The sequence below is a fragment of the Chanodichthys erythropterus genome, chromosome 10 (assembly GCF_024489055.1).
Source record: "Chanodichthys erythropterus isolate Z2021 chromosome 10, ASM2448905v1, whole genome shotgun sequence".
NCBI classification, from domain to species: domain Eukaryota; kingdom Metazoa; phylum Chordata; class Actinopteri; order Cypriniformes; family Xenocyprididae; genus Chanodichthys; species Chanodichthys erythropterus.
In genome coordinates this window covers 23865734-24111457 of record NC_090230.1, presented here as the reverse complement: position 1 = coordinate 24111457, position 245724 = coordinate 23865734, and the positions used below count along the sequence as shown (strand labels likewise).

The window sequence follows — 245724 nt, the reverse complement described above, 5'->3', positions numbered from 1 at the left end:
ATACAAATCATAAAATATTTACAAAAAAATAATTTTTTTTGTGAATAAATATATTTTGTGTAAACAGGGACACACATATAATCCTGAAAATAGTATATGTTTGAAAAAAATATATATATAAATTATTTGGTGATATTTTACATGTAAATGTTATGTTGGTTAATGTGGACATGTGAAATTGGCTATGTAATAATGAAAAATGATTAAAAATAGTATGCTAATCTTCAAAAAAAGCATTTTATGATATATCATGTTAAAAAGAACACTTGAATTAATAACTTTAAGCTTTGGAAACAGACTTTGGGACATTTTTTGTGCCTTGTGCATCTGATCAAATGTTGCAGACCCAAATGGCACCCGTTTCGTAGAATGACTCTACTCACCCTCATGTCGTTCCAAATTACTTTGGAGCCATTTCACTGAATGGGTGACATTTCTGTCCCCAGGACTTTGTATGTACTGTATAAATATGCATGGAAATTAATTACTCACCCTCATGTTGTCCCACACCCGTAAGACCTTCGTTCATCTTCAGAACACAAATTAAGATATTTTGATTAAATCCGATGGCTCAGTGAGGCCTAAGCTACTGAATCTCTCAAGATCCATAAAGATACTAAAAACATTTGCTTTGTCAACTCAGAAAAGTTCTCTGAAAACACCAGCAAAAGCTGATAAAGAAGCAGCTTAAAGCTGCAGTCTGCGATTTTTGGCCCTCTAGCGGTTAATAAACAGAACTGCACGAGTCTTGCGGAAGAACATTGTAGCCGGAGCTACTTTTCTCCATGTATGTCTATGGTGAGTCACGCAGTTACTGTGATACTCTGCGGCGGGTCCTACCAGTCCAGTCTGAAATAGTCCGAATTGTGTACCATAATGATTCAGGGTAAAGGCCCTTTCACACAGTACACGGTATGCTCTGCGCTATGAAACCCATTCATTTCAATGGCTTGCGCCTCACGAGGACGGTTTGTTGATGCGTTAACCAAAGCGCAGGTTGAGTAAAAAAACGCCGCCACAGTCAAAGTTCAAAATAGTTTTTTTTTTTTTTTTTTTTTGCGGTTGTTTGCGGAATTATCTTTTTTTTTTTTATTAGAACTTCAAACAGAACAAAGTCAATGTACAGTCAAAAATACAATACATATACATATAGAGAAAAGGGGGGAGGTTATAAAATTATATAAATATATTAAAGGACTCACAGACAGAAACAGTTTTAATAGCTTTTTTATTATGTGAATGAAGAATAGTCTTGATATATAGGCAGGGTTGGGAAGGTTACTTTTAGAATATTTCACTACAGATTACAAAATATACACAGCAAAAACTGCAGTGTTAAATTAACTTTCCTGGGAGCACATGTGAGACCATACTCAAGAGTGTTAAAGTGTTAAAATAAGAGTGTTAAATGAACACTGAAAAGTGTTAAAGTTAATGAGTTAATTAAGTGATTAATTGAGTGATGATTGAGCATTATTGAAAACACCTGATGATAACAAGCAGAATCACCAAAGGAGAAAATCACAATTTTTAAGTTACCATCATCGAGGTCAGGGTTTGTTTTAGTTGAGCTCTTGACCCTTGACTTTTTAATATTAGATTTTGTTTGGGCTGTTTTTACTGAGTTATAACATCCAGACAAACAAATGGAAAAAATGATCAGGTGGTGTTGAGTATGTTTTCATATAATCATTATTTGGTCTGAATCACTGAACTCATTTAGAGCCCAATCTCTGAGTTAATTTACATTATTGATTACAGCAGCACTGTGATCCGACAGCACAAGATCAGCTTTTGCAATACAGAATTTTTTTAAAAAATGTTGTCTTTATCACAAAAAAAAATTCTTTTAGGCACACACAGACATCAAGAATCAGCGTATGAATCTCAACAACGGTGACAAGCAATATATTCTGATCAACAGATCAACTCTGAACATTAGAAAACAAGCTACTAAAAAGTCACAGAAAAACAGCAAAATTTTAATACTGAGAATAAAGAAAATTACTAAGACAATTGATCTCATAATTTATTCATGCAGCAATGCATGATGGGAGGCATGGATGAATTTTGATTGGTGGCTCCCAGAATGCACTGCAACATGCTTTATGAAGGCCACCACTGTTGAGATTCACAGGATGATTCTTGATGTTTGTGTGTTTAAATGAGCTCTGCTTTTTTTTTTTTTTTTTTTAAACAGAACTCTAAAAAAAAAATTGTATTGTAAAAGCTGATCTTGTGCTGTAGAATCACAGTGCTGCTGTAATCAACAATGTAAATCTAACTCAGAGATTGGGCTCTAGATGAGTTCAGTGATTCAGATCAAATAATGATTATGTAAAAACATAACCAACACCACCTGATCATCTTTTAACTTTGCTTGTCTGGTTGGTTTTAATGCAGTTATAACAGCCCAAGCAAAATCTAATATTAAAAAGTCAAGGATCAAGAGCTCAACTAAAACAAACCCTGACCTCGATGATGGTAACTTAAAAATTGTGATTTTCTCCTTTGGTGATTCTGCTTGTTATCATCAGGTGTCTTCAATAATGCTCAATCATCACTCAATTAATCACTTATTTATCTCATTAATGCTTCAGTGGATGGAATAAAAATATGGAAGGACTTTTAATCTTTGACCCCTGGATTACCCAACTCTGACACTAAACACAATTCAGTAATAAAAACACCAGCAACAATATGCCACAGAAAGTCTGAAGAGTCTTTTTATTATTGACATTACATAGTTTTTCTCATGCAGAAGAATATGATATACAGTGTGACAGAGTCATTTCTGTTCTGGAAGTATTTGTCCCGTTCAAATTTAGAACTGACTTCCAAACGTTGAGTAATATTATAGACATGACAATTATTCAGGGTAGCTTAAAAGATCATTTCATCCTCTGAGGCCCGAACAATGACTGTGACAGTAACCACATTTATTAATCTTTATCTGACACACTGTATATTTAATAATAATGATATTCTTATAGTTGATTAGTGTTACAATACAAAAATTGTTGTTTCACCACAGCATCATTACAAACATTTAAATGAAGAAAATACACCTAGAAACCACAATATCCATGATTTTAACAGTAAAAGACTGTAATAATCCTACATTGAAAAACAGTTAATTGGTTTACAGAAAGTTTTCGTAGATATACGGTGAATAACTAATAGATCTAATGGTAGTTTTTGGAAGTGAAAAATAACAAGTCATTATATACTTTACTGTAAAAAAAACAAAAAACAAACAAAAAAAAAAACAAAAGAAAAAAGGAAAAGTGTTTGTGTGAATGACACTGTGTCTCCTTCTTTACATTAGTATTGTTCTTCTCAGCTTGTGGAAAAGCTGCTTGTGATGAGCTTTAATTCATCATGTGACTCTCAACATCACTGTGTTTGCTGGTTGTCAGTGTATTAGAAAGTTACAAAACAGATATTAGTACTTCAATAGGTTGGTTAACATTATATCAGTTAAACGTAAAAATATGTTTTTTTTACCATACATTTAATGGATTTTTTTGTGTGTAAAATAAACAATTATGAACCATAATTATTACAATATAAACCTTCACATTATATGGTTTTGAACTGTAGAATAGACCGTAAACTAAGTGCCGTCCGTAAAATCTAAAACGTTCTGGAAACCACAGCTGCCGTTTTTTTACTGTGCGCACAATCATCAGAGTAAACAGCAATAGCGAACATCGTAAACGGAAAGAAAAATAAGGAGAAATAATTCAAATGAATTATATTACCAAAGAAAATTAAACAACACAGAAATCCTTCATTCAAAAGTGAAAAGTGCGATAACGCATTAACATTAGTTAACTACATTAGTTAACATGAACTATGTTAATTTCAACATTTACTGATACATTATTAAAATCAAGAGTTGTATTTGTTAACATCATAATGCACTGAGAACATGAACAATCTATGAACAGCTTTATTTTTTATTAACTAAGATTAACAAATACAGTAACAAAATGTATTGCTCAATGTTAGTTCATGTTAGTTAATATATTTATGTTACATTATGAGCAATACATTTGTTACTGAACTTCGTTAACATTAGTTAATGAAAATACAGTTGTTCATTGTTTGTTCATGTTAGATCCAGGGCATTAACTAATGTTAACAAGATTTTAATAATGTATTAGCAAATGTTGAAATTATCATTAAGAAAGATAAATGAATTATCTATATAAAAGTGCAGTTCATTATTAGTTCATGTTAAAGGGATAGTTCACCCAAAAATGAAAACGTGATGTTTATCTGCTTACCCCCAGCGCATCCAAGATGTAGGCGACTTTGTTTCTTCAGTAGAACACAAATGATGATTTTTAACTCCAACCGTTGCGGTCTGTCAGTCTTATAATTCATGTCAATGGGAACACAATCTATAAGAGTCAAAAAAACACGACAGACAAATCCAAATTAAACCTTGCGGCTCGTGACGATACATTGATGTCCTAAGAGAAACTGAGAAACCAAACAGTACTTCTAAAACACCACTATGTCCAACTGCACTCCACATCCGGCTAGTGATGTCTGATTGCACTCTGACAACGGAGTGATCTGTCGCACTCATTGAAGCAAAGCGTAAGACATCACTTCCGTCATCAGAACACATTTTTAACCTCACTAACCGGATGCTGAACGCAGATGGACATAGTGGTGTTCCAGAGCTAAAAAATGATATAAATACTGTTCGGTTTGTCACACAAACCGATCGGTTCGTGTCTTAGGACATCAATGTGTCGTTAATTTAGATTTGTCTGTGCATGTTTTTTTGACTCTTATAGATTGTGTTCCCATTGACATGCATTATTAGACTGACTGACAGACCGCAACAGTTGGAGTTAAAAATCATCATTTGTATTCAACTGAAGAAACAAAGTCACCTACATCTTGGATGCGCTGGGGGTAAGCAGATAAACATCACATTTTCATTAGTTAACTAATGTTAACTAATGAACCTTAAGGCCTGTACACACCGGGACGAATATCTCACGCGTTTATCGTTAGCATTTTTCTGGACGTTTTTTGTGTTCATACCCAAACGATTTTCACTCGCGATGTGAAGAGTGAACGTGCTAATTCGCTGTAGTGCAAATAAACATATGTATGATATTAATAAAGTTAAATAAGATAAAAATGCAGATATAAAATGGCATATGAGAGATAGTAGTCAGAAACGGTAGTGCAAATAAGTCACAATGACAGTAGTGCAAGTGAATGGTAGTGCAAATAAACATATTCATGAAATAGACATTCTTAACTATATTTTTTGAATGTAAAAGAAAAAAACAAACGGTAAAAATACAGAAATAATACACATCTATTGGTGTGGCCAAGAACTGGCAGAGCACCATCCGTGTGTCTCAATCAGCCTAGTTCCTAGTAAAATTCATTTACGCGGTCTACTGATACACGACCTGGGAAGCTAGGGAGCTGTTTGAGACGCAGGGATAGTTTTTAGGGGTCTTCCTCATCTACTTACTTCCTCTTCGTCGTCTTGGTATCAATGTGTGCTCGGTCGGTTGACCGTTTTGTGCTTGAGCGCCACCAAGTCGTGTTTTACTGTAACTTCAGCATCTCCAGGCACGTGAACAAAAGCGCCACTCTCATTGGTCTGTCAGTTTTAAACACGTCGCATCAAACCAAAAAAACAAACCCGAGGCGTTTAAAAAAATGACGCTTTTACGCCTGTTGTTTTTCGCATTGGTGTGCACACTCACATTGGCACCCTTTGTTTAGTCATGAGGCGTTAAACGTCGGCGATAATCGCGTGCGATATTCGTCCCGGTGTACAGGCCTTTACCAGAAAACCTTATATTAGTGTTACTAAAAGTGCTTTACAATTATTTGAGTGCTTATTTTAGCAAGAACTTATTTTTCAAAAACAGAAGATTTCACATTAAGTAGGCTATTTTTAGAAACCTAAAAAAGATTAAAAATGGTAAACGTGCTTCAGTGGCAGTAGTTTTGTAGGGATCCTCTCAGATCACACGATCTCTTTCTTCTGTAAGAAGAGAGAGAGAAATGAACAGTGCTGTTTAGAGTTACAGAAACCCAAAGACAAACCAGACACAATCAGCACATCTGTCATCTATCAGTGATTCTGGTCAATTTATTTGCCATTAGGATTGGGAGTTTGTCAGTGCAGGTGAAATCAAACACAGATCTGATGTAAAGTCAGAGTTCAGTATCTTACCTCATCTCTGTCCACCTCTTTGTAAGGTGTGTTTTTCTCCCTGCCTGCTTTAAAAACATACACACAATTAAACACTCAGTATGGGATAATGTATATATACACACACACACACACACACACACACACATGCATGTATGTGTAATATACCAAACAAAACATAAATTATTCAGTTTATGCTTTAACTGAACTCTCCTGCTATCTTTAAAGTGAATAGCGCAGACTCACCAGTCTGGGTCACATGACCATAAATGATAAAATTACTTCCTTGACCATTGCATGTTGTTCACTTTCATTTGGAACACCATTAGGAATTCACAGAACATTGCTATGACGATCATTATCAGGATAGATCTGACCTTGGAATGCCACGACTGACCAATCAGAATCAAGTATTCTGGAGAGCCAAGTAATAATTTTGCATAAAACATGATGTTTTCCTCTCACTATAGTATCTGTAGGTGATACTTGCCATTTTTAGAGGTCCCACGGCGATATAAAATCACAGCAGCAACTGCAGACACCAGCAGCAGAACAACAGCAACTATTCCTGCTAAAACAGCCGAAGACAGACTTGAATCTGTAGAGATAAAGAGAGACTGTCATTAGTTTGTGTGAGTCTGACAGTGTTTATACCACATTATGACCTATAATGCCCCCTTTTACAAAATGTAATACATGTGTCTGTGAAGTTTCAGCTCAAAATACCTCACAGATCATTTATTATAGCTTGTAAATTCCCATTTTTGCTGTTTTCATGCTTGTGTTTTTAAATGCAAATGAGCTGCTACTCCCCGCCCCCTTTCCAGGAAATGACTTTCTTCAACAGCTCCTGCATGCGTCAGATACTTTACCAAATACTAACAAATCTGCTTGGTTTTGATGATCATCTATATTTTGCTCACAGACACTGCAGCTCTTCTTCATCATGAAAGTTTATTACATGCATTTTAAAGCTATATCAGTTTAAACTTCAAATATACGGTTTTCTGAGCGCACACACCTGAAGCACACACACAGAAAGCTGGCTGACGTCTCGTGAGTATTAAATTAACTTCTATTTCATGTATTATTGTGTTTAAGCTCTCAAATACACACGAGGTTATGTCAAAAACACACAAAGTTCAGAAACACACAGTCAGTTATGTCTGTGAACAGAAACAGCAGGGACAGAAATCGCATGTGTATATTAGATCGGTGGCACATTCCCTTCAAAAACAAAACGAATTCACTGCATCTTCAGCGGCTCAGATGTCAGGAGTAAATGAAGTCTGTTATGTTCACTCTTACCAAACATTTTTGTTGCTACAGCATAGCAATGGTGGACAGTGTACAACTCACTCAGGGCGGAAACTAATACAGCATGTGTCCATCATAGTCGTGGGCGGAGCCAGAGCAATGTGACATTATATTGCTCAGAAAATGAAAACGGTTTGACTGTTGACGTTTGATGGGGATTAAAAAAGGAATAGGTGGATTTTTATCATTATAGGGTGGTTGTGTATACACATACTGACAAAACACATTTATGAATTATGCATAATAGGTCCCCTTTAATTGAAAATATTCTCTCTATAGACCTTATGTAGCCCCGCCCCTTTTCAGCGCTGCGCTTGTTGTCTTTTGACTTCCGGTTTGTATTTCCACAGCGATCTTACGTATTTATGAATGAACTGCTCATTTTAAAATCTTACCGGTCTACTGACATTTGTTAAGATCATCTGCTTTAAACATAACAATGCTCATGATAACTTTCATTAACTCTACAACAGGTAAATCCACTTCACCAGCTAATTATTCTTCAACAGCGATGCCATAGAAATACAGTACAGTCCAAAAGTTTGGAACCACTAAGATTTTTAATGTTTTTAAAAGAAGTTTCGTCTGCTCACCAAGGCTACATTTATTTAATTAAAAATACAGTAAAAAACAGTAATATGTAATAATATGTAATAATTGTGTAATAATATTTCACAATATTACTGTTTTTTACTGTATTTTTAATTAAATAAATGTAGCCTTGGTGAGCAGACGAAACTTCTTTTAAAAACATTAAAAATCTTAGTGGTTCCAAACTTTTGGACTGTACTGTATATAGGGCTACCGCAAAAACGGAAGTTCAAAGACAATTTTCTAAAGATGGTGGCGCGCTTGTTTCTCTGGTAAATTATGTCTATAGACACTGATGTGAAAGGTTTATTCCTCTATTGCAATGGGAAATAATCCATTAACAGTTGAAATTAGGCATACTACCAAATTAACTTTCTATGTTTACAACTAAATTGTCTGTGCTTCAAATCTACGCATGGAAGATCTAGTAACCTACGAGGCTGGCCTCCAGAAATGTCGAGAGAGGCTTTTTGCCGTCTGTCACACTTGGGTAAAGTTGGTTTTATATTCGCACATTCGGACATCCGTATTCAATAGCCTTGTTAATCACACTACATTGGACATTCAGTGGACATTCACAAGTAAATATGCCATTAAAACAATACTTGCCTATTTTGATCGACTGTGAAAAATGTTGTAAGTTGACAATCGTTGGTTGTCAATATCATGTCGCTGCTTAAAATTCGCAAACATTAATTTATTGCACATTTATTGGAAAGTGAATTTATCAGAAGTCTGAATGTGCGAATATAAAACCAACTTTACCCAAGTGTCTGTCACCTCAGGATACTCAAGTTGCCCCTCAACAGATCTCATCATGAACTGTAAATGTGTTTGTAAAGCCACCATGTTTCTGTTTGTCTTTCCACTATCGTGTATTCATAGTTTGTTGAATGATATTTGGAGGGATGATGTTATGGGCTTCCCAAGGCTACAGCATTAATAATTATTTCTGACATCTTGAATTATAAGTATAAGATTGAAGAGTTCAGATGCAAAAGCCTCTCAGTGCCATCTGAAATATTCTCCTAAAATGAGCATTTTTATCAAGCTTGTATGTTTATGTTCAGTTATTTCACTTTAATGGCAATGAAAAGGTCCTATTAATTGCCACTAAAGTGAAATTACTGAACCTAAAAATACAAGCTTGATAAAAATGCTCATTTTAGAAGAAAATTTCAGACGGCACTTAGAGGCTTTTGCATCTGAAGTCTTCATGTTTAGGATAAAGTTTGATAAACAAGATCCTGACATGAAATGAAATGCATGTGTTTGAACGAACAACAGCAATATCATTTTAAGTGAACTATAAAGTCAAGCTCCACTAAGAACAGTTCAGGTATCAGTAAACTGTAATACATTTTTGCAATCTATTAATAGATTAAAAAAAGGAAGTGATAAAACATACTCAAGTCAAACTCCTGCTTCTCCATACGAGGAACATCACTGGTTTCGTCTTGATCAGACAGAGAGGCTGGGAAACACAAACCAACAGAAATAAAGACTTAAGAAAGAATGCAAGAATTGATGAAATCTTTTAATTAAAGATTACAAAGACACATGAATGTAGGATTGTATTTAGGGTTTCTGTAATGTTGTCACGGCTACACAATCTGCACCTTCTGACACGAACACTTACGCCACGCCCACTCGTTCACAATCACCTGAATACTGAACACCTGTGCATCATCACCAGAGCCACATATAAGCACGCCAGTCCCATTCACTCATTGTCTGGTCTTGCACCGATCCCTACACGTCACTCGACCTCGTCTTACCTGAACATTGTACCTACTGTTGTCTTCATCGTCTTCATCTCCAGTCCTGAGTCCTCCGTCATCATCTGTGTCACCATCGTCATCTGCCAAGGAAAGTTTACATTGTTATACCATTCACCAGTTCTACGTGTCAAGATTCTTTACCTGTGTCTTCACCTGTGTCTGAAACCTCTGTTAATAAACACTGTTGCACTTACTTCATCTGTGTCCTCGTCTGTGTCTGACAGAAGACCAGACCTGATGCAGAGCTCTTCAGGCACAGGCGGGGACCGCACCACGGATCCCTTCCTGGAACTGGTCAACGCTGTACGGTCCTCACTCCTTCAAAATACCACAACCACCACACCGTCATCATCAACACCTACTCCACCGCTCACTTCTTCAGCTGCCCCTGCGAGTCCCATGGCCAAACCAGCGACATACAGCGGCGCGGCGGAGGATTGCAGCGGGTTCCTACTACAATGCTCTCTTTTCCTGGAAGCCAATGCTCATCTGTTCACCACCGAAAGAAGCCGGGTGGCGTTCATCATTAATCTATTATCAGGTAAAGCCCTGCAATGGGCCCAATCATTATGGGAATCTAATTCTGCGATCCTTGGTTCTGTATCCTCATTCTGTTCCCAGTTAAAGGAAGTCTTCGGCCAGCAGACAGCTGATTTATCCATTCACGATCAGCTATTCAACATTCGCCAAGAAAGGAACGAAACTGTAAGTTCATATGCTGTGCGCTTCCGCACCCTCGCCTATATAAGCGGCTGGAATGAAACCGCTCTCATCACCGCTTTTCGTCATGGATTACGTGAAGAAGTTAAACAATGGATCGTGGTATATGAAGATTCCCTGGGGTTAGAGAATCTTATCCAAAAATCCATCCGGGTTTCCCAACGACTCGCTGCTTGCAGTCACACCGCTCCCGCTGTAAATCCTCCGCCCGTCTCACCATCTGTCGCGCCTCCAGCACCTGAACCCATGCAAGTTGATACATACCATCTCACCACCTCAGAATGACAACGCCGCATCAACTTAACGTTGTGTTTGTATTGTGGGGGAGATGGACATCAACTACCCACCTGTCCAGTTCGACCTCCTCGTCCAGCGGTGAGTACCATTCAATTACCTCCTCAAACAGCACGCTTAACTAAAACCTGGGTGAACCTAAGACATGGTCAATCTTCTGTTTCAGTACAAGCCCTCCTCGACTCCGGGTCGGCGGGGAACTTCATCAGCCAACAAACCCTCAATCTCCTGAATGCCAAACGTCAACGCAGCCCCGTCGACCTGGAAATAACGACCATACAGGGAAAGCCGCTGGGCCGAGGTCATGTCCGTTACTTCTCCCCCACACTCATCCTTCGCGTCGGTCACTTGCATGTGGAGGACATCACATTTATGGTGCTGGAGGAGTCAACCGCTGACATTATCCTGGGACGCCCATGGTTAAACCAACACCAACCTCACATCCATTGGCCAACTGGTGAAATCCTCAAGTGGGGTAAGAACTGCCATGAACACTGCATCACCTTACCTGTAAAAGTTCTTCAATCATCTTCTTCATCCAGAGAACCACCACTACTGATCCAATCTACCTCAGTTGAAAGTCCAGAAACCCAAGTCCAAGTAACCATTCCTTCAGCTTATCGGGCGTTCCAGGATGTCTTCAGTAAGCGGTTGGCAACTCAACTTCCACCTCATCGGCCATGGGACTGCGCCATCGACCTCCTGCCTGGGGCCACGTTACCAAAGGGAAGAGTATACCCCTTGTCCATCCCGGAGCAGAAGGCCATGGAGGAGTACGTCCAAGAGGCCCTTCAGCAGGAATTCATACGACCATCGACTTCCCCTGCCGCGTCGAGTTTCTTCTTCGTGGCCAAAAAGGACGGAGGCTTGCGGCCGTGTATTGACTATCGCCATCTCAATTCACAGACAGTTAAGTTCAGCTATCCCCTTCCTCTGGTCCCAGCTGCCCTGGAACAATTACGTGGAGCCACCATTTTCTCAAAACTGGACTTGAGGAGTGCATACAACCTGATTCGCATACGGAAGGGGGACGAGTGGAAGACAGCGTTCATCACCCCGTCCGGGCACTACGAATATCAGGTGATGCCGTATGGGTTGTCCAATAGTCCGTCTGTGTTCCAGAATTATATGAATGAAGTTTTCCGAGATTACCTGAACAAGTTCGTCATTGTATACATCGACGACATCCTCATCTACTCTCATCGTACTGAAGACCATGTGAACCATGTCAAACTCGTCCTCCAGAAGTTCCGTGAACACCAACTCTATCTTAAACTGGAAAAATGCGAATTCCACACCTCCTCAGTCCAGTTCCTAGGTTATGTCATCGATTCCAATGGTGTGAAGATGGACCAGGGGAAGGTGGAAGCCATCACTCACTGGAAACAACCCAACACCATTAAGGAGCTTCAGAGATTCCTGGGCTTTGCTAACTTCTACCGCCGTTTCATCAACAACTACAGCATGCTCAGTTCACCACTCACCTCTCTTCTCCGTAACCGGCCCAAGTCTCTGTCCTGGAACCCCACGGCCACGAACGCCTTCCATCAGTTGAAACACGCCTTCAAGTCCGCTCCGATCCTGGTCCATCCCGATCCAAACCGTCAGTTCATTGTCGAGGTAGATGCCTCTTCCACCGGGGTCGGAGCGGTACTGTCCCAGCGGCAGGGGGATCCTCCACGACTCCATCCATGCGCCTTCTATTCCAAGAAGCTATCCCCGGCGGAGCAGAATTACGACATTGGCAATCGTGAGCTCCTGGCGATCAAGCTCGCATTGGAGGAGTGGCGACATTGGCTGGAGGGAGCAAAGGAACCGTTTGAAGTTATCACTGACCACCGCAACCTTGAATATTTACGAGACGCAAAAAGACTCAACCATCGCCAAGCCCGATGGGCCTTATTCTTCACCAGATTCAACTTCAAAGTCACCTACCGTCCAGGAAATCAGAACAACCGTGCCGATGCTCTATCTCGTCTTCATCAAGCAGATCCCGATCCAGAACCTCCAGAGCCTATCCTCCCTCCAGCCATGATCGTAAGCCCAATCCAGTGGACCATCAACCAACAGATCCAACAAGAGAACCTCCTCCAACCTGCTCCGCCGGGAGGTCCAGAGGGTAGGATATACGTACCACCTCAGCACCGTATCACCCTCTTGGACTTAGCTCACTCATCTCCGGGCTCTGGACACCCAGGCAGGAGAAGGACCCTCTCGCTCCTTCAACAACGTTACTGGTGGCCATCCATGCTTCAGGACATCTCCCGGTACATCAAGGGTTGCTCAGTCTGTGCCATCGCGGATACCCCTAGGAGATTACCTGAGGGAAAGCTTGTGCCTCTGCCCATCCCAGAACGACCCTGGACCCACATTGGAATAGACTTTATGACAGACCTTCCTTCCTCGCAAGGATTCACCTGTATACTCGTTGTGGTGGATAGATTCTCGAAATCCTGTAAGCTCATTCCTCTCAAAGGACTACCAACGGCCTTCGAAACGGCAGAGGCACTCTTTCACAACGTCTTCCGCCACTTCGGTTTACCTGAAGACATCGTTTCTGACCGCGGACCACAGTTCATCTCCCGAGTCTGGACCGCATTCTTCCGCCTCCTAGGGGTATCCGTCAGCCTCTCGTCAGGATACCACCCTCAGACCAACGGCCAGACTGAGCGGAAAATCCAAGAAATCGGGAGGTTCCTGAGGGTCTACTGTCACCGTAACCAGGACTGTTGGAGCCAGTATCTGCCCTGGGCCGAATACGCCCAGAATTCCCTCCAGCAGTCCACCACAGGGCTCACCCCGTTCCAGTGTGTGTTAGGATACCAACCTCCCTTGTTTCCATGGTCGGGTGAGCCCTCGGAGATCCCAGCGGTAGATCACTGGTTCCGACAGAGCGAGAGGGTCTGGGACTCAGCTCACGTGCACCTCCAGCAGGCAGTCCGGAGGCACAAAGAGCAAGCTGACGCCCGCCGACGACCCACTCCTCAATATCAACCAGGACAACAAGTTTGGCTCTCCACTCGGGACATCCGCCTCCGGCTGCCTTGCCGTAAGCTGAGTCCCCGGTACATCGGACCATTCACCATCGAGAGGCAGCTGAATGAAGTGACCTACCGTCTCCAACTCCCAGCACAGTACCGCATCTCACCATCCTTCCATGTTTCTCTTCTCAAACCCTTCACTGACCCTTTGTCTCCTCCTTCCACAGAGCCTGGTGATGATGCCGTACCTCCTCCTCCTGCCATCGATGAAGACACCAACATCTACCGGGTGAGAGCTATCCTTGACTCGCGGCGACGTGGGTCCCAACTGGAGTACCTAGTGGACTGGGAGAACTACGGCCCAGAGGAGCGATGCTGGGTTAACCGCCAGGATATCCTTGACCCCAGTCTACTTACCGAATTCCACCATGAACATCCCGACCGTCCCGCTCCTCGAGGCCGTGGTAGACCCCGTCGCCGCCGTCGTTCCCAGCCGTCAGGAGCCGCCCGTGGAGGAGGGGGTACTGTCACGGCTACACAATCTGCACCTTCTGACACGAACACTTACGCCACGCCCACTCGTTCACAATCACCTGAATGAACACCTGTGCATCATCACCAGAGCCACATATAAGCACGCCAGTCCCATTCACTCATTGTCTGGTCTTGCACCAATCCCTACACGTCACTCGACCTCGTCTTACCTGAACATTGTACCTACTGTTGTCTTCATCGTCTTCATCTCCAGTCCTGAGTCCTCCGTCATCATCTGTGTCACCATCGTCATCTGCCAAGGAAAGTTTACATTGTTATACCATTCACCAGTTCTACGTGTCAAGATTCTTTACCTGTGTCTTCACCTGTGTCTGAAACCTCTGTTAATAAACACTGTTGCACTTACTTCATCTGTGTCCTCGTCTGTGTCTGACAAATGTCATATATTTAATTATTCACACAATATTTCTGCTGTAAATGAATGAGCAGAGTCATCAGAAATGCAGTTTTTATGTTGATGAACATGAAGTTAAATGCAGGTTTAATATTATCTATTTTTCTATTCTAATAGAAAAATCATTGATTAATTTTTAATATTTTAATTCCTGGAAGAAAAAAAAAACTTCATGGTGATTTACTCACCAGTGATGATCACACTGAATGTTTTGATGCTGTCATCACGAGTGCTGCTGATCTTTCTTGTGATTTTTGTGCTGTCACATTTGCGGTTTCGGTTTAAGCTTTGCCTTTTGCCTGAACTTTCGCTTCTGATTATTTCTGCTTCATAGTGTCCAGCATGTTCAGATCTGATGTCTGTGATGATCAGAGATCCAGTCTCATAGTCCACCTGCAGTCTGTCTCTGAATCTCCCGCCTTCACCATCATATAAACAGCTCGTATTGGCATGTCCGTTGATCAGAGCTATGCGAGTGTCTTCATAATACCACAGTATCTTGTCATGTAGTTGTTTAGTAACACCAGTGTTTAGAGTGACTGAATCTCCCTCCTTCACTGACACTTTCACCACATCATCACCAAACACACCTGAAGACACAAATAAACAGTTACTTTGTGTGTGTACAGCTTTCACATACATAATGACATCCTGAAATCAGCTACATTGTGGTGACCAGCTAACCATTCCAAAACAGATATAAATACAATAAATATAATAAATAATGTAAATAAATATAATAATTAATTTCTAAATGCAAAAGGTTAAGATTGGAGGTAGGGTTAGGGCTATGGGATAGAAAATATCAATAACTTTTAATAAAAACAACATAATTGAAAGTCTCCATGAAGACACAAAATCAAGCCTGTTTGTGTAGGGGTAGGTTCTGAGCTGCTGTCCTGCAGAGATTAGCTCAGACATACTTGAAAAAGCTAATCAATAACCTTAGGATTACTAAGGATCGAATTTGGTAGAGAAGTTACAGAACAGTGGAGATTAGAAATGACAGTCATTCTCTCAAAAATACGTTTTAACCAATGATGAGTAAAAATTAAAAGAGATATGTGTAGGTGTAATAAGAATAAAATGATCATGTATTATAGCTGTGGTCACATGATATCTTATCAGTCAGCTGCCTTTCATCCTTCACTTCAAATTGTCCCTGCGCATGCGCATATCAATATTACATCTTGTTTCCTTTTAAATATTTGCATTGTTTAAAGGGTAGCTAGATAAAGGGTACGTATACGTATGGATGTTAATAAAGCCTCAATCCACACGAATATGGTACTGGTAGCACAATCTGATAGGTAGCAACCGCCATTTCAAGAACAGAAAAAAATAAATCAATAATTAAATGATGTCTAAAAATACACAGCACGGAACATCGTGACACTTTATAGGCTATTCCTATATAGGCCTATACTAAATTATTTAAACCTTCGACCAATACAAGATACGATATTAGAAGATATCTTGCGAAAATGAACCATGGTTTCACTATAAAAACCATGGTTAAACAATGGTTACTACACACACACACACACACAAACCATGGTTCATTTTCGTAAGGGATGACGTAAACTGAAACTACAAAATGCTTATCAAAACGTCTTACCATCAAGGAGCAAAAACAGCAAAAAATAGCGTCCCATCATTTCATCTGCTGTGTTTATAAGAGTTTATTCGGATAGCTAGTGTTGTTCGTTGATCTGGAGTCTGTAATTGAATCTCTTCCCACCTCACAAAAAAAAAAACCGCAGTTATTAAATTAATTCACGTCACCAAAGTACACCGAATATACATCTAGGATTTTAAAGAACACGTCATATTTATCCAGATTAAATGTTAATAATCGTTATGTCTTAGCATAAATAAGTAATAATAATAATAAAAACGTAGCCTACAGCCCTACATAATGGTTGCTATTCAAAATGAAATCGAAAGCATTGCTTGATGTAAAAAACCCTGTAGGAAAAGGGCACGGAAGTCAATCAAAGGTAGATTCCCAGGTAACAAAATTTTGTTATGATAATGTTCTCAAAATATTCAGTGTTGGTTCTGGGAACGTAAAAAATACACATTTTTACAAGGTATGATGTTCCTCAAACATTCTTTCATCTTAGGAACGTTGATTTGTAACATTCCAAGAACAAAAAAAAAATTCCAGTTTCCTTAATGTTAGTAGAATGTTATTTAAAGGTTAGTATGATGTTCCTGAAACATTCTTTCAATCATTCAAACACCTGCTGTGAACAAACACTGAAAGAAAGAGAAATAAGAACACAACTGTGTCAAGTCAGCAGCTCGTTTAGACATTCATAGTGAAACCTGCTGTACTAACACAAATATAGCACTAAAGATTTTGATTCACTCCACACAAAGCAACTTTTCAATTGAAATGAGCTGAATACATCACTGATTTTGGGGAAACAATCAAATAAGTCAGACAGGCAGGATTTTTACTCTTTATGCTTTATTCATGAACTCTTATAGACTTTTAAACCTTAAACACAATGCAATGTATAATTCAAAATACAGGTAAAATACCTGTAAAATAAAAAAATAGTTAATATTTGTCCTGTTTTTATAGACTTTGAGTGAAAATATTTATATATATATATATATATATATAAAATTTGTGATCAACTGCTGAATATTGTTTTCCACTTAAGAACAGTAAGTATTAAAAGCTGGAGATTGTATAGTGAATGTTGTGAAGTATGTGGTCAAAGCTTTAGTGCTCTTTCAGTGAAGAGCGGTCAGGTTGTGTTGGGGGAGGATTCACACACACACACACACACACACACACACACACACACACACACACACACACTAAACTTTATCTCACTTCTGCTATGTTGAAGCAGTCTGTTTCCAGACATTTCCAGCATTCTCATCTTATAGTGCTGAAAGAAAATGGTTCATGTTGTCGTTTTGTTCTGCTTGTGTTTGAGCAAACTGTCTGGTGAGTAATAAATGTGTTTGATATGTTTGATTTACTGATTAAGTTCATGCTTTAGTTTTTATACTGTTTAAAAACATGGAGATACATTTGGTGTTATTTTCAGATATTTTGAAAGAAGAATATTACTTAAAAATTCTGGTCTGGATTCAGGACTATCAATCATCACAGAATAACTTTAGGACAGATTCAGATTTTCTCAACTTTTCCCATTATGCTCATTTATTTGTTCTTTCATTTTTTTTTTTCCCTGTCTGTGCTGCTGTCTTGTGTGTTCTTCATTTTACTATTACATAGTACTGATCCTAGCAAAGTAAACCAACGTAAAGTTATTTTGGACCCTTAATCTGTGATAAACTCTGTTCTTCAGGAGTGTTTGCTGATGATGAACTGAAGTCAGTGTCAGTGATGGAGGGAGATTCAGTCACTCTGAACTCTGATCTCACTGAAATAGATGATGATGATCTGATTCTGTGGAGGTTTGGAACTAATAACACTTTAATAGCTGAAATCAATGTACCAGATGACAGCATGACTGTATATGATGATGTTCCTGATGGGAGATTCAGAGACAGACTGAAACTGGACAATCAAACTGGATCTCTGACCATCACAAACATCACAACTGAACATACTGGATGTTATGAACTAGAGATCAACGGTGTGAGAAAGAGTTTCAATCTCACTGTCTATGGTGAGGTATTTTTATTTATTTATATATCTTAGAATAAGAGTATATATTATCAGTATCCTTTTCAGTATATTGAATACTTTCCTTTCGACAATATTATTTTTTTTTTCTAATCTTTCTCAGCTCGTCTGCCTGTTCCTGTCATCAGCAGTAACTCTTCACAATGTTCTTCATCATCATCAAATTGTTCATTGGTGTGTTCAGCTGTGAATGTGAGTCATGTGACTCTCTCCTGGTACAAAGGAAACAGTTTATTGTCCAGCATCAGTGTGTCTGATCTCAGCATCAGTCTCTCTCTACCTCTGGAGGTGGAATATCAGGATAAAAACACCTACAGCTGTGTGCTGAACAATCCCATCAGCAACCAGACTCAACATCTGGACATCACTCACCTCTGTCACACATGTGCAGGTACGGCAGTGCTGATATATGTGATTATTTACTGAGCTGATCTCTGTCTTAGATCAGACTGATGCATTCACTTCTGTCTTTATCATTACAGAACTAGACACACACTCTCCTTCTCATCCTACAGTCTCAGTCTTTCTGTTAGCGTTGATCTCTGCTGCTGCTGCTGCTGGATCTCTGTTGATTGTTGCTGCAGTCGGGATATTTTGTATGTGCAGGAAATATTTATCAACTGATCAAGAAGGCAAGTGCTTACAGTTATCTATAAAATTACACTGACCAGAGCTCTTCAGTCCTCGCGCTCAGAAAAATTAATCTGCATTTCTCAAACTGCATCAAAGATAGAAATGCAAATCTGTATTAATTTAATTATACAATAACTCAATAACACAATCGTTAATGTGTAAAGATGCATAAATATTACTTTGAAGTTCATCTTGGTTTGATTTATAAATTATCTGCTGAGAATGTCTTTATAAATTACATGTTGTTTGTGTGTGAGAAACAGTTATACAATATATCAAAATGAATTTAAAACGTGTAATGGAGCATTAGACATATTCGTATTACACTATTAACTTATCATTTAACGTGTGCATTAAAGGGGCTGTATGTAGATTTCAGTAACCCTTGATATTAGCAACACCGGTGGCCGTTAAGTGAACTACAGTAACTTTACTCACACTCAAGCACAATAACATATAGATTTAGAGACTAGAGACTAATAGAGACTTAAGATTATTCAAATGATTTTTGTTGTTTGCTAAAAAGTGAAAAGAAGTTGTAAATATCTTTACATCGATATACAGTTAACGGACAACCCAACGCTGATCCATGCTGCTGAGAGCAATGTTTAGATAAATATGTGCTGCACACTTTCCTCTCAATAACAAAATAAATACACAACAAAAATAACAGTGGTGAGAAAACAGCAGTTCAGAAAGCATCTGATCATAGCGATGTGTTTGCACCAGCTCTGCAATTTCACCAGTAATGTTTACATAGCACATGTTTACATAGCTGAGACATATCACGAGCTCAGGGACGGTTGTTCTTGAGTGCTGCTGCAGAGTTTTGCTCCGACACAACTCACCTTCCTTCACTAGTAATCCTGAACACATCAGCTAAACTGTGCAGGACAGCTGCACTCCAGGACCAGTGTTACACAGATTTTCATGATATGTCCCCCTTTAGGTTTTGTCACAAGCTGTTCAAACATTGGCAAAAAAATTGTGATTAATACATGGGAATTCTTACATATAGCCCTTTTAATGCTTTAACTTTGACAGCCCTAATAATAATACATGTTGTGAAACCACATCTGGTTAAGATTGAATTGTTGAAACAGGTCAGACTCCTGATAAAGAGATCACGTATGCTGAGCCAACGTTCAACAAAAGAAATGCTCATAAAATGGTAAGATCATATATTCCTAAGTTATGTTGTACATCTCTGTATCAGTTTAGCAGAAAGTCAAATGTATGTATGCTTGTACAGTATCATGATACAAAGAAAAACACAATCGCACCATATCAGATATATAAAAGCCATAAGACCATCATTCAATGCAAGAAACACTGACTCGTGTCCCACAATACTCAAGACACTCATTAGGAGCATAATAACAGATCAACAGGTCCATTTATAGGTTATTAATAACCTATAAATAAGGAGTGTTGCAGGTATCTTTGTAGGCCAACCCAGAAGTTAGCACCGCACGGGTTTCCTTGTATATGCAGTGAATGGTTCTGTCCAGGACACCCCCATACAGTTTGTGTAGTTGGTATGACCCACTGGTGTATGGCATGTTGCCAACTTGGCGAGTCAGCATTATAACTCCTGTGTGTACGTGTCTTAATGTTAACTAAAGTTTAACACAGACTACAACAATAGAAGGCCTACATATTTTCCCATTGACTTTTGGAAAATCACTAAAAAATAAGCTCTGTGTTTAACAAAGGGTTATGACACTCACACGTTTTGTCCATCAAGATAATTTTCATAGATGAACATAACTTATGAAGTTTGAAGCCTAACTGCACTCACCAGAAGTAAAATGCTAAAGGTAGGCTATAAACAAACTTCATCACGGTCGCCCGACTTCATTGTCACCATCACTAAGCCTCATTCAGTTTTTATCTAAAAACATTTTCCCAGCACGTTTGAGTTAGAATACTTTATAAGAGCACAATTATGAGCATAATGAAGCTGTAAAAGCAGCTTACATTTTCGGCGTGATGACGTTTAATGTCCCTGACTGCCTCTGTAGTCCCATTTAGCCACTTGTTAGCAACCGCCTTTTTCAAGACACATAACAGCTTAAAAAATCACAAGTGGGGTAATACTGATGTCGTAGGATAAAACGTGAAACTGTCTTGAGCTTGTGTTCACCACAGACCTTATTTCAGCCATTTACCCAAAATCCCATTCAAAAAACCCATCGACTTCAGGGTGATGGAACTGAAAGTGCCCACTTCCGCATTTTGGCCTACAAAATGATGTCATACCTGCACCACACTATTCATTTTCCATAGTATGCATGATGCTATTTCCTGTCTGCTGATGGTAATTTTTGTACTGAAAAACTTGATGAATTCACTCTGAAAATGTGTTAAAATTGTACCTTTAGAGGTGTAACAGCTTGTGATTGGGGCAGTAAAGGCTTATTAAAAGGGACATTTGTTCCTCATTTACCACTTAAGTTTCATGGTATGTACATTTTAGGAGTAGATAAGGTACAAAGCTGTCCTTTTAAGGCTTTACTGTCCCAGAAAGTGATAAAATATTTCTCTAAATTTACCTCTAAATGTTTTTTTGTTTGTTTGTTTGTTTGTTTTTTTCTAAAAATTTGAACATACTGTCCTGGGCTGCATTTCCCAAAATAATTATTAGCCTAAGTAGATTGTAGAGACCATTTACAGTTCTGAACCCGATCATTGTTAGAAGAAAACAAAAAACAGAAATCTTAAATATATAATCAGTCATATATCTTTAAACATGTGTATTTTATTACTATTATTATTATATTATATTTTTTTCAGAATGTTGAAGAGGAAGATCAAGTAGAGTATGCACCAGTTGCCATGAGAAGATAAAATATTTTTCACCAGAATAAACACTGGACCTGGAAAATCCTGAGACAACTTTTACAACTCCTGCTGAGAAGTTCATTAAAACTTTAGATGAGTTTTGGGAATGTTGACAGTCATGTAGCAGCTAAAGCCCCGTTCAGCGACACACAGAGACTAAAGCCACCTCTCTCCGACAAACAACAGATCCGTATGAGGAATTTACAAATCCGTTTTGAGCTTCAGGTGCCTTGAAATATTTCACTATTTAACTTCTGCATCTAGACCTTAATGTACAGCCATAGTGCAAGGGGATATTTACCAGTTTTTTCCACTAAAATGTTATTCTTTAAACACGATTTCTGTAAACTTGATGGTTATGAATAATTATGTCCAAAATTGTTAAATAATTTACATTCATTAGAGCCTTTTCATGTTTGAGAGATGCTTTTCTTCAAATTTAAACTTATTTTTATTTATTTTTTGAGAATGCGGTGTCATGCGTGAGATGCTGCAAAAGATGCGAGACAGGAGCACAACGGTCAAGCACATCGGTTCACAGTGCATTTAAACAACGGAAAAGTAGTGAATGGGAATGGAAACACATTCTGTGTGAACGGCCCCATAGAGTGTCAATAGATGTGTTTGACTTAATGCTAAGTAATTTCACATGAAGTGTGCCATTTGGGACAGCTGTTTCACGATTGGCCAGATTCACTGAAGACAATGATCACTTGTGTAATGCCTTGAACATGGGCTGGCATATGCAAATATTGGGGGCGTACATATTAATGATCCCGACTGTTACGTAACAGTCGGTGTTATGTTGAGATTCGCCTGTTCTTCGGAGGTCTTTTAAACAAATGAGATTTATATAAGAAGGAGGAAACAATGGAGTTTGAGACTCACTGTATGTCATTTCCATGTACTGAACTCTTGTTATTCAACTATGCCGACGTAAATTCAAAGGGCGCCTTTAAAATCAGGAGATTCAAATTTCAGGCTTTTAATGCTTTTTAATGCCCTGCGGGAACCCGAGAGAGTGTGCTGGATTGTAGGGTAATAGAAGATCTGTTAAGTACACAGAAGCTGAACCATTTACATCCTTATAGGTCAGTATTAGTGAAGAGTCTGCGTCTGACAGCATTGAAATGACTTTTCTTAAAAGCTTGATTCTCTTACAATACAATATTTACAATCTTACCATATTTACATTACACAAATAACTTTTGAACACTAAAATTTTACCTTTATGATTAATCATCACCTCCGGAAAATATCACAAAAGATTTGTTCTATAGTTTCAGGCATGAAAAGCAATGTTTAATTTTTCAGTTTTTGAAAACATTGTAAAACCTCTCAACAACATCAAACAACATCAATTCTTCCAGGTAACAGGCCTAGAACATTATAAATACATAAAAAAACGAGCCATTCAAGCCATGCATGTATTCCCTAAAAACTGAACTCATAATCTTGTCATTTCTAGCACCAAACTCCCCTGTTTAAACTGCAGGAACAACAGCAGAGTATTTCTACTTTCAGCACCGACTCATTCTCATACCTGTTCACTGTTTGACTGACCATCAGCTGGTTTCAAATGCTCACATGAGGATTTTGTCATTATTTACTCATCCTTATGTTGTTCCAAACCTGTATGACTGTACTGGAACACAAAAGTAGATCTTTTGAAGTCAATGGGGTCCAAAAGTTTCAAGCGCCAAAAGGGCATCAAGGAATCATAAAAGTAATCCATACAACTCCAGTGGTTTAATCCATGTCTTCTGAAGTGATATGATCAATCTGTGTGATGAAGAGGCCAAAATTCAAGTCATTATTCACTCTCAAATCAAATCATTGATCAACACACTGTCTGTATCAGCTTGTGTTATTTTCTGATCCCGTTTCATTCATCTCCTCATTGGTCTTCATCAGTGATATCCTGTTATTCAGCCCTTATTCACCTGTAAGAAAACAGATTCACAGAGTGTGAAAGAAATTAACAAAGTTACACAAATCCAGATATACAAAAAAAAAAAAAAAAAAAATCTCAGAAAACAAGAGAAGCACATGAGACACAATCAGCAACAGACTGGGTATAAAATCTGTTTTTAATGTTTCGTGTCCTACATCCTACAGTTATGTCAGTGAAATAAATAACTTGTTAAAAAAAGTATTTAATCTGATTTTTTTTAATGCATTTAAATAGTTCTTAAACACTTTAATTACATTACAAAGATTTTTTTTTTTTTTACAAAGAATTATCAAAAAGACAGCATTTATCTCTAAATAATGCTGCAGTTCCCTTTATATTTTTATTGTTTATTTGTGAAATTGGTTTGTGTTTAAATTAGAATAAGTATTTTTAGTGTACATTTATATCACAACTCGTCTGAAAATATATTTACAAAAATATTTACCCTTTTAGTAAAAATTCTCATTCTTCTCTTGTTATTTCAGCTGTATTTAATACTTGCCGTTTCACTTTAAGTCCAGCAGAACAACAGCAACACAGCAACTGCAACAGCTCCTAAAGACAGACCTGAACCTGGAACAGCTAAAGGCAGACAGACATAGAGATAAATCAATCATCAATTTGACCTATTGATACCTTTTTTTGCTTCAGTTATCAGTTTTAAGATAAATGAAACCATCTGGTCAGTCTTTAATGATAAGGGCCAAACATCATCATTACACAGATGTGTGTTCAGCAGTCAAAAACTTCCCTACTATATAATGGGTGAAATACAGTATGCCACATACAAGTAGTATGTCCGAAATACATAGTATTCGAAAAACAGTAGGTGAAAATCCCCAGATGACCCGCTACTTCTGGTGAAATTCTGAAGTGTGCATATATGGACTCTTTACTATCCTATGAGACCACGGGAGAGGATTGGTGAATGATGGTGAAGCGATGCAGACGATGCTGATAGGTCACATGATAATGACATCATGGAGGATATACAACACACATTCAAACTATATAGAATATTATTTTTTCAGCAGTCGGCAAGAAAATTAAAATTCAAATGTACTTACACAATATGTGATTTAAAGAAGAAGTAACTTATTTAAAGTCCCACTGAAGAGCTTTGAAACATGCAGCGTTATTCAATAGCTGCGTCTCATTTGGAAGGCTGCGTCCTCTGGAGGATGCATTAGAAGGCTGCATACGTCATCAAGGATGTCTCATTTAAGAAAAATAACCGTTAGATTGTAAGTAAGAAAGAAATTACAGATTTTTTTACACCTCACAAGGAATAACAGTCGATTTTATTATGGTTACTTTTCTTAAATTATTGAGTTGCTTTCTTTTCAACAGCTGCAGGCGTTTTCGGGTTTTGTTGTTGTTAACAGTTTACAGTAGTTATTTGAGCAGACAGTATATTCAGTTTAACAGCTTTAACTGCAAGCCAAAGAACTATGAATAAAAAAAAACTTATATTTTGTTCTTTCTCTTCTAGTGTATATTTAATTCAACTGCTCAGGTAACATTTTTTTTTTTTTTTTCTGGTGTTTTTTTAAATTGGTCTGGACATTCTACAGCTGTTCATCAAACTTCTCAACATACTGCTTTTAAAAAATTGTAAAACAGCTAACGCTATCTTTGCCTAAATTGTGATTGGGTGGTTCATTCGCCTCAATGGAAAGCATATTCACACTGACTGAATCATTCCCAATCCCATATATTGCACTAAGTGCCATTCACCATGTAGAAAATAGTAAATGTGTGAATAAGTGATTGATTTCAGCTGCAGCTTCAGCATTTAATGTATGGGGATGGGGGTTCTAGAGAGCATTTGATTGGATAGAAAATCTGATGAGAAGGAGTGCAGAGTGATATCATCTACATCACTGATCCATATTGGCAGAAGTGAGAGACTATATAAGTTTTAAACACTTATATCTCCCAAACAAGAATTTTCTCATTGATTTGGAACTTACTAGCATATGGATTCTTATTTTAAATTCCATGACATTCTATTTTTGTTTATTTGGGCAAGTATGTATTCTTGTCTGCAGGAGAATTGGTTAAAAAAAAAAATATATATATATATATATATATATATATATATATATATATATATATATATATATATATATTTTGAATATTTTCTCTTTTCACTCTAACATCTTTACTGTGGTGTCTTAGACCACATCTCATCTTAAAGGGCTTTCTCATACACGTACACCAGATATTGCAGGAATGTTGTATGAACAACTTTATTCTATTCAGCACACAGAGATTTTACACAATATATCACAATCCACTTGTGCAATTCTCTCAACACTAAATTAACACATACTGTGTCCTTAGTTTACATCAGTACTGAATCTGATCATCCACAAAAATCACAACTCTGTGGAGACTAAAGTCCCTGATATACTCACGACAAAGCTCTTTTTTTATCTTTGTTTAGGAGTAAAAAGAAGTTTGATATATATGAGCAGCGATATACTGTAAACGAACATCTGACTCCACCCACACTACATGTTCTGAGCACTTTCCTCTCAATAACAAAATAAACGCAATAAAACTAAGAAAACAGAAAGCATTTTAATAAAGCATAAGAAAAGCATCTGATCAAATGCGATGTTGATATGTCTGCAATTCGGCACTCCAGTAAAGTCACGTCACATTAATTTATATAGCACTTTATACAATAGCTTTCTTAACAAATCAAGCAGCTGTAATTAAACATAAAATATCAATGTCAGTGTCTCATCAGAAGTACAACTTGACCAATTTTCTACTATAATACTGGCTATGTTCATGTTTTCACTCGCAGATGTCTGACCTCTATGGACTGAACAGAAGAAATGAACCAGAGAAGATTTTCATGTGAAAGAAGGCAGAGCCTCAGTGCAAACACACCTATTATGTAATCGCCACGGACAGACCAATGGTAGAACAAAGGTGTTTACCAGCCGGAGCCAAGTTTTGTGGGAGTTTGCTTTGGCAAGCTGTTTCTAACTTCCAAAATAAACTCCAATCGGACATTGTTTTGGCCTGATTTTGTTCGAAATACATCACATCAGTTCATTCTTCAATTTCGCATAAAGTATATCAGGATCTTAATCAGGACATTTGTGTAGAAAATGACTCCTGGCCCAAATCTGTAAAATGTTTGTGTGTGTGTTTGTGTGTTGAAAGGTTGGTCAGGTGTGATGATGTTCATATAGATATAAACATTATACATTCTGATTGTAGTAATAACAGAATGTTGTATAATTCAGTGATCTATAGCCTCATAAAAACCTAAAGCATTTATGCATGAATATATGTATATGCCGTATGTGTGTGTATCCATGTATATAAACATCTAAAGCGTATATACATGATTGCGATGATCACAATTATATTTTAACATTAAGTCCGCAATGAAAACCTTTATTGGCTTATTTTAAAAGTTTCGAACAGTACTGAATAACTAAATGACACTCACCACTCACAGTAACACTGAATCTCTTGATGCTGTTGCTGCTAATGCTGAGGAAATGCTGGATGCTGCTGCTGTTGGTGATCTCTAGTTTATATTGTCCAGTGTCTGTGGTTTTAACGTTTCTGATGTTGAGAGATCCAGTTTGATGATCAAGCTGCAGTCTGTCTCTGAATCTCCGAGATGTCCAGATTTCTGGACCCCAACTGATATAAGCGATGCGATTGTCATTAAAATACCACATAATTAAATCACCTTGGTCTATTATTACGCCAGTATCTAACATGATATATTGTCCCTCCTTCACCGACTTCATCTTTACTTCATTTGTATCTGCAGCAGTCACACCTGAAATACAAACAAAGAGTTACATGTAGGGTCTTTCCGTGAAAAAAAAAAAATCAACATACACAGCGCTGGGAGATCCAGTAAATAAAGCATTTGAATTAGCCACAGAATTAATAACATCACTTCTGTCTTGTGTGTCAAGTTAATCCCTTAACTGTCACGGTCCCGCTGGCCAGACGCCTCCCAAACAGCACACCCATGTAGGTCCCACATGGTTTAGCCCACTACTCACTGTGAACACTACAGGCTGTAAAATGTAACACTGAATTGGTATTAAGGGGTTAAAATTTTCCCATGTTTGTTCTGAGTGAACGGTTGGGATCATTTTGTTTTCTGTGTTTTGTTTTCATTTGTTCCCATCACTCATTTGTTGTCATAGTTAATGTTTACATTGTACATTATTTTAGATTAGTTATCGTCTGTCTGTGTATTTACTGCACTCAGTCTGTTCAGTTATTTGTCTGGTGCTGTGTTCTCACACCATGTTGCGAGTTTCCTGCTGTGGATTATCTTTATTTTTGTTTAGTTTAATAAAGTAAAATTTTAAAAAATCATTAAAAAATATATAATTCTAAGAAAATCCATGTTGCCTCTCCTCATCTTCATGCCTGACCTGACATGACACGTCCAGTGAATGAAATGTCACAAAAGAAAGCGGTACTATAAAAGGTTAAAGAAATGTTTAAATTGCATAAAAACTGAAAACATATTGTAGATCTAAGAGTTTTTTTTTTTTTTCTGTAAGTAATGGTATAAAACAAAGTTATCTACAAGTGCAACACATCTGTATGAACTTCTGGAACAGTTAGGAAGAACTTCCTTAAAAATATTTGATTACCACTGTAGAGTGTGTTCAGCTCTTATATCTGACTACTTTGATGAAAGTAGTTTAGGTAGTTTAAAATTTAAATCTCATGATCTCTTTTTTATTTTCAATTTGTACTTTGCTTTAACTAGTACAATACATTGAGACATTAAACTGCATACATTCAACTGATGATCTCTAAGATTAAGTTGTTTTTATCCCAGAAAGATTTAGAAAAAGTTATTCATGCATTTATCATCTAAAGCCGGGCACACATTTAATGACTATCTAAAACATTCTAAGACTGAGCTCAACACACAGCGATTGTTTCCTGCAACTGAAGCAGATTTAAATACTTACACATGGAATTTGAACATCAATTGTAATCACTGACTGAACGCAACTGGCTCTGACAAGATGCGTTTAAGCGCCATCAGTCATAAGTATCAATTTACATTCATAATCGGCCTTACAATCGTTAAAGGGATACTCCACTGTTTTTTCATATGAAACTATGTTATTCCCTTAACTAAGACGAGTTGATACATACCTCTCTCGTCTCAGTGCGTGCACTAAATCACTCTGTCTTGCGGCGAAACTTTGTTAGCACTTAGCCCAGTTCATTCAATAGGGGCCAAGCAGAGAAGCTACCAAACACCTCCACGTTTTCCCTATTTAAATACAGTTACTTTGACTTGGCGCAGTAATATCTTCACTCGTGAAAAGTCCTCTCACGAGTGAAGGAGGAGAGGGAGCGGGGGCCGGTGAGAGGACTTTTCATGAGTGAAGATATTACTGCGCCAAGTCAAAGTGCTCCCGAGCACTTGCTATGGTATTCCGCCATACAATATAGTTATCCATTTTACACGCTTAGAAAATTGCAACGTTTTGTTTTGTGTCACCGTCCTAGGTCGAGCGGTGTTAAAGACAATGAGATAATTGAGTGATAAATTAAGTGATGATTGATAAACATCAATTGTGATGATTGTGATAAAGAACCCCTCCTAGATGATTCTCATGATTCTCATTTGCTCTGACATGCACTGTGAGCTGTAAGGTCTTATATAGACAGGTGTGTGGCTTTCCTAATCAAGTCCAATCAGTATAATCAAACACAGCTGGACTCAAATGAAGGTGTAGAACCATCTCAAGGATGATCAGAAGAAATGGACAGCACCTGAGCTAAATATATGAGTGTCACAGCAAAGGGTCTGAATACTTAGGACCATGTGATATTTCAGTTTTTCTTTTTTAATAAATCTGCAAAAATGTCAACAATTCTGTGTTTTTCTGTCAATATGGGGTGCTGTGTGTACATTAATGAGGAAAAAAATGAACTTAATTGATTTTATCAAATGGCTGCAATATAACAAAGAGTGAAAAATTTAAGGGGGTCTGAATACTTTCCGTACCTACTGTATATTATTGATTACAGCAGAACTGTAATTCTACAACAGAAGATCAGCTTTACCAATCCAATTTTTTTTAAAGTTCTGATTTAAAAAAGAAATAATTTTATTTAAACACAGAGATCAAGAATCAGCCTGTGAATCTCAACAGTGGTGGCCATCATAAAGCATGTTGCAGTGCATTCTGGGAGCCACCAATCAAAATTCATCCATGCCTCCCATCATGCATTGCTGCATGAATAAATTATGATTTTCTTTATTCTCACTATTTAAATTTTGCTGTTTTTCTGTGACTTTTTAGTAGCTTGTTTTCTAATGTTCAGAGTTGATCTGTTGATCAGAATATGTTGCTTGTCACTGTCGTTGAGATTCATAGGCTGATATTTGATGTCCGTGTGTGCCTAAACAAATTTTTTTGTGTGTGTGTGTGTGTGTGTGATAAGAACAACTTTCAAAAAAAAAAAAAAAATTGTATTGATAAAGCTGATCTTGTGCTGTAGAATCACAGTGCTGCTGTAATCAATAATGTAAATCTAACTCAGAGATTGAGCTCTAAATGAGTTCAGTGAGTCAGATCAAATAATGATTACATGAAAACATAACTACCATCTGATCATCTTTGTTCTTTACTTATCTGACTGTTATAACCCTGTTACAATAACCCAAACCTGATATTTAAAAGTCAAGGGTCAAGAGCTCAACTAAAGCAAACCCTGACCTCAATGATGGTATCTTAAAAATTGTGATTTTCTCCTTTGGTGATTCTGCTTTTTATCATCAGGTGTCTTCAATAATGCTCAATCATCACTCAATTAATCACTTAATTATCTCATTAACTTTAACACTGCTTCAGTGGGTGGAATAAAATTTAGTTAAATAACAAGAGTTCAGTACATGGAAATGACATACAGTGAGTCTCAAACTCCATTGTTTTCTCCTTCCTATGTAAATCTAATTTGTTTAAAAAACCTCAGAAGAACAGGCGAAAATAACACCGACTGTGACGCAACAGTCGGGATCATTAATATGTACGCCCCCAATATTTGCATATGCCAGCTCATGTTCAAGGCATTAGACAAGAGCAGAACGTCTGGATCTGTGCACAGCTGAATCATCAGACTAGGTAAGCAAGCAAGAACAATAGCGAAAAATGGCAGATGGAGCAATAATAACTGACATGATCCATGATAACATGATATTTTTAGTGATATTTGTAAATTGTCTTTCTAAATGTTTCATTAGCATGTTAATGTACTATTAAAAGTGGTTAAAGTTACCATCGTTTCTTACTGTATTCACAGAGATATCATTATTTTCATTTTTAAACACTTGCAGTCTGTATAATGCATAAACACAACTTCATTCTTTATAAATCTCTCCAACAGTGTAGCATTAGCCGTTAGCCACGGAGCACAGCCTCAAACTCATTCAGAATCAAATGTAAACATCCAAATAAATACTATACTTAAGCGATTAGACATGCTGCATGATGAACACTTTGTAAAAATCCATTTTGAGGGTTATATTAGCTGTGTGAACTTTGTTTATGCTGTTTAAGGCAAGCGTGAGCTCTTGGGGTGTGGAGCACAAGATTTAAAGGGGCCGCAGCCTAAATCGGTGCATATTTAATGATGCCCCAAAATAGGCAGTTATTTTGAGCTGAAACTTCACAGACACATTCAGGGGACACCTTAGACTTACATTACATCTTTTGAAAACACGTTCTACGGCACCTTTAATAATTGAATAAATGACTCACCATGGACAGAAATAACGAAGATCTTTTCACTGATGATGCTGCTGCTGATGACCTCTAGATGATAAAGTCCATCATGTTCAGTTCTGATGTTTGTGATGGTCAGAGATCCAGTTTGATGATTCAGCTTCAGTCTGTCTCTGAATCTCTCATTAACTTCATTACACTGCACATCTGTACAACTATAACTGACATTTCCAGTGATTTCAGCAATGCGAATGCTATTAAAATACCATTTAATATCTTGTTTTGTTTTAACACCAGTGTTTAGAGTGACTGAATCTCCCTCCATCACTGACACTGACACTTCATCTCTATCAACACCAAACAAACCTGAAGAAGAAATGAACAGTGAATAGTTCTGTGAACACACACAATCTACAATCTACACATACAAAAAAAAAAAGTGCTGAGGAGGTTCCAGGAACAAAACAAATGTTCGTTGTCAACACCTGAATTAGGGACGACTATAAAATAAAATTGTATTTATCATCTATATTTAAAAGAGCGAATCGAAATAATAGGCCCTTCCTATTTCTATAACAACGTGTCATCCTAATTTCCCGGCTACTTGAAACCGTTACTACTAATTAATACATGCATTTCCTTCGCTAGAAAAATGATAGATGGTAAAATAAACACATGCGCCATTTGTTTTAGACCGGAAAAGGGGATTGTAACAAATAAATGTCTTACCATGCACGAGCGAAACATACACTGTGAGAAAAACAAAGGGGCGATTCATTTACACTGCTGTTCTTCTGAAAAATTAGTGCAGATCTGGTTAACATAGCCTAATAGCGATTCTGTTCTGTCACATATACATCATCGCATTTGACTTGCGGAAGTTAAAAGTAGCCTAGAACTAAAAAAAGCATGTACTGTAACAGCATTATACCGCTAGAGGTGAGTATTCCCACACAATAAACGATTCATGTAATGTAGTATTTGCTTAGGCAGTTATCACTATTACTGTTGCTTGTATTACGTTTTTAATGTCCACCACATTATGCATTGATAAACAACAAAGCAGTTTTATCATCGTACACAAAAAAAGAAAGAAAAAAGAAAAAAACAGGCCTCTGGTACCCTGGCTCGACCTTGAAAGCTCATCGTGGTCCCATCTGTCACATGTGTTCTCGATTAGAAGTGGACTCCACTTCTACAGCTCCATCGCTATCCCCCTGGTGTCATCAATCAGGACTCCTCCGTGGCTCCTCCCTCCATTGACTCCAGTTGGCTCCAAATAAAATGTAGCTATGACAGTATCAAACGTGAAATTTAAATGCAAAAACAACAACAACAACAGCAAAAATGTCTCTTCTTTTTTTCTTTTTTTTACATTTATTAATAAAATGACAATACAGTATGTGCGTTTATTAGTGTCACTTCCCCATATCATGCATGCAGGCCAATTTCAACCAAACTGTCTCTAACTTTGATGCAACCAAACACATTTCATTTTAAACACTGTTAAATAACAACAACAACAACAACAAAACACAGATATATATATATAGCATAATATTTAAATGAATTAATAACAAAACAGTCTTCTCTTTCAATTATTTCACTTGTATTTTAAAAATTTAACAAAAGTGTTACAGGAGTGGAATGACATTATTTTGGGTGAACTATGCATGAACTTTTATGCATTCATCTTTGCAAATATTTAATTTTTTCTGTCTCATTTAATGCAATTTTTTTTTTTTTTTCTGTTTACAGTCTTGCACCCAGGGTTCGGCAAAAATACATCAAAATGTATTCTATAATAAAATACCAAATACCTTAATTTTAAATGTATCAAAATAAACAACAAAATACAGCTGCCACACCATGTATCAAAATAAATTTTAAAAATACTACAAAATACTTTTACAAGGGAGCATGAAATTTCTTTGAAACCTTCCATCAATTGGCCTATTTGATCTATACCTTCACCATTACACTGACTCAGTGTAATGGTGAAGGTATAGATCAACATCAAAGACGCCTTAGTACAATGTGTGTCACGCTCGTCTCTCATCAACAATCATTCCAGCGGCCTCGTTTCTGTTCCCACAGCACTCGGCCCTGCTCTGCGTCATACTACAGTAACTTTAATAATCTTATCCAAGTTTATTTAAAAGTATTATTAAAATCCTTTAACAGATCACATATCCCTGTGATCTCCAAAATGAAGGTTAGTTTAAAAGTAACCAATAGTTTAATGTTTGCGAATGACTCATAATTGTATCCTAATGTGGTTACTTGGTGTTTGCTAACGAAGGGCCTGTTTTGCATCAGCAACACTGACACTGACTGAATGACAAACAGGTCTTTCATAAGAAGACAACTGATGGCTCCTGTATTCATAACAACTAGTTTCTAACTAATTAACTCCACCAATTGTAATTTTTATAAAAAGCCCTGTAAGTAGTACACTGGAGGCATCTTACCCCAAGAGTATAAAATTAACCTTTAATTACAGACAAAAAATTGACATTTTGTGAATTTATAGCATTTACCCACAGAGTGTAAATAATGTGCACATCATAACAAAAAGTTAGTTCTAAACATTTGTTTATTAGTTCTTTATAGTTCTAAAGAGTGCAACAGTGAAAGAACAATTTTCCAGGGGCTTTTGGAAATACTTTTCCCATTTATTTTGATCATAGAGATTTCACAAAAATAATTCTAATCCATTAATTAAATTTCAAACATACCTTACACAGCATTAGTTTGTTTTATTTAGAATTGTTTAAAATCTGTTTCTCTGTAGAAAAAAATGAATGGAATTGTATCTTCCAGAAAACTGCTGCATTCTGTAACAGTCAAGTACAGTTCTAGATCATTATACATTACATATATATATATATATATATATATATATATATAAGATATATATAAGATACAGTGATACAGTGACAGTCTTGAGGTATAAAACCAGTACAGTTTTGAAGGCACATTTTAGTCAACTGAACACCCAGCAGTTGGACAAGCAGACTAGTAAAAAAAAGTAAAAAAAATAAAGAAAATCCAGTAATTCTTAAAATTGCAGATGATATCAGATTTTTTTTTTCCACCTTTAATTGAATATTAAAAATGATTGCAAAAAACACCTAAAAGTATCTGGTTGCATAAGTGTGCACATCCTTTTATAATGTGGGATGTTGAGGAATTAACCAACCTCATTTAAACTTTACTGACCAGTAATTCAAATTCTCCGGTTATTATTTAAGTGATGCTGATTATCGATGATATAAAATCATCCGTGCCATGGCAAAAAAAAAACAACAACAACAAAAAAAAAATCTAAATTTTGACTTAAATTTTGATTTTGTGGTCTGATGAAACCAAATTACCAACCACACAGATAGTTCCCAGACCATTTGGTACAAAATCTGGCCTCCATTAAAAATTTGAGGATGAAAAAGAATGTCATTAAAAGTCAATAAAAGAATGGTTTCAGAAGTGGAAGAAGAACAATTTGGAAAGGCCCATTCTGAGACTAGACCTAAATCCAATTTGAGGAATGTCTTGAAGAGGGCTATAGACAGGTGATCCCCGCAATATGATCAATCTGGAGCTCTTTTACAAGGAAGAGTGGTAAACATTAACAAATCAAGATGTGCTAAGTTGATAAAAGTATTCAAAAAGACTGGCTGCTGAATTAAAAGCAAAAGGTGTTTCAAACCAAGTATTAAGATGTGCACACTTCTGACACCAGGTTATTTTGTCTTTTATTTTTACATGTTTTTATTAGGTTTCTCTTAGTTTGTTACATAATTTTTTAAAAAGTGCTTTATCATAAGGTATTTTTGGAAAACAATGGATCATTTGGAATCATCATTTGTAGGAATCTTGTTGTAAAGACGTCTGCAATAGTAAGTCACACCAGCAGCTGCAGCTACAGACACCAGCAGCAGAACAGCAGCAGCACATATTCCTGCTACAACAGCTGACAGACCTGAATCTGGAACAAAAGAGAGACAGTCATTAGTGTGAATGAAAAATGGAAAACGGTTTCATGTGTTTGACACGTTTTTATGTGTTTCATAGTGATGTCAGAAGTACCGTTGCAGCTAACACATTTGTGTTCTAAGAACGTTTTACAAACATTTTGGTGATTGAAACATTAAAATGACCTTCTATATTAATAAAACAAGGCGGCAGCATGCCAGTCGAGAAAACTATCTACTCCCCCACACTCTTCTTTGTTTTATACAAACAACAAGCAAGTTATAATTCCTCAATGCTTGTCTGAATTGTTGTCAAGGGTGTTTCAGATCAACAAGTAACCACTAGGGTGTCGAATTACGGGACATTTGCTTCAACTGTTTCAGAGTTCGACAAAGCCTCACAGTTTAGTAGGCTTAAAGGATTAGTTCACTTTCAAATGAAAATAAGCCCAAGCTTTACTCTCCCTCAAGACATCCAGGTGTAAATGACTTTCTTCTTTCTGATGAACACAACTGAAGAAATATTCATAAATATCCTGATGCATCCGAGTTTTATAATGGCAGTGAATGGGGTCACTAGTATGAGCTGAAGAAATTGCCTCCATCCACATCCATCGATCATAAATTTGTGCTCCACACAGGGTTAATAAAAGGCCTTTCTGAAGTGAAACGATGCGTTTGTGTAAAAAATGTTATGAAGTAAAATATCTAGCTTCCGCCAGACCGCCAACGTTTTCAACTTACGTGTAAAACTCCTGCGGTTCACAATGCTTATTCTATGCCTATGCCTTTCCTATTCAACTTACGGAAAAAGTGTAACTGACGTGATGCCAGTTTACACTTTCTTTGTATGTTGAATACAGAAGGCAGTCTGTTGGAAGCTCAATATTTGACTTTGTAAGTTGTTTAAATATTAATATTTTTCTTACACAAACACAATGCTTCGCTTCAGAAGGCCTTTATTAAACCCTGGAGCCGTGTGGAGTACAATTTTGGGATGAAAGCACTTTCTTCAGCTCATACTCATTGACCCCGTTCACTTCCATTATAATTCTAATATTTATTAATATTTCTCTGATTGTCTTCGTCAGAAACAAGAAAGTCATATACACCTAGGATGGCTTGAGGATGAGTAAACCATGTTTTTTAGATAATATTTGTGCATTGGTAAAGAAAGAGATTGATCAAAAGACATTAACTGCATTAAAGTGGGTTAAATAACTGTTTGTTTTTTTTATAAGACTGACATAAATTATGACATTGAAGGATTAATAAATAAAATAATCTCAGCCCTTGTAAAAAAAAAAAAAAAAAAAAAAACACTTGTAAGATCTGTGAGATCTTCCAAAAAAAGCCAATCTCTTGGGTAAAAGTAGACACACACTTTGACATCAACACTCATCATACAAACCTCAACAAATTGAAACATAAATAGTAAAATAATTCAGCTTCATAATTTATTCATGCTGCAATGCATGCTGGGAAACATCATGCACTGCAGCATGAGGCATGTCATCATTGTTGAGTTTCATATGCTGATTGTTGAAGTGTCTAAATGACACCTTAGATAATAACCTCATGCTCACAATATGGTTTCATTTTTTTTTTTTTTTTTTCTTTTACAATATCTGATTGTCAATAGTATCACATGGTCAGTAGCACAATATTTAAACTATTAATAACAAAACACACCTCTGATCAGTTATTAGACTTTAGATGTGATCAGTGAATCAGATCACTTCACGATGACATTAACTAACAGCCATCTTCATGTGATGTTATTCTGTCATGACTTCTTCTGACACAGTAAAAAGGCTTGTTCGACTTGGCATTGCTGCACAGACCGATCGGTGTATGACATCAAAGTGCAGTGAGAGTGATTAGAGAATAGCTCTCTTGATGTCATAGACCAGTCAGTCTGTGCAGTACTGCTTCAAGTCGAACAAACCTAAAGTATTTTCTGAACACAAAGTTAAAGCAGCCAGAGAAAAACTAAAGTGCTTACCTTTTCAGAACATTATTGAGGGCCAGACAGCATTGAACGAACATTCTATTAATGTTATGAAAGAATGTTTGTTCATAATTTTGAGAGAACCTTGCCATAATATTAGCCAAAGTTATGAGAATGCTCCCTGTCAACTGGGGTTTCTTCAGTACAAAGTCATCAAGATTTTTTTATTTTTTTTTTAAATGTAACAACATCATGTCTCTTTATTTTCCACAGTGAGGATGTTTTCACTGCCAAATGGACAAATGCCTGAATGACTAAATAACACTTACCAATGACAGTAACATCAAAGCTCTTTACACTGCTGATGCTGCGGCGGCGGCGGCGACGAAGGCTGCTGCTGCTTCTGATCAGTAGTTTATAGAGTCCAGAGTCTGTGGTTCTGGTGTTTGTGATGGTCAGAGATCCAGTCTGATTGTCCAGCTTCAGTCTGTCTCTGAATCTCTCTGGACATTGAAAATCTGGGCAGGTCTTATTGGGATCTCCGGTGATTTCAGCAATAAAGGTGTCATTAAAATACCACGTCATTACATTATTTGTGTTTTTTATTACACCAGGATCTAAAGTGACAGGTTCTCCCTCCTTCACAGATTTTGTCTTCATTTTGTCTTGTTCAGCAGGAGGAAGACCTGAAACAAACCAACAGCTTATTGAAATATCTTTTTAGGAAAGGAAACACCACAACAACAATTGTACGTTATTTCTTGACCTTCAGTAGGCTATGTAAAGCAACATTTATTTGTTGGGGTCCAAGCATTGAAGATGCCACAGTAATAAACTAAGGTATTTTTTTCCTGCCACTCTAGAATGGTATTCAGGTGATAAAAAATGCATTTATTAGCATTGCAATCATTCAGACACTACACATGACCAGAGAAATTTCAGCAAAAGACTATTCCACCAAATTTTATGAAATGACTCAAACCTGTCACTAGCAATTTGTCCAATTTACACAAAATTTGGCATATATCACCTAGGTTCTTGTGCTTGTTTTGGGGTGGCTTTAGCATATGTTTTGATTCAGTTTCATGTAGTTGTGTTTGCATGGTTTTTTATTTGATTGATTTTGTTGGGCACCTGCTGATTGTTTCTTTGATTAGTTTGTTTGGATATTTCAGCCTTGTGTTTCATTCAGTTCGTTGTCTGTTCTCACATGGATACTGGTTGTTCTGTTCATGTTTTACCAGTTCTCCTGAGTCCTCCTGAGTTTTTCTTTTTGAGTTTAATAAAATCAACCGCCTGCAATTAGATTTGGTGCTTTTAATTACCTGCTTCAACTGTGAATGTGTGACGGAAGAACAGACTGACTAAATGGATATAGTGGCAGTAAAGATCCTCTCCATCAAGGAGCACACACAGTTTTTTGGAGATTCAACATCTCTTCCACTAAGATGTCAGCCTCTGCATGTTTTTCCAGGCAGGTTTGAATCTGCAGTTGCCAAAGCAAGCCTGCCCAGAGATGGCCCTCATCTTCTCCTTGTATCCTGGATCCACCTGGGGCTTCTAGTTCACCAGGTCCACCCTGGAGTGTCGACTATTTAGCTCCAAGCCTGTCGACCAGTCAGCCCTTACTTTGGTTACTCACTCCTTTGGCTCCACCTGAGTCCGCTGTCCCTAAAGCTCCACTGGGCTTTCTCGTCTCTCCGGCTCTGCCTTGGTCAGCCATTGCTTGGCCGTCACCATGAACTTCCGGGGTTTTATCTGCAACTCGTCCCTTCACTCCTCTGGCTCTGTCAGGCTCCGCCTTCCCTCCAGCTTCACTTTGGTCCTCAGTCACACCAGCTTTGCCTCAGTCCTCCGGGAGACTGGCTTCACCTCGGCTGCTTGTCTCCAGGACCTTCAGTTTCACCTGGTCTGCCTGGGTTTCCAACGACACCAGCACTGCCTCAATCAGTCAATCCCCCTGGCTTTGCCTGGTCCAATATGGCTCACCCCTACGTCGACTCTGCTGTGGGCCTGCATCCTGGTTCTCCTGCAGGAGTTTACTCCCTGGCTCCATCTCTGCTTCAACCATGAATGTGACACTATAGGGACTGTTTAGGTGTTCAGAACTTATATTTTTTGTGTGGCCCACGATGACTAATTATTGACATAATTTATCAATTTCCAAAAGTAAGTGGTGGTATAATCTAAGAAACTTAAAAACAAGTGTACATTGGATTCCTGGTGAACTAAGAACCCAGGAACCCAATACATCTAAAATATTAGATGCATTTAAAAAAATAAGAGAAGGTGATCAGAGATGGTATGATGAGAAACTGACATCTCCAGAACAAAACTGGAGACCTTTTTGCCTTTATTTATATAATACAGTAAGGTAAACAGACAGGAAGCAGTAGAGAGAGGAGGTGGTGGTGCTCACAAGGCTATTGCCTAAACTAACTGTTAAAACTATCAGTCTGACAATGGAAAGACAATTCAGATTTACTTTATACTGTTTTGATGCAGCTATACAGCTAAAGAGAAAAAGTAGCTCTAATTGTCACTGTATATATATATTAAACGCATATAATCTGCATTTAAACATTTGTTACATTACTCACCGGTGACAGAAACTCTGAAGATCTTTTCACTGATGCTGTTGCTGCTGAAGATCTTTAGTTGATATTCTCCAGAGTCTGTGGTTCTGATGTTTGTGATGGTCAGAGATCCAGTCTGATTGTCCAGCTTCAGTCTGTCTCTGAATCTCTCAGTTCCTTCATTACACTTAACATCTGTACAGGCTTTGCTCAGATCTCCATTGATTTGAGCAATGCGAGTGTCATTAAAATACCATCTAATTCTGTCTTGTTGGGTTTTTTTAACACCAGTGTTTAGAGTGATTGAATCTCCTTCCATCACAAACACTCCATCTGCATCAAGACCAGACACTCCTGAAGAAGAAATTAGTGGATAATCTTACTTTTGTGATAATAGAAAAATATAAAATTGCAAAAAAAAAAGTGATGTAAATTAGCCTACATAAAACAGAAAACATTTAATAAAGATTGTGGATAAAATCAGTGCCTGGATTAAAAGTGTAATACAATGACACATGCAAACACATCACTGATTTACATATTCATTCATCAGACATACATACACAAGTCTCACTGATCATTTTAAACAAATTGATGAACATCATACAACCAATATTCCAATTCATTTTTACCTCCCTTCCCTATACATTTGGGCATTAATATATCTGGAAAATTCAACACTAGATTGCACAAAAACTCACCGCAGCACTTTCCTTCTGCATTTCACTTGCAACGCAACATTGATTCTGTGCTAATTTGATCTAATATTTAATGCATTTTAAATGTTTTAGTTTTATGTAGCAAATTAGAAACAATAAAAAAACTACCCCTTGCCCAGGGGCGGATCTGCACAATTATTTATAAGGGGTGGCAACATAAAATCAAATGGCCTTGTGGATTTATAGCCTGACATACACATAGTGTCTATGCACATGTGAAACAGTAGCATTATCTCATAGTAATCATATATATTTTAAAGTAATGAAAATTAATTACAAAATGTCAATATTCAGGGCACCAAGACCTGCCAAGAAACCATCAATAGATTGTTATGATTTTTAACTTGTAAGATCAGGTCTGTCATCACAAACCGGAAAAAAAAAAAAAAAAAAAATCTGTTTGTGGGCATTACGGAAGGTCACCCAGAACACCCTAGCAACCATACAGCAAGCCTAGCAAACACACAGAATACCCTATAACTGCATCGTGTCATATGGGTAGTCTATCTCTGTCTGAAATACCACCTGTTCATCACAGGAGGGAGCTGTTGCCTGAGTATCGACTGCTAACACGATTCATTGGGTACAGTTTTGTTCGCTGAACCTTGAAATTGGATTTCTCTGTGTATCTGCCTTGCATTCTCTTGAAGTTTTCCCATTTGCCTTATGTTTTGTATTTGTTTGTACTGTCTACTGTTACTACCTACAATCCTAGACATCCTGTCTGTATGGGATTTGCTCCTACCCTCACCAACCCATACATTTATAAGTGTAGGGCTGCAACAACTAGTCGATAAAATCGATTATTATCGATAATGAAAATAATCGGCAATGAATTTTGAATATGTGTTCACAAAGCATCAACCAGGCACGTCGCTTTACAGTAAATAGCTATGTATACAACGGGAAATAGTGGAATGAGATGCCGCACTCTTAAAAAAGTTTTTGTTGTTTACAGAATTATTATTATTATTATTATTATTTTTTTTTTTTACAGTGTGGGAAAGGCATGCTATGATCCAAATTGTCTGAAATGAGAATGCTATTCACAATATTTGTTTTCATAGGTTTATTATATTACACATTATTAGGAGGACAGCACTGGGCAGGATGTTAAATAACATTGTTTAAAATAATAGATTAAAATAGATTTTTAATTTAAAAAATTAATGTTTTTTTTTTTTTTTAAATCAGATTAATTGTTTAATCCCTAAATAAGATTTTTAAACAAAACAAATGTGGATTTATTTCCCAAAATGTGTTCTCCATCTATGTGCAATTTTTTTTTTTTTTTTTTTTTTTACAAACATGTTCCTTAATGTGTACCTTTAGCTCTTTTGTGCCCTACTACATCAGAAAATGTATTTGCTGCAATTTTTAACCACATTAAGACGATTTCTTTTACCACAATAGACTAATATGTTGTGTTTTAATAAAAAATATATATTTTTAATATTATCTTTACAATTTGAATGTCCCATGTAAATAAGATTTTTATGCATTTGGCAGATGATAATATTGTAGCGCACAGATTCTTTATAATTGTTTTGAAACTGCTGTTTTATTTTGCATCTACAGTAATAGGGTTATTGCAGGGAGTTCAAAAGCCCAGAAGCCAGAGGAGTGAGTCATGCTGATGCGGAAACATGGCCTTGTCTGTCGTTCTTTAGACTTTACAATATAATATCAACATCAACAAACATATCAGCAAGATTTGAATGAGATGTTTATACCAAGTCGCTTGATCGAAGCGTACAGGACCCCCTTTTAAATATTTTTGCCATAATCTATAGGCCTAGCCTTTTGTTATTCACGATCTTAAAGTGCTCGTTTTTGTCCCAACATACGCAGAAATGTGTCAAAAATACCTGTCCACATATCACAAACTCATTTCACTTAAATTTATCCTCGTCTTAAAATAAGAATGAAATGAAGAAATAATTGATCTCTGTCGAATGTCAATTGATTAGAGCGGAAATCACAAAAATGAAACTGCGTTACATTCGTCGTTCGAAAGAGTGATTGTAACTAATAATAGGCTAAATATTTTACCATACACAAGCACAACACACCTAATTGAAGCGAAATAAAAATAACATAATAAAATACATTTCCGTCGAATGTAAAGCACTTAGGATGAAACTGTCACGTTATTCGTTCGTTTTATCGACCGCAAAAGAGATTGTAACAAATAAAGGACTTACCTTGGTCAAGAAAAAACAAAGGCACTGACATCAAAATAAAGAAAAGCCTCATTTTCACCACTTTCTATCCGAAAATTAAGTGCAGATTGTGTGAAATAAAAATGTCTGGTTCTTCCGCATTACCTTCACATGTAAAGCTAAAAATGAAAGTAAAACTTGTGATGGAATAGTGATTTTGGTACACAGCAAAACTGCAGTGTTAAATTAACTCTCCTGGGAGTACATGTGAGACCATACTCAAGAGTGTTAAAGTGTTAAAATAAGAGTGTTAAATGAACACTGAAGCGGTGTTAAAGTTAATGAGTTAATTAAGTGATTAATTGAGTGATGATTGAGCATTATTGAAGACACCTGATGATAACAAGCAGAATCACCAAAGGAGAAAATCACAATTTTTAAGTCACCATCATAGATATCAGGGTTTGTTTTAGTTGAGCTCTTGTCCCTTAACTTTTTAATATTATTTGTTTGGGCTGCTGTAACTGAGTTATAACAGCCAGACAAGCAAAGAGAAAAGATGATCAGGTGTTGTCTAACATATCATAATATTAGGGCCATAACCACCATAGACATTGAGAGGGACAAGTCCCCCCCAATATTTGATATTATTAACGCTGCTCTCCTGTACACTGTAAAAAAAATCCCGTTGTTTCTACGGAAAAATACCGGCAGCTGTGGTTACCAGAACAATACTGTAAAAATGACATCAAACCGTAAACATACTTACGGAGTTACATGTGAATTTTACATTTTAAATATGTATATTTAACATTGGATTTCAGTACACTGTAAAAAAAATCCCAGTAAAATTTACGGTAAAATAACATATTTCATTAACTGATATAATGTTAATTTACCAACCTAATGAAGTACTAATATCTGTTTTGTATCTTTATAATACACTGACAATCACCAATCACAGTGGTGATAAGAGTCACATGATGAATCAAAGTTCATCACAAGCAGCTTTTCCACAAGCTGAGAAGGACAACACTAACATATAGAAGGTGCACACAGTGTCATTCACACACACACTAAACACCATCATGGTAACATGCATGAAATTTTAAAAATGCAATAAACATTAATTTAACAACATTAGATGTAACATAAAACCCTAATGTACATAACTGATTAGAAAAAAATTAGAAAAACCAAGAAGAAACAGAGTTATTTCAACAAAAATATATCAAATGTGAAGTGTCACGCAGGGAATTGTGGGAATGTCAATTTATGGTTTTTCACTGTAAATTTTACAATGAATTGTTATTTTTCACTTTCAAAAACTGTGAATTTAACTGTATTTTACCGTAAAATTACATTAAATATACCATTAGATCTATTACAGTTATTCACCGTATATAGTACGGAAACTTTCTGTAAACCAATTAACAGTTTTTCACAGCAGCATTTTTACAGTCTTTTACTGTTAAAATCACGGTAATTTTTTACAGTGTACTCCATTATGGACCACTCTGTTTGTTGTTAGGATGACAAAAAGTTTTAAAAGGTAAGTTTTTAGGCTGGTCTGCCTCAGCGGTCTAACAGCACTCATCACTTTCAGAATGAGTGAGCTGTTCCAATGCAATGCTGTTGTTTTAGCAGTAAAAACATTTAATATTTGGTGACTGTTTTGGTTGAAATATATTGATTGACAGTAATATCCAGTGATACAAACTACCCAACACTTTTATGACATTTCAGTGTGTTGAACACCTGCTGTTAACAAGCAGAACCACTGAGGGAAAGAGAAACACAAGAACAACAACTGACTCGAGAAGTGATAAGGAAATAACGCATGGTCATGTCATGCCTGACACTGGAGTTGAAGACCCGAATTGTTATTAAAAATGTTAGCCTGCAAGATGTTTGCGATCCAAATTGTCTGTGTGCTAATTTGAAGCAAAAAGAAGAAAAAGAAAAAAAGATTATGGAGGAAAAAATTATTGAACTTCCCCCCGAACTTCCTGCTTCCTGCTTTGAGCTTCCTTCCTGTATCTTGGTCTCTCACTGGCTGTAGGTCATTGCCGATGTCATTTTCAGTCAGAACATATTTCACAGAGCAGGATTTTAAATCACAGACTGGTCCAGATATTTAACATGCCAAATATCTCACGGGTGTCGGCGACACATCATCGATTCTCTAAGATCTCATCTTTGATAATTCACACTGCATGATTGTCACCATCGTGAACGAGCACCGATTTGCGAGCCGCAAAATAAGTACCAATACATACATATCACTGCAGTTTCAATGTGAAATGTCCACTGAGTGGTGCTAAAAGCGTGTTTTTTTTTTTATTTTTTTGCCGAAACAGATAAACGTGAATATGGTACATTTTTATGACGTTGGTTTTTATACCACCACAGTTTTGATTTGACATTTGCACTCCATTGCGTTTTAAAATAACATACCACCAACACTACACCTAAACCTACCCGATAGTGTTAACAAAAGCAAATGTGACATTAAAAGCATCTGTAATCGTGCCGTTTTAGCTTGTTTAGATCTCTCTTCTTTGAGCTCTTTTACCGTGATTCGCCTTTCACAGGATTCGTACCCAGGGCTTCCTCGTCTTAGGTACACTGTAAAAAATGACCGTGATTTTAACAGTAAAAGACTGTAAAAATGCTGCGGTGAAAAACCGTCAATTGGTTTACAGAAAGTTTCTGTACTATATACGGTGAATAACTGTAATAGATCTAACGGTACATTTAATGAAATTTTACGGTAAAATACCGTTAAATTCACAGTTTTTGGAAGTGAAAAATAACAATTCATTGTAAAATTTACAGTGAAAAACCGTAAATTGACATTCCCACAATTCCCTGCGTGACACTTCACATTTGATATATTTTCATTGAAATAACTCTGTTTCTTCTTAGTTTTTCTCATTTTACGGTAAAGTTCTGGCAACCACAGCTGCCGTTTTTTTACCGTAAATTTTACAGGGATTTTTTTTACAGTGTACAACTCTGTATCAGCGAAACATATTGAGCTGGTTAAGCATGCAAAGTCTAAAATATATTCGTTTACAAATCCTGCACTCTGGTAAAAAAAAAGAAGAAAAAAAGTCATAACATAATATTTGTTATAACAGAGACACCGGAGGCAGGAATAAAAGCAGTTATGATGTTTATTGAGCAAACAGCAGAGCAAAACGGGTAGTGAATGGTGTGGTGGAAGATCTTTGAGGTGGAATGAGAGATAATACTGTCCTTGTTTTTGTTGCAGATGAAGAGAGAGGGAGACGCTGGAGAAGGCAGATGGGAACACTCACACACACTGGCAGGTAGGAACACGAGGAGAACTGGAGACAATGGAGACGAAGGAGATGATGAAGCTTGGTAAGTATCGCTTAGGGAGTCCTTGAGGTAAGTATACAACTGGTGTAACACAAACGAGACCGGACAGTGAGTGTGTGTGAGTGTGGGGTTTAAGTGCTGGTGCTGATGACTGAGGTGATGAGCTTCAGGTGGCGGTGATTAGTACGCTGGTGATTGGGTGCGTGGGTACTGGAGTGAGGTGGAACCTGACGTGTCTGTGACAGTACCCCCCCCCCACGGCCCGCTCCTGAGGGCCGAGGACCCCGACGTCGTGGTGGTCGTCCTCGAGGTCGTGGGGCAGGCCTGTCTGGGTGGTTGGTGTGGAAAGTCTGTAACAGAGCAGGATCAAGGATATCATTCTTGGGGACCCATGAGCGTTCTTCGGGGCCGTAGCCTTCCCAGTCCACCAGGTATTCCAAGAGACCACCACGGCGCCGGGAGTCCAGGATCTCTCGTACCACGTAAGCAGTTCCATCGTCCAGGATGAGTGGAAGGGGGGGCTCGATGGCTGCCATGTCAGGTTCTGTGGAGGGAAGAACAGAAGGGTGGTGAGGTTTTAATAGTGACATGTGGAAGGTGGGATGAATTCTTTTGTACTGTGCAGGAAGTTGTAACCGGTAGGTGACGGGGTTGATCTGTCGCAGGATGGTGAATGGGCCAATGAAGCGGGGACTCAGCTTCTTGCAGGGCAGGCGCATCCTGATGTCCCTGGTGGACAGCCAGACCTTCTGCCCCGGTTGGTAGGTTGGAGCGTGGGAGCGCCGAAGGTCGGCTGTCATCTTGCGCCTGCGCAGGGCTCTCTGCAGCTGGTGGTGAGCTGAGTCCCATACCCTCTCGCTCTCCCGAAACCAGTAGTCGACGGCTTGAACGTTGGAGGGTTCCCCGTTCCAGGGGAACAGTGGGGGTTGGAAACCGAGTACGCATTGGAAAGGTGTTAATCCAGTAGTGGCTTGACGGGTTGGGCCGAGTACGCCAAGAACTCCCTCCAGGTACTGGTTCCAGGAGTTCTGGTGGCCGTGACAGAAGGTACGCAGGAAGCGGCCGATCTCCTGGATCTTCCGTTCCGTCTGCCCGTTCGACTGAGGATGGTATCCAGACGATAGGCTGACGGTCACACCCAGGAGCGAGAAGAAAGCCTTCCAGACTCGGGAGATAAATTGAGGTCCTCTATCAGAGACAATGTCCTCGGGGATTCCATAATGACGGAAGACATGGTTGAACATTAATTCGGCTGTGGTCATGGCTGTAGGTAGACCCTCCAGGGGAATGAGTCGGCAGGCTTTGGAGAAACGGTCTACGACGACTAGAATGCATGTGTTACCATCAGACTCTGGGAGGTCGGTGACGAAGTTGACCCCCAGGTGTGACCAGGGCCTCTCAGGAACGGGCAGAGGATGGAGCTTGCCGGTGGGAAGATGGCGTGGGCTCTTGGAGATGGCGCACTCCCTGCAGCCCTGCACGTACCTTCTGACGTCGTTGGCCATGTTTGGCCACCAGAAGCGCTGTTTGAGCAGCGAGAGGGTCTCATTGACCCCCGGGTGACCAGTGCCAAGTGAAGAGTGAACGGAGTGCAGGAGTGGAGTGCGTCGTGTCCGGGTGATGTAACACAAGCCCTGGGGGCAACCCGGCGGAGTTCGTGAGGAGGCATTGGAGGAGGGGAGTGTCTCTTCTGACCACTCGATGGGGCTCATAAAGATGGATTCGGGCAGGATGGTGTCGGGGTTTTCATTCTTTTCCTCGGGTGCATGGAGACGTGAGAGAGCATCAGCTTTGAGATTTTTGGAGCCTGGACGGTAAGAAATGGTAAAGTTGAATCTTGAAAAGAACATCGCCCATCTGGCTTGGCGAGGGTTGAGTCGTTTGGCAGCCTTTAGGTACTCTAGGTTTTTGTGGTCAGTGAGTACCTGGAACGGATGGTTGGCTCCCTCCAACCAATGCCTCCACTCCTCAAGGGCGAGCTTGACAGCCAGGAGTTCCCGGTCCCCGATGTCGTAATTAACCTCCGCCGGGTTGAGCTTGCGGGAGAAGAAGGCACATGGATGGAGCCTACTTGGATTCCCCTGCTGCTGTGATAGGACCGCTCCCACTCCGGTGGTGGATGCGTCCACCTCAACGACGAATGGCAGGTCTGGATTGGGGTGGACGAGGAGGGGAGCGGTGGTGAAGGCTTTCTTGAGGTGTTCAAAAGCTTCGTTGGCAGGTTGGGACCAGGACAGAGACTTGGGCTGATGACGGAGTAGGTTGGTGAGTGGACTGACGATGGTGCTATAGTTCTTGTTGAAACGACGGTAAAAGTTGGAGAAACCAAGGAAGCGTTGGAGTTCTTTTATGGTACTTGGGGTTGGCCAGTTCTGGATGACGGAACCTTCCCCTCGTCCATCCGGATGCCACTGTGATCTATCACGTACCCCAGGAAGTGGACAGAGGGCTGATGGAATGAGCACTTCTCTGTTTTCAGGAATAGATGGAACTGCCGTAAGCGTTGGAGGACCTCCGCAACGTGGTGGCGATGTTCGGCCAAGCTCCGGGAGTAAATAAGGATGTCATCAATATACACTAGGACGGACTTGTGGAGGAACTCCCGGAGCACCTCATGGATGAAATCCTGGAATACGGAGGGGGCGTTGACCAGGCCATACGGCATAACGAGGTACTCGTAGTGGCCGGTTGGCGTGACGAAGGCGGTCTTCCACTCGTCCCCCTCGCGTATCCGGATGAGGTTATACGCGCTGCGGAGGTCCAGCTTCGTGAACACAGTGGCACCACGGAGGTGTTCCAGGGCCGCTGGGACGAGGGGAAGTGGGTACCTGAATTTGACTGTTATCTTGTTCAAGGAGCGATAATCGATGCAGGGCCGCAAGCCTCCGTCCTTCTTGGCCACGAAGAAGAAGCTTGAAGCAGCAGGGGAAGTAGACGGGCGGATGTATCCTTGGTTAAGGGCCTCTTTGATATATTCCTCCATGGCCTTCTCCTCCGGTACTGACAGGGGGTATATGCGTCCCCTAGGCACTGGTTCACCCGGTAACAGATCGATGGCGCAGTCCCATGGCCGATGTGGAGGAAGCTTGGAGGCGCGTTGCGGGCAGAAGACGTCACTGAAGTAGGCATAATCGGGTGGAATGTCGACAGAGCGTTGTTCCACAGGACTTTCGATGGAGGTAGCGTTCATGGAGATGTCTTTGGAGAGAGGAGATCTTGGAACAGGAAGGTCTGGGAAGCAGCTGTAGAAGCAGTGGTCGCCCCACTTCAGGACTTCGCCCGTGCGCCAGGAGATGGTGGGGTTGTGTTGTTCCAACCATGGGCGCCCTAGAACCACGTCAGCGGTGGATTCCTCCAGAACCAGCAGATGGATGTTCTCTATGTGGAAGATACCCACTTGCAGCTGAAGAGGTCCAGTCACCCGTCGGATCATTCTTCGGCTCAGGGGTTTGCCCGTGATGGAGTGGACCTTGTAAATAGTCGGAGAAGGCGAGGTCTTGAGCCCGAGGTGTCGACAGAGGGCGCCGGAGATTAAGTTTCCTGCTGACCCTGAATCGAGGAGCGCCACCACTGGAACGGAAGCATTAGCAGCAGTAAGGTTTACTACAGTAGTGAGTGGTTTCATTTTTTGGATTGAGGGAATGATAGCACTCACCACGGGTCGAGGAGGACGAATTGGGCATGTGGAGGGTACATGCCCAGGGGATCCACAATATAGACATAGATTCAGGGTCAGCCGTCTCTGTCTTTCTGTAGAAGATAAACGGGAGTTATCCACTTGCATGGGTTCACTTGCTGGTTCTGGGGAGCTGACGGGTTCGGACCGACGGAGGAGAGTGGTGGTTAGTGGCTAGCCCTGGTGCTCTAAGAGACACGACTGCATACGAGAACCCACGCGGATGGCGAGTTGAATGAAGCGTTCGAGTCCTAGGGAGTCCTCGTATGCAGCGAGATGCAACCGCACGTTGGGCTCCAGTCCTTGTCGAAAGGTGGTGATGAGGGCTTGTTCGTTCCAACCACTGGTTGCGGCTAGCGTTCGAAACTGCAAGGCATAATCATTAACAGTTTTGTTTCCTTGTTTAAGGTTGTACAATTTCTCACCAGTAGACGAGTCGGTCAGGGGTTTTCCGAAGACTTCTCTGAAGTGAGAGACGAATGCAGGGTATGATTTAACGACAGAGCTTCTTTGAGTCCAGAGAGAATCCGCCCATAGAAGGGCCTTACCTTGCAGTTGTGATATTATAAACGCTATTTTAGCCGTGTCGGTGGGGTAGAGGTGCGGTTGCATCTCCAGGACCAACTCACACTGCAGAAGGAATCCGCTGCATTCCTCCGCCGATCCAGAGTAGGGCGCCGGTTTGGCCATGGGACTGGCGGTGAACACAGGAGAAGCAGCCGTGGCGGTGGCGGTGGATGCGGAAGCGGCAGCGGCAGCGGCGGTGGGTGCTGGTGACGGTGGTTGGGAGGTGAGTGCTCGACGTAATACGTCCACGAGCTCTTGAAATGGGTCCTGGTGGCTCATGCTGATGCTTAGCTGTTATGGTCCGGTCTTCTGTTATAACAGAGACACCGGAGGCAGGAATAAAAGCAGTTATGATGTTTATTGAGCAAACAGCAGAGCAAAACGGGTAGTGAATGGTGTGGTGGAAGATCTTTGAGGTGGAATGAGAGATAATACTGTCCTTGTTTTTGTTGCAGATGAAGAGAGAGGGAGACGCTGGAGAAGGCAGATGGGAACACTCACACACACTGGCAGGTAGGAACACGAGGAGAACTGGAGACAATGGAGACGAAGGAGATGATGAAGCTTGGTAAGTATCGCTTAGGGAGTCCTTGAGGTAAGTATACAACTGGTGTAACACAAACGAGACCGGACAGTGAGTGTGTGTGAGTGTGGGGTTTAAGTGCTGGTGCTGATGACTGAGGTGATGAGCTTCAGGTGGCGGTGATTAGTACGCTGGTGATTGGGTGCGTGGGTACTGGAGTGAGGTGGAACCTGACGTGTCTGTGACAATATTGTGCAAGGAGACGTGAAAAAAAGTCTTTATTAATCCATAATCTGACCCCGTAATCCATATGAAAACGATTAAAAGCTCTTGCCTTTTTACTGCCTCTAGTGTTCATGTCTGTTGGAAACTGCAGTGATATGTATGCATTGATACGTATTTTGGTGACTCGCTAAAATGTTCCCACAGGTATGTCTTTTCTATGATATTTATGTATTTCTTTTATATAACATTTTTATATTTATTAAATAATTAGCTTTTAATTGCAGAAGATGGAAAATTACAGTATTTTACTGTAACATTTACAAATAACAGGATATATACAGTATATTGGATTACAATAATAAATTGTAATTTGGTCCTGTGAAATTACAGGAAATTCCTGGCAACTGAGTTGCAGTAAATAATAATAAATTACAGCATTTTACTGTAATAACAATACTATAACCACAGTAGCACTGCTGTATAAATACAGTGCTTTATTGTATTAATAATAAAAAATAAAAACGTTGAAAACAACTCTTATCAGTTTAAACACACAGACATCAAGAATCATTCTGTGAATCTCAACAGTGGTGACCATCATGAAGCATGTTGCAGTGCATTCTGGGTGCCACCAATCAAAATTCATCCAAGGCTCCCATCATGCATTGCTGCATGAATAAATTATGATCTGAATTGTCTTAGTATTTTTATTTATTATTATTATTATTATTATTATTATTTTAAAATCAGAACAACTTTTAAGAAATCCTGAAAAGCAGTATATTCTGCTGTAGAATAAACATCTCCTGATCAGGGTTGGGCAAAGATGCATCAAAATATATTTTAAAATAAAATACCAAATACCTTCACTTTAAGAGACAGCAGCCACTCTGTGAATCAAAATAAACTACTGTATTTTTGTATTTTAAAAATACAAAAAAATACTTTTACAAGGGAGCATGGGATGTATTCGTAAACCTTCCATCAACTGGCCTATTTGATCTATTAACATCTTTTTTTCGCTTTCCTTCATTGATTCTGATTATTAACATCAGGTGTCACCACTAACGATCAATCATCACTCAATCATCACTTAATTATCTCATTAACTTTAACACTGCTTCAGTGTTATTTTTAACACCCTGTAATGTGGACACATTTGTACATTTTGTAGGGATTTTGCTGTGCAGAGTCACCCAATTCAAAATCCCAATTCAAAATCCATACGGAGCTGTCTGTTCTGTTCTCTAATCAGTTATAAACTGACTCTAATTTCAATAATTTCTGTGTAGATAGGATGTCAGACTTCGCGGTTAATAGCAGGACAGGAAGAAGCTCCTCACCTACAAACTACATGCACAAGCTGTTTGTTCTCTTAAAACATCAAATTGCATTTCTGAAGAAATCAAACCACAGCAGGTTTCAGTTTGACTGATAAAGCTGCTTGTGTCAGATGTAAAACTGATAATGTGAGATGATGGACGCTTTCAACATTTTGTTTTGACAAACACAACAATTGATTGAACAATCTAATTATTATAACTATTGTAAAACCAGTCAGTTCTGATGTCATCAAATTCAGGGAGATTCACTCAATATTATTCTACTTGCATGTTTAACACAGCCAGGCAATTTCAAAAACTATCAATATTAAATGATAAAGAATTAGGAATGTATGTTTTCTTTCATGAAGTTAAAGTCTTAAAACAGTTAGTCTTAATAAGTGCCAGAAGAACGTGTATATATTTTATAACCATATAGATTATACTTTATATATCATATAACTACAGTATACACAGCGTGTTCAGTGTGTGTGTGTGTGTGCGTGAACTATAAGAGGGTCGAACTCTGTCGGGGGAGGATTCAGATTCACACGTCGGAGTGTTTTTGGTACTAGTTCAGACACAGACAAAGAAAATGTTTCAATTGTTTGTTTTGTTCTGTTTGTGCTGCTGCCGTCTGATTGGTAAGATATAAAAGCATTTTAAGGCTTCATTTTTTCAGTTTAAGAGCAATAAGCGACTGCTACTGTTCAAATTAGACTATTTTTGTGATACATTATTGTGAGATCTTGGATTCAGGTTTATGTTTGTGATCTCTGTTTGGGTAAAGGAGTTTTTAAGTTGTGCCTATAAGTCATGGAAATGTATCAAAATTTTAATACTACCCAGCCAGCAGAGCCATGTGGGGCCCAAATGGGTTTGACCTGGGCTATCTAACTGGGACCCAGCCAGTTTTGCACCCAGTTTCCATGTAGGCCCCACATGGATTTGCCCAGATGAAATGAACACTGCTTAGTGTGCACACTACAGGCTGTTTAATGTAACACTTAATCAGTGTCGGAGGTAATGAGATAATTAAGTGATTAATTATTAATTAGTGCTCTGCTGGCTGGGTATTAACATTTTATTTTAAACATCACAGAAAAGTAATGGAGATTTCTAATATATATATATATATGGAAATCCTCTTCAGCCATAAAGATTAAATTATTGGTTCACACATATCTGTTTGTTCATATATCATCTTTAATTTTCTTATGTCTCTGCTGTTCTACAATTTAAATCTCCAGGTGTGTTTGGTGATTCAGTGTCAGTGATGGAGGGAGATTCTGTTACTCTAAACTCTGATCTTACTGAAATACATGAAGATGAAGATATACTGTGGAAATATGGAGCTGAAAACTCTCTGATAGCTCAAACCAATAGAGAGGCTGGAATCTTCTCCACATATAACGGTACTGATGGGAGATTCAGAGACAGACTGAAACTGGACAATCAAACTGGATCTCTGATCATCACAAACATCACAACTGAACATGCTGGAGTTTATCGACTAGAGTTAAATGGAGCGAAACTGACAACAAAAACATTCAGTGTTTCTGTCTATGGTGAGTAGAGATCATTTGTCCAAATGTTCACATATTCCTATATTATTTTTTACATACTTTAAAGTTTACTCATTTTATAGTTCAAGGTGACAGACTGTATAAACACTGACTCAACACATTGAAATGAAAACAAGATTGTTGATTAGAATTATCCATATTTCTGTTTATTCTCTCATGTTTTCCAGCTCGTCTGCCCACTCCTAATATTACTAGAGATAGTTCATCATCATCATCATCATCATCATCATCATCAAATTGTTCATTGGTGTGTTCAGCTGTGAATGTGAGTCATGTGACTCTCTCCTGGTACAAAGGAAACAGTTTATTGTCCAGCATCAGTGTGTCTGATCTCAGCATCAGTCTCTCTCTACCTCTGGAGGTGGAATATCAGGATAAAAACACCTACAGCTGTGTGCTGAACAATCCCATCAGCAACCAGACTCAACATCTGGACATCACTCACCTCTGTCACACATGTGCAGGTACGGCAGAGCTGATATATGTGATTATTTACTGAGCTGATCTCTGTCTTCTGTTGTAGATCAGACTGATGCATTCACTTCTTTCTTTATCATTACAGAACTGGACACACACTCTCCTTCTCATCCTCCAGTCTCTCTGATAGTGTTGATCTCTGCTGGATCTCTGTTAATTGTTGCAGTCATAGGGATCTTCTGCATCTGCAAGAAATGTAGAAAAATTGACAAAGTAGGCAAGTATATCCTATGATTTTAAACAAGGATTACAAAAAATAATATTATAATCAAGCTCTAATTACAATTGTATTAGTTATTCTCTCTCTCTCTCTCTCTCTTTTTTTTTTTTTTTTTTTTTGCCCTCTAGTTCCTTTTTGTGGAACAAACCAAATTAATATAGTCTTACATGTCCATGTCTGTATAATATCACTGAATGTCTCAATCACACATTTTTCATTCTACATGAAAACATAAGTGAATTTCAATAATTCAATAATTAAATAATAAATCAACTTGACTGGCTTAATAACACATATCTTGTAAAGTAACAGATCTAACAAAGAAAGTTTTGTTGTTCTAATGAATCTATTATTACTGTTGTGCAGAAGAGATCACTTACGCTGAGCCAACATTCTACAAAAGAAAAGCACATCAATTGGTAAGATCATTTCCTAATCTATGGAGCCCCAGACATGACATGCAGGAAAATAGTAGGCTAAACCGTGTACACGATTTACTATTTCGTTCAGTCGATTTATAAATTATGCGATTGTGCAAATTGTGCATGTCGTGCTGGGCTCTGTACTAATCTATTTTGTCTTTATATCATTTCAGTGATGGGTCAGATTTAGATGTGTGCACTTGTCAACAGGGCTTGACATTAACATTTTTGCTGAGCAGTCACTGGCTATTGGTTTTCCAAAGTTACCAGCCACTGTGCATTTATTTAGCAGGTATATTAGGGTGCTGCCACTTTAAGACCTGACGCATGGATCCATTATACTGTTACACATGTGTTTTTGTTTTCAACTGTTTACATTCATACTCAAGTAAATTCTTGCCAAGACCACCATTTTGACATTATTTTGTGACATTATTTAAGCACAATAAGCAGAGAAAAAGAACTCTATTTAGTACCGAGAGGTGGCTTTATGTGACACACTTTGGGTGTGAACTGCATGAATGAGTAAAATTATGTGTAATAAATGCAATTCCACGCCAAAATTCAAGCCCTGTAATACCAACAATATTCATCCATAGCAGATGTAATGAGGGAGTGAGTGTTTGTGTGTCAACTCACTGTCAGAGAGATGAGAGAGAGAAAGAGCCGCAGTTATCGTGCATCTATTCTGCGGGAGTATTTGAAGCATCAGATATTTCAGTATCGATATGTATCGAAAGATTGATATTTTTGACAACACTACATTGCACATAGTTTGTTATTTCAGATGCCTTTTTTTAAAAGACTACAACTGTATACAGTATATTATATATTCAACCCATCAAAGTGGCTAGTAGGAGTGACTGCGTTACATGCCACCCGCATTCAGTGGGTGCTAAAGTCAAGCCTTGCTTATCAGTATCAAAAACACAACAGCACCATATCAGATAAATCACAAGATCATTGTTCAAAGTGAGAAACACTGATTTATACCCTTTGTACCATGGAAAATAAAAAAAGCAACAGATCAACAGGTCCGTTTTAAGGACATTGCTTTCTATTTCCATAGAGCTCAACATGAGGCGCTGATGCTAAATTTCCTGTGTCAGCTGATGACATCACTGTCTAAACGTTTTACTGAACTTCAGAATCTCACATACACACAACTAACCATAATCATGCAAAGTTAGGAGAGAAAAATAAATCTAGCCTTTAAAAACTTCCCAATTTTTACTTGTTTACTTGTTCTAATGTTTACTTTTTGTTAATGTTCAGTGTTACAATGAACCAAAACCACTACAGATGCAGTAGATATGTGATGGCAATAACTCATGCTGTTATATTACCAGTTGTCAGGGTTGTAGTTTTAGCGTGTTTTGGTTTCCCTGTTCCCATTTTGCCTCTGTTCCTGCTCAGTGGTTTCCATAGTTTCTAGTTAATCCCACACCTGTTTCTGTTCTAGTTCATTAATTCTCCCTGCTATTCTGACTTTTTTCTCATAATTGGGAGTTTATTTCTTGAAATTCAGACATTTCTTCTCAGAATTGCGAGATATAAACTCGCATTTTGAGGACAAATAAAGTCACAATTGTAAGATAAAATGTCACCGTTACCTTTTTTGTTTTGTTATTCCACAGTGGGGGGAAAAAGAGAGAAAAAAAGATGTAAACTCAGAACTTATGAGATACAAACAGCCAAATCTGAGAAGAAAAGTGAGAATTGTAACATACTGTACAAAACAAGTCAGAATTGAAAGATAAAAAGTTGCAAGTACCTTATTTAAAAAATTCTATGGCAGAAACAGGCTTTCATATTTTCCATATAAATCATTTTTCAGGAAGATTTTCTTTTAATTGATTTATTTATAAAATGTTTTATTACTATATTTTGTGTTGTTTTTTATATACAGAAAATAAAAGCGGAAGATCATGTGGAAGAGGATGATGTGGTGTATGTACCTGTCGCCCTGAGTAGATGATCAAACCTTTTTCTGAACACCAGATCCAGCTTGTTCTACAAACCTTTGGTCATTGGTTGCTGTATCAACAGAATTAAGCACAAATTCTGAAAGAAAAAAATCCAGAAAATCCCAGCAGACACACAGAAGGATCGTTCTGGGGGGTTTGAAGTGTGACATTGAGAGATGGACTAATTAAATTCTCTCCTAAAGACTTTGCTTTGTAATTTATTGACGTCTAACAAATGATCTAAATCTTGTGGCCCATTGGAGCATTTTAATGTTTGAATTGTAAATCCTCAAAGTTATTTTGTTTTCTATAAGAAAAAGTCTAAACAAAATGACAAGCAACAAACATCTTGCTTTATCATAATCAACAAATTATAATAAGCAGACTATTAGTACAGACACGGGCTTGATCTTTTTGATGGACAAACATCTTTTGCATGAGCTTATGTCTGGAGGTTTGTGGTCAGTTCATGCTGATATATCTTGATGTGTCAGTAGCATGTGGTTCAAGGGTGTTTTTCCATTCCTGCCCACACAGTGTTAACAGTGTAAGCATATGCAACAAGGCCTAAAACACATGGTGTGATCCTGCACATAAGCTGTGCGGTTATTTTTACCAGCTCTAAAGAGTTATTTCTAAGAAGAGCTATTTTAAATATCACACCTTTGTTTTTATAAAGAGCACAGACTTTTTTGTCAGTGTCTGAGTCATTTTAAGAATAAATGCAATGTGTTTTCTGGTGTGATATTGATGGTTTAATGCAGATGATAACTAACAACAAGTAGCAACACTGATATCATACTGTCAAAGTAGTTTTAAACAACTTGAATGCAATTTTTCTTGTTTGCTGCATGTTGTTACAGTGTTTTTGTCTTTGTAGGTGTGTCACCTGAGCTGTAATGTCTTGTGACTGATGACTCAATATTAAAATTCCCTCAGCAGACGGTGGAAAATCACACAATGCACAACTGGAACAATAGCAGCTCTTCTGTCAGATAAGATGTTGTTATGAATAGATCTCACAGTAGAGAAATGAATTCAAATAGCAAATATGTGGTTGTGTTACAGTGTTTTTAGCAGGTTACTGTACCTTGCGATGTGGTTAGGGTGCTCTGGGTGGTTGTTTACAGGTCAAAAGAGTGATCTGAGGAATGTAGTACAAGGCAGAAACTGTGCAGGACTGTTTACTGACTCATGGGTATTTTTGTGTTCAGTTCAACCCCAAATGTAATATATTCCATTTCATAAAAAAGATCAAAGCTGAGATTTCAAAAAATAATTTTGAAAAATTAGTGTAGTCTTAAATGTATGTAAAATTATAATGCCATTTATTTTTTCTAGCTGTGATTTCATAATTAGTCCTATAGAGGCCCTGCTAAAAAATCCAGCTAAAACTATAAGCCTAAACTGGTCAGGCTGGTTTTAGCCAGAGGTGGAAAGTTCAGGGGTCAGAAAGTAAAAGTCCTGCCATATTTTTATTTCACCCACTGAAGCAGTGTTAAAGTTAATAGAGAGAGTTAAGAGATAATTAAGAGTCTCATTAACTCTGACACATGCTTCAATGGTACTTTAACTCAGTAGTTCACAAACACGTGAACACTAAGCAGTGTTATATAACCTGGGCATTTTTCTGCATACTATTAGATATATCGTACCTAATTCATTTACATATGACTTACGAATATGAATCACATTAAGTTTATTAGTTTATGTAAAAACTATATTATCCAAATGGATGGAAAATTTGAATGTAATTCAATTACATAAAACTTAAATTTAGACTGAATTTTTTTTTTTTTTTTTTTTGACTATAGCTCTTAATTTTCATGACTGCAGTAGTATTAGGAAATATTATAGACCTATAATTCATTGTATAATAGACCTAAAATTGTTTAAAACATTTTTAAAGATGAGCAAATAGCCTAATCTTTTATTATCCTCACAGCACGTCAGTTATGCTGTGATGCATTAATTTTTGCCGAGCAAATTTATTATAATATTAATTTAATAATAAAAGTAGCCTAATATAACAGTAATAATAATAGACTAGAAGAATGTAACAGGCCTACATTAATTGGAAATACCAAATCCTCTTAATATTGCCAATATTTGATGCTCTTGACAATATCTCTGCTATCATCGATACATGATCATCGTCTGTTGACCGTTATTGTGCATGCCCTGTGTGCCCGTCCGCTACGCCACTGTATTTCATACCATTTCGTAGTTTTTACTTAGTTTGCATGCTTTTTTCTTTGTGACACTTTGTGACAGTATGTGCGTGTACTGTACTCACACCGCTGAATTTTTGTAAATTTTGTTATACAAGCTGTACACTCACTACTTTACAGTGTAGCAAAGTGTCATTTCTTCAGTGTTGTCACATGAAAAGATGTAATAAAATATTTACAAAAATGTGAGGGGTGTACTCACTTCTGTGAGATACTGTATATGTGACACATTAAGTTCTCATTAAAACTATCATAATGTTCACACCTGTTGATTCTTCAACTGATCTTCCATATGTGTCTGGATTTCATGTCATAAACCAGAACAGATAGTAGCCACACCCACCAGAGCAGAGAAGACCAATCGGATCACAGCTTCAGTAAAAACCACAACAATGCACATGGACTTCTGAAAAAAAAAAAAAACAGAAAAAAAGTGATAAAATATATTTATATTAAGCTATAGTTATTTTCAACTAATCGACATTAGTATCTTTCAGGAACTCCAAACTGCACAAATACAGTTACTGTCAATGTATATGATAAAAACTATCCAAAAAAAAAAAATGTGGGGGATTTACAGTATTTGTGAGCTACACGGTGGAAATCACCAGCAGCTCTAATTTTATGTAAAAATTAAATGCTATTATTGGCTCTGCTGTACCTGCACATGTGTGACAGAGTTGAGTGATGTCCAGATGTTGAGTCTGAAAAGATTAGAATAAATCATACTGTGTAGAGAAGAGTTTTTATTATGTTTATTGTGATTTAATTTTTTTTTTTTTTTTTTTTTTTTTTTTTGGCACTGATATGCCAATATGAAAATAATTAAACAAAAAATAAACATTTAAAATGTTAAAACAAGTCTTTAAAAATGTGGACTTCTGTTTTTTTAATTTCATGTTTGAAAAATCTAATCAACTTCAGGGCTATAAACTATAAAACAGTGGCAAAAAATGACTGGCAAAACAAAAAGACAAAAGCCATGTTTTAAATTGTTTTATAGAAATAGATTTTTAATGAAAGTTTCTTGTTCTGTTGCTGTCGCTCGTCATTTCACTTTTGTCTTCCTTTTTTCTTTACAGTGTGAGCAATAGTGCAAACTGTCCTTTGCGCCATCTGGTGGTGATTTCGAGAATTATTATCGATGTTATTTTTAGCATTTTACATACTTTTGTTTATAATCTAAGAAAACAGATATAAAATACTAATATTAAATTCACAATTGACAGATTGAAACTCTTGCTCATATTTCTGATCATCTGTAGTTCATAACATCCACTGTGTTCAGTTGTGATGTTTGTGATGGCTTTCCTGTAGTTCAGTGGTTAGAGCATTGCACTAACAATGCCAAGGTCATGGGTTCGATCCCAGGGATTGCACATACTCAGATACAAATGTATAGTATAATGCAATGTAAGTCGCTTTGGATAAAAGCGTCTGCCAAATGCATAATAATGGTCAGAGATTCAGTTTGATTGTCCAGTTTCAGTCTGTCTCTGAATCTCCCATCAGGACCATCATCATATACAGTGATTCTGTCCTCCAGTACACTGATTTTAACTATTAAAGTGTTATTAGTTCCAAACCTCCACAGAATCAGATCTTCACCCATTATTTCAGTAAGATCAGAGTCTAGAGTGACTGAATCTCCCTCCATCACTGACACTGAATCACCAAACACACCTGGAGAACAGAGAGTTTGTAGCTAAATTTATGTTGATATCAATAAATGGTAACTCTTTCAAAGTGAAAGGAACAACAAAAAAACAATAGCATTCATTAAGACTCACTGTGAAGTCAATAATAGGTGGTTATTAAAATGATCACAAGTTTGCATCTTTTGTTATTTCTTATGCTGTCTTTCTTTTTGTAGCAGTGCCTCTGTATGTGTGTGTGTGTGTGTGTGTGTGTGTGTGTGTGTGTGTGTGTGTGTGTGTGTGTGTGTGTGTGTGTGTGTGTGTGTGTGTACACACCAGAAGTGTCATGGAAAAAAATACATCTTCATTCATAATGCTTATATGTAAAATATGAGTCCATGTGTGATGTGTGATGCAGAATCCTGTACCTGTGACTAAAGGACTGTTTCTCAAACTTCAGTGTCTGTGAAGCAGTTTTTTGTGAAAAGGAAGTAAGATCATACAGAGGATCTTTTCATCGACTGAGAAACCAAAGACTGTTAGTGAGTTTTTGAAATGAGCGCATGCGTAAGAACAACCCCTCTCCTTCACAGCTCATTTCAAGGTAACGCCTCCCAAAACTCCTGCACGAGTGTTGGAACACGAGTGTTTATCACCGGCATTCGCTGTGTCGTGTTAGTGGATTCATTATGTCGGACTCACCGCAGATAACTCAGTTGTTACTCCTGTCTCGTGACAAAAACATTATTTGAAAAATATCTGCTTTTATGCGTTATGCACATGCGGCGCCTGTGGAGTGTGGAAAGTTACTGGAGCGCATGTCTCTCACAAGGAACGTCAAGCCAGAGAGCCAATCATTTATGTGATTAACACGTAAACGATTGGCTGGTGTTTTTAAGGCCCTACCTCGTGCACAGATGATGTATATTAATATTATTACTTTCAGTGCACCTAATAAATAGTCTTTTATCAGTTAGTAAAGACAGTTTCAAGTAATATTGCAAAAATGTATAAAAAAAAAAAAACATCCTCTGTAACAGAAGAGGAAATAAAGACACTCTTTACCCAATAACACACACAGAGTTTCCACTCATCAGGTCAAACAACATTTCAGTGTAAATAAATGAGACCACAGAAGTTTCACTTTGACAGCTGCTGGTGCAAAGCTGTCACTGGGGCAGTACCCATATAAAAGTGAAAAGGGACATCTTTGTACCTTATTTACTCCTAAATAGCACATACCTTTTAGTTTTTGTAAGGGTACTGCCCCAGTGACAACTTTGTACCCTTTTTTCTGAGAGTGAATCACATTCATTCTCTGAGTTAGAAAAAAACACACATGGTGGTTTTCTATGAGTCTGTTTTAATATAATGTGTGTATTTTTTTTTTTAATATAATGTTTGGATGATTTTTTTACCATGTTATTAGTTCTAGTTTGACAGATTCCTGTTTGCACATCAGTTGTGAACACGCTTTGAAGCTTTCTATAGCAAATGCATTAGGGAATGCGTGCACTGAAAACATGCAGTCTGAATGCAATTTGTTTGGGTCCGTATGCACAGATGTAAATGCATCATCACCCACATTCACAGGAGGTTACTCCATGAACTGCATCCTAATTCATTACAGTAGTGTAAGTTTGTGCAGGGCTCATGTTATGGAGTCCCAAACGTAGGATCGGGAGGAGCCTAAACATTCATTCCTGTCGATCATCATTTTGAGTGCATATAAGCAGCAGTTACTGAGCCATCAAGAGATATCCAGCTGCAGAACCGCAGCTCCAGCAGTTTCAGAACAGCACCTGCAGAGAGTGGCAGAGCTTATACAGTGTTGCACTATCTATACATGTAACTTTTGTCTTCACATTAAAAAAAAAAATCATGTTAACAGATAATTTGTTGTCTACTTTCACTGTATAGAATATTGTTTCCTGTGGTCAGTTCAATTAGTTTTCTGATCAGTAAAATGGGCTTTGCAATGAACTTACTATGCTTTGTATGTGTTATTTATGAATATAAATTATGAGCATCATACGTTTTTTTGTTTTTGTCAAAGTAGAAGTATTATTAATATTTTTATTATTAATCATGTCATTTTTAGGGACGATAGTAGGGTCATTACTAGAGGGTTGGCATTGGATATGATCCATGTTGATGTTTTATTAAAAATGTTTCATTTGAAGTCACCATTATGGTGATCGGTGCTTTAGTTTGTGCTTCTCGTGTTAATTTTCTCTGTCTGCTGTGGGTGTTTATAAAGCACTATGGCAGCTAAGAGAACATTTGATCAAGTCATCATCATGATCGGCCTGATTCACTGATCTTAAATAGTGTAATTTGTGATTATGGCTGATCATTTTTTATGAGGAATCTTAAAAACATTCACAAAACATATAAACTTGATGACACTTAAATGTTTTTTCTACAATATAAACTGCACACACCAGATGTTCATATTGTTATTTATTAGAAATCAGGGGCCGTATTCACAAAACATCTTAAGGCTAAAAGTAGCTCCTAACTTGCCGATTTAGGAGAAACTCTTAAAAATAATGGGCGTGTCAGTCCTAATTTTAGGACTCCTAAATTTTTGCTCTAAGAGTATTTCACAAAGCATTTTAGCGCTAAAACTAGCTCCTAAATCTGTGAAACATTAGGAGTAGTCAAGAGGACTCCTAAGTCACTAAGAGCAAATCACAAACAGTCCTAATCCACCTAAAGACACTGAACACCACTGAGGCAATAGTGACAGAGCCTTAGGTGCTGAACCTTTTCTTCATAAATGCAAAACATTTTGATTTATAGATTTGAATCTATGATGAGACGCCAAAAAAAAAACTTTAACAAATAAATAAAGATTGTCTGATTACCTGTGCCAGTGGTTTTCATTAGTTCACACTTACAAATGATCGAATAGAGTAAAAAAAAAAAAAAAAACACACACACACACACACACACATATATATATATATATATATATATATTAACTGTATATACTAGTTTAATTAGTGAAACTTAGCCTATATTTTAAAACCTTTATGGCAACAATATGGCAACATTTTATTTTGAATAGGGCAACATTTGTATTTTAAAACCTTTATTTTAATATGGAAACATGACACCTCATTCTACAATATTTCTGTGATTAAATCGCTGACTCCTCCCCCATCAGCCAATCACTGTGTGTTTACTCCATAGCAACGAGGTCAACCCCGCCCTTACTCTTAGCTTAAGACATCAGTCTATTCCTTAGTAAAAGTTTGTCTCAGCAGGTTTGTGAATAGCTTTTAAGAGAAAACTCTTAGCTAAGAACTTTTACTGCTATTTAGGAGAACTCTTAGTGGTAAGATAAAATGTTTTGTGAATACGGCCCCTGGAGCCATATTCACAAAACATTTTAAGGCTAAAAGTAGCTCCTAAATTGCCGATTTAGGAGAAACTGGACAATTAACTGTATATACTAGTTTAATTAGTGACACTTAGCCTACATTTTATGGCAAAAATATCTCAACATTTTATTTTGACTGTGGGAACATTTTTATTAAAAAAATATTTATTTGAATAGGGCAGTATTTTTTTTTTAAAACCTTTATTTTAATATGGAAACATGACACCTCATTCTACAATATTTCTATGATTAAATCACTGACTCCTCCCCATCAGCCAATCACTGTGTGTTTACTCCATAGCAACGAGGTCAACCCCGCCCTTACTCTTAGCTTAAGACATCAGTCTATTCCTTAGTAAAAGTTTGTCTCAGCAGGTTTGTGAATAGCTTTTAAGAGAAAACTCTTAGCTAAGAACTTTTACTGCTATTTAGGAGAACTCTTAGTGGTAAGATAAAATGTTTTGTGAATACGGCCCCTGGAGCCATATTCACAAAACATTTTAAGGCTAAAAGTAGCTCCTAAATTGCCGATTTAGGAGAAACTGGACAATTAACTGTATATACTAGTTTAATTAGTGACACTTAGCCTACATTTTATGGCAAAAATATCTCAACATTTTATTTTGACTGTGGGAACATTTTTATTAAAAAAATATTTATTTGAATAGGGCAGTATTTTTTTTTTAAAACCTTTATTTTAATATGGAAACATGACACCTCATTCTACAATATTTCTATGATTAAATCACTGACTCCTCCCCATCAGCCAATCACTGTGTGTTTACTCCATAGCAACGAGGTCAACCCCGCCCTTACTCTTAGATTAAGACTTCAGTCTGTTCCTTAGTAAAAGTTTGTCTCAGCAGCTTTGTGAATAGCTTTTAAGAGAAAACTCTTAGCTAAGAACTTTTACTGCTATTTTGGAGAACTCTTAGTGGTAAGATAAAATGTTTTGTGAATACAGCCCCTGGACAGTAACCTTATTATCTTGTTTTGATCGTAGAACTGCACCAGGTAGTTGCTTCCAACTAACTTTATAAAAACGTAACTATTTTATGAATCAGCACTTTTGCATGATGTATGATGTCCAGAGGTGGACATTCCAGGGGTCAGAAAGTAAAAGTCCTGCCATATTTTTATTCCACCCACTGAAGCATTAATGAGATAATTAAGTGATAAATTGAGTGATGATTGAGCATTATTGAAGACACCTGATGATAACAAGCAGAATCACCAAAGGAGAAAATCACAATTTTTAAGTTACCATCATCGAGGTCAGGGTTTGTTTTAGTTGAGCTCTTGACCCTTGACTTTTTAATATTAGATTTTGATTGGGCAGTTTTAACTGCATTAAAACTAACCAGACAAGCAAAATTAAAAGATGATCAGGTGTTGGTTATGTTTTTACATAATCATTATTTGATCTGAATTACTGAACTCATTTAGAGCTCAATCTCTGAGTTAGATTTACATTATTGATTACAGCAGCACTGTGATTCTGCATAAGATCTGCTTTTACAATATAGAATTTTTTTTTTTTTTTTTTTTTTTTAAAGTTGTCCTTATCACAAAAAAAAAAAGAAAAATACATTTAGGCACACACAGACATCAAGAATCAGCCTGTGAATCTCAACAACGGTGACAAGCAACATATTCTGATCAACAGATCAACTCTGAACATTAGAAAACAAGCTACTAAAAAGTCACAGAAAAACAGCAAAATTTTAATAGTGAGAATAAATGAAATTACTAAGACAATTTAGCTCATAATTTATTCATACAGCAATGCATGATGGGAGCGATGGATGAATTTTGATTGGTGGCTCCCAGAATGCACTGCAACATGCTTTATGATGGCCACCACTGTTGAGATTCACAGGATGATTCTTGATGTTTGTGTGTTTAAATAAAACTCTTAAAAAAAATTTAAAAAAAATAAAAATATAAATCTGTATTGTAAAAGCTGATCTTGTGTAGTGATGGGAAGTTCGGATCATTTTACTGACTCTGACTTTTGAGTATGATATTGATAACTGATAAATGGCGCCATCTGGTGGATTTTTGAAGGACAGCAGCATCACAACACTGAGCAGAGCCTGACCTCTGAGGACATTATAGTTGCCCTAGAATACCAATACATGAAGTTTTGTCCTGCTTTAATTTTTTGAATGTTTTTAAGTCATTATGCAGAAATTATTCAGAAAGGATCATGTAGACTCACACAGACATCAAAGTTTTTGCTTTAACTATCAACCAAAAACGTATGTATTTTAATATAATATTAGCAAAATGCACAAGAGTTACAGAAGGCATCAGTGTTTTTTCATGCCGAATGAAACATGGTCAGTGTGTGATTCACTGAATGACACTTGAGCAGCTCAGTTCAGAGTCAAAGTGAGTCTGATCTATTTACTTCTGAACAGAGATGCGGTGTGATCTGATGCCTGGACTAATAGTTTCATCAACAGTAATGTGTGGAAAAAAATATAAAAACAACAAAAAATACACATACATTTTCTGAAGAAAATATGAATGGTGTGTGCAACTACCCTACACTGCCTCAGGTAAAAAAAGCTCACCCCAATGTCTCTTCCATCCAAATGGAAGTCTATAGAAATTGTTGCTAAGGTGCTCTAAATGGTTGCTAGGGTGTGGTTTGACAGCTTCACAATAATCCTGAGAGACTGATTGGTTGGCTGAGTAAAATGAGGCCATCCTCATGTCTCTACAATAGCAGTTTACCATAGCAGGAAAAAGACGTGTGCACACTTCCTGTTTCATGGGCAGCTCCTTCACCATACTGTGTCTACGGGCAATTTTGGGCAGCTCTTAAACCCAGAGGTACAATTATACCCCATTGTGAGGTATGTAGAGCTTGCCAGCCTCTTTAAATGTGATATCCCACATTTCTACGAAATCCTGGCTCTGAGCTATGACCGTCAAAGTTCATCCCCATGTTAAGTCAATGCAATTTTTTGCTTTATTTTTTGCCAGCTGGGAAAACATTGTATTCCTGCATGATTTGATGCAGCTCATTCATGGGTCTACAACACAAACACTATTTATGCAAGAGAACAATATGATGCTTTGCTTCACAAACACCACTAACTAGAGTCAGTTTTATAATCAACAACGATACAGAACTTAAATAGTACAACATGTAAAATAAACAACACTGTCTGACACTAAGAACAGTATAAGACTTGAAATGAGAATGAAGAACATTTATAACTAACACATGCAAGAGTAGCTTGTAGCTTGTGGTGGTCAGATCCGGTGGTGAAGGATTCACAAGCAACACTACATTAATATCACAGTTCACACTGTCAGTGCTCAATCTGTCTCTCACAGTGAGTGTTCATATTTCAAACACTGTTATCTGAAGATGGTTCATCTGTTTATTTGGTGCTACATGTGGCATATGGCTGGTAAGTTTATTTCTTTTAAGACATTAAATCTTGCTTTAGTTTTAAAGCAATTGGCTACTTTTTAATCAGCCAAAGGATTTGCGTTCTCTGTTATTCCTAAATTGAAGATGCAAATTAAGCTGAAAATAAAATGAAATAAATTAAATGTTAAATGTGACAAGATGATTGACAGGCCAGTTTACGGTGACAGGATGTGTGTGACTATGTGACGGAGCATCCGTTAAAAGTTTAATGATGTGATCATTTGTCCCAAAGCTTGACTACTCTTCTGATACACACTAAAGTATGTAGTTTTTCTTCACAAAGAGTACATACTTTTAGGTTGTAGTATAAGTATAGGTGAACTGGGACGCAGCACATCTGTTGTATCCTTCATTGCCTGTGAAACAAAGGATGATTTTGGAGGAGGAGGACAGTCTTCATCATGCCACAGTGACACAATCGGCCTCGAGTCTGAATTAGGACGCAGCTATATAGTGCACCTTTAATGAAGCTGACTACACAGGGCACACTCAGTGATGCCAACTAAACAGTTTTGTTGCTAGACGAGCAACTATTCAGGCTACTCCAGCAATTTATTTAATAAAATTTATTTAGCGAGTTTTAGCAACATTTGAAAAGTTGCTAACTCAAATGATAAAATTCACACAATTTCCCTATAAATGACACAAAAAAGACTCTCTGTCACACACTCACAACTCTGTCACTATTTTTTATAGTATGAATGTACAGTACTCTGGGCATACTTAATCCCGCATGTTGTCATTGTCATGTGACTTACAGTGTCAGTTTAGCAACTTTTAGCAACAAATCGACCTGCTTCAATGTTCTTCAATTTATGTCTAAAGATTACAAAGTACAGTTGATGTCAGGATTTATAAACAAAAGAAATTTTGTAAAAAATTTAGAAACCTTAATTTGTAAAAAAGTGTTTCTGTTTGTTCTCCAGGTGTGTTTGGTGATTCAGTGTCAGTGATGGAGGGAGATTCTGTCACTTTATACACTGATCGTACTGAAATATATGAAAATGACTACATACTGTGGAAACATGGAGCTGAGAAGTCTCCGATAGCTCAAATCAATAGAGCTGCTGGAATCTTCTCCACATCTGATGTTCTTGATGGGAGATTCAGAGACAGACTGAAGCTGGACGATCAAACTGGATCTCTGACCATCACAAACACCAGAACTGAACATGCTGGAGATTATAAACTAGAGATAAGGGGAGTGAAACTGACAACAAAAACATTCAGTGTTTCTGTCTATGGTGAGTAGAGATCATTTGTCTCCTTCAAATATTCTTATTTTATTTTTCATATAAAATGTTATAATTTGAGGTCACTGTGATCACACTTAAACACATCGAATGTAACATTGTTAATTAGATTTATCCAGATTTGTTTATTCCCTGATGTTTTTCAGCTCGTCTGTCTGTTCCTGTCATCATCAGTAACTCTTCACAATGTTCATCATCATCATCATGTTCATTGGTGTGTTCAGCTGTGAATGTGGGTCATGTGACTCTCTCCTGGTACAAAGGAAACAGTTTATTGTCCAGCATCAGTGTGTCTGATCTGAGCATCAGTCTCTCTCTACCTCTGGAGGTGGAATATCAGGATAAAAACACCTACAGCTGTGTGCTGAACAATCCCATCAGCAACCAGACTCAACATCTGGACATCACACACCTCTGTCACACATGTGCAGGTATGACAGCAACGATAATATTCACTGAATTTCTTCTTTGGAGCACAACATTTTGAGTTTGTGACAGCAAAAATCATCTTGTTAAAAATCTCAATTCTATTTTATCATTGTTTATTTTTTCAGAAGTCCACGCCCATTATTGTGATTCTGCTGAAGCTGTGCTCCGATTGGTCGTCACTGCTCTGATGGGCGCGGCTGCTGCGGCTGCTGCTGTTCTTCTGGTCAATGACGTCAGATCTACGAGAGGTTAACAGGAGAAAACAGAACAGATGTCATAAATATTGTGGCATATACTATAGATTTAATCAGTAAAGAAAAAAATATGTGTGGTCTAATTGTTTAGTGATGCGAAACAGTGTGCCAATGCTCCTCTGAACTAGAATCTGGTGTATTGGGGCCATCTGGTGGCCAAAACGTTGAACATTCTTAGTATTTAATTTTATTCTTTAATTGCATCCATTTTACATTTCTTTGTTAATCAATCAATGCTGTAACCGCATTCATTGATCTGCTTCAGTGAGATGAAATGAGTCTGTTAAATCTGTTAAACGGCCTATTTAGGTGTTTTTTATCCTAATAATAATCACAAATATGCTGTATATATTTAGCAAGAAGGCCCAATTGTATTTGTGCTTTAAGTACATAAACATTAACCCATGCACTTTAACAAAATGTTTTGTTGTTGTTTTGGTCTTTTCAACAACCTTCACCCGTTCTGTTAGAAAATTCTTTTACAAGCACTTAATACACAACCACAGCTGCTGATGTTCCTCATGTGTTGCTCTGGATAAAAGATCTGCTAAAGGATTAAATGTAGGTTTAGAAGATGTGAATAAATATCAGTTCAGTTCTAAATGCTGTTTGTACTTGTAGCAAATATCTGTTCAATAAGCTTATATACAGTAGAGGGAACAATAGGGAACAACCCCTTCTGTGTAATTAAAGTTGTGTTCATTAGGTCTCAGCCAGATTATGGATAACTGATAACAAAAACTATTAAGAAACATGATTATTTAAACAAAATACTTTCAAATGTGGAGTGTCACACAGGGAATTGTGGGAACATCAGTTTACAGATTTTGACTGTAAATTATACATTGATTTTGTCTTTTTTTACTTATAATAATTGTAAAATTTACAGCATTTTACTGTGAAAATTGCATAAATGTCTGGTTAGAGCTTTTACAGTTTTTCCCTGTATATAATACAGGAACTTACTGTTAACCTATTTACATTTTTTTCCCGTAGTGTTTTTACAATATTTAGGGCCCAAGCGAAAATTCGCGCAGGGCCCTCTTGTTCTTCTAAGGATTATTATTATTATTTTTTTTTTTTTTTTTTTTTTTTTTTTTTCCGTCTTCCGGGGCTTTTTGGGGGCCTTAACATGCTCAAAAACTCTTGAAAATTGGCACACACATTGGAATCCGCGGCCATTAGGACGCCGGAGAGGCTGGTACCCGGGCGTGGCAGGGGGGCTCGACAGCGCCCCCTTGAAAAAAGTCTGAAAATTTGGTCCATATATTAAACATGCTTGCACGTATTAGTATGAAACTCGGTACACATATAGACCTCATCGGGCCGAACAACTTTCGCGCTCTAAGTTAATCGCCACGCCAACAGGAAGTCAGCTATTAAGGGTTGTTTGAAAAACGCATGCTCTGGAATTTGATATACTCCTCCTAGACGATTAATCCGATCGCCTCGGTCAGCATGAAGTCAAGACACTGATGATTAAAAATTGCCAGGGGATTTTTGATATCTCGAACGGTTTGGCCGTGGCGAGGCAACGAATTTATGGCGAGAAAAGGGAAACAGGAAATGTGTTATAACTTCTGCATACATTGATTGATGTTTATGAAACTTCAGGAGTGTGTTGGTTGTAGTAGTCTGATCACATGGATGTAACTATTGTGAGTCAAAGTTATAGCGCCACCAAATGGCAGCAAGAAGTGTATCACTTTTAAAATGCTTTGAGATCACCCTCTTATTTTTACCTGATTTGCTTCAAACTTCATCAGTGTAATGTCAATACACAGCAGATGTAGACCTATGACAGGATTTTTGATATTTGAAATATTGTTGCCATGGCAACAGGTCAAACTGTAATAATATTCTTGAGTGTTTTTGAGGCTCTTAACATGCTTCAAATTGCATGAAACTCGACACACACATCAATATTGTCAACCAGTAGACATGGACAAAGCCATAGAAATGGGCGTGGTGGAGGGGCTCAGTAGCGCCACCTTTTGACAAAAGTGGGGGTTAGTTTTTCCTACAGTCACCAAACTCGGTACACATATTATTCTCATCAAGCCGGACAATTTTCTAATTTACATTCATTAGCTCCGACCAACAGGAAGTCAGCTATTTTGGTTTGAATGTTAATTTTTTGAAAAAACAGGCTATAAATTTTATACTACTACTCCTACAGGGTTTATCCAATTTACACCAAGCTTTTTTTAACTTGTTGCTAACACATTGAAGTTGTTTAATTGCAAACGGATTTTGGATATCTCAAACGGTTTGGCCGTGGCGAGGCAACGAATTTATGGCAAGAAAAGGGAAACAAAGTGTTATAACTTCTGCATACATTAATTGATTTTGATGAAACTTTGGCTTAGTCTTCGTTGTACAAGGCTGATCACATGGATTTGACTATTGTGATTCAAAGTCATAGCGCCACCAACTGGAAGCAGAAAATGTGTCACTTTCAGCATACATTGAGATCACCCTCTTATTTTTACCTGATTTGCTTCAAAATTCATCAGAATAATGTTAAAACTTGGCACATGTAATCCTTTGAAAATGGGCAGGGAGGAGGGGCTCTATAACGGCACCTTGTAGTGCAGTAAATGTGGAGTGAATTTGACATAGTCCTTTGATGTTTAACCGTTTTAAGTGCCTATTGCCCGCTGTGCACAGTTGCCCTGAAGCCACCGGGGTGGCGGTGCCACCGGGCTTGGGCCCGCCATCGCTGCTCGCAGCTATATTTTACTGTTAAAATCACATTCATTTTTTACAGTGTACCTTTTTTTCTACTGTGTAGATTGTTTTTCCTTTCAGAAGTCCACATCCACTGTTGTCATTCTGAAGCTGTGATCCGATTGGTCCTCTCTGCTCTGGTGGGTGTGGCTACTGTGGCTGTTCTGGTTTATGACATTAGATCCACAAGAGGAGGAGATGAGAAACATCTTAAAGGTGCCCTAGAACTTTTAAAAGATGTAATATAAGTCTTAGGTGTCCCCTGAATGTGTCTGTGAAGTTTCAGCTCAAAATACCCCATAGATTTTTTTAAATTAATTTTTTTAACTGCCTATTTTGGGGCATAATTAGAAATGAGCTGATTCAGGGTGTGTGGCCCTTTAACTCTGGTGCTCCACGCCCCAAGAGCTCACGCTTGCCTTAAACAACATAAAAAATGTTCAAACAGCTAATATAACCCTCAAAATGGATCTTTACAAAGTGTTCGTCATGCAGCATGTCTAGTCGCGCAAGTACAGTGTTTATTTTGATGTTTACATTGATTCTGAATGAGTTTGAGGCTGTGCTCCGTGGCTAACGGCTAATGCTACACTGTTGGATTGATTTATAAAGAATGAAGTTGTGTTTATGAATTATACAGACTGCAAGTGTTTAAAAATGAAAATAGCGACGGCTCTTGTCTCCGTGAATACAGTAAGAAACGATGGTAACTTTAACCACATTTAACAGTACATTAGCAACATGCTAACGAAACATTTAGAAAGAAAATTTACAAATATCACTAAAAATATCATGATATCATGGATCATGTCAGTTATTATTGCTCCATCTGCCATTTTTCGCTGTTGTTCTTGCTTGCTTACCTAGTCTGATGATTCAGCTGTGCACAGATCCAGACGTTAATACTGCCTGCCCTTGTCTAATGCCTTGAACATGAGCTGGCATATGCAAATATTGGGGGCGTACATATTAATGATCCCGACTGTTACGTAACAGTCGGTGTTATGTTGAGATTCACCTGTTCTTCGGAGGTCTTTTAAACAAATGAGATTTATATAAGAAGGAGGAAACAATGGAGTTTGAGACTCACTGTATGTAATTTCCATGTACTGAACTCTTGTTATTCAACTATGCTGAGGTAAATTAAATTTTTGAATCTAGGGCACCTTTAAAATCATAAATATTGTGATATATCTCAGCATTATGATCTATAAAGAGTTAAATATATGAAAAGATTTTCAAATACGGATATCAAAGAAATAAGAGGTTAAATGTTTGGATGTAAATGGATTTGTCAAGTTTATAAAAAATGCAAATGTTTTTGATTTTATGTGGAAAATTAAACCACACTGTGGAAAGAAATGACTATAAATATTATATTTATAGTAATAAATAATAATAAATATAATATTTTACCAATTAGTTTTCAGATTAGCACAATTACATTACAAATTATTTAATTGTAATTAAACAGAATGCTGTCTTTTTAATTAGGTTTAATATTTTTTCTAACATAAATTAATCTTTATTCATAAACTTTCAAATTCATATATATTTTAGAAAGGATTTATAAGGCTGGCGATGACTTCAGCACTTATATAGCGCATCACTGTGGAAAAACTATGAACAACAACTGTAAAGATATTCTTTCTGTGATTAAATATATGTGGACATTTACCACAGATAAAGCAGATGAACTCAAATAAAGACCCATTAAAAAAAAAAAAAAAAAAAAAAAGGAGAAAGAAACAGAAAATTGATGTAATACTAAAATATAAGTAATTACCTGTAAATTTGAAACAACAGGTATTTCATTGTATAATGAAAAAAAGGGAAATTCTGTTCAAAACAAAAAAAACCTGTAAAGTTACACTTGGCCCTGTAGCCAAGTTTATTTATAAAACACATATTCACAATAATAATTCAAAGTGCTTTCAAAGATGGTTTAAAAAATAACCACCACAATAAAATCAAAAAGATTAAAAATCTATTTACTAAGTTTAAAAATAAATCAAGAAGAATACATAGTATATAGTACATAGATAAAGTGCAGTACAGTGGCAGAGTGTGTTTAGAGTCTGGATTTGAATCTGTTGGATCACATCTGATCTCTTCTGGAAGCTGCTGCAGCTGCGGCTGGAGTAACAGCTAAAAACAGACTCTCTTGCTTTGAGTAAACCCTTGTGATCCCATTGGTCTGAGTGATCTGTTTATATTCAGGTGTTCTGAGGTCCAATATGCCATTGAGTGATTTATAAACTAGTAAAACTACATTAAAATTGGCTGCTGTTTTACTCTTTCTCCTGGCAGCAGTGTTGTGTAAGAGCTGCAGCTGTCTCAGGGTCTTTTTGGGAAGGCCAGTGTTGATCTGTATTGACTATATGCGAGGGCTACGCACCAAAAAGTAACTGATTATATGTAATCTAGATTTTGTACACCTTAAAAATTTTGTTTTAGAAAAAGACAAATAATAGTAATAGTAATCCTGGCATCTGTGGTTGCCAGGATAATTCTGTAAACAAATACAGTAAAAATGTAATCATATTTGCAGAACAATCTCTCACTTTTACAGTATAAATCTGTAAGAAAATTGCAATTTAATCTGGTAAATCCAACAGCGCACACTGCTGCTAAAATCTATTTTGTATCTTTAACATATTCTGACAAACACCATAATAAGGCTGGTTTTAAAAGAGAAAGCCTCATGAAGAATCATGAAGGAGGTCATCACATGTAGTGTTTCCACAAGCTGAATTATACTATAGAAGGTGAAGAGTCATTCACACAAACACAACACTTGAATAATGCAATAAACTTTCATTAAACAACAGAAAATGGACATTAAACTAGTAAGACCTTGATTAGCTGGTTCAGGTGTGTTTCATTGGGTTTGAAGCTGAACTCTGCAGGACAGTGGCCTTCAGGAGCAGGATTGGACACCCCTGATCTAATGTATTCAAAAAGTAGTTAGATGATATTACCTAAATGTGTAATGCAATAGACTACATTACTAACTACTGAAACTACACAGATAGCAAGCAATGATCGAAATAATGTTAAATCAATGTTAATGTGTAAACGTTAACCTCGTTGATACTATATCACTTTTGCACCCACAATTAATGTTGAAAAAATGTTGAAATTTCAACAACAAAAATCAACGCTAATGTCATTGAATCAATGTTACAATGTGATGTTGGTTCAACATCATGCTTGAACTCTCAGAAAATGAAACACAACTACAACTGACTTAAAGCCACACAGCCTGAAATCAACTGAAGATAAAAGAAGACAATAAATCTCAAGATCTCAGCAGAAGCTCATTTTGAGAATTAACAGAGGTTTAGATGTTGATGTTTTATTGGAAATGTTTGGTCACCATTTTGGTGATCAGTGTTTCTTTAGTTGGGCAGTTTGACTCTCGGCTTTCTGTGTGAGTTTGTGCTCTTTGTAACAGTGTTTATCAAAACACATCATTTGCTGCAAAGAAAACCAGAAACAAAATGACTGAGTGATATAGTTTTAATCATCATAAAGCAAAATCATTTACTAACTGTTCTCCTGAGCAAGAGTGTTGATTTGTTTTTAATAGGTTACATTCACCAACAATACTTTCTTGCTACAGATCAGACACTCTGAATCTTCACTTTTAAAGTGCAAAAATAATTTTAAATTTTAAAATAAAAATCTTTTGACACACAGACAAATAACCAATTTTGGTCGGGAACAAGGTTAGTAAACTACTCTGCTTAGTGAGGCAGAAAACTATACCATCAACATTGTTTCTGTTTTTCTTCTCAACAAATGGTGTGTTTTGGTAAAAACTGTTACAAAGAGCACAAACTCACACAGAAAGCTGAGAGTCAAACTGCTCAACTAAAGAAACACTGATCACCAAAATGGTGACCAAACATTTTCAATTAAACATCAACATCTAAACCTCTGTTAATTCTCAAAAAGAACTTCTTGAGAGATTTATTGTCTTCTTTTATCTTCAGTTGATTTCAGGCTGTGTGAGAATATTTTTTGTTGAAATTTCAAATTTATTTCAACATTAATTGCAGGTGCAAAAGTGATATTGATTCAATTAGGTTAACTTTGACACATTAACATTGATTTAACATTATTAAGGACTGACTCCAAAATCTTGATTTTTAGTTGTTTGACCCCTAGAGTGAAGGTATGCGTTCACTTTGAGAACTTCATCTTCGTTTCCAAATACAGTGACTTCAGTTTTGTCTTGTTTAACTGAATGAAGTTTTGGGTCATCTAACTGTTATCTTCATCAATGCACTGGTTCAGGGAGTCAATGGGTCTGTAGTTGAGATGTCGCTGTAGCTGAGTATCATCTACATATGCTCTTTTTTTTTGTCATGCAACTTCTAGGCTGTTTGTCTTGTTGTGTAAAATGTTTCTCACGCTCATAAAACAGACTTCAACTGTGATTATGTTTTTTCTGCTAGTGCGTGGAGGTGGTGTGCTCATCCGGCCTACCTGAATCCACCGGCCTGCCCACCTGAAGGTGTTTGTTGCATGGTTGCTGCGGACAGAGTATCTGCATCTTTGACAGGAGGATTTCATCATCGAGTGTTCCCATTTGCCGTTTGGGGTCTTGGCGTTCGCATTCGATTGAAGGAACTACTCTGGTTACTTAATTTTTACTCTGTTTTTACTTCATTTTTACTCTAGTGCTCATTATGTTCAGATAGTTGGTCAGATATTTATATATATATTACACTCCAAACTATGCATTTCATTCAGATTTTGTGATCGTCGGTGGTGTTTGATGTGTATACTGTATTGTTTCTTATATTTGTCCTGTTTTTGATGTACTCATGTGTATTGCTTATAAAGTGATTTGAGCTTGGGAAAACGCAATATAAATAAAATGTATCATCATTATTGTCCATATTTGACTAAAACATGAGTTAAAACAGTGGGAGCATAAACGGGTTGATCAGGAGCAGCGCAAGCACTGAGCCTTGAGGACGTACTCCATATGTCATGGATGTCCACTTAGGCTTATGGTCACCTATGGTCACAACTATGACCTGGACCATTTTTTATCATTTGTATATTGGGATCCTCAAATCCCTCACATCACATCCGTCTTTCTCCTTCTGTAAGAAAACAATGAATCACAAGGTAAAGAGAGAGAAATCACATCTGTCATCAAGTTAATAAAATTCTGTTTAAAAGTGTTGTTTCTCATTTAGGTGACTTTGCTATAAATTCTATTCAGTCAGAAGGCAAATAAATGTACTGTACAGTTAATATACAAATACAATCTCAGTTTTTCTGTCTTCTCGTGTAATCCCAGACTAACTGGATGATGCTGAGATCAGATCTGCGTGTGCACCATACTATCTGCTTTACAGCTAAACATATAAATGACTCTTAAAAATGTCTCTTTTTGTGAAGGTTGTAACATGACCAAGACATTTGCATCATACTGTATTTTTCGAATGAAAAATTAGACAAAGACACAATATTAGTGCTGTATCGTACCTTATTCAGACTTTCAACAGATGCTCAAGTTTGCTTTTCTCCGCTTCTGCTGTAAAGAAAAAAAATCACAAACACACTTAAACACTAATTTTGCATAATAAATGTGTTGGTTTCCTCTTACTACAGTATCTGTAGGTGATACTTACCATGTTTAGACCTCCTGCGGAGACAGTAAATCACACCAGCGGTTACAGATACACACACCAACACAACAACAGCAACAGCTATTCCGACCATAAGACCTGAAGGCAGACCTGGACAGATGAAGACAGACAGACAGTAGTGTGAGTGAATCTGATTGTAATCCAGTCATGTGAAAAAGAAAGAACACCCTCTTTGAATTCTATGGTTTTACATATCAGCACATAATAAAAAAATCATCTGGTGTTTAGCAGGTCTTAAAATCGATGGACAGATGACATGACATTAGAAAAGGACGGGACAAGTATGGCATGTTTGGAAGGGTTGCCGGGAGAAAGCCTTTTCTCTCTTAAAAGAACATGTTTACAAAGCTGCATCTGAATAAACCACAGGACGTCTGAAACAATGTCCTTTAGACAGACGAGACCAAAGTGGAGATGTTTGGCCATAATGCACTGAAAACCAAAAACAGCACATTTTTACGTGACTGTAAATAAAAAAGGAAGGGAGGAGAAAACATACTTCTGTCACACTCTTGATCCTTCCCCATCTTGTACCATTCTTCATCAGTTTTGTCAGGAACAGAAGCTGGAAAATACAAGAGAATAACAGTAAAGAAATAAAGTTTGCTATGGGCAGTCAGAAAAAGAGCCTTTTAAGACCAATTATAGTATTTTTAATATCATCTTAATGTTGAATTATTCACAAGAAATATATACTGAAAAGGACTGAACAGTGTCAGTCTAATCTTGGCAACCCAGAAATAATTTGTTCTAAAGCAGGTTTTATACAAGGAAGGAATATAAACTGGTCTGTAGACATTCAAAAAATCTCTGACTTCAAAAATACTTCAGGGTAAACAACACTGACTCACCGCTGACGGAGAGACTGAATGTTTTAATTGTGTCGCCAATGTTGCTCATTTTTCTGGTGATCTTTGTGCTGTCACACTTGCTGTTTCGGTTCAAGCTGTGGCTGGTTCCTGAGCTCTTGCTTTGGATGAAATTTGCTTCAAAACGTCCAGCGTGTTCAGGTCTGGTGTTTGTGATGGTCAGAGATCCGGTCTCGTAGTCCACATTCAGTCTGCCGCTGAATCTCCCGCCTTCACCATCATATAAACAGCTCTTACTGGCCTCTCCATTGATCAGAGCAATGAGTGTGTCATTAAAATACCACAGCATCTTGTCACGTTGTTGTTTGGTGACACCAGTGTTCAGAGTGACTGAATCTCCCTCCGTCACCGATACCAAGCTTATTCCAGATGTGTCACCGACCACACCTGGAGACAAAGATGAACAATAATCACTTGTGTGAGTGTGTGCATTTGACAAGAAATTCAACAACACAGCAGTGTGTTAGAAAGCCAGAGAAAGCCAATAACAAAATATCTTCATTCCTAAAGATCTCTGTGGTGGAGAAATATTTGTTTTACAGCCTCATTTTCCATGTAAATATAATACTTCAGAGACTCAGAGTATATACTGAACTATTACGATATTATTACTGAAGGTGAGGTAAACGGAGTCAATGCATAACAGGACCATTTTGACCAGTCGTGATTATAGGTGAATGTTGGACTTGTTCTCCCTGCTGAAGAACATCTTAAGCCAGCCTAAGCTTGTTTGCTGGTTTTATAGTGTGTATATAGTTTACAGAAGTTCTTATGGAGAATCAACAGAGGTTTAGATGTTGATGTCTTTTTGAAAATGTTTAGTTTGAGGTCATGGAGATCAGTTGCTTCTTTATCAGCAATTGCAGGTGTTTTCAGAAAACATTTCTGCATTTATAAAACATATCAAACATGTCTGATTTAATAACAGACAAATGTCTCCATCAAAACCACTTAAACAATAGTTTTTTCTGTAGTTGTTTGAAAGAATGTTTCGGGAACATCATACAGTACCAATCTTTAAAGCGGAACTGATTTGCGAAGCTCCCCCTACAGGTTCCTTCAGTGAATCACACTGTCGTAAATTTTCCAAGCGCAGCTCTGGACTACAACGCTCACCAGCGCAGTAGTTTTGCAAATACAGTACAAGAAATCTCGATGGAGGTGGGTAATTTTCAAAATTGTCTTATAAAGTGAGATCGCTATGTGTATACTGAATTACCGCAAAGCATTTTGTCACTCTCGCGTGAACGTGAACATGAGGCGAGATTGTGTCGGGTCGGCACAGCTCAACTTGCAAGTGCTGTTTTATGGTGTAGACGTGATCAGAGGGGGTTAGTGCTCGCCTCAAACACACCACTACAAGTCAATTAACCATCGTAAGGACTTAGAAAACTATTTATGAAGGTAAAAAAAGTTACTTAGTTCTGCTTTAAATAACAATCTACAGTCACTAATGTTCTTCTGGACATTTTTCTGTTCTTGGAATGTTGAATTTTAAATCAAAATTAAGTTGAAAGAACGTTTAAGGAACATTATACCTTATAAAAAACGTTCCTTTAACGTCAAAATCAATGGAAATTTTTTATGTTCCCAGAACCAACACTGAATATTTGGAGAATGTTCTTAAAACAAAATTCTGTTAGCTGGCTGTAGACCAACTACACTAAATCACGTGAAGAACATTTATTTGTGGTGTTATGTAAACAGGTTCTTATGTAGGATTATAAGTATGCCGAGCATTTGAAAGATGCTAATGGATCGGTTCTCAGAAAATCACGTGATCAACATCAACCATTTTCGTTTTCTGCGTATGGAAACTTGTTTCGTAACTCTGATATATCACCGATGACACATCTGAACAGAGGTCAGAGGAGGAATATACAGGAACAGGTCACCCTTTAGAAAAATGTGCGTCTATAAATATCACAGTTTAATCTGTTCAATCACTTGCGAATGGAAGCTTAATTTCTGCCAATGAATATTGAAAATAATAAATGTAATCTCAAAATTGTCTTTTCTTGCGTGATATAACTCGCAGCTGAGTTATAAAGTAAGAGTTCATCGAGTAACTTCATGCTGTGAATGTGTGTGATGATGCATTTAGGCTACACCTGTGCATTCAGCAAAGACCAAAGCAGCTTAGGCACAGCACATCTACATTTTCAATTCATGCATTTTCTACACGAATGCATTTACAATAATCATCAATGCATATGTTGAAACTACAAAGTCAAATGACTTACCATCAACGAGAAAGACAAACAGAGTGAGCACAATATATCTTCCCATTTTTTGTTTTTTATTTTTTATTTTTGTAAATCGTTGTTGAGCTGATCAATCAATTGACTCAAGTCTTGAATATTGTTGCCTTTGTATTCAGAAAGCAAAAGTTTCTGAAGCTATTTTAGAAATAAGCTACAGAGTAGCCTGTTTACATGATGGTGACGGTTGCGTTGTTACAGACAGCATGAAAACGATAGCAACGAGGTTTGCTTTTATTTCTGTACTCACATAGGCGGGGCAGATCATATCGGATCATGTCACAATCAGGCTAAGGAACATATCTACAATACACTTTTGGCCAGTCATGATTTTAAGAGAATATGTTGGACTATTTGTCGAATTCGTTACCCCTGCTGAAAAACATCTTAAACAATGATGATTTAGCTCATCAGTGTACATGGTAGAGGAAATGAAACTTTGTGAAGCTCTGGAGGTTGTATTGGAAACAGCGCCATCTGCTGACTGTAACAGCCATAAATCATAAATAAGTTCCTTGTTCAGGCTTGTATCGTTTCTGTGGAAATTACGTAATGGATGCCAGCCAAGTTTCGTTTTCTGACCAATAGCTTGCCACTTTTAAGTTTTCAAACAGTATGTTGTTTAATTAATCTACATATACATAATATACATAAACATAAAATCCATAATATATATATACATAAACTATAAAGTAGAAAAAAATATTGATCACTTAAACAACAAACTGCTTTGAAAACTTTCAAAGTAGTCTACACTCCACACAATTCAACCAACCAAATTTAAATCCCTGAAAAAACAGATCTGCTCAAACTCCTTCAAACCCAGCAAACAAACTTTGGTGGTTTAAGATATTTTTCATGCATTCCAGGATTTATGGCTGTTCCCAGTTCATCCTCAGAGCAAGGTTTCATTTCCACCATGATGTAGAGGAGCGCCGGGCACAACCTACCGCTTTTTGACTTTCTCAGTTTGTGTAAATGTAGCCTACTTTAGGTTCAGATAATTTCTTTTGTTCCACATTAATTTCACACATGTCTGGTACAAAAATATGGCTTTGTTTCATTAATACAGTGTGTATTTTTTTCTTTATTTTCCCCGAAAGCAGGGTAGTGAAATGAGAACACGAGACAAATGGACGAGCAGAGGTGTATAGTCCAGGGGTCAGAAAGTCCTGCCATATTTTTCATTCCACCCACTGATGCAGTGTTAAAGTTAATGAGATAAATAAGTGATTAATTGAGTGATGATTGAGCATTAATCACCAAAGTAGAAAATCACAATTTTTAAGTTACCATCATTGAGATGAGTGTTTGTTCTAGTTGGGTTCTTGACACTTGACCTTACAGTATTAGACCTTGTTTGAGCTGTTAACTGAGTAGTAACAGACAGACAAGCAAAGAAAAAAGATGATCAGGTGTTGGTTATCAGGTGTGAATATTACTCAGACATCAAGAATCATCCTGTGAATCTCAACAGTGGTGGCCATCATAAAGCATGTTGCAGTGCATTCTGGGAGCCACCAATCAAAATTCATCCACAGCTCCCATCATGCATTGCTGCATGAATAAATTATGAGCTGAATTGTTTTAGTAATTTCCTTTATTCTCACTATTTTATTTTTTTTCTGTGACTTTTTAGTAGCTTCTTTTCTCTTTAGTTGATCTGTTGATCAGAATATGTTGCTTGTCACCGTCGTTGAGATTCACACGCTGATACTTGATGTCCGTATGTGCAGTTGAATAACAAAAGTTGAATAAGGTCCCCTGCAAACAAGCCTGGCCCTTTAGGAAGCCTCCAGAAAGCTTTAGTGTTGTTTTATTGAAAATCATAAAGTTTGAAATCATCAATAAAAAAGTGGGCCAGTAATGGGCTATTGCAGGCTTGTTTGCAGGGTTGCTTGCTTTGGTGATTCCCATTTTCTTTTACATCATATGGACAGCCATGCACGTGTGCAGCATTTACCTGGGGAAGTAACACACCAGGATCACTGCAGGATGCTCTTGGCAATGTTCTGCTGGGAAACATTGGGTCCGGTCATTCATGTGGACATAAATTCAACATGTGCCACCTACCTAAACATTGCAAACCAGGTACACTCCTTCATGACAATGGACAGTGGCCTCTTTCAGCAGGATAATGCACCCTGACACACTGCACACATTGTCCAGGAATGGTTTGAGGAACATGATGAAGAGTTCAAAGTGTTGCTCTGGCCTCCAAATTCCCCAGATCTCAATCCAACTGAGCATCTGTAGGAGGTGCTGGACCAACAAATTTGATCCACGGCAGCTCCACCTCACAACCTACAGGACTTGAAGGATCTGCTAATGTCTAGGTGCCAGAAACCAGAGCACACCTTCAGAAGTCCTGTTGAGTTCATGCCTCAGCGGGTCAGCGTTGTTTTGCCAGCACACGAATGACATACAGCATATTAGGCAGATGGTTATAATGTTTTGACTCATCAGTGTAATCTCTCTAAGCACAGCTATCTTTAATTCATAATTTTTAAAGACGTAAATAATATGGTATTGTTATCTGAAACAATGACTTTAAAGATATATTGACCTGGACCTTGTTGAAATTAAGGACATGTGGCCATGCAGCAAAGTACACAAGAAAGAGAGAGAAAGGTGTAGCGCCCTCTACTGTCCTAACCCGGGGTTACAAAAGGAATAATTTTTTTGCATTATATACATTAAATGTGTTAAACTGGCAGAACTAGTCAAACGAGTGTAAGACAGAACAAAGTAAGTACTCACTGATTCTTTGTCACAGGAAGCTCGCCAAAATAAAAACATGAGCATTGTGTGAACTTAACCCTGACAGTAACAGTCGGATCTGGGATACAATTCCTGGAGTAACTTTATCCTGTGAATGTGTGTGATAATGCATTTGTGTCTATGCATTCGGCAGAGACATTTATCCAAAGAAACTTACATTGTGTGCCAGTACACTTTTTCAGTTCATGCATTTTCTGTATGAATGCATCATCTATATATCTTCAGTGAGAAACCCTTGATTTGCAAAGAGGCCTGAATGCTTTAAACTGAAAATAGAAAATTTATTTCAAGGTAAACAACATTTTCAGCCCCCCACTCTATGGTTGCGTTCAAAAATAGACAAGATTTTATTTTTAACCACAGACCCGTATAGAAAACCACAGCGCATGCTTTCTCTAGCACAGAGAACGGACACAATTCACCGAAAGCGACATCAGCAACTGTCAAAGTGAAACTTTTGTGGTCTCATTTATTTACAAAGAAATAGCAGTTTGGCATAATGGATGGAAAAACCTGTGCATTATTGGACGCAAGTTGATGCATGTGTCAGTAAGAGTCTTCATTTCCTCTCCTGTCAATAAGAACCTCACGGTCACACTTCCTTTTTCACGATAAACATGCTTTACAGACACTGATGTTTCAGTTTACACATTATTCTAAAGCATCATTCATCAATTAAATATTTCACACAATATAAATTAAGTTATAATTTCATTCCCTTACATTGATTCTTCCTATACACAAACACAGAGAAAGAGAGAGAGAGAGAAATATTGCCACAAAAAAATAACAAATACTAAAATAATAAACTTCCAATATCATTTAACAGCTTCCTGTGCTAGAATGTTTTCTGCCAGCATACAGTGAGTCTTAATAAATGCTTCTGTACTGTGATTTTACAGTGAAACTCCAGTGTGTGTTCAGTGAAGGGTGGTCGAGTCTTGCTGGGGGAGGATCCACACACACACACACACACACACACACACACACACACACACACACACACACACACACACACACACACACACACACACACACACAATATATTAATATCAGTTCTGTCAAATCTGAACACACAGCTTTCAGAGATTTTCATTATGATGTTACAGTGCTCAGAGAAAATGGTTCATGTTGGCATTTTGTGCTTGTGTTTCACACAACTTCATGGTAAGTTACAAATATAGTGTGTTTATGTAGCAATGTTTATACTGAGTTAGTCTATGCTTTGGTTTTCATACAGAGTAATATGTTGGATTTATGATGTTTTGGATTCAGGTCTGTCATTACAGATCACATAAGAGACAGATTCAGTCAGCTGTTAATAAGCTCATCAAATCCATAAAAAAGTTGACCTGTGAGAATATCACATTAAAATATGTGAAGATAATATAGTTTTATAGTCTCAAGGTACAAAATTATTCAAAATGATTTTGTTTTATACATGTGTGTTTAGCTAAATCAATGATCAAAAAATTTAGAACCATCAGAATCTGTTATTGCAAACTGCAAAAAACCAGTGTTATTAAAAATCATTGACCTTTTTATCTGTGACTCTGTTTTCCAGGTGTGTTTGCTGATACAGATAAAGTGAAGTCAGTGTCAGTGATGGAGGGAGATTCAGTCACTCTAAACTTTGGTTTTACTGAAATGATGGATGAAGATTTGATTCTGTGGAGGTTTGGAACTAATAACACTTTAATAGCTGAAATCAGTGTACTGGAGGACAGAATCACTGTATATGATGATGTTCTTGATGGGAGATTCAGAGACAGACTGAAACTGGATCATCAAACTGGATCTCTGACCATCACAAACATCACAACTGAACATGATGGAGAATATGAACTACAGACCAGCAGTGTGAGAAAGAGTTTATTTCTCACTGTTAATGGTGAGTTAAGTATCAGTTTTCAATTTTATTCGTTACAGTTAAAAGTTTATTTGTTACATGAACATGCTGGAGTTTACCAACTAGAGATTAGCAGAAATATAAGCAACAGTTTCAATCTAACTGTCTATTGTGAGTTTATTAATCCTTTATTTAAAGTAGACATATAATAAATGTATGATTTTTCAATTTTAAAATGGTAAAATCTGATACATTTTTGACGGTCCCTTTTCAACCTTCTGAGCGCTTTATGGATTAATTATTTTGAGAGAGGCATCTCTGTGTAATGTTTTTATCAGCAGATAGCATGATTTACTATTTCCTAATCTTTTCCAGCTCGTCTGCCTGTTCCTGTCATCAGCAGACAATGTTCTTCATCATCTTCATCATCATCATGTTCATTGGTGTGTTCAGCTGTGAATGTGGGTCATGTGACTCTCTCCTGGTACAAAGGAAACAGTTTATTGTCCAGCATCAGTGTGTCTGATCTCAGCATCAGTCTCTCTCTACCTCTGGAGGTGGAATATCAGGATAAAAACACCTACAGCTGTGTGCTGAACAATCCCATCAGCAACCAGACTCAACATCTGGACATCACTCACCTCTGTCACACATGTGCAGGTATGACAGAGCTGGTGCGTTTATTACTGAGTTGATTAAAGACTAGGGCTGGTTTTAAGGATTGGTCATAAAACAAATGTTCAGCATTTTATTGCTTAAAAATTACATTGATTCCTAATTGTTAAACTATGTTCCTTTTGTTTTTACTCAACATAAACATCTCTGTTATATGGATTATTTATTTACATATGATGTTGTTGTTGTTGTTATGTCCCTTAAGCTCAGATCCGAGTCTTGGTGACTTGATAGACATAAGAATTAAAAAGAAATTGGTTTTGCACTACTCTGATAACTGTGTGACCAAATACGACAAACGCAGTTTCACCATTTGTGCTTCGAGTTGCATTTGATTCCCTCCATGATTGACTTATTGGTCCGTCTCGCCATTCATGGCACACACAGGATTCTCAATGTCATCATTTATCGTGATCTTGGTCTTCCTCATGTTCATATCTTGTCCGATAATTCTACTTTCTTCTCTTGAGTTTCCTCAGCATGTTTCATGTCATCATTTTTTTCAGTGTTGTGTTGTCGGCATACTTCTGACTGTTTATCATATTTATATACAGAACATCACCATCCTTTGCTGCCTTTCAGGCTGAGATTAAAACATTTGATTTTTACTTTAACCCACAGCAGAATGGGATAAACTAGAAACTTTGAAATGACTTTGTTGTAAAGCAGCAAAATACTTCTAACTGTGATGTTCGCTTATCACTAGATCACACTTATTTCTGTCTCTCTCTATAGTTACAGACTCAGTGTCTCTGATAGTGTTGATCTCTGCTGGATCTCTGTTGATTGTTGCTGCAGTCGGGATCTGCTGCATCTGCAGGAAATGTAGAAAAACTGCTCAAGGCAAGTGTTGAATTATAAATGGCTACTGAATTTATAAAAGTAATCAGTGTTTTAAGAAATGATAATATACATATATATAATAGAGTGTCCCAACTTCCTACAATGTTGAATTTTAAATCAAAATTAAGTTGAAAGAACGTGTGAGGAACATCATACCATATAAAAAACTTATTAATACTTTGTTCACACAAAATTAGAATATTTTTGAACTTGTTACACTTGATGTTCTTGGTCAAAAATGACCAGCCTCCAAAAATATGCTAATTTTCTCTTTATGCTATATCAGTGTTTCTCAACCAGTGGTCCTTGACGTAATGCCAGGGGTCCTTATAAAATATCTGAATATGAATATTATTTTGACATTTGACATGTTCCCATAAAAGAAGAAGATAATATATGTATAATATAACTGACGATATAGCTGAATATTGGACAAGTCAACTAACATAGTAGTAAATTATACTTGATTGTATTTGGTCATCACAAAGACATTAATGATACCAACAAGCCAAAATTATCTGGGGTCCTTGAGGACAGTTCAATGACGGGGGTCCATTACTCAATAAAGGTTGAGATTCATGTGCTATATTGTTACCAAAGACAGGATTCAAGATAGTTGCTGGTAATACAGCATAATGAGAGATTTACAAGCAATTTTTAAAAGGCCGGTCATTTTTGACTGGGAACACCATTTTAGGTAAATGATTTTCTGCACAGCACAAGATCAAATCACCTTTATTTTTAAAGCGCCCTATACAATACAGATTGGTTCAAGGGTTGATGGAAAGAACATTAATAATATGTGTAGATGTCGGGTTTGGTGGTTATAGTGACACTGGGCAGTGCTCTTTAATTGTTGAACATATTCTTCATTAAAACACAGAAATGCAAATCTAAATTAATGTTAAAATTAATCAGCTTCCTCTGCACTTTATGAATGTAATATTGCATGTGTAAAGATTCAGCGCTCCATTAATGTTCAGATTAACATCTCTATGACGCTGTTCCACTGGTGGATGGCATTTCACATGAGCTTCAATTAAAATTTAATGTCATCATTAAAAAAAAAATGTTAATTAGTTTAATTAAACATTCTTATGGTTTTGAATTATCTGTAAAGAATGTCTTTCTGAATGCTTGTACAAATCTGACCCTGCTAGTGACTGGTAAGTCAAAGACAAAGCGACTCAATTTGTTGATGTACGGCAGCAATGAGTGCATTAACACTTTAACTTTGACAGCCCTAACATATATGATGTAAATAAAAAACAGATCTAGTTAACAACATTGCATTTTGCTGTTTCAATACCATCTATTTATTATATTACATCTTATTATCTTTGAAACAGCTAAGACTCGTGAAGAAGAAATCACTTATGTCGAGCCGACATTCTACAAAAGAAAAGCACAGAAAACGGTAAGATCATTTATTAAAAATTCATGTTGTGTGTGTGTCTGTGTCATTTCAGCAGGATTGTGCTTGAGTGTGACAGATCATTATACAGACAGAAACACAAAAAGCACCACATTAAATATGTACAACACTCATTCACCATAACTACAGTCAGCATTAGTTAATATTTCCCGCGTTCAAAATGAGCCACTGATGAAGTATTTCCAAAACATCATTTCAGATCTAGTAACTGTCATGGTCAGCGTCATGTTCTGTTTGTGTTGATTTTCATTCATCACATGTGCTCTTTTGTTCTGTGTTCCCGCCACTCATCAGTCACCATGGACACTGCACTGATCACAGCTTTTTGTCGTTTGAGTTAATCGTCTGTGTATTTAAGTTCTTGTTTTCCTTTAGTTCATTGTCGGGTCTCGTATGTTCCGTTCCTGCCTGGATTCTGTATTCTCCTGTTGGATTGTCTAGTAAAGACTTATTTGTGTATTATCTTCTTCGTCATGTGTTATATATACAACCAGCACGTTACAGTAACAAAGGCTTGAGCCTCGATAGCAGAATACTGTTGATAGTTATTAATGCAGAGAGAGAGATGTGAATTAGCCCATCTGAGTCTGTGTCTCTCACGGCAGCAGCTCCTATAGCTACTAATAGTGAAAGTATAAGTGCATCTACCCCATAACCCACAGTTATTACCTCGCTGGTGAGAAATGTCATGTAGCTTTTAAGCTGCTAAACTATTGTACTGATTAATTTGTCAGAGCAGCGACGTTTCTGTCCGAGTGTGTGTGTCTGTACTGTATGTCTGTGCATTTGATAGAGAGAGAGTGGGAGAAAGAGCATGCACTTTCAGGACACAATAAAACGTGACAATAATTTGTCATTTTCATCCTATTGTTCACTATATTTATTTGTTTGGTCGGTGTCGTTGTGTTTTTTGTCTCTTTTGTGGTTGTAGGCTGTGAGGACCTTTTGAAATAACTGAAATCATTTGATATGGAGCTGTAATGCAGCCAAACCTGCTAGAACTACTTCAGCTGTGTGTTTCCCTGAAAACTTAGTATATGCACAACTTAGTATGAAAAAGCATAAGGAAACAAACAGAAGGAAACAATGCAAGTCTCTCACCCACAGGCCTATGGAAGTTTTGTGATACACTTGATGCTGGTTTTACATCTGCATATTGTACCATGTCATCAAGGACATGCATTTATTATTATATATTGTGTTTCTGACAGGATTATAAAGAGGAGGATCATGTGGAGTACGCTCCAATCGCCAAGAGAAGATGATCAAACTTCAAGTACCACCAGCGGTGTGATCGCTTTCACAGAAACCTCTGTAGTTTCCTCTGAACTCTTTAGTTTTGAGTTCTGGGATTGTTAAAATGTGATATTCAGTGATGAACTAATGAAACTCTCTCTTAAAGAATATACAAGGACTTTAAAAAACAAAAATGATCTTGTAGATCTAAAACTTTTTCATGTTTGACAAAGCCTCGTTTTCTCCCTTTTTAACAAATCCCCTATACGGAAACAAACAGGAAAGATTTTACCTCCTCATTTAAAATATATACGTATATCTGCCTGCTAAATAAATGCTATGGTCAGCTTCCTTTGGAGAGCCCTGACAGTTTGAGCTGGTTTGATTTACGTCTGCACAGAAAAGTGGTTTATTTGTTGGTGGACAAACAGGTTCAGCATGATCATCTGCTGGATGTTTGTGGTTGATGTTAGACAGGCACACTGCTGACGAGTCTTTACTGTGTGGTTGAAGGGCTTTTTTCCGTTCCTGCTCATATGAAGACCCACAGTCTGACTTTAGCTTTAACAAAACAGACTTGAAATACATAACAGATAAATGACTGTCTCATATAATTTCATAAAGTCAATTCAAGTCAAGTCAAATTTATTTTTTATTGCTTTTCACAATACACATTATTTCAGTGCAGCTTTACAGAAAATTATGATGTCAATGTTTATAATATCTTCATGTGTCACATTTATCAGATTAGAGCTGGGCGATAATATTACATTTTGTGATGACAATCAATCAAGCAGTTGAGATTTGCTGTTTTTGCTCTATGTGAGTGTACTGTAGTTTTGCAAATAAAGTTGGACATAGATATATATTCAACTTTATATAAGATGGTCAATAGCATAATTACATTTTGCGACAAAATAAAAGAACCAAGCAGTTAAGATTCAATATACAAAAGTTATCAAGCTATTTGATGTCACACTCTTTAATGATCATATCCTGCTTGTCTGACAGTGTTGAACAGTCATTTTAAGAATGCATATGTATGATTTATTGTTTTAATATTTATGGTATGCAAATGACCGATGGTTGTTAATTTCTTTAGTTTCAGTTTGGGGGGCAACACTGCTAACACTGCTAATGTTTCTACATTACAATTAAGTGTAAGAAATATGTGCAGATTCATAAAAATAGAGTGTGCAAAGTAAATTAAAATTCAATTAAAAAAATTACATTTTCAACAACAAACAATACTTTTTCTCATTTGCAGCTGGTTAACTGTTAACCTTCACCAACACCACTGGTGCACACCGCCATCTAGTGGTGGAACAATCATTACATTTGGCTTTTAAAGTTGAGGCCAGTCAGCCACTGGTGATCTCTAGTTATAAAGGCCTGTCTGTGATTTTAACTTTCCTGATTCAGAGATCTCCAGTCTGATTGTCAGCTGCAGTGTCTCTCTATTAGAGAGAATTTAAAAAAGAAATGTGGGAGGATTTCGATATAAGAGGGGCTTGAGTTTGTTGCCCAGACCTATCGTGAGAGGCGTCTAGTTTCTCCTAAGCTTATGTTACTCCGACACAACAAACTCAAGCTCCTCTTCTCTTACATCGTAATTCTCATTTTAGTCTTCCAGTGTTTTGTTTTGCTCTATCTTCTGTTCTTCTGTGTTTGTCAATATGTCATGCTTCGGGTCAAAGGTTACTCTTCCGCTGGAACTAGACTACAGCTGTCAGTGATTATAGTTTATAAAGTTATAAATATGGATATTTTTCTTATAAAAAGAAAATCGCTTTGCTTCAGAAGACCTTTATTAACCCCTTTGGATCCGTATGGATTAATTTTAGGATGGATGGATGAGCTTTTAAAAAAGATTAAGTCTGTACTCTCTTCAGCACAGTGATAATCTTTCTGCTGAATTTTTTTTTTTTTGCATAAGCAGGTGTGTTTTTGTTAAGCTTGAAAATATGAAATAAATATATTTCATTATGTATTTCTCTATGTATGTGTTTATGCTGCATGAGTAAATATATCTACAATATATTACACATGCAGCATCTGACCACATGTAGCCTACATCTGTATATTAAGTATATTACTGAACATAAAATTACATATATTAGTAAATATGTTGTCACATATTTTTTCAATATATGAAAAACAGAAATTCCTATGTATTATTCAATATACTGTGATATATTAACACTACATGTTATTCTGTATATTTTCATATATACCATTAAATCATTTGATATATTGATCATTCATAAATAGGGAAATATATATTCTCTTTACGTAAGGTGTATAACATAAGATTTTTTTTTATTTCATAATTGTTAATCGTTGTTTCCTCACTCTGTTTTAATGCGACACTTGAGCACAGAGCCAGGCCTCCCTAAGCGAACTAAGCTGCTTAGGGCCCAGCCGCCACCAGGGGGCCCACAGCGCTTGTTCCATCAGTTGCAGTTCTGGCGCCTCAGTCCCAATACTGCATACAACTTGACTGCATTTGCATCATGTTAATGCAATGGTAGAGTTACACTCACGGGACTCATTCATTATTTGTATGTGCTTCAAAACCTTGCCGGTTAAACATTTCATTAATTTCATTCTGACATGCGATTTTTCTGAGCATGTACACACACTAAAAGCCTGTCAAACAGCGCCCGAATAGTGGACTTTATCTTTCGCGTTTGATTGCTCTAATACTGTCAAATACACACAAGGTTTACATAAACCCAGTTAGTTGGTTATGTCTAAAGTGAAAGTAATCAGTTGAGAGAAAATTGTATGTGTGTCTGTATTTTAGATGTGCAGGTCTTACAGTAACAGAAGCCTAATAAACATGCTGCCCTTGTCCTTAAAGGGACAGTTCACCCAAAAATGAAAATTCTCTCATCATTTACTCACTCTCATTTTGTTTCCAAACCTGTATTACTTTCTTTCTTCTGCCAAAAACAAAATAAGATATTTGAAGAATGTGAGTAACCAAAGAGTTGGTGACCAGCAACCCACATTCTTCAAAATATCTTATTTTGTGTTCAGCAGAAGAAAGAAATTCATTCAGGTTTAAAAAAAAAAAAACTTGAGAGTGAGTAAATGATGAGAGAATTTTCATTTTTGGGTGAACTATTCCTTTAATGTTAATAAATGTATTATTGTTATCTTCCTACAGATCCATCTGAACTGCTAATTTTATGTTATTAAGTATTTAATTTAATATTGTCCATTTTGTACATTTACATTAATTTTTTATATAAGATACTGTTTATCTTAAAGGGTTAGTTCACCCAAAAATGAAAATTCTGTCATTAATTACTCACCCTCATGTCGTTCCACACCCATAAGACCTTCATTAATCTTCAGAACACAAATTAAGATATTTTAGTTGAAATCCGATGGCTCAGTGAGGCCTCCATAGCCAGAAATGACATTTCCTCTCTCAAGATCCATACACAGATTCACTGTGCTCTGAAGCTTCATGAAGCAGTGTTTTGAAATCAGCCATCACTAAATAAGTTGTAATTTTGTTTTTTTGGTGGCCCAAAAATATTCTCGTTGCTTTATAATATTAATATTGAACCACTGTACTCACATGAACTGATTTAAATATGTTTTTAGTACCTTTATGGATCTTGAGAGAGGAAATGTCATTGCTCCCTATGCAGGCCTCACGGAGCCACCGGATTTCAACTAAAATATCTTAATTTGTGTTCTGAAGATTAATGAAGGTCTTACGGGTGTGGAACGACATGAGGGTGAGTAATAAATGACAGAATTTTCATTTTTGGGTGAACTAACCCTTTAAGTTATTTTAACCGAGGGCCCCATAAAAACTTGGGCCGGCCCTGCTTGAGCGATCAATAATCTGATCATGCTTCAACTTCTTGGTCCTCCCCAGCCAGCAGAGCCATGTGGGGCCCAAATGGGTTTGACCTGGGCTATCTAACTGGGACCCAGCCAGTTTTGCACCCAGTTTCCATGTAGGCCCCACATGGATTTGCCCAGATGAAATGAACACTGCTTAGTGTGCACACTACAGGCTGTTTAATGTAACACTTAATCAGTGTTGGAGGTAATGACATAATTAAGTGATTGAATAATGATTTTGTATTAGTGAAGAACACCTGCTGTTAACAAGCAGAATCACTGAAGGAAAGAGAAACACAAGAACTACTTCCAGCCACAGCCTTGGATGAAATCAACTGAAGATAAAATACATTACATCTCTCAAGATCTGATTAAACAACTCCACAAACAACATTAGCTTCACTTATTACTAACCAGACTGACTTTATTTCTGTCAGACATCTACAGAAGTTCGTATTAAGAATTAAGAAGAGGCTTAGATGTTGATTACTTATTTGAAAGTAATAGTTTGATTTGATGTTACCATTGTGGCGATCAGTGTGTGCTTTAGTCAGGCTCTTGACTTTTTAACATTAGTTTTTCTCTTGACTGCTGTGTCTGTTTGTTATGGCGAGAACAGCAAGAGAAAATATAATCAGATGCTGTAAGCTGATTGATGATAAGAATATAATCACCATATATTGGCTTAACTCATTGATATTACGTGGGAGGTTTATATGGGTAGTATGTTATTAATTCTGTTTTATTGTTATGATTCTACAGCAAGAGAATAATAGAATTTAATCAGAACATCAAACGATTTATAACACACCATTTACATATTTTGGGCTCCTGTGAGTTTTACTCGCACACAGACATCAAGAATCAGCATATGAATCTCAACAATGGTGACATGCTTCAATGGTGCAATGCATTCTGAGTGCATCATACGAAACTTATCCATGGCTCCCAGAATGCATTGCACCATTGCACCATTCTTATCTTATTCACTAATACAAAATCATTATTCAATCACTTAATTATCTCATTACCTCCAACACTGATTAAGTGTTACATTAAACAGCCTGTAGTGTGCACACTAAGCAGTGTTCATTTCATCTGGGCAAATCCATGTGGGACCTACATGGAAACTGGGTGCAAAACTGGCTGGGTCCCAGTTAGATAGCCCAGGTCAAACCCATTTGGGCCCCACATGGCTCTGCTGGCTGGGAAATCATTTAATATATTGATCATTCTTATATATGGAAATATATTTTCTTTTCCTAAGGTATAGAACATACTGTAGGATGTTTCTTAATTCCTAAATTGTTCATCCTATAGTTTCCTTGCTCTGTTTTGAAGCAACACTTGAGCGATATTCTGATCATGATTCAATATTCTGATCATGCTTTCTTCAACTCCTTCGTCCTTCTCTACTTGAACAAGGAAAGGAAGTAACCCAGCTAACAGGGAACGTTTCCATAACTTTCACCAAGATTATATAAAAGTTTTGTAAATTTTAGAAAAAAACATTCCTAAAATAATGTTTCAGGAACATTCTTATAATGTTTTCATAGTTAAAATACATTCTCATAACGTTGAGAGAAAACATTCTCATAACAACGTTCTTGAAACGTCTTTATCACGTTATTTGTACTTGACTGATGTTCTCGTAATGTTGAGCAAAAACGTTCTCATAACGTTCTTGTAACGTCTTTATCACGTTATTTGTACTTGACTGATGTTCTCGTAATGTTGAGCGAAAACGTTCTCATAACAACGTTCTTGAAACGTCTTTATCACGTTATTTGTACTTGACTGATGTTCTCGAAATGTTGAGCGAAAACGTTCTCATAACAACGTTCTTGTAACGTCTTTATCACGTTATTTGTACTTGACTGATGTTCTCGTAATGTTGAGCGAAAACGTTCTCATAACAACGTTCTTGAAACGTCTTTATCACGTTATTTGTACTTGACTGATGTTCTCGAAATGTTGAGCGAAAACGTTCTCATAATGTTCTTGTAACGTCTTTATCACGTTATTTGTACTTGACTGATGTTCTCGTAATGTTGAGCAAAAACGTTCTCATAACAACGTTCTTGAAACATCTTTATCACGTTATTTGTACTTGACTGATGTTCTCGAAATGTTGAGCGAAAACGTTCTCATAACAACGTTCTTGTAACGTCTTTATCACGTTATTTGTACTTGACTGATGTTCTCGTAATGTTGAGCGAAAACGTTCTCATAATGTTCTTGTAACGTCTTTATCACGTTATTTGTACTTGACTGATGTTCTCGTAATGTTGAGCGAAAACGTTCTCATAACAACGTTCTTGTAACGTCTTTATCACGTTATTTGTACTTGACTGATGTTCTCGAAATGTTGAGCGAAAACGTTCTCATAACAACGTTCTTGTAACGTCTTTATCACGTTATTTGTACTTGACTGATGTTCTCGTAATGTTGAGCAAAAACGTTCTCATAACAACGTTCTTGAAACATCTTTATCACGTTATTTGTACTTGACTGATGTTCTCGAAATGTTGAGCGAAAACATTCTCATAACAACGTTCTTGTAACGTCTTTATCACGTTATTTGTACTTGACTGATGTTCTCGTAATGTTGAGCGAAAACGTTCTCATAATGTTCTTGTAACGTCTTTATCACGTTATTTGTACTTGACCGATGTTCTCGTAATGTTGAGCAAAAAAGTTCTCATAACAACGTTCTTGAAACGTCTTTATCGCGTTATTCACAGCAAAATCCCCAGTGTTAAATTAACACCCAAAGTGAACATATGAGTCCATCTTGCCGGGTGTTAAAAAGTAACACTGAAGCGGTGTTAAAGTTAATGAGATAATTGATTGATGATTGAGTGATGATTGACAATTAGTGGAGACACCTGATGATAATAAGCAGAATCACTGAAGAAACAACAAGAGAAAAAGAGAGAGACACAACAACTACAACTGACTTCCAGCCATTAAACTTAATTAATTAATTCCTTACATTTATATAGCACTTTTCTGGGCACTCAAAGCGCTTTACATATTGAAGGGGGAATCTCATCAACCACCACCAATGTGCAGCATCCACCTGGATGATGCGACGGCAGCCATATTGCGCCAGAACGCCCACCACACACCAGCTTACTGGTGGAGAGGAGACAGTGATGAAGCCAATCAGTATATGGGGATGATTAGGAGGCCATGATGGACAGAGGCCAAGGGGCAAATTTGGCCAGGATGCCGGGGTTACACCCCTACTCTTTTTCGAAGGACATCCTGGGATTTTTAATGACCACAGAGAGTCAGGACCTCGGTTTAACGTCTCATCCGAAGGACGGTGCTCTTTGACAGTATAGTGTCCCCATCACTATACTGGGGCGTTAGGACCCACACAGACCACAGGGTGAGCACCCCCTGCTGGCCTCACTAACACCTCTTCCAGCAGCAACCTGGTTTTCTCAGGAGGTCTCCCATCCAGGTACTAACCAGGCTCAGCCCTGCTTAGCTTCAGTAGGCAACCAGTCTTGGGCTATAGGGTGATATGGCTGCTGGTGAGTAACATTATGTTAATAATAAGTGTAACATTATTACACTTATTATTAACCAGTTTGATTTGATTTCTGTCATACATCAACAAAATAATAATAAATAATAATAATAATACATTTTATTTATAATGTGCTTTTCTGGAACCCAAAGCACTACAAACAAATAAAATACAAAACTACAATAAATGTAATACAAAGTAGAAACTAAAAACCTAAAATAATCATTACAGTAAAACACAATAGAATATTACTGACAGTCCACAAAAGTTCTTATTGAGAATTAACAGATGTTTAGATGTTAATGTTTGAATGAAAGTTTAGTTTGAAGTCACCATGATGGTGAAAAGCATTTCCTTTAGTTGGGCTCTTGACTCTATTAACATTAATTTATTTAATTTACATTATCCAACTTTGTGTTTGTAAAGCACATTTGTTATGGCCAGAGAAACTATGATCTGAGCTGTGTTTCCCAAAAGTGCTGTGAGCCAAAGTTGATCAATTTAGGTTTACAATGCTTTGGGAAGCACAGTCATAATGTTTGTGTTTTATCATTGTGAAATGGCCAGATTCATTGGTGACATCCAGTGTTAAAGGTGCTAAAGAGGATGTTTTGTTTCATACATTTTTGCAATATTACTTGAAACTGTCTTTACTAACTGATAAAAGACTATTTATTAGGTGCACTGAAAGTAATAATATCAATATACATCATCTGTGCATGAGGTAGGGCCTTAAAAACATCAGCCAATCTCGTAAACGATTGGCCCTCTGGCTTGTCAATCACTGCCATGACGTTCCTTGTGAGAGACGAGCGCGGCTGCGCTGTCCAGTAACTTTCCACACTCCACAGGCGCTGCATGCAGAGTTTTTGTCAGGAGACAGGAGTAACAACTGCAGATTATGAGTTACCTGCGGTGAGTCCGACATAATGAATCCACTAACACAACACAGCGAATGCTGGTGATAAACACTCGTGTTCCAATACAAGTGTTTACGAGTTTTGGGAGGCGTTCCTTTGAAATGAGCTGTGAAGGAGGGGGGTTGTTCTTACGCATGCGCTCATTTCAAAAACTCAGTAACAGTCTTTGGATTCTCAGTCGACGAAAAAATCCTCTCTATTACCTTTAACTGGTGATATAGATGTTATATTATTTCTTTCTAGTAAATCTCTGTTACCGTTTGAGATCCAGCAGAGCTTTTATAATCTGAAGGTTTTTTTTTTTTTAAACACACACAGACATCAAGAATCAGCATATGACCCTCAACAATGGTGACAATCAAACAAAGTGCTTCATGTTGCAGTGCATGATGGGAGCCACCAATCAAAACTCATCCATGGCTCCCATCATGCATTGCTGCATGAATAAATTATGCAGCTGAATTGTCCTGTAATTTTCGTAGATTGATCATGTTTGCTTTATTTTTCTGTTGTTTTGTGACAGTAGCTTGTTTTGTGATGTTCAGAGTTGATCTGTTTGTCAGTATTTTGTATTTATTTATCATCACCGTTCTTGAGAATCAGATGCTGATTCTTGATGTCTGTGTGTTTAAACACTGAAGCTCCAGTTCATAATGTATTATTCTTAAAAAAAAAAAGTTCATACTATTGTTGGATCTCAAGCTGTAAAATCACAGGATTACAATCATTAATACTAAAGCTACACATCAAGCACACAATCAGAGATTTAGACTCTAAACAAAATCAGGCCATCGCATGATGATTCACCATCAAATTATTTTCAAAAATTTTCTCTGATGATTACAAATGTGCTTTACAAACACAAAGTTAAAGCAATCAGAAAAAGTTAATAACAAAAGGTAAAGAGTCAACAGCCCAACTAAAGCAAACGCTGACCTCTTTCATGGTGACTTGAAATGAAACATTCCATAAAACATTAATTAACACCTTTTTTCTCTCTTTCCTTCAGTGATTCTGCTTATTAACATCAGGTGTCTCCACTAATTGTCAATCATCACTCAATCATCAATCAATTATCTCATTAACTTTAACACTGCTTCAGTGTTACTTTTTAACACATTTAGGGGGACATTCCATGGAATGTCCCCCTAAAGTCATAAGGAACCTTGAACTGCAGCACTTTCATTACCAAAAGAGGATGTTTATGTCACAAATGTTCTGTAAAATGTCAGAATTTTTGTCACTTTTAGAGAACTTTTAGGCAAAGTTGAACAAGGTCACGAGAACATCGCCTTCTACGTGTGTGTTTTATAGAAAATAATAAAGTTTGAAGTCACCATTATAGAGGTGAGCGTTTGCTTTAGATGGGCTCTTGATTCTTGACAAATAATGTTCTTTGGCTGCTTTAACTGTGTTATTAAGACATGTTAGTTATAGCAATAAATGCAAGAGAAATACTGTTCAGATGAATTGGGTTGGTAAGTGCTGGTGATTCACTGATCATCACCAATGTCTCAAACTGTGAATATGTCAAATGTTAGCTTTATTAAAGCTTTTTTTATATTTAATTCTTTATACAGACAAGGGCTTTGAGCAGAGTTTTTTTTATTTTTTTTTATAACTTTAACACAGACATCATGAATCAGCGAATGATCCTCAACGATGGTGACACTAAACAAAAATCTTTTTTTGTGACTTTAGTAGCTTGTTTTGTGATGTTCAGAGTTAATCTGTATAATCTCCATAACGGTGACATTTATAAATTTGATAAAACATCAACACTTCATTAAGAAGATTTGTATGAAAGAAACAAAGTCAGAGTGGTTTGTAATGTGAAGATGCTGATATCTAGAGAGATCTGTTAGTGTTTAATGTTGTTTCTGTTATCTGAGTTTTGTGGGTCACCATTGTGCTGGAGAGTAGATCCTGTGCTTCAGTCAGTGATGATCCAGAAACACTGATGATCTGCTGCATGTTGCTTTATTTAAAGACAGTAACTGTGTAGTTACTGATGCAGTGATACAGCAGTTACATTAGCTCATGCATGTTCTTTTCTTTTGTTGTCTTTTATAAGACATTTCAAAAAAATTAAAAGAACTCCACATCGTGACCGTCTCTGAAGGTTCTGGGAAGATTACTAGACAACGTCCTTAACACCAGTGGGGACGTTTTGAGAATGTTCTGGGAACGTAAAATTTCTAGCGGGGCAGGGTGTTTTAAACGTTCAGAAAATAACGTTTTTATAACATTTCCAAAATTATAGAATGGAATGTTCCTCTAACGTTCACATAAACCAAGAAAAAACGTTCTTGATACATTAAAAAAACTGGACGTATTGAACGTTTAAAAAAACATTCCGAAATAACGTTTTCATAACTTAAAGAGAATGTTAACAAAACGTTCTGACAACTCCTTTTTGTTAGCTGGGAAGGTTGTGTGTTGATTACCCTTCACCACTGGTGTCTACGTCACACATGCACGTCCTCACTTACTTGTTTCAAAGTGGTGACATAGCTAGTAATACCTCTTCTTTTTCAGTATTCAACAACAGTTTTATCCCGTAAAAAGTGTTGCAAGCAGCACATATTCTCTAGTGATTAAATTGATTTGATTAAACAATTGTTGATCAAATAATGTGATTTATGAGCAGCAGGTTTCAAATTCAGAGCATTGGAATGAATCTTAACTGATGCAAAAACATATAACAGAACAAAGCACACGAGAACCACAGATCATATATGAATGTGATTCACTTGAATGCATGTGAGACTCGAGCAGCTCAGATTGTGAGTCAAAGTGAAACCTCTGACATCTATACTGAGATGCGGTTTGATCTGTTGTGTGAAAAAAAATCGTCTTCTGCATTTTAGTGCGTTTGTGTGAATGTGATCGGCTGATGCACGATAAGAAAACAGTCTCAAACCATTAGTGACCATTCTGACCATCAAGACTATTTCACAATTTTAATGGAAAAATACTAATAAAAAAGATGTCAGTTTTATAATCAAAGGTCAGTTTTATAACTGAAAGAGATATGCAACGTCCAGTCTGCTATAAGAAACAGTAGGGATAGAGGAATATTTATAGCCAGAGTACGCAAGAGTATCTGCACATGTGCAGTGAGTGGGTTGTGGTCAAATGCTATTGGTGGAAGAATCACACGCAACATTATCTCACAGTTTAACACAGTTCTGTTAGTTCATGATCTGTCAGTGAAGTGTTCACATATTTCAAGTGCTGTTATCTGAAAATGGTTCACATGTTTGTTTTGTTCTGCTTGTGGCGTCTGGTTGGTGAGTTATAATCATATTCTTTTTAACACATCACTTCTTGCTTTACAGAGCCATAAAGTCATTTTTAAATCAGCCAGATGATTTCCTAGATTGAAGATGCTATTTTCACATGGGCAAATACAAAGTAAAATCAGCAGTGTTTAGGACTGTTCCTTTGGGCATTTTACTCCTAGCATTTATCTCTGAGAAACAATAGTGCATTTTTCAATGGCTTTATCAAGCCTCTGAGAATTACTCACAAGAACACTGCTAAGAATTGACTTAAGAGTTAAAAAATTCTTGGCTCAAAGCTGAACTAAATCTTAAGTGTCAGCAAAGAATATACACTAACAAGAAGTGAAACTCAAAAGAACGTCCATTGGCGCCCAGCAGCAGCAGCCCTGCATTTCCGCCATTTTGTGGTGAAAGTGAGTCGGCAGTCCGCTAGTTTCTATGGCAATATCAGCTGCTTTGTTAAAAAAAACGTACATGAAATCCAACCTGAATGATGACAACACAGAATAAAACACTATCATAGTGATCATAAAATCCTTTTAACAGTTTATTTTACACACTTTGTGCTTAATAATAAAAATGATATATCACTTCGGGTGGAAAAGGTCATCCTCTTTTAAACTATTCCTCAACATGCATGCAGTGTAAATAAAGCAGTTACATCAATGAGATGATTGTAGCCTGCGGCCACACCCCGTTAATCAGTGCTGACAAAGATGATGCCTGCTCTGTCCAAATTATACCGTTTGATTAACTGCTCTTTGTCAAACATTTCAAAAACCTTCTTGCTCCCCTGAAAGATTTGTACACATCTCTGTCTCCTCAGTGACATCACAAGCCCCTTCTGGCAACTCCAAACCACTTGAGAGACCTCTCGAGCTGTCTTAATAACTGGGAGAGTAAATCTTAGCTTTAAGAAATTTGATAACTTGCTTTTATACTTAAGTTTGAAAGTAGGAGTACATTTCATGAATTCTCAGCACTTAAGACTAAAATGGCACTTTGAGAAGATTGATAAATACGGGCCCTGATTTGCACTATTTGGCTTCCTATGACCCTTCATACTTCACAGCAGAAGCAGTGAAGGAGCCAATCAGATTTAAAATGAGACAATCACCCCTGAGGCTCCTCCCACAGATCCACCTGTATTGTGCTAACAGTGCCAGATAATTAAAAATAACACATCAAAAAAAAAAAATCACAACTGATTGTGTCTGTGCTGCTGCTCTTCATTACAGTTACAAAACGGGTCTATTTAAGTTATTTGGGACACTTAATCTGTGACTATCTGTTCTTCAGGAGTGTTTGCTGATAGAGATGCAGTGAAGTCAGTGTCAGTGATGGAGGGAGATTCAGTCACTCTAAACTCTGATCTTACTGAAATAGATGATGATGATCTGATTCTGTGGAGGTTTGAAACTAATAACACTTTAATAGCTGAAATCAATGTACTGGAGGACAGATTCACTGTATATGATGATGTTCTTGATGGGAGATTCAGAGACAGACTGAAACTGGATCATCAAACTGGATCTCTGACCATCACAAACATCACAACTGAACATGCTGGAGATTATCAACTACAGACCAGCAGTGTGAGAAAGAGTTTCAATCTCACTGTCTATGGTGAGTTTAATATCTTTTTTATTATTACAGTTTTAAAGTTTATCTTAAATTTTTGATTTTGAATTTTTGAGATTATAAAATCTGAGATACACATTTATGACTTTTATTTTTCAACCTACTGAATGTTTTTCTTCTTATTACAGCCATGTTGTAATCTCAAACAGTGCAATTTTAAAAAAATCTGACATCGCAGTAAACAATCAATGAATGACTTCACAGACTCTTCTTAACCCCTTAACTGTCACAGTCCCGCTGGCCGGACGCCTCCCAACCAGCACACCCATGTTTAGCACATGGTTTAGTCCAGATGAAATGAACACTACTCAGTGTGAACACTACAGGCTATTAAATGTAACACAGAAACATGCCGGAGTTAATGAGATAATTAGGTGATAATGAGCAGAATCACAGAAGGACAGAGAAACAACAAGAACTACGACTTCAGCCACAGCCTTCGATGAAATCAGCTGAAGATAAAAGACATTAAATCTCTGAAGATCTGATTCAACAACTCCACAAACAGCATTACCAGCTTCACTTATTACTAACCAGACTGACTTTATTTCTGACATACATCTACAAAAGTTGTTACTGAGAATTACCAGAGGTTTAGATGTTGATTTGTTGAAAATAATAGTTTTGTTTGATGTCACCGTGATCGAGGTCAGTCGTTGCTTTAGTTAGGCAGTTTTACTCTTGACTTTATTAGTGTTAGTTTTTCTCTGGTTGTTGTAGCTGTTTTTTTTATGGCAATAATGATGAGAAAATGTGATCAGCTGCTTTATGATAAGAATATAATTGTCATGTAGTGGCTTAAACAAGTTTGTGTTGACTCTTTTAGAAATACAATGATAAAACAGTTTTAATCAGAAAAGCTGAATGAGTTTTAAAACACATGGTGACATGCTTCATGCCACAAAAAAAAAAAAAAAAAAGTATGTCACCATTGTTGAGATTCATAGGCTGATTCTTGATGTTTGTGAGTAAACCTCACTGTAGTTTAATGTGCTTGGTGTACAATCTGTTTTAAAACTCATCCAGATTTTCTGATTAAAACTGTGCTGAAACACAATAAAACAAAATTTGTAAGACATTGCTCATATTAAACTCAGTCATAAGATCAGTGAATCAAGCCACTACATAATGATGATGTTCTTATCATGAAGCATCTGATTGTGTTTTCTCTTGTTTTTCTTGTTATAACTACCTCAGCTACAGCAGTCAGAGAAACTCTAACATTACAAAGACAAGTCAAACTACCCAACTAAAGTAAACACTGATCACCATGATGGTGACATAAAAAACCCAAACAAATTTCCATAAAAAATCAACAACAACAAAAAAACTCTCTTAATTCTCAATAAGAGCTTCTGTATATGGAGTTGTTTAATCCTCTGCTGAGATCTAGATAGATTTAATGTCTTCTTTTATCTAAGGCTGCGGCTGAAGTCAGTTGTAGTTCTAGTGTTTCGATTTTTTCTGCTATCTTCAATAATTCTCAATCATCACTTAATTAATGACTTAATTATCTCATTAAATCCAACACTGATTCAGTGTTACATTAGTGTGTAGTGTGCACTCTGAACAATGTTCATTTCATCTGGGCTAAACCATGTGGGCCCTAGATGGGTGTGCTGGCTGGGAGACGTCCCACCAACGGGATCGTGACAGTTAAGAGGTTAAAGGGTTAGTTCACCCAAAAATGAAAATTGTGTCATTTATTACTCACCCTCATGTCGTTCCACACCCGTAAGACCTTCGTTAATCATCGGAACACAAATGAAGATATTTTTGTTGAAATCCGATGGCTCAGTGAGGCCTTCAGGGAGCAATAACATTTTCTCTCTCAAGATCCATTAATGTACTAAAAACATATTTAAATCAGTTCATGTGAGTACAGTGGTTCAATATTATAAAGTGACAATAATACTTTTGGTGTGCCAAAAAAAAAAACAAAATATAATGACTTCTTAATATTTACTGATGGCTGATGTTAAAACACTGCTTCATGAAGCTTCTGAGCTTTACGAATCGATTCAGCGGTTTGGAGCACAAAAGTGATGGTGGTTTGATACGTGATCAGAACCACTGATTCAACACAAAAGATTCATAAAACTCTGAAGCAGTATTTTGAAATCGGCCATCACTAGATAATTAAAAAGTCATCATTTAGATTTTTTTAACACAAAAATATTCTATTAAAATATTTGTGTAGAATCACTGAACACACATGAACTGATTTAAATGTTTTTAGTACCTTTATGGATCTTGAGAAGTTCAGCGGCATTGCTGTCTATAAAAAGCTTCACTGAGCCATCGGATTTCATCAAAAATATCTTAATTTGTGTTCCGAAGATGAATGAAGGTCTTATGTGTGTGGAACGGAATGTGGGTGAGTAATAAATTACATTATTTTCATTTTTGGGTGAACTAATCCTTTAACACATGGTTTATTCTAATGTTTTTCAGCTCGTCTGCCTGTTCCTGTCATCAGCAGTAACTCTTCACAATGTTCTTCATCATCATCATCAAATTGTTCATTGGTGTGTTCAGCTGTGAATGTGAGTCATGTGATGCTCTCCTGGTACAAAGGAAACAGTTTATTGTCCAGCATCAGTGTGTCTGATCTCAGCATCAGTCTCTCTCTACCTCTGGAGGTGGAATATCAGGATAAAAACACCTACAGCTGTGTGCTGAACAATCCCATCAGCAACCAGACGAGACATCTGGACATCACTCACCTCTGTCACACATGTGCAGGTACGGCAGAGCTGATGCATTTATACGATAATATTCACTGAATTACTTTGATTTTTTTTTTAATTGAGTTTGTGGCAGCTAAAGTCATCTTGTTGAAAATCTCAATTTTATTTTATCATTGTTTGTTTTTTCAGAAGCACACACCCATTGTTGTGATTCTGTTGAAGCTGTGCTCCGATTGGTCGTCACTGCTCTGATGGGCGTGGCTGCTGCGGCTGCTGCTGTTCTTCTGGTCAATGACGTCAGAGCTACAAGAGGTTAATTGAAGAAAACAGAACAGATATTATAAATATTGTGACATATATTGGAGTTTTAATTAGAAAAGATGAAAAAATATGCTTGTCTAATTGTTCATTGATGGCGAAACAAGGCTTTGCTTTCCTCTGAACTGGATCTTAAAATCTTTATTTAATTTTATTCTAATACCATCCATTTTACATTTCTCTGTTAATTATACTGTTTTCAGTGAGTCTTAATTTATGTGATGTTGGTATTTTTATTTTGTTTTATAATTATATGCAGCAACCCCACAAATACAAATTTAAACATATTTGTCACACCAATAAATCATTGTGGAATTGAACTGAAAACTGAATATTACTATCAAACTGATATAGGGGGAGATCGGGGATGGTTGTAACACTGATTAGTTGTAAAACTTCCAATTTCTCCAATCAGGAACAAGTTACAAATCACCTGATTCATTTCACTAATGCTCAGTTTAGTTCTTATTCCACATGCGGGAAAGTAGAGCCGACACAACTGATTCTAGAGCAGAAAATCTAATTTTGATGTAAGAAATAACTTTTTTTTTTACTTTATTTTTGTTATGGCAATTCCTGCTTTGTAGTTACACTCATCAAAGTTAAGTTATGTTTATTATATGTCTGTGTAGATATTTTACATGCAAGATGTAACGTGAGCTAGTTCATGGCTACGAGACTCTGAGTTAGTAGCAGAGGTGGACATTCCAGGGGTCAGAAAGTAAAAGTCCTGCCATATTTTTATCTCATCCACTGAAGCATTAATGAGATAATTAAGTGATTAATTGAGTGATGATTGAGCATTATAAGACACCTGATGATAAAAAGCAGAATCACCAAAGGAGAAAATCACAATTTTTAAGTTACCATCATCGAGGTCAGGGTTTGTTTTAGTTGAGCTCTTGACCCTTGACTTTTTAGTATTAGATTTTGTTTGGGCAGTTTTAACTGCATTAAAACCAACCAGAAAAGCAAAGTTAAAAGATGATCAGGTGTTGTTTATGTTTTTACATAATCAATCTCTGAGTTAGATTTACATTATTGATTACAGCAGCACTGTGATTCTACAGCACAAGATCAGCTTTTACAATACATTTTTTTTTTTTTTTTTTTTAGAGTTCAGGGGCCGTATTCACAAAACATTTTATCTTACCACTAAGAGTTCTCCTAAATAGCAGTAAAAGTTCTTAGCTAAGAGTTTTCTCTTAAAACCTATTCACAAAGCTGCTGAGACCAACTTTTACTAAGGAATAGACTGAAGTCTTAAGCTAAGAGTAAGGGCGGGGCTGACCTTGTTGCTATGGACTATACACACAGTGATTGGCTGATGGGGAGGAGTCAGCGATTTAATCACAGAAATATTGTAGAATGAGGTGTTATGTTTCCATATTAAAATAAAGGTTTAAAAATACAAATGTTGCCCTATTCAAAATAAAATGTTGCCATATTGTTGCCATAAAGTTTTTAAAATATAGGCTAAGTGTCACTAATTAAACTAGTATATATATATAATGAATGTAATGAAAGTGCTGCAGTTCAAGGTTCCTTATATGACTTTAGGGGGACGTTCCATTTTGGTTATTTTATGGTCAAAAAAAGAACGTTACAAAGAGAATATTTGGGACATTAACAGAACGTTCCCACACGGTCCTCTGTTGATCATTTAATAACGTTCCCGATATGAGTTTAGGGGAACGTTCCATTTTGGTTATTTTATGGTCATGCATGAATGTTACAAAGAGGACATTTGGGAAGTTATCAGAACGTCCTATAGTGATAGTCCCCTAAACATTCCCAGAACATCCTGAATGTTCCCTAAAGGTCCACCAAATAACGTTCCCCAAACCTTAAAAGAACTCCACATCGTGACCGTCTCTGAACGTTCTGGGAACGTTACTAGGTGACAGGTTACCCCGCTAGAAATTTTACGTTCCCAGAACATTCTCAGAACGTCCCCACTGGTGTTGAGTAACGTTCCCATTATGTTCAGAGACGGTCACGATGTGGAGTTCTTTAAAGGTTTGGGGGACGTTATTTGGCGGACCTTCAGGGAACATTCAAGACGTTCTCTGAACGTTTAGGGAACCATACTTTATTTAGAAATGTTCTCAGAATGTCCCTGCTGCCCTTTTCAAAAACATGAATTGAAAATTAGAGCTAAATTGACTAATAAAAGTTTTTGTTTCTTTGTTTCTTTCATACACATCTTCTTAATGAAGTGTAGATGTTTTATCAAAATTTATAAATGTCACCGTTATGGAGGTAAGCGCTTGTTTTAGTTGGGCTCCTGACCCTTGACAAATTGACTTTAGTTTTTCTCCAATTTTTGTAACTGTGTTTTTCTAAAGCATTTGGTACAATACAAAATTGTGAGAAAATTAAAGTCTGATCAAATTGGTTTGGATGCTTGATTATTGATGATGATATAAAGTCATACAGTGGTCTTATTCACAAATCTTTGAATGTTGTGTTATCATTCATCTAGACATAATGCAGGAGAACCTGTCCTACTTTGAAATTATGAAAGTTTTTATCCTTATGCAGAAATTATTCAGACAGTATCATGTAGATTCACACAGACATCAAGATTCTGCATATGATCCTCAACAATGGTGACAAAATTTTCAGATAAACACTGAACATCACAAAACAAGCTACAAAAAAGATATTTTAGTGTCACCATCGCTGAGGATCATACGCTGATTCATGATGTCTGTGTGAGTCTAAAAGACACTGCTCAAAACTCTGCATAATGTATAAAAAAACTAATAAAAAAGGGGGTTAAAACACCTTTAATTAATGCAAAAATGCAATTTAATACACACAGTTCAGATTTTGGCGACGATCAATGAATCAGGACACTCCATGATGATTGCGTCACCAGCACAAAACAACCAAATTCATCTGATCAGACTTTCTCCTGCTTTCTTTTGCTATAACTAATGTGTTTTTAGAACACAGTTAAAGCAACCAAAGAAAATCAAATGTTAAAGATGTCAAGAATCAAGAGCCCATCTAAAGCAAACGCTCTTCTCTATAACGGTGACACAAGAACGTAACAATGAGGATATTTAGGACAACTGAACGTTGCTACATGGTTTTTTTGTTGGTCATTTAATAACGCTCCCGATATGAGTTTAGGGGAACGTTTTATTTTGGTTATTTTATGGTCGCACGAGAACGTTACAAAGAGGACATTTGGGAAGTTAACAGAACGTCCTATAGTGATAGTCCCCTAAACACGTCCTGAATGTTCCCTAAAGGTCCACCAAATAACGTTCCCCAAACCTTAAAAGAACTCCACATCGTTCTTGAATGACCATAAAATAACCAAAATAGAACGTCCCCCTGAAGTCATATCGGGAACGTAATTAAATGACCAACAGAGGACCATGTTGGAACATTCTGTTAATGTCCCAAATCTCCTATTTGTACACTGTAAAATGTAATTTTTTTGTAATTAGTGTAGTTTACTTAGAAAGCTTAATTAAACTGTTGGGTTTAGCTACCACACAGTACAGAGTACTTAGAAATCTTGAGGATTGGTAATTCAATTTTACAAATTGAGTACTTAGTTCAGTCATGTTAAAAATCTTGTTCACATTATGTAGAAACTGTCTTAAATTTCTCAAGCATTTTTTACTCAAAGTTGCAACAATGGACCATACATTTATTTGTATTTATTAAACTGGAGATACTGTTGAAAATAATAAAGTTTGATGTCACCATCATGGTGGAAAGTGTTTGCTTTAGTTGGGCTCTTGACCTTGACTTTTAACATTAGTGTTTCTCTGGCTGTGGTAACTCAGTGTTTGTAAGACACAGCTGTTATGGTGAAAAAAGCCAAGAGAAATACTGGGATTGATCTGTTGGATCTGTACCACTGATTCTTGATGTCTCCGTGTGTCTATATAGTCCAAAATGTTTTTTGACTAACATATTAAAAATATGATTTCAACAGTGCTCCGTCTCTTGCTATAAGTTTTATTTTTTATAAAAAAAAAAATACTTATTTGTTTTTAATGACAAACCACACTTTTGATTAAGTATAAACCTCAGGATTAATTCTGTGGGTATTCAATGATCATCAGGAAAGATGCAATAGATCAATCCCAGTATTTCTTTTGGCTTTTTTCACCAAAACAGCTGTGTCTTACAAACACTGAGTTACGACAGCCAGAGAAACACTAATGTTAAAAGTCAAGGTCAAGAGCCCAACTAAAGCAAACACTTTCCACCATGATGGTGACATCAAACTTTATTATTTTCAACAGTATCTCCAGTTTAATAAATACAAATAAATGTATGGTCCATTGTTGCAACTTTGAGTAAAAAATGCTTGAGAAATTTAAGGCAGTTTCTACATAATGTGAACAAGATTTTTAACATGACTGAACTAAGTACTCAATTTGTAAAATTGAATTACCAATCCTCAAGATTTCTAAGTACTCTGTATTGTGTGGTAGCTAAACCCAACAGTTTAATTAAGCTTTCTAAGTAAACTCAACTAATTACATTTTACAGTGAATACTCAAGATTTCTAAGTACTCTGTCTGTACTGTGTGGAAGCTAGTTTTATCAATTCAAAATGATGAGTTAACTTACTTGCTAAATTTAAGGCAATCGGTTTCCTTAAGTTTTTTATGTAAACCCAACAGTTTAATTAAGCTTTCTAAGTAAACTCAACTAATTACATTTTACAGTGTAACGTTCTTTTTTGACCATAGAATAACCAAAAGAGAACGTCCCCCTAAAGTCATATAAGGAACCTTGAACTGCAGTACTTTCATTACCAAAAGAAGACGTTTAAGGAACGTCCAGAATGTTCTGTAAAGGTTCAGAATTTTCATCACCTTTTGAGAACTTTTAGGGAACGTTGCGCAAGGTCCTGAGAATGTTGCCTTCTATGTGGGAGGTTGTCCTGCTAAAAATTTTACGTTCCCAGAACATTCTCAGAACGTCCACTGGTATTAAGAACATTGTCTAGTATGTTCAGTTCAGTAATGTTCAGTTTAATGTCCTAAATATCCTCATTGTAACGTTCTTATGTGACCATAAAATAAACCAAATCGGAACGTCCCCCTAAAATCATATAATGAACCTTGAACTGCAGCTCTTTCATAACCAAAAGAGGACGTTTTATGTCCCAAATGTTCTGTAAAATTTGGTTTGTAATAAGTGAAGATGCAGAGATCTAGAGAGATCTGGGGCCGTATTCACAAAACATCTTAATTGCCGATTTAGGAGAAACTCTTAAAAATAATGGCCGTGTCAGTCCTAATTTTAGGAGTCCTAAATTTTTGCTCTAAGAGTATTTCACAAAGCATTTTAGCGCTAAAACTAGCTCCTAAATCTGTGAAACGTTAGGAGTAGTCAAGAGGACTCCTAAGTCACTAAGACCAACTCACAAACAGTCCTAATCCACACAAAGACAATGTACACCATTGAGGGAATAGCGACAGAGCCTTAGGTGCTGAACCTTTTCTTCATAAATGCAATAAAAAAAAAAATTAATTTATAGATTTGAATCAATGATGAGATGCCAAAAATTAATCTTTAACAAATAAATAAATAAATAAATATTATCTGATTACCTGTGGCAGTGGTTTACATGGGTTCACACTTAGAAATAATTGAATAGAGTAAAAAAAAAAAAAAAAAAAATATATATATATATATATAATCTCATCTGTGTATTTATTCCTCTTCTCATGCTGATTAGAAAGACCGTTTGAATGTGTTTCTCCCAAACTTTGTTTATAAAACATAATTTGTCGGTTGAATTCTGCATTCTCTTGAGATGCAGACATCCAAGAGGTGGACAATTAACTGTATAGTTTAATTAGTGACACTTAGCCTACATTTTAAAACCTTTATGGCAAAAATATGTCAGCATTTTATTTTGACTGTGGGAACATTTTTATTAAAAAAAACATTTATTTGAATAGGGCAACATTTGTATTTTAAAACCTTTATTTTAATATGGAAACATGACACCTCATTCTACAATATTTCTGTGATTAAATCGCCGACTCCTCCCCCATCAGCCAATCACTGTGTGTATAGTCCATAGCAATGAGGTCAACCCCGCCCTTACTCTTAGCTTAAGACTTCAGTCTATTCCTTAGTAAAAGTTGGTCTCAGCAGCTTTGTGAATAGGTTTTAAGAGAAAACTCTTAGCTAAGAACTTTTACTGCTATTTAGGAGAACTCTTAGTGGTAAGATAAAATGTTTTGTGAATGCAGCCCCTGTTATTGTTTAATGTTGTTTGTGTTATCTGAGTTTTGTGTGTCACCATTGTGCTGAAGGGTAGCTCCTGTGCTTCAGTCAGTGATGATCCAGAAACACTGATGTTCTGCTGCATGTTGCTTTATTTAAAGACAGTAACTGTGTAGTTACTGATGCAGTGATACAGCAGTTATATTAGCTCATGTGTGTGTTTTTGTCAGCTAATGACTTAATGCAAGAGATTTGCAATTTAAAGAAAAGGTTTCAAAATATTAATTATGAAAATACCTGTATAGAGCTTTAAGTGAAAATAGTTTTTGTTTGAACAGCCACTTTTATTACTCAAGTTTTTGACAAGGGCAGCGGGGACGTTCTGAGAACATTTCCAAATAAAGTATGGTTCCCTAAACATTCAGAGAATGTCTTGAATGTTCCCTGAAGGTCCACCAAATAATGTCCCCCAAACCTTAAAAGAACTCCACATCGTGACCGTCTGTGAACATAATGGGAACGTTACTCAACACCAGTGGGGACGTTCTGAGAATGTTCTGGGAACGTAAAATTTCTAGCGGGGTAGTGATTTAGGAGTCCTCTTGACTACTCCTAACGTTTCACAGATTTAGGAGCTAGTTTTAGCGCTAAAATGCTTTGTGAAATACTCTTAGAGCAAAAATTTAGGAGTCCTAAAATTAGGACTGACACGCCCATTATTTTTAAGAGTTTCTCCTAAATTGGCAAGTTAGGAGCTACTTTTAGCCTTAAGATGTTTTGTGAATACGGCCCCTGATTTTTTTTTAAAAAAGCGTTCATTTAAACACACAAACATCAAGAATCATCCTGTGAATCTCAACAGTGGTGGCCATCATAAAGCATGTTGCAGTGCATTCTGGGAGCCACCAATCAAAATTCATCCATGGCTCCCATCATGCATTGCTGTATGAATAAATTATGAGCTAAATTGTCTTAGTAATTTCATTTATTCTCACTATTAAAATTTTGCTGTTTTTCTTTGACTTTTTAGTAGCTTGTTTTCTAATGTTCAGAGTTGATCTGTTGATCAGAATATGTTGCTTGTCACCGTTGTTGAGATTCACAGGCTGATACTTGATGTCTGTGTGTGCCTAAAAGAATTTTTTTTTTTTTTTTTGTGCTAAGGACAACTTTAAAAAAAAAAAAAAAAATTCTGTATTGTATAAGCCGATCTTCTGCAGAATCACAGTGCTGCTGTAATCAATAATGTAAATCTAACTCAGAGATTGAGCTCTAAATGAGTTCAGTGATTCAGATCAAATAATGATTTTGAGAAAACATAACCAACAACACCTGATCATCTTTTAACTTTGCTTGTCTGGTTAGTTTTAATGCAGTTAAAACTGCCCAAACAAAATCTAATACTAAAAAGGCAAGGGTCAAGAGCTCAACTAAAACAAACCCTGACCTCGATGATGGTAACTTAAAAATTGTGATTTTCTCCTTTGGTGATTCTGCTTGTTATCATCAGGTGTCTTCAATAATGCTCAATCATCACTCAATTTATCACTTATTTATCTCATTAATGCTTCAGTGGATGAGATAAAAAATATGGCAGGACTTTTACTTTCTGACCCCTGGAATGTCCACCTCTGGTTAGTAGTAATATCAATGAATCATATTACAGGCTTTTTTTTTTTAAACTTTTTTAACTTCCGTACGCACACTGTGCAAACAAGCCAACATTTTACCAATGAGCAAATTCTCAGGAACCCTGCACTGTCCCTTTACAGGCCCACTATAGGGCTGCCAACACAGGACTTCTGAGAATCTGCTCAATGGCCTCTCAGCACTATCACTGCACAGACAGCCCTCACTTAACCTCCAAGAAACCTCAGTGCTGTTTTATTAAAAATCATCTGATCAATTTTTCTTCTCACAACTTTTGTTCTAACAAACGTACTTCAGAAACACACAGTTACAACAGCCAAAGAAACCAAAGTTAAGAAGTCAAGGGTCAAGAGCACAACTAAAGCAAGTGCTTACCTCCATAACGGTGGCTTAAAACTTTATTATTTTTAATAAAAGGAGGCTAAGTGAGGGCTGCCTGTGCAGGGTCAGTGTTAAGGGGCCAATGTTTTGCCAATGAGCAAATTTTCAGGGACCCTGTGCTGGCAGCCCTAAGTGGACCCGTAAAGGGCCAGTGCAGGCTTGTTTGCAGGGAATGGTTTCCTTAGTTAGATTCAGGAATGTGCTGCACTGTGTGGCATCCCACGGAACCTTTTGTAACCATTCGGGACATTCCTAAAACGTCCTCTTTTGGTAATGAAAGTGCTGCAGTTCAAGGTTCCTTTTATGACTTTAGAGGGACATTCCACTTTGATGTTGTTTTATGGTCACATAAGAACGTTACAAAGAGGACATTTGGGATATTAACAGAACGTTCTCACATGGTCCTCTGTTGGTCATAACATTCCTGATATGAGTTTGGGGTGACTTTCTATTTTGGTTATTTTATGGTTGCGCAAGAATGCTACAAAGAGAACATTTGAGAAGTTAATAGAATGTCCTATACTGCAAAACAAATTCCCGTAAAATTTACGGTAAAAAACAGAAACTGTGGTAGCAATGTAAAAAAGAAAATCTGTTCAATTGTAGGAACCGTGGACAGAGGTGGGTAATCCAGGGGTCAAAGAGTAAAAGTCCTGCCATATTTTTATTCCACCCACTGAAGCATTAATGAGATAAATAAGTGATTAATTGAGTGATGATTGAGCATTATTGAAGACACCTGATGATAACAAGCAGAATCACCAAAGGAGAAAATCACAATTTTTAAGTTACCATCATCGAGGTCAGGGTTTGTTTTAGTTGAGCTCTTGACCCTTGACTTTTTAATATTAGATTTTGTTTGGGCAGTTTTAACTGCATTGAAACCCACAAAAAAAGCAAAGTCAAAAGGTGATCAGGTTGGTTATGTTTTCACATAATTATTTGATCTGAATCACTGAACTCATTTAGAGCCCAATCTCTGAGTTAGATTTACATTATTGATCAAGAATCAGCCTGTGAATCTCAACGACGGTGACAAGCAACATATTCTGATCAACAGATCAACTCTGAACATTAGAAAACAAGCTACTAAAAAGTCACATAAAAAGAGCAACATTTTAATAGTGAGAATAAAGAAAATTACTAAGACAATTCAGCTCATAATTTATTCATGCAGCAATGCATGATGGGAGGCATGGATGAGTTTTGATTGGTGGCTCCCAGAATGCATTGCAACATGCTTTATGATGGCCACCACTGTTGAGATTCACAGGATGATTCTTGATGTCTGTGTGTTTAAATGAAAGCAATTTTTCTTTGATCAGAACACCTTTTGCAAAATCTCTTAGATTATATTGATAAAGTTGATCTTCTGGTTATTAAATGATCATAAGTTTGCATCTTTTCTTTTGCTATTTCTTATGCTGTCGTTCTTTTTGTAGCAGTGCTTCTGTGGGTGGGTGTGGGTGTGTATACACACCAGAAGTGTCATGGAAAATATATATATCTTCATTCATAATGCACATATATAAAATATGAGTCCATGAGTGATGTGTGATGCAGAATCCTGTACCTGTGACTAAAGGACTGTTTCTCAAACTTCAGTGTCTGTGAAGCAGTTTTTTGTGAAAAGGAAGTCAGATCATGAGGTTCATATTAACAGGAAAGAAAATAAAGACACTCTTGACACACATCAGCATGCCTCCAGTAACACACACAGGGTTTCCACTCATCAGGTCAAACAACATTTCTGTGTAAATAAATGAGACCACAGAAGTTTCACTTTGACACACAAACTGAGCTGCTGCTGTCACATTCACTGAACACTCTGAAAAAAGGTGCAAAGCTGTCACTGGGGCAGTATGAAAGTGAAAAGGGACATCTTTGTACCTTATTTACTCCTAAATAGCACATACTACCTTTTAGTTTTTGTAACACCATTAGACCTTGCTGTAGAAAAACAGCCAAATTCTGATGTAACAAAACATTTTCCATTAAAACAGTTATATACTGTAGAAAACAATGCATTCTGGGTAATGTTTGTCATCTTCGAGAAAATAGCCTACAGGAATAAACTGAGTTAACATCGCTCAAAGTCGACACTCAGAGGCTGTGTTCAAATCACACCCTATACCCTCATTCACTATTCCCTACATTAGTTCACTAATATAGTACACTTGACAGAGTGAATGAAAAGAAGTGAGTGAATTCAGACACTGATGAACACCTGATTAGCAGAATCACTGAAGGACAGAGAAACAAGACCAGAAAAAAGAGAAGAAACAATCAGAAACACAAGAACTACAACTGACTTCAGCCACACTGAGTGTGAAACCAGTTCACAAACCAGTTTGACATTATTTCTTTCAAGTTCTTGTTGAGAATTAACAGATTTGGATGTTGATGTGTTGATGTTTTATTGAAAATAAAAATGTATCTTTCGGAGTTTGCAGTCACCATCGTGGTGTCCAGTGTCTGCTTTAGTTGGGCTCTTGACTCTTTTACGTTAGTTTTCTCTGGTTGTTGTAACTGAGTGTTCATAAAACACATTTGTTATGGCAGGAAAAAGCCAACATGAAATTGATCAGGTGTTTGATTGTTATGATGATGTAATCATCTTGGACTTGTTTAATTCAATGATCTCTTTCTGTGTCTTGTCTTTGAGTTAATGGGTATTTTATCTTTATTGATTGTACAATATCCAAAAGTTTAATGTTGCAATGCATGCCGGATGCCAGCATAGTACAAAACTCCCAGCATGCACTGCAGCATGAATAAATTATGCAGCTTTATTGCCACCATTGTTGAGATTGATGTGCTGATTTTTGATATCTGTGTGTGTCTAAATAATGCTGCAGCTATTTTTGTGCATGCTGTTTAAAAATAAACTCTTTTTGCTGATTGTTGTTGGAACTCTTGCTGTAGTTTCACAGTGATGATAATGAAAAATATTAGTCTGTTAGTAATGTAACAATGGAACAAACAGCATGAATTCAGCAAATCAAAAGACTTTGTTATGGTTGTTTTCACCGATACATAACTATCAGCACTCAATAATTTTTTTTTTCTCAATATTTGTTTTTGCCTTAAACATATAGCCAGAGGGAAAAAAAACAAGGTATTGAAAGGTAAAGGGTCAAGAGCTCAACTAAATCAAATGCTGATCTCCTCGATGGTAACATCAAACCAAACATTTTCACCAAAATATCAACATCTAAACTTCTGTTAATTCTCAATAAGATCTTCTGTAGAAATAAAGTTAAACTGGTCAGTAATAAGTGTAATAATGTGTAATGGCTGGAAGACAGTTGTAGTTTCTGCTCATATTTTTTCCGTTCTTGTTCCTCTTTTCAGAGGTTCTGCTTGTTAACAGCAGGTGTTCATCATTAATGCTCATTAATCACTTACATATTAACTTAATTATCTCTCTGCAACACAGCGTCAATTTTACTTTTACTCTGTAGTGTGGACACTCAAGGATGTTCCTGTGGGGTTGAAAGGGTTAGAGGGGCTCTATGTAAGATTTTTACTTTAATAAAGCATAAGAATACCCCAGTATGTTTGCAGATGTTTAAGAAACATGCTAAGTTCACCTACTTGTTTCTCAGAAAAACAATGCTACAGCCAGATAATCTACTTTGAAAATGTCTGTATTTGTTTTGGTCTGTGTGAAACCGTGTGCTGCCAGTTTATCCAATAGTATTTCGACATCACGGGTTGCCAGTTGGCTGAAAATACTGCATATTGCAACCATGGAAACCAGCAAACAAACTGGGTCAGAGAATGGCAGATTCTACCTGACCTAAAAAGCCTCTGAATTCATATAAATATCAGGTGGTGTTGGTTATGTTATGTAAATATCAGGTGGTGTTGGTTATGTTTTCACATAATCATTATTTGATCTGAATCACTGAACTCATTTAGAGTTCAATCTCTGAGTTAGAGTTACATTATTGATTACAGCAGAACTGTGATTCTACAGCACAAGATCAGCTTTATCAATATAATCTGAAGGATTTCACAAACAGTTGTTCTGAGCAAAAAAAAAAAAAAAAAAAAATCTTTTAAGTACACACAGACACCAAGAATCATCCTGTGAATCTCAACAACGGTGACAAGCAACATATTCTGATCAACAGATCAACTCTGAACATTAGAAAACAAGCTACTAAAAAGTCACAGAAAAACAGAAAAAAATAAAATAGTGAGAATAAAGGAAATTACTAAGACAATTCAGCTCACAATTTATTCATACAGCAATGCATGATGGGAGCCATGGATGAATTTTGATTGGTGGCTCCCAGAATGCATTGCAACATGCTTTATGATGGCCACCACTGTTGAGATTCACAGGATGATTCTTGATGTCTGTGTGTTTAAATGAAAACAATTTCTCTTTGATCAGAACACCTTTTGCAAAATCCCTCAGATTATATTGATAAAGTTGATCTTCTGTAGATTCACAGTGCTGCTATAATCAATAATGTAAATCTAACTCAGAGATTGGGCTCTAAATGAATTCAGGTCAAATTACAATTATGTGAAAACATAACCAACACCTGACCATCTTTTCTTTTTGCTTGTCTGGCTGTTACATCTCAGTTAACAGCTCAAACTAACCTATTATTAAAAAGTCAAGGGTCAAGAGCTCAACTAAAGCAAACCCTCATCTCCACAATGGTGTCTTAAAAATTGTGATTTTCTCCTTTAGTGATTCTGCTTGTTATCATCAGGTGTCTTCAATAATGCTCAATCATCACTCAATTAATCACATATTTACCTCATTAACTTTAACACTGCTTCAGTGGGTGGAATGAAAAATATGGCAGGACTTCTACTTTCTGACCCCTGAACTACCTCTGGTCAAAGTTAATTTACAGCACATGCAACACATGCAAGAGTAGCTTGTAGGCCTACATGTGGGTGGTGGTCAAATCCGGTGGTGAAGGATTCACACGCAACACTACATTATTATCACAGTTCACACTGTTGTGTGAGTGCACAATCTGTCTCTCACAGTGAGTGTTCACATATTTCAAACACTGTTATCTGAAGATGGTTCATCTGTTTATTTTATGCTACATGTGGCATATGGCTGGTAAGTTTATTTCTTTTAAGACATTAAATCTTGCTTTGGATTTAATACAAAGCAAATGGCTATTTTTTTAATTCTCTGTTAATCATAAATAGAAGATGAAAATTAAGCTGAAAATAAAATGAAATAATTTAAATGAAATGTGGAGGATGTTAAATGTGACAGCTGTTATAGAGCAGTTTAATGATGTGATAGTTTGTCCCAAAGCTTGACTACTCCTGCTACACACTCAAAGTACAGTATGTAGTTTTTCTTCACAAAGAGTAAATATACTTTTAGGTTGTAGTATAAGTATAGGTGAACTGGGACACAGTACATCTGTTGTATCCTTCATTGCCCGTGAAACAAAGGACGCTTTTGGAGGAGGAGGACAGTCTTCATCATGCCATAGTGACACAATCTGCCTCGAGTCTGAATTAGGACACAGCTATATAGTGCGCCTTTAATGAAGCTGACTACACAGGGCACACTCAGTGATGCCAACTAAACAATTTTGTTGCTAGATTTAGCAACTTTTGAAACTACTCCGGCAATTTGTTTAATAAAAAAAATAAAGTTCCTGCATCAGCAGACTCTTTTGTGATTCTGCTGCTGGTCTTCAATTCACATTTACAGGTTACAAACTACCAGACAAGAACCTTAATCTGTATAAAATCTGTTTGTTCTCCAGGTGTGTTTGGTGATTCAGTGTCAGTGATGGAGGGAGATTCAGTCACTTTATACACTGATCTTACTGAAATACATGAAGATGACATACTGTGGAAATATGGACCTGAAAAGTCTCTGATAGCTCAAAATAATAGAGCTACTGGAATCTCTTCCACATCTGATGTTCCTGATGGGAGATTCAGAGACAGACTGAAGCTGGACAATCAAACTGGATCTCTGACCATCACAAACACCAGAACTGAACATGCTGGACTTTATCAACTAGAGATAAGGGGAGCGAAACTGACAGCAAAAACATTCAGTGTTTCTGTCTATGGTGAGTAGAGATCATTTGTCCAGCACATATAGACTGTATATTTTATTTTTCACATACTGAAATTTTATAATTTGAGGTCACAGAAACATTGTGATCACACTAAACACATTAGATGTATCCAGATTTGTTTATTCTCTCATGTTTTTCAGCTCGTCTGCCTCTTCCTGTCATCAGCAGTAACTCTTCACAATGTTCTTCATCATCATCATCATCATCATGTTCATTGGTGTGTTCAGCTGTGAATGTGAGTCATGTGACTCTCTCCTGGTACAAAGGAAACAGTTTATTGTCCAGCATCAGTGTGTCTGATCTCAGCATCAGTCTCTCTCTACCTCTGGAGGTGGAATATCAGGATAAAAACACCTACAGCTGTGTGCTGAACAATCCCATCAGCAACCAGACTCAACATCTGGACATCACTCACCTCTGTCACACATGTGCAGGTACAACAGAGCTGATGTATTTATACACGGAATTACTTTGTTGATTTATCGAGACTGATAACTTAGGATACCTGAGATGATGAATGAGCTTCTTCAGCATTTAGTCATGCCTTTCTTAACAGGTTTGATTTTTCTTCTTCTGTGGAGCACGAAATGAGTTTTAGCAGATGTCTTTTTGGCTTTTTTATTTTAATTTTGAGTTTGTGACAGCTAAAGCTTGTTGAAAACTATGTTTTATTTTTGCTCATTTGTTTTTTCAGAAGTCCACACCCATTGTTGTGATTCTGTTGAAGCTGTGCTCCGATTGGTCGTCACTGCTCTGATGGGCGTGGCTGCTGCAGCAGCTGTTCTTCTGGTCAATGACGTCAGAGCTACAAAAGCTTAATAAAAGAAGAAAATTATATCTCATAAATATTGTGGCATATATTGGATAATCAGTAAAAAATAAAATATGTGTGGTCTAATTGTTAAGTGATGGTGAAAAGAGGCTTTGCTTACAAGTTCTTTCCTTTGAACTGGATTGTAAAAAAAGTTAATTCCCAGAATCTGGTGTATTATTTAGGGCCATCTGCTGGCCAAAATGATGAATATTCTGCAATATTTAATTTGATTCTTTAATGCCTTCCATTTTACATTTCTTTGTTAATTAGTTTTCATATTTTTTACTTAATTTGTTCTTGCTTTTTTCAGTTTTTCATATGCAGCAACCCCACAAATACATGTAAAAATATTTGACACACCAGTAAATCACTGTAGAATTAAACTGAAAATTGAATATTACCTACCAAACTGATATACATCTATAAATCATGTATAAGCCTCAATTTTAAAATTTTGAGGGGGTATCAAAATAAACATAAACTATTAATTGTATGAATAACTGCAGTTGATTAGAAACAGTTTTTTTTCAGTATATTCAGTTTATTTAAAATGAAACAAAGTGAAAATATACACTTCATAAAAAAGCTCATGAAAAATAGTTCAATAAAGTGCAACAGAGAACAGTGATAGACCCATTTTCAGCAGCCTTAGTTCTGGAAGTATTTTACCTATTTATTTTCTCTATATGGAATTCACTAACAGATCCATTATTCAAACTCCAATATGAATCACAGCATTACAAACTTTACTCTGAAGCACCCCTCCATAATGATTGATTCTATAATTGAATTTTCTTTAGTATTATATGTAGTTTTTAATATGGTATTTGTCGATCAAATGGATTTTGTTACTGATCTTGAATACTAAAGGCTTCAGAAGAACCTTAACTTCAGATATCGCAGCGAGTCTGCCTGAGAGGTTTACAGAATCTTTAAAAAAAAAAAAAAAACCTTTTTCATATGGAGAAAATAAAGAAGACTTTAACTTCCAGACTCTGTGCTGCCATACAAGTTTCAAAGTTGTAAATAAACATTACAGATATTATTGCTCTTTTCTTTTCTCAAAGACTGGAAAATGATGTCAACTTCTGAGGAACAATGAAAACTCTAAACAGTGACATTTCATCCTTGTCTTGATGCTACAAACAGTAAAAACATAATTATTTTTTAAAAGCACTTAATACACAATTGCTCTGCGTAAAAGCATAGGCTAAAATATTAAATGTACTGCAGGATTATAAGATGTAAATATCAGTACTTTTTTATATGTACTATCAAATACCTAATCAATAAGCTTATTCATAATATCCTTGAATTAATTTCCTTGCTTTATAATAAAATTAGAAATTAACACCCAGCTAGAAAATCTGAGCATCACAGTTAATATTATCTCTGTTTGCAGTAGACATAAAGAATAAAGATAAGTGCTTCGTTGTTAATAAGCATTTCATCATGTTTCCGGCTTTCCGCTCATTTTCCTTTTATTTCATTTAATGGGAATAATGTTGCTGAAGCTGTTGTGATCTTCTCAGATTATTTGACCTCTGTTTTTTACACTGTCATTAAGGATCTGTAAGAGAACAACAAATCACAGAAGGTTAATGATAAAAATTAACAGCTACAGAAATGAGCACATCTGTCATTAATCTGTGAATTAGGTTTGAAATGTTTAGTTCTTATCAGGAAGATTTTGTCAAATCAACAGATCTGAATGATGTAATTTCATAGTTACTAGCAAGACAAACTACAGTAGAGCAGTATCTTACCTCGCTGATGAACTTTCTTCAGTAACTCCTTGTTCATTTTCTTCCATGTCTGCTTTGAAAAACAAATCGCACACACAATGAAACACTAATTTTGCACAATAAAGATGTTTTCCTCTCATAGTTTCTGTAGGTGATACTTGCCATTTCTCAAGGTCCTACGGCGACGGTAAATCACAGAAGCAACTGCAGCTACACACACCAGCAGAAAAACAGCAACACTTATTCCTGCTGCAAAACCTGAAGAACGACCTGAACCTGGAACAGATGAAGACAGAAAGTCATTAGTGTGATTATATGTGTCAGATTGATCTATAACATCACACAATGAGATATCAGACAGTCTGAGAGAGTAAATCTAAATCTGATACTGTTTAAATGTGAACACTGTTTTATACAGTGAAGTCAAAATACAGTTGCATCAGTGACAAGTCACTGAGCAACTAAAATAAAGAGATGTAACAAGACCCTCTTTCTTTATATTCCAATGTAAAGGTGTTTTCACTGACTGAAAGACTAAATTACACTCACCAGTGACAGTAACATCAAAGCTCTTTACACTGCTGACGCTGATGCTGCGGCGACGACGATGGACACTGCCGCTGATGCTCTTCAGTGTATATTCTCCAGAGTCTGTGTTTCTGGTGTTTGTGATGGTCAGAGATCCAGTCTGATGATCCAGCTTCAGTCTGTCTCTGAATCTCTCATCACACTGATCATCTTTACAGATCTTACTCTGATCTCCAGTGATTTCAGCTATGCGAATCTCATTAAAATACCACACCATCGAATCACCATCGACACCAGGATCTAAAATGACAGATTCTCCCTTCTTAACCTTTCTCTTCATTTTATCTCGTTCAGCAGCAGAAACACCTGAAAGACAATCCAATAGAGCTTGAAGGATATTTTGGGGGGAAAGAAACTCCATAAAAAAACTAAAATACATGCAATTGTACATATTACAAGTTCTTTCTTGAATTTCAACCTGTAAAGTGATTTTTTTTTCTGAAAAAGTTTAAGAAAGCCCATTTGGCCATTTGTCCAATTCGGAATAAATATGGCATTTATAAATATGGCATTTATTTTCTGGGGGGAAAAGTTATGTAAGAAATGACAGACTTCCACTCAAAGATGGGCAGTTGATCATGCTCATTCCCCAAAATGGCTTAATTATAGAGAATTAGAAGTAGAAGAGAGTAGAAAAGACAGAGAACAAGAAGTCAATGTTTTAGTTGTTTCTGCAGCATTTGGGATGATATGACATTCTGAATTAATGGACATCAACTGTAGAATGGAAACAGGTGAGGAACCCTGTGGGTTAAGTGTTTGGCGTGCTGTCCGAGGAGAGGGCTCCAAGCTCTGTATTTTGGCCCGAACCCTGAGTCCCAGAGATTCCTGGCTGTGGTAGGAGCCAGAAAAGAGTGAGGGGAACATAAGTGAGTCAAGTACATATATATAGGCTTCCTCTCATGCTGATTGGAATGACGTGTTGATTGGATAGATCATTTGAATGTGTTCCTCAAGAAATTTGTTAATGAAACATAAAACGAAAAAGCAGCTCTAATTGTAATTGCAATAAAAAACAAGTAATGATGTGATATTATGTAATTAAACCAGCATTCAAACATTCATTAAATGACACTCACCACGAACTGTAACACTGAAGATCTTTTCACTGTCGCTGCCCCCGCTAGTAATCAGTAGTCTATATTCTCCAGAGTCTGTGGTTCTGGTGTTCATGATGGTCAGAGATCCAGTCTCTTCATCCAGCTTCAGCCTGTCTTTGAATCTCCCATCACCATCTTTACACTGAACGTCTGTACAGGTCTTACTGGGATCTCCATTGATTTGAGCGATGCGGATGTCGTTAAAATACCATTTCATTCTGTCTTGTTGGTTTTTTATAACACCAGTGATTAGAGTGACTGAATCTCCCTCCATCACTGACACTCCACCTGAAACAACACCAGATGAACAACTGAAAAAAAGTTTATCTTTTCAGTTCAGATCATAAAAATTGAGGGGACAAAAAATGCCTGGATTTAAAATATAATACATGACACATGCAAAGATACAGCATAAAATTTGCATATTTACTCAAACAAACATTCATCATTCTCATTCAATCAGAAAATTCTACCAGAGTTTTTCGGGGGAATGCAAAGTTTCTTGTTAAGTCATTAGTTGTCACACAACTCTAGCAAAGATTAATCTACGTATGTTTAATTTATACAGTGAATCCTATGCATACAGTGTAATTACAATTATATTTATAGCTATTTATTATGACATTTCTGTACTTGAATACTACTGTTAGACCTAACTATTAGTAACTGGTCTATTGTATTTATCTCTTTTATTTTGTGTAGTCTTATTTTTACTGTCTGTTTATTTGTCTTTAATGTTTTAACTTTATAAGTCAAGAGTTTTTGCTGTGCTATCACAGTACTTAAAGTGTTTAAATGAGAAGCAAGGTTACATTTGTCTTAAACTGTCATGAGCCAGGTTTGATTTTCTCCTTATTTCTTTTGTTCCTCTCTCTTTATTGCCACTTTGGCTCAGCTGTTTGTCATTGCAATCAGCACTCGCGCTGATTTGCCTTCACACCTGTTTCTTCTCTGCTCTGATATTCTTTGCTATTTCTCCGTGCTGTTTTCTCGCTTCTTTGCCAGATGATTATTATCCATGTTGTGGCTTTTAACGCTGTTCTACTCACATCCAGATATCCTTTAATGATTGATTGTGTGTCTATCTCAGTCGTAGTCTCAGTAGCCACCCAGATACCTGACTTACTGAACCCCTTGTTTGTCAAACCTGGTTTCTGCCAGCTGCCAGGCAACCAGCAATTCATCTACCTCCTGTGGTGCTTCCAGGTCTGGGACTGAGCGACTGAGTTCTGCGAGCCTCCGCCAGATCTGTATTCCATTTTCATTTTCTGTCTGTGTACCAGCTGCGAGCGCCTAAGAGGACAGTGCTTGGCAGTCTGCCTATGTTGGGCTTTTTGAACTGTTAATAAATTCTGTCTAAATCGCTTCTGGGTCATCTGCTTCACACAACATAAACATTTTTATTTGAATTTTATTTCATTCAGCATTTGAATGAAAACCGTAATTTGATCTGAATCGTAAGTTTTGTGATCTGTTGCACCACATTTATGGCATTTCTCGGTTCTGCACAGGTCTGAGTCCAACTTTCAAAATAATAGACCTGCGTCAGTTCTATGTAGCACATTTAGGGGTCACTTCAGGTTCGTGTATGATTTTTTTGGACCTGTGATGACCTCTAACCTCAGCATCTCTCTTCTTTGTTAAAACTATCAGCTTGCCAATGGAAAGACAATTTAGATTTAATACTGTTCTGAATCAGCTACAGGTAAAGAGAAAAGCAGCACTAATTGTAACTGCTTCAAAAAAACAAATGAATGATGTGATATTATGTGAATAAACACATTAAACCTGCTTTTAAACATTCGTTAAATGACACTCACCATGAACAGTAACACTGAAGATCTTTTGACGGTCGCTGCCCCCGCTGGTGATCCATAGTTTATAAAGTCCAGCATCTGTGGTTCTGGTGTTCATGATGGTCAAAGATCCAGTCTGATGATCCAGTTTCAGTCTGCCTCTGAATCTCTCATCACCATCTTTACACTGAACATCTGTACAGGTCTTACTGGGATCTCCATTGATTTGAGCGATGCGGATGTCATTAAAATACCATTTCATTCTGTCTTGATGGGTTTTTTCAACACCAGTGTGTAGAGTGACTGAATCTCCCTCCATCACAAACACTCCACCTGTATCAACACCAGACACACCTGAAGAAGAAATGAACAAATGAAAGAATTTTAATCTTTTCACTTCAGATCATAAAAATTGTGTAAAAAAAAATAAAACTCACTGAGACAAACATTCATCATTCTCATTCAATCATTAGAAAATTGTCACAAATTCAATGATTAATTAATGTTTAGTGCTTTAAAATCTAATGTTAACTATTACCATTATATATTTATGGAAAATTATGTTTTTTATATCTGTTTGTGTCAGGAATTAAAACTGTTCAAACACAGACAATGTCTTTTTCTCTTTTTTCAGAATTTATTAAAAACTCTGGAACAAAGTAAGGAATAATTTACAACAGGCTGCTTAATTATTAGAAAAATACATCTCAGGTGTATTTTATATTAAATGGCCCATTATGAATTTTTCCTCCTTGGTCATCACACCAAGACATTGTTTAGGCGTTTTATTTTAAGTTTCTATTACAAATCATTTTAGTGTTATTGATAGCGCACCAATCCATTGTTATTGGAGAGTGATAGATTAAGCGTGTTCAAGTCTGTGAACTAAAAATTGTGATGTAGATGTGGGACTATTTTACTGATAAAGTCGCAGACCAGCACTGACAAGAAGTTTCTGTACGCATGAATGTTTTTGCGTGTCTGTACTGTAGGGCTGGGCGATATGACCTAAAAAAAAAAATCTCCGATTTTTTCACACCAAACCCGATTTTCGATTTTAATCGATTTTTTTTTTTTTTTCTATTTAAAAACAAACAACAACCGACAAAGAAATTGCTCAAAACAAATGTACTCTTTATTTTGTTCAGATTTTCGCTTATGCAGTTTATGATGACCACAAACATTACTTGTTCATCCTTCTGAGATTGTCCCCATTGTAAAACCGATCGTTTAAAAATATAGTAAATTCATCATTTGATAGAAAACACTTATTTAAAAATAAAAAAGACAATATTACCACTTTAACCAGCAGGTGGCGGCAAAGTAGCATGTATTTGCGCATTTGTGAGCCATTTCCTCTAATCGTTTTTCACTTTGTTTTTGACTAAATGTTAAACATTATAAAGTAACTATGTTTACAAATATATTTTGTCAATGTGAAGTATGAAATACTTACAAAACTTAAGAAAAACAATAACTTTTATGGTGAATTAATTAAACAGGAAGTGATACCGCACTTTTACCTTGTAATCACAGCAGCTGTCAGTCAATGCAGCGCAAGATCAATGATTTCAGCACTCTTATAAAAACACACATTTTATTAAATGAATCTAACTAAAGTGTACAATAAATATTTAATTTTTGAAGCTTTTTTTTCACATAAAAGTGTGAAAACTGATGTTCGAATTGAATTTAGCCGAGGAGGAACACTGAGGTACGTCCTTATTTATTTATTTTGTATGCGTGTTATGTTTGAATAACTAAATTGATGCTATGCCTATTTAAGTGACTATAATCTGATTAGAAACTAAGTATTACACTACTGATGCTCAACACACCAGCAAATGACATCTCACCGGAAGTTTTCGAGCTGGCTTATATTAATGCGGAAGTTCTACAGAACGCTCCGTGCATATAGTCCATTCCAAACAACGGATGAAACGGTGCCTTTCTTTGGAAGGAGCTCTGCGCTGTTACCTGCCATGTTGTCTGTGTGCGGCTGACTGTACGGTAAGCTGGGGGAGGGCGAGCCCACTCTGAACTACGGAAGCCTAAGGGGAGAGCCGGTGGTGGAAGTTAAAGAGAAAACCGATTTTCATTAAAAACAAATCGCCCTTAACGTCAAATTCGAGTTAATCGATAAAATCGATTTATCGCCCAGCCCTACTGTACTGTATGTATGTCATCTGAAGATGCAACTTAGGTAATTTCCAAACAACAGGTTTATTTACAGGCTTTGTCAGACAAGCGATGTAAGCAAGTAAGTAACTGAGAATTGGGGAGTTGCAGTAGAAATGCCATTAGATAACAGTCTTATCTGGTACAGATGCTGGGAGTAGGAGATGGTGGACTGGATGACTGAAGTGGATGGCAGATGATTGAAGAAGGGTGAAGAGAATCACACAGGTAAGTGTTGACATGACATGGTTAGATTCAGATATTAAATAATGAAACTATCATATTTAAAAAAATATTAATTTCATAAGATATTTGTCACTGTAAAGCCATTAAATTATTCTGGGTTCTCCTTCAAGGAGTGTAAATAAAACTTTCAGAATCTTTACTTTGTAAAATATTTTAACAGTATAGTTATTGAACAAAAGTCAATTCTTTTATTGATCAAATAAACATAATAGTACAAACTTTGCTGTATTGATTGTTTTGAACAAGTATTCACTTACTATTTCACTTATTATTCAAAACATATTTAGCTGAAGTAAGCCCCTTCTCCACCATATATATTTAGTATATACAGTATGATCTTTTATCATTTTCTCCACAAAATGTATTGCTCCATTAAACATTTTTTGTCACATACAGCAAACATCTCCTCACTATCCGCTAGCTGCCTGTCCCCTGAACACACTGTAAAAAAACGCGGTCTCTGTAGTCGCCACAAGCTCTGAAAACGGCAATAAAACAAACTGGTGCAGCCTGGACCACGAAACATAATAAACATGCTCCTGCCAATAACCGACAAGAATGATATTGCTGGAAATCTCAGAAGCATAGACCAGGAGACTTTGGGATATCTTTAAGCATAAGTTACTCTTTATTGAGAAACACGCTGTGCGTCGCTGTGGTCATCCAAAGTCTAACTAAGGCAGTGTACATTGAAGTTTATATACATTTTAGGGGGCAGTGCTTAGTGATAGAGACAAAGTACCAAGGAGACAACAAAGCATGCAAATTAAGTATTCAGGTATAGGAACCGGCCCCAGACGCTAGAGTGTCACAAGTCCTAATCCAATCAGCATACTTATTCAAAGAATGGGACAGGGGCTCCAAGAGCCATTAACGACTAAAGGTGAGAATCTCAGTAATCTGACTCATTAGACATACAATAAATAGAACAGGAACTGGCAGAAAACTCTTGCTAGAAACTTTGCTAAACAGAATCATTCATCTGATGTCGTCATCTTTACCTTAAAATGCTAAATACAATGTACTTCACCTTAGTAATTCATGTGAGTTTATGTCAGGATGTAGGGTCATCAGATCTTAAACAGATTCTTAAATTTGTAAGATGCAAGATGTATGTAGAGTGTTTTCTCATCCGCAATACGTCTTTAAGATGTTTCCTGTTAGATGTCATATAGATATTTATAAGATGTCGTTAAGATATTTAAGATTTAGAATGTACACTACCGTTCAAAAGTTTGGGGTCAGTAAGATTGTTTAATGTTTTAAAAGAAGTATCTTCTGCTCACCAAGCCTGCATTTATTTGATTAAAAATACAAACAAAAACAGTAATATTGTGAAATATTATTCCAATTTAAAACAGCTGTTTTCTATGTCAATATACAGTAAAGTATAATTTATTCCTATGATCAAAGCTGAATTTTCAGCATCATTACTCCAGTCTTCAGTGTCACATGATCCTTCAGAAATCAATCTAATATGATGATTTGATGCTCAAGAAACATTTATGAATTGGAATAATATTTCACAATATTACTGTTTTTGTTTGTATTTTTAATCAAATAAATGCAGGCTTGGTGAGCAGAAGATATTTCTTTTAAAACATAAAAAAAATCGTACTGACCCCAAACTTTTGAACGGTAGTGTATGTAAAGTTGCTTTTTTTTCATACTTATGAGTACCTGTCAGTTTTTACTGTACCTGTCAGTTTTTAGTTTGACCGCACTGCAGAGTAGTGTGCAAGGTGGAGATGGTTCTACTATGGATTCAATATTTGTATGCTGTGAACTTTAAAGAATGACACCACAGAGCTAACTGGAATCAATGTTTATTCGTTGGAGCACAATAAAAAAAAAAGACACTGTTTGCATTTTACATCCATCTGCATGGGCATGCATCAGATGCTTGTTCACTCCTACTACCAATACCAGCGGCTTAATGGAAAGATGCTACAATTAGCAAATTCTAAATATTTTGTTGCTCTTAAACTTGTGATTTCATATCATCTAAGTAGCCTATGTAACAACTTGTCTTTTCAATGTAGTAATGATACAAGCTCAGAGATATTTAGAATCGGTTGATGTCTTGGTGAAGAAAAAAATATGAGATGCAGGAAAAATAATCTTTTTGTCAAAGTTTTTGCATTCTCTCGCAAATGCAATTTATTCTTTTAAAACAGTATAGATGATTACGTTGGGGTAATTCAACCGTTTCACATAATCAGAAACATGAATGTGTATGTCAGGCGCCACACACACAAAAACTAAGTATGTAAGGGCGTTTGCTCTGCTGCACATAGTCCTCGTGCCACGACTTGGCCATCCTAAAAAATTATTTTCTAGATCCGCCCCTGCTGTTCAAAACAAAATAACCCAAGTACAGGTTTCTGCAAGACATTAACAACTGATGGGCGAGGCCATAATTAGAGGGGCGTTTTTGAGAGCGTTACCTGATTTTCCAACATCAGAGTGTGAGTGTGAGTGTGAGAAGGGTTTAGGGGTGGGGTCGTATGAAGGGGATCATTTTCATTGCATGATATAGTCTATAAACACACACCAGTTTGAAAACACCCAAAAATACAGAAACGCCCACTTTTGTTCCGCAGCACCTCGTACTCAAATAACCTCCCAACGACATTTCTAACCAGGAAGGACATCCATCCCCTCTCCCCGGAAAACACAATTTCTACCGAGGGGGACCCCAGACACATTGCATTTAAATTAATTTTCGAGTTAAAACAGCAATATCCTATTTTAGAAACATTTTTCTTTTGAGCGTAAAGTTTAGAGCTGGTGCGAAATGAAACTGCGTCACGTGCGTCGTCTTAAAGATTGTAGCCTAAATATTACATGGTTTACCAAGTACAAAACACAATGCGAGCGAAATAAAAGTAATTAAATGAATTTCCGTCGAGTATTAGCTATTAGAGCTGGCACCAAATGAAACTGCGTCACGCCCTTTGTTCGTTATTATCGACCGAAGAGATACTGTAACAAACACATTGTAGAGTAAAACAGTACAGCCTTACCTTGATAGAGTAAAAATGAACCAGCTGAGAGAAAAATTAAGAGAACACCCATTTTTTACCGATTTTCATTAGACAAAAATGCGCTCAGATTCTGAGAAATAATGGCGTCTCGATCTCTCTTCCGCCTTAATGCTAGTTCAGGTGAAAGTGAAAGTGCTTAACCAAAGCATTTGGGTCCTCCCTAACTGACGTGCCGCGATGAACACAACAAAAACACAACATGCTTACACAAAAACATTGTTATACATACAAAACCGGTATCCTGTTCGGTTTGTAAAATAATTCAGTGTGTAAATATTATTATAGCATTAGATAGCTTCATCAACTACAAAAGCGTTTGATTCTTCAAGAAAAAAACAGCATTGTTCTGAACTAATAATATAATTTGTTTTGTTTTGGAGATTATGTAAGCTACATAGCATTTGCTTTACACATTTGCATTTATCATTTATGTGAAAGAAACTGAACGCTGCCTTCAGATCCTCCTGGGAAGCTCCTCAAACACAATGCATTGTGCAGTTTCATATTTCGGAACACTTTACTTAAAGCCTTTTATATATATAATGCGTTATGAAGGTATTTTAATGCCTTGTAATGCACCTTATAATAATCTAATAAATAATTGTAACCGCAGTTACAGTATTATCTATGCGGATGATTGTGTGAGTGTTTAATGATCCAGGCTCGCGTCCGCAGCGATGTATCTTCGCGTTTAGTGAAGACAGCTTTTAGCTATTGTGGCGCGACAACAGTCCCGTAGTGTAGGGTGTCAAATCCAAACTTAGCAAGGGCCATGCCGAGGGTTGTGAATAAAAGCAGGGGCCAGAGGATTTTTTCATTTATTGAAGAAATATAGGCTAAGTGTATTACGGTATAAAACCCTCACAATTCATTAAACCACATTTATCAAAACAATGAGGTTTGGGTTGTAATTTTAATTGAGTTGGAACACATTTGTGTTACAGCAGGCTTTTTTTTTTTTTTTTTTTTAATCTTTATTAAAACAAGAAATAAGGTCTCTAACCACCATAACTGCATAAAACAGTACTTTAAAATTGAAAGCCATTTCAATTTCAGAAAAAAAATTTGATTAAGCAAAATTGTCAACAAATTATAGGCTATTATCAAACCAACACTTATTCAGACACCTTGGACATTTCATTCATTATTACGGTTTAAAAAAGATGGTATAATAAAATATGACAAGATCAAGTGTCTGAATATTTTTTGGTTTGACTGTATAAATAATAATGGTATACAGACAACAAATGGCATCTGATATTGTACAAACCCGATTTCAAAAAAGTTGGGACACTGTACAAATTGTGAATAAAAACAGAATACAATGATGTGGAAGTTTCAAATTTCAATATTTTATTCAGAATACAACATAGATGACATATCAAATGTTTAAACTGAGAAAATGTATCATTTTAAGGGAAAAATAAGTTGATTTTAAATTTCATGGCATCAACACATCTCAAAAAAGTTGGGACAAGGCCATGTTTCCCACTGTGTGGCATCCCCTCTTCTTTTTATAACAGTCTGCAAACGTCTGGGGACTGAGACAAGTTGCTCAAGTTTAGGAATAGGAATGTTGTCCCATTCTTGTCTAATACAGGCTTCTAGTTGCTCAACTATCTTAGATCTTCTTTGTCGCATCTTCCTCTTTATGATGCGCCAAATGTTTTCTATGGATGAAAGATCTGGACTGCAGGCTGGCCATTTCAGTACCCGGATCCTTCTTCTACGCAGCCATGATGTTGTAATTGATACAGTATGTGGTCTGACATTGTCATGTTGGAAAATGCAAGTTCTTCCCTGAAAGAGACGACGTCTGGATGGGAACATATGTTGTTCTAGAACTTGGATATACCTTTCAGCATTGATGGTGCCTTTCCAGATGTGTAAGCTGCCCATGCCACATGCACTCATGCAACCCCATACCATCAGAGATGCAGGCTTCTGAACTGAGCGCTGATAACAACTTGGGTTGTCCTTGTCCTCTTTAGTCCAGATGACATGGTGTCCCAGTTTTCCAAAAAAAAACTTCACATTTTGATTCGTCTGACCACAGAACAGTTTTCCACTTTGCCACAGTCCATTTTAAATGAGCCTTGGCCCAGAGAAAATGCCTGGTCCTCTGGATCATGTTTAGATATTGCTTCTTTTTTGACCTATAGAGTTTTAGCCGGCAACGGCGAATGGCACGGTGGATTGTGTTTACCGACAATGTTTTCTGGAAGTATTCCTGAGCCCATGTTGTGATTTCCATTACAGTAGCATTCCTGTAAGTGATGCAGTGCCATCTAAGAGCCCGAAGATCACAGGCATTCAGTATGGTTTTCCGGCCTTGACCCTTACGCACAGAGATTGTTCCAGATTCTCTGAATCTTTGGATGATATTATGCACTGTAGATGATGATAACTTCAAACTCTTTGCAATTTTCTCGGAGAAACTCCTTTCTGATATTGCTCCACTATTTTTCGCCACAGCTTTGGGGGAATTGGTGATCCTCTGCCCATCTTGAATTCTGAGAGCTCTTTTTACACCCAATCATGTTGCCAGTTGACCTAATAAGTTGCAAATTGGTCCTCCAGCTGTTCCTTATATGTACATTTAACTTTTCCGGCCTCTTATTGCTACCTGTCCCAACTTTTTTGGAATGTGTAGCTCTCATGAAATCCAAAACGAGCCACTCTTAGGCCTATTTGATTATATATATATATATATATATATATATATATATATATATATATGAGTTATTCTACGAAACGGGTGCCATTTGGGTCCGCAACATTTGATCAGATGCATAAGGCACAAAAAATGTCCCAAAGTCTGTTTCTAAAGCTTAAAGTTATTAATTCAAGTGTTCTTTTTAACATGATATATGATCAAATGTTTTTTTTGAAGATTAGCATACTATTTTTAATAATTTTTAATTATTACATAGCCAATTTCACATGTCCGTGTTAACCAACATGACACTTGCATCTAAAATATCACCAAATAAGTTATATATTTTTTTCAAACATATACTATTTTCAGGATTATATGTGTGTCCCTGTTTACACAAAATATATTTATTCACAATAAACCTTATTTTTTTTGTAAATATTTTATGATTTGTGTGCGTCCCTCAGTTTGACTTACCACCCCGTCACACTAACTTGTTTTATCTATAAATAATGCACTGTTCCTTTAAATGACATCACAAAGCCTAAGTGACATCATTTGAGCCTTATAGCCACCAAGAACAAAAGCAGGCAACTATGTACATTTTTTTTTTACATTGTTTATTTGTTGCTTTTTCATGTTAGGCAGGGCCCGTCAAGCTTAAACTTACCACCCCGTCATGCAAAATAGTTTTTTTATTATTTCTTTTACATTATTAATACAAAGATAATTATATTTCAGATTGAATGCATGTTTGCTATTTGAGAAACTTGACCACATGGGTGATTTGCGGACATTTTGGGATGAAATTTACCACCCCGTCACAAAAACGTGACGGGGTGGTACATTTCATCCCAAAATGTCCCCTGATAAAAATCACATTCTGGGGGGTAAAACTTTTTTTTTGGCAGGGTTCCCTTGGTAAAATGTGCATTCCAAGGGCTAAATATCATGTTATTTGGGCTCGCTTCAACCCGTGGACATGAAAAACAACCCACCGCAACAGTGTAAAAGTAGCCTAGCCCAATTTCACAGGAAAAATGCAGACTTGGCAACACTGTTTGGTTTATTAATTCACTCATTCACTCACACACTTTTTAGTCAATTTGAAGGTCTCAGTTTTTAAGGTTTAAAACCAGCAGATCATATCAAACACTTTGTCCATACCACCCCGTCACATCAGTTACCACCCCGTCACATTTACCATCCCGTCACAGGGTCATTTTGTTAAAGGTTTATGGAAAGAAAATGAAATATTACATAAATTAATGTTGAATGATGTTCTTGTTGTGTGGACTGATCAGATAAATGTAACTTTATTTGTATTTTTTAAGTAAATTCATTTTTTCAGTACAAACAATAAGGCCATTGAAAGGTCAAATTCATGTTTCAAGATTAAAAATCTAAAAATAAAAAATATATATTAAATTACAGACTTTCTATTGATGGTTTCCAAAAAAGGGACATTTTACTGTTAGGAAAACATTAGATTTTAAAAATCTATTTCTTGTTTTACTACTCCAATGGCCTACATATTGTCCGTGACGGGGTGGTACAAGAATGGCTTCCTTGCCTTAATAAAAAGGATAATATTAATAAAGATTTTGTGCCTAAGGTGGGAAAATATGTTTTTTGAAGGATTAACATATCTTTCAATTTGTAGGTTTATATATATATGCATCACATGTCTCTGTACTAAAATATTCTGCTATGTGAGATCAGAATATAACGTTAAGGCACAAGCTGATATGTAATTTTTTTTAGTGCATAAATAAATGAGATTTATGTGCCACCCCAGACTGGTTGCTGACCCCTGCCTGGCCACCCCAATGAAAAAATCCTGGCTCCGCCACAAAACGTGTAATTTGTTACAATGGAGACCATAAACACTCCACAGACATCAAGAACCATGTTTCTCATCAGTGGTGATATGCTTCATATGGTCTCTTGAGTTTTATACTGTGGTGCCTCCCAGCATGAAGCATGTCACCACTGATGAGAAAAATGTATTGATTCTTGATGTCTGTGTTTTATAGTGCAAAAGGTTTCTTTAAAATATTCATGTTTTCTTCACACTAAGAAAAAAAAAAAAAAAAAGAAAAAAGAAAAAAGAACTGACCTGTTCACTAAAAGGTTCTCTGTGAACCCAAAATAATTCTTCTGTTGAATAACTGTGAAATCCACCCCTTTGAACCCTTTTCATTTAAGAGTAGGACAGGAAAAAACCCTTCACATACAAACCACATGCACTAAATGCACAAGCTGTTTGTTCACCCAAAACATCATGTCTGAAGAAAAGAAACCGCAGCAAGTTTCAGTTTGACTAGAAGTGCATACTTCAGTTAAACTGATAAAATGTGAGAATGGCCAGGCAATCGAATTATTATTTTAAATCAATCTGCTTTATTTTACCATGAAATTATATTCTTTTACTTTTATATATTTAACCGAGCCAAGCAATTACCTTTCAAAAACATCAATGTTACGCCACAATGAGGAATGTATCTTTTCTACCATTAATTTAAGTCTTCATACAGTTTGATATATTAGACATTATATTATATAACTATATACAAAGTGTGTTCAGAGAGAGTGTGTGTGCGTAAACTATAGGAGGGGCAAACTCTGTCGGGGGAGGATTCAGATCCACACTTCAGATTATGGTGGAGTGTTTTTGGTGGCTAGTGGTACTAGTTCGGACACTCAAGAAATGTTTTATTTGTTTGCTTTGTTCTGTTGGCATGTGAATGGTAAGTTATAAAATAATTTTTTAGCTTCATTTTATTCTGTTTCATAGCAATAAGATACTGTTCAAATTACACTGTTTTTATGAGGCATTATTGTGCAGTCTACTTAGGATTCATGGTTTCTGTTTGTGATCTCTATTGGGCTGCACCAACAGAAATCAAGGGATTTTTAAATTGTTGTTTCCAGGTCTCGAAAATACATGGATAGAATTTTTCATTAGTTTCTATGACTTTTAATAATTTAGATTAAAAATAATGAATTTTCTGAATTGATTGAACTAGAAAAGTCATGTAAATTCATTGGTCAAAAAGCAGGGGGACCAGGAGATTCAGTGAGCTTTATTTCTCATATAAATACAATTATTGAAAGTAAGCAGCAGAATAAACTTAAACAAGTTAATTAGAGCTTGAAAGTACAACTTCACACATTTATTTTAGTCTAAAAGCAAATAAAACACCATGAAAAAAAAAACTGGTTCAAACATGGTTAGCCTTTCATTTTCTTTTGTGATTCTGCTGCTGTTCTTCAATTCACATTTAAAGCTTACAAACTACAGCTGATTTCAGGCTTTATAAACAATAAGAACCTTAATCTGTATAAAATCTGTCTGTTTATCAGGTGTGTTTGGTGATTCAGTGTCAGTGATGGAGGGAGATTCTGTCACTTTATACACTGATCTTACTGAAATACATGAAGATGACGAGATACTGTGGAAATATGGAGCTGAAAACTCTCTGATAGCTGAAATCAGTAGAGCTGATCAAATCTTCAACACATATGATGATGTTCCTGATGGGAGATTCAGAGACAGACTGAAGCTGGACAATCAAACTGGATCTCTGACCATCACAAACATCACAACTGAACATGCTGGAGATTATAAACTAGAGAAAAGGGGAGCGAAACGATCATCAAAAACATTCAGTGTTTCTGTCTATGGTGAGTATTGAGATCATCTGTCTTGTCCTTCGAATATTCTTATTTAATTTTTTATATAAAGCACTCACTGCGATCACACTTAAACACATTGAATGAAACATCAATGCTGATTAGATTAATTCAGATCTGTTATTCTCTGATGTTTTTCAGCTCATCTGCCTGTTCCTGTCATCAGCAGAAACTCTTCACAATGTTCTTCATCATCATCATCAAATTGTTCATTGGTGTGTTCAGCTGTGAATGTGGGTCATGTGACTCTCTCCTGGTACAAAGGAAACAGTTTATTGTCCAGCATCAGTGTGTCTGATCTCAGCATCAGTCTCTCTCTACCTCTGGAGGTGGAATATCAGGATAAAAACACCTACAGCTGTGTGCTGAACAATCCCATCAGCAACCAGACGAGACACCTGAACATCACTCACCTCTGTCACACATGTTCAGGTACAGCAGAGCTGATATATGTGATTATTTACCGACCTGATCTGTCATTTGTTGTACATCAGACACATTCAGTCACATTAATGACTGTCTCTCTTTTCCTCTCCTTCAGCTCCTCCAGTCTCAGTGTCTCTGATAGTGTTGATCTCTGCTGCTGCTGCTGGATCTCTGTTGATTGTTGTCGGGATCTGCTGCATCTGCAGGCGACTCAGAAAAATTGACAGAGAAGGTAAGAAAAATTTATCGCTTTTGACAAGTATTAAACCAAAAACTATACTTCAAAAATACACTCTAGATATATATTGTTTAGTCCTAATTATCATTTAAATGTAGTTTTTCCTCATAACTGTTTGTGCTTTACATACTTTACTGTTCTCATTCACAAAAATTAGGTTCTGCATTTCTAATGCACTGAAAAGGTGAACACAAATGTAGATCTGCTTCAATTTAATAAGAAATGAAATTTCTCCACACTTTATGACATATAAAGTTGCAGTCCTCAGCTGGTTGTCAAATTAGCTTTTTTATGTGAATGTTGTTTTACTTGTTGAACTTCAATTGTTCGTTACACATAAAAAAAATGCAAATTACTTCAAACATTCCTCAGGTTTTGTTTTACAAATTGTCTTTTCTAACTATACCTGATAAATTAACATATCTTAACTTAAATGTTTTCTATGCTCTGCTAGAGACTTTTGTTGATTGTCATTGTTGAGTTAATGTATATGTATTATTATAGATGAAACAGTTCAGTCTCATGATGAAGAGATCACTTACGCTGATCCAATATTCTACCAAAGAAAAGCACAGAAATTGGTAAGATCAATTATTTCTAATTTATGTTCAGCAGCTCTGTATTATTTCAGCAGTAAGTCAGACGTGCTTTTATGCTGGAGCAGATGCCACTGCTCTGGGTGTGTGTTCACGGTGTGTGTGTTCACTGCTGTGTGTGTGCACTTGGATGGGTTAAATGCAGAGCACAAATTCCGAGTATGGGTCACCATACTTGGCCACATGTCACTTCACTTTTATACTGGCAGCATTTCTCACAGCAAATGTCAATGGCGGAAGAGTAAACCCACTACATTTTTGAACATTATTCAGACAAAAACACAAAAAAGCAGCATTTCAGCCAGAAGATCAGCATACAGTGTGAGAAACACTGACTCATATAATAATACTCATGACACCAGTGTTGGTGAAATATACTTTTAAAAGTAATACATTACAATATTGCGTTACTCCCTAAAAATGTAAGTTATTGTGTTACTCGGTTACTTTTGCATTACTTTTTCTCACCTGGGCTGGGCTTTTTTAATAGCAACAAAAAAGGTTTAATTTGGGCAAATTTAAAGGCCATTTCACATTAAAAGTAAATGAGCCTCAGGCTGAAGGAAATGCAACGCCTGTATAGTAGAGAATGCAGTTAAAAAAAAAATTAATTATTGCAGGTTTATGCAATATTCTTAGATCATATTACATTGTTTTTTATTCATTTTAAGTAAAACTGTTTCTTTGAGATGAGTAAATGCATGCTTACATTTATTATTTAAATTGTCTGTGCGATTTCTCTCAGCATAGGGACAGGAGAACTGTCAGTCATTAATGGGAAAACAAAGTAACTTGCATTAATTGTTTAAAAAGATATTTTTTGTAAATTTAAAAGTAATGCATTACTTTACTAGTTACTTGAAAAAAAGTAAGCTGATTACGTAACTCAAGTTACTTGTAATGCGTTAGCCCCAAACCTGCAGGACACTCACTGCACCATGTAACTACAGAGAGTAAAAGATCAACAAAGTCCATTTTATTATTAGTTAATATTTCCAGTGATCAACATGAGTCACTGATGCTGTATTTCTAGTGTCAGTTGATGATATAATTGTCCAAATTCATAGTGAACTACATAGCTTTCTGTCCATAGGTTATTTGAACCTCTTCTGTCAGTAGTCACACTGTATAGAGCTCCAGAACCTTTTTTCTTGTTTGTGCAAAAAAATTGTTAGAAGTCATACTGATTACACATCAAACTAGACACTTTTGTAATACTGCTAATATGTCTCAACATGCACTTAAAAAAAACAAACAAAAAAAATTCAACATGTATAAAATAGTCAATTATCATTCAGAACTGAAAATTCTGCTTGACTGTTCCTCATGTGAGGTTTCTGAGCTCACAATCAGCTTGGAAAAATCGGACTATATCACAAACTACTAACACACATTGTTTTCAGTTAATGTTGTATTAATTGATGTGGAAAAGTTCACTTATCTTGGATCTTGCTATAACCTGTAATACCATCATAGATTATGAGATCTAAACCAGGTTGGGGAAAGCAGCCTCTACTTTTGGAATATGTACGGCAGAATAAGCATTTACCTAAAATAAGATTATATGAAGCAGGTGTTCTGAACATCCGGTTGTGTCGCTGGCCTACAGACATCAAGATAGTCTTGCCTTCCACACTAGAAACCTCAGGTTCATAATCAGTAAGACCTGGGGGGATAAAATGTAGAATGAAGATCTGTTCAAAGTAACCAAAAGTGAACCATCTTCCTCCAGTCTAAAATTCAGTTGTCTCAGATGGGCTGGACATGACACCAGAACACCCCCTCCTGCATACCTCACACAGTTCTGCACAGTGTTCTCAAGAAGGGTGCTTGCACTATCAGGCCCAAGCTGAGGAATAAGGATGTCCTGAAAAAGAGATCTGAGATTTCAACACATGAGCTTGCTTTTTCTGTGAAAGCAGAAAAAGCAAGCTCATGTGTTGAAATCTCAGATCTCTTTTTTAGGACATCTTTATTCCTCAAGACGTCACTGGAACGAAAAGTGTAGTGTGACTTCCTCTTAACTGATAATTTCTGATCATATCTTTTTAGAATTAAATTGTACATAAATTGGTTAAGCAAAACAAATGTGCTCATGTCTGAGATTTATTTTCAGAACTATTGTATAAATGTAATGTTTTATATATATAAAATTGCATTTATTTAAATGACATTTATACAATAGTTCTGCATCGATGGCAGAAGAGCAAACCCACTACAATTTTACGAATACTAATATATCGTCTCATGGAATGTAGTTTTAAGAGGTTTAAGAGGCTAGAATGTAGTTGTTTAGATCTCACATATGCAATTTATTAACAAAGCACCTATTTGAACATTAGTTTAGAAGTTATCAGAGATGTGAGCTCCAGGCCGTCAGCGCTCATATACCTACTGAAAAGAACTAAAATGTTGTTACAACAACCGCCCTTAAACAGAGCCTGAGAAGAAGCTACTCCCCTGGTAGAATTGACACAACGTATTTTTTCTTTTTTCCTAAAACCTCAACATCTGAACCTCTGTTAATTCTCAATAATTAGTAGACACTGTAGACGTGTGACAGAATTAAATTCAATCTGGTTAGTAATAAGCACTGTAAAAAATTTAACGTAAAATCAACAGTAACTTACTGGCAACAAATAGCCAGCAAGCTTCAGTATTTTATTCCACGGTAATATTACTGTAAATCTGACTACAGTAGTTCACAACATACTGTATAATAACTTACAGTATATTTATACTGTAAAATTAATTACAGTTCATGTTTTTGCACTGTATTTTAAAATACAGTAAAGTTACTATGCAGTATAATTGATTACGGTAGTTTTTATATTCACATATACGCATATATACACAACATATAACTAACTACAATCTGTTACATGCTTAAAAAATAATGAAATATAAAGGCTTGTATGCAAAAAAAAAATTCACAGTTATATTACTGATTATTAGATGTCACGTAAATTATGACAACACTCAGAAGTCCATTTAAAAACTTTTATTACAATTTAATTCATTAAACGGTAAAAACACTCTCCAGACTTGACAGGGCCAATGCAGATCCCAGGTTTTTGCTGCCTATAGAGAACAAAACACAAAAATTGAGTTGCACTACAGCTTGACAGACATCAATGTGACAAACAGACTTGAAAATGACCTCTTTATTAACCGAAGAGCGATACTCATCAGCACGCTGCAAATGTCGAACAACATACACGCTGAAAGAAATGAAAAACATATTCAACACTGCATAGACCTACACAGAGATATTCGTTTCACAATGCATGCCCTTTCTGAATGATCCTGATCTCCTCGATTCGTTACAAAACCGCTCACATTTTATGAATTTTACTGCGTTCAATAGCTGAAAATGACTTACCTCTTTATTAACCGAAAGAGCGATACTCATCAGCACGCTGCAATGTCGAACAACATACATGCTAAAAGAAATGAAAAACAAATTCAACACTGCATAGACATCCTGATCTCCTCGATCCGTTACAAAGCTAAAACCGCTCTCATTTTATGAATTTTACTGCGTTCTTCAATAGCTGAAAATGACTTACCTCTTAACTCATCAGCACGCTGCAATGTCGAACAACATACACGCTGAAAGAAATGAAAAACATACACTGCATAGACATCCATTAATTCGGCGCGAATTTCACTGCCTGTGTATTCACTTTACTTACATCGGTTGTACTCACGTAATAAATGTATAATATGACTGAAAACACTGTGGTTGTCCCTTGTCCCTTCAAGTCGTGCATAACATTAGTGTAATAGGCCGCGATCGCGACAGGACACACGCACACGGTGTAAGTTACACACAAATGTTCAGAAACAAGAACATTTCGATTACTTTGTTCTAAACTTGAAATTATTAACTAACATTAACAGCAAACCTTGTGATAATTAGTATTTGGCTAACGTTAAAACGAATATCTTCCCATTTCGGGTGAAACATTTAGAAATACACATCTTTAAGATATTGAATAAAATTGTATATCTCACCTGACTGGTTCTTGTTGGTCTTGCTCATCCTCAAAGGCTCAGCAAATGAATAGGAAAATGAGTGCGGGCTGACGGTTTAGATGATTGGTTGCCAGGTATATCCCGTGCGATTCCGCTCTTTATGTAATTAGTGTGTTTAATAGAAAGCAAAATAATAATAATAAAAAAATATCATGGGAATTGATTTTATCTATTTACCTAGCCTATATTATTGACATCTACATCTCTACAACTACCTCCCACCCACAAAATTGTTGGCTATAACCTATGAGATTAGTTGGTTTTGTGTCAAAATCTGGCAACCATAAAGATATGCAATTAAAAAACACCCACATAAAACATTAAACTTTTTTTAACTATATGCTAAATGCCTTAATATATGGGTTACCTTATGAAACGATTTATTATAAAATTCCTTATAAATAAATATTTAATTAATAAATAAAATTCCTTGTCTGTTGGATTATTACTGTCATCAATTTAACAGTAATATAAGGATTACTGTAATTATTTTCCCAGTCTATTGTTTTTTTCAAAGAATAGCATAAATTGACAGCAACTGTCCTGTAAATAGTTTCTACAGTAAGACAAAGCTGGAAATACAGCAATAATACTGCAAAAGTTATAAAATTGACAGCAACTTACTGTAAACTGTTTCTACAGTAAGCTTTCTCTGTTAATACAGCAATAATACTGTGAAAACAACAGAAATCATTTACAGTTTGTTCAATTAATAAGACCATAATTAGCTAACATAATCTGATTACATTTTCTTTCAGCCTTTTTGCCACAACAAACTTTAAAGACACAGTTACAGCAGCCAAAGAAAAACTAATGTTCACAAATTAAGGGTCAAGAGCTCAACTAAAGCGAACACTGATCTTCATCAAGCCAACATCAAACGAAACAATAAAACAACATCTAAAATCTCTGTTAATTCTCAATAAGAACTGCTGTAGATGAATGACAGAAATAAAGTCAGTCTGGTTAGTAATAAGTGAAGCTGGTAATGCTGTTTGTGGAGTTGTTGAATCAGATCTTCAGAGATTTAATGTCTTTTATCTTCAGTTCATTTAATCTTTTTTCTGTTCTTGTTTCTCTTTCCTTCAGTAATTCCGCTTGTTAACAGCAGGTGTTCATCAGTGTCTGAATTCACTCACTTCTTTTCATCCACTCTGTCAAGTATATAATAATAATAATAATAATTCAACCAGACTTGTAGCTCGGCATTTACACTGCAGCGTAAAAAATAAATAAATTATTAAATACCACATTGGACATGAAAATCTGATCTGCTATATGTTTTTGTCACATCAAGATCCAATCTAATGCCAAAAAAGAGGACAGTGTAATGATTAATGGTATTCCCTCAAGCTGCTTCATGTTTGCTTAGCATTAGTACATATTCAAATAACAGTGTTGACTATAGTTATTAGAAAAAAAAAATTAAGATTAATTTGCCACATTTTCATTTAGAAGACATTTTGAAATCTGTGTGCTGTGTTTTTATGTAGAACATAAAAGAGGAGAATGACGTGGTGTATGCTGGAATCGCCTTGAGGAGATGATCAAACTTCGGTTTACTGTACCGGATCCAGCTGTGTGATCGCTTTTACTAAGAGCTTTGGCCTCACCCTGCAGTTCATGAGTCTGGTTGAGTTTTGGGTTTGTAAGAATCACCACGTGTAGCAACAGAAATTAACACTAATTCAGAAAGATATTTTTCAGTTTTACTCTGAGTATTATCAGGAAATCCCAGAAGATCATTCTGGGGGATTTGAAGTGTGACATTCACAGAGCTAATGAATAAGTGCTTTGTAATACAGGGACTTGTCTTGTTAAAAATCCTTTAGCCAGGCTTTAAAATGAACTTGGGCTAGCATATGAAACAGTGTTACTCATCACTTGGCCGGTAATGTTTTTATGAATTCTAGCGATGCATGGTTGTGAGAATGCAATGAATATACAGTCTGATGCACTGTTTCTCAGAGTGAAGTGCAGCACTGCATATACGTATTCGGCGACCGGACCATTTTTTTTGTCGCTGAATACGTTCCCCTCTAATGTATTTCTTATAGTAATATGACCTGTTGTGCTCTGTCTCACTGCCTGTATCCACTTTTGTGTCCTTAAACATTCGTTTTTGGGGTCGACAACTTATAAAAACTTAGTTCTGGGTTTTTTTTAGCTTGTTTGCTGTACACCATGTCACATAGCAGCTTTTAGACATTGTTCTGTTTTTTAAGACAGAAATGACAAAGAGGCAGCCTCACGCTATATAAAGTCACTGGAGACAGATTGTCTTCCCCTCCAGTGTGGGCGTGGCCTAAATGCGCTCTGTCTCTATACCAAGACATTTTGGACAATTTCATGCTCCCAACTTTGTGGGAACAGTTTGGGGATGGCCCCTTCCTGTTCCAACATGACTGCACACCAGTGCACAAAGCAAGGTCCATAAAGACATGGATGAGCGAGTTTGGTATTAAGGAACCTGACTGGCCTGCACAGAGTCCTGACCTCTTCCTGATAGGACACCTTTGGGATGAATTAGAGCGGAGACTGTGAGCCAGACCTTCTCGTCCAACTTCTCCATCACTGCCTGACCTCACAAATGAGCTTCAAGAAGAATGCTGAAGCTGTAATAGCTGCAAATGATGGGCCAACTCCATATTAAACCCTACGGATTAAGAATGGGATGTCAGCAAAGTTCATGTGGACGTAAAGGCATCCCAAAACTTTTGGATATACATACTGTATATATGTTGTTTATCCAATTAATATTATGTATTATCTAATTGCCTACTTACAGCACCATACAGCCTATGTTTTGGAAATACTGTAAATGCCAGACAGTCATGACAATAAAGCTTTTCTTATAGGTCTGTTCAAACATATTTTTCATCATTCTTTGATAATAACAAACTTCATTCAAATGCTGTCTATATAGGCAACATTGCATGTAATGTAATATAGGTTATTCCTGCCTTATTTTGTCATTCCTTATTAAAAATAAAATAAGGATGTCGTTACCCCGACAAAATGATCTGGTGGCCATGACTTATGTTCCCACATAAAAACTAAGTCAACCGAACATGTCCCCTCCTGGTCACAGTAGTTTTCTGCCAAAAAAAAAAAAAAGAGCTGGTTTAACATTTGAAAGCAAAAAAAAAATTAAGAAAAATACTAGTACTGTAATTTTACTGTTGTTCTGTAAAAACATCCTTTTATAGGCCCCTGGCAGTTTGAGGCTCTAGCAGCTCAGTTTGTATGTCAAAAATATAACCTGATGTGGTCTGATATATTTCTGTCTGCACAGAGATGTGGTTGGCTCTGTTGGGTAGACAAACAGGGTCTGCAGGAGAATGTGTCTATAGCTGGACACACTCAAAAAAATAACTTGTTGGTCTAACTTAATTCAATTATGACACCTATTTCCACACAGTTGAACTGATTTATTTGAACTTAAGCTAGGTTAATTGTACTAATGAGTGAAATTCATCCTAATTGAATGAGATCACACCAGTTTCATTTGACGTATTCTGTGTATGTTTCCTGAACATAATTCATTCTTGTTGATCCAACCAGTGCTTTTTTTTTTTTTTTTTTGTTACCATCATGGTGAAGATGTGCGCTTGTGCTTAGGTTTTGAGTAGCTGTTGTACACAGACATACATGTTTCATTACCATTGAGAGGGGAAAAGCTGATGACCATATGTAGACTGTGTAAAATTTGTGCTGGCCCTCCAAGTAATTTATTTATATTTCTATAAAAACTAAACTAAAATAACACTTATTCATATGCTAAGTAACATTTATAGCATGCAAGTAATGATCAGATAAAGAACTTCTCATTACTGGCTTGAGCACAGTTAATGCTCATTGAGAACAATATAAATTTGTTTTACGTAGCCACCTAGAGCCTAACCACAAGGTCTACACTTCAGCATAATGGTAACCTCAAAAAATCGACATAACATAAACTCTTTTAAATGTCAACTATAACTGAACTTCAAACTTTAAAAGGTATTTCCCTTTACTAAAAAACACATTAAACAGCACTTAAGTTCAACATTTACTGTCCCAATCTTTCCCTATGCAAAGCATGCTGGGAACTAGAAATCCACTGCCCAGGTTCAATCAATGCAACATAAATGATTCATGTAGTCCCAACACAAATGGTTTAGGTTGACCTAACATTTTGCAAATTTAATTTCATTTAACATAATACAATTGAGTGCGAATGCCAATTAAGTAAAAAACTAAAGATTTGTGTTGGTTCAGCTTATTTTATTTAAATAAACTGAACAAGCAGCTAGAATCATTTTTTTGAGTGCATCTGCGGTTCATCTTGATGCGTCAGTAGCGTGTGGTTAAAGAGTGTTTTTCCATTCCTTCACATACGATGTTTGACTTCTGCTTTACACAGAATAGCTTTACCACAAAATACCCATGAATGCTGATGTTTTTAAAAAATAGACATCACATCAAATAGTGATAATACTGCAAAAGGTGAAAAGATCATATACTATGAAAGCTGAGAAAATAACATGCTCTGTCTTGTCTCAGCGTGTTGTCAGTGTCAGTTCCCCAATGTTTTTCACTGCAGCACTAGAGTCAGCAGTTATTCCAGTTCTACCAAGATAATATGAAGTCATTTCTAAGAACAACTTTTCTTGAAAATAAACATCATATCCAGTTTGTCAATCAATATATGAGAGTCATTTTAAGAATACAATACAATGTGATTTACTGTTGTAATGTTTATATTATCGTACAGATGTTTAGTGGTTAGTTTTATTTTTTTCAATCATTGCTGGGGAGAGTAACTAACTAAAATTTTCAATGCAATGCAATACAATACATTTCTACTTATGCAAACTATATTTTTTTCAGTAAAATAATTTGCCTCAAATTTGCTCATTTTCAGAAAACTAAATTCAATAAAAAAGTGCTATTTTCAAAAGTGCTAAGTTCAATAGCATTTTTCTGTTTTGTCTGTGTGCTCCTGTAGCGTTGACTCATAATATGTGACTGATTACTTTATATTACAGCTTCCTCAGAGTCTCTTTTAAGATGTTTTAAATCTGTGACTCTGAAACTACAATAATATGAATATATGACTGTCAATTTATAATGGTGCTTTTGCTCACATAATGGTGTATTTATAACATCTAACAGCAGGGCTAACAGACTTTGTTAACCAGATGAACCTTGACCCTTTGGGATTTAATTTAGGCCACATTTACAATTGATGCCAAATTCCGATTTCTTGACTGTTTTTGATGACCAGCTTACATCTTTTAAAAGTGACCCATATCCAATATCTGCATTTCCACCATAAACATACTCCACACGGCTACAGGGGGTTAATTAAGGCCTTCTGAAGCTAATATGCATAAGCATCCATATTTAACAAATTATGAAGTGCTGAACTGTGTTCACTGCGTATAATATATATATACCGTATTCTCGTCACTTCATAAAATTGGGTTGAACCACTGTAGTTAATTTAACTATTTTAATGATGTCTTTAGTACCTTTCCTTGAAAGTGTTGGTTATATTTCTGTTTATTGAAGAGTCATACACCTCTAGGATTTCATCAAAAATGTCTTAATTTGTGTTCTGAAGATGAACAAAGGTCTTACGGGTGTGGAACGACATGAGGGTGAGTAATTAATGACAGAAATTACATTTTTGGGTGAACAAACCCTTAATGATCTTCTGTTTGTTGTCAAATGTTTTGACAATAACAATACACTTTATATGATGCAAGGTTTGTTTTTGCAAACTTCACAATTAAAAAGGTAGTCATCTCAATTAATTCAGTAATTTAAATAAAAAATAACTTCATTATGTCATCAACAATTTGTTGTTTTGAACAGCTTTAGTTCTCAAGAGAAGGACAAAGAGGAACCCCAAAATGTTAAAGATACAGACAAAAAATCTCACCTTAAGGGAACTTGATGGTGTCAAAGTTCAGATACAAACTTGAGAGAGATGATGAAGAAGATCTGCACCTGCTCCTCATGAACCTGAGGAAACCAAACCATCATCAGGAAACAAAACACACTGTTAAACATGAAGCCTGACGTGTTAATAATCCCAAAAACGTACCACTTTGTTTCGTAGATAATATCCCACGTCAAATTTGTTTCCACCTAACGTGCCTGTATTTTACACATATAACCTCCTCCATTTCCATCTCAAAGATTCTGTCAGTTCATAGCTACATAACTCAGATAAATTACAGATTTCCATATAGCAGTGTAGAGATGAAGTGTTAATTTTACATGTGCTACAGCTATAAACACCCTCAGAAATGAAACTATAACAGTATTTGACCACTAGAGGGATGGGCCATATTCCTACAGAATAAATTGTAATGTTTTTAGGCAATAGTTCACTATTACTACTATTGCTTATATTAGTATTATTGAAAATGTGCACCACAAAGAAATTTATGCACTGATAAACCACAAAGCAATTCACTATAGTTTCACCCAAAAAAGTTACTGTAATCACAGTTGTTCTCACTTTAAAATCATTATTTAAAACAAAATGAGTGCATGCTTTTTCCTTAGACTGGGAACAGCATCCCACACGGTGTGCTTTTTTTGACTGACTGATGACTCATTTATAAATATTATGCTACTAAAGCGCCATCTAGTGTTCTAACCAGGAATTTATCATTAGCGCCCCATCCAATAATAATAATAAAAACTAAAATTACAGTTTATTAGACTAAGGTCTAATAAGTAAGGTCTGATCGTGCTCTGACAGCAGCAGTGATGTCTCGCTCTCATTGAAGTATATGCGCGAGACATCACTGCCGCTGTCAGAGCGTGTTCAGACCTCGCTAACCGAGTGCTGAACGCGGTTGGACATAGTGGTGTATTAGAGGTAAAAAATTATATAAATACTGTTCGGTTTATCACACAAACCGATCATTTTGTGTCTTAGGACATCAATGTGTCGTCACGAGCCGCAGGGTTTAATTTGGACTTGTCTATGCAAGTTTTATTTACTCTTATAGTAGAAGTTCCCATCCACTCCCATTATTTGACTGACAGACGGCAACGGTTGTAGTTAAAAATCATCATTTGTGTTCTACTGAAGAAACAAAGTCACCTACATCTTGGATGCGCTGGGGGTAAGCAGATAAACATCAGTTTCCAGCTCAGGGTGCTTAAAAATGGAGAAATAGAACTAACTAGAACTAACTTTGCTTCAAAGAGTTAAAGGATTAGTCCACTTTCGAATAAAATTTTCCTGATAATTTACTCACCCCCATATGGAATAAGGGTCTTAGTTAGCGAAACGATCGGTCATTTTCAAAAAAAAAAGTAAATGTATATGCTTTATATAAACAAATGATCGCCTTCCCTTTTCTACTTACAGATCAAACGCAATGCCAGTTACATTTTTTCCGTAAGTAGAATAGGGAAGGCCTAGGACATACAGCGTAAACTTTTTGAAGAATACGGAAATGCGGTTTTGGCAGAAGCACTTACAAAGGCCATCATTTGTTTATATAAAGCATATACATTTACATTTTTTTCGAAAATGACATTGTTTCGCTAGACAAGACCCTTATTCCTTGTCTGGGATCGTTTAAAGCTCTTTGAAGCTAATTTTGACCTTCAACAGTTTGGGCTCCATTGAAGTCCACTATAAGGAGAAAAATCCTGGAATGTTTTCATCAAAAACCTTAATTTCTTTTCGACTGACGAAAGAAAGACATGAACATCTTGGATGACATGGAGGTGAGTAAATTATCAGGAAAATGTTATTTGAAAGTAAACTAATCCTTTAACTTTGATAGCCGAGTAAAATTTAACTTTAGCACTAATGAGAATAAAGATAAGATATGTATTTAAAAATACAAAATACAGGTTTACAGGCATACAGTGCTCAGTACAGGAGCAGTTGAGTCTAATGATTAGAGATTCAAACCTGACGCATGTTCGACTCTTTAACCATATGTATCCCTGTATTCAATACCCAGACAGCTGATCTGACAAGCCTGCACTGGCTCTTTATGGGCCCGCTTAGGACTGCCATCACAGGGCTCCTGAGAAAGAGCCAGTGCAGGCTTGTTTGCAGGGACACTATGTTTCTGTCTGGATAAGTGTGCCTGTAACTCTGTATTTTGTATGTTCGAGTTCGAGTCTCAGTACCAGAGAAAATGTAGGTGGGAAGAGTGAATGAACAAGCGCTCTCTTCCACTCTCATTACCCACAAACCTTGAGCAAGTCACCTGACCCTCAATCACTCCCTGGATCATGTGGTGAAGGTTACTGAACATTGATTGGCTCATTCATGCTGTACATGTCTGTGCCTTGAAACGGCTGATACAAATCAGACACAATTATTTGTCATATTTAACAAATAATCTTTAAAACTCATTCTGAGGCCTGCAAGACCCTCCCATGGCCAATCAGATAAGACTTAGTTTATTGCCACCAAGTATGTGGCCACGAGGAAAAGCAGAGGCACAGAAACCCATAGCCCTCAAAACAACTTTCCTGCATTCATTTATAGATGAACTTATCTATAAATGAACAAGCATCCCAGTACATTGTGTTTGTTTAGAGTATCATTCAGACACACACTGACATCAAGAATCAGTGTATGAATCTCAACAATGGTGACAATCAACAAAAAGATTCATGCTGCAGTGCATTCTGGCTGCACCAATAAAAAAGTGAAGCTGGTAAAGCTGTTTTTAGAGTTGTTTTGAAGGGGTGGATTCTGGAATCCACTGCCGCTTCAATATATATCTTTTAAGTTATTAATCAACATTTATATTTCTGTTAAAATATTTGAATGACTTCTTCAATATATGTTAAAGCATCTATTTTCCTCTGTACCTCTCACTGAGAGAAAAGAACATGTTATCAGTATGTTTTGGGAAAGTTTCCTGCTCAGAGCAGATCTCAGATCAACTTCAGCCTTGAAGAAGCTGTGAATCGTGTGTATCTGTGTAAGTGCGCTAAGAGTTTTGTGCAGGTCCCTTTGTACTGGACAACTGGCATTCTGCTTGAGACCAGCAGACGCCATGTCATGACCCCAAAAGGACATCCGGTACCTAAATCCAGGGTCCCCCTCGTCATCACTGTGATGAAGGGAGATATGCTTCTTACTATCTGTCCACGTGTGGAAAATTTCTAATCTTGTCTATTTTTCTTAGCCAATCAGAATCATCCAACCTGAAGTAATGACGTAGTTAGTAGACTCTGTTAGAGTATAATTATTGAGAAAATGTGAATGTACGCAGAGCGGCCTACAAACTCCTTGTGAGACTTGAAGCTGGCTTCTGCTGATGAAACTGCAAACTATTCTTCATTAAATTTTTCTTCAATTTATTATTTTTTTTTAAACTTTGACTCCGGGTCTTTATTCAACATATCTGGTCTCAAGGGTCCTAAACTGTTTATCCCCAACAGTTTAGTCATCCTCTGCTCAGATCTTCAGAAATGTAATTGAGTTTCAATTGACATAAGAACAATTTAAATTATTTCTTTATAAACTAAAAACTATTTTGGTCAGTAATCATGATTATTTAACACATTTAACCCTCCCCTCCCCCAAGAACATGACATAATGAAACAGATTTAGAGAAAGATAAAGAGATCACTTACGCTGATCTGACATTCTACAAAAGAAAAGTAAAGAAATTGGTGAGATTATTCCTAATTTATGCTGTGCATCTCTGTATAATTTTAGCAGTCAGAGTTATTGTTGTGCTTGAATGTGACAGATCATTTTACAAACACAAACAAAACTGCACCATATGAGATATTTATGACCCCATTTCTACTGAACAACTTCTCAGGCTATTTGTACTGAAATACATTTTTAAAGCAACCGAGAAACAAACGGTATGGTGGTTGAGCTTTTGTTAAGCGTGTCAGAGAGGTTCTGGGTTCTCATAGGTTCTAAACCACCCTCGTTTAGTTTTTTTCCTCATTAAGACCAAAGGTGTTTATTAGTGATTCCATATCAAGAGCAGGGACATTTTGTTTTGTGATTTCACTGGAACAAATAGAGAGTCTCCGCAACAGCGTTAAGCCATAGATTGAAGCGCTCAAACTACAACTTTCTTCAGCCACAGCCTTAGATGAACTGAAGATAAAAGACATTAAATATCTGAAGATCTGATTCAACAACTCCACAAACAGCATTACCAGCTTCACTTATTACTAACCAGACTGACTTTATTTCTGCCACACGTCTACAGAAGATCTTACTGAGAATTAACAGGTTTAGATGTTGAAGTGTTATTGAAAATGTTTAGTTCTGGTCACCATCATGGAGATCAGTGTTTGCTTTAGTTGAGCTCTTGACTCTTGATTTTGGTTTAGTTGTTTCTTTATCAGCAATTACAGGTATTTTCAGAAAATATTTCTGCATTGATTAAGCAGATCAACAGGTGTGTTTTAATGGTCAAATGACTGCATTAATGTGATTTAAATAACTAAAATAAACTATTAAACACATATCTTTAATTTAATATCATTAAGTATCCAGATTTCAAATGTTTCATTATAATATCCTTTATTTTATTTATTTAATTTACAGAATGTTAAAAAGGAGGATCAAGTGGTGTATGCAGGGGTCGTCACTAGATAGAAGATGATCAGACTTCAGTCTTCAGTGAGTGCACGATCCAGCTGTGTGATTACTTTCACCAGAAGCCTACAGTTGAGATTTGGGATTGGTAGGAATCACAATATATCAACAGCTGGACCTAATATTAACACTCTCCAAAAAAAGCATTTTTTTTTTTTTTTAAATATCAGTACTGTAAATTGTTCAGTTACAATCAGGGGTGGAGCCAGACAATGTAAACATTCTCAGTACTGAGTGAATGACAGGGGGCGTGGCTCTGTACAACTGCGGTGTGCGTGAACGCGCTGTCGGAGAGAAGAGAGAGAAAGCGCTGCAGGTGTATGGTTGGATTCTGTAGAAAAGCGGTATTGAACTGTTTAACATATTTTAATACAGAGATATGTTTAGAAAAATTATATTTTGACAGCACTGTTAAGAAACCTCAAACCTGAAAGATTCTGGGCTTTTGGAAAAACATTCGGGGCTCCAGCCCCCTTAGCCCACCCCTAGCGCCGCCCCGGTTACAACTAGGTGGCAAATTTTTACTACCGGGGTGGTAAATCACCAACAACTGCCGGTGTTGCGGTGATGGGGTCCAAAGGGGGGGCGGGGTCTGGTCATTTGAATTTTTATATTTTGATAAGTCATTTAAAAGCTTTTTACATTTTCATTTTTATTCATGGACTTACAGGATAAGCAAATAGGCATAGGCTATGCATTTATTTATATTATGAAAATTAAGTTGATCAAAGACTGCGTCACTTTCAGTTTTCATCTTGAACTCTTGTCACGGATTGTGAGTGAACGCGATCATCCTTTCCTCTTTACTACTGTACAGAACGAAATAAACATGAATGAAAATCAAAAAATATGTTGAAAGATCCAGTAGCTTACCGAAATGTGTATCAGGTCAGTTCAATCCGTGTTGCAAACAATGTCACGTAACATTATACCTCAGAAAAGCCATTCGTTGACCATAAACTTATAGTGAGCAAGAAAAATAACAAAACTTGATTATGTAAGTAAGCATAAGTAACTTTATTATTATAAAATTGTGGGTGCTCGTCTTTGTGTAATCAAGCGCATCGTTTTCATTTAAAGGTACGTTCACGCCACCTCGTATTATCCGGAATCTTGAGATGACAACACGTGGCGTTATATTCGGAGCTAACGTCCTTTTGGTCCTTGGACTGGGAATTATGCGTTTCCATGGCACCACTGTCAACGCCTAAATGCATCTACAGTGGTCAGGTGGTACAGCGGCCACGTGGTACATGTGGGAGCTTTCAGAAAACTCCCAGCTTAAAATATGTAATTACGAGCTCTATGAGGACGTGAACGCTTTTTACAAGCTAGAATCTCGTAACTACAGGAATTACGAGGCCGCGTGAACGCACCATTATTCTGGAGACTGAACCTGCGCTCTGCTGCCACACTGGAGCGCATCACCACCTAATGGACAGGGGTGGGAATTACAGTTAGAAGCTACATAATCTGTCAAAATGAAGGACGGGCAGCAGATTTTTTCCGTCACTGCTATAAAAATTCCATCAATGACGGAAAATTTTCGGTTAACGCGACCTCTGATATTATATATATATATATAGATATATATATATATATATATATATATATATATGTATATATATATGTAAGGTCCGCCCAATCGGCCCAATGGCGGTTTCCCACCGGGCCGGGAAGGTTTCTTGCACGTTCCGTCTTTTCAGCGTGGCAAAGTAGTTTAATTCCAAATAATCTTTTATCTGACTCCATGTTATCATGACCTCGAATTTAGTTTAAAATGTCAATTGATTATTGGTCATTTGTATAATAATTTAGCTTTACATTTGAATATTCTATTTGACTCTTTACTCTGATTGTACTTGTTCATTCGGTTCTCAGTGTCGCACAGGGTCCTCGCACTGGGCATTCATTAATATGCGGGCCCACGATCACAAACTCGCCAGTCTTGGTCATTAGACAGAGGTAATTGACTATACTATTTAGAAGGCCGCTTTCATGCTTGCTCTGTCTAAAAGTATTTGTGTAGTCCCCTTAGATCTGTATACACTTGAATTAAAGTAACACTAACTCTAGTCAGAGGTCATAACCACTATTTACAGGGAAGTCGACCAATATTACTTCTCTTATAATAGCTTTGGTTTGGTTATGCCATGGTTTTACCATGTACACTTAGCTAGAGTAATGTTACAATAAACAGAGGTAAGGCTCACCCTATTTAGGTTGGTCGATCAACATTTGTTGCCTAAACGGAAATTCCCTTTTTAGCCTTTACAGTCTTAAGTACACTTGAACTAATGCCAAGCGTTAGTCGGAGCTCTAAAATCACAGTTAGTGTGCCCTATGCTCCACTCAACTGGACTTTAGTCCGTTACTAACCTGACGCAGATTTGCGGTAACAATGGATACATTGTAATCTACTGAAGTCAATAATTTCAGAGTAAGTCAGAATAAATCAAATGTGACAATTTATTAGTCAGGTAAATGTATCATGCCAATTACATAATCAATTTAAAGGTGATCAATACCAAACATCAAATGCTCAGAAATAGAGTAAGATGCATACCTGACATTAGGAAAATACACACTGCTGGGTGTCCTGGACACCCAGCAATGAGGGCTCGTCTGAATACAGAAGCGCGCCAAGCCTTTTGCAACATTTCTTTAAATACTCAGACCAAGACAAAACATCCCCCAATGTGGGGCATGAACTTACAATCAGAATTTGCATTGACTAGGGTCACAGACCTTAGGGGTTCACACCTTGCTGTGGAACTGGAGGTAATTTAGATGAAAGACCCTGGGATAGAGGCACACCCATGGTTGCAACCAAAGTATCCCAAAAACTCTTAAAACCTTTAATACCTTTGGTTTACTTTTATGTAGATGAGACCATTGTACCAGTTGCACTGAGACATTTCAAATGATACCAAACATTGTATAGCATTCTTTGATGATTGTTCACATTAAACCAGATAGATTTTGGGTGAATTCTAGGTCATCTCTGTATGTAGCGAGAAGAGATGGGGGGAGAGGGTGAAGGAAGTGAAATGTAGATTAAGGCAAATGTTGAGGTGTGATTGACTCAGTGTGATTGCGTCTCGGGTGGGGATGCTATTTTGCAAGAGAGAGTTCAAATGTTAATTTCCTTTGTTTTCTCAAAGAGTAGCCCTTTCTTGGTCCAGGCACTCTGGCATCAGTCTTACATATATATATATATATATATATATATATATATATATATATAAAATGTCACACTGCCGCCGTTGACGCTCCATGATCGCGGTTGTCATGCCTACCATCACAGCCCTATTTACAACATCCTTGAGCTGAACTTTTTTTAGACGCAGTTTGAGGCTTCATCAGCTCAGTTTGAGTGTGAAAATATGATCTGCTGTGGTTGGAATAATTTTTATCTGTACAGAGATGTGGTTTGATCTGCTGGACCGCTTCTGCATAAGCATGTCTATGGACGTCAGTAGTTAATGTCAGTTTGCGCATGTTTATTTTGGTGTCAAGATTATCAAGTTAGCGTGTGGTTTTAGGGTGTTTTTCCACTACTTTACATACAATGTTCGCTGTTTGACTTCTGCCCAGAACACAGCTTTACCACAAAAAAAAAAAAAAAACATTAATGTTGGAGTTTGTCAAAAAACAAAAAAGATATCACATCAAACAGTGAAATTACTGCAAAATATGAAAATATCATATACTATGAAAGTTGAGACTGTTTTATATCAAAAGTAACCTGCTCAGTCTTGTTTGCCGGCATGTTGTCAGTGTCCTCTTTGCTCTGCAATGTTTTTTCACCGCAGGAGAAAATTGAGGTGTTATGTGTGATCAGTAACCTTAAATACTAAATGACGCGATTCTGCAGATAAGAAGTGCTAAAGTTCAGTGTTATTTACAGCTCTAACACGAGAAGCTGAAGTCATTTCTATGAGCAACATTTCTTGATATCACACCTTCCACAGCCATTTTAAGAATAAATACAATGTGTGATTCACTGTTTTAATGTTTGTATTTTCATATAAATGTTCAGAGCTAAGTTTTAGTTTAACTAAAAGTTGCAATGCTGCTACTACACGTCTTTAATGTAAAATATATTTTCAGTAAATACAATACATGTGTGCTGCAGCCCATGCTTACTCATTTTTTTATGTGCATCATTACACATTTTTCCAAAGTAGTAGTTTAAGTCCTTGATCTGTTCTGTGACGTTTGGCTCAAATATGCTCATTTTCAGAAAAAAAACTAAATTAAATAAAAAAGTGCCAGTTTCAACAAGTTTAATGGCTTTTTCCCAGTTGTTACAGCTTTTGTCTGTGTGCTCGTGTAGCATGACACTTGACTCATAATACCATGTGACTGATCACTTTATATTACAGCTCCTTCAGAGTCTCTTTTAAGATGTTTAAATCTTTGAAACTACAATATACTATGAATGAAAGACTGTCAATGTAAATAAAAGGTGCTTTCGCTCATATAATGGTACAACATCTAACAGCAGGGCTAACAGACCATGTTAACCAGACACACCTTGACCCTTTGGGATTTCATTTAGGCCGCATTTACACAACAGGTCTTAAAGCCCAATACCAATTTTTTACATCTTTTAAAAGTGACCCATATCCGACATCTGCATTTACATTATACACTTGCTGAAACAACCCAAGGTAGAAGTACCTGAAAAAACTAATGAAATTATAACACAAGCTTTTGCTTTCTGCACCATCTTTAAAGGTCATCAAAACATTGGTCTCTTAAAGGAATAGTATATGACTATCTTTTTTCAGGCAAAAACAATCGGAGATACATTTAAACACATCCTTAGTCCTCCAAGTTTTATAATGGTTGTGAATGAGGAGCTGCATTTTGAAGCCAAAAATAATGTATCCATCCATACAAAAAGTAATCCAAACGACTCCAGGGGGTTAATAAAGGCCTTCTGAAGTGAAGCAATGTAAGCAATTTGTGTAAGAAAAATATCCATATTTAAAACTTTATAAATTCAAATAACTAGCTTCTGGCGGACGACTTGCACCAAACTTGCAACAAATATAAGCTCCTCTTCTCGTATATATCAAAATCCTCTGAAATTTCTCTTTAAAAAAACTAGTTTTATACTTATAATCCATGAACGGTGATTTGTTTTGCTCTGCCCTCTGCATCTCCGCATTCGCCATTACATTGTGCACAAATTGGGTTGTCTACCATAAGCTAGTTATCTGAATTTATACAGTTTTAAATATGGATATTTTTCTTACAAAACCATATCACTTTTGTTGGCCTTTATTAACCCCTTGGAGTCGTATGGATTACTTTTCTTCATGGATGGATGCATTATTTTTGTCTTAAAAAGGTTGCACCCCATTCACTACAATTATAAACCTTGGAGGACTAAGGATATTTTTAAATATATCTCTGATTGTGTTCGTCTGAAAGAAGAAAGTCATTTTCAGTGACATATGTCTCAGATTGACAGGGTAATATCTGTTCCCTTTCAGTCGGTCACGTTCGACGTACGTCAGTAGTGACCGACGAATTGGGATATCGCTTAGAGAGCCCTATCATCTTCGTGTAAACTAAAACAAGCCAATGGAATTGGCGTGCGATATTTGCATAATGCGCACCGCCCCCGTCAGGTGTATATAAATAGGAAGCAGATGCAATCGCACTCTGTCTTTCGCTTCGGAGCCATTCACTGGTGTCCTGTTTAGAAGACTCCTTTCTTCGTTTGTTTATTCTAAAACTTTGCCTAAACAGAAGAGGATTTACAGCGAGCTTTCAGTGCTGGTGAAAGGGCACGTTCAGCGAGGTCGCGAGTCTCCGAGGAGCTGAGCTATAAGCTCGAAAACTGCTGTTTTCACAGCAACACAAAGAGTGTGTGCGTGTGTAGCGATTTGGGCCGGTTCCTCGGTGTGTCAGGGAGTGGTGTACCTGACACATCGCGTCGCTCCCTGGGTGCTTCAGCATGAGTGAGTTGACTTCCCCTTCTAAAAGAGCTTTACAGACGAACCCTGACAGTATGTCATTTCGTCTGTGTGTTAATGGGTGCGGTCGTTCCCTGGTCCCTGCTGATGGGCACAATCGTTGCATCTCGTGTTTGGGCATTCTGCACGCTGAAGCAGCTTTTGTGGATGGTTCATGTTCCCATTGCAGGAACATGACTATCGCGGTGCTGAAGTTGAGTGGAACCCTCCACCCTGTCCCGGCCCATCTCGGTTGGACGATTGGTACTTGGGGGGGGGGGGGGGGGGGGCGCGCTGGTCAAATCCAGCGTCCCGCCCCAATGCCTTTCTTCCCGGAAGTACACGATGAGGTGACCAGGTCTTGGCGAGCTCCGCATGGGGCTCGTACAGGGCCTGGTCCCTCGTCCGCCTTCACCTCCCTGGACGGCGGGCTAGCCAGGGGGTACGCGAGGATCCCGCCAGTCGAGCGGTCTGTTGCGACGCAGTTGTGTCCAACGGCCGCTGGCTGGTGCGGTGAGCCGCGTCTCCCGTCCCAGGCCTGTGAATTCTCAGCCGGTCTGACTGAGAAAGCTTACAGTGCCTGTGGGCAGGCTGCCTCCGCCCTGCACGTGATGGCCCTTTTGCAGGTCTATCAGGCAAAAGTGCTGTCGCAGATGCCCCAGGAAGGTCCTGACCAACAGCTGCTTGGGGAGCTGCGCGCTGCCACTGACCTTGCCCTCCGGGCAACGAAGGTGACAGCGCGTTCTGTTGGCCAGGCGATGTCTACTCTGGTAGCCCAGCAACGCCACCTCTGGCTGACCTTGGCAGACATGAGGGAGACCGACAAACATCGGTTCCTGGATTCCCCGTGTCTCTGGTCGGCCTTTTCGGCGACGCGGTGGAGAGCTGTGCCCAACAGTCCTCCGCTGCACAGAAGCAGGCTGAGGCTATCAGACATGTCATGCCACGGCGGTCCGCTGCTGCCTCCACCCAGCCGTCCGTGGCTCAGCCTCAGCCCGCTCGTCACCGAGGGCGCCCGCCTGCGTCTTCCTCCGCCCCTGCTAAGTTGGCAAAGCAGCAGCCTACACCAGCCAAACAGCAGGGTACCGGTCGCGGACGTGGTGCCCAGCCCGTCTCTGCCAGCCAGGTGGCAAGCAGTCGGGGAAAACTCGGCCCTGAGACGGGCGACCTGGAGCGGAAGGTTCCTGCCCTTTGGGAGAGTATTCCATCTGCTCTCCCACCCCCGGAGGAGGGCCGGGGGGGATTTTGTGGCGGCTGTCCATCTACCGCCGCTGGCTCTCCGGAGTCCAGCGGTACCCACTTTGCCACAAAAAGAGCAGTTTCCTCAAACTCCAGGTCCCGCCTCGCCACTCGCAACCCCCTCCCATTCCGCCAGTAGGCGGCAGTGTGATGGCGCAGACCGCGTCCCGTGCGCCGTCTCCCATTCGCACTGCTGCCTCGCAGAGTCCGACCTCACTCCGGGCCGCTCCCATGCCGTCCGAGTCGGGTCCCTCTCTGCCTTGCTGCCCCACCCCCGGTGCGTCTGTGGTGCCTTTGGTCCCGCTGGCTCGGAGTCTGGAGGCGTGGATCACGCTTCCCAGCCCGTCCCGCTGGCTCATTCGCACTATCAGACTCGGCTATGCGATTCAGTTTGCCCGGCGTCCCCCGGTTTTCAGGGGTGTCCACTTCACTCAGGTGTCGTTGGACAGTGCACCTGTTCTCCGGGCGGAGATTGCTGTCCTGCTGGCGAAGGATGCAATCGAGCCGGTCCCTCCAGCCGATATGAAGTCGGGGTTCTACAGCCCCTACTTCATTGTACCGAAAAAGGGCGGTGGGCTACGGCCAATCCTGGATCTGCGCGTCCTGAACCGGTACCTTCACAAGATGCTGTTCAAGATGCTCACACAGAAGCGCATTTTTGAATGCGTCCGTCCCCGGGATTGGTTTGCAGCAATAGACCTGAAGGACGCGTACTTTCATGTCTCGATTCTGCCTCGACACAGACAAACTCGCCCCCAGGCAGAGGATCTCTTATCTCGGTCTCGAGCTAGACTCGGTCGCACGGACTGCGCGTCTCACCAAGGCGCGCGTCCAGTCGGTGTTGAACTGCCTGAGTTCGCTCAAGCGCAGGACAGCGGCTCCACTGAAAGATTTTCAGAGGCTCCTGGGGCATATGGCATCTGCAGCCGCGGTCACGCCGCTCGGATTGCTTCATATGAGACCGCTTCAACACTGGCTCCGCGGCCGGGTCCCGAGATGGGCGTGGCAGTGCGGCACGCTCCGTGTCCCCGTGACACCGAGCTGCCGTCGCACCCTTGTCCAGTGGTCGGACCCTTCGTTCCTGCGGGCCGGAGTACCCCTCGAACAAGTGTCCAGGCATGCTGTGGTCTCCACAGATGCCTCTGCCACGGGATGGGGGGCCACGTACAACGGGCATGCAGTGGCAGGTCTTTGGACGGGGCCTCAGCTGCATTGGCATATCAATTGCCTCGAGTTGCTAGCGGTACGTCTTGCGTTGGCCCGCTTCAAGAAGCTGTTGTCAGGCAAGCACGTTCTAGTCCGCTCAGACAGCACTGCGGCCGTTGCGTACATCAACCGTCAGGGTGGTCTACGCTCCCGTCGCATGTTGCAACTCGCCAGCCATCTCTTGTTGTGGAGTCAGAAGTATCTGAGGTCCCTTCGGGCCACTCATGTCCCAGGTGTGCTCAACCGTGCAGCCGACGAGCTGTCACGGCAGCCTCCACTTGCGGGCGAGTGGCGGCTCCACCCCCAGGCGGTTCAGCTGATTTGGCAGCATTTCGGCGAGGCTCAGGTAGACCTGTTTGCCTCCCCAGAAACTGCCCACTGCCAGTGGTTTTATTCCCTGACCGGCGGCACGCTCGGCACGGATGCCCTGGCACACAGCTGGCCCCCGGGTCTGCGCAAATGTGCGTTTCCCCCAGTGAGCCTTCTCGCACAACTCCTGTGCAAGGTCAGGGAGGACGGGGAGCAGGTTCTGTTAGTGGCTCCGTACTGGCCCACTCGGACCTGGTTCTCAGACCTCATCCTCCTCGCGACAGCCCCTCCCTGGCCGATTCCTCTGAGGAAGGACCTCCTGACTCAGAGACGGGGCACCCTGTGGCACCCGCGTCCCGATCTATGGAACCTCCACGTGTGGTCCCTGGACGGGATGCGGAGGTTCTGAGTGATCTCCCGCAAGCGGTCGTAGACACCATCACTTCTGCTAGAGCTCCTTCCACTAGGAGTCTCTATGCGTTGAAGTGGAACCTGTTCGTCGATTGGTGCGCCTCTCGCCGAGAGGACCCCCGATCATGTTCGGTCGGATCTGTGCTTTCCTTCCTGCAAGATGGGTTGGAGCGAAGGCTGTCTCCCTCCACCCTCAAGGTGTATGTTGCCGCTATTGCCGCACATCACCACGCAGTTGAGGGTAAGTCCCTGGGGAAACACGATCTGATCATCAGATTCCTGAGGCGGGCGAGGAGACTAAATCCTCCTCGCCCTTCCTCCGTACCCTCTTGGGATTTGACCCTGGTTCTCACAGCTCTCGGGGGTCATCCCTCATCGGGGTCATCAGTCGACCTGAAACTAATGTCTCTTAAGACGGTTCTTCTGGTTGCATTGGCTTCCGTGAAGAGGGTAGGGGATCTGCATGCATTTTCGGTCGACGAAACGTGCCTAGAATTCAGGCCCGGTGATTCTCACGTCATCCTGAGACCCCGGCCTGGATACGTGCCCAAGGTTCCTACCACTCCCTTCAGAGATCAGGTAGTGAACCTGCAAGTGCTGCCCTCGGAGGAGGCAGACCCAGCCCTAGCTTTGCTCTGTCCCGTCCGCGCTCTGTGCGTTTACGTGGACAGAACGCGAAGCTTCAGGACCTCAGATCAGCTCTTCATCTGTTACGGAGGCCAGCAGAAGGGAAAGGCTGTCTCCAAGCAGAGGATGGCCCACTGGATAGTGGATGCCATCGCCTTGGCGTACGAATCCCAGGGCGTGCCTTGCCCGCTCGGGTTGAGAGCCCACTCCACCAGAGGGGTAGCCTCTTCCTGGGCGCTGGCTCATGGCGCCTCGCTGACAGATATCTGTAGAGCTGCGGGCTGGGCGACACCAAACACGTTCGCTAGGTTTTATAGCCTACGTGTAGAGCCGGTATCCTCACGTGTACTCGCATCCACTAGTCGGTAGACGTGTTGTACCCACTCTAAGTGTCGGCTTGCAATGCCATTCCCGCCACTGGCCGGATACGTGCATACTTTCACTCCAGTCGTGTTCCCCGCTTGACGAACCCTGTTGAGTTCCTCCGCCTCCCCCTTCGGCTCGGACATTGCGGAGTGTCTGATGCCAGGCCTACATCCGTCGCTGACGCTGTCTGTTGGCTGGGGCCCATATGTCGTGACCCCTCTACGTGAGCGGTCCCATATGTGTATTTTCCACGGTTTAAAACTCCCTACGGGCCGAGTCTGTGTCTTTCCCTTAGCTGCCTTAGGGAAGCGCCCCTTACTCGGGGGTGTCGGAAAGGCCTATTTCGCACTCCGCGGACAGCCGTTCGTGGACACTCTGCACCGCCCCCTAGCGTCCGCAATCCGTACAGGAACGTCCTATCTGTCCACTTTCGGCCTACTTTGCACTCCGTGTACGGCCGTTCGTGGACACTCGACGTCGCCCCCTAGCGTTGGCGCCCCGTACATGAACGTCCTATCTGTCCCCTTTCGGCCTACGCCAGGGGTAAGGGGCAAAACGTACACTTGGCCGCTCACTTAAGAAGGAAATGGGCGTCCATTTGTTGCAGCGCTCCCTCCGACTGCCTAGAAGTACAGTGGCAACTTAAATGAATGGGGTTTTTCCCACCAACGACCTAAATTCCCTTGGCAGAGCCAGCTCTGCTGTCACCTGTCAGATGAGTCTCCCCCTACCAGGTGGAGCCATCCCAGGGACTCCATATGCGTACTGCCCCCCGGGCCAGTCCATGTGTGTATTTCCCACGTAAACTCCTCCCCCATTGGGTAGGTAGTGGTCTCCGCAGCGTCCCTTACGGGTTCGCTTCCCCAGTGTGTCTAGTTTACTTAGTGGGTAGTGGTTGGACAGCAGTAGACTCTCTCGGTGTAAGCTCGCCCCCTTCACCGCCAGCCGGTGCTATGGGCGGCTGAGCTTGCGCTGGGCACTGGAAGGGGTTTCGTAACTGTGGCGCTTTAGTTGGGATCCCAATTCGTCGGTCACTACTGACGTACGTCGAACGTGACCGACTGAAAGGGAACGTCTCGGTTACGTATGTAACCCTCGTTCCCTGAAGGAGGGAACGGAGACGTACGTCCCGTCGCCACAGTTTCTGTACCCTCGCTGTAGCGCGGACACCAGTTGTCTCCTCAGCGAAAAACAGAGTGCGATTGCATCTGCTTCCTATTTATATACACCTGTCGGGGGCGGTGCGCATTATGCAAATATCGCACGCCAATTCCATTGGCTTGTTTTAGTTTACACGAAGATGATAGGGCTCTCTAAGCGATATCCCAATTCGTCGGTCACTACTGACGTACGTCTCCGTTCCCTCCTTCAGGGAACGAGGGTTACATACGTAACCGAGACGATCTGTACACTTACATGGAAGACGCAAATGCACTGTATCCGATTCATACAAGATTTATTTTCACATATGAATGAGGTGATCTAAGAAAATCGCAATCCATGTGCTTTTTTTCTACTTACACATTCGTGGGTCATAGCCGATTTGTGCCACATAGGAGGAAAACAATCTTAATTGGGTCACTTGTAATGTAACCATGCAATGTAAAAAAATGTTAAAAAGCTAACAAGGCTAGCACTGAATAAATGGTTTCACTGAGAGCTATCGTTCAACTCTCTTTCAAGGAGAGCTGGCAGGGTTGCCAACTATCACACATTTGTTGTGAGACACATGCTTTCGTGCTCTGTCTCACACTCTTACACTGCCCAAGTAAATCTCACACCAGATTAAACCTAAAAAGGGTAAGACCATTTTTGTTTATGTCCATGTTTTTCTCCTTTGTTTGGTTAGGAAGGGAGTAAGCTAAGAACTTTGTTATTTATTTTGAATTTTAACTTGAAAGGTTAGAAAGTGTTCCAAACAAAGTCAGAACTTTACGCCTTATCCCCTCCTGAAGCCTTTTGATGCTTCCATTTTGTGTACTTTGAAGCATTCGAAACGCCATACGCTGATGAAGCCTGCCGGTCAAAACAGTGTAAATGCAACAAAAACTCAAACCAAACATGCATAAAACAGCTTTTAAAAAACCTTTTCAGGTGTTTTATTGAAAGTATAATCTATCAAATACAAATAACTAATCATCTAATATCAATAAATATTAAGTGTCTGTGTAATATGTGTTCTTATATACATTTTCAGAGCTTGTTTTGTTTGTTCTATGGATGGTTCAGCTAAACAGGCCAACCACTGAACCACTGAAACCACCAGGGGAACCATTAATGATTTGAAACAGTTATGACGTACTGAAGTCTCGTTTACTGAAATCACATGACTTTGGCAGTTTGAAACACAGTCCAAACCACTGATTCAAAACAAAAGATTCATAAAAATTTTCATGAAGCAGTGTTTCGAAAGCACCCATCACTAACATATGCTATTCAGCCTGTGCAGTGCTGCATGAAGTCAAACACATGTATTGACAGGTTATGGGTTTTAATTAAACCAATGAAGACCTGCAACCTCTTGATTGGACCTGTCTGTACCAATCACATTTTCCCCACACCGGTCAAGGTCACTGTATACAAGCTGCTGACCCCCATTTGCGCCACGATCACCAAAGATGTTTAGGCGTCATTGTTAAAACAAGTATTTGTGCACATAAACAGATTTACATGTCTAAGATAACTTATTAATTTGAGCTGTTAATTTTAACCTTAATAATACAAGCTAAAAGGGCTTTAGTTGAGAGATTTTCTCCTTGAGAAATATTGAGAATAACATAGCTTTTTTACCTGATATTTATCCATATGAGTCTATACTGAATTATAAGCTTATGAATTGAAATTGTGAAATTTGTGTCAAGCACTATAAAAACAGTAGGGCACCAGTTATTGTACCATGATGTAAACATTGTAACATGTTGTCACTGAACTTAATGATATTCTGTTTAGCTGCTAAATGTTTTGACAATCACAATAAACTAATTGCGATGCAAGGTTTTTACCCCCCACACACTTTTTTTTTGCTTTCTTGTTACATTTGATCACTTAAATTCACATTATTTTATTTAATTCTAATGAAATTCTTGTGTGCAATTAAATTTAAAACATTGTATGGTGTAGAAATTCTGTATTACTGTTACTACAAATAAAGCTCTTTCTGATTACGCTATGTTAGCTACTTGACACAATAGTGTTGTTTCTGAGGCATGGTACAAACATGTTCTCTTGAAAACAAGAGATTCAAACAATAAGATTAACTGAGTTGAGCTATATAATTAGTTTTCTGTAGATAAATCTATCCAAACAGTTGCTCACCTGTCTAATAAAAACATAATATATTAAACATCTTTTTTTTTTTCTCAGTGGTTTCTACAAAAATAGAACCAGAAATCAAGGGTAACACGGATATGACGTCATGCAATGCAATGACACGGGATCTCTCTGAAATTAAACATTGTTGGAAACATTTGGGATAACATGTGCACAAGTCAATAAAATATATAGAATTGTTCTAATGTTTTTTGTATATAATCCAAAAATCTTATATATTGAACAATCATTCACATTCATTCTTGTGTGAAGTGTTCCAGTGGATTTACTCAAACACCCAAATATTCCAGAAAAGGCACAACCTTCACAATTAAATGGTTATTCATCTCAGTTAATTCAGTAATTTAAATAAAAAATAACTTAATTATGTCATCAACAATTGGTTGTTTTGAACAGCTTTAGTTTTCAAGAGAAGGACAAAAAGAAACCCCAAAATGTTAAAGATACAGACAGAAAATCTCACCTTAAGGGAACTTGATGGTGTCAAAGTCCAGATCCAAACTTGTGAGAGATGAAGAAGATCTGCACCTGCTCCTCATGAACCTGGGGAAACCAAACCATCATCAGGAAACAAAACGTACTCGGTTACTAACGTAACCTCGGTTCCCTGAGATACGGAACGAGTACTGCGTATGGGGAAAGGTCTCCCTTTTTCCCCGCTGCTGAAGCCTTTTTCAATAACGCAGTGTAACTGCACCGTCATTGGTTCACTCATAGACAAGTTGTTGAACCAATGGCGGCGCGGCATAGCTGCGCGGCCTATGGCGACAAAGCGCGCGAATATTCCCGCCGAAATGGGCGGGGTATAGGGCTATATAAGCAGGCGTTTCGCCATAGGATTTCAGTGTCAATCGACTGAAGCGACGACCCTGAGCCGCAGCCTCGTGGCACGGCAAGTGACGCAGTACTCGTTCCGTATCTCAGGGAACCGAGGTTACGTTAGTAACCGAGTACGTTCCCTTTCGATACTTCACTCGTACTGCGTATGGGGAACGAATTCAACCACGCCGTGCCACGGCTGGGAACGATATAGCTTGCATTTGGCCACCCAGAGGGGGCAAAAAGGACAAGCGGAGGCAAAGCCTAACCGAACCCATGGTTACACTGAAGGAAGATACTTCCTATGGTGGCGTGAAGCGGGACCTGTTGGAAGCCGCTAATCACACCGACAGGACCCGAGCTTGTAAGGTCGGGACATCGAGGTGATAGAACCTGACAAAGGTGGACGGCGAAGACCAGCCGGCCGCCTCACAGATGTCTTGGATGGAAACTCCGTTGGACCAAGCCCACGAGGAAGCCATTCCTCTAGTGGAGTGGGCCCTGACTCCTATGGGGCAATTAGTGCCCAGTGAGGAGTAGCACAGGTTAATAGCATCCACTATCCAACGGGAAATGCGTTGTTTCGAGACCGGAGACCCTTTGGTGCGGCCGCCAAAACAAACAAAGAGCTGATCCGACAGTCTGAAAGACTGTGATCGGTCTATGTAGGTCCTCAATGCCCTGACTGGGCAGAGTAGCTGCAGCTCTGGTTCGTCCGCCGAGGGAGGAAGAGCAGAGAGCGAGATGACCTGAGCTCTAAACGGAGTTGAGAGCACTTTAGGGACGTAGCCATGCCTAGGTTTCAGAACGACCTTAGAGTCACCAGGCCCGAATTCGAGGCATGCAGGGTTCACAGAGAGGGCCTGCAAATCGCCAACACGCTTTACCGATGCTAGTGCTAGTAGCAGAGCGGTTTTTAGTGTTAGGGGCCTGAGGTCGGCTGAACCCATTGGTTCAAATGGGGCTCCTTTCAAGGCCCTGAGGACCAACGAGAGGTCCCAGGAGGGAATAGTGAGAGGGCGAGGAGGATTCAAACGCCTAGCACCTCTCAAAAACGGATCACGAGCCCGTTTCGTCCCACCGATTGGCCAGCAATAGGAGCGTGGAACGCTGCAATGGCTGCTACGTAAACCTTAAGCGTGGAAGGGGAGCGCCCCATTTCCAAGCGTTCTTGGAGGAAAGACAGTATGGAAGATACGTCACTCTCCACAGGGTCTATGTTGCGTGTTGAACACCAATCAACAAAGACTGACCACTTCTGGTCGTAGAGGCGCCTCGTAGATGGGGCTCTAGCCTGAGAAATGGTATTTAGGACGTCCTCGGGGAGGCTAGTCGGCTCCCATCGAGGGACCAGAGGTGCAGAGCCCAGAGCTGCGGCTGTGGGTGCCAGATTGTTCTGTTTGCCTGAGAGAGGAGGTCCCGTCTCAGGGGAATCGGCCACGGGGCTCTTAGAGAGAGCCTGAATAGCTCTGAGGACCAAACCTGGTTCCTCCAGAGCGGGGCCACCAGAAGGACTCTGTGCTGGTCTTCTCTGATACGCCTGATGACCTGGGGGATCAGTGCGATCGGAGGGAAAGCATAAAGGAGCGTGCTGGGCCATGTGTGGGCCAGAGCATCTACTTCCTTCGAGAAAAATGTTGGGCAATGAGAGTTGTCTTCTGAGGCGAAGAGGTCTACCTCTGCCTTCCCGAAGAACTCCCAGATCGTGAGGACCACTTGGGGGTGGAGCATCCACTCGTCGGAGGGGATGTTGCTCCGTGACAACATGTCCGCACCCAGATTGTTCCTGCCAGGAACATGAGTCGCTCTGAGCGACTGAAGCCTCGGAAGAGCCCATTCCAGCAGTCGTTTCGCCAGAGCGCATAAGCGGCTGGACGAAAGACCGCCTTGGTGGTTCAGGTATGACACCACCGTCATACTGTCTGACCGAACTAGAACATGACGTCCCGTCAAGTAAGCCTGAAAGAACTGAAGGGCTTTCATCACTGCTAGCATCTCTAGACAGTTGATGTGTAGATGGCTTTCCTCGTGGCTCCACGAGCCGAAGGCCGGTCTGCCCTCGCACACAGCGCCCCAGCCCAAGTTGGAGGCGTCTGTTGAGAGCACCGTCCTCCGTGAGACCGCCTGTAAGGGGACTCCGCGTTGGAACCATACTGGATCCATCCAAGGTTTCAGGGCTAGAAGACAGGCCCGATTGACCTTGAGACATAGGCGGCCGTGCCGCCATGCGCTGGGAGGAACCCGGAACTTCAACCAGTACTGAAGAGGCCGCATCCGAAGAAGGCCTAGCTGCAGCACCGGGGAGGCGGAAGCCATCAGCCCTAGCAGCCTCTGGAAAAACTTCAGAGGGAGATAGGCTTTGTTCGTGACAGATGCCGTGAGCTGCTGAATTGCCAGGGCGCGCTCTGGCGAGACTACTGCCGTCATACGGACCGAGTCGAAAACTGCTCCCAGAAACGAAATTCGTTGAGTGGGGCATAGCGAGCTCTTGGCTAAGTTGACCCTGAGACCCAGGCATTGTAGATGGCTGAGGAGCACGGATCTGTGGCGTTCCAGCTCGTCTCGCGAACGGGCTAAGATGAGCCAGTCGTCGAGGTAATTCAGAACCCGGATTCCCATCTGTCTCAGAGGGGAAAGCGCCGCGTCCATGCACTTGGTGAAAGTGCGGGGAGCCAGAGACAGCCCGAAGGGCAGGACCGTATATTGGTATGCCACCCCTTCGTATGCGAATCTCAAGAATCGTCTGTGACGGGGGCTATCTGGATGTGAAAATACGCATCCTTCAGGTCCAGCGAGCAGAACCAGTCCTCGGGGCAAATGTGCGCGAGGATCTGCTTCAGCGTCAGCATTTTGAACTTCCGTCTCATGAGGGAGTGATTCAAAAGCCTGAGGTCTAGGATGGGTCTGAGACCGCCATCCTTTTTGGGGACCAGAAAGTAGCGGCTGTAAAAGCCTGTCTCGCTCTCTGACGGAGGAACCATTTCCACAGCTCCTTTTTCCAGCAACGACATGACTTCGGCCCGGAGGACATGAGCGTCGTCCGGATTGACCGATGTTTGAAGCACCCCGGCGAAGCGGGGGGCCGTCGTGCAAACTGGAGCGAGTAGCCCTGGTTTACGATCCCCATGACCCATTCTGACACATCGGGGATGGCCTGCCAGGCCTCGGCCCGAGTGGCTAGGGGTTGAATAATGTTGGGTGACAGACCGCCGTTGAGAGGGTCGTACACCGCGAGGGGTGGAAGAGGAAATTTGCTCTTTTTGTGATGAGGTAAAAATTTGTCCGCCGTGAAAACGGCGTTTGGAGTGGGCGCAACAGGTGTGGGCCCAGCTGTCACTTGGAGTATGTTTCCCACGCCCGGAAATAAACGAGGCGGAGGGGAAATTACCCGTGGGAGCTTTTGGGGTGGTCCGGTCGTAACGGGACGGTCCCCCATCCTCTTCCTGTCCGACGAATCAGGACGACTTCGGAGGCACCGGGTCCAGCACAATCCTGGGCCGGGGTCCCTGGCGCCTCGGGAAGGGAGGGCGCTTCGCAGGGCGCGAGCGCTGGCGATGCTCCTGGGGCGGCGCTGCCTGTGTTGCAGGTGGGGCTGGTTTGTTCTGCTGAGCCGGCGCAGTCCTGGGGCGGCTAGACGCAGAAGCGGAGCTGGAGCGCTTAGGCAAGAAATGCCTCATAGCCTGAGACGATTTCTGCGCGGCAGTAAAGCGCTCAGTGAAGCCATCCACTGCAGGCCCGAAGAGACCAGAAGGCGAGACCGGGGCGTCTAAGAAGGCCGTCTTGTCTAGGTCTTTGATCTCCGTTAGGTTGAGCCACAGGTGGCGCTCCAACACGACCAGGCTGGCCATGGAACGACCGATGGCCTGGGCCGTAGCCTTCGTAGCTCGCAGGGCAAGATCCGTGGCGCTGCGGAGATCTTTGAAGGCTGGCGCGTCGATTCCAGACTCATCCAGAGAGCGGAGGAGTTTGGCCTGGAATGCTTGAAATATGGCCATGGTGTGGAGCGCAGAGGCAGCTTGGCCCGCCGAGGTGTAAGCCCGTCCAGCCAGAGTAGAGGTGGTCCGACAGGGCTTGGAAGGAAGGGCCCTCTTCGTCTTCCAACCCACAGCCGCGGGAGGACAGAGGTGAGCAGCCACCGCTTCATCTAGGGGTGGCAAGCGCTCGTATCCCTTCTCCTCGGCGCCGTCGACGGCGGTGAGGGCGGAGCGGTGCGTAGTGTGGAGGCGGGCAGAGTAAGGAGCGCGCCACGACTTCGTCAGCTCTTCGTGGACCTCAGGAAAGAAGGGCGCTGAACGCTGGCGAGGTGCTTGGCGGCGGCCTGGCAGAAACCATTCGTCCAGGCGGCTGCGAGACGGCTCCTCTGGAGGGGCCCACTCGAGGTCCAGCTCTTCAACGGCTCTAGACAGGATGCGGAAGAGCTCGGCATCCATGCCCTGGCCATGCTCGATGGGTTCCAAGGGAGGCGGTGGAGCGGGGTCTTCCGGCTCGCCAGCCCATCCTTCCGCTTCGGAAGCCGCAAGAGACATGGAGTCGTCTTGTTCGTCGTCTGTTCCCCCGAATGAGACGAGGTCACTCGCTTCTGCGGAGGGACGCTGCTCAGGGCGAGAGAACAGAACTGGAGAGAGTTCCCTGGGAGGAGAGGGCGAGGCACGCGGGGGCTGGGCCGGCGTGAGCTCGCTCAACTCCTGGCGCTGAGTCGCTCTACCCCGCTGTCTTTTCCTCGCCGGACCGCGGGAGGAAGGAGACGGGAGGGCGCGAGCGGCGAGATCGCCCTCAGTGAAGAAGGCGACCCGCGAGCGCAGGGAAGCGAGACTCATACACTCGCAGTGCGGGCATGAGTCTCCAGCGAGCGCGCCGTCTGCGTGGGGCTTGCCCAGGCAAGCGACACACTCGCTGTGTCCATCGTCGTCGTGCAGGGGGGCCCTGCAAGTACCACATGAGTGGCGGGGCATCGTGAGACGCCGCTGCCGTGAAAACGGCAATTGGGTGGCTCTTTTAGAGCGGCGAGGGCCGCGGAAGCTCTTAAAGCGGTGAAAACCGCTGGAAATCGCTCTTTTAGAGCGGCGTTTAAGCCGCGGATGAAGCTCTCAGGCGGCGCGCCGGATGGCGGCAGGGGACGCACAGGAAGCGGCCGGAAGCGGGAAGCGGGAGGCGGCGGCTCGGCGACGGCGCTAGAAGCTGCAGTCCGCGAGGGCGCCGGCGCTTTCTTCCACCGGCGAGTCCAGGCGAGTCCGCTGCGGGAGCCTCTTCAGACGGCGGCGAGAGCAGAAGGCGGCGAGCTTCTTCGGCTTCAGGCGGAGATCAGCGAAGAGAAGTAGATGTCGTCGCTGAAGGAGAAAACACTGAAATCCTATGGCGAAACGCCTGCTTATATAGCCCTATACCCCGCCCATTTCGGCGGGAATATTCGCGCGCTTTGTCGCCATAGGCCGCGCAGCTATGCCGCGCCGCCATTGGTTCAACAACTTGTCTATGAGTGAACCAATGACGGTGCAGTTACACTGCGTTATTGAAAAAGGCTTCAGCAGCGGGGAAAAAGGGAGACCTTTCCCCATACGCAGTACGAGTGAAGTATCGAAAGGGAACACGACTGAACGTGGAGTCTGTAGTGTTAGTAATCCTTTAAATTAATTCAAAAAGTGTATTTAATTTGAGAAATTATTATTAGACTACAATTAGCAAAGATTTGTTTGCAAGGTGTTCTGGTGTTTTTTTTTTTTGTACCTTGATGTGAGTAGCGTGCTCTGGGTGTTTGTACGGAGCCCCTAAAGGGCCATGGTATGGTGGTAGAAAAAAATGGGAAGGAAGGATATTTTACGTGGTGGTGGAAAAAAATCTGGGATGGGAGGAATTTTTTTTTTCAAATCTTTTGCGTTCCCTCGCAAAGTTATAATCGTTCCCGCTGTTAGCTCGGACAAACACTTCCTCTTTAATGTCCCGCTGGCTGGCAGTAGTGTTTCAGTTAGTAACATACGTTAATAATGCACACAAATAATGCGCGGCTCATAGAGTTTGAACTTGTTGGACTCAAAAATGAAGAAATGCAGTCAGTGCTTATGTCAAGCAGTTCAGTTGGCAATATATTCACAGATTCGAGCTTCCTGGATTAATAACTCGTGAGCTAAACGTTGTTAAAAATACAAATGCAGCTACTTCCAATCAAAGTAGACAACAAGCTACAACAACCAAATTTTCCTCAAATGTGTTTTTTAATAAATTGGTCTCTATGAGCAGGCGGCGGAGATACACGCCTGAAGGGACTGTCTGAAAAGTTAGTTAAAAACACTTTGATGTAAAAAAAAAAAAAACGTTTATGATTATTAAATAATATAATATAATAATAACTTCACTGTTATTAGTAAAAATATTAAATAAATTGTAATGCCATCAAATCCAGTAAGCCATTATCATGCAAAAGCTGTTGTATGTAAGCTGTGTACCAACATCATTTGTGTAAAGAAGGCCTTTAAGTGCTACTTGCCAAACTAAGTGTTACCTATAACCAGCAGGAGAGCAGTGATGTATGAACTGAATTTGGTGACAGTACAGTGTGTTACAGTGAAGTTATTGAATATTCTTCGTAATATAAAATGAGCAAAAGGGTTTCGGGTTTTGCACTTTTCAGACGGTCCCTTCAAGCGTGTATCTCCGCCGCCTGCTCATAGAGACCAATTTATTATAAAACACATTTGAGGAAAATTGGGTTGTTGTAGCTTGTTGTCTAGGTTACTATGATTGGAAGTAGCTGCATTTGTGTTTTAACAACGTTTAGCTCACGAGTTATTAATCCAGGAAGCTCGAATCTGTGAATATATTGCCAACTGAACTGCTTGACATAAGCACTGACTGCATTTCTTCATTTTTGAGTTCAACAAGTTCAAACTCTCTGAGCCGCGCATTATTTGTGTGCATTATTAACGTATGTTACTAACTGAAACACTACTGCCAGCTAGCGGGACATTAAAGAGGAAGTGTTTGTCCAAGACAAGCTCACAGCAAGGGAACGATTATAACTTTGCGAGGGAACGCAAAATATCTTTGCGAGGGAACGCAAAAGATTTGAAAAAAAAAAAATTCCCTCCCATCCCAAATTTTTTTCCACCACCAAGTAAAATTTCCTTCCTTCCGATTTTTTTTTCTACCACCATGTCCCTTTAGGGGCTCCGTATGTTTGTGTGGTTGTTTAGAGGTTAAAATTGTTTACTCTCAAGTCTCTGGTATTGTGGTCTCCAGATATATGGCTCTCGTCCAAAACTTAAAAATCACCCGGAAGTCCATAACGCCGATGTCGTGCATATGACGTCACGCGAACATGGCGGCACCCTGTGAGTTGTTTACAGTCAATAAAAATATTCCTTCTTTGGAAAATAAAGTGGATCAAATGAGTTACAGTTCTTACACTACATATCAATAAAGCCTTTTAGTAAACATCTGACACCATGTTCCTATCTGCTGATAATCATACACTTGAAGCACGCATGCTAGCATTATATAGGCTACCAGTGCTTATCCAAAATGTATCAAAAGCTTACCACTTTGTTTCGTTGATAATATCCCACATCAAATTTGTTTCCACCTAACGTGTATTGTAAAGATATAACATTCATTTCCATCTTAAAGATTCTGTCAGTTCATATCTCAGATAACTTACACAGATTTCTAGCAGCATAGCCTACGTGTTATTTTTATCTACTACACTCACTGCCTTCCTACATGTGCTACAGATATAAACATCCTCAGAAATGAAACTATAACAGCATTTGACCACTAGAGGGATGGGTCATATTCCTACAGAATAAATTGTAATGTGTACTTGATGTGTTTAGGCAATAGTTTACTATTGCTTATAATAGTATTATTGAAAATGTTTACCATAAAGACATTTATGTACTGATAAACCACAAAGCAATTTCCCATAGTTTCATCCAAAAAGTTTCTGTAATTACAGTTGTTCTCACTTTAAAATCATTATTTAAAACAAAATTTCCTTAGATTAGGAACAGCATCCCACACACTGCTTTTTTGACTGACTGATAACTCATTTATAAATAGATTATACTACAGTATGCATCTTATGCTACTAGAGCGCCATCTAGTGTCCTTACCAGGAGTTCACCATTCAAAGTTTAGCGCCTCCATCCAATGATAATAATAGTAAATACTAAAATTAGTTTATTAGACTCAGTCTCTTGAGTTATTATTAATAAAAAAGGCTGCCCACTGATCCTGGTGTGTGTGTGCATTTGGATGGGTGAAATACAGAGCACAAATTCTGAGTATGGGACACCATACTTGGCCACACGTCATGTCACTTTCTTTCTCTGTGCCCTGCTGTAATGAACTTCCATCTCTGTGAAGGTGGGGAGATCATGTTGTGAAGGTTACTGAACACTGATTGGCTCATGCATGCTGTATATGTCTGTGTCTGAAAGTACAGAGGGAGAGATTTAATAGAGAGAGGTTAGTGATAGCAAACAATAGCCTTTTTATACAAGCTCCTGTGCAACAGGTATAAAAAATTTGAATGTTAAATATATGTATATCATTAAGTAGAATTTACACAAAATTATTCATTTACATATATCCGATATAGCTGCCTGAATGAAATTTGAGTGATTTCCCCTTTAAGTGTTGTGATGTCATGAGCCAGCATAACCTGTTCTGTCTCCTCCTTTCCCATTTGCATTTTAGCTGAATGGGAAAGAGAACGATAATGGCTATTCACTCAAAGATCCCAGATGACAACATTGTGTCCGCCCAGATCCGGCACACATCTGGCACATGTGGCATGATGATCCGGCCCACATGCTGCACTGAATTACGGTCCTGGTGTGGGCCGCTTCTGTTCGCCAGATCTGAGCCACAAGCAGGCCACAGTAAGCAGTTAAGATTCAATATACAAAAGTTATCAAGCTATTTGATGTCGTTTAAAGATCATATCCTGCTTGTCTGACAGTGTTGAACAGTCATTTTAAGAATGCATATGTATGGATTTACTGTTTTAATATTTATGGTATGCAAATGACCGATGGTTGTTAATTTGTTAATTTCAGTTTGGGGGGCAACACTGCTAACAAATGAATTTTTCTACATTACAATTAAGTGTAAGAAATATGTGCAGATTCAGAAAAATAGAGTGTGAAAATTAAATTAAAATTAAATAAAAAAAATTACATTTTCAACAACATGAATACTTAACCTTCACCAACACCACTGGTGCACACCGCCATCTAGTGGTGGAACAATCATTTCATTTGGCTTTTACAGATGATGCCAGTCTGCCACTGTTGATCTCTAGTTATAAAGGCCAAAGTCTGTGAATTTAACTTTCCTGATTTGGAGATCTCCAGTCTGACTGTCAGCTGCAGTGTCTCTCTATTAGAGAGAATTTAAAAAAAAAATGTCAGAGGATTTCGATATAAGAGGGGTTTGAGTTTTTACTGTGAGAGGTGTCTACTCTCTCGCAAGCTTACATTACTCCTACACAACAAACTCAAACTCCTCTTCTCTTATATCGTAATTCTCATTTTAGTCTTCTAACTCGTGACCAGTCTTCTGTTCTTCTGTGTTCGTCAATACGTCATGCTTCGGGTCAAAGGTTACTCTTCCGCTGGAACTAGACTACAGCAGTCAGTGATTATAGATAAGTTATAAATATGGATATTTTTCTTATAAAATGAAACGCATCGCTTTGCTTCAGAAGGCCTTTATTAACCCCTTGGATCCGTATGGATTAATTTTAGAATGGATGAGCTTTTTAAAACCGTGAACCCCATTCACAACCATTATAAAATTTAGAAGAGCCAAGATACATTTTTTAATATAACTCAGATTGTGTTTGTCTGAAAAAAAATAGTCATATACAGCATGGATGGCTTGAGGGCGAGTGAATCATGTGATCATCTTTATTTTTGGGTGTTCTAACCCTTTAATATATATTTGATGTCAGTTTTTTCAGTGTCAGCAGATGAAGGGAAGTGAAGCGAGCAGCTGTAAATATAGGTTTGTTCATCCTTTAATAAACAAAAATATATGTGAATATACTGCAATACGATATATTACATAATACATTTCCATATGGGAAAATAATGCTTATATTTTTCAATATAATGCAATATCTGCATTGACCATGTATGGCTACTGATACATATAAAATATATAGAAATGCAGACAAAAATTACACATAATATTCATAAAGTTTTATTCTTTACTGTGTTCATATATTGCACATACATGTTTCCATATAAGTGTGAATGTATTGTACACACATATATAAACACATTCACAGAATGAGTTACAATCAGTGATTATAACAGACTTCTAATTCCCAGCATGCTTTGCTTCTGACTGTTAAAGGACAGTAAATGTTAACATTAAGTGCTATTTCATGTTTTGCTCAATATTGATATAGAGGGAGATCTATTAGTGTTTAAAGTTGATTATTTTGGAATTTAAAAGTTTTTTATGGAATGTGTGAGTTTTTGGGGTCACCGTTGTGCTGAAGAGTAGAGCCTGTGGTTAGATTTGATTGACCATACAACATTAAGACTGTAATTACTTTATTTAAAAAGCAATGGCTTTGTTTGCTTTTGTACAGTGATGGCAGAGTTGCCAGATTGTTCTTTAAAACTAGCCCAATCGCATTTCATGGGGTTCATGTCGAGTTATTTTGGGACAATTCTACCCGCAGACACGAAAAACAACCCATGACAACAGTGTAAAAGTATCCCAATTCCGTGGGAAAACCGCGGACTTGGCAACATTAAGTTATGGTCTCCTTGCTAAATATTGTACATGCAGGTGTGTTTGTGCTATTGTAAGCAAGCTTGAAAATATGAAATATTGGTTAAATAGTTATAAAATATATTTCATAATATATTTCTCTATGTGTGTGCACAACCAAATATATCAGCAATATATTACACACACAGTACCATATCTGATCACATGTACATCTGTACATTAAGAAGTGTATTATTGAACATAAAATTACATATATTATGATATATTAGTAAATATACCATCACATATGTTTTAATATATGAAAAGTGGCAACTCCTTTTGTATTATTCAATATATTCTGTATATTTTCAAATATAGCATTAAATCATTTAATATATTGATCATTCATATATATTTATTTTCATATCATATGTTTTTTCATTTCTAAATTGTTCATCCTAGTTTCCTCGCTCTGTTTGGAAGTGACACTTGAAAGATCAATATTCTGATCATCCTTTCTTCAACTCCTTCATCCTCTACTTGTGTTCTTAGAGGAAGGAACAAGGAAAGGAAGTAAGATTGTGTGTTGATGCCCTTCACCGCTGGCTAGTGTCATGTCACACATGCACATCCTCACTTACTTGCTTGAAAGTGGTGATGTAGCCAGTATTACCTCTTCTTTTTCAATATTCAACAACAGTTTTGTCCTGTAAAAAGTGTTACAAGCAGCACATATTCTCCAGTGATTAAACTGATGTGGATTTAAATTGTTGACCAAATAATGTGATCTCATGAGCAGCAGGTTTCAAATGCATTTGAATGATTCTTAACTGATGCAAAAACATATAACAGAACAAAGCACACGAGAACCACAGATCATATATGAATGTGATTCACTTGAATGCATGTGAGACTCGAGCAGCTCAGATTGTGAGTCAAAGTGAAACTTCTGACATCTATACTGAGATGCGGTTTGATCTGTTGTGTGAAAAAAAAAACATCTTCCGCATTTTAGTGCGTCTGTATTCAGACATGTGGTTTGTGTGAGTGTGATCGGCTGATGCACAATAAGAAAACAGTTAGTGACCATTCTGATCATCAACACCATTCAACAATTTTAATAGGAAAATACTGATAAAAAAAAAAGTCAGTTTTATAATGAAAGGTCAGTTTTATTTTATTTTTTTTGCACGTCCAGTCCTCTACTAAGAACAGTGTAATAATAATAGGAGATATATTAGGTGTGCAGTGAGGGCGGAGCTCTATTATTATTGGTGGAGGAATCACACACAGTTCTGTTAGTTCATGATCTGTCACTGAAGTGTTCACATATTTCAAGTGCTGTTATCTAAAAATGGTTCACATGTTTGTTTTGTTCTGCTTGTGGCGTCTGGTTGGTGAGTTATAATCATATTCATATTCATCACTTCTTGCTTTAGTTTCAGTACGTTTAGATTTAATACAGAGCTGTGAAGTACTTTTTAAATCAGCCAGATATTTCCCCAGATAAAAGATGCTCAAACCAATCTGAACTTTATTGTGAGGAAACAGGGCAGGTTCAAAAACAGCAGAATTAGTTTTATTTCAAAGAATTACTGGCTTTACAACCTTGTAAAGAATGACATGAAATGGTGAATCTCGTTACTCTGAAGTTTTTCCGTTTGTTGCGTAGATACTTACTGTAAGGGTGGGACTCCTACAGCGGTTCAGACTGTAAGGTTGCTGAGTGACTAAAGAAACTTTATCAGCAAGATGGTAGAAAACTGTACATTTGTTGTCTATTACCACCCACTGCAACTTATACCAACGACAGAAATAAGCGCAGTTATAATAGCAAAATATGTGGGAGAGCGTTGCTATAGTGTGACAATATTGTATTGCAATAGGGAGCACATTAATGTTAATACTAAATCAAAACTAGTTAGCACATCATTTGTAATTGAAAGGGTTTAATGACAATATCTGATTATGGTTACAATTTCAAAATAGACGTATGAGATGATAAAATCATATACCATTAATTGTACACAGCATGTATGAAAAAAGTCACCTTAGAGATAGAGAGAGTGAAAGAGAAAGAGAAAGAGAGAGAGAGAGGGTCAGAGAGTGCCCAAGAAAAGCCAAGAATCAAAAAGAAACAGAGCAACAGATACAATCTTCTTTTATCCCTTCCTTGACCATGTGACCATGTGACTGAAACCCAAATTCAAATTCAGACATTCAAACTGACCAATCAGAAGATTAAAACTTCCCCCACTGTACTAAAGATGTGACCATTTGTAGATCCCCAATGTACACACATCTTGGCCTACAGGCCTTGATCACTATCAGCACCTTTGAGCCTTCCAAATGACCCTTGCAGCAAGAGAGAGGGGGTTGAAACAGTAAAGCAAATGTCTTTGTTCATTTTAAAATATCTTTAGATATTTTCAATCTTACATTACTAAAAATAGTAATAGTAACTACTATAAAAGTCAGGGTAAGGGAACTATATTTTCACACGGGCAAATACAAAGTAAAGTCAGCAGTGTTTCGGACTGTTCATTTGGGCATTTTACTCCTAGAATTTATTAGAGTGCATTTTTCATTGGTTTTACCTGATTTGCACTATTTGGCTTCCCATGATCCTTCATTCTCCAGAGCAGAAGCACTGAAGGAGCCAATCAGATTTAAGATGAGACAAATGCCCCTGAGGCTCCTCCCACATATACACCTGTATTGTACCAGATAACTAAAAATAACACATCAAATAAATATGATTTCACAACTGATTATGTGTCTGTGCTGCTGTTCGTCTATTTAAGTTATTTGGGACTTTAATCTGTGACTCTGTTCTTCAGGAGTGTTTGGTGTTGATGAACTGAAGTCAGTGTCGGTGATGGAGGGAGATTCAGTCACTCTAAACTCTGATCTTACTGAAATAGATGATGAAGATCTGATTCTGTGGAGGTTTGGAACTGAAAACACTTTAATAGCTGAAATCAATGTACTGGAGGACAGAATCACTGTAAATGATGATGTTCTTGATGGGAGATTCAGAGACAGACTGAAACTGGATGATCAAACTGGATCTCTGACCATCACAAACATCACAACTGAACATGCTGGAGATTATGAACTACAGACCAACAGTGTGAGAAAGAGTTTCAATCTCACTGTCTATGGTGAGTTAAATATCATTTTCTTTTATTTGTTACAGTTTTAAAGTGTATACTAATTTTTGGATTTTTCAGTCACTTTAATTTATGACGTTTATTGTTCAACTTACTGAATGTTTTTCTTATTAATAATTCCAAAGTTGTAATCTCAAACAGTGTAATTAAAAAATCTGAAATTGCAGTAAACAGTTAATGAATGACATCATAAACTCTTCTAAACACATGGTTTATTCCAGCGGTGTCCATCCCTGCTCCTGGAGAGCTACCGTCCTGCAGACTTCAGTTTCAACCCTGCTCCAACACACTTGTCTGTTATTATCAAGCTACCCTGAACACCTTGATTAGATGTTCAGTTGTGTTTGATTGGGGTTTGAGCTGAAATCTGCAGGATGGTAGTTCTCCAGGAGCAGGGTCGGACACCCCTGGTTTATTCTAATGTTTTCCAGCTCGTCTGTCTGTTCCTGTCATCATGAGATACTTTACACAATCTTCATCATCATCATCATCATGTTTATTGCTGTGTTCAGCTGTGAATGTGGGTCATGTGACTCTCTCCTGGTACAAAGGAAACAGTTTATTGTCCAGCATCAGTGTGTCTGATCTCAGCATCAGTCTCTCTCTACCTCTGGAGGTGGAATATCAGGATAAAAACACCTACAGCTGTGTGCTGAACAATCCCATCAGCAACCAGACTCAACATCTGGACATCACTCACCTCTGTCACACATGTGCAGGTACAGCAGAGCTGATATATTTATACACTGAATTACTATGCTGATTTTTTTTTAATAACTGAGTTTGTGACAGCAAAAATCAGCTTGTTGAAAATCTCAATTCTATATTATCATTGTTTGTTTTTTTTCAGAAGCACACGCCCATTGTTGTGATTCTGTTGAAGCTGTGCTCCGATTGGTCGTCACTGCTCTGATGGGCGTGGCTGCTGCAGCTGCTGCTGTTCTTCTGGTCAATGACGTCAGATCTACGAGAGGCTAAATAAAGAAAACGGAACAGATATTATAAATATTGTGGCATATATTGGAGTTTTAATTAGAAAAGATTAAAAAATATGTGTCTAATTGTTTATTGATGCTAAACAAAACTTTGCTTTCCTCTGAACTGGATCGTAAAATCTTCCTTACCTGAATCTGGTGTATTGGGGCCATCTGGTGGCCAAAACAATGAATATTCTGCAATATTTCATTTTATTCTAATACCTTCCATTTTACATTTCACTGTTAATTATACCGTTTTCAGTTTTGCTTAATTTATGTGATGTTGGTATTTTTATTTTGTTTTATAATTATATGCAGCAACCCCACAATTACAAATGTAAAAATATTTGTCACACCAATAAATCATTGTGGAATTGTACAGAAAACTGAATATTACTATCAAACTGATAGGGGATGGTTGTAACACGGGTTAGTTAACACTTCCATTTTCTCCAATCAGGAACAAGTTACAAATCATCTGATTCACTTCACACATGCTCAGTTTATTATTCCACGTGTGGTAAAGTAGAGCCCTATGGCAGAAAAAGCTGATTCTAGAGCAGAAACTTCCTTTACCTTCCTTACTTTTACTTCCTTTATTTTTGTTATGGCTCAACTCATCAAAGTTAAAACTGGCTACCAGGCAGTCAGCCTTGATGGGCCGCCCTGGAAGCTAGTCCCCAGCAGTAGTGGACTTAGTAACTCCCCTCACTTGCAAGGGTCGATAGCACTTAATTGCATAAAACCATGGTTCCGTGACAACAGGGAACAAGATGCTGCGTCTCTTAGTCATGCCTCAGGGCCCGCCTGCTTAAAGTCCCTTCAGACGATAAGCGGATGACATGTTGTTTGGGCACCCCTTTTATACATGTGGGTGGCATTGTTATGATATCATGGGCTGTCGCCGGTCAATATGATATTGCCGAGATTGGATATGTGTGTCAGACACCGGTTCCCGCGGAGGCGTTCCCCTAGCGTGTTTTATGCAGCGTCTCATCCCCTGTTCTCAGGGAACTATGGTTACATGCGGAACCTGAGACGTTTTTCCTGAATTAATTCACATCCTACTGCATTATGTCATAAAATTTGGAGTTATTTAGTTAAAGAGATATTACAAGACTAGAAGATGGAAAGTAATATTATTGAGGACACAGGACAACTATGAAACAATTTAATATCAAATTGCCAAGAAATTTGTGGAATATTTATTAAAAAATTTCCTGTTTTCATGTTAGAAGTACAACTTCATGTCAAAAAAAAGTTAATAAATTATTTAAATTTACCCTTGGTCACTTAATTATGATTTTGTGATAAAAAATATTATGATTTCAATCTTTTTTTTTTCTTCTTTTTTTTTTAAAGTGCATTTAATAATTTATCCAATATACATAGACATATATGAAGTTAGATGGGACAAGGCAGGAACAACAAAATTATGTTTGAAATGTTTCTTACCTCATCAGCACATTCAAAACTGTTAGAAGAAGAACATTTCTGCTCACTGTCCTGTGAAAATAGAAATAATATTCTTAGGATTGCAGCCATGAATGAAATACTGCACTGGTTAATGTTGATTGTGTCTGCCTGTCCAACATCCATCATTCCATCATGAACCTACAATTACCCAAGACATACACTGAGCTGTAGTGGAACAGTAGGGTTGGGGATCGTGAGAAATTTTCCGGTTCCGGTTCCGGCTCTGCCTAACGATTCCGGTTCCAGTTCCATTAAAATAATTAAACAACTAATAAAAAAATAGTAGTAAGGAAAAAATGCAAAATACTCAACTCAAACTGTTCTTTTTGTGTTTATTATTCTTGTAAAATTAATTTAGCAGACTTTTAATCTCAACAAATTTGCAAACACTTTCCAATAAGGTTCATTAGTTAAAATAAGTTAACTGCATTAACATGAACTAATAATGAACTGCATTTCTACATGTTAATTTCAACATTTACTAATACGTTATTAAAATCAAGAGTTGTATTTGTTAACATTAGTTAAGTTATGTTTATTATGTGTCTGTGTAGATATTTTTCATGCAAGCTGTAAGGTGAGCTAGACTCTGGGTTAGTAGTAACATCAATTAATCATGTTACGGCTTACCCTAAGAAAAAAAAATAGTTGTTTTTGTGCTTTTTTAACTTCTGTATGCACACCAAACAAGCCAACATTTTACCACTGAGCAAATTCTCAGGAACCCTGCATTGTCCCTTTACAGGCCCACTTAGTGCTGCCAGCGCAGGACCCCTGAGAATTTGCTCACTGGCAAAATTCAACTGTTTTATTGAAAATCATCTGATCAGTTTTTCTTCTCACAACTTTTGCTGTAACAAATGTGCTTCAGAAACACACAGTTCCAGCAGCCAGAGAAACATTAAAGTTAAGAAGTCAAAGGTCAAGAGCCCAACTAAAGCAAGCACTTACCTCCATAACAGTGACTTCAAACTATATTATTTTCAATAAAAGGAGGCTAAGTGAGGGCTGCCCGTAAAGGGCCCGTGCTAAGGGGCCAACGTTTTGCCAATGAGCAAATTCTGGGGGGTCCTGCGCTGGCAGCACTAAGTCGGCCCGAAAAGGCCCACTTTGCAAGCTTGTTTGCAGGGAATGGTTTCCTTGTTAGATTATATTTTGATGTTTTATGGTCACATAAGAACGTTACAAAGAGGACGTTAACAGAACGTTCCCACACGGTCCTCTGATGGTCATTTAATAACGTTACTGATATGAGTTTAGGGTGACGCTCTATTTAGGTTATTTTATAGTTGCGCAAAAATGTTACAAATAGGATATTTGAGAAGTTAACAAAATGTCCTATACTGCAAAAAAAATAAAAAATTACTGTAAAATTTACGGTAAAAAAACCAGCAGATGTGGTAGCAATGTAAAAAAGAAAATCTGTTAAATTTATGGTAAAAAACGTATTTCATTAACTGATATAATGTTACTTTACCAACCTTTTTGAAGTAATAATATCTGTTTTGTAGCTTTGTAATACACTGACAACCACCAATAACAAAGTGGTGATGAGAGTCACATGCTGAATCAAAGATCATCACAAGCAGCTTTTCTGAGAAAAACAATACTAATATATAGGAAACACAGTGTCATTCACACAAACACCATCATGGTACTGTAACACACATGACATTTTAAAAATGCAATAAACATTAATTTAACAACATTAGATGTAACACAAAACTCTAATGTGCATAACGGATTAGAAAAAAACTAACAGTTATTTCAATGAAAATACATCAAATGTGAAGTGTCATGCAGGGAATTGTGGGAATGTCAATTTATGTTTTTTCACTGTAAATTATACAATGACTTGTTATTTTTCACTTCCAAAAGCTAATTTTAACAGTATTTTACCGTAAAATTACATTAAATGTACCATTAGATCTATTACAGTTATTCACTGTATATTGTATGGAAACTTTCTTTTAACCAATTAACTGTTTTTCACCGTAGCATTTTTACAGTCTTTTACCGTTAAAATCACGGTAATTTTTTACAGTGTATAGTAATAGTCCCAGAACCTCCTAAATGTTCCCTAAAGGTTCACCAAATAACATCCCCCAACCCTTAAAAGAACTCCACATTATGACCGTCTCTGAACTTTATTTCTTTCATAGAAAACTTCTTAATGAGAATTAACAGAGGTTTAGATGTTGATGTTTTATTGAAAATAATAAAGTTTGTGACAGTTAAGGAGGTGAGCGTTTGCTTTAGTTGGGCTCTTGATTGACATTGGGGTTTCTCTGGCTGCTGTAACTGTGTTTCTCAAATGCTTGTTAAAGCAAAACTTATAAGCAAAGTTCTGATCAGATAGATTTGAGTGTGTCAACTGTTAGTTTTGTGTTATTATTATCTGTGTTTTTTTTTCTGACAGTATTTTTCTCACATTTTCTGGTACCCAAAGAAATTAGCAGTTTTTTTTTTTTTTTTTTTCACAGTGTATATTTGCTGGCAGAACTAGTGGGTATAAGACAGAACAAAGGAAGTGCTGACTGATTCTCTGTCACGGGAAGCTCGCCAAAAAAAAAAAACAAACAAAAAAAAACCATGAAAAAATACTTTAACCACGTGGTACTCACTGCAAAGTCTTTTTTTATATATAGGGACTGCAGAGCTCCACCTCTCTCGATGTCTAAAGGGGTGGAGGGATAGAGTTGTGGGTAGAGTTAGGGTGTGGGTGGATATTACACCCACTATAGGAGCAAATAACATTCAAGCTACACATAAGCTCCACCCATTTGCTCTGCACTGGAATGAACTGAATTAGGATGCAATTCATGGAGTAACTTTATCCTGTGAATTACCATCAACAAGAAAAATAGATTGAGCACAAAATTGCCTCCCCTTTTTATCAATTGAATTGAATCTTTAATTTTGCTTTCTTTGTTTTCTGCTACATGTGTCAATGCTTCAATGAGAAATACTTGAATTGCAAATAGGCCAAATACGTCAATTTGAAATGAAAAGAGTTAATTCAGGATAAACAAGACTGGTTGCATTAAAACATTGACAAGATTATTTTTTAACCACAGACCCTTAAAAAGACCACAGAGCATGTTTTATTCTAGTGCAGAGAATGAACGCAGTTCACTGAGTGTGACGCCAGAAACTGTCAAAGTGAAACTTCTGTGGTCTCATTTCACAAAGAAAAAGTATTGTGACCTGATGGATGGAAAACCTGTGTGTATTGGACGCAAGTTGATGCATGTGTGAGTAGTTTGTGGGTAAAGAGTGTCTTCATTTCCTCTTCTGTCAATAAGAACTTCACGGTCAGACTTCCTTTTCACGAAAACATGCTTTACAGACACTGATGTTTCAGAAACAGTCAAATAAGAGTCACAGTTTACACATTATTCCTACACATCATTCATCACTTATAGACACTTATAGACTAAAAGACAAATAATGCACACATTATAAATGAATTATTCTTCCATTCTATGACATTAATTATTCCTACACATTGCCACAAATGAACAAAATACTAAAATAATAAACTTCCAATATCATTTAACAGCTGCCTGTGGTATAGAATGTTTTCTGCCAGCAGTGAGTCTTAATAAATGCGACTGTACTGTGATTTTACAGTGAAACCCAGTGTGTGTTGAGTGAAGGGTGGTCGAGTCCTGCTGGGGGAGGATCCACACACACACACACACACACACACACACACACACACACACACACACACACACACACACACACACACACACACACACTATATTAATATCACAGTTCTGTCAAATCAAAACACACAGCTTTCAGAGATTTTCATCATGATGATACAGTGCTCAGAGAAAATGGTTCATGTTGGCATTTTGTTCTGCTTGTGTTTCACGCAACTTCATGGTAAGTTACATGTTTAGTGTGTTTATGTAGTAATGTTTTTATTGAGTTGATGCATTGGTTTTTATACAAGGTAATATGTTAGATTTATGATGTTTTGGATTCAGTTCTGTCATTACAGATCACATTAGAGAGAGATTCAGTCAGCTGTTAATAAGCTCATCAAATCCATAAAAAAGTTGACCTGTGAGAATATCACATTAAAATATGTGAAGATAATATAGTTTAATATAGTGAATAATATAGCTGAGTTTGTCTCAAGGTACAAAATTATTCAACATTATTTTGTTTTAGATGTTTGTGTGTGTTTAGCAAAATCAGTGATCAAACATTTTAGAACCATCAGAATCTGTTATTGTAAACTGCAAAGGTCACGAGTGTTATTGAAAAAACGTTTACCTTTTAATCTGACAAACTCTGTTTGTTCTCCAGGTGTGTTTGGTGATTCAGTGTCAGTGATGGAGGGAGATTCATTCACTCTAAACTCTGATCTTACTGAAATACATGAAGATGATCTGATTCTGTGGAGGTTTGGGATGAAAAACACTTTAATAGCTGAAATAGATGTACAGGCCGACACTATCACTGTATATGATGATGTTCTTGATGGGAGATTCAGAAACAGACTGAAACTGAACAATCAAACTGGATCTCTGACCATCATGAACATCACAACTGAACACAGTGGATGTTATGAACTACAGATGATCAAAAATATAAGAAAGAGTTTCAACCTTACTGTCTATTGTGAGTTTAATATGGTTTTCTTTATTTGTTAATTGCTTTGAAGTAGACATATCCTAAATTATGATTTTTCAATGTTAAAGGTCCCGTTTTTCGTGGTTTTTTGAAGCTTTGATTGTGTTTATAGTGTGCAATATAACGTGTTCATGTTTCGCGTGTAAAAAAACAGTATTTTTCACATAATTTACTTATTTGTATACCGCTGTTTCCACTGTCATAAAAACGGGCTGATGACTTCCTTGTTCTATGAAGTCCCTCCTTCAGAAATACGTAACGAGTTCTGATTGTGCCAGCGGTTCCTGTGTTGTGATTCGACAGCAGTTTAGCGCATCTTGCCCGGAAAGGTCACGCCTCTTACTATAACGTGGAGATGCACGCGTTCAGTGTTACTGTAAACATGTCTTTAATTTGACCCTATCAATTTGAGCCGGAATCAGACCAGGTGATTGGACTGCGGGCTGAAAATAACAGCGTTTCGACGACATGGCGACAAACACACTCTACAAACGCAACTCTTGTGTATTCCTGTGGGCGGAGGTTAGTCAAAAAACTGTTTTAGTGACGTCATTAAAGAAGGAAGTAGAGGGATGTAGTCCAAACTGGCCGTTCGATGTAGGCGACTTCTGTTAAATAAAATATCTCGCTTGGCATTGAACTTTGAGCTTTAAAATTTTACAGATTTTATTTATACTCTAACAACAACAACAACAACATTACACACTAACTAAAGTTTGAAACATGGGATCACGAAGAATGGGACCTTTAAAATGGTCAATTCTAAGATACACAATAATTTTTGATGTTCCCTTTTCAAACCTCCTGAACACTTTTCTTTTTTAGAAAATGAAATTATTCTGATACTGGCATCTCTCCTTTTTTTTTATAAATCTGAAAATCACAAACTCATCAGATAGCATGATCTCCACTGATGTTTTTCAGCTCGTCTGCCTGTTCCTGTCATCAGCAGTAACTCTTCACAATGTTCTTCATCATCATCATCATGTTCATTGGTGTGTTCAGCTGTGAATGTGAGTCATGTGACTCTCTCCTGGTACAAAGGAAACAGTTTATTGTCCAGCATCAGTGTGTCTGATCTCAGCATCAGTCTCTCTCTACCTCTGGAGGTGGAATATCAGGATAAAAACACCTACAGCTGTGTGCTGAACAATCCCATCAGCAACCAGACGAGACATCTGGACATCACTCACCTCTGTCACACATGTGCAGGTACAGCGGTGAATTACTTTGATTTTACATTGACTGATAAATTAAGATGCAAAAAAAAAAAAAAAAAAAAAAAAAAGAGAGACCTCCTGTCATCATTTAGTCATGCCTTTCTAAACAGGTTGCAACCTGCATATACAAAAAAAAAAAAGAAGTTACAAAAATCCAGTGGTGCGCAGACACTTCTAATGATGAAATTTGCGTCACACACACTGTATGCAGCATTAAACAATTTTCAGACATATAACATTTTACATACAACATTTTAATCTTTTTCTTGCAACTGCTAGTTTATATACCCCACATTTAGACTTTATAACTCAAAGGTTTATAAGTTTCTGATTCTGTGGCTCCCATAGACTGCTACTGCAAAACTGTTATTTTCTGACAGACTGCCACCAGGTAGGCTCTGCCCACAAAACACATCACTGTTTCCAAACACCTAAATGGTCTATTGTTCATCCCAGTTTCCTCGCTCCTCTGTAAAGCAATGCTTGAGTGATAAAGGATATTCTGTTTCCTTTGATTCCTCCATCCTCCCTTCCTCATATTCTTGGAAGAAGGAGCTAAAATATCAGGAAGGAAAAAAGGTTGTGTGCTGCTTGCCCCATGGGTGCTTCTCGATACTCAAAATTGATGCTTCCTCATTTCCTCGCTACATCCTCCAGGCTTTAATTCTCCTCCCTCATTACATCTGTCACAATAATTTAAATGTATGCTTTTCTGTTGCAGTTTAAATCACATATTTCAATGGGGCATCTTGCATTATTAATATTTATTTTGATTTATTTTTTTAAATAACCAAAACTTTAACAACATGTAGGCAGATCCCTCAAGCGCAGCTGATGACACTTTGAAGTGACACTCGAGTGATCAAGAATATTCCAATATACAAAGAACATTTCGATTCATCTGTCCTCATTTTCTTTCCTTGCATCCTCCCCTCACATCTGGAGGGTGGAGTTTAGACGTGAGGAAAGGAAGCAAGGATGCACAAATAAGAAATGAGAAGCATCCCATGACAGCCAGTAATACTTCTTCCAGGGGTCCAGGAGACATTTTCAAAGTGGGGGACCAAACTGTAAGCAAAAGCCCAGATAGTAAGATTAGATTTCCAGATATCGGACCATCATCATATATTAAACCTGCCTGATCATTAACCTCCTAAGCACTGGGACCATTTTGGGGATTTCCGGCTGGATTTGGCATACTCAAATTGAAAAGCTTTCCATACCCTCATACAGTGCTCTAAATACAAAATCTTGGTGTCATTTTACAGGAAGCCATTTGAAGTTACATTAAACACTCCTAAAAGTGATAATGAAAAAAAAAAAAAAAATGATAGTATATATTGTATATAGTATACCTAAATAAAAAGTCTCGCCATACCATTTACAGTGGTATAAATCCAATATAGCTTTATAGTTTTATATAGTTTTTACAGAAAACTCTTCGAAAACACATAAAGAGTTGAAAGTGATGTATATTATAGTGTATTTTGTCTGTGCTATAATAAACTAACAAACAAAAAAGAGGTGTTTTATGATCTTGATCACTTTTATTCTTTCAGGACTCAAGACTCTATTACAATCCAGAACATCCTCCAGATTTGTATAATTCCTTATATGTGCATAATTGTTTGTCATTTGTGTTGAGCATCACCTCAGCATCACCCGTCTGCCTCCTGATTTTTTTCACTGTAATAATACCCATTTCACAATATCAAAATGTAGATTTATTATTCGAGTTTGTAGTGCAGTAATACAGTTTATACATACCAAACACAAGAGTCCTCTCCTCTCGTGCGTCCTCCCCATTCACTTTAGTTTTGCTTTCAAAGATCTCATTTATCGATGCCATTGATGCTTTTCCGTTGCTAGATGTGATTATCGAAATCAAAACAGTCCATAAACTATAAATCCTCAAAAAAACCTCACAAATACTTCAGTCAAGCCAGCTCACGCGTCAACCGGAACTGAATGTGAGAGATCAGCCTGTGTCAAATTTCTCGGTTTCTGAATGGACGGTTGGCTTGATTGACATGTCCGCACGAACGCTAACTTACAGGCATGATTTATATACCATAGACATGTCTTCAGAAAACGTTAGCATGCTTTGATCGATGGTTTGGAGATTGCGTGTTTCTTCGAGAGTGCATTTCCTGTTTCTGCACATCCGCAGCAAAACAGTTGATTTACGAATGAAAGCTCACAGAAATGTGAAAATTGTTTCATTTGAAAGAAAATTAAGCTACTTTGTAGCTTTTTTGATACTGTTTTAGTTTGATACTGACTTAAGCAGCCTTTATCAAAAGGAGCAGGGGCTAACAGACCATATTAATCAGACAAACCTTGATCCTTTGAAATTTCATTCAGAAAAACCTGTGCATAGAGCTCCATCTAGTGTTCAAAATCGTCACACCAGAACAGTAACAGCTATACATTTGATTTATCAGAGTGTGGTATAAACAAATCTCACAATAGAACAGCAAAAGGCCCAATAATACATTTGTAAATTGACAACACAGCACTGACCTTTCACAGAGGTGCACAATGCTGTTGTTAAAGATCAACCTTTCTGCATATTTCAGCTCCAACACACCTGTTTGCACAACTATCAAGTGTTCCTGAAGACCTTCATAAGCTGGTTCAGGTGTGTTTGAGTAGGGTTAGAGAGCTTGCATATCATTCATATTCATTCATGTGTAAAGTGTCCTAGTGCAGAGGTTCCCAAACACATTCCTGGAGCCTCTGCATGTTTTCCATTTAATCAAACACATGATTCAGATCATCAGCTCATTAGTCAAGACCCTTGTGTTTTGTAAACATATAAACTCCTGCATGTCCATCTCAAAGATTCTCTCAGTACATAACTCAGATAACGGTCCCACTTTATATTAAGTGTCCTTAACTACTATGTACTTGCATCAAAAAATAAGTACAATGTATTTATCGGGTTCATATTGAATTGCAAAACACTTTTGCTGCTATTGAGGTGGAATACGGGTAAGGTTAGGGAAAGCTTTGGTGGTATGGGTAGGTTTAAGCGTAGTGGTAAGGGTTAAGGGATGGGTCAACAGTGTAATTATAAATGTAATTACAGAAAATAATTACAGATCTAATTACATGTAGGTAATTTTAAAATATAAGTACAATGTAAAAACATATATGTACACAATAAGTGCATTGTATCAAATGATTAATTTAAATGTAAGTACATAGTAGTTAAGGCCACTTAATATAAATTGGGACCCAGATAACTTACACAGAACTATATAATGCAGCATTTTATATATATATATATATATATATATATATATATATATATATATATATATATATATATATATATATATATATATATATATATATATATCTACCTCCTCACTGCCTTCATATGTGCTACAGATATAAACACACTTAGAAATGAAACTATAACAGCATTTGACCACTAGAGTGATGGATCATATATATTCTTACAGAATACCGGTAAATTACACTTGTAATGTGTTATTTGCTTAGTTCACTAAATTGTGTATATTAGTATTATTGAAAATGTTTACCCCAAAGAAAATTATGCACTGATAACCCATAAAGCAATTTACCATAGTAACAACAGTTTCACCCCAAAAAGTTACTGAAAATACAGTTCTCACCTTGAAATCGTAATTGAATGAGATGTTCAGAGTGAAAGATTGTCCCTTGGATTGGGAACAGCCAACACAGTGTGCTTTTTTTTCCCTGACTTGTAACTTGTTTATAAATAGTACTACAAGCAGTATTTTTCTACTAGAGCGCCATCTAGTGTCCTAACCAGGAATTCACCATTCCAAGATTAACACCATTTAATAATAATAAATATAATATATAATAAAATTACATTTAGACTCAGTAACTTGAGTTTCTGATTAAAACTGACAGATACCAGTTATGGGAAAATCAGATGTGTTTTTATTGGCATTTATCACATGAACACAATAACTTTTAAGTTAATTTCCTTGTTTCAGAAAAAGAAGTTGCAAAGTATTTATAGTAATTATATAAGAAAATAAGATGGAATGTCAAACTTGCCTTATATACACATACAGACTGACCAGATGCAACAAGTTTTATTATATAACAGTGAAAGCATGTTGAAATGAAGACTTGCCTTATCTCTAATTCACTTGTGAAGATAATGCAGTGCACAACAGCAGATTTGACAGGAACAGAAAGTATAACATCATATAAAATGAAATGAGCAAATATAAAAAGCAATACAAAAAGACAAAACAGCATACATGAAGTAACAACACATGTACGTTTACTCTCTTGAAGCCACACACCTTAGATCAGGACCTGAAATGTTAAAGGTGAAAGTCTTAAATGATTCAGTGAGAGTTATTATGTGGGCGTCTCCGTATCCCGCTGAACTGAACCACCATCTCTGTGAGAGCAGGGGAGATCATACGGTCAGAGTATGTGTGTTCCTTGAAGCACAGAAGGAGAGATTTAATCGAGAGAGGTTAGAATGACAGCAAACTTTAGCTTTTTTAATATACAATTATAATTTTATCAGGTTTAAAAATCATAATATATACCAAATGAAGCTGTGTGAATGGTATTTCAGTGATTTCCCCATTGTGTGGTGTGATGCTATGAAGCAGGATATCCTGAATGGGAGAGAGAAGGTTAAGAGTAATTCACTAATGTTTTTTACATCAGGAGAGGAATAAAAGATCCAGTGAAACTGCCACCTGCCGTTTTTAACTCCACAAAACACACCGACAACATCCAGTTACACTAGTAACTGAAGCTGCCTGAGGCTTTCTGAATATTTTTGACAATTTCATTGCCACCTTTATTCCAGTACATTAACTCCAGTGCGAATGCACATATCTGATAACGCCAGCAAAAATGCAAAACATCATTCTCATATTACAGATGTTAACTGACACACAGATATAAGAGATAAGCTCAGAGCATGAGTCTTTCACTGTGTGAACTAAAATAATTATGTGATGTTTAACTATTTATCCAGCCAATAATAAAAAAAAACCTAAACAACTAACTTTTGCAAACAAAGACAGTGAAATAAGAGTGATTTGGATGAAACGACTGGTATTATTTGTCCCAAAAGTTTCCTGTTACATTTTGCATGTTACATGCTTTTTTCAAACTGACAAGCTGACTGAGCACAGAGGACGGCACCAGTTTAGACAATAAATAAGCCACAAAATAAAGTTAAATACCACAAAAACTTACCTGACGTTCAGGATTCTTCCAGGTGCCTGTTTTAAAAACATTAAACACAGATTCAACATATTTTGATGATAAAAACAGGTTTTATGTCTGTTAAAGTGTCTTTTACACAGTAAATCTCAGTGTGTCACTTGTTATATGAGCTGTTTGTAATACTTACCAGTTCCTGTTTGATGCGAGCCCCTGTTTCGACAGCAAAGCAAAGCAATAGCTACAGCCGCGACCAGCAGAAGAAAAGCAACACCAATTACTGCTATAACACACAGAGACCTATCCTGTGCTGTAATGATAAAGAGATCAACAAATCAGCAATATGACCATCATTTCTGATTGATGTTTGTGCCTTTTTTCTTTTTTGGTTGTCAGTTATACTATAGATTATTAACCTCAGAAAACATGCTGATCTTAATATGGTTGTTGTTGTTCCATTAAAAGACTCAAAATACTCACAATAGACAGAAAGATTGATTCTCTTGAACAGGGTGATATTGCCGGTGATATCGAGATGATAAAGTCCAGCGTGTTTAGTTCTGATGTTCCTGATGGTCAGAGATCCGGTCTTGTAGTCCAGCTCCAGTGTGCCTCTGAATCTCCCATCAGCTCCATCAAATGTAGCGAAGATCCCAAAGGTCATTTTTGCTATGACCGAGTCTCCATGTTCACACCTCCATATTATCACATCATATCTGTGGATTTTAGGAACACCAGACTCTAGAGTGACAGAAGTTCCCTCCATCACCGACAGCCTGTTCCCTCCATCTGTCTCGACATACAGTGAAACACAGGAGAACTTTCACGGACAGAGATTAAGCATACAGTAAAACATTTATGCATTTGGCATATGCTACGATAGAAACCAAAACATCAGCATGCAACAACATATGCTGTTTTTTTCAACAGGGACAGGCTCAAATATGCCAATAGCAATCAAAATCGAGAAATACATCACACAATACATCCTCAGCATCAGCCAACAGCAAATAAAAGCATGTAACCAATCCACTGAAATTAGCTTGAGCATTCAATGTAAACATGCAATGAGCGCACAGGACACATCAGCGAAGCATTAGTGGCATCTGTTAACCGCTACTAACCCCTCTAGAGTAAATGGCAGCCTAACCACACCCTATCCAATCCAAACTGAATGACTTAAATGAGATCACTCACAGTCGCAGCTAAATAGAGCAAAGCAGCTCAAACGTTGGTTCAGGAAGCGCTTTTAGAACTAATGCCAAATCACCGGCAGGTCCCAGATAGCAAGTAATGGTCTAAATAATGTTAAATCAGTGTTAATGTGTCAACGTTAACCATACTGATTCAATATCACTTTTGCACCCGCAATTAATGTTGAAAAAATCAATGGTAATGGCATTGAATCAATGTTACAATGTGAAGTTGGTTCAACATCATGCTTAAACTCTCAGAAAATGAAACACAACTACAACTGACTTAAAGCCACACAGCCTGAAATCAACTGAAGATAAAAAAGACAATAAATCTCTCAAGATCTCAGCAGAAACTCTTTTTGAGAATTAACAAAGGTTTAGATGTTTTATTGTTTGGTCACCATTCTGGTTATCAGTGTTTCTATTGGCTTTTTGTGTGAGTTTGTGGTCTTTGTAACAGTGTTTAACAATACACGTAATATGTTTTTTTCATGTGGTCATGAAGTATTGTTGGTGAAGGTAACCTATTAAAAACAAATATGCACTTTTGGTCAGGAGTACAACTAGTAAATGATTTTCTTTTATGAGGCTGAAAACTATATCACCAGGGGCCGTATTCACAAAACATTTTATCTTACCACTAAGAGTTCTCCTAAATAGCAGTAAAAGTTCTTAGCTAAGAGTTTTCTCTTAAAACCTATTCACAAAGCTGCTGAGAAAAAAGTAAGGGAGGAATGTTTGAGTGGCCAAAGACTCTCCAAGGATCACAGCTGGAGAATTGCAGAGATTAATTGAGTCTTGATTCTTAGAAAACCTAAAAAAATTATCAAACAGCACCAACATCCCCAAGATGTTCGGGAGGGTTTCAAGAAAAATCCTCTGCTCTCATCCAGAAACAATCTCCAGCATATTCAATTGTCAGACAAGACTGGAACTTCAAACGGGACCAGCTTCTATGGTCAGATGAAACTAAAAAAAGAGCTTTTTGGCAGCAAACTCACCAGATGGGTTTGGTGCACACATGGATAAAAAGTACCCCATGCCCACGGTTAAATATACTGCTGGATCTTTAATGTTGTGGGCCTATTTTTCTGCTGGAGGTCCTGGACATCTTGTTCAGATACATGGTATCATGGATTCTACCAAATATCAACAGATAAAAAAATCAAAACCTGACTGCTCCTGCTAGAAATCCAATAATGGGCTGTGGTTGGATCTTCCATCAGGACAATGATCCAAAACAAACATCAAAACCAACACAAAAATGTCACTGAACACAAAATGAAGCTTCTGACATGGCCATCTCAGTCCTCTGACCTGAACCCTAAAGAAAATGAGTGGAGTGAACTGAAGAGAAGAAGCACCAACATGGAGCTGGGAATCTGAACGATCTATAGAGATTTTGCATGAAGGAATGATCTCTGATCTCTTGTCATGTGTTCTCCAAACTCATCAGGCATTATAGAAGAAGACTCAGAGCTGTTATCTTGGGAAAAGGAAGTTGCAAAAAATATTGAATAAAAGGGTGCCAATAATTGTGGCCAACGTGTTTTGGATATATAAACATTTATTTCATAATGTGACTTTCCCCCCACTTTCAATTCTTTTTCTTCAGTGAAAGGTTAGATTTTTGCAAATTTTATGAATTAAAGATCAAAAGGATAAACAATGCATAATTATTTTTATTGTCATCATTGATCATATTTACCAAGGGTGCCAATAATTCTGAGCACCACTGTAGTGTATAGCGACAAGTATTGTCCCTGCTGAATATTCCAGCATTACTGTTCCCCAGCATAAGGTATGGTTTGCATGCTGGTCCCCAGCATGGGATTCTGGTTGCTGGTTTGCAGTTTCCCATCATGAGAAGCGCGTGTGCTGGTGGTCCAGCATAAGGTATGTTTTGCATGCTGGGACAAGCTTGGGATGCCTGAGGGCTGATGGACCAGCATATGTTGTCTTTTGGATGCTGATAAGATTCCAGCAAGACCACAGCAAAACTTGTGTATGTGTTAAAATTTGTTGAAGTCTGTTTGGAGTCACCATTATGGTGATCAGTGTTTCATTATGTGACTTTTAGTTGGCCATTTGGCCCTTGACTTTGGTTGAATTAATTATCTTTCAGCAACTGACTACAATATTTAATGCTCCTGACTGCAGTGACATACCTTTTACTATGTACACTTTTTGGGATCAGTGACTGACAGCCTGATTTTGACATAGGAGTTCTCAAATGACCATTAAAATCTTTAAAAACAGCAACTTTCAATTCTGAGTTTTTATTATCGATAATAAAGTAGAATTTCAAAAACATTTTTTGGAAGTTAGTCAGGCTGACACAGACAACAAACGTCTAACCAATCAGCATTAGGAGCGTATGGCGGTCGAGGAAAGAGAACGAGCAAGAGGGAGATTTGAAAATATGAAGAAAAAAAAAAAACCTGCAGTATTAGAGATGAGACAATACAAATGCTCAAAACAATATCACTGGAATGAAGGTTTATGACTGGGCAAGCGCTTTAGGACCAGCGTTTATATTAGAACAGCTTTCCAGCGCTGGAGAGAGATAAGTGGGAAGGCCTGAAAACAGATGTGGAGGCTGCTTTGATTCTGCTTCTCATGTGAGTAACACAGGGTCTGGAGCTGCTGTGCTGTTGGCGACTAACATGAACACTTGTTTGTATTTACTCTAAAGTACTGTACATTCATTTTGTGTGCTTCCTTGTTGTTCATTCTTCATCTGTGCTTTATTTTTGGAGCCGTTGTTTTTCCTTTATATCATTAACCCTTGAGGGACGGATTGGGCGGTACCGCCCAAAATGGCATACTTTTACAAATGTGTAGTTATCTCAAAAACGATTAACGCTAGAGAGATGCGGTCTTTTTTGCCGTCTTCCTCAGATTCCACTGAAAACAGCGGTATCCAGTTTGTATGTTAAACGCGCTTGCGTTATTGCGCAATACCACTGCGTAAACAGGCCAATGAAAACGATTATGTTAGGCAGATTCGACAGGCAACAACCAATGTAAAAATTGCCACTGGGAGGAATATTTTTCTAACCCAATCAGAGGAAGGTTACCATGATGTATTCTAGCCATTCAGAGGACTCTGTAGCTCTGCTGTAGCCTTGTAAAAGCTCGCTGGCCAATAGTAAAAGACCGGCAGCCGGGTGTAATCAATAAGCGATCGGAGAATCAGCATCAGGTGGAGAAAGCAGAAAGCGATCGGAGTGTTACAGAGAGCGATCTGAGTATTAAGTAGCACAAAGAGATAAATTCGAGAGAGATATAGCATTATTACAGAATTGTTTTATCAAAATGGCAAGCAGTAAAAGATTTACGGCAGAACAAGCTCTGGAACAATTACTGGAAAGTGACGAGGAGAAATCTGGAGCAGACAGCTTTTACACCGATGGAGAGGCCTTGCTTTGCTCACTGGCATGCCTAGGACTGTTTGTAAAAAAAAGTTAATTATTTAATTGTTCTTTACACATTTGATTAAACACATTTCTGTCAAGCAAAGAGTTTGAAATTTTTTTTTTTGTTCTATATTCTGTGATGTGTGATTTTCAGTAATAAATGACAAAAATCTAATTTTCGTTTTTGAAATTCTCTAGTTTACTGTACATTTTCTTTCACTCATACTTCCTTTCTAAACACATTACATGCATGCTTATGTTAGCTTAGGGTCTTCTGAATCCATAGATACCAAACGCAGGGTGTTCCATCTCCTTTACATATGATTTATAAGCCCAAATATAAAAATAGAGAAAACAGACCAAAAAGGGCTTAGTCCCAAAAATAAAAAAAAAACGCCTAGGACTGTTTGTAAATAAAGTTAATTATTTAACTGTTCTTTACACATTTGATTGAACATTAACCCATTTCTGTCAAGCAAAGGGTTTGAAAAATATATTTTTGGGTCAAAACCTTTTCACTATTGTTGTGTGAGGTAGGATTTTCAGTAATAAATGAGAAAAATCTCATTTTCGTTTTTGAAATTCTCTAGTTTATTGTACAATTTTTCACTCATACTTCCTTTATAAACATATTGCATGCATGCTTATTGTAGCTTAGGGTCTTCTGAATCCATTGATACCAAATACATGGTGGTCCATCATCATTACATATGGTTTATAAGCCGAAATGTAAAAATAGAGAAAACGGACCAAAAAGGGCTTAGTCCCCTAAGGGTTAATGTGTTAAAAATAGAAATATACAAGTAAAAACAAGTCCCCAAAAATCTACTTGCAAGTAGCATGACTATCCTGGTCCACCAGTTACAAATAGCATGACTATCCTGGTCCACCAGTTAGACAAGCACTATTTTAGCACAAACCCACATGGACCAGCATGGAATTCGTGGTGGTTTATGCTGGCCTTTTTAGCAGAGGTATCAGCTGTGAATTATGTATTTTGAATGATGTCAAAATTGTTTTATATTCATAAATCTGATAATGTAGTTGCAAGAGCATGACAGCAGGGTGCTTGCAATTTGTAATTGATGTTGTTGCGTATGGTGTTGACAGGAAAAAAAATGCTTATCACTGGAATCTTATCACATTGCAAATGGTGTTAAAAAATTAACTTATGGGAAAACCATAATATGTCTCAACTGTGGAAAAAAGAAATTAAGCATCTATGATTCAAACAAACTCAAACTCATAATAATCACATTCAAACATGATGACTGCACTGACAAATACTTAGGTGATGATACATGGGGAAACTTTTTGAGCAATGTTGCTGGGAAATTTTGCTGCTCAATGGGCACTTTCACAATGAGAATAGGCAACAAATTTCTATCTGGATAATTTAGATCGACAATTGTTGCCTATTGTCAATGGGAAAGTGCCCAAGCAACATCGCTCAGCAAAATTACCCGACAACATTGCTCAAAAACTAGCCCCGTGTATCATCACCTTTAGGCTTGAACATGACCCTTCTGTTGCTGAATTCAATTATTACTATTATTTTTTGAAGCATAAGGATAAGACACATTTTAAAAAAAGAGAAAAGTGTGGTATTCTCCTGAAAACAATGACAATTAGATATAAATATAAAGTTTCTGAGAACTTGGCACATGCATTTGCATCAGGATTTTTAAATAATTTGTTAATGACCCAGATATCCTTAAAGCATTTCAATATTAAAGTGACTCACCAATGATAGTGACTCTGAATGTCTTGTGTGTGGTGTAGCTGCTTTTTCTCTTGGTGATTTCTACTACATAAAGTCCAGAGGTGTTGGGTCTGATGTCAGTAATGATGAGAGATCCACTCTTTTGGTTCAGCTTCAGTCTGTCTTTGAATCTCCCATCAAGAACATCAGCAAAGATTTCAGCTGTTTGATTGTTTAGTTGACTTATGAGTGTCTCTTCAAACTTCCAGGTTATCTGATCATCTCTCTGTATCTCAGTAAGTCCAGAGTGTAGAATGACAGAGTCTCTCTCCAGCACCGGCATGAGCTTCACTCCATCTGACGCCAGATTAATCACACCTAATAAACAGAGAAACATGTGAGCCAGCAAACGCTTTCACCTTGAGTCTCAAACTTCACCTAAATACCTGACATACTCACCACTGACATTAAATGTCTTTGACAATAACCCACTGCCGCTGTTGACCTCAAGTTTATAAAGTCCAAAGTCATTGATTTTGATGTTGCTGATCTTGAGATCTCCAGTATGATCGTCCAGCTGCACTCTGCCTCTGTGATTCTCATTATCATTAACAAGTATTTTGATATTATTGGACTCACTAGTGATTCTAGCAATGAGATCTTCTCCAAACCTCCACTCAATCACACCGTCTCTCTGTATTTGAGTAACATCTGTATGTAGAGTGAAAGAATCTCCCACAATCACTGATACAGACTCCGCAACATCTGTCTCAACACCAGACGCACCTGCTGAACATACAGAAACAGTTGACGTTAAAATTCACATTAAATGCGAAAGCAGAAATAAAATCAACCAAAGCCTAAACAACGTTACAACAGAATTATTCCAATTATTGTCTCGACGGCGATTCAGAGAAAGGAGATGAAACAGATTTGTAACATTATAAACTACTAGTTAAAGGTTTGGAGGTCAAGATATTTATGGAAAGAAATTATTAAATTTAAATTATTATTAACAAAACTGAAAGTAAAATTAAAATTTCAGATAAAAGCTGTTCTTTTGAACTTTATATTAATCCTAATTTTTTTTTTTTTCCCAAAACTGATAATAAAATGATTCTTGAGCAGCAAACAGCATATTATAATTATTTCTGAAAGATCATGTGACGCTGAAGAAGACTGGAGTAATAATGCTGAAAATTATTACACTATTACTGATTTTCCTGTATTCAAGTACAAATGAATGCAGCTTTGGTGAGCAGCGGATAATTATTTTAAAACATAAAATATCTCACTTAAAAAGGGGGGAAAACATTATGGCGTAAGACCCGAGCTTTCTAAAACACGTTTCCACTAGCAAATAAAAACAAAAAAGCACAAAAAAAAACCACTTACCGTTCACAAATAATGAGAAAAGAAGGATTAACACAAGGCTCTTCATATTGATGTCAGGTTGAGTGTGGTGACACGAGGCTCCAGCATGGATCCAGCATTGAAGCCCCTTGTCGAGGCACGCATTTTTTGCAGAAAGTCACGTGATTAACATAAAGAAATATAAGAAACTCGACTCCAATAAAAACCGGTCGAATCTAGTTTACTTTGAATGCATTCTTAGCAGCATGTTGCTTAATTTTGGTGTTCATTGAGGGGCGATAAAGGTGACATTCTTCTGCAAGAATGACGTCAGATAGGAAAAGTTCCTCCATGTTCTCAGTTGATAATATATACATTATATTTACCGGCTTTATAGCTGGAGAAAATGTTACGAGCCAACAGATGGCGCTGTTGAGCAAAGCTACAGACTTTCATGAGGCTTCATTTCTCCATCCCGAGTGATTTATTCTGAAATTTTGCTAAACATTGTAGCCTATTTATGCTAAAACACATCTTTGTTAAAACATGATTTATTGAGATTTAGTTTTGAGTGAGCAGTAACAGGGCTGAAGACGGTAATATTAGTGATTATATGCAGGAAAAAATCCAAATGTTTATATAAAGAATTCAACAGATTCACCATTTCATTTAATGTGGCAAATACACTTGATAATTCAGCCTAAAATAAGTTGATACAATCTGAGTGGATCAAAATTGAAGATTGTAACTCGTCAACACAAAAAGCACTTTTATGCAAATGGGTTGTTGATGTGACGTCAGGTTTTTTTTTACATTCACACATGATGAAAATGAATATAATTAGTATTGTCATCATTTAAAATGCAGTAAATAGTTTAAAATTATCTAACTTACATGAACCTGTTGATATAAAAACTGCTTACTGTTATTAGATTAAAAGTTCAAAATCTCAAAATTGTCCAATGTTGTGACTGTCTCAAGCATGATTCAATAAATTACAACTTTTATAAATTAAAAAGAAAAACATTCATTTGTTAATAAATACCTCAGGCAACATTTTGTCACTGAAAACCATGTCCTCCGGTGTGACACCATATCCTGATTTTAAATCGGGCAATTCCACTGACAACTTTAATTAGTTGAAGGACCCCATTCAAGGTCATGTTACTGAAGCCCCCTGTGAAGCCCATGACATGTGCACATGTTATTTTTTTGTTTCAGAATTGTTCAAATTTTTTATTTTTTTGGAATCATTAAAGTGTTAAGTTTTGTTGTCCTTTGGTGTGACACGCCTATATTCTTAACTGTTGATATATGTCATACCATAGGACACATTTCGGTAAAAATGATAAAAAAGAAGTAATTATAAGTTAGTGACCCCTTATATTTTTTCTCAAACAGCAGACTTCACACTACATAATAATATGTATTTTTTTCATCAAAAGTATTGTTTTACAAAAAAATATACTGCATATTTGTCAAATTACCCAAATAAATGTCAACATTCTTTTATATTTCCATTTTATAATTATATTGTAAAACAGCTGTTAATATTATTGCAATTTTTTATTCCATATATTGCCTCTTTGTATCTTTTAAAATGATTTCATTTATTTTATTTGCCATTTAATAAAAAAAAAAAACATAACAGAAATGTAAATATTAAAAAAAATCTCCTGATGGTTTTAAACCCCAGGTTTTTTTTTTTTTTTTCTTTTCTTTTCTTTTTTAAATCAAATGCCACATAAAGAAACTGAATTTAAATTAATAAAAAAACACTATATTTCACCCAAATTGTTAACATCCCAGACAGCAGGGCCAAAAACTATATTTTAAATATGTTTGAAATAAGTACTGTTTTATGGCAGTAATAGAGCACTGTTGAAATCTTTGCTATGATTGGTTTGACATTTGTATTAAATGCAAAATATTAATGAATACATAAAAAATTTCAGTGAGGAGCAAATGACAAACAGACCAGCAGCTTAAAGCCATTTGGTTATTCTTGATTTGTTCACAATAAACAAAATGAACATTAAATAAATCCTAAATAAGTGATTTTTATTTTATAGTAAACTAAATGTACTATAAACTATTTATAGTAAACTAAAATAATAATAATTATAATAATAATAAATCAGCCTCATATTGTGCCCTTGTTATAAATTGCCTGATATTTCATTCAAAGTGTGTATTAGAGCGCCATCTAGTGACCTAACCAGGAATTCTCCTTTTCGAGAAAGTGAAAGTGAAAGTAAACCATCTATTGTGTTTTATTGTTCCATAGTAATGATAATATTTACAATAATATATTGAATTTGATAGGTGTCTCACAGCAACATTAAAATTGTGCAGATTAGTGTACAATGTTTTATAATAATATATATATTTTTTCTATTTAGTGTCCATTTCATTCATTTAACATATTTAATATTGGAGGCATCCAAGTTATTTGACATATTTGAAAAAATAAAAATAAAAAGTAATGCAATAGTTACTTTCCCTGGTAATTAGTTACTTTTTATAATGAAGTAACAGTTACTAACTCAGTTACTATTTTTGAGAAGTAACTAGTTACTATAACTAATTACTTTTTTAAAGTAACTGGTGAAAAAGGTGTATAAAGCAAGGCTATTCAATTCAGTTCCTGCAGGGACACGACCAGCAGAGCCCGCGCTAAAGGCTCTCCTGAAGCACATCAGCTGATCGGCATTTCCTGGGAAGTAGGATAAAGAGACCGGTCTGATGTCTGATGATCATGGACTGGTATATTGTAGGCAATGAAGTTAACAGTTAACATGATTATACGGCAAATTAAGACTATGGAATGTCTGTACAGTTATATGCTCTTAGTAAAACACATACTTTCAAGCACAGGATTCAGTATTTAGTATTTAGGTATAAAATATCTGTACTTAGTGCTTGTAATGTCCATTTATTGTCTTTTCACATCAGCTGGCTCCTTACATGGTTTAAAACCAGTTAACTTCATGACGCTGTCGTCACGTCAGGTGGTCACGTGGGTCACCCGCTCAGTTAGAAGCTCAAAGTACAAGACGTTCGGATAGACGTTCGATCGATCGGTCGGTCAAGGGCACATTAAGGACAAAAAGGGGCAATCCCACATGCCCCACCCACCCCTGCCCCCGGTGCACGACACTGTTCCCAGTTTCCAGGATTCTTTTGAATGCTATTAGCCAGCAGATGCCGCTGTTGTTGACATCATAAGTGTTTATTTTAAAGTGATTATATATTTATGAAAATATTTTTTTGATTTATGTTACTGATGAGAAAAACGCTTTTTGAAGTGGCCAAAAGTTTTTCAAACTTTAAATAATATTAACCTCTTTTTTTAATTGTCAATAATATTCAACATTGTTCTCACGTGAATCATTTTCTCAACTAATAAAATATATTTAAAAAAAATAAAAATAAAACATTTCAAAGCAATAATCATCTGTAAAAGAAAACTTTTGCTAAATCTTAGCCTATACAAAATGGTAAAACATGTTTGTGACACATAAGATTTATTGAGATTTAGTTCAACTTTGAGTGGGCAGAACTGAAGACACTCTAATATTAGTGATTATTCAGAATCAAATGCACAATTATACATATTCAGATTTCAATTAAAGTTGCAAATACACTTATTAATTCAGTTATTAATTAATTCTAAAATACGTTGACAGAAGGCTGTAAGTTATCAACTCAAAAAAAACTCAGAAAATTAAATATGGATTAAAAACAAACAAGCTAATAAAAAATGCTCAGTGAGGAGCGAAAAAAAAAACAACAACAAAGAAAACAAAAACAACAACGAAACAAATGTTAGCAGTTTAAAGCAAGTTGTTTCTTCTCAATTTCTTAACAAACAAAATGAATATAAAATAAATCCTAGTGGATCTACTAAAATAAAAACTTAAATTAAGTAGTTAAAGTCTTTTCTTGTGGTGAACTAAGAAAGAAATTCAGTCACACTTTAGATTAGGATGTCTAGGCTAAAACATGTCTGGGCTGTCAGTGAAAATTTAATGGACGTCTAACCACAGCCCAAGAATAGACACACAGACTACACAGAACATGTCAAAGAAATGAAACCAAACACCTTATAATCACTGTTGACTTCGCTTACATTTCACAAGTTATTTTGGCAAAAATGTCATGTAACCGAATTCAAGGTTAGATGTGGGTTACTCATAGCCAGACTATATTGAGTCTGTAGTTAACCTAGACTGTGAAATGACGGGGAGAATTGGACCCTAAACTAAGCTTTGGTTTGTAACTTTTGCTCTGCGATCATCAGTGAACGTGACAATGTCTGTCTTATTCACCTTTCCTGGATGTGATGATGTCATAAACTAAAACAAAAACAGTAGCCACGCCCACCAGAACAGAGGCGACCAATCGGATGACAGCTTCAGAAGTATGACAACAGAAAGCACAATCTGAGGAAATAAAAAAACAACATGAAACAACACGATACACACTGGTGAAAGACCAACAACAGTACAAAACAAATCAGGCACCATCACATGCTTATGTCAATAACATACCTGAACATGGCTGACAGAGCTCAGTGATGTTAACATATGTAGTCTGGTTGCTGATGGAGTTGTTCAGCACACAGCTGTACGAATCGTCCAGACACTCCAGATGTAAAGAAAGGCTTCTGTTGAGATTAGACACACTGATGCTGGAGAATAAACGGTTGCCTTTGTACCAGGAGAGAGTCACATGACTCACATTCACAGCTGAACACAGCTGCACACATCTGGACACTGATGATGAATTTTCTGTGAATTCACTGATAATGACTGGAACGGGCAGACGAGCTTGAAAACATGAGATAATAAAGAGAAATGTAGCTTTCCTGCAACTATTCATAGCAAAAACAGCAACTGTAAATCTCAACTCACCATAGACGGCGACACTGAATTTATGTATGGTTTTTTCTTTACTGCGGCTGATGGTTATTTGATAAACTTCAGAGTCTGTGATTCTGGTGTTTGTGATGGTCAGAGATCCTGTTTGATTGTCCACCTTCAGTCTGTCTCTGAATCTCCCACCAAGAACATCATAATAAATTGAGCTGTCGTTGGTCGCGCGGTTGATTTTCGCAATAAGAGGCCCTTTCGTTTTAAAGTTCCACAAGATCAGATCATCTGTCTGTATTTCAGTAACATTAATCTGTAGAGTGACTGAATCTCCCTCCATCACTGACACTGACTTCAGTGCATCTGAATCAGCAAACACACCTGGAGAAACATAGGGAAAAAAACGTGCTGATTAATGTTAAATTAAGCTTTATCTGAAATTTGTAGCAGTTTTGAACAATTACAAACTCTGGAAAGTCAATTTTTGGCTTTCAAATGAGATCCTTTTGGCAGATCTCAGAGCCACATCTTCATATGTTACTCACCAGTCAGACGGCAACAGCACAAACAGAACAAAACTAATCTTTCGAACATTTTCTTCAACAGTATTGAACAGTTCAGGGCTCTGAAATAGCATCACTGAAGGTGCTCAAGCTCAAAGCGCTGTGGTTTGATAACAAGTCCGATCTCCTTCGCTGCTCGCCTTCTCTCTCCTCCCTCCACAGATACGATAGCGAACCTGATCATGCAAAATGACTGACAAGAAAGACAGTTTCCTGCTAAAAAAACAACCTGGGTGAATATTTCACTGTGAATTTAATTGCAAAGTGCAAACCCCGCAAATGGACACGTTTACTTCAGACTGTTTAAGGTGTCTGAAGTGCATTTGCACAGGTCTCAGTCCTGCTAAACAAAGTGTACTAAAAGTTTTTCCTTTGTGTTTTTGCATAAAATAAGTAAAAACGCTGTATTCTGCAGCCAGGCCAGTAGTTGGCGATGTGACTTTGTAAAGAAACGTCTCAGGTTACAGATGTAACCCTGGTTCCCTGAGTAGGGAACGAGACGCTGCGTGGTAACGCATTGGGAACCTTCTGCGTGATGTCGTCACTGAAGCACTCATGTATCTAGCCAATCGCGAAGCGAGACGTCAGAGACGGGTGACGTCACGGACCAGGAAACTATAAAGCACACTCGGATGCAGAGCACGCCAGCTTCTAAGTAAGTCTGAAGCAAGCACTTGCAAGTGTGCAGGGGTACGGCAAGAGACGCAGCGTCTCGTTCCCTACTCAGGGAACCAGGGTTACATCTGTAACCTGAGACGTTCCCTTTCGTGGGAACTGTCGACGCTGCGTGGTAACGCATTGGGAGCAATCCCAACTGAGCCGTAGCTCAAGCACTTGCCAAGGTTATCTTGACAGGACAGAGGACCCCGGAGTGGAGCCAACATCAAGGTTATAATATTTAATAAATGTGTGCTGGCATGACCATCCAGCTGCATCACATATGTCACTCATGGAGACTCCTGACATCAGAGCTTTTGATGCCGCCATACCCCTGGTAGAATGGGCGCGAACATTCAAGGGAGAGGGCTGTCCGGCCGCTTCGTATGCAAGTGAGATGGCCTCGACCACCCACTTGCTCATTCTCTGTTTTGATGCTGGGCCCCCTTTTCTAGGGGACCCATAACAGACAAACAACTGATCTGACTTACGCCACAGGGCAGCTCTGTGGACATAAGTATCCAAAGCCCTTACTGGGCATAACAGATTCAATTTTTCCTGATCCGCAGATTCAAATGGAGGAGGATAGAAAGACTGAAGCACAATGGGGCCTGGGACATTGGTAGGGACCTTTGGGACATACCCCGGTTTAGGATACAGGAATGCTTTCACCATTCCTGGAGCAAATTCAAGGAAAGAGGGAGCAACAGAAAGTGCTTGTAAATCTCCTATCCGCTTCAGAGAAGTGATAGCTAATAAAATAATCGTTTTCAGAGTGAGGAACCTCTCAGGAACCTCCTCTAATGGTTCAAAGGGAGCCTCAGCTAACCCTTGTAAGACCACAGCCAAGTCCCAGGTTGGCACCCTTGTGCGCACTGGAGGCCTCAACCTCAGTGTGCCACGGAGGAAGCGTGTGACGAGGGGTCTCGACCTACCGAGATATTCCCCTCAAGAGGAGCATGATATGCTGAAATTGCTGCAACATAAACCTTTAAGGTTGAGTGAGATAGGCCCTCCGAGAATTTTTTCTGGAGGAATTTTAGCACAAAGCTAACAGAAGAAAGGACAGGGTCCGTATTATTGTGTCTGCACCAGGTAGAAAACAAATTCCATTTGTAGGCATACAACTTCCTCGTGGCGGGAGCTCTGGAGTTAAGAATGGTCTCCACAACCTCGGTTGGGAGACCAGCATTTATGAGTCTGGCCCCCTCAGAGGCCAGGCCCATAGTTTCAGTCGTTCTGGGCGGGGATGTATAATCATGCCGCCCGCTTGAGACAGGAGGTCCTGTCTGAGAGGAAGCTCCATTGGGGAGCCGTTGAGTAACGACACTAGGTCTGAGAACCATATCCTGGTTGGCCAGAATGGGGCTACCAGTATTAGATTGGCCCCTTCTCGGCGTACTTTTTCCAGAACTCCCGGGAGCAGGGCGATCGGGGAAATGCGTACAGGCGCAGCCTCGGCCACGTCTGTACCATAGCATCCAGACCCAGAGGTGCTGGATGTGTTAGGAAGTACCAGAGCGGACACTGGGTTGACTCTCCCGGGCGAACAGGTCGACTTCCGCTCGACCGAAATTTTTCCATAGGAGACTCACCACTTCTGGGTGGAGTTTCCACTCCCCGGAGCCTTGGCCCCTGCCTCGACAGGGCATCTGCTCCCACATTTTGATGTCCCGGGATGTAAGCTGCCCTCAGCGAGAGCAGCTTCCCTTGGGACCACAGGAGGATCTGACGGGCCAAGTAATATAGTCGGCGAGACCGCAGACCCCCTGATGATTTATATATGCAACCACTGCAGTGTTGTCCGTACGAACCAACACATGGTAACCTCTCAGGTCTGGGAGAAAGTGTTTCAGAGCTAGGAACACTGCCATCATCTCTAGCCGATTTATGTGCCAAGAGAGCTGATGGTCTTCCCAAAGACCCTGAGCTGAGCGACCACTCATGATCGCTCCCCAGCCCGTGAGGGGAGGCGTCCGTCGTAAGCATTACTCGACGAGTAGTGGCCCCCAACACGGGTCCCTGGGACAGGAACCGGGGTCTTTCCACATGGTCAGAGAACGAAGACATCGTTTTGAGACTTTGATCATGCGAAAGGGATTTCCCCTCGGGGAGAACCCCCTGGTCCTGAGCCACCACTGTAGGGGCCTCATGTGCAGAAGGCCAAAAGGTATCACGTTGGACGCAGCTGCCATCAGACCCAGCAGTTTCTGGAACTGTTTTACAGTGAGTGACTGGCCTAACTTCACCCCTTTCATAGCCATAAGAATGGCACTCACCCGACGGGAGACAAATATGCCCGCATCGTGGTGGAGTCCCACACTACACCCAGATAGTTGGTGGATTGAGCTGGAACTAGCACACTCTTTTTGGCATTGAGCCTCAGCCCAAGCCTCTTCATATGGGACAGAACAGCATCTCGATGCTGAACTGCTAGTTGCTCTGACTGAGCTAGAATCAACCAATCGTCGATATAATTCAGTATGCGAATGCCCTGGATCCTCAGCGGAGCCAGAGCTGCGTCCACGCATTTCGTGAATGTGCGGGGTGATAATGATAGGCCGAACGGAAGAACCCTGTACTGGTAAGCTTCGCCCCCGAAAGCAAACCTGAGGAACTTCCTGTGAGAAGGATGGATGGACACATGAAAGTAAGCATCTTTCAGGTCTATTGCCACAAACCAGTCCTCGGACCTGATCTGTGGTATAATCTGTTTGAGTGTCAGCATCTTGAACTTGAGCTTTTGTATTGAGCGATTTAGCACACGTAAATCTATAATAGGTCGTAGACCTCCATCCTTCTTTGGAACAATGAAGTAACGGCTGTAGAACCCTGACTGGTTGCTGGGAGGAGGAACCCTTTCTATAGCTCCTTTTCGCAAAAGTGTCGCAACTTCTTGTTCCATAACCAGAGACTGCTCGGGGGTTACCACTGTGGGAAGAACCCCGTTGAATCTGGGCGGGCGAGACCCGAACTGGATCTTGTAACCCTCTTTTATAGTGAGCAGCACCCATTTTGATATATTCGGAAGAAGTTTCCATTCTACCAGAAAATTTACTAAGGGAACCAGTCTCTCGAGACTGGCCTCTGGTGTTTTTGAGCACCTGATTCGACGCTCTGAAGCGGCGCACCGGCAGAGAACAATCGAATCAAGTGGCCGGCCCTCCTCGGAGGGTCGGTGGAGACCCGCTGCGCCCTGACGCACCCTGGGTGGCAGGGTTGGCATAACGATCCCCTGAGGGCGCCGAAGGGAAGCGGCTTTTAGATGTATTTTTCGCCGGCTCCCTTCGGAGGGGGCCGCCCTCATCGGTTCCTGACCCACAGACATCAGGACCGCTTCGAAGCCTTCCGGGCCAGGATAACGGCGCGCAGGTCCGTTCTGCCCCTAGAAGGCTTCGGCTGAGCGGGCCGACCCGATCCCCAAGCTCTCTGCGGGGAGCACGGGCGGCCACGCTAATCTTTTGTTGCGCTCTGTGGTGCGCTGAGGAGCTCGTTGACGGCCGAGGCTGATCCCGCTCATCAGCCTCGGGGGAGGGATTCTTGGTTTGCGGGGGATGAACCTCTGGAACGCCGCAGATTGTTTCTTAGCCTCCTGGAACCTCTCGACGACTGTTGTAACGGCGTCGCCGAAGAGGCCCGCAGGAGACAGCGGCGCGTCCATAAGGGAGGCTTTGTCACGCTCCCTTATGTCCGAGAGGTTCAGCCACAAGTGCCTCTCCGTAGCCACCAATGCTGCCATAGAGCGGCCGATTTCTTTTGCCGTCTCTTTGGTGGCACGGAGAGCCAGGTCAGTTGCCATCCTGATTTCCTGGATGCACTCATACGTGGCCTCCCCGCTATTCTCCACTTCCCCCAGCAGGTCGGCTTGATATGCCTGTAGGAGCGACATGGTATGTAGACATGCCGCTGCCTGACCTGCTGCCGCATAAAGCCTTGCCCACCAAGCCTGATGTAGTTTTTAATGGCTTGGTGGGCAACGTCGAGGTTTTCAGCGACGATGCAGACTCGGGGGAGAGATAGCCCGCAAGCGTCTCTTCCACCCGAGGCATCGCCGCATAGCCTTGCTGCTTCAGCCCCACGATGTTACTATACATTGAGGTCTGGGGGCTGAAGACACGATATGATGCCGGCTTCTTCCAAGACCTCGAGACCTCGGTGTGGAGGTCCGGAAAGAAGGGCAAACCCCGACGCTGGGGTAGTGACCGAGCGGGCAGAAAGCGCTCATCCAGCTTACTCTTTGGTCTAGTATCTGCCCGCTCTGCTGGCCAGTCAATTTTTAATTTGGCAACAGCCCTGGTCACTACCTCCAGGAGCTCCTCATGTGCTGGGGAAGAGGATGGCGGTTCCTCTTCCCCCACGCTCATCACATCAACCTCCTCAGAGGAAGAGAGATGAAGCGCGGGTGCCTCTCTCTGGGGGAAGAAACCGCAGCGCGTGCTTCCGCCGCCTGAGAAGAGGCACTGGGGCTGGCAGGTAAAGGGCGAGATAAGGCTGGGCCCGTCTCAACCCCCTCTGCCAGCTCCATTTGCGAACCCCACGAATGAAGCCGCCGCTGCGCCTCAGCAACAGCGGGACCCGATCCGCGGGGAACGCCGACCGGAAGCACTCTCTTTATCGTGAAAGAGTGCCCGGCGTGATCTTAAAACTCTGAGGGTGAGCTTCTCACAATGAACACAGACAGCCCCCTCGAGAGCTGCCTGTGCATGCTCAACCCCCAGGCAGACAACACACATCTCATGAGTGTCCCCATCTGGAATAAACCGTGTGCATGGGTGAACACACTTTTTAAATTGTCTGCCTTCCGCCATTTCACTCGTGTCTTTATTCACTATATATATATATATATATATGTGTGGTGCACAATAACACTCTTGTCCTCAGACGAAGAGATAATGTTTTCCAAAAATAAGCAGGACAAACAACACCAAATAAGACACACAAGATAACATAGAGCGCTTGCTGAAGACACAGAAGCTGGCGTGCTCTGCATCCGAGTGTGCTTTATAGTTTCCTGGTCCGTGACGTCACCCGTCTCTGACGTCTCGCTTCGCGATTGGCTAGATACATGAGTGCTTCAGTGACGACATCACGCAGAAGGTTCCCAATGCGTTACCACGCAGCGTCGACAGTTCCCACGAAAGGGAACTGCGTGTATATAGATTCTTTTTCTTTTAATGCTTTATTAAGTAACAAAACACACAATAATTAAATACGTGCATAAAGACTGAACATGTTTTTGTAGTTTGCATAGTAATGATAGACAATAATGGTATCAATTTCAAAAGTTTGTGTTTTCAGGCCTTCAGAATGCTGTTTTTGTGTAAATTAATGACCAAAATGCATAAAAAAGATTTCAGTTTTTACTGTATCATGTAAACAGTCTTTTAATGTAATAATGAAGCCAATAAAATTATGTCACCAACAAATGGATTTTTTTTTTTAAAGAAAAAAGTCAAAATGTGTTTTTACCTTTACCGTGATTTAGAGAATGCATTCAAAAATTGCTTTCAAAATAAATTACATCAAAACAAAACTTGCTTATCTGGAAAGATATGTGGTTTGATGAACTGTAGATTGTGTTGGACAAACAGCTTGTGCATTAGTGGTTGTGTGTTTGAGGACGAGTGTAGGTGTGAAGATTGTGTCTGTCTGGCCTTATTCCTGCTGATATGAAGCTCTGTATACTTTGGATTTAGATTGACCTTGATCTTGCAGTGCGATGTTTCAGTGGAACTTATCAAATTTCGTAGAAATAATCTTTGCATTCACACCTATCCCACATCCTGAAGAGGACCTTGTGATAGAAGAGAAAAAACAAAACAAAAAAAAAAAAACATTGCAAAATTGATGGTATCATGCAGTTCACTGTTTAGTTCTCATCTGTTTTAAGGAACAATTAAGTAAAAGTAAAAAAACAAAAACAAAAAAAAACATTGATTTGTTTAAAAAAAGATAAATGGGTCACCGCTGAAACAAACAAACAAATAAAAATGGTCAGAATAGCAACAAAGCTGCGGCAATGGAGAGAGATAATCATAAAAATGATCTGTTCTAAAAAAATAATGTTTCAAGGATCAAGTTTTAGTAGAAACAATATGAGATAAATATACATTTAAATGATGCTCTTTCTTTGGGAGATGAATGGAGTAATTATAACAGTAGGTTATCTGAAGGTCACAAAAGTATGTCAAAAGCAGTCATTAAACAGGAAAACTAAAGATCACATTTCTCTGATAATGTTAATCTGGGTTTAAAAAAAAAAAAGTTCTTCTGTGTTCAGTTAAACTATCTGAGTCTCCAACTATCTGAGTCTCTACCTGAGAGTGAAAAATACCACATTTACAACTTATGTTGGAAATCCAATACTTCGATGTAGCCAAGTGTATTTGACATCAGGCGAACATGGCGGCACTAGATGTAGATATAGACTTTAGGCAGGCTTGTTCAACTTAAGCAGACCTATCAGTGTATGACATCAATACTGTATGCTTTTGAATCACTCTTGTGGTATTTTGATGCCATTAACTGATCGGTGCTTCAAGTCGAACAAGCCTCTTGGCTGCATCCAAAATCACATACTCTCTTGAGTAGGTATAATTCTGAAAAAGTAATTACTTCATAACAGTTACACAATATGTTCTATATATTATGAGTCTTTGAATGCAATCTGGACATACATCAATCATGTTGTCATTATCATGTGACCTACCAGCACCAATTGCGTCGCTTCGCTGCCATTCATAAATTCTCTCCCGTGGACTCATGGGATAGTACTGTCCATCGTATGCACGCTTTAGAATCTTGCCTGAAGTAGATTGTCTGGTATGTTTTGCCAACTCTTTTACAGACATCTTTTCTCACATACTGTTTCAGATCCCTGGGAATCATGACCCGTTTTATCAGATATATACACGATTCAATATATTTTTTGCAGTTGAGCAGGGAAGAGGAGAGATGGGGATCTGATTGCAGCAGTTTATTAAACAAACACAAAAACAAAGATAATCCCGGTGGAGATGAGGACAACAATAAGATAATCCAACAAGAGAAACGTAAATCTAAACAGGAAGCAGGAACACAAAAGCTTTACAAAACACATCTAAAGACAACAACCAACAACAGACTTTTGAAATACAGGGGTATGTATACACACAGAATAATAACAGGCTAACAAGACACAGGTGCGAGTAATCAATAACCATATAGCAAACTATAGAAACTATAAAAACAACAACAGGAACTAAACATAGGAAATGAACCCAGGGAACAATGGAAACAGAAAATCTTAGAAAACAGAACATGCAGGAGAAACAGTGACAATATTGATATAAATTAGATTTAATATAATACTAAATAAAAATATAATACTAATATAAAAAAAGCTGGAAATTATACAGTTATTACAATTATAAAGGAAACTTACGAACACAAAAATTACATAAACACATTTTCAATGCATGTCAACCCATTGTTTTTGATTCTACGAGGACTATCACAAGTCATTCTAACAATTTTGCCCAAACCTAACAAAACCATAGCTACGTTATTTTACCTTGCTGATAAGTTTAAAAAAAGCTGACAAGCAAAATTTGTAACCAAATGCCACAAAGCTTGTTAGGTATACACAAATGCATGTATATGAGTACACTGTTGATCCAAAAGAGACATAAAAAGCCAGGCTGAAATTTTTGAGTCCTGCACAAAATGTCAATGCTTGATCATAAATTTTACAAATATTTCTTTCATTTTGACATAAAATCAAGTTACTTTCTCTACCGTGTTTCCCTTTTTTGGATATTCGCAAGACTTAAAAATTCAGAAAATGGAAAAAAAAGATATAAAGCACACAAAACAAGAGATTCCAGATGAGTAATTCATGACATCATCATTAAATCAAAACTTGAGTGACTTTCTGATCATTCTTCTCCTCTTCATCGCCCTCCATCAATGATTATTAGATTTGTCTGTGTCATTAATATCCTGTAAGAAAACATCTGTAAAAGATTCACTGAAGGATGTGACACAAAAACAGTGAAAACAGTGAATAAATTCTATTTGAAACATTTCATGTTTGATGAGTAATTCAGTCTGTAACAACTGACTAAATATTTATCAACCTTTGACCTCTGATCTGATTATTAATGCATCAAATTGTTTATCAACCATAGACATTCTATAATTGAGTCAGTAAAATAAATTACTTTCTATGAATTTAACTATATCTTTAACTATTACATGTTTAAATCTGATGTTGCCACAAGAGCAATAAGCCACAAAGCCCTGTGTGTTACAGTGATTTTACCACATTATGCTTAAGGACAGCCATTAACTGTGGTAAAAACAGTGAAGTATTATTGCAATTCAAAATAACTGTTTTTCATTTTAAAATGTCATTTATTACTGTGATCAAAGCTGTCACATGATCCTTCATGATAACTTCTAATATGCTATTTTGACATTTTAACTTACTCTATGTCACGGTTCATGGATTACTGGATTGTCGTCGTGTGCCCTGCTTTCTGGGTTGGATTATCTCTGGTCTCTGATACCCGCTGTAGCCCTGCGTCACCCTGCTCAGATCACTCTGCACGCCACTGACTCTGCACGCTTCTGTCTCTGCATCGACTGTCCATTTAGAGTGAAGTTATTGTACAGCTAATTCTGTCAATAAATATTGTTATACTTGCAGTTTGATCCTCTGTCTGTGTTCTTTTCCTGACAGTCTAACATTGTCTATTTAAAACTACCAACTCCATTAAACACAAAATCCTTGTTAAAAATGTTTTGACTATGAAAAAAAAGTTATTCAAAGTCTTTATTACATAGTAAATCTCATACATTCCTCTCATTATATCAGCTGTAATAGTTACCAGTTTCATTTGCTGGTCGATAGCTGATAGCCTTGTGGTAACAGTAAACCAAAGTTGCAATAATGGCCAGCAAAACAACACCAACAACAGTAACTCTTATTCCTGTTGCAGCAGCTGAAGACAACCCGGAATCTGGAACAGATAAAGAGAAACAGTCATTTGTGTAACTAATTTTAACATCAATTTTACCATTATTTTGGAGTAATACATTTATTGGTTTGAAAGGACCTTTACAACTTTTTTTTGTTGTTGTTATAAACAAGCAAGTCCAGCCCACATGACAAAAAAGTAACACAAAATTAACGTAACACTTTACCTTCCATAAAAAGTAACTGTAACACTAACACTAAAGAGAAAGAAAGCTTCTATCGAAAAGAACTAACTCTTTTTTTAGAAAACACTGCTTACAGATTAAAGGAACAAACAAACCGCTTGACTGCAATGCACCTGCTGCCCATTAAAGGGTTAGTTCACCCAAAAATGAAAATTCTGTCATTTATTACTCACCCTCATGCCGTGTCATGTGGGCTGGACTTGCTTGTTTTAGATAACCACTGTATTCACATGAACTGATTTAAATATGTTTTTAGTACATAAATGGATCTTGAGAGAGGAAATGTCATTGCTGGCTATGCAGGCCTCACTGAGCCATCGGATTTCAACTAAAACATCTTAATTTGTGTTCCGAAGATGATCAAAGGTTTAATGCAGGGATGGACAACTCCGGTCCTGGAGGGCCAGTGTCCAGCAGAGTTTAGCTCCAACCCTAAATCAAACACACCTGAACCAGCTAATCAAGGTCTTTAGGATTAGTAGAAAGTTATAGGCAAGTGAGTTTTTATCAGGGATGGAGATAAACTCTGCAGGACACTGGCCCTCCAGAACCGGAGTTGTCCATCCCTGGTTTAACGGGTGTGGAACAACATGAGCGTGAGTAATTAATGACATTATTTTTATTTTTTGGGTGAACTAACCCTTTAAATACCCGGGTGACGCAGCTGATGCAAATCTTGCATGCCAATGACCATTGGCTTATTTTAGTTACACTCAAAGTAGATTGGTCTCTCAAGCGAGATCCGTCTGTCTATCTCCATAGAGTGGCCATCTGAAAGGGAACTCACTACTTTAGTCTTTCCATTGGATACTTTTTTTACTCTTACTCAAGTAATTATTAGCATTATTATACCTTCTGAGTAATCCTTCCACCTATATTTTAACTAATATCAATCACTTCCATTTACTGTAAGCTTGAGTTTTGTTTGCGCTGATCTAATTATGATCACAGTTATGTTAGAAGACTTCAAATACTCACGAAAGACAGAAAGAATGATTCTCTTTAATATGGTCCGTCTGCTGCTAGTGATATCAAGATGATAAAATCCAGTGTCTTCAGTTCTGGTGTTTGAGATGGTCAGAGATCCAGTCTGATGGTCCAGCTCCAGTCTGTCTTTGAATATTCCATCAGCACCATCAAATATGGAGAAGACTTTATCCTTTGGGTTGATTTTTGCTATGACAGAGTCTCCATGTTCAAACCTCCACAGTAAGATGTTATCTCTCTGTATTTCAGTAAGATTAGTGCGTAGAGTGACAACCTTTCCCTCCATCACTGACAGCATACTCTCTCCATCTGTCTCAACATAAAAGACAGGAAAACATTCACAGAGATTAACATACAGTAAATAAGCCACATACCAAAATGTAAACTCTGTGTAAACTAAAAAAAAAACAAAAAAAACCACACACAAATTTGTGAAAACGTCTCGGGTTACGTCTGTAACCCTGGTTCCCTGAATAAGGGAACGAGACACTGCGTAGTCACGTTGGGAACGCCTCTGCATGTTTTGTCTTGAGGCACTCGTGAAATCGAACCAATAGTGTAACGGGACGTCAGAGCGGGTGATGTCACGGACCAGGAAACTATAAAGCACCCCTGAGAACAAAGAACGCCAGCTTCTGATATAAGGATAAAGCAGATGCTCACAGGCATGCAGGGAGTATGGATAAGCTACGCAGCGTGTCGTTCCCTTATTCAGGGAACCAGGGTTACAGACGTAACCCGAGACGTTCCCTTTCATGGGAACATCGACGCTGCATAGTCGCTTTGGGAACGCTATCCCAACTAGGCCATAAGACCAAATGCCTGTCTGTTATCTTTCAGGACGCCAGTACTGAGGACCCTGGATAGAGGATATAGAACCTAATAAAGGTATGCTGAGACGACCACCCAGCAGCATCACATATGTCATTGAGGGGAACCCCCGACATCAATGCCGTTTTTGGACATCCAAAGGAGAAGGCTGCCCGGAGGACTCAAGAGAGATGGCCTCGACCACCCACTTACTCATTCTCTGCTTAGACGCTGGACCTCCCTTGTAACATACAAATAATTGTTCAGATTTTTCGCCACAGGGAAGCTCTGTGGACGTAAGCGTCTAAGGCCCTCACTGGGCAGAGCAGATTTAGTACCTGAAGACAGATAATGACAGGCAGGCTTTACTAGAGATCAACTGATAAATGGGAAACAGCAAATCAGTGTTCATGAGAACACTATGACTAATATTATGCATTGTTCACGTAAATATCATCAGTCTTGAAAGCAGAACATATTTGTTGTGAAATGCTGAAATTTTCAAATAGGCCACATAGATCTACATTCAAAAACGGCAAAGGAAACTGCATTGAATAACTAAATGATACGCAGTGAAAGTAGCAATGAATCTTTTTATGATGCTGCTGCTGATCTGTAGTTTATAGAGTTAATCACCATTTATAGAGTTAATCACCATTTACCTACAGGTGTGTTCATATGGCAAGCCATTTTGACTTTTAATCATAACTACACTCTAAAAAAATCTTGGGTTATTTTTTCTACCCAAGGTTTTTATTTATTTATTTATTTTTTTATTTATATTTTTTTTCAGTGTTTGAGTAGTTTTTGTTTTACCCAGATCCTGGATCAGGCGTAACAACCCCGGGTTTGACTTATTTATCACAGGCTTTTTGTGACCTCTTCAGGAGAATTAAAGTAGTGCAGCTCTGTCAAATTGGTGCATGTGTAGTGGACATAGGCTGGTAAGAGCTGTGTGTGTAAACCTAACTCCTGATCACAAGAGGCGCTCTAGCAACTGACGCTAGAGACTGCGGCCTTTAGATCCTTGTTGCCTTATAGAGCGCCCGACTGCCATGCTAGTGGACCCAGGTTTGAGTCCTGCTAAGAGTGGGTGGTTTGAACAGGAGGGTTTACATATGTTTTCAGTAAAATACACACTCTAAAAAAGTCAATTTTTAACCATTTTTTTAACCCAAATTTTGGGTTCAGCCTGCTAGGTAATTTTATTGGGTATTTAATGTCAATGAACCCCCTCACATACTAACCAAGTGCTGGGTATTCTGTGCCAAAGCAGTTAAAGGTGCCCTAGAACTTTTTTTTTTAAAAGATGTAATATAAGTCTAAGGTGTCCCCTGAATGTGTCTGTGAAGTTTCAGCTCAAAATACCCCATAGATTTTTTTAAATTCATTTTTATAACTGCCTATTTTGGGGCATAATTAGAAATGAGCCGATTCAGGGTGTGTGGCCCTTTAAATCTGGTGTTTATTTGAATGTTTACATTGATTCTGAATGAGTTTGAGGCTGTGCTCCGTGGCTAACGGCTAATTCTACACTGTTGGAGAGATTTATAAAGAATGAAGTTGTGTTTATGAATTACACAGACTGCAAGTGTTTAAAAATGAAAATAGCGATGGCTCTTGTCTCCATGAATACAGTAAGAAACAATGGTAACTTTAACCACAATTAACAGTACATTAGCAATATGCTAACGAAACATTTAGAAAGACAAGTTACAAATATCACTTAAAATATCATGTTATCATGGATCATGTCAGTTATTATTGCTCCATCTGCCATTTTTTGCTATTGTTCTTGCTTGATTACCTAGTCTGATGATTCAGCTGTGCACAGATCCAGAAGTTTTGCCCTTGTCTAATGCCTCGATCATGGGCTGGCATATGCAAATATTGGGGCATACACCCCGACTGTTATGTAACAGTCAGTGTTATGTTGAGATTCACCTGTTCTTCGGAGGTCTTTTAAACAAATGAGATTTATATAAGAAGGAGGAAACAATGGAGTTTGAGACTCACTGTATGTCATTTCCATGTACTGAACTCTTGTTATTTAACTATGCCAATATAAATTAAATTTTTGAATCTAGGGCACCTTTAAAACTTGAACTTAATGGCCATTTTGTTTTCTTTTCCTGAATGAAATTACCGTTTGTAGTACATTTAATTCCTATTAAATTATTACTGTACAAAGGAAAACGACATTAGTCTTACATTTTACCTTTTTTGTTTATGTACCGTACACCGCAGTGTGCTTGGAATGCTGTCTTCTACAAACGCAGCATACACTCAAAGCGAACAATGTGGCGGCACCACCATGGTGTCAACGCTTGACAGAGGGCGTCTGAAGCATGTGCTGACACGACCATCATAGTGACAACAACCAATCACATTACTTTCTGGTGTTGCATTAACACACCCTGCGTTCCATTCGGAAGGGCTCATCCCTATGCCCTAATCCCTTCAAAGGGTTTACCCTCTGGAGTGAGAGCTTTGAAGGGATGAAGGGTGTAGGGGTCAACAAAACTCTTTTTTTTGGAACACACTTCTGCATCATCTTAACGAGACAATCAAAGAGGAGTAAACTGTGCAAGCTGCGCCCTTTGTTTAGCATTAGTTTATTTATTTTAGGTTTATCGCATGTCGGCTATATTGTGTCTATGTATTTTAAACATTTGAATGGACTGATAAAGGGAGCTGTAAAGTATTTTTGTTGAAGTACAATGTCGTTTTCACCATAATAATGTACTAAATCTAACTCGTATAAATATTACAGTAGTATAGAAAAATACTATATATACATTTATACGTAAAATTTATACGTTAAATCCTTTAACCTCCTGTACCCATTCTGTGACGTCAGTGTCCATCATTTTTACCCTTTGAAATCCTTCATTCCGAAGGGCCCTTTGAAGTGGCCAGTTTTGAGCACTTTGCTTTGGAACGACCCTTCAACGTGGCGGCCATGATTATTTTCACTCCGAAGTGCCCTTCGGAGGGCGACATATCCCATTTGGAACGCACCGACAATTGCCATCCTGTGATTTGATTGGCTGACACCTGCATTGGTGCATGAAAAGTTGAGAAGTCTTTAACTTCTGCCGTGAGCAACATGAGCGAAGTCATGCGACAGAACCCACAATTCAGTTCGGCAATACATGACGTCACCCATTCAAAGTAAATGAGAAGTGTTAATGCACCGTGACAGATGAGATGGCACAAGGTAACACTGTTTTTTTATGTAACTTTTCAAAAATGAATATATAAGATTGCCGTTTAATGAATTGGAACACCGGTTTTCTTTCCAGAGATTCCCATTGGCTGCTGTTTCTGCTCCTGTCATGTCCTAAAACATTTACTAAATGTTTTGGAGTATTTCATGCTTGTAAAAGACTGATTTGCCATTGAATAAATAAAAAATTGTATATAAACTGTTCCTGTCCTATATGTATATAGAGATTTTAGAATGCAATTTAATTATTTAAAATTAAAACCAGTATCAAATTGACTGATCCAGCAAATGGGTTCGTGTATATATCCAAGCATGTGTTCTGTCCAATATTTACCCTGCGCTGGGTTGCCAAATAATTAATTCATAAATATATAAACCAAAAATAAAGGTGAAAGTTTAGTGCAGGAGTGTTGAAATCACATTATAGATGTAGAAACACAATCACTCAAATGATGACTCCATTATATCAGTGAACTAAGCTATATGATTAAGTAAAAAAATAAACAAATTTAGAGGCAAACAAACTCACATTATGAGAGAATCAGGTCTGCTTTAATACCATATGTACTATATCAGATGAACATACAAATTTGTGTGCTGTAACATTTCTCCTGACAAACATCACAAGTAGTAACAATATTTAACACAGCCTGTATCCTTTATGCATCCATTTACTAATGAGGGTATAATGGTAAATTAGTTTAAAAAAAGAGCCTGGAAGGTACATTAGCAACATTATACCACTCTCTTCCAGTAACTGTAACAATACCAGTAATGACAACAGTGTTATATTGCAGACTCAAACCAGTACCTGCATGTTATTTGATTGACAGCTGCTCTTTCACAGGTATTTGTGTAAACACAGTCACTTCTATTATATCTATTCTTTTATTGTTCGAGTGATGTCACAATCTCAGTTTGATTAAGGGATGACGCATTAGCAGAAGTCATCAATAAAGCTTTATCCTGACAAGAGGTGAGTCTTGTATGTAATTTCCCTGAAAGAAAACATGTTTGAGATGACAAACATCAAAATATATTTTTGTTACACAATGTCTTTAAGGCATATTTACACAGCTGAGTTAGGGCAGATCTGCGCCTGCTCAGAATCCTGTGTAGATGTAATGCCGCATAAAAGCCTGACTAAATTATGCCTGCTCGGACCCACCTCACCCCTAGTATGATGTTCAAAGTGCTGTGTAAATGCATTTATGCCTGTCAGGGTTATTTCAATGTCTGTTTAGATTCATTGTGCTTTTGGTTCCATTTTCCCTGTTCCTGTTTTCCTGTGTTCCCAGATATTGTAAGCTGACCCATGTTGTGGGTCTCAATCAGCTCCCGAGCTTGTGAATCAGTATATCGTGTACACGAAATCGGGCACTATTAAGGCGAGACACTACAGGTGAATAGGGATTTTTTTTAAATTAAAAGATATCACTGTGAAACTTCTCCAGTTTATTACTGGCATAAACATAAGAAAAAAATGTATTACAAGTTTTGTGTAAATTTATGTTTTAATATGCAAATGAGGCCTTATATACTTAAATATATGCTAATTTGCATACATTTCCAAAAACAAAATCTGAAAATTGACCACTGCATGAAAAAATGATGTTTTCACCTGCCGTGTCTCGCCTTAAGGACAGTAAAGGACGCTGGTTAAATACACATTGGGACACTTATGACTCCATTCCTGGCAACATGACAACGTCCTCATTTTACAACAACAGAGCCGATATCTTGACATTACTTGAATATTACTTCAAGTACATTATGATAAATAATTTGCTTGTTTCATATATGTGCAACCTTTCAGCCATAAATAAATTATAAATGTTGGCTAGATTATGTTCATTACCCGTTTAAAGATGTGTTTATGCTGAAATATAATTTGAAAATGTATTTATATTTTTAAAACTATTGAGCTTTGTTATGTGTAGTGTATTGACTCACATGAAACTTAAAGGGATATTTCACCCAAAAATGAAAATTCTGTCATTTATTACTTACCCTCATGCTGTTCCAAACCCATAACATATAAAGCGACGAGAATATTTTTTAAAAAAAAAAAAAAAAAAAAAAAAAATATTTAGTGATGGCTGATTTCAAAACACTGCTTCAGGAAGCATCGGAGCATAAATGAATCAGCGTGTCGAATTATGATTCGGATCGCGTGTCAAACGGCCAAAGTGCTGAAATCACGTGACTTTGGCGCTCCGAACAGCTGATTCGACTCACTGATTCATAATTCTCAGAAGCTTCCTGAAGCAGTGTTTTGAAATCAGCCATCACTATATAAGTCGTTTGTTGTTGTTTTTTTGCGCAACAAAAATATTCCCGCCGCTTTATAAATATTAATATTGAACCACTGTACTCACATGAACTGATTTAAATATGTTTTTAGTACCTTTATGGATCTTGAGAGAGGAAATGTCATTGCTCCTTATGCAGGCCTCATGGAGCCATCAGATTTCAACTAAAATATCTTAATTTGTGTTACGAAGATTAGCAAAGGTCTTACGGGTGTGAAACGGCATGAGGGTGAATGAGTGATAAATGACAGAATTTTCATTTTTGGGTGCATGAAGCTTCATGCTTCAGAACTTCCATTAAGGGAGCATAGTGAGCATCGATGCCCCCTGGTTTTCATAGTGCATTGTGGGACTCTTTAGGGAATGAACGTTTCAGTGCCCTACAAGGATTCTGCGATTGAGACAGTCCTTAAAATGGCCGACTCCCTGATCAGTGCCCTGACTACTGAAATAGGGAGCTGATTGAGACAAACCCCTAGTTTCCTAGTGTGTGCCAGTTTGTTCCCTTAGTTACTGATTATCGCCACCTGTGTCTAATTGAGTTCTCTTGTTACCCGTTTAAATATACCCCTGGTTCTGTTCAGTTCTCTGTCAGTTCTTGTTAATGTCAAGTCTGAATAAGTGTTGTCTCCTAAATCTGTGTTTTCAAACAGTCAGTGCTCATAACATCTTACCTAATAATTGCGCTGTATTCTGATGTCTGTTAAAAAAAAAAAAAAAAAAAAAAAAAATTCAATTAAACACACATTACTTTGGAAAATTAGAATAAAAATGCATATAGAATCTCCACATTTTTACTTAAACTCTTTTAGCACAATAAATCACATATTGCTTGTGTTATACTTGCCATTCTCCCTTTTTCCGTGGCAACAGTAAATCACACCGCCAGTTATGATTACAGCCACCAGCATAACAGAAATACTGACAACAATATAAGAAACAACAACACCACCAAACATGCCAGCATATATTTGTGTTACAGTACTTGAAGAGAGATCTGGAGCTGAAATGACAGACAGACATTATTACAAGTGATTAACTGATAACTGATTTTACTGACCTTTCTACTTTGTCAATGTTAACCCTTAGGCGATTTTGTTTGGGGTGTACACTCAGGGTCTTTGGGATCTCCAGAGACCCCAGGTAACAAAATATAATATTCTGTACCAAAATATAATATATATATATATATATATATATATATATATATATATATATATATATATATATATATATTTGTGCAGTTTTTGGAGGATTTATCATATCTTTTTAAAATTATATAAATATTTCTTTTTATACAAAACAGCTTTTTACCTTTAAGAATTTCTTGAAAGTCTTGAAAACAGCACATTTGTTGTGAAAATTATGTAACTTTACATGCATGATGATTAATATTATCTAAATTCTATTTTAATTTTTGAGTCATGGCATGAATTTGTTAAACAGGCCACAGTGTAAGCATAAAATTATTAAAATGCACCCTCATTCGTCATCAGAGGAGTACTCGTGTACTGTACGAGCACCGCCAGATTTTGTAACCGTGCGTACTTGTAAAGGTAAATTGCACATGTGCGTTTGATTGTTTTTGCATTAATTAGTTTATCCACAAGGTGGCAACTGTGGCATCGATTCACAAGGTAGTCAAAGAAAAACTGCATAAACAGATTAGACCGGAACGCATGCAAGCTACAGTGACAACTGAGGCCTACATAGATGAGAGATTGTGCGAAGAAGTTAGAAAGTACTCTTATTTATACAACTAGTATGAAAGAATTCAAAGATGTTTACATGGGTTGTAACTCAAAACTGCCGCCTGTGTATGTGTACGAGTCAAAGGAAGTATACTTTGCAAGGCTGTGCGTTCGACCGTGCATGTACACTAGTGTACACTTTAAAAAAGTATACCCAGGGCTTAAACCGCAAAAGAAAGCACTCAATGACTAAATGGTACTCACGACTGACATCAACTTCGAAACTCTTTTCGACACTGCTGTTGATCTTTAGTTTAAAAACTCCAGAGTCTCTGAATGTGAGCTCTCTGATGGTCAAAGATCCAGTCTGATTATCCAGCTCCAGTCTGTTTCTGAATCTCCAATCGCCATTTTTGCACTGAACATCTGTACAGGTATTCGTGGGAGTGACTTCAACGACAACATTGTCATTAAAATACCAGATGATCACATCACTTGGTTTTCTTAATACACCAGTATATAAAGTGACAGTTTCTCCACTTTTTCTCTTGATTTGTTCTAGCTCAGCAGCAGTAACACCTGAAACACAAACCAACAGCTGATGATGAAAACAATAGCATTTTTTTTGTTTCTAAACGTCTGACCTCTCTCTGTTCTCATGTTCAGATGGTTCTTGTTAAATGATCAGATAACATTAATAAGCTGGGATACATTAATTCAGAAAAGTATGTGAAAATATAGACTCAAATAATTAATGTTTTTCATAACATGACATAACATGTCTTTCATTTATATATATATATATATATATATATATATATATATATATATATATATATATATATATATATATATATATATATATATATATATATATATATATATATTAAAATAATTAACATTCTGCAGACTTTGCAAGAGGTTCACAAACTTTCAAGCAGCACTGTGAATATATCAAAATGTTAATTATTTTAATAATATTTAATAATTTAATATATATTGTATGTCTTGTGGACTATGTAAACATTTTATGTAAAAGAGATTATTCAGGACAGTACTAAATAATGTATTTTGTATGATCCCTGTTATTTTGTTAAAATAATTAACATTTTGTAGATTCTGCAAGAGATTCACAAACTTTCACTGTACACTATTGTTTAAATATCCCATTTAAATAACGCATTTTTAAACATTTTATGCCAGATCCAAAGTGACATTACATTCAAGGTAGCCTATACTTTTACTACAAGGTAGCTACTACTTTATTACTTTTATCTAGACATGAACACTAGCTCACAGGGACCCCGTTTACAATATTTTTACCTCGCTTTTCCACCTTTTCACATCACTGAAACCGCTCAAAAGAATTTAATTCCAAAGCAAACCATACAAATCTCTGGCGCCAATAGTTTCTCTGATTTGCTTAGGTTTACTATGTTTTTGGAAAACCTCGATTGTATCCTCAGAAATGCATCTAAAACCTTAAAAATCAGTGTTTGTCCACATTTTATCACACCCTACGCGTAACGATTTTCTATCAAACAAAGTGATTAGAGCAAATTTTCGGCGTTTGTTTTTATCGTTGATTGAGAGAGAGATAAATATCTTACCCTGGTCGAGTAAACACAAGATAACCGCGAACAAATTAAAGAGAAGCTTCATTTTCAACACTCAACACCTCCCATAAATGTGTTGTTCTGCTTTATTGGAGACGCAGGTGTTTGTGTAGGGACGAGCCGGGTGACTCCCTAAATGTTGCAACACTGCCCAGGTGTTAGCGCTGAGTGTCGGCTCACTGTGTTCTGGCAGCCCTGGTCCAATAATGGTTGCCAGATTTAGCTAGGCTTTGTTGTGCGGATTTGGCACATTAAGCCACATTCGGCCCAATTACGAACCACAAGTGCTGGTCTGATTTTAGGTGAGATATGGCCAAACCAGACCAGTTTAGGTTGAGCAGTGACCCATAAACTTAAACATAATATACTTTCCCAATCAGTTCTTTTTTTTTTTTTTTATAATTCCTATACATGTAATATTAGTCTTCCCTTATCTGCTGCATTTAATAATAATTTGAAACGTAGCAATCTGGCAGGTCCAGTATTAATGAATATTTATGTGGAACTCTGCCATGAAAAATAGCATGTACAAAAATTATTTAATGATGAATTAAAAAGGACCTTATACCTGTGATATGCTGGACCAGCGCGGTTTGGAATTGAATGGATGATTGTTTCAGCTGCGGGCGCCATCTCTTGGCGAGACACGGGAACTCATTCAGCTCGCGATTCTCACAGTGCATCATGGGATTGAATGAGTGCACTCAACATCGCCCACCATGGTTTCGGACACCACTACAAATGGCTGTGCCCTCAAATATTGCCGTATTTAAGGGTATAAGGGGCGATTTCGGACACGGCAACCCTGATTAAACACACCTGAATCAGCTAATCAAACTCTTCAGGATTACTGAAATCTTCCAGGCAGGCGTTTTGGAGCTGGTTTGAATCTGCAGGACACTAGATACTAAACTAACCAATGTGAAGTCTTAATTTTCTACTAAATTCATAAAATATTCTCATTACTTTGTCTGTAGTCAGAATATGACATGCTTTTTCCACTACAGAAACATCAGTAATGATCACTATCACAAAATCAGGAGCAATAATCAACAATAATGATTTTGTGATGAGATTGCAGTTATTTTGTGTAAATACATGTACATGAACAGCTTTAAATAGTCTTTGTAAATGAGCATTAATGCCATGTCAGATGCAACTTCTGTTCATCTTTGCAGTGTAAAGATGTCTTGCAGTGACTAAGAAACTGGATTTGTAACAGTCTACATTATTGCGATTGATCTTTTTTTTTAATCAGTGCAAAGAAATGCAAGTACATCAGATGGAGAGATTGAAAAGATCATCAAAAGACGGCTGCAGCTCACTTCAGACAGAGATGGGGAAGAAAAGTGCAGGCCTGAAAGCAATCGAAATCTACCAAAGGTATGCAACATTTACCAAAGTTACCATTCATGTGATCATATTTCTAAGATCTATCTGACTAACCATACGTGTCATTGTCTGTTCCCCTTTTTATTCTCTTTCTGTCAATCTGTCCCTCTTATAAGGCACGCTTAGCCTACTTTAGGCTCCTGGAGTTTTCTTGTTTTTTTATTTTTTTAATATTACACCTTTTTTTTTATGTTTCAAATATGTTTAAAATAAATTGTCATATCACTCATTGCTCAAGAATGGTGCATAAAACAAATTCATAAGTAGAAACAAAAAGGGGTTTAAATAATTAATCAGCTCTATAGTGAATTCAAAGTGATCAAGGGCTTACTGGGTTTCACTGACACACATCCGAGTCCAGGGGACGGAGGGAAGTTAGCAAGTTAATTCTTGTGATTCATTTTTTTTTACAGATTTGTTTGTTGTTTATGACTATTTACTTCATTTTTACTAAGTTCATATTATAGTAATTTACAATTACTGTATGTGAAAGATAAGTATTTATATATTTATTTAGTGGGCCGCTATCTAAAATCTCTCCTAGGGCACCAACACAGCCATGTTTTTATTTGTACTTCCTTGTAACAAATACATTGTAACCTGAAACATTGTCCATTTTGTGAAGCATTTAAGATGCTGATTCATGTTTTTACTGCTGAGTTTATGCATTTTTTGTGCATTGGTCTCTCTGTTCCCTCATATGCTCCTAAAAAGACTGTAGATTCATGTGTAGTTCTGTTCTGGAAACAAATGATCATTCAACACCGAGTGATTTAAATATGTAATTTGTTGTATACAAAAATAAATATAACCTGTCTGCCATCTCACAGTAGTAGTTTTACTCGTTCATCTTCTGAGTCAAACTGAAACCTGCTGCGGTCTGTTTCCTGTCTTCAGTGGAGACTCTTCACAAAGTTAATCATCATTATCATAGGTGTGTAAATTATACAATTATGTAATTTTTCACTTCACAAAAACAGTAATTTCAATGGTATTTTACAGTAAAATTACATTAAATGTACAGTTAGATCTATTACAGTTATTCACTGTATAGTACGGAAACTGTCTGTGAACCAAATAACTGTTTTCAACATAACATTTTTACAGTCTTTTACCATTAAAATCATGATCATATTTTACAGTGTGCATCTAATGTTGTTAAAATAAGTATTTCAATAGGTTGGTAAAGTAGCATTATATCAGTTAATAAAATAAGTTTTCTTTACTGTAAATTTAACAGATTTTTTTTTCAGTGTGAAATAAACACTTATGAATTATTACGATATAAACCTTTAAATGATTGTTTAAAACTGTAAAATAAACAATAAACTAAGTGCTGTCCCTTAACCTAAACCTAAAATGTTGCTACCGTATTTTTTACAGTAAAGTTCTGACAACCACAGCTGTCATTTTTATTATTGCCATTTTATGTATATTAATAAAGAATCCATTAAGAACAGTTAAATTAATAACAGGGTTATAACATAACATTTATCGTATGCAAATGAGCAAGTGAAACTAGGAAGGTCAGACTCTGTCGTGGGAGGATTCACACCAGCATGAGTGTTTTTAGCAGATGGTTTCATCAGACGGAAGAAAATGTTTCACATGTTCGTTTTGTTCTGTTTGTGTTGGTGGAGACTGATTGGTAAGTATATATTTGTTTTAATTTGGTGAAAAAGCTGCTGCATATTATATTTTCATTGGTTATATCTGTATCAAATGAATCATGAATATTGTAAGATCTGCTTGGTTTGAATTCAGATCTCTGCGGAAGACATTGAAATTTCCAGGTCTAGAAATGTCATAAAAAATAATATTGTTAAAAGCCATGGGAGATAATGTAAACCTCCATTGAATGTGAATGTCTCTGTTTATGGAGGCTCAGAACGCCAAAACTTTCCTTGGAGTTGCTTTCAAATATCAGGCCGTTTTTTAACCTTAATTTCTAAAAATACAATTTTATAAATACAGCTACAAAACTCAAAATGTGCAGTAATCATGAGAGCATGAAATGGTGATAAAACAGTGAGTTTGAGTCTTATGAAATATCCAGCACAATTAAACTATATCACTTTACACATTGATTTTACTGTACAGCAGATAACTTATTAAAGATCAAAGGATCACAAACATCTGTTCATCAGTCTCATCTTTCATTTTGTGTCTCTGCTGCTGATGTGAATGTTCTTCAGCTCACATGAAAATAATAAAAACTACAGCTAATTTCAGGATTTATAAACCAACAAAACCTGTTCATGTTCTCCAGGTGTGTTTGGTGATTCAGTGTCAGTGATGGAGGGAGATTCTGTCAATTTATACACTGATCTTACCGAAAGAGATGAAGAAGATGATGATATACTGTGGACATATGGATCTAATAACTCTCTCATAGCTAAAATGAAGCAAAAGAACCAAACCTTCCTTACATTCAATGGTACTGATGGGAGATTCAGAGACCGACTGAAGCTGGACAATCAAACTGGATCTCTGACCATCAAAAACACCAGAACTGAACATGCTGGAGATTATAAAGTTGAGATAAGGGGAGTGAAACTGACAACAAAAACATTCAGTGTTTCTGTCTATGGTGAGTAGAGATCATTTGTCTCGTCATTTACATACTGTAAGCTTGTTTTATATCAACCTAATTAATCATTTTATTGTTTGAGGTAACAATGTACAAACACTCGCAACTGAACTGAAAACTGTTGTGTAAATGTATCCATATTTCTGTTTGTTCTCTGATGTTTTTCAGCTCGTCTGCCTGTTCCTGTCATCAGCAGAAACTCTTCACAATGTTCTTCATCATCATCAAATTGTTCATTGGTGTGTTCAGCTGTGAATGTGGGTCATGTGACTCTCTCCTGGTACAAAGGAAACAGTTTATTGTCCAGCATCAGTGTGTCTGATCTCAGCATCAGTCTCTCTCTACCTCTGGAGGTGGAATATCAGGATAAAAACACCTACAGCTGTGTGCTGAACAATCCCATCAGCAACCAGACTCAACATCTGGACATCACTCACCTCTGTCACACCTGTGCAGGTATGACAGAGTTTGATGTTAGTGTCATTACAGCACTGGACAGACGCTCTCTTTCTCATCGTCCAGTCTTTCTGATAGCGTTGATCTCTGCTGCTGCTGCTTCTGGATCTCTGTTGATTGTTGCTGCAGTCTTTGGGATCTTCTGCATCAGCATGAAATGCAAAAAAACTGATCAAGAAGGTAAGAGTTACCTATAGCTTTTCAGCTGTAAAACATTTTATCAGAAAAATCAATTGTGGGGTAGTGCTGACAAGTTTCTGTTTGTATGATTCTGTCGTGTGTCCCTAAGAAAATTTAATGGGAAAAACATGGAAGTAGTTGCTTATTTGTATCCTTCTGTTAGTCTTATTTATTGACTTGGTCAGAGTTCATATGCTATTGCTGGATCTACTGTCAAAAACAGTGAAACCCCAATTTTTTTGCCTGGTCCTTCACACCTCAGAGCTGGAAATGTTCAGTAGCTCCTCAATGCAAAACACGAGATCCAGGATCCAGATCCAGGGTGTGGAGACGGGTAAGTTTAGGGATCAGGGTGTGGAGACGGGTAAGTTAGCAATATGTAGAGTGGGAAGAGTTGGATCTGGATCCAACCTCGCCCCTGGATCTCATGTTCTGCAGTGAGGACCTTCTCGAAGTCAGAGAAAAAGGAAGTGTAAAGCTCTGGAAAAGTGGGAGTAGAAGAGGGAGAGAGGGGAGAGAACAACCAAAGAAACACAGACCTACAACATACTCATTCTACAGAATAATTAACTCCCAAGCACAAGGGACAAATGCGGAAGAACAATCATAAGGTCTAATTATGTTTCATTATGTTTATGAGCACTGCAGTCTCATGATAAATTATGTCAGTTTTACACAAAGAATAAAGACATCTGGGTTTTTTTTGTCCATTCTTCTTTGAATTTTCAGTCTAAATTATCATCTTTCGCATATTAGAATAATCCATTGTGTCATCATGTTCAGATACACCATCAGTGTCCATTTTTGTACATATATTTCATTTGAATAAGACATGATGTAATATGTGAGCATACACTGTGCTGGTTCATGTTTGGTGCAGGAGAGTGTGTGAAATACGCATACTTCAGTCTGTATTATTTATGATCCACCTGGTGAGCGTTGTTAAACTCATCACGGAGCTCCGCACTGAAACCGATCACCATGTGTATATTAACAATCGTATTTTCCATTTTTGAAGTCAAACTCCAGTTCTGGTAAAATACAAATAACATTCATGTGCTGCTGTTCTGAGAGAAACACACACAGGGCTCGTGTGTCCGAACACAGAGCAGGTAGAGGTGAATTCTCCGTTGTAATGCGATCTCATGCAAACATATTTTCTATTTGTGCTGGTGGACAACAGCAAAACAAACCGCCTGCACCAAAACGTCTGCTCTGGGCATGTCGCACAGAGGAAATGAGCACCTCTGTCTCATGTCTCTGAATAACAACAGGCAAAGAGACAGAAACAACAGAAGTGACACTTCCTCATGCAATAACACAGTTATAATCTTATGAATACTACGACACAGTAATTGGATTGAACATGATAATGAAACTAAAATTAATGTCTGTGATAAATATTCTGTATGCTTTTAATTTTTAAAATATAATTAAGTAATGTCTCTTTAAATTTAATGATGAAAAAAATAGCTTACTCCCCTGGTTTTACAGACAAGCCTTAAAGCTGCTGTAGGGAGTTTTTAGAAAACGTTGACTTAGCCTGAAAATTTGAACAAGCACAACTCACAGGTCACTCCCCCTGCTCTCTGCTGCGCTACAGCCCTCCCTCCACAGCTCCTCCCCCATCACAACGGAGCCTGCCGTGAACGCGCAGGCTATAAGCAAGCAGGACCGATGACGGCGGATAAACAGTTATAGCACATTCACTGATATGGACAAAACATCAACAATATGATATACATTGACTATGGCCTTTCCATACTTTGACTACAAACCTGGTCCTCAAAACATTACGTATTTTGCAATACATGTAATGTAACTATATGACGTATATGCACTATTTCTATAAGTAGCCTAATAAATAGCTAGTAAGATAATATAATGGTAACTATTGTTACAGTACGCAAATAACCAACGCTATCTCACGACCAATTCGTACTTATTCTACGAGGTGGCTATTTCGTATAAATTCATACGACCTCACTCGTGCGAATTCGTACGATTTGTCTAAACCCCAGTGACGGTTAGGTTTAGGGGCGGGTTTGGGGTAGGTCATTCGTATGAATTCATACGAATTTGTCAACTCGTAAAATACATACGATTTAGCAAAAAACGTATGAATTAGTACGAGTGAGGTCGTATGAATTCATACGATTTAGCCACCTCGTAAAATACGTACGAATTGCCGTGAGATCGGGTTGAAATAACTGGCTTCTCCGGTTATCTCTGTATGTATATTTTAGCCAAGAATAAAACAAAATTTGTTATTAAACCACTCTGCCTCTTTTAATTTTATTTAAAGAAACAAACAAAAAAATATTAATAGCCTCAGGCAACGAGTGATCAATTATCTGCAATGTCTGCTTATATTTATAACAAAACGAAATATTAAACAACCCTGCCTCTTTTCGTTTACATTTCAAACATATTAAATGTAATATTATTTGTCAGTTTTAATGTTCAATATTAGCCATTATAAAAAGGTATAAAAATATACAATAAGAAATAAAGCAAACAATTCAGTCAAGCGTACAAAATCAGCGCTTTAGTATGATACAAAAGTTAAATAGCCATATATAAATTTATGAAACGTCACGTTGCCCTCAGCCAAAACGGAGCCAGCGGCAAACGTCAGAAGGATTAGCCGAGGTAAGGCTGCTCTCAGCTGGGTACATGAGCGCTGAGAGTCCGGTGATCGCCTGGATCTCAAAACTCCGACAACGTCAGATCAAATTTTCAGAAAGGCGCTATCTTTATCAATTAACCACAAATTTGAGCTTTAAACCAGCACATTCTCGCCTGAAAAAATCTTAAAACTGCATATCATGACTTAATAGAGCCCGATCACACGAAAATGCGTATCAATAGTACGAGTTTGTAATCTCGTAGAATATATACGCCAAAATGAGTTTTTCGTGTGCATATGATACGCACTTTATGGGGTATTATACGTACGAAACTGGATTGTTTGTCCGCCATAAGCAAAGCTGCTGCACACCGGTAATCTTGAATTTGAATGCCTGTACACGCTGTGCACTGTGGCTGTGCATGACAGGAGTGTGATCAGCGCGCACACAAGCTTGATTGACACTGCTAAGACACTCCTCCTGACTCTGATTGGTTGGTTCTTACCGGGAGCGGTGTATTTCTGCAAATGGCAATAGGACCACTGGGAGGAGCCAGAGGAGCTTGATTTTTTCACAGTATTCTACTTTCAGGACATAATGACAGGTTTAATAAATATGTAAAAAAATACATTTTTACAAAAGTTACCTACTGCAGCTTTAAAGGATTAGTTCACTTTGAAATAAAAATTTCTTGATAATTTACTAACCCCCATGTCATCCAAGATGTTCATGTCTTTCTTTCTTCAAGTCGAAAAGAAATTAAGGTTTTTAATGAAAACATTCCAGGACTTTTCTCCATATAGTGGACTTCAATTGAGTTTTTCAGTGCAGCTTCAAAGCGTTCTACACTGCTGGAATTCTAATAGAGAAGAAGAGAGCTAGTTCAAGATGAGCATTTCTGGTTAAACTGTATAAACATTTTATTATTATATTTAGAAAATGAGTGATGGTTTCTCTAGATAAGACCCTTATTTCTTGTCTGGGATCACTGTAAACTGTAATTTTGACCTTCAACCATTTGGGCTCCATTGAAGTCCACTATATGGAGAAAAATCCTGGAATGTTTTCATCAAAAACCTTAATTTCTTTTCGACTGAATAAAGAAAGACATGAACATCTTGGATGACATAAAGGTGAGTAAATAAGGAAATTTCAATTTGAAAGTGATCTAATCCTTTAAGCTAGTCCCAAACATCCCAAATGAATGTTTGATCTGTTTTAATTGAAAGCAGTTTGTACTGACAGATCTTAAAATAGTCAGTTTCATTGTTTTGTCTCAAGATGCACAGCAGTAATGCATTCTTCTAGTGTACAGGTGCTGGTCATATAATTAGAATATCATCAAAAAGTTGATTTATTTCACTAATTCCGTTCAAAAAGTGAAACTTGTATATTATATTCATTCATTACACACAGACTGATATATTTCAAATGTTTATTTCTTTTCATTTTGATGATTATATCTGACAACTAAGGAAAATCCCCAAATTCAGTATCTCAGAAAATTAGAATATTACTTAAGACCAATACAAAGAAAGGATTTTTAGAAATCTTGGCCAACTGAAAAGTATGAACATGAAAAGTATGAGCATGTACAGCACTCAATACTTAGTTGGGGCTCCTTTTGCCTGAATTACTGCAGAAATGCGGCGTGGCATGGAGGCGATCAGTCTGTGGCACTGCTTAGGTGTTATGAGAGCCCAGGTTGCTCTGATAGTGGCCTTCAGCTCTTCTGCATTGTTGGGTCTGGCATATCGCATCTTCCTCTTCACAATACCCCATAGATTTTCTATAGGGTTAAGGTCAGGCGAGTTTGCTGACCAATTAAAAACAGGGATACCATGGTCCTTAAACCAGGTACTGGTAGCTTTGGCACTGTGTGCAGGTGCCAAGTCCTGTTGGAAAATGAAATCTGCATCTCCATAAAGTTGGTCAGCAGCAGGAAGCATGAAGTGCTCTAAAACTTCCTGGTATATGGCTGCGTTGACCTTGGACCTCAGAAAACACAGTGGACCAACACCAGCAGATGACATGGCACCCCAAGTCCAGTCATGTTTGTCTTTAGCCCAGGTGAGATGCTTCTGACACTGTCTGTTGTTCAAGAGTGGCTTGACACAAGGAATGCGACAGCTGAAACCCATGTCTTGCATACGTCTGTGCGTAGTGGTTCTTGAAGCACTGACTCCAGCTGGTTGCTTTTACACTTTTTCTACCACATCTTTTCCTTCCCTTTGCCTCTCTATTAATGTGCTTGGACACAGAGCTCTGTGAACAGCCAGCCTCTTTTGCAATGACCTTTTGTGTCTTTCCCTCCTTGTGCAAGGTGTCAGTGGTCGTCTTTTGGACAACTGTCAAGTCAGCAGTCTTCCCCATGATTGTGTAGCCTAGACTGAGACCATTTAAAGACCTTTGCAGGTGTTGTGAGTTAATTAGCTGATTAGAGTGTGGCACCAGCTGTCTTCAATATTGAACCTTTTCACAATATTCTAATTTTCTGAGATACTGAATTTGGGGATTTTCCTTAGTTGTCAGTTATAATCATCAAAATCAAAATAAATAAACATTTGAAATATATCAGTCTGTGTGTAATGAATGAATATAATATACAAGTTTCACTTTTTGAATGGAATTAGTGAAATAAAGCAACTTTTTGATGATATTCTAATTATATGACCAGCACCTGTACATTTATTAAACATCCTAATTCAACTAAGACTTAATCCTGGTTTAGGCTAAACCCTGTCTGTGAAACTGGGCCACTGTGTATGATAAGTTAATTAAATGTGTTCATGCTGTCTAAACAGAATATTTAAATGCATACATTAAAGCATAATCTTTGACAGCCCTAATAATAACATGTTGCAAAATAAACCGGTCTAGTTTTATTGTTAATGCATCTGTTATTGTTTTTGTAGACACAGTTCGTACTCAAGCAGAAGAGATCACTTACGCTGAACCAGCTTTCCACAAGAGAAAAGCACAGGACTCGGTAAGATTCCTAGTTCAAGTTGCTCTGCCAACAAACATAGTACAAGAAAAAATCAAGTAATTTATTTTTCTACATTTCATATTCATGCATATCACTGAAGTCAGAAAGTCAAATGCTGTCACAAGAAGTCATTCTAAGAGGGTCACACTTCTCATTTTTAGAATTTTCATCTCTTTTCTTTTTCTTTTTTAATACAGGATAATAAAGAGGAGGATCAGGTGGAGGATCAGGTGGAGGATCAGGTGAAGGATCGGGTGGAGGATCAAGTGGAGTATGCACCGGTTGCCATAAGAAGATGATCAATCTTCAATCTTTTTCTAGTATCAGATCTGTCATCGCTCTCATGTCCATGACGTCATATAATCCTGCAGATAAACTCTGCTAGTTTCAGTAGTTATTTCCAGCTTTAGCAAGAGGAGTTTTTAAGAGGAACTGTTCTTGATCTCACACTTCTTTTTTAGAACAGGGCTCCAGACTGTAACACTTGAGAGTAGTGGCAACATTTACAGATGGAGACAGTAGCAGAAGCTTGAGCTTAAAATGCAGATGTAAATTTGTTTTCATCAATAAAAACTTTAACCGTAAACCTCCAAAAAAAAAAAAAAAAAAAAGTTCATTTGTTAAATTTGTTCTCTTTGTTTGTCGCTGAACATTTGTCATTCTTCCTGGTGTCACTGGTATAGCAGAGATAAGGAAAGGTGAGGATCTTAGCAGCTTTACAGAGTTGTGTAAGGACAATAGCTCCATCCACCTATTTTTTATGGGCATTTTGGGATATCACATAAAACAAATCCCTGGATGTAAACACCAAGATGCACATAATTCTTGATGGAAACACATTTACCCAAATAAATTCCTCGATTTGCATCAAAAAAAAGTTGTGAATTGCATGATGGGATGGCATAATTGGACTAACCTGTGGACGGATCTTGTTGCACAACATCTGAAATGTTTTGGTCATTTTGAAATGACTGAGCAAAGTCTGTCATCCAAGTGTTTGTTTCTGTATATTTACTTCCCAGAACTGTCTTACACAACTGTGTTCCCAAAAAAACAGACATGGCCATGTTTATTGTGTTTCTTCTGTGCACTCTGAGATACAAGACATTATATTCAAAAATTATAATACACACTGGTACTCATACTTAATTTTCTTAGAGATCTTTAATGCCAGTTCATCAGGAAGTGACAATTTTGTTCTTCTAGACTCAATGGATGGAAATGGATGTTTTATTTGCAAATATTTTGTGAGATATTACAATATTATGCACAAGTTAAATTAGCACTTTGGACGGAAATATGTCAACTAATGACCACCAACCAATGACTGAAACACAAGGGAATAAATAAACCGATTCTTGGCTAGAACCTCCTCCTGTATTTCACCCCTGTCACTTTTCCCCATGACATTCTGATGATGATAATTAATAATAGCAATAGCTACCAAGCCTATCGCTGTGTTCATGACTAGTATGTGAATTTTTATTTAATTGCATAAAGACAATCAGTTTTTGTACAGATTTAATTGATTAGTTCTGTTTACTGCTAAAAGAATGAAACAAAATTATATGTTTTTTTCTGAATTATTGTGATGAGATTTCAGAAGCCAGATTTGTAAAATTCTTGTAAAAATAAAAAATGTTCTTGACATTTTGGCTGTATTTTTGTGGTTAAGTGTCAAATAAAAACGTGCAAACTTGCTTTGATGAAGTTAATATCATTAGTAATTCTTAAAAAGTGACCAAGGTATACATATACAGGCTAGTTAACAACATAGGCTAGTTTAGCAAGAACATGTTTCGGTGCATGGATTCCAGTGTCTGTGAATTACAGCTATCCATTTACTTCTATTTTCTTTTCTGATTACTTTTACCTGTTTACATATAATCCCCCATAGTTACTAGTTATTGTTCATATGAAAAAAAAAACAATTTCATTTGGCATCTTCTACACATATTTGTCTGACAGACAAATATGTGTACTTTACTATAGTGTCATCTAGTGTCAGAACAGAGTTCACCTTTTCAAGAGCAGCCATCAACTTCATCTAAAATAAATACACATAATAAATACCTTTTAAAATCAGTTGATTAGACTCATGTGATCATATTGCTATGTATTGATTTGAACATCTAGCTAACCTGAGTAAAATTAGTTCTTGTTAAGTTAAAGAAAAATCACATAACAGAATGTACAAGTACTTCACATAAATCTACAGGGTTGTTCATGAACATAGGAGTGTGTAAGCTAACACAAAAAGACCATTTCTCATTTCATAAACACACACACACACAAATGCATAAACATAACAGAATCTTAAAGGCTTCACAAAGGGCACAATGTTACAGGTAACAAAACATTTGTTACATGAAAGTTACAAAAAAACAAACAAAAAAAAAAAACACTTTTGCACATTTCAACAATAAGCCTATGTACAGGGCCAGCCCAGGCTCTGCTGGTGCCCCCAGAGTACCGAGTCTTTCCGAAAACAGCCGAGTGCCTGGAGGCGTGTCGTGGGAGAAGCTAAAGAGTGACTGGCATGCACAGCTTTTGGGTAGAGAAATAACTAAACAACTGTATTTAAACCCACAATACACCATCACATTATCCCTGGATAACTTTTGAATCACTAGTAGGAGTGTAAATCTAAATTCTCATAGCCAGCGATACAATATTTTCCAATACCTCAAACACCTATTTTACACTACCAGTGACTTTAAATATATTAAACCTTCAGGCATTATTTTAAGGTCTCCCTAATATAATGGTGTAAATGTTTTATCTGTAGCCCTGTATAAATTAAGCCTTTATAGACATGAAACATTAAAATTGTTTTGCTGTTCTCTCCTAGTCACACACAAGATCCTCAACCTCCAGCACATGTACTCATTCTTTGTCTGACCATAAAGAGAGAGCAATGCAAAACCAGCAAGCAAGGGCCAGCAACAGATTTAGCTTGGATGTTATGGCAAACAGGTATGTATGTGTGACCCTTATTTTCTGCTGTGAACACTCCGGTCTCTTCGGCGTGGATAACATAAATAAAACACAGGTTACTATGGTGATAATTCACGTTTCTTTAATCAGAATCAGAAGTATTTGTATATAAAGGCACAAGACAACTTTTCATCTTATATATATATATATATATATATATATATATATAAACTCTGCATAAGACATTTGAAAATACATGAAAACATTACTAAATCAATTATTAATGTCTTCACATCCACATCAAAACATTTTTCTTTTCCCCTTTTAAATAAAACCATAAATTAACCAACTAAAATAAATAATGAATTAAACTAAAAAATAAATTAAAATAACGAATTAAACTAATTAAATAATGAATTTAAGGTTACATATGCATGTTGTTTTTCACAATTAAGTTGTCTATGTAATTACCTTCCATCATTTTACTAGTATCAAGTTGTAGCCCGTAATGTTGTCGTGTTTAATCAGATTGTCCATGACACCCTGGAAAAACAATCCAGTGACGAGAAAGAAGACTACGATAAGACAGACTTGTGCTCTTCCATAGGTTAAAATACTGTTGCAATGTAATTTTGAACTTTGAAATTATGATTGTGGTTGTAAATACCATAACACAGTGCTTTTCAATCGTGGTCCTGCCAGAGTTCAGTTCATGGAACTCCCTGAAAATGAGCTTATGATCTGAATCAGGTGTTAAATAAGGACATAAAAATGTGCTGAGTGCAGATTTAGAGTTAACTTACCGAAATCTAATTTGTACTCGCCCTCGTGACACTCCTAACCCTTAAGACTTTTGATCATCTTCAAAACACAAATGTATATTTTAATGACATCTGAGATATTTGTCCCTTCATTGACAGTATACAAATACCATTGTGATGTTCATAAAGAAATCATAAAACTAATCCATATGAATTGTGGTTTATTCTGTATTTTCTGAAGAGGCTTGTATTATTTGATGAACATATTTAACTTTTTCTTTTTATGTGCATATAAACATTTATAAAGGCAAGCAGAAGAACCAGTAAGGTTCATTCTCGTGTTATGCAGCATCTACAATAACTATTTGTGCTGATCACTGTGAATAAAAACCTAAAGTCAATCTGTTCATCATATAAGGTGGCTGCTGTGTCTCTTCAGAAAATTTGGATTAAACTGCTAAAATTCATGGAATCGTTTTACAATCTCTTTATGAACTTTCTGAAGCATCAAAGTGGTAGCTGCGTGGTCTCTGTAGATGCCAAATCTTTGTTTTAATGCAAGTATATTTATTTGTATTTCAAAGATGAACAAAAGATTTACGAGAATGGAACAACATGAGTGTGAGTAAATGACAATTTTTATTTTGGGTGAACAATCCCTTTAAAGCACAATTCTCATCTCATCTATACTAGTACTGGGTTTTATGCATTTATCTTTACAAATATTTTTTTTTTCAGTCTCTTTTCTTTGTTTAATGTAATTTTTGTTTTTGCTGTTGACAGTCCTGCACCTGCACCAGTATTGAAGGCCATCTCAGTCGGAGGGAGGACCACCAGCCATTCCTACTGGTAGGAAAAAATTGTGCTGTGACACAAATCTTCTGAAAAAAGAAAACAAATTCATAGAAGTTAAAACAAACGTTTAGGTTTAATGATTGAGTAACACAAACACAAAAAAGAGTTTTTCCCTCTGATATTTGCTTAATGTAAAGATTTCTGTTCTTCATTCTGAAGTGAAACAACACAAGATCAGCGCTCTCTTAAATATGTTGTTATGATATAGACACGGAGGCAGAGATAAAAGCAATCCAGGTGAGTTTATTGGAACAATATGTGGAACACAGAGTGGTAATGGCTGTTATCAGGTTCTTGAGAGATGAATATAAAGTAATACTGTCCTTGTGTGGTTTGTGGATCCAGGAGTTGAGCTGAGATGGAGGGAGACGTTGGAGACACTCACACACACAGATGGGTAAGCACACGAAGGGACCAGGAGACGAAGGAGATGAAGGAGATCGCTGGAGCAGGTAAGTATGTTGAAGGGGAGTCCTTAAGGTAAGCATATACATGGCGTAGTGCAAACGAGACCGGACAGTGAGTGTGTGTGAGAGTGGTGGCTTTGTAGTGCTGGTGATTGCAGAGTGAATGAGGTGCAGGTGGCGGTGATTAATAAGCTGGTGATTGAGTGCGTGGGTACTGTGGTGAGGTGGAGCCTGGCGTGTCTGTGACAGTACCCCCCCCGCCCCCGGCCCGCTCCTGAGGGCCGCGGACCCCGACGTCGTGGTGGTCTTCCCCTGGGTCGTGGGGCAGGTCTGTCTGGATGGTTGGTATGGAAGTTCTGTAACAGAAGAGGGTCAAGGATATCGTTCCTGGGAATCCATGAGCGTTCCTCGGGACCATAGTCCTCCCAGTC

At 37.9% G+C, this 245724-nt stretch overlaps 11 protein-coding genes, 2 long non-coding RNA genes and 1 pseudogene across 22 annotated transcripts; 6 read left to right on the top strand and 8 right to left on the bottom strand.

Annotated features, from left to right (window-relative positions):
• Positions 1–4893: 4893 nt before the first annotated feature.
• LOC137028004 (uncharacterized) lies at positions 4894–6803 on the bottom strand. The gene is made up of 3 exons (XR_010896142.1): positions 6692–6803; positions 6227–6266; positions 4894–6034 (listed from the first exon to the last, which is right to left on the bottom strand). It is a non-coding gene; the product is annotated as an uncharacterized lncRNA (long non-coding RNA).
• A 10933-nt stretch (positions 6804–17736) lies between these two features.
• Positions 17737–73573, top strand: LOC137027993 (CD48 antigen-like). Its single transcript, XM_067396666.1, has 5 exons — positions 17737–17806; positions 18174–18497; positions 18618–18899; positions 53220–53231; positions 72872–73573. The coding sequence occupies exons 1-5, from the start codon at positions 17758–17760 to the stop codon at positions 73033–73035; spliced, it is 831 nt and encodes a 276-aa protein (XP_067252767.1). The 5' UTR covers positions 17737–17757; the 3' UTR covers positions 73036–73573.
• On the bottom strand, positions 22484–32734 carry LOC137027985 (uncharacterized). Of its 5 annotated transcripts, XR_010896123.1 has the most exons (6): positions 32429–32734; positions 31736–32065; positions 27421–27762; positions 25013–25161; positions 24448–24527; positions 22490–23934 (listed from the first exon to the last, which is right to left on the bottom strand). XR_010896123.1 is itself a non-coding variant. In XM_067396653.1 (5 exons), exons 1-4 carry the CDS (start codon positions 32475–32477, stop codon positions 24457–24459), a joined length of 792 nt encoding a protein of 263 aa, XP_067252754.1. In that variant the 5' UTR covers positions 32478–32734; the 3' UTR covers positions 22492–23934; positions 24448–24456. The 5 variants fall into 5 exon arrangements, 1 of the variants encoding a protein (XP_067252754.1); XR_010896124.1 differs by having other exon boundaries at positions 22484–23934; positions 24391–25161; XR_010896122.1 differs by having other exon boundaries at positions 22486–23934; positions 24448–25161.
• Positions 34177–43310, bottom strand: LOC137027977 (uncharacterized). Its single transcript, XM_067396640.1, has 4 exons — positions 43124–43310; positions 40225–40554; positions 37954–38310; positions 34177–35687 (listed from the first exon to the last, which is right to left on the bottom strand). The coding sequence occupies exons 1-4, from the start codon at positions 43173–43175 to the stop codon at positions 35548–35550; spliced, it is 879 nt and encodes a 292-aa protein (XP_067252741.1). The 5' UTR covers positions 43176–43310; the 3' UTR covers positions 34177–35547.
• On the top strand, positions 68758–70077 carry LOC137029355 (CD48 antigen-like; annotated as a pseudogene).
• On the bottom strand, positions 69912–81909 carry LOC137027995 (uncharacterized). Of its 4 annotated transcripts, none has more exons than XR_010896135.1 (9): positions 81572–81909; positions 79311–79715; positions 78959–79024; positions 78442–78549; positions 78296–78341; positions 77282–77907; positions 75644–75734; positions 72833–73014; positions 69912–70042 (listed from the first exon to the last, which is right to left on the bottom strand). XR_010896135.1 is itself a non-coding variant. In XM_067396668.1 (6 exons), exons 1-5 carry the CDS (start codon positions 81615–81617, stop codon positions 78301–78303), a joined length of 669 nt encoding a protein of 222 aa, XP_067252769.1. In that variant the 5' UTR covers positions 81618–81904; the 3' UTR covers positions 76229–77907; positions 78296–78300. The 4 variants fall into 4 exon arrangements, 1 of the variants encoding a protein (XP_067252769.1); XR_010896133.1 differs by having other exon boundaries at positions 78296–78344; positions 81572–81904; XR_010896134.1 differs by having other exon boundaries at positions 72833–72951; positions 78296–78344; positions 81572–81904.
• Positions 81910–101966: 20057 nt separating this feature from the next.
• Positions 101967–145799, top strand: LOC137027975 (SLAM family member 9-like). 2 transcript variants are annotated; one of them, XM_067396637.1, is made up of 6 exons: positions 101967–102029; positions 103323–103649; positions 139019–139309; positions 139419–139535; positions 140046–140122; positions 145669–145799. In XM_067396637.1, the coding sequence occupies exons 1-6, from the start codon at positions 101987–101989 to the stop codon at positions 145720–145722; spliced, it is 909 nt and encodes a 302-aa protein (XP_067252738.1). In that variant the 5' UTR covers positions 101967–101986; the 3' UTR covers positions 145723–145799. The 2 variants fall into 2 exon arrangements, with proteins under 2 accessions (XP_067252738.1, XP_067252739.1); XM_067396638.1 differs by lacking the exons at positions 139019–139309; positions 139419–139535; positions 140046–140122; positions 145669–145799 and adding exons at positions 106119–106409; positions 106544–107790.
• LOC137029352 (CD48 antigen-like) lies at positions 120014–121830 on the top strand. Its single transcript, XM_067398944.1, has 4 exons — positions 120014–120020; positions 120688–121002; positions 121152–121445; positions 121706–121830. Exons 1-4 carry the CDS (start codon positions 120014–120016, stop codon positions 121828–121830), a joined length of 741 nt encoding a protein of 246 aa, XP_067255045.1.
• On the bottom strand, positions 122337–132649 carry LOC137027978 (uncharacterized). Its single transcript, XM_067396641.1, has 5 exons — positions 132505–132649; positions 127079–127408; positions 124120–124464; positions 123592–123846; positions 122337–123395 (listed from the first exon to the last, which is right to left on the bottom strand). The coding sequence occupies exons 1-4, from the start codon at positions 132554–132556 to the stop codon at positions 123707–123709; spliced, it is 867 nt and encodes a 288-aa protein (XP_067252742.1). The 5' UTR covers positions 132557–132649; the 3' UTR covers positions 122337–123395; positions 123592–123706.
• LOC137028000 (uncharacterized) lies at positions 142977–176772 on the bottom strand. Its single transcript, XR_010896139.1, has 8 exons — positions 176599–176772; positions 168711–168790; positions 150105–150187; positions 147185–147273; positions 143707–146831; positions 143520–143580; positions 143298–143358; positions 142977–143218 (listed from the first exon to the last, which is right to left on the bottom strand). It is a non-coding gene; the product is annotated as an uncharacterized lncRNA (long non-coding RNA).
• On the top strand, positions 176363–184972 carry LOC137027973 (SLAM family member 5-like). Of its 2 annotated transcripts, XM_067396632.1 has the most exons (5): positions 176363–176391; positions 177758–177942; positions 182629–182952; positions 183393–183680; positions 183812–184972. In XM_067396632.1, the coding sequence occupies exons 2-5, from the start codon at positions 177762–177764 to the stop codon at positions 183937–183939; spliced, it is 921 nt and encodes a 306-aa protein (XP_067252733.1). In that variant the 5' UTR covers positions 176363–176391; positions 177758–177761; the 3' UTR covers positions 183940–184972. The 2 variants fall into 2 exon arrangements, with proteins under 2 accessions (XP_067252733.1, XP_067252734.1); XM_067396633.1 differs by lacking the exons at positions 176363–176391; positions 177758–177942 and adding an exon at positions 181033–181185.
• A 4287-nt stretch (positions 184973–189259) lies between these two features.
• Positions 189260–191661, top strand: LOC137028202 (CD48 antigen-like). Its single transcript, XM_067396972.1, has 4 exons — positions 189260–189308; positions 189738–190052; positions 190989–191276; positions 191633–191661. Exons 1-4 carry the CDS (start codon positions 189260–189262, stop codon positions 191659–191661), a joined length of 681 nt encoding a protein of 226 aa, XP_067253073.1.
• Positions 191662–195642: 3981 nt separating this feature from the next.
• Positions 195643–204307, bottom strand: LOC137028201 (uncharacterized). Its single transcript, XM_067396971.1, has 8 exons — positions 204196–204307; positions 203260–203589; positions 202843–203178; positions 196964–197272; positions 196674–196793; positions 196517–196542; positions 195853–195924; positions 195643–195741 (listed from the first exon to the last, which is right to left on the bottom strand). Exons 1-8 carry the CDS (start codon positions 204239–204241, stop codon positions 195643–195645), a joined length of 1338 nt encoding a protein of 445 aa, XP_067253072.1. The 5' UTR covers positions 204242–204307.
• Positions 204308–208476: 4169 nt separating this feature from the next.
• On the bottom strand, positions 208477–213261 carry LOC137028199 (CD48 antigen-like). The gene is made up of 4 exons (XM_067396970.1): positions 213177–213261; positions 209070–209408; positions 208707–208985; positions 208477–208598 (listed from the first exon to the last, which is right to left on the bottom strand). The coding sequence occupies exons 1-4, from the start codon at positions 213259–213261 to the stop codon at positions 208477–208479; spliced, it is 825 nt and encodes a 274-aa protein (XP_067253071.1).
• Positions 213262–245724: the final 32463 nt, after the last annotated feature.

Bases quoted from the DNA above. Each gene is read 5' to 3' on its own strand.
- LOC137027993 (XM_067396666.1), top strand. From the start codon at position 17,758: ATGGTTCATGTTGTCGTTTTGTTCTGCTTGTGTTTGAGCAAACTGTCT. The intron at 17,807-18,173 runs GTGAGTAATAAA...TCTGTTCTTCAG, and splicing joins GTGTTTGAGCAAACTGTCTG to GAGTGTTTGCTGATGATGAA. The intron at 18,498-18,617 runs GTGAGGTATTTT...AATCTTTCTCAG, and splicing joins TTTCAATCTCACTGTCTATG to CTCGTCTGCCTGTTCCTGTC.
- LOC137027985 (XM_067396653.1), bottom strand. From the start codon at position 32,477: ATGAATCGCCCCTTTGTTTTTCTCACAGTGTATGTTTCGCTCGTGCAT. The intron at 27,763-31,735 runs GTGAGTCATTTA...TTTGTATTTCAG, and splicing joins CTTCGTTATTTCTGTCCATG to GTGTGACTGCTGCAGATACA. The intron at 24,528-27,420 runs GTGAGTGTCATT...GTCTGCCTTTAG, and splicing joins ATTCAGTGTTACTGTGAGTG to CTGTTCCAGGTTCAGGTCTG.
- LOC137027977 (XM_067396640.1), bottom strand. From the start codon at position 43,175: ATGAGGCTTTTCTTTATTTTGATGTCAGTGCCTTTGTTTTTTCTTGAC. The intron at 38,311-40,224 runs GTGAGTAATGTA...GGTTTGTTTCAG, and splicing joins CTTCAGAGTTTCTGTCACCG to GTCTTCCTCCTGCTGAACAA. The intron at 35,688-37,953 runs GTAAGTGTTATT...CTTTTGTTCCAG, and splicing joins CTTTGATGTTACTGTCATTG to ATTCAGGTCTGTCAGCTGTT.
- LOC137027995 (XM_067396668.1), bottom strand. From the start codon at position 81,617: ATGGGAAGATATATTGTGCTCACTCTGTTTGTCTTTCTCGTTGATG. The intron at 78,550-78,958 runs GTATGTTTTCTC...TCATCTGTCCAG, and splicing joins GGATCAAGAGTGTGACAGAA to GTCTGCCTTCAGGTCTTATG. The intron at 78,345-78,441 runs GTAAGTATCACC...TTTTCTTTACAG, and splicing joins CCGCAGGAGGTCTAAACATG to CAGAAGCGGAGAAAAGCAAA.
- LOC137027975 (XM_067396637.1), top strand. From the start codon at position 101,987: ATGGTTCACATGTTTGTTTTGTTCTGCTTGTGGCGTCTGGTTG. The intron at 139,310-139,418 runs GTACAGCAGAGC...CCTCTCCTTCAG, and splicing joins CCTCTGTCACACATGTTCAG to CTCCTCCAGTCTCAGTGTCT. The intron at 139,536-140,045 runs GTAAGAAAAATT...GTATTATTATAG, and splicing joins CAGAAAAATTGACAGAGAAG to ATGAAACAGTTCAGTCTCAT.
- LOC137029352 (XM_067398944.1), top strand. The intron at 121,003-121,151 runs GTGAGTAGAGAT...CATGTTTTTCAG, and splicing joins ATTCAGTGTTTCTGTCTATG to CTCGTCTGCCTCTTCCTGTC. The intron at 121,446-121,705 runs GTACAACAGAGC...TTGTTTTTTCAG, and splicing joins CCTCTGTCACACATGTGCAG to AAGTCCACACCCATTGTTGT.
- LOC137027978 (XM_067396641.1), bottom strand. From the start codon at position 132,556: ATGGGTGTTCTCTTAATTTTTCTCTCAGCTGGTTCATTTTTACTCTAT. The intron at 127,409-132,504 runs GTAAGGCTGTAC...TTTCTTCTTCAG, and splicing joins TTCATTTTTACTCTATCAAG to GTGTGTCTGGTGTTGATACA. The intron at 123,847-124,119 runs GTGAGTGTAATT...CATCTGTTCCAG, and splicing joins CTTTGATGTTACTGTCACTG to GTTCAGGTCGTTCTTCAGGT.
- LOC137027973 (XM_067396632.1), top strand. From the start codon at position 177,762: ATGGGAAAGAGAACGATAATGGCTATTCACTCAAAGATCCCAGATGAC. The intron at 177,943-182,628 runs GTAAGCAGTTAA...TCTGTTCTTCAG, and splicing joins TGAGCCACAAGCAGGCCACA to GAGTGTTTGGTGTTGATGAA. The intron at 183,681-183,811 runs GTACAGCAGAGC...GTTTTTTTTCAG, and splicing joins CCTCTGTCACACATGTGCAG to AAGCACACGCCCATTGTTGT.
- LOC137028202 (XM_067396972.1), top strand. From the start codon at position 189,260: ATGGTTCATGTTGGCATTTTGTTCTGCTTGTGTTTCACGCAACTTCAT. The intron at 189,309-189,737 runs GTAAGTTACATG...TTTGTTCTCCAG, and splicing joins GTGTTTCACGCAACTTCATG to GTGTGTTTGGTGATTCAGTG. The intron at 191,277-191,632 runs GTACAGCGGTGA...TGGCTCCCATAG, and splicing joins CCTCTGTCACACATGTGCAG to ACTGCTACTGCAAAACTGTT.
- LOC137028201 (XM_067396971.1), bottom strand. From the start codon at position 204,241: ATGAAGAGCCTTGTGTTAATCCTTCTTTTCTCATTATTTGTGAACG. The intron at 203,590-204,195 runs GTAAGTGGTTTT...CTGTATGTTCAG, and splicing joins TTTCTCATTATTTGTGAACG to CAGGTGCGTCTGGTGTTGAG. The intron at 203,179-203,259 runs GTGAGTATGTCA...TCTGTTTATTAG, and splicing joins AAAGACATTTAATGTCAGTG to GTGTGATTAATCTGGCGTCA.
- LOC137028199 (XM_067396970.1), bottom strand. From the start codon at position 213,261: ATGGGTGCTGCTCACTATAAAAGAGGGTTACAAGATCCAGTTCGGGTC. The intron at 209,409-213,176 runs GTAACCCCCGAG...ATGTTTCTCCAG, and splicing joins ACGGGGTTCTTCCCACAGTG to GTGTGTTTGCTGATTCAGAT. The intron at 208,599-208,706 runs GTATGTTATTGA...TTATTTCCTCAG, and splicing joins GCTCTGTCAGCCATGTTCAG to ATTGTGCTTTCTGTTGTCAT.